The sequence below is a fragment of the Equus caballus genome, chromosome 10 (genome assembly GCF_041296265.1).
Source record: "Equus caballus isolate H_3958 breed thoroughbred chromosome 10, TB-T2T, whole genome shotgun sequence".
NCBI classification, from domain to species: domain Eukaryota; kingdom Metazoa; phylum Chordata; class Mammalia; order Perissodactyla; family Equidae; genus Equus; species Equus caballus.
In genome coordinates this window covers 17676687-17921751 of record NC_091693.1, presented here as the reverse complement: position 1 = coordinate 17921751, position 245065 = coordinate 17676687, and the positions used below count along the sequence as shown (strand labels likewise).

The 245065-nt window shown below is 53.8% G+C and overlaps 8 protein-coding genes and 2 long non-coding RNA genes across 30 annotated transcripts; 4 read left to right on the top strand and 6 right to left on the bottom strand.

Annotated features, from left to right (window-relative positions):
- Positions 1-13807: 13807 nt before the first annotated feature.
- On the top strand, positions 13808-24138 carry MEIS3 (Meis homeobox 3). 8 transcript variants are annotated; one of them, XM_070223087.1, is made up of 14 exons: positions 13811-13960; positions 15216-15290; positions 15429-15610; positions 15816-15975; positions 16073-16123; positions 17056-17106; positions 17264-17413; positions 19319-19430; positions 19602-19750; positions 20657-20733; positions 20915-20973; positions 21080-21163; positions 21517-21586; positions 23674-24138. In XM_070223087.1, the coding sequence occupies exons 1-13, from the start codon at positions 13949-13951 to the stop codon at positions 21564-21566; spliced, it is 1212 nt and encodes a 403-aa protein (XP_070079188.1). In that variant the 5' UTR covers positions 13811-13948; the 3' UTR covers positions 21567-21586; positions 23674-24138. The 8 variants fall into 8 exon arrangements, with proteins under 8 accessions (XP_001503225.3, XP_005596417.1, XP_005596416.1 ...); XM_070223088.1 differs by having other exon boundaries at positions 15216-15320; positions 17315-17413; XM_070223086.1 differs by having other exon boundaries at positions 15216-15320.
- Positions 24139-36531: 12393 nt separating this feature from the next.
- Positions 36532-65087, bottom strand: DHX34 (DExH-box helicase 34). Of its 5 annotated transcripts, none has more exons than XR_011421923.1 (18): positions 64984-65087; positions 60824-61696; positions 58494-58805; positions 55771-56025; positions 53467-53569; positions 52103-52320; positions 49725-49899; positions 47532-47725; positions 46826-46927; positions 45110-45349; positions 44622-44795; positions 44150-44267; positions 43129-43235; positions 40776-41066; positions 39836-40012; positions 39485-39623; positions 38073-38853; positions 36532-37946 (listed from the first exon to the last, which is right to left on the bottom strand). XR_011421923.1 is itself a non-coding variant. In XM_070223083.1 (18 exons), the coding sequence occupies exons 3-18, from the start codon at positions 61526-61528 to the stop codon at positions 38720-38722; spliced, it is 3444 nt and encodes a 1147-aa protein (XP_070079184.1). In that variant the 5' UTR covers positions 61529-61816; positions 62964-63394; positions 64857-64986; the 3' UTR covers positions 36532-38719. The 5 variants fall into 5 exon arrangements, 3 of the variants coding, with proteins under 3 accessions (XP_070079184.1, XP_070079185.1, XP_070079183.1); XR_011421922.1 differs by having other exon boundaries at positions 60824-61816; positions 64984-65078; XM_070223083.1 differs by adding an exon at positions 62964-63394 and having other exon boundaries at positions 36532-38853; positions 60824-61816; positions 64857-64986.
- A 1947-nt stretch (positions 65088-67034) lies between these two features.
- Positions 67035-76833, bottom strand: C5AR2 (complement C5a receptor 2). Of its 2 annotated transcripts, none has more exons than XM_014729474.3 (2): positions 75701-76833; positions 67035-71044 (listed from the first exon to the last, which is right to left on the bottom strand). In XM_014729474.3, exon 2 carries the CDS (start codon positions 71027-71029, stop codon positions 70016-70018), a length of 1014 nt encoding a protein of 337 aa, XP_014584960.2. In that variant the 5' UTR covers positions 71030-71044; positions 75701-76833; the 3' UTR covers positions 67035-70015. The 2 variants fall into 2 exon arrangements, with proteins under 2 accessions (XP_014584960.2, XP_023505767.1); XM_023649999.2 differs by lacking the exon at positions 75701-76833 and adding an exon at positions 72961-73344.
- A 5556-nt stretch (positions 76834-82389) lies between these two features.
- C5AR1 (complement C5a receptor 1) lies at positions 82390-94589 on the bottom strand. Of its 2 annotated transcripts, none has more exons than XM_001503145.6 (2): positions 93411-94589; positions 82390-84539 (listed from the first exon to the last, which is right to left on the bottom strand). In XM_001503145.6, the coding sequence occupies exons 1-2, from the start codon at positions 93411-93413 to the stop codon at positions 83484-83486; spliced, it is 1059 nt and encodes a 352-aa protein (XP_001503195.1). In that variant the 5' UTR covers positions 93414-94589; the 3' UTR covers positions 82390-83483. The 2 variants fall into 2 exon arrangements, with proteins under 2 accessions (XP_001503195.1, XP_070079182.1); XM_070223081.1 differs by lacking the exon at positions 93411-94589 and adding an exon at positions 93037-93243.
- Positions 94590-116813: 22224 nt separating this feature from the next.
- INAFM1 (InaF motif containing 1) lies at positions 116814-117764 on the bottom strand. The gene has a single exon (XM_023649993.2). It carries the CDS (start codon positions 117583-117585, stop codon positions 117154-117156), a length of 432 nt encoding a protein of 143 aa, XP_023505761.2. The 5' UTR covers positions 117586-117764; the 3' UTR covers positions 116814-117153.
- Positions 117765-118110: 346 nt separating this feature from the next.
- Positions 118111-131527, bottom strand: CCDC9 (coiled-coil domain containing 9). Of its 5 annotated transcripts, none has more exons than XM_023649989.2 (15): positions 131400-131527; positions 129374-129447; positions 129117-129221; positions 127373-127474; positions 126946-127194; positions 125224-125307; positions 124965-125138; positions 124242-124423; positions 122013-122059; positions 121778-121910; positions 121258-121348; positions 120780-121170; positions 120368-120460; positions 119350-119399; positions 118111-118808 (listed from the first exon to the last, which is right to left on the bottom strand). In XM_023649989.2, the coding sequence occupies exons 2-15, from the start codon at positions 129374-129376 to the stop codon at positions 118791-118793; spliced, it is 1722 nt and encodes a 573-aa protein (XP_023505757.1). In that variant the 5' UTR covers positions 129377-129447; positions 131400-131527; the 3' UTR covers positions 118111-118790. The 5 variants fall into 5 exon arrangements, with proteins under 5 accessions (XP_023505757.1, XP_023505758.1, XP_023505759.1 ...); XM_023649990.2 differs by lacking the exon at positions 131400-131527 and adding an exon at positions 129944-130120; XM_023649991.2 differs by lacking the exon at positions 131400-131527 and adding an exon at positions 129710-129923.
- On the top strand, positions 121905-123212 carry LOC138915744 (uncharacterized). Its single transcript, XR_011421930.1, has 2 exons — positions 121905-122512; positions 122832-123212. It is a non-coding gene; the product is annotated as an uncharacterized lncRNA (long non-coding RNA).
- Positions 131528-131540: 13 nt separating the features above from the next.
- Positions 131541-138605, top strand: LOC102149864 (uncharacterized). The gene is made up of 3 exons (XR_001378059.3): positions 131541-133546; positions 133706-134860; positions 137513-138605. It is a non-coding gene; the product is annotated as an uncharacterized lncRNA (long non-coding RNA).
- A 9528-nt stretch (positions 138606-148133) lies between these two features.
- Positions 148134-156565, top strand: BBC3 (BCL2 binding component 3). Of its 3 annotated transcripts, none has more exons than XM_070223101.1 (4): positions 148134-148262; positions 152165-152453; positions 153893-154083; positions 155470-156565. In XM_070223101.1, the coding sequence occupies exons 2-4, from the start codon at positions 152180-152182 to the stop codon at positions 155584-155586; spliced, it is 582 nt and encodes a 193-aa protein (XP_070079202.1). In that variant the 5' UTR covers positions 148134-148262; positions 152165-152179; the 3' UTR covers positions 155587-156565. The 3 variants fall into 3 exon arrangements, with proteins under 3 accessions (XP_070079202.1, XP_023505755.1, XP_023505756.1); XM_023649987.2 differs by lacking the exon at positions 148134-148262 and adding an exon at positions 149127-149418; XM_023649988.2 differs by lacking the exon at positions 148134-148262 and adding an exon at positions 149946-150041.
- Positions 156566-163249: 6684 nt separating this feature from the next.
- Positions 163250-227908, bottom strand: SAE1 (SUMO1 activating enzyme subunit 1). Of its 2 annotated transcripts, XM_070223100.1 has the most exons (10): positions 227681-227908; positions 215537-215648; positions 210788-210961; positions 208474-208616; positions 206873-206972; positions 195448-195553; positions 178679-178825; positions 177121-177265; positions 167968-168037; positions 163250-164267 (listed from the first exon to the last, which is right to left on the bottom strand). In XM_070223100.1, exons 1-10 carry the CDS (start codon positions 227776-227778, stop codon positions 164175-164177), a joined length of 1188 nt encoding a protein of 395 aa, XP_070079201.1. In that variant the 5' UTR covers positions 227779-227908; the 3' UTR covers positions 163250-164174. The 2 variants fall into 2 exon arrangements, with proteins under 2 accessions (XP_070079201.1, XP_023505754.1); XM_023649986.2 differs by lacking the exon at positions 178679-178825.
- Between the last annotated feature and the right edge of the window lie 17157 nt (positions 227909-245065).

The window sequence follows — 245065 nt, the reverse complement described above, 5'->3', positions numbered from 1 at the left end:
GAGATGGGCAGGGCCCTGGCAGGACTGAAGTCGTGCACTGGAGTGGAGCAGCCTGGGAGAGTTTAGAGAAAGCCCTATTGGGGCCTGCCCGGGTCAGAGTGGGGAAGGTGGCCGGGTTCGTGGGTTCGGATCCCGGGGGTGGGCTTACACGCCTCTCTCAAGCCATGCTGTGGCGGGTCCCACATACAAAATAGAGGAAGACTGGCACAATCACCAAAGAAAAAAAGCAAGCGCTTAAGGGGTGGGCGGGGCCCGGGAGAACAAAGGCGGGGAGGCGCAGTACCCGGGGCTAGCGGTAGAGGGAGCTGCCCGAGCTTGCAGGTGTGAGCCGATCGCTACCTGGACGGCCAAGCCTTGTAGCTTTGCAGCTTTGGCGGAGAGGGGGGCAGGCCCCGCCCACCACGCCCGAGAGAGGAGGGGGCTGGAGACTGAGCGCCCCATCCTTACTCTCCCCCCATCCCCAGCCTCCTGCTGGTGCCTCCCCCTGCAGGAACTCCACCAGAAGCCAGAGGTCATTGGCATAAGGCATAGGGCATACAGGTCAGCCTCTGGGGCTCAGAGCGGGAGGGGGAGGTGGGAGACTGGATCTGGGAAGGGGGTGGGGAGCGAATTTCCAGCACAGACAGTGAGGTCTCTCCTGGGCTTGGGGAACCAAGAGGGGATAAGTAGGAAGAACAGGTTTGGAGAATATGCGGGATCCGGGTGAAGACATGCCGAGGGTGAGAACCCTCTGGGACATCCAGAGATGTCAGGGAAGGGACCTCTGGAGCTCAGGAGATGGGGCTGCACTTGCGAGAGATTTGAGATTTGTTGGCCGTGAGGTGTCACGAAGCCACGAGAGGAGGCGCAGCTGCCCAGAGGGCGTGTAGTGTGAGAAAAGGGCATGAACCCCCAGCACGGCGTGCAAGGGCATCAGGGAGCATTTGAGGTCTGACGTCCCAGAGAACAGTGCCCCCAGCAGCTGGCACCTGTGCTGGGCTTGCCTAGGCACAGCCCTGTTCAGTCCACCACCGGTCCCAGGAATCGCCCCGTCCCCGAGGGGAGCAGACGGAGGCTCCGAGAGGGAAAGCAACCTGCCTGAAGTCTCGCAGCCCGGGAGGAGGATGAGGTCCGGCTGCAGAATGGGACAAGAACGCCCCTGTCTTAGCAGGCGTGAGCAAGGAGGGCACTATAGAGGCAGGAAGATGTGGCTGGGAGATGCGTAAGGGCTCGGCTTCAAAGAGGGGCATATCCAGAGCTGGGGACGTGGACGAGAAGGGGGACACACAGATGTCCCGTCATCCCATCCCAAACCTCACGCTTCTCACCTGGATGCAAAGAGTCCCGAGGGAGTCAGCCTGGGAGGCATTTAAACGATGACACGGCACAATGATGTGCTTTCTCGGTGTCTCAGCTCCCTCGTCTAGCAAAGGGGGACAATAATAATCATGGGACAAAAATGGGGACGAATGCTACTTACTTCACTGGGCTGTTGTATTTACATTTCTATTTCAGAATAATACCTGGCTCACAGGAAGGGCTCATGGATGGAAATATACTTTGTGGGTATCCCCAGCTTGCTTGCTCCCTTTCATATGTCACATTCTCTCTCTCACACACACACCCGGCAGTCGCCACCCTGGAACAAACAGCCTCAGAAGGACGGAGAAACGCAGACCCGCCACCGACCTGCTTTGCCACTTGAGTCCCAGTTGTTAGATCCCCAAACCCGGGGGAGAAGAAACGGCCGAGGGCAATGTCGGTTCCTCTCTGCCCAGCGCCTCCCCGGGGTTCTCTAATTCCTTCTCTCCATTGCCCGCCTGCTGTGTGGCTGGTGCTATGCCGGGGACGCCGCAGGGACCAAAATGTCCCTGAGCCCTGCTCTCCGGGGCTCTCAGCGCAGTGCGGGGCACATGCCGATCAAAGGGCAGGAGGTGGGGGTCCGGATGGGAGCTGTGAGGGCAAGGGTCTGTAGCAAGACACGGCAGGACGCGGGTGACTTCTGGAATCTGGAGGGGGGGCTGCCCCTCCAGAGCTGCGGCTTCGGTGCCGGCATTCAGCACCCCCAGGGTGCCCAGCTCGGTGGGAGCTGCCCGGCGGACCCCCGACCTCCCCCCAGTGCCTCCAGTGGCCGAGCCCTCCCGGGGTCCAGAGGACGCAATCCCAGGAGACCAGGCTGGTGGGCACAGTGGTCGGCTGAGTAACGGCCCCCAAGACGTCCACATCCTGATCCTCAGAATGTGTGACACTGTTCCCTTTCGTGGCAAAAGGGACTTGACAGATGGACTTAAGCTCAAGATCTTAAGAGGGGGACATTCTCCTGGCGTATCTGGGGGGGCCCTGCGTGTGGTCACAAGGCTCCTTAGAAGAGAGGGGCAGAGGGAGACAAGACTCCAGTCAACATCCAGGAGCTGCAGCAAGGGGAGCGAGCCGTGGAAGCGACGCGAGGAAGAGGCCACGAGCCAAGGAATGCGGGCGGCCCCTGGGAGCTGGAGACGGCAAGGACATGGACCATCCCCGACGGCCTCCAGCAGGACAGCGGGCCTGCCGTCACCTTGGCTTGACCTCTGGCCTCCAGAACCGGAAGAGCATAAATGATGTTTTCAGCCCCTGAGTTGGTGGTAACTTCTCGTCCCAACTCAGATCCCTCTGGACCTCAGTTTTTCATCTGCGACGTGAGAATGTGGAGGATATTTCTCGTATTTCTGGCTGCTGAACACGCTCATGACGTCTAGGGGGATTTCCAGCCTGGAGAGTCCCCCGTCCTCCAGAGGGAAACTCGCTTTCCCAGCCTCCTTTCCCTCCAGGGCCCAGACACGTGACTCAGGTGCCACCAGACAGACTCACGAGCACGAGTCTTGAATTCGGAAGGAGGCGAGGACGGTGGGACAGGCACCGTCTGACTCCCGGTGGATGGATGGTGGCAGACACAGAAGTGACACGGATGCTGGGGGCAGGAGCAGCCACGGTCCCGGCGGCAACGCAAACAGGGGCGCCTAAGATTTGGCTCGCTCAGCGGCCGTCAGCTCAGTTCTGGGTGTGGTTTCGGGCTGTCTTTCTAGAAACAGCCTCGTGCTGGGCTCTCCAGGCCACTCAGGCCTCTTCTGAGCCCCTCCGCTCCTTTTTCACAAACTCCGAATGGTAGATTGTCCCTTTGCCTTCCCCGTGGGGAGGTTGCACATTCCCGCCCTTTCGAATTCAGTAGCGGCCAAGCCACTTGCCTCCGATAAGGAAAGAGGGCGGAAGCGCCGTGTGACCCCCGTGGGTAGAAGCTTTAGAAACCAGTGCATGCTTTGCCCTGTCACTTTTTCCTCGGCCTCGATGACCCGTAATGTCGTAGGGAGTGACAGCTCTAACAGCCCAGCGTCCTGGAGTGAAGCTGACATGCAGCCAACTTGCAGTGGGCTTGTAGCTTGATCAAGAAAGAAATTTGTATTTCATTGAACCAAGGTTTGGGGGATGTTTGTTACGGCAGCATAACCCAGCCTGAGCTGACTGGGGCACTTTGCTTTGTAAAATCAGTCAGTCAACTTCTGTACCCAAGAACCCTGACAGAGGCTGAGGGAATAGACTAGATGAGGATTCAGGTGTTTTTTTTTTTTTTTTGGTGAGGAAGATTGGCCCTGAGCTAACATCTGTTACCAATCATCCTCTTTTTTATTTTTTCTCCCCAAAGCCCCAGTACATAGTTGTGTATTCTAGTTATAGGTCATTCTAGTTCTTCTATGTGGGACGCCACCACAGCATGGCTTGGTGAGCAATGCCATGTCCACACCCAGGATCCGAACCCACCAACCCTGGGCCACCAAAGCAGAGCACACAAACCTAACCACTCGGCCACAGGGCCGGCCCCCTAGGTGAGGATTCTTAAGCTGGAGTCCACACAGACTGAGCAGGTCAGTGCGCAGGTTTCAGGAGCTCTCCGAACTTGTGTGCGTCCTGCACACGCAGCAGCGTTTTCCCTAGGAGAGAGCCGATAACATTCATCGGACTTTCAAACTGGGTTAATGACTTAAAAAACTCGAAGATGTTGGTCCTGGAGTCAGACTGGTCGGATTTAACCCCCAGCTCCACCGCTCACGAGCTGTGCCACCTTGAGCAAGCTCCTTAACCTCTCTGGGCCTCAGTTTCTTCATCTGTAAAGTGGAGATGATAACAGATGACAGGAGGACGTGTATGTAAAGTGATTCGAACAGTGCCTGACGTATCGGAAGCCCTCGTAAGGGCCTCCCATTAATGTTTTTATTAATAGTAGTTAGATATGGGTTTGGAATGACAGGGATCCCAAATAATAGTGGCTCCAATAAGATCAGAGTTTATTTCTCTCTTGTGTGACAGTCCACATGCAGTACGGCAGCCCTGCTTCACGAGGGCAGTAAAAACCCAGATTTCTTCTATCCTGTCGCTCGGACAGAGCAAGGACGGCCCTCGTCTGTTCAGGCCAGGACGGGTCGTAGCCCTGGCATCGTTTCAGCTGGGGCGGGGGGAGGGGCCAGGCCCCCTGCCCTCTGTAAGGCTGTGACCCGGGGGCTCCACACATCGCCTCCTTCCACGGCCCGGAGACCCGACGGGACTCACATGGCCACATTTAGCTGCGAGAGGAGCTGGAAAAATGTCGTTTTTATTCTGACTCGTCATATTTAAAGTCACAGAGGAGAGCCAGCCCTGACGGCCTAGTGGTTAAAGTTCAACACGCTCTGCTTCGGCAGCCCGGGTTCAGTTCCCGGGCGAGGGACCACACCACTCGTCTGTCAGTAGCCATGCTGTGGCGGGGGCTCACATAGAAGATCTAGAAAGACTTACAACTAGAATATGCAGCTATGTACTGAGGCTTCGGGGAGGAAGAAGAAAAGAGGAGATTGACAACAAATGTTACAGCTGTGAGCTCAGGGCCAATCTTCCCCAGCAAAAAATTAAAAAAAAAAAAAAAGATGGTCGTTGGCCTGTCTGGATGAGTCTAAAAAGAAAAAGCAATCATCAAGGATTTTTAAGATGTCGGACATGGGAGGTTGAGGGACAATGACCAGCCCCTTCTGCAGAAAGGTTTGTCTGTCGCTGCAAAACCAAACCCCCAAAGCTCAGTGCTCAAAATGATGAGTCAGCGCTCCCTCTCGGGTTCCGAGGCCCCCGGGTGGGCCTGGGCGGTCTTCACTGGGGCCCCTCACACAACAGCGGGCAGACGCCAGCCAGCTGCAGTCACCTGGAGCCCCGCCCCTCCCGCCCTCTCGACGGTTCCCATCTTGCTCTGTCTTTGCCTCTGGTCGCTCCCTCCGTCTCTGCTTCCAAAGGTTTCTGTGGCTTTGTGACTCTGGCTCCTCCGTCCCCTTAATTCCACCTCGCGCTCCCTCTCTCTCTCTCTCTCTCTCTCTCTCTCTCTGTGGCTGCCGTGCTGTCTCCCTCTGCATCTTCACTCCTTCTGTCTTTATCTCTGTTTCCAAATGTCAGCCCCGCCCCCTAGACTGAAGAACAATCTACCCTGGAATTTGGCGGCTTAAAAAAAACATGTAGGGGGCGCCAGCCTGGTGACATAGCGGTTAAGTTCGTGAGCTCCACTTCGGCAGCCCGGGGTTCACCGGTTCGGATCCCGGGCACGGACCTCCTCCACTCATCAGCCGTGCTGTGGTGGTGGCCCACATATGACATAGAGGAAGATGGGTACAGATGTTAGCTCAGGGAGAATCTTCCTCAGCAAAAAAAAAAAAAAAAAGTATTATTTCTCATGATTCTGTGTGTTGACAGTGGCTCTTCTGTTCCGTGTGGTGTTGGCTGAGGTCCTCGGGTGGCCCGTTCACTTGGACCTTGGCTGGGGCTAGAACGTGCAGGACGCCCCCCCGGTGGCTGGCAGTGGCAGTCTTTGGGCTGGTCCGCTTCCCCTCCCCCTGCAGCCCTCCCCATCCCCCGTTTGGCTGGACCAACTTCTTAGCAGCATGGCGGCTGGGTTCCAAAAGACCCACAGTGGAAGCTTCCAGGCCTCGGTCACTTCTGCCACATTCGGTTGGCCAAAGCAAGTCCCCAGATTCAAGGGATGGGGGCATAGAGGCCACCTCTCGACGGGTGGCGCGTGTGCACAGGGGGCGGGAGAAATCGTTGGTGGCCATTCACGGTGGGCTGATTAACAATCTCCCAAAAGGCAGCCACCCCCCAAAACCCAGAGCCTGAGAATGTGTTACCTTCTGTGACAAAAGAGGATTTTGGGGGGTCCTTTCAGTTAAGGACCTTGAGATGGGGAGGTGACCCTGGGCGATCTGGGTCGGCCCCAAATGCTATCCCACGGATCCTTGTAAGAAGGGGGAGGACACCACACACGGAGAGGGAGGCCGTGTGGAGATGGGGCAGAGACTTGAGGACGCTGATCTTGAAGGTTGGGGCAATGTGGCCACAAGCCAAGGAATGCCACTGTCCCCAGGAGGGTCTCCACAGATTGCAGCCCTGCTGACCCTTTGATTTGGGCCCACTGGGACTGACTTTGGATTTTGAGCTTCTAGAACTGTGAGAGAAGAGATGTGTATTGTTGTAAGCCACTGAGTTTGTGCTTTTTTTTTTTTTTTTTTTGCTGATGAAGATTAGGCCTGAGCTAACATCCATGCCCATCTTCCTCCATTTTATGTATGGGGGCCACCACAGCACGGCTGACGAGCAGCATAGGTCTGTGCCCAGGATCCGAACCCGTGAACCTGGGCCGCTGAAACAGAGCTGAACATAACCACTCGGCCACGGGGCCGGCCCTGAGTGTGTGCTGTTTCGTTACAGCACACAGGGAACTAACACAGCATCCTTAGAGCTGACTCATCACTGCCTCTTGTCTTTTCGTTTCTATGTATCTTTACATCTTGAGCTCTTTTTTAAAAAAAATGTGTAAAATACACACAACATAAAATTTACCATCTTAACCATTTTCAAGTGTACAATTTGGTGGTATTTAGTACATTTGTGATTTGTGCAACCATCACCACTATCCGGTTCCAGCATTATTTCATCAGCCCAAAGGTAACCCCACACCCATTAGCAGTCGCTCCCAAATCTCTCCTCCTCCACCCCTGCCAACCCCTCATCCACTTCCTGTTGCCCTGGCTTTGCCTATTCTGGGCATTTCCTGTAAACAGAATCCTACGATATGTGGCCTTTTGTGTCTGGCTTCTTTCGTTCAGCATCATGTTTTCAAGGTTTGTCCACGTGGTAGCGTGGATCGGAGCTTCGTTCCTTTTTCTGGCTCAGTAATATTCCACTGCATGGCTGTAGCCCATTTGGTTTCTGCATTCCTCTGTTGATGGATGCTACATCTTGAACTCTTGCGTTCTTTTCATTTCTTGGCCGTGTCTCCCATGCTCAGCATCTTGGATTTGGGGGGTATACTACTGAGCGTTTGCCACAGAAACAGGACCAACAGGATGTGTAGATAGATAGAGATTTCTTTTAAAGAATTGGCTGGTGCGATTGTGGGGGCTGGCAAGTCCAGTCGTGCAGGCCGGGCCGGCAGGCGGGAGCCCCAGGGAAGCACTGATGCCACAGCTCAAGTCCAAAGGCCGTGTGGAAGCAGAATTCCCTCTTTCTCAGGGGACCACAGCCTTATCCCCGTAAGGCCTTCAACTGATTGGATGAGGCCCACCCACACCACGGAGGGTCATCTGCATTGCTCAAAGTCAACTGATTTAAATGTTAATCTCATCTGAAAAATACCATCGCAGCAACATCTAGAATAATGTTTGGCCAAACATCCGAGCACCACAGCCTAGCCAAGTGGACGGATACCATTCACCGTCACCGGGGGTTCTCTTCTCCCCGTGCCCCGTCTCTGCCCATCCACCATGTCCCTGCCTGGCCACGGATGTAGGTTGGGAGAGAGGGCTGTGTCCTATCTCCTCCTGAGGATTGAAGTCAGACTCTAGCAAGAACTTCCAGGCGCTCAGGCCTGGGGAGAGAAGGGATGGGCCTCTCAGGCCTTGAGAGGCAGGTCCTCAGGGTTCCCAAGGCACTTGCCCTCTTGTCCCCCCCTCGCCTCCCCACCCCAGCTGTCTGCCTCCGGGTTCCCCGGCCTCTGTCTGCAATTTTCTCCCCGCGAGGCGGAGGGAAGGAAATGTCAAGGATGATGGATGAAAAGGGGCAGCCGGGGTCAGCGAAGGAGGGACCACACGGCGGAGGGGAAGAGGAAGGGAGAAGGGGGAGGGGGTCACAGAGCCAAACGGGGGACAGAGACAGAGACAGACGGGAGAGACACAGAATGAGACCAAGAGAGACTTGACGCAACGCTGAGAGACATGAGAGCGAGAGACCCCCGCAGAGACGGCGCCAGAGCTCAACGTGGTCCTCCAGCCCCTCAGCCGGCACCCGGGGCCCCAGGATGCGTGGAGAGAAAACCAGAGACGGCGGACGGCCAGACGGGGCCCAGAGCAGAGCGAGGCTGGGGAGAGACAGACAGACAGAGACAGAAGGAGAGAGACAGCAGAGACACTGAGACCTGGAGCCACCGAGAGACACAGGGGCAGAGAGACAGTGAGGGAGAGAGAGGGAGAGACAAAGAGACACAGAGACCAAGAGGCACCAGGGACCCAGCGCTGGGGAGCAGAGGTGGGAGAATGGAGACACAAAGGCGGGGAGACAGGGGCCCCCAGAGAAAGAGAGAGATGGGGATGGGGGCCCAGGGCGGGGAGACAGAGAGAGAACAGGAGAGACTGAGAGCGAGCAAGAGATACGGAGACAGAGACGCAGAGAATCATCCAGAGAAAGAAAGCCACAGAGATAGAGAGCCCAGGAAGGAGACCCAGAGGCACAAAGAGAAAGGGGCCGAGGAAGGCAGATTCCGAGGACAAGGAGAGAAAGGACAGGGACAGGAAGGGGCCCTGGGGGTCACGGGCCGTGCCCCTCCCCCCGCCGGGTCGGCGGCCCCGGTGGCCTCTGCCGAGCCATGGCTAATGGTATGATTGCTTGGCGGGGCGGCAGGCGGCGGGTGACAAATGAGCTGCCGGAGTTGCCAGCTCCGTGATGGATGGGCCGGGCAGAGGGGCGGGCGCGGGGTGGGGGCCCCACCAAGAGACACGTTCCTCCGTCCTCCTGGAGCCAGGCCAGGTGGGGGAAGCAGTGGGGACTCGGGGGGGCCATGCGGCTCCTCGAGGGGGGGCAGCCGGGCGGGGAGCAAAACAGGAAGATTGGAACCCGGGGACGGGGATGGAGAGAGGAGAGAGATGGGGGACACAAAGGCCGGGAGATGGGGGTCCCCAAAGGTGAAGTTGGGGGGCAAGGGGAGGGAGAGAGAGAGGGAGATGGAAACAGAGACACAGAGAATCATCCAGAGAAAAAGATGGAGGGATAGACACACAAGACAGACAGACACACACACCCCCAAGACAGACAGAGACACAGGGGGCCCTCACAGAGACCCCTTCTTCCCCCTGCTCCGGGCAGAGATACAGATCCCTGGAGAGACTCTAAGGGTGAGGGACGAGGGGCAGAGACCAAGAGACAAGCAGACAGCTGATGACGAAGAGGGAAACTGAGGCAGAGCTGGCAGAAAGACCAAGAAAGAAGGCAGGAGGGGCCTGAGCAGCTCCTAGCTCACTCTCTCAGCTCCCGCGGCTCTGAGAGCAGATCCCGGGGAATCCCTGGGGCGCCCCTGGGGACGGCGGCTGCCTGGTGAGCGGGCGCTGGGGGGTCAGCAGCCAGTCTGGGAAACCATGTTGGGGAGACGCAGGAGGTCCCCACACCTAGGCCTGGAGGACTCAACGGGCTGGGCCAGGCCTGGGGGCTTCCCGTCTATACGATGAGGGCGGGGGGGCTGGAGGGTGCCCCCCTCCCAGGGCGGGGGTCCTGCGGGGTCTGTGCCCACACAGAGGCCAGAGGGTAACATGCCACCAGATACACCCAGGGGGCCCAAACCGCTCCCTCGTGCGGGCAGCCACACGGGGACAGCCAGCAAGACCGAGGCCTGGACCCCACCTTCTCCCTCCCCCCCGGGTCACGAGGGTCCCAGGGGCCAGGACCATCTGAGGGAGGTGGCTAAGGAGGCCTGAGGTCAGAGAGAGAGGGGACGGGGTGTGTGTGATGGACAGAAGGCCGGCGACCTCCTCCCCGTCTCCGGCCTCCGGTCCCTTGCCTTCTCCAGTGGCTTCTCTCCAGACACCCCGGTGGGTCGTCCCCAGCCCAGCAGCTCGCTCCTCTGTAATTAAAAAGATTGATGCCGCGGAGCGCAGGCCCCTCCTCGTCTGGGCGGCGGAGGGTCCTTCTGAGCTCAGAGCCAGGGGAGAAACGACTGGAAGAAACGCCTCGAGTCTCTGTCTGTGCCTCCCACCCCCCATCCCGCTTTCTCTCTCCCCCCATATCTCTGTCTCTCTCTGTGTCTCTCCCTCTCTCTGTCCATCTCTCCGTCTCTTTCTCTTTTTGTCCATCTCTCTGTCTCTCTCTCTCTCTGTCTCTCTCTCCTCCCATCTCTCTCTCCCTCTGACTCAGTCTACCCCATTTCCTTCATCTCTCCGTGTCTCTTTCTGCCACTCCCTTTTGGCCATTCCCCGAGTCACACCCCCTCACGGGCCTCCCTGGGACCACCACGAGGTCACGGCCCAGTCACCTCCTTCCCTCTGCCCACCTGCCCCCCCAGGACGGTCACCTCAGGCCACACATCCTGCTTTCAGAAGCCATGAAGGCCCGGGGACCTCAGCACACCCCCCGAGACCCAAATCAGGGCTGGGGGCCCAGACCCCCGGCTCCCCTACCCTGAACCTCAGCTGAGGGCGACGACAGAAGAGCTTGGCATCTTTAATTAAAAAGTGATTTAAATTAATTTTCTGCTCCAAAACCCCTCTCTGAGGGCGGCGCGGGGGGGGGGGGGGGGGGGGGGGGGGGGCGTGTGACAGTGATTAAGGCTCTCCCGGCCCCCTCCCCTCTGCCTTCCTTAAAGGGCCAGCGTCACCTGCAGATAGTTGAGTGTGAGTGTCGGGGGTCGGGGGCGGGGAGAGTGGGGGCGGGAGCGCCCACTGGTGCGGGGACCCCAGACTCAGCCGAGGCCCCCTGGGTCCCAGCACCCTCTGGTTTAACCACCTCCCCATCACCCCCCACCCAAGCCCATTGCCCATTGAGCAAATGGGGAAGGGTCAGTCTGAGGTGGGTCCAGCCCCCAGATTCCCAGAGGAGACCCAGCGGTGGCCAGGGAGGGGGGTGTCCAGGGGAGTCAGAGGGCAAGAGTCAGGGACAGAGGGAGAGAAGGGATCAGAGAGGGACAGAGCTCCTGGGTGAGACACAGAGAGTGAGGGCGTGAGAGCCAGGGAGAGATGGAGGCAGAGAGAGACAGAGGCAGGGGGAGACAGAGGCAGGGGGAGGCAGAGGCAGAGACAAGGAGAAGAGGGGGTGACCTGGAGGTGAAGCAGAGCCCAGATGGGAAGGACCAGGGCCACCAGGCTGGCCCTCCCCCACAGCCTCCACTCGCCCCTCCTGCTGGAAGTGCTGCTGCCAGTCTAACCGCAGTCCCTCGTGCTGTAGGCCCAGCGGGCGCCCCGGCCCCCGGCCTGCACAGTTTTGTTTCACTTTGAGAGGACGAAGGCGAAGCAGGAGGCAGCTGAGGAAAAGCCGGGGCTGCTTATGAGTCGTGAACACATCCTGGGACGGCCGGCAGGGGTGCCACCATGCTCCCGGCCCCCACTCAGCCTGGATCTCTGTCCTCCTCTCTGGGTCTCTGTCCCCCCTCCATCTCTGTCCGTCCTCCCTCTGGGTCTTCGTCCTCGCCCCTCTTTCTGTCCCCTTCTCGCCAGACCGATCTCATTTCTCTTTGGTGCCGTCCCTCTGTAGCGATGGTTGGTCATTTTTGGGGGGGGTCAAGTAACCTTTTGTGACAAAAGGAATGAAAACTATGGGCCATCTCCGTGGGGGGTGGGGGGGAAGAACCATAAGCGCCAAGCCCACAATTTGCCATGTAATTTAGGGAGTTCACGGGTCTCTTGACACCCACTGGCACAGCCCCTCAGGAATCAGAGGACACCAGAAAAGAAAGACCCCTAATGTAGGAAAAGCCAGGGACAGAACAAATCCCAGGGGTCTCTCTCCTCTCCCCCTTGCTGGCCTCACTGTTCACATTCCTGCCCCAGGGCCTTTGCACCTGTGGTTCCCCTGCCTGGAAGGATCTTCCCCCAGATGTCTGCATGACTCCCTCCCTCCCCTTCCTCCGGCCTCTGCTCAGATGTCACCTCCTCTGAGGCCTCCCCTGTCCAGCTTATATCATCCCACGTCCTCATTCTGCTTTGTTTCAGAGCACCTGCCACCTCCAGGCAGTATTTTACACTTAGATCTTTACCTCCTGAACTATTCTCTCTCCCTCACCCCATCCCCAACAGAATGTGGGCTCCAGGAGGCCAGGAAGCTTGTCTTTTGTTCTCTGCTCTATCTCCAGTACACCACGCAGCACACAGTAGGTGCTCAACAAATTTTCACCGCAGACGTCTTCCCTTGACCTCATGAGAGCGCCAGCGTCAAAGGCTGGGTGGGTCCCAGGCTCCTCCGAGGAAACCGTGGACCTGCGCGCGCTCCAGCGGAGGCGTCACCGGGCGCCTCGTTCCTCCTCGATTCTAGAGATTCCACCAACTCCCAGGGCAGTGGAGCGAATTCCAGGCTGAAAACCTTCCAAAAGGCAGGGGCCAAAAGTGGGCGGAGGGAGAGAGAGAGACCTCCAGGCGCGCGCGCGCGCACACACACACACACACACACACACGTGCAGACACGCTGATGTCCGAGGCCCAGATATTGTATGTCCAGACTCGGGCAGACACACACACACACACACCCAACACTCACCATATTTAGAGGCCGGAACAACGCACACAGTCACTCCTGCAAACACACCCTCGCGCGCGCACACCCCGATGGCTCCAGACACAGGCGCACGCGTGTCCTTGTCTCCCAGGGGAGGGAAGCTCGGGGGGCCAGAGCCAGAAGGGAAACTAAAATATGGGGTTTGGCTGCTTCCAGCCTCCGGTTCTCTCCTCGGATTCTGTCTCAGCGTCAGAGAGACGGAGAGAGAGAGAGAACAGAGAAGGAGGGGGGTGGGGAGAGGTGGGAGGGCCTGCGCGAGCGTGGGGGGCAGGGAGAGACGGAGACGCGCAGAGATGGCAGAGAGAGACCGAGAGACAAAGAGAGAAGGGAATGGAGAGACTTGAAGCCGTGGAAACAAGAGGGAAGCGGGGAGATGGAGAGAGCGAGACGGGAAGGGCGGAGAGCAAGGAGGGGGAGAGGGGCAGAGACCTGTGGCGGCCGAGGAGGGGGGAGGCCGGGGCGCCCCGGAGCCGGAGGGTGGGGGTTGACCCGGAGAGAGGGCGGCAGGGGGGGTAGGGGCTGAGGGAGCCGAGCCCCGGGGAGACTGCGATACAACGCGGCCCCGGGAAGCCGCTGCGCCCCCGGCGGGGGGATGGGGCGGGGGGAGGGGAGGAGAGGGGGCTGGGGACCCGCCCGCCCCGCCCGCTCGCGCCGCCGGCGGACAGCGGGTTAAGCATCTCCGCGGTGGAACTTCCGGATGTGACCACAGAGAGAGGGAGAGACCGGGAGAGGGGAGAGGAGACGAGCCGCCAGCATCCCTCGGGCCCGCCGACGCCGGCCCGCGCGCCCCACCCCGCCCCCGGCCCGCGGGCGGACTGTCTGTCTCGGGCTGCGTGTCTGTCTCGGGCTGGTTCCGTCCTCCCAGGACCCGCGCAGGGACTGGGCGCCCCGGGGAGGGGGCCTCGGGCGACCCTCCCCCGCCTCGCGCCCCCGCTGGCCGGCATGCGCCCCTGGCCGTGACCCCCGCGGGGCCGGGCGCTGGGGGTCCATGCGCGCAGCCTGCTCCCCGCCCGGCGCCGGCCGCTGACGGCCGTGGGGGGGGTGGGGGAGCCGGGCACCCAGCCTCCTGCCCCACCCCCTGGCGTCGGCCCCACCGGCCACCCGGGCCGCTGGCCCTGGCTGCGCCCTCCCCGCTGGCCAGGCCCTGGAGGGACCCGGGAGCGGCCGCCGGCTTCAGCCCATGGCCCGGAGGGTAGGTCTGAGGGCGGGCACCCTGCGCGCCGGCCCGTCTCCACATCTCCCGCTGCATCTCCCCCAGCTCAGCCTGCCCTACCCCCCCATCTCTTTCTCTGCCCCCCACCTCTCCGTCCCTGTCTCCCCCTCCATCTCAGGCCCTCTATCCTCCCCCTCCTCCCTTTTCTCTCCTCCCTAATCCTTCTCCCTGGTCCACTTTTGTTCCAAGTCCCTCCGAAGGTCAGGGGTGGGGACAGTGCTGGGAGAGGTGGGTCTCACCAGGCAGGGCCGAGGGCTTCTCTCCTTGACCGTCCTGGGGATGGGCGAGCTCAGGTGATGGGTGAGGAGCTGAGTCTGCCCCTTTGAGGGTGGACGGTGCGCAAGCACGCTGGGTGGGAAGACCCCAGCACATGGGAGCAGCTGGATCCAACTTCAGGGCTCGGAGAAGTTCAGAGAAGAGTGAGCGAAGGGCGGAGAGAAGGAGACACACGCAGGGGAACCCCGGCATGGACCTCTGCTCCTCCTTCCCCGGTCCCTGTGCCTGGTGGGGCCTCAGCTCCTTCGTCTCCACGCCAGGGTTTGGCCTGGTGATTTAAAGGTCCCTCCGGCCTCCCCAGGGCCCTTGCCTCTGTGGTGACGGGACGCAGAAATCTCGGCCACCCCAGGGCTCGTGGTTTCTCTGCGGGGCCGTTTGCACAGCGGGTTTGTGTGGCTGTGTGGGGTCACACTGTCCTTCAACAAGTGTTTATGGGATGTGTGCCAGGCACTGTGCTGACAGCCTCGTTCATTCGTTCACTCGCTCACTCCTTCCTTCATTCCTGCACCTGACCTTTGGCTGTGTGTGTGCGGTGGGTTCACGTGGTGATGGGGTGTGACAGGTTCTTCAGACCCACTCGGATGTGCGTGCTTGAACTGTGAAATGACACGGAAGTGGGGGGAGTGGGTGAAGTGTCCGGACGTGTGTGCGGACGATGCTCTGTTTTCATGGGAAAGGTCCGTAAGGGGCGTCCCTCTCTGTGTCTGCCTCTGTCTCTGTGTTTCTCTCTTTCTCTCCCATCTTTTCTCTCTTTGCCTGTCTCCCCATCTCTCTCAGCATTTCTCTCTCTCTCCGCTCCTGTCTGCCCTCCTCACTCTGTGAGGAGCCGGTCGTTACCCGCCCGCCCATCCCTGACCCCGACCCTGACCCTCAGCTCCCCGACCTGCTCAGTCTCTCTCCTCGGGACCCGCCTGCCCTCCCATCAGGGATCTCTGACGGGACGTTTGTCACCATCCAGGGGCCCAAGAGAAGGCTGCGAGACAGGGCCCTCGGTCCCACCCAACAGCTCCATGGACATCGGGGCCATCAGGAGGCAGGCCTTGGACACCTGGGGAACGGAAAGGCGGGTCCCCGGGCAGAGAGGGGGCATCTCCTGGGTCCCCAGATCGGGAGGTTTCTTGGAGGCACTGACGCCTCCTTGGGGCTCTCTCCCTCTTGCCTCCCCCCCCAGTACGATGAGCTGCCTCACTACCCAGGCATCGTGGATGGCACCGCAGCCCTGGCTGGCTTCTCGGAGGCAGTGCCCACAGCACCGAGAGCCCCGGGGCCCTACGGCCCCCACCGGCCTCCTCAGCCCCCTCCCCCGGGCTTGGACAGCGATGGCCTGAAGAGAGAGAAGGACGAGATCTACGGGTGAGTGGGGTCTCCGGATGTGGGCCTCTCTCCCACTCTCTTTCTCTGTTTCTCTGCGTCTGTTTCTCTCTCTCGGACTCTATCTCGCTCCGTCTCTGTCTCTCCATCTCCTCCCTCTGGGCCTCCTGTGCCCTCCCAGTTGCTCTGAGCTTCGTGGACCCCTGCCCTCCCCTAAGGAGATCTCTCCTCTCCTGCCCCCTGCCAGACACCCGCTCTTCCCCCTGCTGGCCCTGGTCTTTGAGAAATGTGAACTGGCCACGTGCTCACCTCGTGACGTGGCCGGGGCTGGGCTGGGCACGCCCCCGGGCGGCGACGTCTGCTCCTCCGACTCCTTCAATGAGGACATTGCCGCTTTTGCCAAGCAGGTGTGCAACCCCTCATCAGGCGTGCGCCGGGCAAGCCGGCGATGAGGGGCGGGAGGGAGCCTCCCAGTGCCCTCCCTGGCCTCTCTCTTCCTCCCAGGTCCGCTCCGAGAGGCCCCTCTTCTCCTCCAACCCGGAGCTGGACAATCTGGTGAGACCCGGGCCCTCCCCACCCCCCTCCTCCGAGGGCTGTCCTGTCGCGCCCTCCGCAGCCCTGGGGCTGACTGGGGGAGCCTGACCCCCTTCTCCAATATGGATGATCGCTGCCCATTTGCAATGCAGGGTAGCCAGGAGCTTGAGGACAGGACCCGTGGCCTGAGTTCAAATCCCGGCTCTGCCACTTGCTAGCCCTGTGAACCAGGGCGGGTAGCCCCATCTCCCTGTGCCTCAGTTTCCTCATCTGTAAAGTGTAGCCTGTAGTCGTGTCTATCCTGTAGGGCCGTTGTGAGTAGTTCATGAGTTCACCAGCATCCAGAGCTTAGAACAGGGCCTGGCTCACGAGGGGACTTGATACACCACTCAGTCGGGAGAACAGAGCCCATGCCAACATGAGGAGAGAAGAGAGAGAAAGAGAAGGGGGAGGAGAGGGAGAGCGAGAGGGAGAAATACCCCTGCTTCTCCTTTCCTTTTGTTTCCAAGCTCCCACCAGGGCTTCCTATTGGCTGAGCCCTCTGGCAAAGGACTCTGGGAAATGTAGTTTACAGGCAAAGGGTGGCTATTGTCCTAATTAAGGACGCCTCGGCCTCCTCCTCCTCCTGTGATGGACCCTTTTCTGTCTCCTGCGCCTCTTGCTTCTCTTTTTCTTCGACTCTCAAACACTCTCTGTTCCCTTAACTCTGAGTCTCTGTCTCGATTCCTGGTTTCTCTCTTTCTCTGTTGCTTTGTCTGTCTTATTCCATCTCACTCCTTCTGTTTCTCTGTCTCTCCGCTTCTCTCCTTTCTCCTCCTCCTCCTCCCCGTCTCTCTCTCTCTCCCCCGGCCCTCCCTCTCTCGCCTCCTCTGCTCCTCCTCCTCCCCGTCTCTCTCTCTCTCCCCCGGCCCTCCCTCTCTCGCCTCCTCTGCTCTTCCTGTCTCTCTTTGCAGATGATCCAGGCCATCCAAGTGCTCCGGTTCCACCTGCTGGAGCTGGAGAAGGTGAGTGCTTCTCACTTCCCCTCACCTGTCACCCGCCCCCCCGCCCCTCCCTCTCTCACCCCCTTCCCCAGAGTTGGGGCAGAGTACCACCCCCCTCCCTGTACGCCCCAGCCCTGGCCCCCCGGGCGGCCCCCCCAGTACCCCGGTGCCCCCTCAGGTCCACGACCTGTGCGACAACTTCTGTCATCGCTACATCACCTGCCTCAAGGGAAAGATGCCCATCGACCTGGTCATCGAGGATCGGGACGGCGGCTGCAGGGAGGACCTCGAGGACTACCCGGCCTCCTGCCCCAGCCTCCCGGATCAGGTGGGCCCAGGAGGGGGCCCCAGGCCTCACCTTGCGACCAAAGCCGTTCCCCGGGCGGCTGGGCTGTGGCGTGAGGGCACACACCCGCCACAGAGCCTCCGACCGCGGGACCTGCAGCAGCTCCGTGGCAGCCACACAGACAGGGATACAGCTGGACGACAGCACACACACACAGACACACACACACACACCAACAGCTGCAGACAGCACCCACAGACTCGGCCACACCCACACAGGTTCGCACGCAGCTGCACGGTTAAGGCCGTTCTCGCTCACAACCAGGGATAACATACACCCCCTCCTCACACACACATCCCAGCCGCATGACAGCATCACAGACCGCATGGCCTGATTAGGACACTGCCATTCTGGAGTGTGTGTGTCTTCACACGGCCTCCAATAGATGCCCCCAGGGCCATCGCCCACCCCGATACAGTCACGGAGCCGCGTGCCTGCTTGTGTAGGAATCAGGGTCCCCACACACTGTCTCACATAGGACAACCAGCCCCTCGAATTACAGCCACACACTTAGAAAAACTCGGCCTCCCCATAGTCAGATCCGGCCACCTGGCCGTCTTAGAGGGTGACACAGCCACGTTCCAACACGGCCGCGTGTCTCGGCTTCGACCAGGGAACAACCACGCCTCGGCCACCTCCTTTCCGTGGACAGCCTCGCCCTCTTGGGCACAGACATAGACACGCGCACACTTACATGCCACACGACAGGCTCAGGCCAGCATCAGGGGGGCCAATGTGGATGCTGACCTGCAGCATCCAATCGGATCCAGCATGACAAGAGCTACAGGTGGCAGTTAGAGCCGTACTCGAAAGCCTTCAGACCGGGCGATGCTGCAGTTGGCACGCACGCCCTCCCCAGGGCACTCACGCACAATTCCACGCACACGTACGAGCCTGGAGGAAACCGCTCTGAGCCGCGGCGTCTTGGGCTGAGCCCCAGTGATAGAGGGACGGACGATGCACCCACACTGGGCCGTGTGGGGAGGGACTGTGAAGCAGTGGGCAGGGTCTGGGGCGATCAGCAGGGCAGGTGGGGTTCCCGGGGCTCAGAAATAGCGGGTGGCTGTTTCCACCCCCCTCTGCACGTAATCTGCCTGCCGGCAATGGAACCGAACCTGAGGGTAATCGGCCAAGTGGTCTCAATGCCGTCTCTGTGGGTCGGTCTCCTCCAGGGACACAGAGCTGGGGCAGAGGGTGACTCCGCCGCATTGTCAACTTCCTCAAAGTGTGTCGGAGTTTGGATAAAGAAAAAACAGCCCCGGACCCTGTGGTCTGCAATTCTGAGACACCCCCGCCCCGACCCGACGCAAATCTCTGAAAACTGAAAATTGTGGAGTTTGCATCCCTGTAAGTTTCGTGCAAACTCATTTGGCAGCAAAAGCTGCCCTGAACTAATGAGAGGCTATTTATAGCCTTTATTTATTCCACTTAGTTAAATATTCATCCATTTGGCTGCAGAAATTTTAATGAGTTTGACGGCAAGGTTATGCCCCGCACCCTGCGGGGCGTGTTATGAAGTACACAGTATGTGCACTGATTTACTGTCTGAAAATGTGAAAAGGTCTGAATTCTGAAACACTGGCCCCCAAGGATTTCAGATAGGGTGCTGTCCATCTGTATGAGCTCATCTTTGTGGAGCGATTACTGTGTGTCTTTACTTAAATTAACTGATGGAGTCCTTACCATACTCTGAGGTGGGGGTCTTCCATTTTTCAGTTGAGGAAACAGGCACAGAGAGGTGAAGAGACTTGCTCAAGCTCACACAGCCAGGAAAGAGGCAGGGACAGGCTTTATACCCAGGAGTCCCAGCTCCAGAGCCATGATCTTAGCCCCCGTGTTATATTGTACCCCATGCCTTGGCGCTGACTTCCAACTCTTGTTTTCCAGACTAACGCATGGATTAGAGACCATGAGGACAGTGGGTCTGTACATTTGGGGACCCCGGGTCCATCCAGTGGTGGCCTGGCCTCCCAGAGTGGGGACAACTCTAGTGACCAAGGTGAGATGCTTGGGAGGTGGAGGGGAAATGTGGGAGTCGGTCTGAGGATTGAAGTTAGACAGCAAGTGGGACTTCCAGAGAGGTGTGAAGTGGTGTCTTGGAGGAGGGTTCTGGTCCCCCTGGGTGCCCACCCTCACTGTCCACAAACACAGCGTGCCTCTCCCCCGTCAGGAGACGGACTGGACACAAGCGTGGCCTCTCCCAGTTCTGGGGGAGAGGATGAGGAGCTGGACCAGGAGCGGCGTCGGAACAAGAAGCGGGGCATCTTCCCCAAGGTGGCCACCAACATCATGAGAGCCTGGCTGTTCCAGCACCTCTCGGTGAGTGCCCCGGGCCCCTGGGTGTGGGCGGGCATCCAGGGGGGTGGAGAAGGGCGGCCACGCAGAGACTGGGGCCTCAAGAGAGACCCAGAGATGGGAGACTGAGGCAGGGGAGAAATATGGAGGGAGAATCTCAAGGCTATGGGGACTAACATGCGAACATCCCGGAGCACTGCCTGTGCTCCAGGTGCCGCTAAGGTCCTCCCCCAACCCATCCGCCCACTCCCCCACCCATCCGCCCATCTATTCACCTAGCCGTCAATCATCCGCCATCCAGCCAGACATGCCCTGCGGGAGCGGGGGTGTGGTTAGCTCCATTCTGCAGATGAAGAGATGGAAGCCCAGAGGACCCACAGCCAGAAGTGGGTTCAGATGCAGGCAGTGTGGGCCCTAACCACTGCACCACACTGCCTCCTGGGGAGAGACGGAAAAAGAGAGACAGGGAGAGGCTGAAACAAAGAGATGGAGGGAGATGGGGAGGACTGAATCAGAGCAAGACAGACACAGGGAGAGACTGGGTCACAGAGGGACAAAGACACAGAGACAGGGACAGAGGGAGAGAGAGGAAGTCAGAGAGAGAGGCACAGAGAGAGAGAGAGACTGGGACGGCGAGAGACGTGTGCAGGGACCCTGACGGGGACTCAGAGGGCCGGTGCTGGCTTTGCCTCCTTTCTGGGCCCTGGAGCCCCCTCCCCAAGCTCAGTCTCCCTAATGAGAGCTGGCCAATTAGTCTCTAATTGCTGGAAGAGGCAGGGAGCCCACGGGTGTAATTGCCTGGAGCTGGGCTCCGCTTCCCTCCACTGGGTCCCCGGGGAGCACAGACGCGCTGGCTCTCAGATGACAGGCCAGGCCTTGGGGATCGGATGGCGGCCTGGCAGGCAGGGTGACTCTCGCTGGTGGTCACAGCACCCGTACCCCTCGGAGGAGCAGAAGAAACAGCTGGCGCAGGACACGGGGCTCACGATTCTTCAAGTCAACAACTGGTGAGCGCCCCCGGGCGGGGAGGCCGGGCGCTGTCCGCGGTGCTGAAGGAGGCGCCGCCGCCCCTCGCAGCCTCTCCGCCTCCGTCCTCTCCTCCCGGCTCGCTCTCCGTCTGTGTGTGCTTCTCCCTGCCTCCCTCCTGCTCCCTCTTGACACCCTCCTCCGTTTCCACGACCCTCCCAGGTTCATTAACGCCCGGAGACGCATCGTGCAACCCATGATCGATCAATCCAACCGCACAGGTACAGGGAGAAGGCGGGCAGAGAGGCCCTACTGCTCCTGCGGGAGTGTCAAAACGGGACCCGGGCATCCTGGGGCTCAGCCTGCACCCCTCAAACCCCCTCGCAGGGCAGGGTGCAGCTTTCAGCCCAGAGGGCCAGCCCGTGGGGGGCTACACGGAGACTCAGCCACACATGACTGTGAGGCCGCCAGGTAAGACCCCACCCCCTAACGAGGCCCCACCCTCAGCACGCCAGGCCCCTCCTGGAAACACAGATGCCCCACCTTGTGAGATTAAGTTCATGAATACTACAGTGACTTATTTGTGTAACAGAGGAGCTGGAGATGCAAATGCAGATTTCCAGGCCCTCACTGGGTTCGCTTCCTCCAGGCTCCGCCCACTCCTCGGAAGGCTCCACTTTTCCTTAAAGGACCAGCACCCTCTTAAACAATGACTCAGTCTGTCTGGATAGAGGGATCCCCTGGGGAAGGAAGGGGCGGGAAGGACTTAGGGTCATGTGCGGGTGTCTGGTGAAGGCCAGTAACACTCCCCTTTTGTCTTCCAGGGTCAATGGGGATGAGTTTGAACTTAGAAGGAGAGTGGCATTATCTATAGACGCTGGACTCAAGAGAAGTGTGAGTGTGAATGTCTGTGGGGACTGGGTTGGAGGCTGTGTGACTTCAAACCTTCGTAAGACTTCTGGACTCCAGTAGCGGGCCCGGCCAGAGCAGGGTCAGCCTGTGTCTCCGAACTGAGGGCTCTCCGGGGCTGGGCGGGAAGGTGATTCATTCATCCATCCATCCATCAACTCACTCATCCATCCATAAATTTCATCTCTCCACCCACCTACCCACCATCCACCAAACATCCATCCACTCACCATCCATCCAACCATGCATTCATTCACTCATTCATTCATTCATCTATCCACCGACATACCCACCATCCACCCTCCCCCGCATTGATCCATCTGTCCACGTGTCCACCCATTTGTCAACTTAGCCATGCATTCCCCCACCTACCTACCCGCCCATCCATCCACCCACCCATACATTACTTACATCTCCAAACATATATTGAACCCTCACTCCATGCCCTTACATGCCTCAGGTAGAATCCAGCTCTTGAGAAGGTTCTGGGCTTCTGAGGAAGTGGACATCAGAAGTCAATGACAATCCAGTGAAGCAGATGAAACAATAAAACACAGCTTGCTCAAAGGAGGGAGTCATCAGCTATCCCTGAGATGTCAGGGAAGACTTTGTAGAGGAAGTGTCCTCTGGGTGGGGCACTGAAGGATGAATAGGAGTCCACTGGGTAAAAGTCGGGGGCAAGGTAGTAGGGTGCATTCTTTTACTCTCCCAGGTCTTAAGACTTTAGAACATCTTCTCATTTAGCCTTCACAAGAATCCCAAGAGGGAAAGATTATTATTATTTTCATTATGCAGATGAGAATGCTAAGGCTCAGAGAGAAGAGGTCACTTATGTTGGTTCATTGAGCTCAGAAAAGCATAGGGAACAGCATGTGCAAAGTCCCAGGGTTGATGAGCAGCCTGGAGTTTCTAAAGCACAGATCAGATCTTGACTCTTTCCTGGATTAAAACTCTTCTGTGGCTCCCTAGTGCCCTCTGGATAAAGTCCAGACTCCTTAGTTTAGCATCTATTCATTCATTCATTCATTCATTGAGTACACATTCTCTGAACTCCTCTGTGCCCAGCCCTGTGCTGAGTGATGCTGGGGACACCACAGTGACCATGACAGCTCCAGCCTTGTCCTCATGGGACTCATAATTCAGTGGGAAAGACAGACCTGTCCCCAGACAGTGACAACCCAGAGTGCTCAGGGCCAGGATGAGGGGACCCAGGTACTGGAGGGGCCTGGGGGGGGGTGGGGATCACACTCAGGCTGGAGGGTTCAGAGAGGATTTCCTGGAGGAGGGGCCATCTGACCCAGCCTGGAGGATTCAGGGAGGGTTGCCTGGAGGAGGGGACTTTAGAGCTGAGACCAGGCTAACAGGAGGAGTGATGCAGGAAAAGAAGGAACAGCACGTGCAAAGGCCCAGCGCACTTAGCAACTTCATGGCTGTGAGCCAGCCCCTCCACACACACATGAGAGGGAGGAAGGGTTGCGCTGAGCTGAGGCTAGTGAGTCGGTGGGTGAGTGGGGAATTCAGGGCCAGCAGGAGGGCTGCGAGATGAGAGTGGAGACCTGGGAGGGCTGAGGCCTGGAGGGCACTGGAGGCCTAAGCCTGAGAAGGAGAATGGCTGGGTGTGTTCAGAGCCTGGCAGGCCTTTGGGGGGTCTCAGCTCTGCCCTGATGAATCATGGACAGGTGTGGCCTGGTCTGAGTGTCGGGGGTCCTCTGGGATCAGGAGGATGGAGGTCCCCCACTTCTTTCTGCTGCCCTTGACTTTTGCCCCTTGTCTCTCTGTTCTGCCTGTCTCTCTGCCTCGTTCTTTCTCTTTCCACGTCTTCATCTCTGATTCCCTGGATGTTTCTTCCTCTGTCCCCCTCTGTCTCTCTCTCCTTGTCTTTCTCTAAGGCTCTCTTGGTCTCGACGTCTCCTTGTCTCTTTCTCATCTCAGTCTGTCTCTCTCCCCCCTCCATTGCTGTTCTGATTCTGTCTCTCTGTTTCTCTGTCTCCCTGTGTCCCTCTCGCTGTGGGGCCGGTGGGGCCAGACCCCCTCCCCCGCTCCTGACTCAGCCTCTCCTGCCCCCTCCACAGACCCCAGCCTCCGGACCACGACCACCAGGCTCACACCTGGTTCTGGTTCCGCTTGGCCCTCTGGCTTCAGGACCCACCTCCTCCAGCCCCCTCACTCAACGCCTACCTCCCTGGGGCCCCGCCGGGACACGGGGGGCCTGAGCGCCCCCTTGAGGGCCTCTCAAGGACAAAGACAAGGCCTCCAGGCCCTGCGCCCCACTTCTGCCCTCACCTCCGCCCAGAACCTGAGCTGAGATCCTGGGCCCGAGTCTTCGGAAGATGGTGGCTGGGGGTCCCCCCGCCTCCAGGACAAGGAAGGGATTGGAGGTGGGCTGGGGCCATGAGGGACGGGGGTTCACCTGGACCCTACATTTTGGAGACGTTCCCTTCATCCCCCAGCCCGCCCCCCTCCCCTCTCCGCCTACCTCCCTTCTCTGATGTCTTCTACTTTGTTTTTAACGATAAAGTCTTAAAAACAAAAAGCCACCCCTCTGGATTCTTGTGTCTCTTCCAAGACTCAAATCCTCATCAGAGTGAGGCTCACGCATCACTCCTGATGAGAACCATCGATGCTCTTTATCCTGCCGTCTCCGCGGGCTCTGTGTGTATCGGTTAGCTATCGCTGTGGAACAAACACCCCCAAATTTTGCAGCTCCAAAGGCCAAGTGTTTTTAGCTCATTATTCTGCAGGTTGGTGTTTTATTCTAGGCCCAGCTGGGCAGTTCTGGTGGTTTCAACAGGGTCCTCTTGTGTATCCGTGGGCAGCGACCGGTCACCAAGGGGCCTCTGCTCCCGGCGGTTGGCTGGCTGGTGGCAGGGGCCACAGGAGTGACTGGGCCGCGTGGTGGCATCGCCCCAAGGGCTGTCTGGTTTGTTCACATAGAGAGCTGGTTGGACTCTGGCCGGGGGCCTCCTGAGACCCCAGCTCGGATCTGGCACGTGGTTTTCTCTGCTGCATTCTCCAGCCACCAGAAGTGGCCAGGCCAGCCCAGATTCCAGGGAGCAGAAACAGACCCCACCCCTCACGGGGCTGCAAACTCACACTGGAAGAGATGTGGGCACATGGAAGGATGGAGGAGTGTGGCCGTTTTTGCATCGATCTCCCACGCTGTGGTTCAGATTCCTTTCTCCGTTTGTCCCCTGGGAGACGGGGAGGCGGGGCACTGACCAACCTTGCCATGACGGATGTGGGTTCAAATCCTACCACTTGCTGTGCTGCCTTGAGCAGGGCACTTCCCTGCTCTGGGGCATCAGCATCCATCTCTGGAAAGTGGGGAAAGAGGCAATCCCTGCTCATAGGACAGCTGTGCCAATTGATGGCGGTGTTGCAGGGGCCGTGTGAGGACGGGGCCCGCTCAGGCCCAGGCAGAAGTCACCATCTGTACCTGGAGACCCTGATGGGCTGACCAGGCCCCTGGGGTCCTCAGCTTCCCAGACCTGCCTCCCCCAGAGAGACCGAGAAGGCAGAGTGGGGTCTCTCTCTAGTCCTGTTCCTCTCACTGTGTATCTCTGTCTCCATCTCTTCCGGTTTCCGGCTCTCTCCGGGGTCTTTGCTTCTTCCCATCCCCCACTGCCGCTCAGCCCCTCTCCTGGGTGCCGCCAGGCCCTTCCCTGTCCCTCCTTCAATCTGTACGGGGACATGGTGCAGAGATGACACGCCTCTCAGGGCGGCCCCACCCTGGTCATGCTCATGTCTGCTCTGTGTTCGAGGCCCCTGGGCACCTGCGTGTGTCGTGGTGGATGTGGGGGCGCCACGAGAGGTGTATGCCCTGAGCCCCACCCAGGGGAGCCCGGGCTAAGAGACTCACACAGAGACAATACAGAGTGAGATGCTAGATCCAACTGGTGCCCAGATTCACGCTTACGCTTAGAAATACGCACAACCAGGGGCCGGCCCAGTGGCGCAGCGGTTAAGTTTGCACATTCTGCTTCAGGGTTCACTGTTTCAGATCCCGGGTGCGGACATGGCACCGCTTAGCGCGCCATGCTGTGGTAGGCGTCCCACGTATAAAGTAGAGGAAGATGGGCACGGATGTTAGCTCAGGGCCAGTCTTCCTCAGCAAAAAGAGGAGGATTGGCAGATGTTAGCTCAGAGCTAATCTTCCTCAAAAAAAAAGAGAAAGAAAAGAAAAAGAAATACGCACAACCAGACACCCCAACACACACACAGAGAAGAACAGACACACACGGGACACACACTAAGATAGACTCGCCCTCAGAAACACGCAAAGAAACACAGCTACACACAGACACGGAAACACACACACACAAACACACACACACACACTGGGAAACTCTGGGAAGAGCCACAGAGAAGCCACCCACACACTTATGTTTTCACACTCACATTTGCACACAGACACATGCTCACGCATCACACGTAGTCACACACTTATGCTCACACATTCACACTCGCACATAATCACAAATATATTCTCACACATACATACACATGTTCACACTCACACTTGCTCATACATGGTCATACAAAGCACACACTCAGATGGGCGTGTCTGTCCTCACTCCTGCTCACACGTGCTGATGCTTGCACACTCGGAGACGTCACACCCGGGGAGAGCGCCCACAGGACGTGGCAGAGGCCGACACACACGCTCAAGCAGGCGGCGTTGCCAGCGACCCAGGAAAGTTCCAGAAAGGGTCACCCGGAGCTACCCTCGGAAACACTCGTGTGCGGCCCACAGACGGACAGGCAGGACAGCCTGGACCCAGACTCCAGCCCGACCCGCCTGTGTTCAAGTCCCTGTTCTGCCACTCACCACGAGGCCTTGGTCCCCGGACGAGGTGGCCGTCATCAAACATCCCTCGGGGGACCGTCCCCTGCTGCTGCCTCCAGGCTCCGCCCGCCCTGCTCGTTGTTCCCAGACTCCACTGAGCTCCGTGCGATTCGATTCTCGAGGCTTAGGCTCCGACCTTGGTGGAGACTGCCCGGGCCGGTCCCTTCCGGGGCCTCTGTCCTGGCTGCTCCCCCTGCCTGGGACACCCTTCCTGGCTCAGAGGTCGCCTCTGCAAAGACCAGGAGCAGCCAAACCAAGGCAGCCCCCTTGTGACCCTCACTTGTGGCCCCGACGCCGCCTCCCTGGGATTCACGCTGTTACCTGTTCGCCCCGCCCCCTTGTCACTCATTCATTCAGGCGGCTGCATTCCCTGGGCCCGCCCTCTCTGCGGGTCCCTGCACGTCGCAATCAAGACCTCCGCCCACGGGGACTGACGTCCACAGTGGACCCCATAAACTGAGCGCTCCTGTAGCCTGCAAGAAGATGACGCGGGTCATAAAAAAGTAGAGCCGGGTCGGGCGGGGGTGGGCCTGCCACCCTTACACCTGCGTCCCCTTCCTCTGCGGCGTGCTCTGTGCCAGGCCCCGTTCTAGGAGCTTGACACCCACCGACCGGGTCAACCCCACCGCTGAGCCTCAGACGGGGGGACCGTCACGCTCCCCACTTCCCGGAGGAGGAAACCAAGGCCCAGAGAGGCAGATCGCTCGCCCGGGGTCACACAGTTGCCACGCGTGGGTCTCAGAAGCTTGCGCGCTAGACAGTCCTCCTGTCATTTTTAAAAAATATAATTCGAAGGTGCTATGATTTTTAAAGGGCCTAACGCGAACTATTTTCTGGGTTAGATATGGATTTGGGGACTATGGTCAGTGTTTCTCTCTCCCCAAACCCCCCAGGACTGAAGTGGGATGGATGAGGGATAGACAGCTGGAAGGACTTCCGACAGCCCCCCTTTGAAGGCGGGTGGTGGGGAGGGCTATGGGGGCGGGGCGGGGCCCAGGCCTGAGGTCTGCCACAAGGGTTCAGGGTTCCCGCAGCCCCTGCCTGGCCTGGGGAGGGGGATGGGGCACACGGGGTGGGGGAGGGGCAGCTCCTTGCCCCCCCCCCCCCACCTTTCTGGGGGCCTGCGAATGCCTCCCACTTAATCTTCTCTAATGAAACCGATTGGCTGTGCCACCCGCGAGGAGGGAAATTGGGCTGGAGGTTAATTGTAACTAAAAATACCTCCTCCACGCCCCTGGGTGAGGAACCAGGGGCTGGACCCCATTCCAAGGCCACCTGTGCAGGGGGTGGGCGTCGCTGAGCCGGCTGCGCCCCGAGGAGGTGGGCAGCCTGATGGGTCTGTGAGGTGGGCTGTGTGGGGCGGATGGGCAGGGCCAGGCGGTCTCGGGTCCGTGTGTGTGTGTGTGTGTGTGTGTGTGTGTGTGTGACCGTCGTGTGGCTATGGCGAGGGTGGACTCAGGACTGGGGTCCACGTGCCACCGCGGGGAGGGCGCCCCCAGGACTGTGTCCTCAGCCGAGACTGTTCCTGAAGGGGGCGTGTGTGTCTCCGAGGGCGGCTGTGTCTGTCCCACGGTGCCCGGTCTAGGTCGCATGTCTCTGTGCAAGCCTGTGTCTGTCACAGCCAGATCTGGGTGTCCCCAGACTCTGTGTGCCGGTGGCAGTGTCTCGCTGTGTGTGGCTGCGTGGCGTCTTGTGAATGACGTGTTGGGGACCGTGTGACCCTGGGTCATCCGGCCCGGAAGCCTCAGAATGTGGCAGGCGATGAGCTGGGCTCCCTCCAGAGGGCGCTGGGGACCCAGGGAAGGGGTTTTTGGTTTTTTGGAAGCTTCATTGAGATGTCATTCACATACCATCAAATGCACTCATTCAAACGGTTCAGTTCGGTGGCTGTCCTATATTCACAGAGTCGCGCATCTCTCGCCACAACCTACTGGGGAACGTTTTCGTCACCCCAAAAAGACACCTTCGACTTCTTAGTCACTCCACATTGCCCACAACCCCCAACCCTGGGCAACCACCCGTCCCCTTTCTGGCTGGACACATTTGCCTGTTCTGGACATTTCACATAAATTTATGGTCCTTTGTGTCTGGCTTCTTTTGCTCAGCGTGGTGTTTTCGAGGCTCTTCCATGTTGTAGCCTGGATTGGTGCTTCGTTCCTTTTCATGGCTGAATAGTATTCTGTCTTGGAAGGATTTTGAGCAGAGAAAGGACTGGGTCGGGTGTGTGCTCTGCCCTCGGGCGGCCATGTGGAGGGGGGGTTTAGAGGGGGTGTGGTGGGTTGAGCTGTGTCCCCCAGAGAGGTAGTCTGGAGTCCTAGTTCCAGCGCCTGTGAACATGACCTGATTTGGAAATAAGGTCTCGGCAGATGTTCAAGTTAAGATGAGCTCACAGGGTGCGGTCTAACCCGATACAACTGTGTCCTTACAAATAGGGGACATTTGGGCACAGAGAGACATGCAGAGAGGGAGAAGACAGCCATGCAGAGATGGAGGACTGGAGCGATGCAGCCACAAGCCAAGGAACGCAGATGGCCAGCAGAGCGCCGGAAGCCAGACGAGGCCAGGAGGGACCCCTGCAGGTTTCACAGGGTGCACGGCCCTGCCGCCACCTTGATTTGGAACTTCTGGCCTCCAGAAGTGTGGGAGAATATGTTTCTGTCATTCTGAGTCACCTATTCCGTGGTCCTTTGTTATGGCAGCCGTGGGAAACAGGCACGGGGAGGCGGGGAGGAGCCGGGCCAGGGCAGGCACACGGGAGGGGAGGGGGCGGGTCAAGAACTACTTAGGAAGGTGCGCAAGGAAACAATATCCAGAACAGAGCCGCTCTATAGAGATGAGGGCGCCATCAAACTACTATGTCACCTAAAGATGGTCCATGTGCTGTCCCCAACAGCTCATGGCAGGCGGGTAAAATGGCAACACACAACTGGGTCCCTCAGAGAACGTGGTTCCTTTGGGGTTGGGGGTGAAAATGGGGTTTAGAGGAAAAGGAGTGAGCCATCAGCGTTGGATACTCCCGAGATGAGGACAGAAGAATAATGGTTGGAGGTCACCAGTGACCTTGACCGGAGCAGCAGCAGTGGGAGGAGGGGGGCAGAGGCTGACAGGGAGGAGGGGAGGAGAGCGGGAGGTGAGGACGTGATGTAAGGACGCCACAGGGGCCCAAGGGTGTAGGTACAAGGAAGTTCATTTCTGCCAAAGCCTGGAGATGACCCCGGGTGTGTTGAATGGTGATCAGCAAATTGAATGATTCTGGTCCATCCCAGATGACCCCAATGATGGAGTGATGGCCCACAAAAAAATGAGATGTATTTAAAAAGAAAAAAAAAAAAAGAAGGAAGTGGTGCCAGGCTGGTGGCTTAGTGGTCAGGGTTCCACGGTCTGGGCTTCGCAGGTTCAGATCCCAGGCGCAGACCTACACATCGCTCATCAAGCCATGTTGTGGTGGCATCCTGCATACAAAATGGAGGAAGATTGGCACAGATGCTAGCTCAGGGCCACTCTTCCTCACCAAAAAAGAAGAAGGACGCACAAAGGACAAGGCTTGGAGATTGATTGGATGTGGCAGGTAAGGGGGAAGAAAAGTCTAGATCTGTCCTCAGATTTATGACTTGGGAACTGGCCCTGTTTCTCTCTGATGTCACACAAGGGGACTGACGAGCACACCTTGGTTACCTTCCTCCTTGCTTTGGGGGCAATCGTAGCGGCTGTTTGTTGAGCACCTGTTATGTGCTAAGCACTGTTCTGAGTACATGGATCAGCTGGGCACGGGTATCATCTCCACTCATGGGCAGGAAAACAGATGTAGAAATTGAGGAGGACGCTTTCTCCCTGCCCGCCCCAGCCCTGAGGTTCTCCGGTGCAGCGACGACCAGCACCAGGGGCTGGTGAACATAGGCCACCGGCTCCCTCTGTGGCTGTGCCAGATCTGCCCAGCGGACACTCTGAATGCCGCCGAGAGGAGTTACAGCAGCCCTGGAAGCCTCGTTTGAGAGGGAGCGATATACCATGTTCATGGACGGGCAGCCTTGGATCACTCACTGTGGTTCAAATGTCACCGCGTCCGTTCTCCCTAAACAGCTGCAGAGTCAGGACAACCCCAGCTCACATCCCGGCAGGCTTCTGGAGAAATTACAAACTGGTCCTAAAATGCGTATGGAAATGCACAGGACTTAGAATGAACTGTTTTGACAAAGAAGAAAGTTGTAGGATTTATGCCACTGGACGTCGACGTACCGTGATGCTACTGCGATCAGAACAATGTGGCAGAGGGACGAGCTTCGACCGACAACTCGATGGGGTAAAGCCAAGAAATAGGCCCACGAGGACGGGGTCCGTTGATCTTCAATAAAGGCGTCCAATTAATTCAAAGGGGGGATGACAGCGTCCACAACAACGGGGCTGGTAACAACTGACCCCACACGTGGAAAGATGAACCTTGACTCTTAACTCATGTTATCACAGAAACTAACTGGACGTAAAGGAGAAGTCTAAAACTATGAAACTTCTAGGAGAAAAACTTCACGACCTTGGGGGTAGGCAACGATTTCTCAGGTTTCACGCAAAAAGTACAAATGATAAAAATAATAAAAATAAAAATTCAAAAATAACAAATTAGTAAGTAATAAATACAAATAAGATAAAAATAAGTGCACATATAAAAATAAAATAAGTTAAAAATTATTAAAAATAAAATAAAAATAAATAGATAAAATAAAAAGAACTAAAAATAATTTAAAAGTACAAATAAAAGAAAATGATAAACTGGATTTCATCAAAATTGAAAACTTCTGCTCTGCAGAAGACACTGTTAAGAAAATGAAAAGGCAAGTGCAGACAAAGAAAATATTCACAATACATATATTTGACAAATGTATTTATATTTAAAGAAATATATATTCTATAAGTTATATATTTATTATATAAATAACTTTCAAATCAATTAGAAAACAATCCCTTTATAAGAGGGAAAATATTTAATATAAACTACAAGAAGGAGATAGACAAATGGTTAATAAACCCATGAGAAGATACTTGATAAAGGTAGTCATCAGGGAAATGTAATTAAAATTGCAATAAATGCCACTAGAATGGTTAAAATGAAAAATACCGACAATACCCAGTCAGATACGGCACAGCCGGAGCTCTCATACGTTGCCAGTGGGAGCGCCAACTGGTAAGATGACTTCGGAATACGATTTTAAAGAATCTACTAAAACTGGACCCACGCGTGCCCTACGACCCGGCAGACCCACCGCTGGATTCCTACTCCCCAGAAACGCACACGCGTGTTCACCAAAAGCCAGGAGCCGTGTGCTCGCGGCATTGTGTGTAACTGGAACCAAGCCAAATGCCCATCGACAAAAGAACGGATAAATAAATTGTGACTAGTTCATACATTAGAATGGATCAACCACAGCTCCATGCAACAGAATGTTGAGCAAGAAAAGCCAGACACAAAAGAATACATTTTTTTGAAGATCTAGAACAGGCAACATAGCCAATGGTGTTAGAAGTCAGAATTTTAGGAGCTGGCCCCGTGGTCTAGTGGTTAAGTTCAGCGTGCTCCATTTTGGTGGCCAGGGTTCAGTTCCTGGGTGCAGACCTACACCACTTGTTGGCGGCCATGCTGTGGTGGCGACCCACATACAAAATAGAGGAAGATTGGGACAGATGTTAGCTCAAGGCAAATCTTCCTCAGCAAAAAAAAAAAAAAAAAAAAAAAGGTGCTCACTCCTGCGAGTGGGGGAGTGGGGATGGGGTGGAGCACCAGCCAGGCTGCTGGAGAGCTGGTCAGGGTTTGTCTCTTGGTCTGGATGCTGGTGGCCCAGGGATGTTTCACTTTCTAGGAAAATTCATCAAGCTGTTCAGTTACGACTTGTGTACTTCTTGTGTATTACGCTTCAAGAGGAAGTTTTAAAAGATTGTTGAGTGAATGCGTGCCTGCTTTGCATTTTGAAAGATCCTGCTAAAGTGCCTTCCAGAGCAGCGGTGTAAACTCCCCTCCAGGTGGATGAAAGCGCCCCTTTGTTTCCCCACGGCCTCCTGGCAGCGAGCAGCACCTGGACCACCCCACTGGGTGAAAAACGACATGTCCATGAGGTTTATTTCATGCAGTTGTGAGAATGCCGAAGCCTCAGGCCCAGCTGGAGTTTTTGTTCTCCCCTATTTCCCCAGATCATTAATGGGTAGTTAGAACTTCTGGTACCATGAAGGGCCAGAGAATTCACTCTTGAGAGGCTGTGATCCCTGGGTCCTCAATTCTGACAGGTGCCCTGATGGCCATCTCTGGGCATTAAGAGTCTCCTCCCCTCTTCCAGCAGGTTCCTTCAGACTCACTCCCCAGAATGGATTTATTGAGTCAGAGACTGGAGTTTGCTTAAGCCTTTTTTTTTTTTTTTTTTTTTTTGCTGAGGAAGATTGGCTCTGAGCTAACATCTGGGCCAATCTTCCTCTATTTTGTATGTGGGTCACCACCACAACATGGCCACCAACGAGTGGTATAGGTCCACATCAGAGAAACAAACCCGGGCTGCCAAAGCAGAGTGCACCAAATTTAACCACTAGGCCACGGGGCCGGCCTCTTGCTTAAGGCTTTTTGGCAGACACTGGATGGCTTCCATTTTCAGCACCCCCACCTCACATGCAAATAAAAAGCACTCTGTTTCTTGACTGTAGGACTTTCATGTTATTTTATGCTTTAAGAGGAGAAAAGGAGGAACAGCCTTGAGAAGCCGTGATGTTCTTGAGATTTGGCTGGACAGGGCTTGCGGGAAGGAGCTATCAGTTTGGCCTCTCCCTTCCTCCATTTATTTCCCCATTTTTAATACCTCAGTTTGAGGAAGATATTTTCAGGGGTCCTAATAGAAAAGGGATAGAGATCTGACAACCAGAAAATGAAGACGTTTTGAGTGGCTAAGGCACCATAAACAAGGCCAAAGACAAGCAGCAGACTGGGAGCAATGTTTGTAACATCTATGAAGATACTTAAGATCTGTAATATATAAAGAGCTGCTACAAACCAACAAGAAAATGACAAAGAGCCTAGGAAGAACACAGTCAAAAGATCTGAGCCAGCACAGAAGAGGAAACACAAACGGCCCAGAATAATAGGCAAAGATGCTCAGGCTCACAGGGGACATAAAAATAACATAAACAGGCACAGCCCGTTCAGAAGGACATTTGGGAGAATCTATCAAATGACCTGTAAAAACGCACCTTCCCTGGGACCAGTGATTCGATCTCCAGAAATTTATCCTACAGATACACACATATCTGGAAATGACATGTGTATCAGGATACTCATGCCAGCTTCGTTTGTAGGAACAAAGGATTGCAAACAGCTTACAGGTCTCTCCATACTGGCCTGGTTAAACTGATGTTCAGCACAACCCATGTCGTGAACCGCTGTGCAGCCACGCGAAAGAATGAGCAGGCTCTATGCCGGTTCAGAAAGATCTCCAAATTAGCCCAAATGGAAAAAAGCAAGTTGCAGAACCGTATGATCCCATTTTTTGAAAAATCAAAACATTTTATTTCCGTATGCACGTCCTTGAGCAGAATCCGACACAAGACGCAGCAAAATGATGCCCAGTGACCCTGACTGATGGTCACCTCTGCGGAGGGGCAGGCGGGGCGGCGAACGGCGATCAATTTCACTGAGGTCTAGTTTACATGTCACCAAATGTCAACACATTCTGACAAACACACCTGTGTAGCCACCACCCCAATCAAGACACAGAGCATCTTCAACCCCCAGAAGGTTCCCTGGTCCCCCCTCTTCTAGTTGGCGCCTCGGCCCCAGGCAACCACTGACCTGCTTCCTGTCCCCCTTTATGAGACTCGCCTTTTCTAGACTTTCATGTAAATGGAGCCACACAGCACGCGCTGGATCTACCGCGCGCTTTCTCTTCTCCCGGTGTTTAGGGTGCTTCCAGTTTGGGGCTGTCATGGATAAAGTTGCTATGAACATTCTCCTTTTTTTTTTTTTTTGCTTTTTCTCCCCAAATCCTGCCAGTATGTAGTTGTATATTTTTAGTTGTGGGTCCTTCCAGTTGTGGCATGTGGGACGCCGCCTCAGCGTGGCCTGATGAGCGGTGCCCTGTCCGCGCCCAGGATCCGAACCTGCAAACCCTGGGCCGGCGAAGCGGAGAGCGGGAACATAACCGCTCGGACCGGGGCGGCCCATGGACATCCTCATACAAGGTCTTCCGCGCACGCGTTTCCATTTCTCGCGCGTAAACCCGCAGGAGAGGCTTTGCCGTCAGATGCTGAGCGCGGCCGTGAAGATGCACACTGAAGGGAAACCTCATTTAAACCGGAGTCGGGAGCCGGGAAGGGGGCGCCCCGGCCGGGCGGGGCCCATTGCAGGAAGGGCTGTCAATCAAAGACCCCAACGGGAAGACAGCCACAGCGCGGCCCGACAGGAACCCACGACCCCCACGACCCCCGCGGCGCAGCCGATGGGAAACGGTGCGCACCCCGCAGTCTCCACTCCCCCCAGCGGACTCTCGTTCCAAACCCCACCCAGCAACTTCGTCCTCCTGCCCTGTGCAATGACCTCTCCGTCGCCCGCTGGACGGGCCTGCGGCTGCGGCCCCCGCCCGTCCCTGTGTTTCCCAGGCGCCCGTCCTCCGCCTCCCGCCGGCATCACGAGGCCCCAGGAGACCCGCGTGGCCCCGGCTGCGGGTCTGTCCCCACGGCCTCTCTGGGGCCTCGTCCGTTTAAGCGTTTGGCCTGTTTTCTGCCGGTCCGCCTGTCCTCCCTGACTTGGGGGAGCTCCTTCTGTATCCCGGACGCCAGCGCTCGTGGGACGTGCGTCCTGCACACCTTCCTGCGCGCGGCCTGCCCGCCCTTTGAGTGGTGCCCGTTGCTGGACAAAGTTCTCGCCCTCGCGGCCCTGCACCGCGCTCCGCTCTCCTGCCCGGTTGGCGTCCTGATAAAGACCCTCAGCCACGGCTCCCGAGCATCCTGTCCAGGCGCAGACCCCGCCTCCAGCACGCGTCCTGCCGGCCCTCGCGCACATGCGCAGAGGCGCGCGCGGTTCCCGGGGTCCCTGCGGTCCGGGCGGCAAAGGGGGGGTGTCCCGCGATGCTCCGGCCGCCGGAGCCTCAGGCCCCCTGGCTTGTTCAGGCCCCGCCCCTATTTGTGTTTACAGTTCTGTAGTTTTTACCAAAGAGGGCCCCCAAAATTGTAGGAGCTTCAGGCCCCACAAAACCTGGATCCACCCCCGATTGTATCAGAAAATCGGAAGCCACGACACTCACCAATCGGGTAATGGCTGACTAAACGACGCTGTGGAGCTCTGCTTGGCTGTTAAAAAGCAAGCTCCACACGCAGCAGAGAATTGTGTTTAAGAGCACGAACTCAGGGGCCAGACACTCTGGACTCAAAACCCAACACTGCTACATACTCGCTGTGCAACCTTGCGCTGGTTACTCAACCTCTCTGGGCCTCAGCTTCTCCATCTGCAAAACGGAGGGTAACGAGAGTATTTATCTTGCGGGACTGTCTCAAAGTTCAAGTGAGTCCATATACAGAGTGCTTAGAACAGTGCCTGGCACAGAGGGGCACCGTTGCGTGTTGGCTACAATACGAGAGCATGTGCGATTTCTCTTGCAAGTTGTTCGGAAACACAGATGGCTAAAAAGGAGAAATTCTGCAGTCTGTGCTAAACACTGCTCCCAAATGCTCTCACCTTTTGACCCTGATGGCCTCTCAGGAACGAGTCCTAAGGAAGTGGCCGGAAGTCTGGGGACAAGCACACAGCAGAGGCAGGCCGCCAGAGAGCTGGGGAGGGGGGAGGAAGCGCTGTCCGGGTCGCGGGGAGGGAGGCGTCTGCGGCCGGACCGCGGGCTCGGCCCCGGGGAACGCCGGGCCATGTGGATGTGCCGCTCTGGGTAAAGCCACTGGGTCTCCCGGTCCGCAACGTGCTCAGCCCACGACCCCCGCCCAGAGCCCCTCGGGGGGACTCCAGGGCACTCCTTTTCCTTACTATTTTCTCCAGCTTTTCCAAGTTTTCTATAACGGAGAAAACTTTTTAAAAACAGGAACCCAAGAAATGGACAACATTCCTGCAAGAAGATGTATGCAAAGATAGTGCCTATTGTGTTACTGGAAGAGGAGAGAAGAGAACCGATGCAAAGGCCGAGCCGGGAACAGGGCTTAGCAAGGAGCCGAACGGCGCGCCGAACAATGCGCCCTTTCACGGCTCCAGCAAAACCTAATTTTGGAAGAATTCACAATGACCTGGAGAAATACTCCAAACTAGCCACAGAGAAGCATTCAACGGAGAGGTCAGAGAACGACACACAGCGGAACCTGGACGAGTTACAAGAGGGGTGCGGACACGCGGGCAGAGGCCTGGGGAGACACCTGAGCCCAGGGGGGGCGGGGAGCGGTGGGCGGGCGTCCCCTCCCTCGGCTGCTGTCTTCTCATTTCTCCCCGTCCCTCACTGGGGACACGGCTGGGCCGGGCGGCCTCCCCCACCGTCCTGGCAGCAGAGGCCGGAGGTGGCAGCCATGTCGCCCAGACGCCCTGGAGCTGGACTCGGACGTAGCACAGGCTTCGGCGGGTGGGGTCCCTCCAGAGCCGGGACCCCGGGTCACGGCCAGGCTGGGCGCTGCTGAGCCCCGTGGTTCAGAGGCAGCAGGGCCCCGGCGCGTGGCTCTGTGCTGTCGTCCTGGGTCCTTCCCAAGGGCCCGGCCCAGAGCCACTGCCCCAGCCTCCCGCCGTCTCGTGAGCACCCGATTCCGTGTTAAATCCCTTCCTGTTTGAAGCACCTGCAGTGGCTTCTGTTTAGGCTCCAATCCCACCCGAGGCCGCCACGCGTTGCTTTGACACTCAGGAAAAAATATATATATACACAAAAAGGGCTTCCCCAGGGTCCCGCGTCAAGACGGAACCTCGGGGCAAAGGGCAGTTGAGCTGGGCTCACTGGCCAGAGCAAAGCGCTGCAGGCGCAGAGTGCAGAGTCTCCCCGCGGCCTCGAGCTGTCGAAGGTTGTCACACGCACCCTCGTCTGCGCCACGGCCAGTCACACTGACTGATTTTCAAATGCGGAACCAACGTGGCCGCCCCGGAAGAAGCGACGCCCGGCCGTGAGCTGCTCTGCTGTTTGCACATCGCTGAGCGGGAGGCGCCGGACCTTTACAAGGGATCTCTGTGTCCGCGCTCACGGAGGACGTCGGTCCACAGCCTCCTTTCCGGAGTCGTCTTTGGTTTTGGCGTTAGAGCCATGCTGCCCTCGTGAACTCGGCCAGAGGCGGCCTCCCCACCGTGAGGGAGCTGTCGTCGAGCACAGTGCCTCATTCTTCCGTGTCTGCTCCAGGTCACCAGGGAGCCACCCCCCACCTGTTCTCTGCGTCTGTAACTATGAATTCAATGTCCTGGGGCCAGCTCAGTGGTGTACTAGTTAAGTTCCCATATTCTGCTTCAAAAGCCTGGGGTTCGCAGGTTCGGATCCTGGGCGTGGACCTACACACTGCTCATCAGCCATGCTGTGGTCGCATCCCACATACAAAATAGAAGAAGATGGGCACAGATGTTAGCTCAGGGCCAGTCTTCCTAACAAAAAAAATAATAAAAAGTAAATAAAAAATACAATGTCCTTAACAGATACGCACAGCGGTCCAGTGTATCTATTTCTTCTCGGGTGAGCTTTGGTAGTTTGTCTTTCAAGACATTTCCCATTTCAGCCGAGTTGTGTGGTTTACGGCATCCGGTCGTTCAGTGTCCCCCGTCCCTTCCGTGTCTGTAGGGCAGGCGTGGCCAGCCGGGGAGGACGCAGGGATGGCTGAGAACGGCCCCTGGACCCTGAGCAGGAGCGGCCTGGAGACCACGCTGTGAGCGGGCCTGTGGTGCAGCCATGGGCCCAGGTGAACAGGGACACACACGGTCCCCCTGCCCAGTCTGGAAGGGACCCTGTGGCCGGGCCAACACCGAGGCTGCCGAGTTTGAGGGAAAGCAGAGGCCACGAGCACACTCGGGAGGCAGCAGCGGCAGGGAGCCCAGGCCCTGCACCCGGACCCTGGAGGCCCTGCTCGCCCTCGACTCCCACACAGGGCCAGGCCACCTTGATGGCAGACCGCAGCAGGAGGGGCGAGAGGCAGACCACGCGGAGGACCGCCACAGGCAGCTGCCGCTGTCTGGAAGGGCAGGCTTGAGGGTCCGCGTCAGCAATAAGGCTTTATTCACATGTTCCCCCCACTTCCTGCGGGGCTGAGCCCAGGCCGGGGGTTCGGGCGCGAGTCCTCGTCCCGGCCCGGCTGGCTCACACATGCTGCCTCCGGTGCCGCAGCACCTCCGTGGGCGTGAACAGAAAGTCCTGCTGGCAGGCCTCACAGTGGTAGGGCCTCTGCAGGGCAGACGCCTTCTGGGGGGGCTCGGGGGCGGCCTCCTCGGCCCCTAACAGAGAGAAGAAGGGGGACAGTGAGGGGGGCGCTCCACTGTGTGCTCTCCCGCCCACCCCACAGCCCAGGCGCCGGGGGGCTCAGGCTCTCTCGCAGCCTTTGGGGAATCCGGCTCTGCCTCCTCCAGGAAGCCTTCCTTGATTAACACGCAGGGCCAAGTCTTTACTCTGTGTCCCATGGGGTAAGAGACAGAGAGGAAGAAACAAGGAGAGCCACATAGGCTGCTGAGACAGACAGAGCGAGCCCTGGGGTGGGGACCGTGTGGTCCTGCTGTCGTCTCCCCCACGAGCCCTGTGTGGTGTGTGGTGTGGCAGACACCATGTCAGTGTCTGCTCACTGTGGCGTCCCCTGGGGGACAAGATGGTGGATGTGGCCAAGGCAGAGAAAGAGCGACCAAAGACACAGAAAGACAGACAGACAGAAATGAGACAGAGCTGGCGCTCCAGGCCCTCCTTGTCCCGGGCTCTGGGTCTGTGACGAAGTCCACACGGGGCACCAAGCGGGGTCAGAGGGCCGAGACCATCAGCCCCCAGGGCGTCCGGCGAACGCCCAGATGCCCAGCAACCACCATGGGTTGGCCGGACGGCGGGACAGACACAGGGCCCCAGCCCCCGCCGCGTCCTCACCCGGGGCGCCGTCCTGCGGGGCCTGGGGGCAGCTGTTCTCGTGGGCCACGCGCTCCAAGGGCGTCAGGGGGGCGTGCAGGCCGCAATGGGGGCAGGTCCAGAAGGTGCGGAGGCAGTCGCTGTACAGGTCCGTGTCACTCTGTGGCAGGTGGGTTGTGTCAGGACCTGGCGCCCTGCCCCACCCCCGCCGACAGCCTGGGGCCCTTCCCAGAACCCCTCGGGGCTGGCAGGCCCCATTCGGAAACTGTGTCCCAGGACTAAGCAGGAATGAGGTTGGTGGGGCTGAGGGGGTCCCTAAAATCCCTCTTGAGGGGCAGGAGGGTGAGGGGCCCAGGTGGGGTCTGTGCTCACCGTGAGGCAGTTGTAGGTGAGGAAGTCAGTGACCGCGTAGCCCCCTTTGGTGGGGTGGGGGGACAGGGTAGAGCTGCCAAAGAGACCAGGGAGACTGGGGGCAGCCGTGATGGTCTGAGGTCCCACATAGAGGTTCTGGATTTCCAGCCCCATGAGCCGCCGGAGGCTGTAGGGAACCTGAGGAAAGAGAGACAGGATATAGGGGAGCCAGACTCAGGGAGACATTATCAGAGCACCTGGATCCAGCTGTGCCTGAAACCCACCCCTGGACTTTTCTGTAATGGGGCCCAATTGCTTAAGCCAATCATAACATGGTTTTAGACACCTGTGACCAGAGGCTTGTCTAAAACACATCCTGACGCCCTATCTCCCATCTTAACTGCCTTCCCCAGGTCCTTTCTCTGCTCCCTGTCACTTGCGGGACCACATCCAGACCCTAAGTCTAGCCACCTTGCCCCTCCTTCCCCTGGCATGTCAGCCTGTTCCTCTTTCCCTAGTTCACTGGATCCCTCCACTCCTCCAGGAAGTCATCCTGGATTGCACCTTTCTCCCCTGCCCCATCCACACATGGCAGAATGAGGGTCAGTTCTTGACTCCCCACATAAGAGGTGGGGTTGGTCTCACATCTGCTCTGTCCAATTCTTCCCACCTGTCCTCCACAAATACGGACCTTACGGCTCCCCACTCACGTACTGCAGCCCCTTAACCGCTCTTGAGGGGGACCCTGCACTGCGCAGGCAGCACGTGCCTAACAAGCCTCTGCTGAACGAGGGCTCGGGGTCAACAGCGGGGCCGCAGGACATAGGCCAAGCTCAGTCCTGGCTCCGGCCTTGACCAGCGCGTGACCCTGGGTTTGGCATCAACCCTCTGGTTTGGAAACCCCCAACGTGCGCACATCCAAGGAGCCTGCCCCCCGCGACTTCAGCCAGTCCGAGGGCACCTGGGACGCTGCGAACCGCAGCAGCTCCCTGCTCAGGGCCGCCTCCTCCCTGCGGTGGACCGCCGCCTCCTCCTCGTCCTCATCTTCCTCCTCCTCCTCCGGCCGCCGCCGGGCCTGCCGGGCCAGCTGCCGGGCCAGGACCTGCTCCCAGCGGGCGCGGAGCCGCAGGGAGGCCGCCAGGAGCCCGACGGCACTCTCGCTGTCGGCCAGCTGGAGCTCCAGCCAGCCGTCGGCCACCAGGCGGGAGCAGTCACCGTTGGTGTCCAGGGAACGGCTGAACAGCAGGAGGGACTGCAAGAGAGGGGCGGGGGACAGGCGTGGGCGTGAGGGGACAGTGACAACTCAGGAGGCCGAGGCCTGGCTGGGCTCCCACTCGCCCCCCCCGTCACGGATCCACCTACCACCCAACTGTCCATCTGTCCCACCACCTAACAGTCACCCCACGCCAACTCTGTGCCACACGTTGTTCCAGGTCCTGGAGACACACAGTGAACAAGACCGACTAGGTCCCCGCCCCCAGGAGCTGCCATCCTACTTGGACAGACAGACGACAGAGATCACAGAGGAGAGGGCAGAGTGTGTTCCCAGTCCGGGTGGGAGGTGGACGGCGGGGGGGGCCCTGCCCTCACAGGGCTGGGGCTGCACACTCGAGGCCTTTGGCGCGCCCACCACCTGGACACGTCACTGTCTACAGTTTATCCTCAAAACGCAGAAGCGAGCACTGGATGCCAGTTACTGCGCCGCGGGCTGAAGGGTGACAGCGCCGACGGCAGCCCCCGCCTTTAAACGCACCGGGAAAGTAAAAAGATGCCACCAATGAAGAGGGACTGATGTGCGACAGAGGAACAGACAGGAGTCACAGCAGAAAGACTGGACGTCATCTGCAGGTCTGGGGAGGGCAGGACGAGTGTCTACTGATCATGTCTTTCAGCTTTTCTGTCTGAAGTGGTCCTAACAGGACGATGGGGACAACCTGACGGGATGGGGCGGGCAGTGGAAGGGGCAGGGCTGGCCGCGGCGACGGTCTGGGGCTGGGTGATGGCGCATGAGGGTTCACATGCCATCCTGTCTCTTTGGTGTGCTGCACACCAGCCACCAGGCCACCGGCGTGGAGGGTGGGAGACGGAGCCGCAGGCAGCACCCCAGTGGGCGAACCCGCTTCATTCCCGCCGTCCAGCCGGGGGCCCAGCTCTGGCCCCACACGCCCTCCCGGCGCAGGAGCTCTGCAGCCTCTCACCCGATGGCCTCCCCAGCAGGCGGCACGGCCATCAGGCCTCTGCGGTGGGACGCCGGCACTGACTCAACGTCTGAACAGAAACAGACACGAGCAAACGAGGGTGTGCGTTCAGTGCGGGGGGAGATCCGTGTCGACAAAACCTCCAGAGGCTCAGGGGGCCCTCTGTGTGCCCTGGGGTGGCAGCGAGAGGCCTGGGGGCTGGGGACACCTGTCTGACCGGCAGGGGAGGCATGAGGTGTGGCCTATGGCCCTGGAGCTCTGGCTGTGCCACCTGTCACTGTGTGACTTAGGCCAAGTGACATGCCTCTGCCCCCCAGAGCCTCGTCTTCTCCTTAAAGAGAATCTGAGGGCCGAGGAAGGACCCCCGAGGCAGGCCCAGAACCACAGGGCGGCAGCAGCGAGCTCGCAAGGCGTGCGGGCTATCGCTGGCTGAGGACACACAGGACAAGTACATGTGCGATCTGAGTGCTCTCAGCCTTCATTTGGCCCAGCCCTCATCCTCTCCCCGCTCCCTGCTGGGCTCCGTGCAGCCCCCATGTCAGACCCGCTCCAGTCTCCCTGCCTCTCCTCCTGTCCCTGACTCTGCTCCAGCTGTTCCCTGTGCACACCAGGCATGCATGTGCCTCAGGGCCTTTGCACTTGCTGTTCCCTCTGCCTCAGATGCTCTTCTCCCAGAGATCCCTCTGACTCGTCCCTCCCTTCCTTCAGGTCTTTCCTGCATTGCACCTCCCCAAGGAGGCACATGCTGACCGCCTTGTTTCATACTGGAACCTGCCCCCTCCCCTCCCCGTCCCCTGACCCCTTCCCCTAGTCTTTCTGTTTGCCCCGGGTGCTCACTCTGCTGTAACACAGCACTCAGCCCTGTGCTCTCTTATTGCTACTGCCCGCGCTCCCTGCTGGACGCGAGCCCCAGGTGAGCAGGGGGCAGCTGTGGCCTTGTTTGCTGCTGTGCTGCCAGCGCCCTCAGCAGCCCCCGCACACTGCGGCAGGCGGCAAGGGATGGTTGAGTGAACACGCGAATGAGAAGACAGCCGCCAACAAGAGGCTGCGGCTGAGGCCCTCGGACACGCGAGAAGGCCCAGGCCCTGGCCGTGCAGGGCCGGGAGGTGGACGCACCTGCAGGGCGGGGACGCGCACGCAGTTCACCAGGTACGGCTTGGTGGTCTCCAGCAAGGACACGAAGGCGAGGAGCTGGTGCCTGCTGCTCATCTTGTCCTTGTCATCTGCAAGGGTCACGAGGACGGCTCAGCCCCCATCTCCCACCCACACCCCACCCTGGTCCGTCCCCCAGGGCTGCCTGTGCCACCTGGCCATTTACACGCCCACCGAAAGAACACGCCCACGTGTGTCAGGACAGCACGCCTGTGACCCATGTTGAAATACTCTGCCCCGATGAACGTGACTGGGGCGATGGGGCGACATGAAGAAACACCGTGAGTTCTGTCAGCAGCGATAACGGGGTTGGGGGAACAGAAAACACAGTTGGGGCGAGGGCCCCGCGGGTCCTCACGCTCTCCAAAATTAGCAAACACAGAGAAAAGGCACGTGACAGGAAGAGGGTACAGTGACTAGGAATCCAGACCAGGCAGAAGAGGTTCAAACTCTGTCTCAGACGTTGACAACTACAAACCTCCTCTTTGGGGTCGTTTACCATTCCCCAGAGTGCGTCACTCTCTCTACAAACCAGGCCCAGGGCGAGCGTGTCCCAAGCTCCGACAGAGCGGCGGGAAGCCCCCGCCCCAGCGCAGGCCGCCCTTCGAGGGCCCGGCTAGGGCCCGGCCAGCGGAGGCGGGGGCTTCTGTGGCTGTGACGCCCCAGGGGCTGCGGCCCCCCCACACCCCCCAGCCCAGGAGCCGCCGAGCTCAGGGGGCAGGGTCCTGATGGGCACTGCTCCTCCGCCAGAAGCTCGGGCCTTGGGACGCCTGTGGGGCCCGGTGGCCAGCCCCGCCAGGGGAGGGTGAGGCTCTGCACGGCGCCCAGGGAGGTCTGGCTCCCGGGATCTCCCCTCCCTCAGACCCCACGTCAGCAGCCGCAGCAAAGGGGGAGTGTGGGAAGGACAAGTGGGTGACTCCAGCTGGCACAGGCCCCGAGGTCACATCCCCAGTGGGGGGGCCCTCCCCCGCCTGGGCTCACGCACCTCGGCTCCCTTCGCCACCCCTGGCCTCTGGCTCCCTAGTGTGCAGCACCTCGGGGCTGCTGGCGAAGACGCAGGTGGGGTGCAGCACGGCGCCCTGCTTGGCCTGCGTGTGGAAAATCTGCAGAGACCAGAGGCGGGTGCGGGTCACAGAGGCCCTCGGACCGCTCTTCCCGCTGCCCGCAACGCTTCTCCTCCACTCTCTGGGCCAGGGTCCCCTGGTATATCCGAACTCAGAAGTCCCCTCCTTCAGGAAGCCCTCCGTGCCCCCCTCCCAGGCTGGTCAGCAGTCCCCTCTGTGTGTCGCAGCACCAATCACTCTGGGTCATCTGTTTGGGGACAGTCTGTCCTCCCCACTGGACCGGAGCCCCACGAGGCCACGGCCAGGGCTGTTTCAGTCACCGCCTTGTCCCAGCACAGGCCAGGAGCTGGGCAGGTGCGCACAGCTGGGGCCCAGCCGCGGGAGGGGGCCCACCTGGTCGGAGTCCTTGCGGCCGCTGTTGAATGGGTCGGGCGCGGCGAGCTGTGGGTAGAGGCCGCGGGCCAGCACAAGCTTCAGCAAGGCCAGCTGCTCCCGGCTCAGCGCCTGCGCCGCACTGGCGGCCACCCGCAGCTGCTCCAGGTTGTGCCGCAGCTTGAACTTCACATCCTGGGGGACACGGCAAGGCGGTTCCCGGGGGCTCCCCACCCAAGGGGCCGGTACCGGGAGACATGGACCCAAGGGCTTCTGGAGACGCAGGGGCCCGGGCCTGCCCACGGCAATGTCTCCTGAGGCGACGGCAGGGCCGCGTCCGCTCGGACCCAAGAGCAGGGCCGCGTCCCCTCAGACCCCAGGGCAGGGCCGCGTCCCCTCGGACCCCAGGGCAGGCCGTGTCCCCTCGGACCCCAGGGTAGGGCCGCGTTCCCCGCTCTGGTGACCTCCCCCACCTGTCCCAGGCCCCCGACAGCGGCACAGCATCCCACCTGGATGTCCACGCTACCGCCTGCCCCCTGGGAGGCTGGGCGGGCCGGGTCCTCGTCGCTGGAGCCGCCGTCCTGGTCCCCGAGCCGCAGCACCTTGCGCCTGCGCGCCCCGCCCTCCTCGTGCTGGCGCTTCAGCTGGAACAGGGCCTGGCGCTCCCGGCGCTGCCGCAGCCGGCTGTAGCTGTCCCCCGGCTCCAGGGCCTGCGCCCCAGCCAGCAGCCCGTGGTCCTCCAGCAGTTCCTGGGGGCGGGCGGGGCCCAAGTGAGGGACATATGGCAGGCCAAGCGGCCTCTGACCAGACACGGGCTCAAGTCTGGGGCCTGCCGCCTGCCGGCAAGTGAGCTCGCCCTCTGAGCTACCATTTTCCTCAAGTGGAACACAGGGACCGTGCCATGGCCCCCTGCCAGGGCTGCAACGGACATGTAACAACCCCTCTTCCCCCACCGTGGGCACAAACGCCCGCTCCATGAGAGGTATCATTGCTGCCAGCCAAGCGACACCTGGGCTGGCAACAGGAGGGAGGAGAGGCGGACGGGGACCCCAGCCTGGGCCTCCCTGCAGGCTCCTGTCGCGGCTGCGTCACTGCTCTGACCTCCCCTCCTGGCTGCACCGGCCCCGTGGGTTCCCAGCACCAGAGCCTCAGGGGGTGGCCCTCTGGCTGGAGGTGGCAGCATCTGGGATGTTGGGGAGAAATGCCAAGTCCTGGGCCCATCCCAGATGACCGAACCAGCCTCTCGGGGGGTGGGGCTGGGAACCCCGACCTCACAGGCCCTGCAGGTGATCTGACACACAAGACCCCTGCGCTCCCCCCGGCCCACACCTCTGTAAACAGCCTCGGACGGATGACCCAGCAGACAACGCAGGATGCTGTGTGTGTGTGTGACACAGAGAGAAGGCCTCATCTTCCGCTAGTCTCTCAGTGTCTGGGGCCCAACAAAGGCTGAACTACAGAACTTCAGTGGTCCCCAATGTGGGGACCGCCACTCTGGCCTTGACTTACCCATCTGCAACCAAAGAGCACAGGTCACAGAGACTTCTTATATTCTCCCCCCACGGGATCTCACAACCACCGAGAGGCGTGGAGCCGCCTATCTTTTCGCAAAGGGAAAGATGGCAGCAGAATGTTCACGACACGAGTCATGCAGAACCACGTGATGGTCACGCCACTAGAAACAGCTAACGCTGGGCAGGGGCCGCCTGCGTCAGGCCCGTTCTGAACGTGCTACGGTACTGGCTCACTGAACCCTCCCGGGAACACTGATGGCAGCCGCTGCTTTCACCTTCCCGTCTCCAGAGGAAGAGCCAGGCCCAGAGAGGCACAGTCACTGGCCCAGGGGCGCACTGCTAGCAACTGGCCGAGCTGGCATCTGCTGCTCCAGACCTAGTGTCCCCTAGAATCGCCCTACGCTGCCCCCCAGCACGCAGCCCCCATGGCCAGCTCAGTACCCCACTCCAGAGGGTTCTTCACGAGGCAGTGGCATGTGACTATTGAGCCTGTCCCCCTCCAGGAAGCCCTCCTGGATTTCTACCCCTTTCCCTGCCTGGGCCGCCCCACGCCCGGTCATCCGAGGGTGGGGCAATGGGTGTTGGGGGACTCGGACCCTCTGTCAGAGGGGGAGACAGGCTGTGCTCCAGAAGGTACTCATACCACACTCTCACGCCGCCTCCCCGCCCTGGCCTCCCGGCTTGTCCCTGGGCCTGTCCGCTGGGCCTCACCTTGAACTGGCGCCGCAGGTTGGCCATCTCGTACAGCCGGTGCTCCTCGATGCCCCGGCGGCGGCACCACTTGCGAGAGTTACTGCTCCGCTCGCACTTCACCTGGGCAGAGGCGCAGACACCAGGCTGTCAGGGCCCGGCCAGCAGGGGGAGCGGAGGGGCCGGCCCACGGCCCCCACCACCCCAGCGTGGGCCCAAAGCCCAGCCCCCGGGAGGGAGCAGGCAGGGAGAGGCCTCTCGGCCCTCACTCTGGCTCACCTGCTTTCCTCCTCCTCCCACAGGAAGCCCTACCGGACCATGCTAGATCAGACAGCCCTCTGGGCTCCCCCAGCCCCGTGGACTCCCCGTGACAGCCCACTGTCGAGGGACAGGTCTGTCTCCCTGCACTGGACTGGGAGCCCCAGGAGAGCAGGAGCTCGGGAATGTGTGCTCCTGATATACAGATGCCACGCTCAGAGTCAGCATCTCCAGATGACACTGGCTTCAATCGGTGCTGCAGAAACCCTGGGCCCCCCGAGCTGGGGCCTCTGCACGCACTGACCCCATGAACATGGAGAGGGCGTCCTCCCCAGACGGGCCCGGTCTGTCTGCGGAGGGCTTGGGGTCCTCCCTGGGGTGGGGTGAGGGCGGAAGGAGGAGCCACAGCCTCATGGAGGCCCCCGACCCCGGCAGAACGAGAGTCAGCCAGGGCGGCCCCCAGCCTCACCTGCACCCAGGCATTGAAGATGTTGAAGAGAGTGAAGGGGTCGCCCTGGTCGCTCTCCAGGGGCCGCCGGGCTGCCGCACACTCTGGGTTGCCCTGGGCGCTGCGGGTGAAGGGCGACTGGACGCTGAGGGCGGCGGCGATGGTGAGCACAGGCTCCGCCAGGCAGAACGTGGAGCCCAGGATCAGCATCTTTCCTGGGGAGGCGGGGCCCGAGCTGAGCCTCCCGGACAGCGGCCCCCAGCCTTCGGGGCCCTCGGGGTCTCCTGACGGCCCTCCCACCCGCTCCTGCCCCACCCTCCCTCCATCTCATCCGCAAAGGGCCTGGGGAGTCACACAGACAGAATCACACTCACACTCACGTTGACCTCGGGCAAGGCCTCAGTTTCCCCATTGGAGACATCCACGATTCCCGACCCCTCGGGCACAGGGTGGCACTAGGTGCTGGCTGCCGCTGTCAGCCATGTCACCACCCGCCCTGCTCGGCCCTTGACAGCCCACTCCGCCAGCACCCGCTCCGGGCTGCATCTTTCTCCCCGGGGCTTGTTTTGACCCACCGTGGTCTGCGTCCTCTCCCGCCTGGAGAACGTGCCCTCCCCGTGCACTGTCGCCCATCTGCCTGGCACAAAGCAGGCGCTGCCACCTGGCACATCCCAGGAGGAACCTTTTCCTGCCATCCTTGTCTGACCAGGGTGGAGGCGGGGGAAGAAGAGGGAGGGACGGCGAGGAGGGGAGAGAAGGACGGAGGCGCAGGGATAAGGGGGGCTGGGGAGGGCAGGGAGAAGGGAGGAAGGGGGGAATCCTACGCCCAGGCAGGGAGAAGCCACCGCCACCTGCGAGCGGGAACCTGGCTGACCCCTGGTCCGTGCCTCCTGGGAGCTCAGGCCCTGCCCCTGCCCCCAGGTCCGTGGCCTGTGTGGCACGTCTGACTCATCTTCACTGGTCACCTTGACCACCTTTCTGGAAAGTTCCTGTTATACATCTAGCCTCGTAAGACAAAGGTGGGCTGTAAAACAAGACTGTCCCAGGACCCCCTAGCTCTGTCACCTGGGGTAAGTCCCTCCAGCTCTCTGTGCCTATCTCCCCGTCCGTGAAAGGGGGTGACAAGGCGTCCACCTGCCCTGAGGATGACCTGTGTCTCACCCTGTGAAGCGCTTGGAGCTCCTCCTGCACAGAGTGCGACCAGTGACTGAGCCATCTGGGCCCAGCACCGCATCCCGTGCCTTCTGCCCCTTAGGGCCTGGGGACCACTGGCATCAGCCTGGTTTGGCGAGGGTCCCCCAGCTCTGCCGGCTACCTGACCCTGGGCGAGAGAGTGACAGCCTTTCCAAGCCTCATCTTCCTCACCTGGACAGCGAGAGTCACCCCCTCCGAGCCCTCGGGGAGAGGACATGCCTAACACACTTGGCCCCACCCTGGCCCAGGCCAGGCCATGTGCCTCACCGGCTCCGGACCCCGGGGCCTGCGTCCCCACCCCGGCCAAGTCTCAGCATCCTGTCTGTGCAACCGGGACCCGAGCCGCCCCACCAGGGGCAGATGAAGGATCCATGGTCCACAAAGCCTTTCACTGACTCACGGCAACGCTCACAGAACGCTGGCTTTCTCCTCAGACCTGACTCTCCTTGCTCTAGCCCTGACTCCTCGTAAAATAAACAAAAGTAACCACGTTCACAGCCACGGGAGGCCTCGGAGTCAGAGGTGGCCGGCCTCCCGCCCACACTGAAGCGCCTGTGTGCTGCAGTGACGCAGGGACTCTGATGACACGAACACAAGCGGAGGGTCCTGCTGAGTGTCACACTTGGGAAGAGGCGCCATGGGTGGAGAGCCCGCTGGGTGTGCACCGGGATGGTTGGCAGAATTGCGAAGTCTTGAGTCAGGACAACAAGGCAAAAAGAACAGGCCTTGGCTGCGAGCTCCCTGGGAGGGGCAGGGCTGACTCAGGAACGAGCAAGAGGACGACGCAGGTGGTTGCGACATCCTTACAACCGCAAGAGAAGGGCCACAGGGCGGAGCTGGGCCAGGCTGGGCCGAGGAGAGAGGCGTCTGCTTTGTTTACTGCTGTCTCCCCGGCACCTGGAACAGCAGCTGGCACAGGGGACTTGTGAATGACGGGACAGGCCTGCCTATGACACACTCAGAGCGCAAGGGGCTCCTGCACTCCCAGTGCCCTGTGTGACCACACCATAGGGTCCTTACCAATCACGACGTCCACAGGGAGCTGGGCCAGCAGCGACCCGATGGGGGTGAGGGCCTCCGAGCTGTCCAGGGCCCCCTGGTCGCGGAGGTAGAGGATGGCCGTTTCCAGGCTGGCTGGCGGCGGGGGTTCAATAAAGGGGAAGGTTCGGGGGTCCCCGACGCTCATGCTCTTCATCTGGAAGGAGAACCCCACTCCCCCGGGAAAGGGGAACACATGAGCCACTGCGGACACTGGGCAGGCTCAGGGATCACAAACTGGTGATGCTTTCAAAACTCCTGACACACAAATATCCAATCCTCGTGTCGTACACCTGACACTAACATCCTGTTGCATGTCAATTACATCTCCATAAAACAAAAGGCGAAAAGCTCTGCCCATCGCACAAGGCAGGAGAGGAGGGGCTGGCTGCCTGTCTAGCCAGCATCGCCCCCCCAGACCCTGGCCGTGGAATGAGCACACCACCTAAGCCGGGCCACTCTCGGTTCCTCAGCCCCAGGTCCCAGCACCAGGGTGAGGAAGGAGCACGCGAGCCGAGCTGGCCAAGCAGAGTCCTTCCCTGGGAGGCTGAAACGGGAGCGGGAGAGAGAAGTCCCAGCACGCGCTCTGGGTGTGAGGGGCCAGGGTGGAGACCGCAGCCGCTGTGCTGCTCTTCCACGGCCCAGAATTCAGCCCACCCACATGGAGAAAGCCCTGAACTGCTCCTCAGCGGGACTGGCCTCACGATGGACACACAGACCCATAAAATCCCCATTTCTGCTTACAACAGTGTGAGCTGGGCTTCTCCCACCGGCAACCAAAAGCATGCCGATGAACTCAGAGGCCCCGAGGGGCCGGGCCGTGGGCAGAATGAAACGAGCGTGCACCCTCACCCAGCCTGGCACACGTGAGCAAACGGCACCTCTTCGAGAAGGGGACGGAAGAAAGGCTGGCATGGCGGCGCCTGTGACCACGAAAGCGCAAGCAGCTCAGAGAGCCGGGGGCTCAGCCAGCCTCCCAGTGACGTCACCTGCCCGCCCGGCCCTGAGCAGGACGGCACCAGCCGTCCCACCTCCCTCCCTGCTCATGGAGCCTGGATGTCGTCTTGGAGACCACCCAGTACGCACACCAAGACCTTAACTTGGAAGCGCTGGGCTGGGGGTAGGGCAAGGATTTCTTGAACTCTCAGGTGATTCCAATGAATGGCTGGGCTGGGACGCACTGCTCAGATCCAGGGAGGCAACGCCAGCCCCTGGACGAGGACAGGTCACAGCCCGGACAGGTGTCACCCAGTTCTGCCTACAAGACCAGATGTGAGATCGGCCAGGGGGCCTCTGGGAGAGGTTCCCATGGGCTTAAAAACGTGACCCGAAAAGAGGGGGAGCTCGTTGCTTCTGCCTCTGGAGGTAAAGGAGAAAGTGATGCCACACTGCCAGAGCCAGGAGGCACGCACAGGGCAGGCTCTAGAGCCTGACAGCCTCAGATGGAAGCCCCGCTGTGCCGCTTGCCACTGTGTGACCTGGGTGAAGTTACTTTACCTCTCTGTGCATGCATTTCCTCACCCCTAAAATGCATGATGAGATTACTCACCGCAGAGAGGTTCTGTGAGGATCAAAACAGTCACGTACACAAACCCTGAGCACACGGCCTCGCCCACAGTAAGCACTAGGTAAGCGTCCATCACCATTATGATGAGAGCTGCCAACAGACCGAGGTTGGACAGACAGAAGCCCGGGTCCTTTAAGGCATCACTGGTTCATGTAATAACCAAGCCCGGGACGGGCCTATCTCGGGACTTCTTGTTGTGGGAAAGCCAGTGTGCTCTCTGCTCAGGAAGAAGAGAGAGAGCAAAGCGGGGAACTGCGGTGGCACCTGTCACGGCTCCCCCGGGCGCGGGCAGGTGACGTGGTCAGGCGCTCCAGGCAGGGGGCACAACTGGCATTTTTAAAAATGAAATCAAAGGAACAGAGACCATCAGCGCACACGGGCCACAGGAGGGGCTGCTCGGTGCCACGCCCGCGGGACAGCCGCCTGAGAACCCAGGTGAGCTGGGGGCCGCTAGGTGAGCGGGTCTGTTTGTCACAGCCACCTAATCGACGCAAAACTAACTACCGAGATCCAAGGTGTGACATTGAACGTATCGAGAATCCCGCAGTTACTTCCTGACAGCTCTCTGTGACAGCTGAAAGCATTCTGATGGAGGCTCGAGGCTCTCCCTGCGACCCCGTGGATGTGGGGCACAATCGTCCCGGTGACCGGGCTCCGATGCCAGGAAGGGACGAGCCCCTTGGCGGCCTGGCCAGCCCTGCCCTTCCCGCCGACGCCCGGGACAGGCGGTCTAAGGGCGCCCGGGCCCCGCGCCAGCCCTCAGGGTGCTACTGCACCCCCAGCCCCGCCTCACCTGCAGCACCAGCGCATCGAGGGCGACCCTGCGGATCTCTGGGACCGGGTAGGGGGCGAAGGCGTCGTAGTCCGACTCGGCGTAGAGGCGGAAGCAGACCCCGGGGCCCGTGCGGCCCGCCCGGCCCTTGCGCTGCTCGGCGCTGGCCTGGCTGATCCAGAACTCCTGCAGCCGCTGCAGCTTGGCCTGGGGGTCACAGCTCATCTCCTTCACTTTCCCTGGGTGCGGGAGGGATGAGAATCGGGACACAGGAGCCACAGGGCCCCCACGCTGCCCTGCACCCGTTCACTCCTTCGCCGACCCCTCACCTATGCCCCCTTCCAGTGACACGGACCGAGCTCAGACTCCAGGCCAGGCCCAGCCCAGCCCTTCCGCCTCCTTGCCCGCACGTCGCCTCAGTTCTCTGCAGCCTGCGCTCACTCTGGGGGGCAGTCACCCATGGACGCTAGGAAGCCCCTTCCAGGAGCCAGTCCGTGCCAGGCTCTCGGGACATGGTCACAAGCGAGGCAGACCCCCCAGTCTCCCAGGCAGAGCAGACACGACTTCACCAACCTGAGACCAACCCTTTCTCACACGGGACACTCCCTGCAAATGGGACGTGCCTTCAAATCGACGGCACGTCCAGGGTGAACGGACAGCATTTCATGATGTTCTTAATGGTACAGAACATAACGGAATGTCTGTCATCAGCGGCTTCCCCCCGTCAGTCCACTAAGGGGGCCGACGCTGACCGAGGGCTCACTCTGCGCCTGCACTGTCCTAGCACCCAGCTATTCTGACCTCATGTAACCCTCACACCCTGAGGGAGGCGCTGGGAGGACTGCCGTCTCACAGATGAGCAAACTGACACGAGAGGTCGGTGACATGACCCCGGTCACACAGGCAGTGGAGAACCTGGCAGGCGGGCTCCAGCACCTCCCAACCACTATGACGCTGACTTTCCAGAGAACAGTCTAAGTGGGAAGACAGAAGATCAACAGATAGAAAACATAACGCCCACACCATGAAGGAAATGAAGCCTCATAAGGAAATAACGGTAAAGGAGGAGGGGGAGATCACATTGATAAAGCAGACAGGGTGGGCCTCCAATGGGAAGACATTCCCACAGGCCCAGAAATGAGAGGGGAGACAGTGAGCCGCGTGGATATCTGGAGAACGACAGCCCTCTGCAGAGACAGCGGTAAGTGCAAAGGCCCTGAGGCAGGAGCAAGCCTGGAACGTCTGAGGATGAAGATGTGCCACTGCTCCACAGCCCTAACCTACTCCCTCCCTCGGTCTGAAGTTCCCTTGCTACATCTGCACAGCTCCAAACCAAATCCACACTTCTCCCCAGGTGCCTGGGGTGGCTGGGGGGCAGCCCTCACCGGAATCTACTACGAAGCGGATCCCATCAATGGTGACCGAGGTCTCGGCGATGTTGGTGGAGAGGATGCATTTCCGGACTCCAGGGGGCGCTACATCAAAAACCTGGGGGAGAGTGAGTCGGCGGCATCAGGGCCTAACTCACTGACCCACGTGGCCAGTGGCCTCCTGGATGCCCCACGGGCACCTCGCACCCCCAGGTCTAAAACAGCCTAGGGCCCTCCATGGGACCCTGCCTCCTCGAGTCCCCCTCTTGGAGATGGCTCATCACCCACCACATCACTTGGGCCAGAAATCTGGGCTGCGCTGGGTCCTCCCCGCTGCCTCTCCAGCCACAGCCGAACATCTTGAACGTTCCCTCGTCCCCAGACCCACAGCCCCTGCTCCGGCCCAGGCTCCTCCTTTCCCACCCAGGCCCTGCCCAGCTTCTGCCCTGGTCTCTGGCCTCTAGACTCATGCCCTCCAGTCCATCCTTCAAAGGCCGCAGAGGGAGCTGCTAAAGCACAGACTGGCCCTGCCCCCGCCTCCCCAGAATCTCCCATGGCTCCCCAGGGCACTCGGGACCAAGCCCAGGCACCACACTGGGTCTTCAAGGCCCTTGTGGTCCAAGCCTGCCCACCTCTCCAGTCTCATCTCTCCCAACTTCCCCTTCACCATCCGGACCCCAGCCACTCCGCATGTCGTCTTCCAGCTGCCCTGTCTTTCTCTCACCACAGGCCCTTTGCACAAGCCCTTCTCTCGGACCCAAGAGGCAGTCAAGCACAGTGGTTACGAGTGGGCGTCAGCAACTACAGGGCAGCCTGTGGGCCCAATCCAGCTGCCACTTGTTTGTGTGAATAAGGTCTTAACGGAACACCACCTCCGCTGGCCAGTCTACGGCTGCTTTAGGCTATAATGGCAGAGCTGAGAGGTGACAGAGACCACACGGCCCACACAACCTGAAAATGTGTACTCCGCGGCCCTTGACAGAAAAGGCTGTCAGCCTCTGGTTAACAGTATGGGCTCTGGTGCCAAATCACCGAGTTCTGCACCCGGCTCTGCCACTCACGTGGCACAAGTGCCCACGCCTCCCTTTCTGCAACTGCTGAACAGGTGGGGGTGACGACAGGACCTGGCAGGCGGGCCTCGGGGAGGACACAGAGCTCGGAGCACTGGGAGCATGCAGTGAGTGCCCCGCACATGCTGGCTGGGACCCTCTTCTCCCTGCCTGCTTCCCTCAGCCAGCACTTTCCCAGATCTCAGTTTTGAAGTCCCCGCCTCCAGGAAGCCTTCCCTGAACCCACTCTCAGAGCATCCTGAGCCTTCCTCTTCCTGTTTGTGAAACTGTTGATGACTTGTCCGTCTCCAACAGACCAGCAGCCATCTGAGGGGAAGGACCATGGCTTGGCTCCCACTAGGTCCCAAAGAACCCCACAGTGGGCAAGGGGAGGCACGTAGGAGGTGCTCCGAGGTTGTTTCTTCAATCAACAAACAACTGAACGTCACATGAAGGGATTTTCCCCAAGGTGACTCTGGAAGTCAGCCTGCAAGATGGCCCCAGGGAGTCTCACCTCCCGGGATTCACACCCTCATCCAGGACTGGCCCCCTGACCAGGGCAGAACGGGTTCACTCACGGGACACTGCAGAAATGATGGCACCTGATTTCCAAGGCTGGGTCACAAAAGACATCGTGGCTTCTGCTTGGTCTCCTGGGGAGAGCCAGCCACCACGCCGTGAGGACACTAAGTGGCCCCCCAGAGAGGCCCCCAGCCCACAGGCAGCCATGCGGGTGCACGTGTGAGAGAAGGCAGCTCCAGCCCACATTGAGCCTTCGGATGATTGTGGCCCTGGCTGACGCCTGAGCGCAGCCTTGGCACAGGCCCTGGGCCAGGAGCTCCCGGACCCCCGACCCCCAGAAAGTAGGTGGGAGATATTTACTGCTCTAAGCTGCTGGGTCTGGGTAATCTGTCACACAGCAGTAAGTCACTAACACGGTGGCCCAAAGCCGCCTCTCCCAGCACCCTCCATTCCAGCCAGATGGGCTCACCTTTCCCCACATCCAACTCAGGTCCCCACCTCCACGCCTTTGCTCACGCTGGTCCCCCACCTGGACTGCCTTCTTCACGAGATCCTCCTCGTCCTCCAAAGCTCAGCTCTAATGCCCCCACCTCACCAGGAGGCGCACCCTCCCCACCCCCAAGAGAGGTGAGCAGCCCCCAGTGCAGCTGCAGCGCGGCTTTCTGGAATCACGCGCCCCACCCACGCCTCCTCCCCTGGCGACACTGCAGACCCCACCTGCCCGACTCGGCCTGGTCGCGCGTGCTACCTTGTCCTGGTCGGCCACAGAGAGGGCGCTGTGCAGCGGCAGCACCACCCAGCGCTGGGTGTGGCTGGCATAGGGCTGGGCGGCCTCGAGCACAGCGCTGATCTCCGCCATGCCGCTGAGGAAGACCAGGAGGTCGCCCCGCTCCTCGGGGGGGTACTTGCTGTCAATGGCCTCCAGCACCCTCAGGAAAGGCCGCGGGTCCAGCTTCTCTGACTTGGACGTCGTCGGCTCCGCCTCCTGCGGCTGGTACACGACCTGTGCGGAGACGGCCCCGGGTAGCAGGGCACCCTGTCACTCCGGCTCGGAGCCACGGGGCGGGGAGACCCAGGCTGACAGAGAGGACACGGGCAGGTCAGGCAGCAGGGGACACACTCAAATGGGATATTCTGAAGAAGATACAAGAAAAGGACAAAGGGCTGAGGTAACAAGAAGCTTCTGGGGGCTGGTAGTTTTGGCTGTCTTTAATCTGGGTGCTGGCTGCACGCGGGTATTTAGTTTGTGAGAATCCACTGAGCTAGACTTATGATGCACATTCTTCTGTGTTTGGAGAAAAACTTCAACAGCGAAACCACTTTAATGGGGGGAGCCAGGACCAAAACCCTAGAATCACGTCTCAGAAAGCGTCCGCACCCTTTTTACGGCTGCTTAGAAGACAGAGGGATGGGCACTGAGCACAGAAACCACGGGGGACAGTGCATTTCCTGGCGCTAGGAACCTGGGGGCTGGTCCCAATTCTTAGTCCGAAAGCACGCGAGGAAGGAGTGGATATGAAACCGTGGAGGAGAGAGCCACATGGAGAGCGCCAGCCCGAAGGCAGCCGTGACGTCCCCCTGGAGGCCCGCAGGGAGGGGGCAGATTCTCCTTTTCCTACTGACCAACCGGAAGCCAGAGGGCAGGGGGTCCATCCACGCCACCCACAGGGGCCAGCCTCCCCGGGAGGACAGCAAGACAGGAAGGGGAATGAGATCTGGAAGGGCAGCGACCTGCGCAGGCTCTGCCTGTGAGCAGGAGTCAAGTCCTGGCCGTGCCACGCCTGAGTCGCCCTGTCAACAGGCGGCTTCACGTCGTGAGCTGCAGCTCTAGCCTCAGGGGCAGAAATTCCTGCCAGAGAACTACTGAGGCTGCTGTGAGGGCCTCACATGATCTGAGGCGCGGTAACTATGGAGCACGTGGGACACACTCAACGTTAGTGCGATCGTCAGGGAGCCGGCCCTGGGGGTCTAGCGGTTAACAGTCAGTGCTCTCACTGCCACGGCCCGGGCTCATCTCCCAGTCAGGGAACCACACCACCCGTCTGTCTGTCGGTTGTCACACTGTGGGGGCTGCCTTTGCTGTGATGCTGAAAGCTATGCCGCTGGGATTTCACATACCAGCAGGGTCCCCCATGGAGGACAGGTTTCAGTGGAGCTTCCAGACTAAGACGGACCAGGAAGAAGCAGCTGGCCACCCACTTCCAAAAAAACGGGCCATGAAAACCCTATGAATAGAATGGAGCCTTGTCTGATGGAGGCCAGAAGGGGAAAGGATGGCACAGAAAGACTGGGCAGGCTCCGCTCCGCTGTCCACGGGGTGCTCGGAGTCCGAATCCACTCAACAGCACTAACAACCAATGATCATCATCACCATTACTGATAAAACCAACACAGAAGCCATAGCATACAAGTGAGAAAAAGGGGGAAGTTCAGGCAGAGGTTGCTGAGGAAACTGAAGGGATGGGACGCTGAAAACGATCTCCGCCTAGTTCAAACAGAGCAAACTGTAGGAGGACCAAAAGGCACATTATTGTCCACAAATACCAAACGCCCTGTCTCTCCCCTAAGACGGCTCTCTTAGCTTCAGCATCTTCAGCCACGGCTGCACCTCAGCGCGGGCACGTGGACTGGAAGGCGGTGGGGCAGGCCCACCCCCAGGACTGCCCACCAGGATGAGGTGGGGTGTGTCGAGTAGCGTGGGGACACACGGTGGTCCCCAGAGAGTCTGCGCTTTTCTTCCCGGCACGGCATCACCCAGAGATTTTCCAGCCTCCTTTGCAGCCAAGAGGGGCTCGGAGACGAGAATAAAGCAACGGGAACGTCACGTGCAACTGAAAGACGCTTAAACTGCTTTTCCTGGACTGTGGCTCCCGCCCCTTCCTGCAAGCAGTGACCACACAGACAGGACAACACCCTAGGACAGCGGTTCTGCCCCCCTTGGGGACCTCTGGCAACAGCTGGAGATATTCTGGGTTATCACAACTGTGGGCGGAGAATGCTGCTGGCATCTCGTGCAGAGGCCAGGCATGCTGCTCAACATTCTGAAAAGCACAGGCAGCCTCCACTACCAAGAACGCTCCAGCCCCCAGCGTCACCGGTGCTGAGAGAAACGCTGCCCTACGAGATGGCAGAGCAACGAGCAAGGAGGAGCCTGAGTCCCTGAAGGACCACATGGAACGGAGCTGCCCACGAGCCTGGACCAGCCGGACTGTGGGATAAGAGAAATCAACATCTGTCTTATTTGAGCCTTTAGATTTTGGGTCTCCTCTAACGAGCCCTTAGCACTCCACCCAGCACATTGTAAATGCTCAGAAAACAGCAGCTTTAAAGGAGAAAGAGAGACAGAGAGTGCACGAGAACGTCCTTAAATGAAGAGACGGGACACAGAGCAGCAGGGAAGAGAAGGGACAAGTCCAGCTGGCCAGGGACGGGGCAGGAGGCGTGGGGACGTGGGGAGGGAGGAGCACTGACCGTGATGGGGAAGAGCCTTCCGGGCACCTGAACCACCGGCGCGTCGCCGAAGTAGCTGGAAAAGAGCGAGATGTTGATGGTGGCCGACATGAGGACGACCTTGAGGTCAGGCCGCTGGGGCAGCAGGCGCCGCAGGACGCCCAGGAGGAAGTCGTTGTGGAGGTGCCGCTCGTGGACCTCGTCCACAATGAGGACCTGGTACTGCGGCAGGCGCGGCTCCCGCTGCAGCTGCCTCAGGAGCAGCCCCACCGTCAGGAACACGATCTTGGTGGCCGGCGAACGCGTGCTCTCAAAGCGGATCTGGTAGCCGACCTGGGGGGTGGCGGGTGGGGGGTCAGGAGAGGACCCTGGACCGGGCACCAGCCCCCCACCTCGCCCAGACGGGGAATCGGAGCAAACGCAGCCCCTGCCATCAGCCCCTGGAGTCCCACAGCCTCGGGCTGGAACCCCACCTCTGCCACTGGTGCCCGTGACTGCGGGCAAGCAATTCCATCCCTCAGGGCACACACTTCCTTCTCCTCGGTGCTGAGCACCATGGGTGCTAATGCACAGAAAGTGTGTGGCGCAGAGCCTGGCACGTGATAGTAATGAATTAAAACAGTAATAACCTTTCTTTGAGTCCTCACTGCGTGCCAGCAACTACTTCAAAGCTTTCCACATAGCAACTCATTCCATCCTCACGACCCCCACACAAGGGAAGAACCACCGCTATCCTCCCTCACAGATGGGGAAACTGAGGCCACGCCTCCAAGGTAACACAGCTAAAGAGAGGGATTAAAAGGAAATGTATTTTAACCCCTACCTCACGTCACACAGACACACACACAAATCATCATCAGACGAGTTATTGTTCCAAAGGTAAAAGTCTTTAGAAAAAGATAGAAAACTCCTTCATGACCTTAAAGTAGGCAAAGATTTCTTAAACGGGACCCAGAACGCCAGCCATAAAAAGGAAGTGACAGACCGGATTATATTTAAATGAAAAGACACAGTCACCAAAAGACAGGATTCAGAAAATGAAAGACAACTCACAGAGCAGCAGAGAAGATGTGCAATAAATAAATCCTGCAGAGGACTCATATCCGGATTCTAGAAAGGCCTATAGATCACGAACAAAAAGACAGACAACGAAACACAAACGGGAAACAGATGGAAGAGACGCTTCACAAAGGAGGACCTCCAAACGGCCAATAAAGACACAAAAAAGTGGTCATCAAGTAAATGCCAATTAAAATGTGCCACCACTATATACCCATAGGAAAAGCCAAAACAGCGAAGATTAACGACACCACACACAATGTTAGAAGCCAATACGACCTCAGTAAAATAAAGAAAATTAAAAAAACATAGATTGATGATAACCAGCATTGGTGACAATGTGGCACACGCGGCTGGTAGGAGTGTCCACTGGTACGACCACTGTGCAAAACGTTTGGCGGTATTTACTAAAACTAAAACACACACACAGATCTGACGACCCAGCAATGCCACTCCTGGACATACACCCAACAGAAACACACACCCGAGACCAAAAGGTACATTCTAGAACATTTACAGCAGCACCTTCACAAGAGACCCTAAAACGGGAAATCCCCCGAAGCCCCATCCACAGCAGAGGGGACAAATGCACGTGGTGCCCTCACACCAGGACACACCCAGCAGTGAGACGGAACGGTGGACACCCCTACGTTAGACTTCAGACAAATCTCGCAAAACTAACATCGAGCGACAGAGGCCAGACACAAGAGACGACGTGCTTTTTGATTCCACTTATAGAAAGCAAAAAAAAAAAAAGAGGCAAAAGTAACCTGTGATAGCTTAAGTGTCACAATCTAGCACTACGCACAGTGACAACCCTTGGGAACCTCAAGGTCGTAACTGGAAGGGGACACAAGAGGGTCTCCGGGTTGCTGGTTTGATTTTTTTGATCTTGGTGCTGGTTACATAAATGTATTCCACTTGTGCAAACCCACACATGACATGTGCATGCTGCTGTGACTACAGTCAGACCTTCAGGAACAATTTTTAAGCGGTAGAGCCTGGATTAGAAGCCCAGAAATCCTTAGAAAGAAAGGTCCTCATTCTTTTTTTGCTGCTAAAAAAAAATTTAGGACAATTCCAATTTCTGGCTGTGTGAGCGCTATCCTGGGGAATGTCAGTGGCTTTGTCATTCGGACCATATTCAGGCCACTCTGCAGATAAACTTCTAGAAGAATCATCGCTGGGTCAAGGGATCAGTGCTTTTGTAAATTTTATCGATCCTACCATATGGGCAAGCAACTTATTCCTCGAGGTCACCGGAAAAACTGGACCCGTTAGGGCCCCCTCACCTGGGAGCCGTACTGACTGAGGCTCTCAAAGCTGACGCGCTTGGCCAGCGAGATGCAGGCGATCCTCCGGGGCTGGGTGCAGGCCACGTGACTGAAGCCGGCGGCCAGCAGGTACTGCGGCACCTGAGTGGACTTGCCACAGCCCGTGTCGCCCGCCACCACCACCACCTGGTGCCGCTCCAGCGTCTGCAGGATGCGGCTTGCATACTGGGCGATGGGAAGCGCCGCGCGCTCCCGCTGCAGTCTGGCCAGCCGTCCGAACGCCTGCTTCTGGCCGAAGTCCAGATAGTGCAAGAGGGCTCGGCGGAACTCGGACACTCTGTCCCGGGGCAGGCGGCCGCCCGGCCCCCGAGAGCCCCGAGGGTCGGGGCCGAGGACGGAGAGGTTGATGCGGTAACGCGGGTCGTAAGCGCGAGGCAGGTCGGCCAGCGCCGGGATGCTGCGCTCCGGGGGCCCAGCATCCTTCTCCTCCTTCCGGGCCGTCTTGAGATGCTGGAATTTCTGCAAGCGTTCAAAGAAGGTCCAGAACTTCTGGCACTCCTCGGAACCCTGGCGGATATAATCCTCGTCACGGAAGAAGGCATCTTCGAAGAGACGACGTGTCTCTGGACAGTTCCAGTCCCATTTCTCCGGGGCCTCCTTCTCCCTGGGCGCCCGGGGTCGGTCTCGGTGATCCCTGCCCTCCCTTGTCCTGGGAGGAGGCATGATCTGGCTGGTCACGATGCTGTCGCAAAACCGGCCTCGGGGCTGATCACCTGGACCGAATCTTCTCCTCTATTCCCCACCTCCCGCAGGGAGAGGTCAGAGCGTGCAGTAAGGAACCACTTCCTCCTCACAGAGCCAGTGTGCCTCCTCACCGATGCCACAGGACACCTGCAGGCAATGACAGAGTAAACGGCCCAGGGCCTGGGTCACACTGGTGACACACAGGGCACCTCACAACTCCTGCAGCGATCTTGGGATGGACACGCGTTCATCCTGGGTTTGCAGGCCCTGCATGTATGTGGGAGAGAACAGAAGACACTCTTCATTTTTAGAAATGTTTACTGAAAGCATGCTGTTTGGCAAACACCAGACTAGGAGGAGGGCGAGTAATGAGGGAGACCACCCCAAGCCCCCACAGGTGGTCACGGTCACATGTGAGATAGACATGTTACCCGACTCTGACAATCCAGGGAATGGGGCCGTGGGAGCCCTCCGTGACCATGCTCGAGTCAGGGAAGGAACCCCAGAGGAGGGTACAAGAGGCAGGACCTGAGAGAGGGGTGGTCTAAGGAAAAGAGAAAGGCAAGGCTTCCTACCCTGGGGCCTACTGAGCTTCAGGACACCAGGAGCCCTTTGAAACGAAGCCCGCGATTGCAAGCATGGCGTTATGTATGTTTTGGTCCTGCCTCCTGGCACACCCCTTCCTTCTTTTTCTGCTAACAGTTCGCACCTTCCTTGGGAGGGCAGCCCTTCCTGGATTCCACACGGTCCTGAGAGCCATAAGTCAGAGACCCCTGACCAGTTGGGCAGGTGACCAAGGGCTGGCCACTCATGGTACCCTTCACCCCCTTCAACCAGTGATGGGTCTGAGGAGCGGACACAGGACCCGAGGAGGGCCAATTGGGGCCTTTCTCTGGAATTTACACTCAGTTACTAGGAGAGAGCTGTCATTTTACCTACTGTGGCTACGCAAAGATGACATAAACCCAGGGCCATTTGTAGTAGCCCCTGAAGATGAGCCTTCCCTAGAAAAGAGCCCACATGTGGGCACAGCGAGGAGGAGCATGCACAAGGATGGCACCAAGCCACGACAAGGACAGAAGGGGGGAAGCCTGGCAACCTCACTCAGTGCTTGGGGCTACGTTCCCTCCAACCCTCCACTTCCCGGCTACGCAAGAAAATCTCGGCTTCCAGTTGGGGTTCTGACTTTCAGCTGCCTCAGTCCTAACTAAGACAGAGCACATCCTCGTCCGTGCAGTTTTCCGGAGGGATGTCGGTCACTCAGATTCTTAAATGATCAGAGCCTTCGTGGTAAAGGCTGTGGAGGCAAGCAGATCTGGGTTTGCATCTCAGCTTCGTCATTTACTAGATGCGTGACCAGCGGCAAAGTCACTTCTTTGAGGCTGATTTCTACATCTATGAGATGGGGACATACCTATCTCAACACACCGCAGTGTTTATCACCACGCAGGCACAGACAAGGTCACTAGTCACTGGCACTCAAGTCCAGTGCTTCGTCCCCGTGATGACCAACACGGGGAAAATGGCGAGAGAAGGGGGGGCACGTAACCTGGGGAAAATCACACTCAAGAGGCCACAATTCGCCTTCACAATGTTTTCACCCACTCTGCCTTCAGCCTCTCAAGGGCCACCAGCGAACAGAGCTCAGAGACTGGATCTCTGAGTCTCAGCGGGAACTCAGGCCGACCCTGAGGGTTATTAGAGCCGGGTAAGGGTTTCGACTGAGGAAGAGCTTGTGAACGGCCAGAGCTGTTTCCCACAGAAGCGGCAGCTTGTGGGGAGCGCACGTCACTTCTTGGTGAACACCTGGGCTGGGTGATGCCACCCTGGCTTCAGAGGAAACTTCTGTTTTAGGAGGAAAGGAAAAGGACAAGGCCTTGAAAGGTTGCTGTGATACTGAGGCAGTGATCCTCAGAACAGGACAGGGACAATGAAATGGAGAGCGTGCCTCTCGGGCTGCAAGCCGCCCATGCACGCATCTGAGAGCATCCTCATGGCTCTCCAGGAGTCTGTTCTCTTTGTCAACCTCTTCAATTGTCTGGATCTGCTGGTTTCTCTCTGACTGTCTCTCTGACCATCTCTTGGTCTCCTGGCCTATCTTTCCTAGCCTGACGGCTTTTCCAGGTTTTCTCTGCTTCCCCATTTCCTCCTCTCTGGCTCTCCATCTTCAGGTCTCAGTCTTGTCTTTTCCAGTCCATCTTGCTAACCCTCCTCCTCTCTCCTCCCTTTCCTAGTCTGGGCCCATCTCACTTCATTGGTCTGATTCTCTCCCACTCTGATTCTATTTTTTAATCTGATTTTCTCTCCAACTATCTTCCTCCACCTGACTTTCTCATTTTCTGACTCTCCATTTTTGTCTCTCCCCAGTTCTTCCTCCTCCATCACTGTCTCTTCCTCCATCCTGACGATCTCTCCATCTCTCTCCACTTCTCCATCGGATATTCCGTCTCCCAATTGGCGGAGGCTTTCACAATAGCTAACGCTCACTGGTGTATCAGGTACTATACCAAAACACTCATATATATGCACATGTGCACATACACACGTACACTTTTCTCACAACCCTAAGAAGATGCTGTTAACAGCTATTTCACTGAGCCACAGAGAGGTCAAGCAGGTAGTAAGTGGCAGGTGAGGAAGTCAAGCCCAGGGATTCAGGTTTTGCTCCTCTTTCTCCATTTTCCCCTGATTCTCCATCGCCTGGCTTTATCCCTCCATGTTTAAGTTCGACACTGTCTATCCGCTCTCCCTCCATCTCTCCGGCTGCACTGTCTCTTCATTTCTCTCCATACTGAGGATTCCTCCATTCTTCCTGCCTTGACCCCCGCTTCCCCATCCATCTCGCTCCTTCTCATCTCCGCTTTCCTCTCCAAGTCTCCCTTGGCCGGCTCCTCCCGTCTCTCGATCCCTCTCGTGGCAGCTCTGCCAGGTTCTCCCTATGGCGCTGTCTCCACCCTTCCAGGTGCGTCCGACTCTGCCCGTCACTCAGTCCTCGTTCCTCCACTTAAACTGTCTTCGCCTCAGCCTACTTCTGTCTCCGCTTCCCGCATGTCCCCAGTCCGCGGGGCGATCACACTGCTCTCCCGGGCTCCGCGAGCGGCTCGCGGTGGAACCATCAGCCTCTTGCCCTCGGTCTCCTGGTTCTCAGCTTCCCTCCTCCCTCGACCTCCCTGTCTCTCGGTCCCTCAGGCTCTGGAAGCTTCTTTGCATGCCTCCATTTCTTTCCCTCTCGGGCCTCTCTGTCCCCCAGGTTCTCTCGGGGACGCTCAGGCCCCACCTCCGTCCGCTCCCCCCCGGGGCTCTCGACCTCCTCCGACACACGCCCTCAACTCTGGGTTTCCCTCCCAGCCGCGGCTCGCTCCTCAGCTCCCCAGACCCGCTCCGACGCCGGCCGCCGCCACTGCCGCCCCGCTCAGCCGCCCCGCCTCCCTCACCTCACTAGCCGCCACCGAAGCCTCCAGTTCCGGCCCCCAGCGCCCCTCGCGCGCCGGAAGCCGGTCCTGCGCCTGCGCACGCCACCCTGGCTCCGCCCCCTCTCAGACAGAGGAGCCAGTGGGCAGCTGCGGGCGACCAAGACCCACTCTGCGCCTGCGCACAGCGCGCCCTGGCCCCGCCTCCGGTGATGCTGCGCCCTCTAGGGGCTGCGGTGGATACTTGCAAGCGCCTCCTCCTGGCCCGGTCTCTTGCGCTGTCATTTGCACCCCAGGATCTGCGGGGCGCCGGGGTTTTGACCCAACAAGGGAGCTGGCCAGGCCCCAGACACTGTTAAAGCACTGTCGTGATGTATGAATTATAATTTATAATTATTAAGGCGTAATCCTATTAATGTATAATTCACCCTATCAATTTGTTAACAGATAACTCGACTCCCCAGCCTCCTGAAGGCAGGGGCCAGTGCTTTGCTGGAGGTCCTGTGTTCTCCAGCCTCCATCACAGGGATTAGACAGTCGGTACATGTTTGTTGAGTGAATGATCAAGTGAACGAGAAAAGTGAGTCCTCTTTCGTCCTAGATGCGCCAGTCTTTGGGGGTCCGAGCCTCAGTTTCCCTATTTATAGCCTGAGGATATTCTCACGTCTCCTTCAAGGTTTTTGGGAAAAATCAATGAAAAAGTATTCCGAAGATACATAAACTTTTTCACGACTGTGCATATGGGTGCTCAATAGACATTAGATCTTTTATTTTTGCTATAATATCCTCCCATCATTCTCCTTTTCCCTGAGGCTAATATTGGCGTTAAGAAGGTAGAGGCTTCGGTTCTGGATTCAGATCTAGGCACTGAGGATGGAGCAGTGAGCAAAACAGATAAAGTCCCTGCTCCCACCAGACACATAAATAAAAATAAATAGAATGTCAAGCAGGACTGCCAGAGCTCTGTGGAGAAAGATGAAGTGGGAAGGGGGCAGAGAGCGATGCTATTTTAAGCAGCCCGGTCAGAGGAGACCTCTCTCGGAAAGGAGTGTTTGAGCAGAGAGCTACAAAAGGGGGAGGCAGTGAGCCACCGAGATCCCTAGGGGAGAGCATTCTAGATGGAGAAAACAGCAAAGGCTGAGCTGGGAACAAACTTGGTGGGATCAAGGACCAGCAGCTTGGGGAGGGGGTGCACACAGAAGGGAATGAAGTGATGAGAGGAGGGCAGATCATATATATATACCATGGCGAGGACTTTGGCTTCTGATCTGCGGGAGGTGGGAGCCATCGGAGGAGTTTGAGCCGAGGAGGGACAGGAGACGTGATCTGACTTAGATTTTAACAGAATCTTCTGGCTGCCTTGTGGGGAACCGACTGCAGGAACCAAGATGAAAAAAGGGGACCAGAGAGGAGGCTGCTGCCATAGGTGGCAAGTGGTGGCAGCTGGACCGGGATGATGGCAGAGAAGATGGGGAGAAGTGGTCAGAGTCTGGACGTACCTTGAAGGTAGAACCCAGAAGGATTGGCTGATGGATTAGCCATGGAATGTGGGAGAAAGAGAGGCATCAAGGATGACCCTGAACTTTTGGCCTGAATGCCTGGAAAAATGGAGTTGCCATCACGTGAGATCAAGAAGATGAGGAAGAAAGGCTGAGAGAGAAAATCCAGAGTTCCGTTTTGAGCATAGTAAGTTTGAGTTACGTGTTGGACATCGAGCTGGGATGTCAAGTGGGAAGTTGGACGTAATTATCAAACCTCTGGGGAACAATTCGGCCGCAGAGAGACCAAAACATATGTCGTTATCAAAGGAAGACGGGGAGGAAATTGACCAAACATTCTGCTTAAAATTTGCAAAAGAGAACTACAGGTTTTTAAAGGAAAATAGGAGGGAGTAAACAATAAATGTGCAATTCAGAAAAAAGTCACAACCTACCAGCGCTAGAACTGAGTAGCCAGCTTGAAACGAGTTCTTGGAAAAACTATTAAGAACTGGTTGCTTGGAAACTTAAGGAAACCAATAAATTCAAGGTAAAAATAAAGAAAAACAGAGAAAACACATTTAGGAACAAAAAAGGGAAAGTTACAACAGGCAAAAGCAAGATTCTTTTTAATGATCAAGGGACTTCTATGTAAATTGTACAAATACATTTGAAAGCTTTCATGAAATTGATTTCTTAACAAGGAAGGCTAATGCAAGAAGAAATGAAAACAAATTTCACAAAGCACAAAAGACCTTTATAAAATGTAGCAAAGAAGAACTCTTAAATAGCACCTGGCCCCAGGGATGAACAGCAGGGTTTCTCCCAATTTTTCGTGAAGCTACATAAATTGTCCCAGGACACGATTCTTTCTACAAGGCAATCTTGGTCGTAGCAATGTGTGCATGAGAACTCTGAATAAAATATCAAGGAATAAAATGTGTATTGTTGAGGACCTACTATGTGTCCCTGTATCAGATAGAGAAAAAAGAGGTCCCCACTGTCACTGCTCACAGTGTAGCTGGAAGATAACGGTATAAACAAATAAAGGTAGTTTGGCTGTCTCCAAGGCCTGGCATGGGTAGGGGAGAGACAGAAGTTAAGGTGGCCCAGCTGTTGCCCTCGGGGAATTTACAGTTTAGCTGGGAAATTGTGCTCTGGAAACTTGGAGAAGAGACGAAGACTGCTTTCTCCTTGGGAGGAGAATGAATCAAGGAGGGCTCCCTGGAGAAAGTGTCTTTTCTGCAAGGCATTGAAGGAAAATCTTGATGATTAAGAGCATGGGCGCTGGAGTCCAGTAAATGTGGGATTGAATCTCAGCTCTATCATTTCCTTGCTGTGTGATCTTGGGCAAATGACCTCCCCTCTCTGGATCTCAGCTTATAAAATGAAGCATTTCCCTGGGTGGTTGTAAGAATTACCTTAAAGGAGAAACTATGTGGAAAGTGCTCTCCTGGAGTAATGACACTACACACAGGTGCCACTTCTATGTGATTTAAAAGATCTGAGCAGGTGAGATGCTAGAGCAGCCCTGTCTAACAGAACTTTCAGCAATGATGGAAATATTCCATGTCAGCCCTGCCCAATATGGTACCCACCAGCCACGTGTGGCTATCGAACTCTTGAACTGTGGCTAGTGCAACTGAGGAACTGAATTTTTTTTTTCTTTCTTTCTTTCTTTTTTTTTGATGAGGAAGATTGGCCCTGAGCTAACATCTGTTGCCAATCTTCCTCTATTTTGTATGTGGGACACTGCCACAGCACGGCTTGATGAGCAATGTGTAGGTCCATGCCCAGGATCTGAACCTGTGAACCTTGGGCCGCTGAAGTGGAGCATGCAAACATAACCCCTACGCCACCGGACCGGCCCCAGGAACTAAATTTTTAATTGGAATTAGTTTGAATTTGAATAGCCACAGACCGCAAGTGATGACCAGATTGGACAGTGTAGATCTGAAGGGCGTTCAGGGCAGTGGCACCAGTTTGAGAAAAGGCCCAGAGGCACGAAAATAATACAGTCCACAGGCTGTGTATTCGCTTCCCTTGGCAGCTGTAACAAGTTGCCACAAACTTAGTGACTTAAAAACAGCACAAATTTATTCTATTACAGTTTTGGAGTCGGAAGCCACAGTCAAGGTGTCAGCTAGTCTGCGTTCCTTCTGGGGGCTTCGAGAGAATCCATTTCCCTGGACTTTTTCAGCTTCTGGAGGTGCCCGCATTCCTTGGCTCGTGGCCCCTTCCTCACTCACTCTGATGTTTGTTTCTCTTGTCACATCTCCTCCCACTGACTCTGACGCTCCTGCCTCCCTCTCATAAGGACCCTAGAGATGACATTGGGCCCAGCTGGATAACCTAGGATCCTCTCCCCACCCCAAGATCCTTAACTTAGCCACATCTGCGAGGTTCCTTTTGCCGTGTAGGGTCACAGATTCAAAGGTTTGGGGGTTAGGGTCTGGGCCTCATGAGGGGCCATTATTTCGTCTGCTACAGGATCTGAGCAGCTAGAACATGTGGAAAGAAGCCTCGAATACTAAACTCAGGAGCTTGGACGTGGCCTTTCCTTCAAAATAGATCCATAGTCTGTCGCTCTCTCGCCACCTCTGCCACTAGGACTTTGATCCAAGTCACCATCATTTGCTTGGACTATTACAGTAGACTCCTCACTTCCCTTCCCTCCTCTCCCAGAGTCCCCATCAGCAATCAGAGGAATCCTACTAAAATCGGAGTCAAATCAAGATGCTTGTCTGGTCAGAACAGGGTTTTCTGATTTAGAAAAACAATTTATAGAATGCTCCATTTTGAATTTCAGATAAACAACCAACAGTTTTTTAGCATAAGTGTGTCTCAAATAGTGCATAGGATATACTCATGCTAAACAAATTTTGCTGTTGTTTGTCTGAAACGCAAATTTAATTGGGTGTTTGTATTTTGTCTGGTAATGGTAGCTCAGAACCCTCCCATGGACCCCCAGACACACGCTATGGCCCCAAAGCCTTTCCAAGTCCGGCCCCCCACTACCTCTCTCCCTTCTTCTCACACCACTCTCCCTCTTGCTCACGCTGGTCCATCCACACTGGCCTCTTCCCTGTTCCTGGAATATGCCAAGCACATTCTGCCCCAGGGCCTTTGCACTTGCTGTTCTCTTGCTTAGAATGCTTTTCTCTCAGATTTAAGCATGACTCCTCCCTCCTTTCTTCAGGTCTTGGCTCAAAATATCGTCTTACCCAAGGGGCCTTGCCTGGCTGACCTATATCCCTGCCCCACTCATCCCTCTTTGCTCCTTTAGGTTCCTCAGCATTTATCACCACTTGACATATTCCACATTCCTCCATTTCTTTGCTTATTGTCCGTCTTCCTCCACTGGAATGTTAGCTCCTTGAGGGTAGGGATTTGTCTCTGTTTTGGTCACTGCTACATCCCCAGTGCCTATAAGAGGGCCTTTCACACAGCAGGTGCATAACGAATGTTTTGAATGAATAAAAGAATACATGACAATGTCATTGATCCCCTGGATCCAGCTATGCCTGAAGCTACCTTGTGAAATGAGACAGGAAGATACAAACCAGTTTCCGGCTAGCCTAGACCTCCATCTCCGAGACCAGGTCATGGCTGGTGGATTTCTTGCTGACCTCACTTTCATCCTTGCTCTGTGACTCCTTCAGGGCCCAGCGACATGCGGCTGGCAGTGACCGGCGCAGCTGAGCCCGCCCGAAATACAGGAAAAGCACGGGATTGAGGCAGCTGTGAGCAAGAGCAAGGCCCACGACCAGGGGTTCAGCCCGCAGGGCCCGGGCCAGGAGCGCGGAGTGTGGGGCAGCCACGGCGAGGACCAGCCCCAGCATCTGGTAGGGGGCCCAGCAGACAAAGAACCCCACCACCACGGCTATGCCCAGCGGCCAGCGGCGTTGGGCCACGTGACACAGGAGGGCACCGTGGCAGCTGGCCACGACCACCAGGGGCCCCAGGAAGCCGAAAATAAACCGGATGGCGGTCACGGTGCTCTCAGCCATGACCGAGCCCCCGTAGTCCACCACGCACTCCAGCCGGCGTGGGAAATGCTCCTGGTGCAGCCGGCGGTAGATGGCCGAGGGGACGGTCAGCAGCAAGGCCAGCGCCCAGGCTGCCACACAGGCCGCACGCACCCTGTGCATCCGCCGAGCCGCGGTCCCCCAGGTGGGCCTGAGGGCCAGCAGGCAGAGGTCGGCGCTGAGCGCAGCCAGGAGCAGGACGCTGGCGTACATGGACAACAGGATGACGGAGGGCAGGGCCCGGCAGCCCACGGCCCCAAACGGCCAGTGGCCCCCGCGGGCGATGGGCACGGCCAGGATGGGGAGGGAGCCACAGCAGAGCAGGTCTGCCATGGCCAGGTGGAGGAGCCAGGTGACACCCGCCCTCTGGCGGGCCTCTTTGCCGGTCACCCAGGCCACCATGGCGTTGCCCGGCACCCCCACCAGGAAGACAGCGGCATAGAGCAGGAGCGGGGCAGTGCCCAGGGGGTCGGTGGAGGCGCAGGCGTGGTCCGCGCAGTCCACGGGGAGGTCGGGCAGGTGGTCGTAGTGCGCGTAGTCGTAGTTGAGGGACGCGTTCTCCATCCAGGCCGCAGACACCTGGGCGGGAGAGAAAGGCCGTGAAGCTGTGGGGAGGGAAATTCGCAGGCTCCAGGGCCCCTCGGGCGTGGGAACCGCAGCCCGTTAGCATCCTGGAGACTCGACTCTGGCCCCGTTACAAGGCCAGGGCGTTAGGATATGGGAACACCGGAATGATTCGCTGGAACGTGCTAACTCTAAAATGTTAGCACCCGCTCACAAGCAGTCAGCTTGGAATTCCGCAACACGGCAACGTTAGAGAATTGGAATTCCAGATGCTGAAGGCTTGGAACACAAGCTCCTGAGCGTCAGAGCCTTCTAGAATGTTGCAGTGTTAGAACACCAGCATGCTTAAAAACCTCAGAATTCAAAATAGCAAGCCAGGAGAACCCTAGCCAATTATTTGGAATCGCAGAGCATTACCGTCGAATTTCAGCGTTGATGGAATCACCCTGTGTTTGTGCTGCCCGAGAAGGTGGCTGCCACCTTGGAAATGGGGCCAGTGCCACTGAGAAATGAAATTTTCGATTTTACGTAATTGCAATGAATTTAGATAGCCACACGTGGCCAGTGGCTTATTGGAGAGAAGTTCTAGAACATTCCAACGTTAGAATGCTAGCCCATTAGCAACCTGCAATTCTAGAGTTTAAAATATTGGAACCTGACTATTCACCAAGAGGGTAGAAAGTTAATATGTAGTCACAGCAAAAGTACTTGTCTTGGTTCTGCTTCATCTATATTTTCGAATCTTGGTGCAATGAAAATGTCCCTCTGGAGGAATTTTGTCACCTTTTTTTTTTTTTTTTTTTTTTTGAGGAAGATTAGCCCTGAGCTAACATCTGTTGCCAATCCTCCTCTTTTTGCTGAGGAAGACTGGCCCTGAGCTAACATCCGTGCCCATCTTCCTCTACTTTATATGTGGGACGCCTGCCACAGCGTGGCTTGCCAAGTGGTGCTGTGTCCACACCCAGGATCTGAACCGGCGAAACCCGGGCTGCCGAAGCGGAACATGTGCACTTAACTGCGGCGCCACCGGGCCAGCCCCCAACCTTTTTTTTTTAATATAAACTAGATCATAGTAAAATATACAGATGGCAAAGTGCACATATCACACAGGTGCACTTGCTCGATTTCACACTCCAAAGTTATTCATGTAACCAGCAACCAGATGGAGGAACAGAAATTTCTGGAATCCCGCTAGAGCAATTTTTAAAAGTAATGATTGAAAACAGGAAAAATGAAACGTTGAATTCTCTACAATTCATTCACTCATTCAACCCAGCTCCTGAGTACCCTCTCTGTTCCGGGCACGGGACACACAACCGGGGAGAAGGCCCCCAAAACCCTCGTCCCCTGGGAGCTGCCACTCCGGTGGGAGGAGTCAGGTAGGAAAGGAAGGAATTTTAAATGAAGGGCCTCAATGAGAAGGTGACAATTTGAGCAAAGCCATAAAGGAGGTGAGGGAGGGAACCATGTGGGGATCTGCAGGGAAGAGAGTGCCAGGCAGAGGGAACAGCCAGTGCAAAGGCCCTGAGGTGGGAACATGATGGTCTCGTTCAAGGAACAAATGAGGACGCCGGCCAGAGTGGAGTAGATGAGGGGGGTTGGGGAAGAAAGAGCAGAGAGCTATCGGGGGCCACGTGGGGGCATTGTGAAGACTTTATCTTTTGTTCCATGTGAGATGGGAAGTGTGGGAGGATGTTGATCAGAGAAGCAACGTGATCTATCATAGCAATAATAACAAGTATCGTTATGATTATTATTAATAATTATGAGCCACTATCTAGGGAGCGCTTGTGTTCCGTGCTGGGCAGAGCTCCAAGCACCTTTCAATGTTATATCATTTGATCCTTATAACGACCCTCTGATTTTAACTCTATTCTTATACCCATTCTGCCGATGAGGAAACTGAGGCAGAGAGAAGCTGAGCAACTTACCTAAGATCACTCAGCTGAGCAAGTAACACAGCTGAGTTCTGAACCGTGTTAGTCCCACTCCGCAACTCCGGGCCCTAGAATATTATCCTCCAAAAATCTGAGATTCGGGAGCGTCGGAAGGCAGAAGAGCTGGGGGCGCTGAGCAACCCAGGCTCCGAGACTCCGGAGGAGCAGTTTCGGTTGGCTGTTTCTCAGTTTCCTCGTCTGGGAGGTGACAGTCACCAAGGTGGACCTACCTCACCGGTTTGGGGAGGCCCAGAGGAGTCAACATGTGTAAAGCACGTGGCACAGCGCAAGGGCTGGGATAGACGGCAGACGCTCCCGCCTGATCTCAGTGACCTGGCCCTGCGGCTCTCTGCTGACTCTTCTGGGCTGGGTGGCACTGAGCTCCAGCTGGCACTGACGCAACAGGAAAGGCAAAGGAGAAGCTGGGGCGCTCCCATCAACCCCCTCCCTCAGGCCAAGTAGCAACCAAGAGGTCAAGCCACTGGGTGCGTGTGTTCCGAGTCTGGCCCTCTGCTTTCGTGTTATTTTCATCAGCAGAATAAAAATGTGTGCCAGCTTTCAAAACGTGAACCCGCACCAGCTGTGTGGCCTTGGGCAAGTCACTTAACCTCTCTGTGCCTCAGTTTTCCCATCTGTACAATGAGAATAATACTATACCCACCTCAGAGGGAGTTGTGAGAATTCACCAGGTGAGCAGGCGTGAAGAGCTGAGCCCAGCGCCTGGTCCACACGGAGCACGAGCCACGAGTTAGCTGCTGACACGCCAGCCAGGCACACCCTCCCTCCCCACCCCACCTGGTTAAAATCCAGGGAATTTTCCTCGGGTGAGTAACCCCATCAGTCGACGATATTTCCCTTTAAATATAATCAACACAAATGGGAGCCTTCAACACCCACTAAGTCATCTCTCAACCTTTTCCACTCAATTGTCTTCCATCCGTTTCCCTGTCTGCACCCACATCATCTCTTTTCTTCACAATGGCCTCAAAATCTGTCCCCAGGCTGGGCGTGTCATGCTCATTAACCAGCCTCGGACTGAGGGACCTCAAATGAGAATTGTGAGTGGCATTATTATTTTTATATTTTTTCACAATAAATATATTTATGTATTTATATCTCTATATAAAACATAATTGCTATCATTAATATTTTGTAGTAATTTGAATAATAGATGACGTTTATTGAGCGTCTGTTGTGTACCAGGCATAACCCTTTGAACAACCCTTTGGGGTAGATATTATTATTACCGCCATTTTCCAGAGCATGAGTTGGTCCCTGCTAGAACAGCCCCTGGCACACAGCCGGTGCTTAGCTGATGCTCAGTGAGTAAAAAAGAAGGAAACTGAGGGGCTGGCCCGGTGGCGCAGTGGTTAAGCGCGCACGTTCCGCTTCTCAGTTGCCTGAGGTTTGCTGGTTTGGATCCCGGGTGCAGACATGGCACCGCTTGGCAAAAAGCCATGCTGTGGGAGGCGTCCCACATACAAAATAGAGGAGGATGGGCACAGATGTTAGCTCAGGGCCAGTCTTCCTCAGGAAAAATAAAAAAAGGATTGGCAGTAGTTAGCTCAGGGCTAATCTTCCTCAAAAAAAAAGTGCGTTGGGAAGTCAGCCAGCCTTGCTGGGACTTCTGCTCCGGGAAACCGTGGGGAGGAATCCGCTAAACAGAATCCACTGGGCACAGGATACCTTGTCCCCCCTCCCAGAGAAGCACACATATGCTCCCCAAAAAGATGTGTTCTAGAATGTTCTCAGCCGCCCAAGATGGAAACCATCCAAAGGCTCAGCCACAGGAGAATGAACAAACAGATCGTGGTGTATTCACGCAGTGGAACATCCACACACGAGAACGTGGATGGATTGAATCCGCACGATGTGGGGGGGAGAGAGCCAGACACGCAGGAGAATTTACAGAACAATCCCTTTCACATAAAAGTCAAAAATGGGCAAAAGAGGGGCTGGCCGGGTGGCACAGCGGTTAAGTGCACACGTTCCGCATCGGAGGCCCGGGGTCTGCTGGTTTGGATCCCGGGTGAGGACATGGGACCGCTTAGCAAGCCATGCTGTGGCAGGCGTCCCACATATAAAATAGAGGAAGATGGGCACGGATGTTAGCTCAGGGCCAGTCTTCCTCAGCAAATAAAAAAGGGGGATTGGCAGCAGATGTTAGCTCAGAGCTAATCTTCCTCCAAAACAAACGAAAAAATGGTCGAAAGAACCACAGGGGATGGCGCCTGGGAGGGGGCCCAGGGCAGATCTGAGACCGGGCTTGTGCTGTCTCTTGACCCGGGCACTGGGCACCTGCGTGTGCTCGGCCCCTGGAGATACCGGAGCTCCCGGTTGTGATGCACGGGCTGTCTGTCTGTATGTGACCCGTGAAAATGAAGTCACAGAACCTTCCTTAAGAAGTGGAAGCGCTGGGTCGAAGGGCTTGTGCATCAGGCACATCGCCGTTCGGTGGATTTTCCAGAAGCCGCAGGGGCTCCCACAGGATTGAGCACGGCTTGGCTCCACACCCCAGACTGTGACAGCGTATTTGGATCCTTGGGCAAAAACTTTCCTGTCGGGCTGCCCGAGGCAATTCCAAGAGTCTGGGATTCAGATGTGGATTCCAATGCGATGGTGACAAGATTCCACTTCTCGATTTCTCATTCTGATTCCCAGATTCTGAAAATAATAAGTCTAAAACACGGAGATGGTGAAAACCGCCCCCCCCCACCTTTCTCCCCATCCTTACCGTCTCTTGCAAGAGGATCCCCAGTTCAGCCAAATGCCACTTGGGACTCGATGCGGGCCCACAGCCAGGACCCGGGAGGCCTGGGGTCCCTCCTCCTCGTCCGGCAGCTGGTGGATTCCTGGAAGTTTGCCCCGTTGGCCAGGGCTCCGGTGGGACGCCGCCGGGCACTGCCACCTCACCGGCCCCAGCAGATCTCCATAACCAGGGACAAACAGGAGTGGCCTTTTCCTACCCCCAGGGTGTATTTGTCCTGTGTTCTTCCCGTGACTCAGACATCCCAAAATTACCAGGCACTAGAAGGAGCTGGACAGGGCTCCGGTGGGTGGAGAGCTGGCTGCGTTCCCCCACCCCAGGCTCAGTGTCACCCGCTTCCTGGAAGCCACACCTGTGTGTGGTCTGATCTTCAAGGCCTGGGGCTCTTGGCCTGGGTTTGCTCTCCCCATGGGGCGCTCTGAGGTTTTCCTCCCCCAGCACCCACGGCCCGCTCCCCGCTCCCAGCCTCCAACTGTGTGCCCAGCCCCTCCCTCTCTGCAGAGTCTCCAGGACAAATAAATATTCCTCTAGCCTCCCACGTTCTGAGGGACACAGCCCAGGGTCACATCCTCCACAAAAAGTCCAAGGCCACCAAGAGCAGGGCCCGGGGCCTCAGAGGCAGACACAATACAGACAAACCCTGTCTCCTCTGTGGGCCTCAGTTTTCCATCTTTAAAATGGGAAGGTGGGGGCCGGCCCGGTGGTGCAGTGGTTAAGTTCGCACATTCCGCTTCTCAGCGGCCCGGAGTTCGCCAGTTCGGATCCCGGGTGCAGACATGGCACCGCTTGGCAAGCCATGCTGTGGCAGGCGTCCCACATAGAAAGTAGAGGAAGATGGGCACGGATGTTAGCTCAGAGCCAGTCTTCCTCAGCAAAAAGAGGAGGATTGGCAGCAGAGGTTAGCTCAGGGCTAATCGTCCTCAAAAATAAATAAATAAATAAATAAAAATAAAATAAAATGGGAAGGTGTTGACCACCGCGATTCTGAAGCTCCCTCCCGGCATCATCGCACGGGGAGCGACAACGTGGACCCAAAGCCCAAACGAGAAGATTCATGTTCCAGGTCCACGGTGGCCGGGTTTCCGGGCCTCAGACATCTCGGAGCCTCAACTTCCTCATCTGTGAAGTGGGTGCGTTGCCAGGAGCGTGAAATGGGTGAAGAGATTTAAAACACACACAGCAGCGCCGGGCACACAGGATACGTGATGGATGCATGATCGTTACATTGACGGCAGCACAAAGAATAGAAGGGAAATTCTTAAAATTTACATGAAGAACGCAGGCTTAGCAAGAGGAAGTGGCCTCGCTCCTTAGTCAGCGGTTTGTGCATCCCCACTTCTCTCTGTGTGTGTTCTAGAGGTTCGGGGCATCTGTTGATGCATTTCTTTCGTTGTTGTTTAGAGAAGAAAATCGCGTTGTTAGAGGAAGATGCTTCTGGGGACAGAGACTAGACTGTGTGAGCCGAGGCGTCTCCCGGCGCCTCTCCTGGTGACCTTGTCTTGGCCGAGCCAGGCCCGGGATCCCTGTGGAAACACATGTGCCCTCTGCCCGCTTTCACCAGGCTCGGGGAGGCCGCCTCATGTCCCACGTCCCGCCAGCCCCGGGCCCCCGTGGGACCCCACCCTGGTGGGAAAAAGACTGAGATGGAAGAAACCCAAGGTGGAGACTGTCCGTTATCAGCTCCGGCTTCGTCTGAGCTGATGAGCTTACAGGGATGTGTTTCTCGATGGTTCAATCTTAATAAACTTCCCCACCGCTGTCTCTCCAGGAGGACGTTTCTCAGATTCTGGGAGGCTGAGGTTTCCTGGTGTCCCTGGAGCTGCGGGCTCCTACCTGGGGGTCTGAGGGATGCTAGGGGCCGAGGACAGGCTCTCCACAGGCCTGAGAAGGTTGGAGGGTGGGTTGGGGGCCACGCTGCTCTGGGAGGCGGGAATCCTCTTACAGCCACCCTGCGAGATGCTGGGCGCCAGCTCTCCATGCCAGGAGAAACTCGAAATGGGAACACCCTGGAAGGTTGTTAAGTGAATGCATAGGAAATTGCCCTTTTTCTGGGTCAAACTAGGTTGGGTTTCGGCAAGGCCGTAGCGACAGAAAGCAGACTCGCAGTTGCCGGGGGCTGGGTGGCGGAGAGGAGAATGGGAAGTAATTGCTTCATAGGTACGGGGTTTTCTTCTGGGGTGAGGGAAGTGTTTTAAAGCTAAATATTGGTGACGGTTGCAAAACAGTGTGACTGTGCTAAATGCGGCCAATGGTGAGTTTTGTTGTTAGGCGTATTTTACAGTTTTTTTAAAAAGTAATAAAGAAATAAACCGTTACCCACCTCACCCCAAGGTAGGATGAAGTTTGGCAATTTCACAGACTTCAACCTCATTGAATTATAGAAGACAGAGAGTGAATGGCTAAGAGGGAGAAACCAGGCTCTTTTGAACGGTGTGTATTATTATGTGATATTTGACACATGGAAAAGAATGTGTGTAATCTATGTGTTAACTTATAAAGCTCAACAATTAAATAAACGTCTGTTAAACCACCACCCCTCTTAAATCTGAGAATTTTAGGGCGGCTGGGTTGCCTAGTGGTTAAGTTCATGCACTAGGCTTTGGCAGCCCAGGGTTCGCCAGCCTGGATCCTGGGCACGGACCTACACACCACTCATCATGCTGTGGCGGCGGCCCACCTACAAAATAGAGGAAGACTGGCACAGATATTAGTTCAGCGACAATCTTCCTCACCAAAAAAAAAAAAAAAAAAAAATCTGTGAATTTCTTGATCAAGGGTCAATAAACTTTTTTGGTAAAGGAATAGAGAGCACCTATTTGTTTCTGCTAGTCAAGAGGTCACTTGTGGTCTCTGTCACAACTGCTCCATCTGCCTGGTGGAATGAAGCTGGCCACAGACTGAACGGGCATGGCTGTGTTCCGATAAAACTTTATTAACAAAAACAAGTGGTGGGCCAGATTTGGCCAACAGGCTGGCATTTGGGGACCCCCAGATCTAGGACAAAGACTCTGAAGGCAACAGCGTTGGAATCACAGCCTCTGAGAGCACTGGAACCCATAGGTTATTGGACTCGAAGGATCCTACGATTTTAGTCACAGACCATTTGAAGGACAGTGTTCTAGAATGTCACATCGGAACCTCGGAGAGTTGGAAGTCTGGAGCTCCAGCTGTCAGATATTAGAATTTCGTAGATGGTCTGAATGTCGGTCGAGGAATTCTAGCCCTGACCCGTCTGATGTGGTAGCCACTGGCCACACGAGGCCACTGAGCTCTGAAAAGTGGTGGATCTGAGATGAGAGGTGCTGGGGTGTAAAACACGCACAGGATTCTGAAGACTTGGCATTAAAAAAAGGATGTCAAACCTCTCAATCATGTTTTATATTGATCTCACATTGAACTAGTATTATGAACGTATTGGGTTCAATAAAATTCATCAGTAAAATTAATTTTCTCCAATTCTTTTTGTCTCTCTTTGCTTGTCCCTTGCTCGGGCTACTGGAAAATGTGAAAAGGAGACCGTGGCTCGAATTATTTTCCCATCAGACAACGCTGACCTGGAGTAACACCCTCCAAGAGATTAGGTGTGGTGCCAGGGCAGCTCACACAGCACAGAGGCAGGGAGAGGCTCTGACCCCGGGCCTTGGGGAGCCAGGTCTGAGGAACAGAGTAGGGAGTGACAGGGGCCTTTGGGGAGGCGTTGGAGCACAGCCAACTTGGTCAAACCCATCACCCGCTTCCTTTCCCCACCGCTTCCTCTTCAGAACATGTTGACCCAGCAGATTCCCCGGAGGGCCAGATTTGGCAATAGCCTGGCCCTTCAGCCCACTTCCCTCCTGGGCAGGGCTGGTCAACATCAGGCAGAGGCTGCCTTGGAGAAGCCACCTGGATCCCACTCATTGGCCTCCCAGTGTTTCTAGAAGACTGTGGTGGGGCCTAGCTCTTGAGACAGCATCTCCTTCCCACATCAGGGTGAGGGAAAGCCAGAGGATGGCTAGGAACAGAGAGGCAGTGTGGGGGTGGGGAGGCAGAGGAGGAAGTCTTGGTGGACTCCCTGGAGGAGGCTGCATCCTGAAGGAAGGTAGAAGAGGGATAGGGATGGTCTCTTAAAAATAGGCCGGGTAACCAGGAGACCAGGCAGGAGGGGAGGCAGGAACTCAAGGGGGAGAGGATGGCGTGCTTGGACTAGGCAGGCCGTGGGGCAAGAAGAGGGCAGCGTCCAGCATGGTTCCCAGGCACGGGCTTGGGTGACCGCGTGGACGGTGGGGCGATGAGAGGGGAGGGGGCGGTTTGGGAGAAGATGCCCAGGTCAGTTCGGGTGAGGTGAGTGGGTGCGGAGGCCACATCCTGCAGAGAGAGGTGTGGGGGAAGTTGCAAGAGGCAGAAGCGGGTTCAAGACAGAACTGGAGAAAGCCCGAGTGTGCGGGCAGAAGAAGAAACTGTGGAGGAGGCGGGGAAGGGTCACAGAGAGAAGGCAGGAGGAAAACCAGCCAGGCCTGGAGCCACCAGCGAGAAGGCCGGAGCGGCGGGAAGGACGTTGGGTGTCGAGGTGGCACAGCAGTTAAGTGTGCACATTCCGCTTCAGTGGCCCTGAGTTCACCGGTTCAGATCCCAGCTGCATACATGGCACCGCTTGGCAAGCCATGCTGTGGCAGGTGTCCCACATAGAAAGTAGAGGAAGATGGGCATGGATGTTAGCTCAGGGCCAGTCTTCCTCTGCAAAAAAAAAAGAGGAGGATTGACAGCAGATGTTAGCCCATAGCTAATCTTCCTCAAAAAAAACAAATAAATAACATTTTGGATATATTGAGTTAAGCAAAACATAATACTGATCATATTATTCTTTTATATATTAAATATCATTATATATAGCAATATAATATAAATACATTACATTAATAACATTGATGTTACTATAAATATGAATATATATTATATACAATGTGTTATATATTTTCTATATTATATAATATAGTTAATTTTCCATGTTATATAATTATAAATGTAATTACTATATAATATATTGATATTCATATAATATAGAATATTTATATAATATAATTAATTTATCATTCATATCATTGTTAATATAGCATATAATTATATTACATTATTAAATATATTACTATTATTTCATCTCTTTCTTTTTAATTTTTTAATATAGCTGGTAGAAAATTTAAAACTACTTAACATGGCTCATATCATATTTCTGTTGGACAGCACTTGTCTATACAATATTTCTAGCCAATCTACACACAGGCATACACGCAAAATACTAGAAGAAATGTTTTAGGGTCAATTATAAATAATGCAACATTTTTATAAGAGAATACTATGAAACACTATATGCCCACAAATTGCATAACCTAAAAGAAATGGATACATTCTTAGACTCATACAGCCTCCCGAAACTGAGTCAAGAAGAAATAGAGAATCCGAATAGACCCATCACAAGTAAAGAGATTGAAACAGCAATCAAAAACCTCCCAAAAACCAAAAGTCCAGGACCAGACGGCTTCTCTGGAGAATTCTACCAAACATTCAAAGAAGACTGAATATCTATCCTTCTCAAACTCTTCCAGAAAATTGAAGAAGATGGAATGCTTCCTAACTCAGTCTATGAGGCCAACATCAGCCTGATGTGAAAACCAGACAAGGACACCACGGACAAGGAAAAGTACAGGCCAATATCGCTGATGAACATAGATGCACAACTCCCCAACAAAATATTGGCAAAACACACACAGCAACACATGAAAAGGATCATACACCATGATCAAGTGGGATTCATACCAGGGACACAGGCATGGTTCAACATGCGCAGATCAATCAACGTGACACATCACATCAACAAACTGAGGAATAAAAACCACATGATCATCTCAATAGATGCAGAGAAAGCATTTGACAAGATCCAACATGCGTTTGTGATCAAAACTCTTGATCAAATGGGGATAGAAGGAAAGTACCTCAACATAATAAAGGCCATATATGAGCCAACTTCATACTCAATGAGGAAAACTGGAAGCCATTCCTCTGAGAACAGGAACAAGACAAGGGTGCCCACTCTCACCACTCTTATTCAACATAGTGCTGGAGGTTTTGGCTGAGCAATTAGGCAAGAAAAAGAAATAAAGGGCGTCCAAATTGGAAAGGAAGAAGTGAAACTCTTGCTGCTTGCAGATGACATCATTCTATATAAGGAAAACCCTAAAGAATCCATCAGGAAACTATTCGAAATAATCAACAACCACAGCAAAGCTGCAGGGTACAAAATCAACTTACAAAAACCAGTTGCATTTCTGTACTCTGATAACAAGCTTACAGAAAGAGAAGTCGAGAATACAATCCCATTTACAATCGCAACAAAAAGAATAAAATTTCCAGGAATAAATTTAACCAAGGAGGTGAAAGACGTATACACTGAAAACTATAAGACAGTATTGAAAGAAATCAGTGACAACATAAAGAGACGGCAAGAGATTCCACATACATGGATTGGAAGAATAAACAGAGTTCAAATGTCCATACTACTCAAAGCAATCTACAGATGCAACGCCATCCCAATCAGAATCCCAATGACATTCTTCATGGAAATAGAGCAAAGAATCCTAAAATTCATATGGGACAACGAAAGTAAAAAAATAAACAACACAACATTTCAACAGCGATTATTTTTTATTTTCATTAGTCAAAGGATGCATACTAGTTTTTCAAAAAGTCAAAAAGTTATATGCTGCATGATTCCATTGATAGAGCGTTCTTGAAAGGACAAAATTCTAGAGACGGAGAGTGGAGTCGTCATTGCCAGGGCTTGGGGACAAGGCTGGGGAGAATGGAGGGAAGTGGAGGTGGCCAGAACAGGGCGAGGGATCCTGGTGGTGACGAAAGTGTCCTGATGGTCGACTATCTGTGTCAATATCCTGGTTGTGATGTCACAATGTCATTTTGCAAGATGTTGCTGTGGAGGGAAACAGGACCCAGCATCCCTCTGTCTTATTATTTACAATTTCATGTGAGCCTACAATGATCTCAAATTCAAAGTTTAATTTTGGGGGGGAAGTTCAAACAAAACAACAGTTTACAAAGGAGTAAGTCAGATTTTCCCGTGCCTCCAGTCCCTGCAGGGACCCAACCAATATTGCCCAACCTCGGTCTTCAGTGTAGCTTCCGCATGCTCTCCGCCATAACAACATGACGTGTTTTAACTTAATAGTTTTTCTAAAAACCCAATTAAGGAATAGTTTAACCTACTGTTTTTCTTTAAATCAACTCACTTACAAAAGCTTGGGTAGGTCCATGTCCTTTTGCTTTGTCCTAAACAAGAACAAGTTTTGAGAAACCAGTTACGTTTTCATCCAACTCTCCGTAGAATAAACACACAACTCTTTTCTCAACAGGGTTAGACCGCGTCTGCGCGTCCGGATTCTAGGCAGCTGATATATTCTATTCGTGGGCTCTGCTCGCGCAGACCTGTCGCTGTAGGAGAGCACTCCGTACGGGCTCCTGGTTGTTTCTCAAAGTCCGTGGGTGGAAAGAATGGTTGGGTCTCTCTAGAAGGAAGTGTCGATGTTGGAAAGCAGGAAGGATGAGAAGAGCTCGCCCGGGAGGAAGACAAGTCCGGGAAAGATGGAAGGAATGGAGACGAGTTCACTAAAACCCACACCGCCTCAGCAAGGGCTGAGTTAAAAATCAACAGAGACTGGACAGCCGGGGGCAGCCCCGGGCAGACGGCAGCCGGGGAGGCCTGCCCTCACACGGCCTGGCACTTCTGAGATGGAGTCTCCATCGTGGAGAGCGTGAAGGACTTGGACTCTCTGGTTAAGCTCTCCTCGGTCGTCAACACTTTCCTGAGAACATTGGGGAGAGACTTCAGGAACCGGGCCTGGAAGCCCTGGGCGGCCACCACGTAGATGACAGGATTGATGCAACAGTTGACGTACGCAAGGGAGACAGACAGGGGGTCGATCCTGGACACAACTTTGAAGACGCTATCGGCCTTGTGGAGGAAAGACAACATCATCCCCGTCACCTGGTAGGGCAGCCAGAGGACAAAGAAGCTGGTCACCACTGCCACCACCACTTTGAGCGTCTTGGTGGAGCGTGTGGCGCTGCGGCTCCATGCCCGGATGAGGAGGAAGGTGTAACATATTGTAAGGGTGACCAGTGGCCACAGGAAGCCCACGACCAGACGGACGATGGCCACGGCCTTCTCCTTGAGGTCACTGCCACCATAGTTGACACTACACGTTATCCGGGTCGGATAGTACTCCTTGTGGACCGAACGGAACCGGAAAGACGGTATGGTCAGCAGCAGGGCCAAGAACCAGGCCACGCCACAGGCGGTCCAGGCCACGTGGGCCCCTCGGTAGTTCTGGCACCAGATGGGGTTAACCACAAGCACGAAGCGGTCGGCGCTGATGGTGGCCAGGATCAGGATGCTGGCGTACATGTTGAGCAGGATGAGCGAGGGCAGGATGCTGCAGGCGGCGCTGCCGAAGGGCCACTCGCCGTGCAGGATGACGGACGTAAACAAGATGGGCAGCGCCAGGCAGGACAGGAGGTCAGCCACTGCCAGGTTGAGAAACCAGACGGCGTTGACGGTTCGCCTGGCCTCGGACCCTGTCACCCAGACCACCAGGGCGTTGCCGGGCACTCCCACCAGGAAGACAGCTGCATAGACGATCAGGGCAATGACCTGTAGACAAGTCAGACTCTGGGTCCTGGAGGAGTTATCCACTGGTTCGTTGAAGCCATCAGTGGAGTCGCCGTAATTGGAGTAGTCAAAGGTGGTATTGTCCATGGAGGCCTAGGTGGAACCAGAGAGACAGGGAGACAATCAGTCTGCAGACAGGGCCCAGGGAGGCCCGAGAGAGCTACACGGCTTTGAACCCACCGCTGCACTACTTTGAGCCTCAGGTTTCTTCCGGGAAATGGGGAATGCTGAGGGCTGAGAGCCTACTGCGGTATCCTGCCGCTTACTAAAATATTGAAAACGCTTCCACGCCGATTGGTCTCCCTGCCACCCTGCCACCTCCCCCTTAAGTCCTTGGACTTCCCCAGGCTCTAGCAACCAAATTGTTAAAATTTAGGCTTCCTGCAACGCTGTGGTCACTATCCACTCCAATTGGTCAGTGCCCACGACACACTGCTTGTTAGATATTTTTAACGTCACCAACAAACTGAGAAGATATTACTAGATGGTTATCCCACCACCACCCACCACCACCACCATCCCGACCAACGCCCCTTGTCCTGCCTTCCACCACCAAGGCAGCTGTGTGCCAGCTGGGAGTGGCGACCCAGAGGACGCAGCAGTTCTGCAGTGCCCCGTATACACAGGCACAACGTTCAAGTGGGGAGAGAGGGGACCCCCCCCAAAAACTTGGTCATCAAGATAAACATCTTATTGCAATATTTTAAAGAATCAAAATGAATGCCCGGCGCCCCCCCCAAAAAAAATCCATCGTGGAAAAAAAATCCAAATTTTAAATAAAGACAGGCTGCTGTCATTGTTTGTTCAATCTGTGACCCTGCCTTATTGTGCAACAGGAACTTTCTGACCAGCCCACAGTTTGTATTCCCAGCTGCACGCATCTTTGCAGGGTGACAACGGCCTGCAAACATATCATGCAGTTTGGGGCTTTATGTAGAGTCGCATTGTTGGGGTTTTGGGGAGTTTTTTTGGGTAGAGCTTTTATTTAGTTTTTCTACTTGGTCCAGACTATGGGAGGACGTTTTGCTAAGCGTAGATGAGAGTGCACATGTGTCCTTTGACCTTGGGTTCCAGGGTGGCTCGGCACGGCATTAAGGTCCAGATCCTGACTGTCCCAGCTGAAGTCTGCATGGCCCTCTGCAAGTTCTACCCCTGCTCCGTGCCTCTGATTCTGTCCTAGTTAACTCCTAGAGGTTCACCCACTTTAGCTGGATTTAGCTCCAAAACCTCGGTGTCAAAGCGGAGAGAAAATCTGTGGGGAAAGCAAGAGGGAGAAGAAGAAATAGATGTTCACTTTGCTGGAGGGAGGGCAGAAGGGATGAAAGGAGTAGAAGAAGTTATACGTTCAAGAACAAAGAGAACCTTTGCACCCAGATTATGGCCTCTAATTACCATCTGTCACTCACAGCACCCAGGGCTCCCTGGAGAAAGGCCAATTCCTGTTCTGGGACAGGAAATAGACCAGATGAGCCCAGGACATCTTGCACTAGGATGTAAGAAAGTTTTTAATGGGCACAAGTCAAAAAAGATGCAAGAGGCAGCCCCAAAGGGCTCCCACTAGTCAAAGATGGGACAATTTGAGCATCAAATAATAAGAAGAACTGTGATGGAGTGAGACATATTAATGGATAAAGATCTGTGGGTTCCTAACTATAATAAAAGCAAGCAAACCCGTTGGTCACCTTTTTATTCTGGAAAGGGAATGAATCAAGCATTTGGACTAACAGCGTATGCTCCTGCCATTTCCGTACAGAGTATGTTTCAGGGAAATAAAGAGTCAATGTGGGAGAGCCCTTGTTTAGAGAAGTCTAAGAACAAGACCTGCAGGAGGAGCGACAGAACTAAGGAAAGAGCGGACCTCCGGGAGGACCATCAACATCTGATAAAACCATCAGGGGAGAGACGGACAGGAACTTTCCAATCAATGAGTCGGGCTGGCCCCCCAAACCCGCTGAGGGACCTCGGCACCCCGAGAAGAGAGACAGTCAGACGTTCTGTTCTATCTGACATGATGCAGTAGAAAGAACACAGCTAACTCTGAAGCAATTTTTGCCAAAAAACAAATTTGAGGGCCAGCCTGATGGTTAAGTTCGTGTGCTCCACTTAAGCGGCCGGGGTTCGCAGGTTTGGCTCCTGGGTGCGTGCGAACCTACATACTGCTTGTTAAGCCACGCTGTGGCGGCGGCCCACATATAAAACAGAGGAAGATTGGCACAGATGTTAGCTCATCGACAATCTTCCTGGGCAAAAAAAGGAGGATTGGCAACAGATGTGAGCTCAGAGCCAATCTTCCTCACCAAAAAAAAAAAAAAAAAAAAAAAATTCAATGTGAATCTAATCAAGCTGCTGGATTAAAACTACCAGTTTACAGGAAAAGTGGAGGAGAGAGGAACATAAATAGCACCACAGGGATGAAATCAGCCTAATCAGATTGCGGGAAACTCTATGGGACAAAGGGTTTGGTTTCTCCCACAAGTAAAAGGGGAGTGCCACGGATCAAAAGAGATTTAAGACGCGTATCAACCAAAGGCAATGTGAAGACCTCGTTTGGATCCTGATTGGAACAATCAACTGGAGAATAAGATATTTTTGAGACAATCTGGGAAATTTAAAAATGGGCTGGCTATTTGACGGTAGTAACGATCGGTGCTAATTTTATCGAGGATGATACGGTGGTGTGTTTATGTTAAAAAGGGGGAGGGGGCTCGAGAGAGTTTTGTAGGCAATGAGACACGGCAGGAAAATCCCCACACGGCATGGAATGGTCACACTGAAGCAGCCAGCTCTTTCCTGGCAATAGCTCTTTCAATCCTGACCACGACCCTACAGTTTGGTTCTATTAATATACCCATTTTATTGATGAGGAAACAGAGGCACCAGAAGGGGAAGTTGGCTGTTCCAGGTCACGTAGATAGGAATTCAAACCTTTCCAGGCTGGGGTGCAAACCCAGGCGGGCTGCCCCTCACCGTCCCCAAGGGGGGCTGCGGACGCCTCCGGGGCGAGCTCTGTGGCCCTTGCAGCTAGCCCATCCTTGAAGGCCACTTGGTCACCAACCCAGGGACAGGAGGCAGAGAGAAATAGAAATCGTTGTGACGGAAATATTCAGAGCTGGGTTTTCAGCGCACCTGAATTTGCGGGCTGAGGTTTATACCTGCTGAAAGACCCACCTCGTGGATTAAATAAGATGAGAAATGTTCGTGCATCTAACAAAGAACCTGGGACAGAGGAGGAGACAAGAAATGGCAGCCAATACTATTATAATTTATCGATTTCATGACTATGGAAGAGCTCACATCAAGGTCTTTCTCTGACCACTCTTTTTTATTTCTGGTCCCTTTACGTTGCCCTGAGACTGGCCAGGTGGACGGGCAGGAGTGTCTGCTGGTAGAGCCACGCCAGTGCTTCAATTACTGGAAGGGAAAACGTCAATGCCAGCTAACGAGTGGACTAACAGCGTATGCTATAGCCATGTGGTGGAATATTATTCAGCCATGAAAAAGGAATGGAGCTCTGATAGATGCTACAACATGGATGAACCTTGGAAACATTGTGCTGAGTGAAAGAAGCCGGACACAGGAAGTCACATGTCATATGATTCCATTTATATGAAATGTCCAGAATAGGGAAATCCACAGAGACAGGAAGTGGATGAGTGGTTGCTGGAGATTGTGGGCCCGGGGAATGGGGAGTGAGGCTTAATGGGTACAGGGTGTCTTTTTTTTTTTAAAGATTGGCACCTGAGCTAACATCTGTTACCAATCTTCTTTTTTTCCTTCTTCTCCCCAAATCCCCCCAGTACGTAGTTGTGCATTTTTAGTTGTGGGCCCTTCTAGTTGTGGCATGTGGGATGCCGCCTCAGCATGGCCCGATGAGCGGTGCCATGTCTGCACCCAGGATCCAAACCTGCAAAACCCTGGGCCACTGAAGCAGAGTGCGCAAACTGAACCACTCGGCCCCAGGGCCGGCCCCTCCAAGGTTCATCTTGAGGGTTCTGGAACCAGATAGAGATGGTGATTGTACACATTGTGAATGTACTAAACGCCAGAGAATTGTACATTTTAAAACAGTAAATTATATGTTATGTGAATTTTACTCAATTAAAAAAAATGCCCGGGCTGGCCCAGCAGCATAGTGGTTAAGTTCTCATCTTCTTCTTCAGTGGCCTGGGGTTTGCTGGTTCAGATCCCGGGCCACTCACCTACACACCGCTCATCAAGCCATTCTGTGGCGGCGTCCCACATACAAAATAGGGGAAGACTGGTATAGATGTTAGCTCAGGGCCAGTCTTCCTCACCAAAGAAAAAGAAAAAAATGTCAGTGTCATGAAGACAAGGAAGGGCTGAGGGAGGTTCCAGATGAACGGAAACTAAAGAGTCACTTTTGATTTTCCTGGACAGTGAAAGTGACATCCTGGAGCAGGAAAATCAGATTTGCCTTCAAGGGTGTTATTTGGACAACTGAGCAAGTTTAAATATGTTCTGTAGACCAGATAACGGTATTGCATCGAATGTTAAATTTCCTGATGTTGAAAACTGTGCTGGGTTCATGTAGGTGAATGTCCTTGTTTGTGAGAAATAGTTACTGAGGTATTTAGGGAGAAAGGGACACAACGCCTATAACTTACTCTCAAATGATTAAGAAAAAAGAGGATAGTTAACAGATAGATTGATAGAAGATTGATAGATATAGATAGATAAAGCAAATTTTGAGAATCTGGGTAAAGAGTATATAGGAGGTCTTTGTATTCTTAACATTTTTCTATAAATGTGAAGATACTTCAAAATAGAGAGTTAAAATTGTTGAAATATTTCCATTGATAAATAGCCCCTGCCCTCAGCCCCCGACCTCCACCATCCCCCCCCCAGCACCCTGGCTCCCCATTTTCTACTCTGGGGTGCCCCCCCCAGGTCCCCATGCTCTGGTCACTAAAGGGTTGATGACGGCAGGGCAGGAAGCCCCAGACCCCACTCCCTCAGGGGGGCTCTGCTCCTTAGCAAGTTGTTAAATATTTCGAATGTCCGCTCTGGAGAGCTCCCCGAAGCTAACTTTTGCCTCTGCTCATTTCGAAAGCTCTCAGCCATCCTTGGCTACAGAATGACTCACAGCCCAAAGAAGGGGAGCCCCCCACCCCCTGCTCTCGCACTCCTCATGCCTCCTCTCGTCAGCTGACAAAGCGCCTTTCCTAGCGTGAGCTCACTCAACCCCTTCCTGTCATTGACCTCATGATCACAGAAAAAAGATGATGATTCTGACACTCTATGGTTTCCAGGATCTTCCCGATGCAAATGGCTTGCAAAGTCTGGCCCTTGCAGCATGCCTACAAAGATCGGAAATAGCTGGTGTCCAGCAAAAGGGGACTCGCCAAATGAATGATGGCACATCCAGGCAGCAGAATATTACGCAGCCATCAAAAAGGAGGAGGACGATTATGTGCTGATGTGGAAAGAGCGCCAAGATCTGGGGTGAAATAGAAAAAGCGAGGAATGGATAGTGTGTCAACCACGCCACCTATGAAAGAGGAACTTCTCTCTCTCTCTGTCTCTCCACCTCTCTCTCCCTCCCTCCCTTCCTCCCTCTATCTCTATCTCTGTCTCTATCATTCGATCTCTCTCCGCATGTGCACGTGTGTGTGTTTGCTGGCACAGGCACAGACCATCTCCAGCAGCCGACATAGGAAACCTCGAACCGTAGCTGCCCCGGGGAGGGGAAGCTGCGAGCCAGAAGGCTGGCAGCGACAGGAAGTCTTCATCATACAGGTTTTTGTTCATCCTGTACACAGACCCATCCAAGTGCGCGCACTGCCCACTGCCGCAAAATGCAAATCAGATCAAATATACAACAGAATTCGTGGTTCCGCAATTCTGGGAGTTCAGCAAAGCTTCTAAGAATATTTCTTACTGGCGCAAACATTAAGTGGCTGGGGGGCCCGGTCCTGACCTATCTGGCCTCTGACGAGGACCGAGAGAGCGTTCGATAGGGTCCAGCCTGGCGTGGGAGCAGGAGGGGACTGGGAAGATCCAGCTGCAGGGCCAGCCAGTAGGACTTTGTGCGCTGATGGAATGTTCTAGATCAGTGCTGTCCGAGGTGATCGCCACCTGTGTGCGTGCTGAGCACATGCAATGTGGCGGATGCATCTGAAAGACCACACTTTTCATTTTGCGTCATTACGATGACATTTCAGTAGCCACCTCTGCCGATGGGCTTGTACCAGGGCGGTGACAGCAAGGAGACGCAAACGGATGGGAGGAGAACGGGGTGAGGCAGACACGGGACTTACGGGAATAGCGAGCACGATCGCCGAGCTCTGTTCTAAGCCCTCTTCCCGTATGAGCTCATTGAATCCACAACAATGTTGCTCTTGCCACTCCCGCTTTACAGAGAAGACAACTGAGGCCACAGAGAGCTCGAGAGACCCTTCCAAGCCCCCGCAGTTAGCAAGTGGCAGAGATAGGAGAGAATTTCTGAGCGTGGGACTCCAGAGCCCTCTCTGAGCGGCTTGCACGCCTAAAGTGTGGCGAGAGTGACAGCCACGCACGTAAGGCAAAAAGCCACAAAGTTCGAGGGAGGGAATGTGCCACACATCAGAAAACGAAGGAAGAGCCGCAGACGCCGCGTTCAAGAATTTGTATTTTCTTCTGGGGTCATGGGGAGCCACGGATGGTCTTTGAGCTGTAGAGGGACTAGATTCGAATTTCGGTTTAGAAAGATCCCTCCGGCCACTGTGAGGAGGTGAGACAAGAAGCAAGAGGACCGGAGAGGAGGCAGGGGGGAGGATCCAGACCTGTGAGGATGGGGCTGGGCCGGGGTGACGGCCAAGAGGAGGAAGAGAAGCTGGAAGCCTCGAGTGCTCAGAGGAGAGGCATGGCTTGACCTCAGTCATGCAGCTGGTGTGTGGTAAACTCTGCCCCAGGCCCTTCCCTTGCTCTCTGGGCGTCGGTTTCCCCATCCTTCCAGTCGAGAAAGTCCTGCCAGCTGTCCCCCCATCACAGTGAAAATGACAGACCGACTCAAAGACGTGAGAAAGCCCATAAACACACAGAAGGCCAAGTCTTTTTTTTTTCCCTGAACATCCTCTTCTCTGTTCCTATTGGGACTCAGAGTCTTTAAAAACATCCTCCCACGGAACCACACGAAAGTATTGTGGGCTGTGACCTCTGAGCTACCGGCCACAAGGGTGGGGACCGACATTTCAACTCAGATTTACCTTCTTGAATTTGCACAACCTTTGCGACTCCAACCCCTAAGCGTTAAGAATCAGAAACACACACATTTTGAAAACCACATGAAAAAGACGAGCCTCCAGAGCCTTGGAAGGTGCAATGAACTGTTTCTCGAGTCAGCGAAAATAAAAAAGCAGAGGGCAGCGTAGACACACAGACAGTCCCAGGCCCCGGAGAGTGGAAATATAAGTGGGTACAACTTTGGGCGATATCTGTTGAAATAAAAATTGCCCATGCCTTGGATTCAGCATTTGCAGTTCTGAAAACCCAGACATGGGTCCAAAGATATAGTTTTGGTGTGAAAGACAAAATGTTGGAAACAACCTAAACCTCCATTCAGGTTGGAGCCTCCCACTGGAATATTATACAGCTGATAGAAAGAAAGAGGCAACTCCCTTGAAATACACAGGTATTGTAATAGTACCTGCTTTATAGGTTGTTTAAGATGAAATTATTACAAGTAAAGTGCATAGCACATGCAGTAGGCACTCAATACATGCTGGTTAATAATATATGTTACTCTCGAAAAAGCAAGATGTAAGATAACATGTAAAACATACTTCAATTTGCAGGGGGCGGGGAGAAAGGATAGACACGTCCCGTGCATTGAGCGCCAACTGTATGCCAGGCGCTGTTGCAAGAACTTTCCAGGGATTATCTCGTTGAATTCTCTCAACGATCCCATGATGTGGGTTCTGATTCTTTGGGCTTTCTATCCCCATCGTGAAGATGAGGAGAAGGCGGAACAGCAGAAACAGGTCTTCCCAGCTATCACACAGAAGGGGCAGCATTTGAACCCCGTTTCAGTGTGACCCTCATGTGCAACTTCTCCTGACTTCATTTCCTGCCTATCGGTCCTTGAGCACCTGTAGACCGTTTCTGGAAGGATGCACGACAAACTGGTACCCACGGTTGCGTCTGGGGGCAGTGACAAGGAGTGGCTTTCCACTGTGGGACTTGGGACTATTTTATACAGAAAGAAAAAGCAGTCGAAGCTAGTGGTGGGCCGCGTTCCGAAAGCCCCGGTGGGGTCTGAGAAGGGAGATGCGGGAACGAAGCCGCAGCCAGCCCCTCCCTGGTCCAGCGCATGCGCCGTTTCCTCTTTCTCCCAGATGCAGCGGGACCAGAGCCTCCACACGCAGGTGTCAATCACAGCCATGCCTCTCTCAGCCGGGACCTCGGGGTGCAGGAGTGCAAGGGGCCCCGCGTCTACCCCGGAGACAGTCTCCCTCCGAGACGCACAGAGTCCACGGGACAGCCTGGGTCTGCCGCCAACTGCTGAAGGACCCGGGCCAGCTCCGCACCTCCCCGGGCTTCAGTTTCCCCATCTCTACGATTCAGAGCCTCTGAAAAGTCCAAGTAACTTTACCGTTCTTCCAGACTGGCCTTTTCCAGCCTCCCAATCTCTGTTCCTGCCATTCCCGCTGCCTGCAAGGCCTTTCCTGGGTCTCTCCCCTCGAGGAAGGGAGTCATCTGACCAGATGTGACAGCGAGGGTTTCCTGCCCTGGGGGACTTTGGATCCCAGCCCTCTGGCCTTGCGGTGGCTCCCGTAATCTCTTGATAATCTTCCTCCTCAGCCACGGCCCAGCCCCGGAGTGAGAGCGGGGGAGACGGGGGGGAGATGGAGGACGGGCAGGAGGAGGAAGGAAAGGGGGAGATGGCGAGGGGGAGAGAGACGGAGAGAGCAAGGGGCCCCGGGAGGAGAGAGGTGGCAAGGAAGAAGGGTCCCCTTCTGGACTCACCATATTCGGGTCGCCCGGCTTCGCCACTGGTCAAAGGTGCCTCCTGCGCGAGGGCTGTGGTTTTTAAGGCCCCAAGGGAGGGCGCAGAGAGCCAGGGAGGAAATGACCCATCGTTCCCCTCTGGGCCTCTCATTGGCCTGCGCACCGGCCACCCCATCTGGGGCTCCTTCCATGGGGGACCCACCCGCAGAGTCCAAACACCGGTCAGAGGAGGACAGTCAGGGCTCAGAAAACTGAGGAAGTTCCCCTCTGAGGATGGAGGAAGCGACGTGAAAGAGACCCCCGCCCCGATCTAGGCTTGGCCCCCTGCCCCCGGGGCCGTGATTTCCACATTTGAGACCGTCTCCCTCTTTCCTTCTAGGGCCCCAGGCAGCTGTGGAAAAGCTCACGAGTCCAACTGGCTGGAACTTCCCTGGGGTCCTGGGAAGCCGAGACTGGGAGCCTCAAGGCAGGTTGCTTGGAGGCCCAGAGAGGCCAAGCAGGTCTGGGGGGGTGGCCCAGCACTCAGGGACTGGTGGCATTCCTTGAGCCACAACCATCCTTTCCAGCCTCATTCCACGTTTTCTTGGAAACATGCTGGAGCCTGGAGCGAGGAAGGATCCTATGTCAGTCTCCTATGGCTGCTGTAACAAATTGCCACAAACCCCAGTGGTTTAAAACAACAGAAATTTATCCTCTCACAGTTCGGGAGACCCAAAGGCCAGAATCAAGGGGTCTGTGGGGCCACGCGCCCTCCGTAAGTTCTAAAGGCTAATCTGTTCCTGCGTCTTCCAGCTTCTGCTGGCTGCCAGCATCCCTCGGCTTGTGGCCGTCACTCCAATCTCCCCCTCTACGATCACATCTTCTCTCCCACTGTGTGACTCAAATCTGCCTCTGCCTCCTAAAAGGACCCTTGTGATTCCACTTGAGGTCCCCCTGGATGGTCTCCTCTTTCAAGATCCTTAACTTGTCTGCAAAGTCCCTTTTGCTATTTAAGCCCCAGGCTCCAGGAATTAAGATGTGGACATCACTGGGAACCATTTTCCAGCCTGCCACCATGGGCACGACGATGCAACGAGCACAGAAACGGGCTCACTTTGCCCACGCTTTTCTGCAGCCCTACAATATATCACGCACATCTTTCCACCACGGAGAGTATTTTTCGACAGCGACCGTCCATTTGTAGGATCTGGCTTTCCTTCCATGCCAAAGGTAAGCCACGCACATTGCAAACATTTGACAACCCAGAATGCACTCCCCCGACCCCCCCCAAAAAAAAGGAACTGAAAAATCCCGTGACTGCCGCTGTTTTTAGCAGTTTGGAGTGTATTCGCCCAGACTTTCATGAATGTGGTGTTTGTGTTTGGGAATGAACATGCTGGTGCACAATGTTCAACAAGATTTAGTTCCACTAAATCGAGCCATGTGTATGGTCTACATTACTCCGCAAAGGTCTGTTTTTTTTTTTTTTTTTTTTTTTTGGTGAGGAAGATTGGCCCCGAGCTACCATCTGTGCCAATCTTCCTCTATTTTATGTGGGATGCTGCCACAGCATGGCTGATGAGTGGAGTAGGTCCACGCCCAGGATCTGAACCTATGAACCCCAGGCTCCTGAAGCAGGGGCATACCGACTTAACCACTACACCACCAGGCTGGCCCCTCAGCAAGGATCTTTGAAGGTGGATTTGTGAGGAGTTGATGCTGGTGGGAATGCGATGTTATTATTCTGACCCTGACCTCAAGGGGGCACTTGAGCCAGGGAGACGCAGGTGACCAATTCACACCCTCTTAACATTCTAGGGTTTGGGACCAAAGTTGCATATTGCCTTAAATCGTGCGTTCTTGACGTTTTCTAAGCCCTGGACCCTTGGTGAAGTGATGACTTCTTCTCGGAATAATTGTTTTTGGCAACTCTTTATTTTGATATTATTTCACACCACAAGGGAAGTGGCAAGAAGAGTAAAAGCAACGCCTGCAGACCCTTCACCCAGGTTCACTGTTTGGTGCGTTTGCCCGCGTGCATTCGTATGCTCTGCTGTATGCATGTGTGCATGGTGGAGGGTACCAATCAGAGCTTTCCAGAGAAACAGAAGCAACCCGACAGAGAGTTGTTTCAAAGAATTGGGGTGGGGAGGTCAGGAAGTTAACGCGGGAGGTCCGTGTCTATATCTAGATCTGTAGATCTATTTACATTTTTCCCGGAATCGTTTGAGAGCACAGCGGAACCACCACCCCTGTTTGCCCCGAAATCCTTCAGCACGTATCTCTCAAGGACGAGGGTGTCCTCTGTCACAACCGCAGTGCAGGTATTGAAATAGGAAGTGTAACACTGACACAACACCGTTATGTAATCTGCAGGCTTGGCTCAGATTTTGTTCTAAAATGTGCTTTATCACTATTTTCTTTTCAGAATAAAGTTTTTATAAACACATGGAAAAACACCTTGTTTCCTTTTAACAGCCTCATGAATCCCTGGTTAGCGTGACACCTGTGGATCACTTCCCCACTGGTGAAATTTTCGGTGGTTTCCAATTTTTTTTTTTTTTCTGGAGGAAGATTAGCCCCAAGCTAACATCGGCTGCCAATCCTCTTTTTGCTGAGGAAGACTGGCCCTGAGCTAACATCTGTGCCCATCTTCCTCCACTTATATGTGGGACGCCTGCCGCAGCATGGCTTGCCAAGCGGTGCCATGTCCGCACCCGGGGTCCGAACCGGCGAACCCTGGGCCGCCGAGAATCGGAACATGCGCACTTAACCGCTGCGCCACGGGGCCGGCCCGGGATATTTTTATTCACACCACAGTGAACAGACTCCTCTGTACCTCCTGGTGTGTGTGTCCAAGCGTTTATTGAAGATAACGCTCTAGAATGGACTTGCGTGCTAGAGGGGTGGACACCATTCTCAATGTCTGTAACCTTTATGCTGGTGTCTCTTCGTCCTCTTCCTCAAGACCCAGACCTGCGCTGTCCAGGACAGCAGCCACCGGCGCATGTGGCTGCTGAGCAATGGAAATGTGGGGAGTCCAAACTGAGATGGGCCGTGAGTGTAACACACACCGTATTTCAAAGACTTTCGGCAAAAAAAAAAAAAAAAATCGTTGGAGCCAGGCTGGTGGCGCAGCTGTTAAGTTTGCACGTTCCAATTCGGCGGCCCAGGGTTCGCCGGTTCGGATCCCAGGTGCAGACATGGCAAGCCATGCTGTGGCAGGCGTCCTACATATAAAGTAGAGGAAGATGGGCACGGATGTTAGCTCAGGGCCAGTCTTCCTCAGCAAAAAGAGGAGGATTGGCAGCAGATGTTAGCTCAGGGCTAATCTTCCTCAAAAAAAAAAAAGTGTAAAAGATATCAATAACTTTTTTATTGTATTATAGGTGAAAATAATATTTTGGATAAATTGGCTTAAACAAAATATATTATTAATTATATTATTGTTATCATTACATATCAAAGATCATTATATGTAACAATATAACACACATATCATTATTATGACTATAATATATTGGTATACATTGATATTCATCTAACATATAATAATTATATTATTAAGTATGTTACTAATATCATTTCATCTGTTTCTTTTTACTTTTTTTTTTTCTGAAGAAGATTGGCCCTGAGCTAACATCTGTGCCCATCTTCTTCCTCCCCATATGTGGGACGCCTGCCACAGCATGGCTTGATGAGCGGTGTGTAGGTCCACACCCAGCATCCAAACCAGCGAACCCCAGGCCGCCAGAGAGGAGCGCATGAACCCCACCACCGCACCACCGGGCCTGCCCCTGTTTCTTTTTACTTTTGTAACGCAGCTACTAAAAAATTTAAAATTACCTCTCAGGCTTGTGTTTGCGGCTCACATTAGATTTTCACGGGACAGCACTGCTCTGGAGCCCCCCTCAGCCCAGGCAGAGCCCGTGCGTGCGTTACAAAGAGGTGCCCTGTCCAGGCAGTGAGAGCCCCGTGCCAGGGCACATGCACCATTTGACAAGGACAGCCATTTCTGATTGTGACCCTTTGGTTTGTTTTTCTCTCTCACACCACGTGCAACTCACGGCTTCCACTTTGGGCTCTAAGGCGGCTGGTTGAGCTCTCACCACGTCCCAACGGGAAGGGAAAAAGGAGTCAGGAGAGCAGATGCCCATCCTTTGAAGGGTGGGACTCTGAAGTGGCGCCCTTGGCTTCCCGCTCGCAGCCCACGGCTGGGACGGAGTCACTGGCCTCACCTGCCTGCAGGGGAGGCTGAGAAATCTAGTCCCGAGCTGCGTGTTCCGGTGTCCCATTAAACCTCTATTCCAGTGGACAGATGGGGAAATACGTATAGAGGGTGATCAGAAGTCAGTCACAAACAGCATGGGGAAGGACGGTTTTAATCTAAATGAGGCCATCTTCTGTATTATTGCTTACATAAGAAATCGAGCAGAGAAGAATGTGCGAGAGAAGAAGGATGGACTAACGATTTTCTTCTGGTTTACTAAAGGAAATTCACCCATATTTACAGGTTCCGGGGAAAAGAGATGTCAATTCCAATAATCCTACAAGGGCCGTACGTGATGAAGTCAGACAACTGTGAGATGTAGGAACAGCCCACACGGCAGCCCTCACTTCTGGAACCAACTGCAGAATTTGGGGGGCACCAAGACCACCCTGGATCTGACACCGAGTGCAAGTTTGAGGGTCCCCAACCCTCCTCAGGTTTGAGCATTTGCTAGAAGGACTTTCAGCACTCTCTGAAAGCTGTTGTGCTCACGGTTACACTTTATCATATCGAAGGATGGAGATTAAAGTCGGCCAAGGGGGCCGGCCCCGTGGCCGAGTGGTTAAGTTCCCGCACTCCGCTTCAGTGGCCCAGGGTTTCATCGGTTCGGATCCTGGGTGCGGACGTGGCGCCGCTCATCAAGCCACACTGAGGTGGCGTCCCACATGCCACAACTAGAAGGACCCACAACTAAAATATATACAACTATGTACTGGGGGCTTTGGGGAGAAGACACAGGACTGAAAAAAAAAGATTGGCAACAGTTATTAGCTCAGGTGCCAATCTTAAAAAAAAAAAAAAGCTATTTACATAGGATGTAATAACCTAACAACAAAATCTAAAGTTTGGATGTCTTATAAGATTTCTTTGTTAGAAATAATATTTACAGGGGCTTTTTTTTTTTTTTTTTTTGAGGAAGATGAGCCCTGAGCTAACATCTGCTGCCAATCCTCCTCTTTTTGCTGAGGAAGACTGGCCCTGAGCTAACGTCCGTGCCCATCTTCCTCTACTTTATACGTGGGACGCCTACCACAGCATGGCTTGCCAAGCGGTGCCATGTCCGTGCCCGGGATCCGAACCGGCGAACTCCGGGCCGCCGAGAAGTGGACTGTGCACACCTAACCGCTGCGCCACCGGGCCGGCCTGCAGAGGCATTTTTATGATGCAGAGTCATGCCTGCTTTTCCAAAATTATGGAGGAAGAAGGAAAAGCTTGTCTTCTTATCTTGCAAAGATTTGTTTTCACCGGTAGTTAGAAAGACCTACAGTTCCCAAAGCTCTGGGATTCTTTCCATTAGCACTGAGAGAAAAACAGTGGGTAGGCCTGAAAACCCACAGGGTGGGAGGAGCTGCATTACAGGACCTGGACCTAGACTCTGAAAAATTCTTAAAATTATTAGAGAAAGACAACAGAAAAATGGGCTAAAGTCTCGGTGAGGCATTTCATGAACAAGGATATCGAAATAGCCAATAAACACGTGGAAAGGCATTGGTGACCTTCTTGGTCCACAGGGAAACACAAATTAACCACAATGTGGTTCTGCTACACGTCAGCCAGAAAGGCTAAGATGAAAAAGAGAGAAGGGGCCGGCCGGGTGGTGCAGCAGTTAAGTTCACACGTTCCGCTTCTCAGCGGCCCGGGCTTTGCTGGTTCATGCAGACATGGCACCACTTGGCAAGCCATGCTGTGGCAGGCATCCCACATATAAAGTAGAGGAAGATGGTTATGGATGTTAGGTCAGGGCCAGTCTTCCTCAGCAAAAAGAGGAGGACTGGCAGTAGTTAGCTCAGGGCTAATCTCCCTGAAAAAAAAAAAAAAAGAGAGAGAGAGAGAGAAAATATCAAGTGCTGATGACGACGTGGAGGAACCGGAACTCTCATACACGGGTGGAGGAAATGCAAGATGGCGTGACCACTTTAGGGCACTGGTGGTTGGTGTCTACTAAATGCACAGCTAACCTATGACTCAGCAATCCCCCTCCTTTTGCATTCAGCGGAAGAATGTGCTAGAATGTTCATAGCTTTATTCATAATACAGGGACACCTTGGAGATATTGCAGGCTTGGCTCCAGAGCACTTGTAATAAAGCAAATATCACAATAAAGCAAATTGCACCAATTTTCTGGCTTCCCAGAGCATATAAAAGTTACATTTGTAATATATAATAGATAATATTGTAGTCCGTTGAGGGTGCAATAGGATTATGTCTAACAAAAAAACAACGGACATACCTTAATTCAAAAATACTTTGTTGCTAAAAAATGCTGACCATCCTCTGAGCCTCCAGGAGTGGTCATCTTTTTGCTGGGGGAGGGGCTGGCCTCCACGTCGACGGCTGCGGACTGAGCAGGTGGTGGCTGCTGCAGGCTGGGGTGGCTGTGGCAGTTTCCTAAAATAAGACAACCATGAAGTTTGCTGCCTTGACTGACTCTTCCTTTCATGAACGATTTCTCTATTGCACGCGATGCTGTTTGACAGCATTTCACCCACAGGAGAACTTTCAAAATTGCCGTCGGTCCTCTCAAACCCTGCCGCTGCTTTATCAACTGAGTTTATGTCGTGTTCCAAATCCTCTGCTGTCATTTCAACCATCTTCACAGCATCGTCACCAGCAACAGATTCCAGCTCAAGAAGCCATGTTGTTTGCTCAACCACAAGAAGCAACTCCTAATCCACTAGAGTTTGATCCGGAGATGGCAGCCATTCAGTCACCTTTTCAGCCTCCACTTTGATTCCAGTTCTCTCACTGTTTCCACATCTGCAGTGACTTCCTCCGCTGAAGTCTTGAACCCCTCAAAGTCATCCAGGAGGGCTGGAATCAACTTCTTCCAAATTCCTGTTAATGCTGATATTTTGGCCTCTTCCCGTGAATCACGAATGTTCTCAATGGCTTAAAATGTTCAGTAAGCCATGTTGTGAACAGATGTGCTGGCGTCCAGGCTTTGTTCTCCCATTTATAGAGCTCACGCAGAGTGGATTTAGCAGCATTCTTCAGGGCCCTGGGACTGTGGGATGGCACTGGCTCATCATCACCAACTGTCCGTCCGCAGCTGCATTAGCCCCTAACAAGAACCAGCCTGTCCTTTGAAGCTTTGAAGCCAGGCGCTGACTTCTCCTCTTCAGCTATGAGAATCCTAGGTGGCACCTTCTGATAGAAGGCTGTCTCAGCCCCACCGAGAATCTGTTGTTCCGTGCAGCCCCTTCATTATGATCTCAGCTGGATCTAGAGAGCTCACTGCGTCCCCTGCACTTTCACGTTCTGGAGACGGCTTCTTTCCTTAAAACTCGCGGATCAACCTCTGCCGGCTTCAAACTTTTCTGCAGCTTCCTGCCTACTCTCAGCCTTCACAGACTGGAAGAGAGTGAGGGCCTTGCTCTGGATCAGGCTTTGGCTAAGGGAGTGTTGAGGCTGGCGTGATCTTCCATACAGACCGCTACAACTTTCTCCGTATCGGCAACAGGCTGTTTCTCTTTCTTCTCGTTCCCGTGTTCACGGAGGAGCACCTTTATTCCTTCAGGAACTTCTCCTTTGCATTCACAGCTTGGCTCACTGTCAGGCACAAGAGGCCCAGCTTTCAGCCTATCTCAGCTTTCGACGTGCCTTCCTCACTGAGCTTAATCATTTCCAGCTTTTGATCTAAAGTGAGAGATGTGCGACTCTTCCTTTCACTTGAACATTCAGAGGCCACTGGAGGGTTATTAACTGGCCCAATTTCAATCTTACTGGGTCTCAGGGAGGAGAGAGAGAGATGGGGGAACAGGCCAGTCGGTGGGGCAGTCAAGACACACACAACATTCATGGATTAAGTTTGCCGTCTTACACAGGCCCGGTTCATGGTCCTCAAAACAATTACAATAGTAGCATCAGATTGCTGATCACAGATCACCATAGCAAATACAATAGCAATGAAAAAGTTTGAAATATTGCGAGAATTACCAAACTGCGACACAGTAACGTGAAGTAAGCAATGGTGCTGGAAAAATGCCACCGATAGACTTGCTCGATGCTGGGTGGCCACAAACCTTCAAGTTGTAAAAAAACACAAAATCCGTGAAGTGCAATAAAATGATGCACAATAAATTGAAGTATGCCTGCAAACAACCAAAAGTCCATCAGTAGAATGAGTAAATAAAGTGTACATCCATACAATGGAATACTATATAGCAGTAAAGAAGGATGCAAAAAATAATAGTAAAAAATCTAATACATGCTACAAACAACATGGCTGAATCTCAAAGCCAGTCTAAGGACGAAGGCAGACCCCAAAGCATATTTACTGTATAATTCTGTTTTTGTGACATTCAAGAGCAGACAAAACCAGGCTTTGGTGTTACAAACCTGGATAGAGGTTATTTTTGAGGAATAGAAACTGTCAGGGGCTCTGGGACAGACAGGGGTCTAGGGACCAGAAACATTCTTTTTCCTGATCTGGTTGTCAGTTACAAAGGGACGTCCAGCTGTGAAAATTCCTTAAGCTGTCCCTTTATGATCTGTGAACTTTTCTGTCTGTATCTTATACTTCCATAAACGTGTTTCTTTTAAATAGGCCCCAGAGGCTTAAAGTTTCCACAGTGGAAAGGAAAGGAGCAGAAACAGATTATGATCTAGTGGCCTACGGGCTCGTGTTGTTTGGTTTCCACACTCCCCAGCATCACGCAAAGCCTGACCCCATCTCAAGGAGCGGGTGTGGCCAGCAGCCACCGGAAGCCCAGAGCCAGACAGACAATTGGCCATCTCTGCTGAGGCTCCCAGCTGTGGGCTCAGTGGCTTCTGAGGCAAGATGTGGTGGGCCCATCAGTAACAGCACTAGGACCCACACAATCTTCCAACCCCGGCCAACTGGCTTACCAGAACTTCCGGCCCCAGCTGAACCCAAGAACCTGGAGGTGGTGGTCAGCACCAGAGCACACGGGGAGGTAGAAGCTGGAGGACGCATCAGGCAGAGACCCTCTTGAAGGCTGATGGAAAACAACAACCCCGGCAATAATAATAACAGCTGACGCACGCTGAGTGCTTGCCCGATGCTGGGCGCTGTTGCACGCACTTCACAACCACCAAAGCGAGTCAAGATGAGAAGTGCTGACCCTGATGGAATTCAGAATAGGAGCTTCTATTCTCATCGCTCTGAAAATCCTACAAGTTTCCAGTTCTGAAGAGTATGAGGAGTATGAGCCTCTCTGATTCGAAAACGTCAGCTCTAAGATTCTATCATTTTCCAAAAATGTTTATTAATTTGCTTTTAACTTATGTACAAGATCCACTCTTGGCTGTACAGCTCTAGGAGCCTCGACAGAGGCATCGAGTGGTGTAACCACCACCCCCGACATGCAGAAATTTCCACCGCCACAGAAAATTCCCCAGCTGCCTCCTTGTCCTCAGCCCCTCCCCCACCGTAACCCGGGGCAACCACGGATCTTTCCCCATCACCGTGGTGGTGTCTTTTCCTGAACGTCCTATAAATGGAATCATACCATGTGCAGCTTTCACATCTGACTTCTCCCACTTAGCATAATACGTTTCAAATTAAAGCGTGTGGTTGTCTACACCACAAGCTCCTTGTAGTGGCTCAGTAGGGTTCAACTGCCCGGATGTATCACGGCCTGTTTATCCAACCATCAGCTGAAGAACATTCGAGTTGTTTCCAGTTTGGGGCAGCTACTTAAAAAGCTGCTGTAAACATTCTCATACAGGGTTTTCCGTGATCCTAGGTTTTCGTTGTCCAGGGTAAACACCCAGGGGTAGGATGGCTGGGTCATAGGTGTGTGTTTAGTTTTATAAGAAACCGACTGCATTCATTTCCTGTAGCTGACGTAAAAAATGACCACAAGCCGAGGGGCTTGAAACAAGGGTGATCTATTCTCTCCCAGGTCTGGAGGCCAGAAGGCTGAAATCGAAGGGTGGGCAGGGCTGTGCTCCCGCTGCGAGCTGTGGGAGGGGATCCATCCTGGCCTCTTCCAGCTTCTGGGGGCTCCAGGCGCTCTTTGTGGCTGCATCGCTCTGTCTTCACATGATCTTCTCTTCTGTGTCTGTGTCTCGTGTTCTCTTATAATAACACTTGTCATTGGGTCGAGGGCCCATCTGGATAAATCAGGATGATCTCATCTTGAGATCCGTAACTTAATTACATCGGCAAAGACCATTTTTCCAAATGAGGTCACATTCACAGGTTTCGGGGGGGACACCACTCAACTTTTACGGTGACAAACAGTTTTCCAAAGTGCCTTCACCATTTTGCATTCCCACCAGCAGATTCTTTTATTTTAAAGATCTTAAACTGAGCTGGGGTTGGTGGGGGGGGGCGCGTGGGGGAACCGGGGAACGGCTCAGGTAGGGCAGAGGGGCAGCTCCTCCAGTTATCTATCTTTAAGGCCACCTGTAAGCCCCTCAAGCCTCAAAGTGCCTCGTCAGTCCCCAGGATCAATGTCTCCTGGGTGGGTTAGCCCAACCCCAACCCTGCTGAATTAGAACCTGCATTTTAACAAGTGGCCCAGGTGGTTCCTGGGCACCTTGATGGCTCAGAAGCACTGGACTGGAGCATCACTGGGAGAAACTGGTCAAGTTTCCCGTCCTGCCCTCGCTACGTAGATGCTGTCCCCCTGTGTGATGGTTTAAACCCTCTCCTTTCTAGCACCGGTCTCTCTCTATTGCTGTGCTTGGCCGTGGGTGCATACATTTGCCATCAGCTGGAAACCTGAAGTGAAGGCAGAGATGTTTTCTTGGAAATAAGCAATTAATATTATTCTCTAATTTTAAACTGTTCGATACGCCACCCCCCCCCCAAGAAAAGAAGAAATCCAAAAAAAATGCGAGAAAAATGGAACAGAATGAGATCTAGAGAGGAGCGGCAGTTTTGCTAGAGTTTCCTCAAAAGCTGACTCTGTGACAATGACTCGGGTGACGGTATTTTATTTGGGAGGTGATCTCAGGAAGCAGGAGCAAAGACGTAGAGAAGTGAGTCAGAGAAGGGAGAGAAGCCAGTGAAGGGTGTGCTAACCCCGGGGGCACAGCTGTGGGCCACGGGGCTCAATCCTGATGGGACCTGCCAGCTTAAAAAGCAAATTCACTCATTATTTTATCCTCAGAATGAGTTTATTTGGGAATAGCCAAAAGAATTGCAATTTGGGACTGCATACTATGGCAAACCACAGGCAAATCCAGCAAACAAAGGCACGAAGCTGCTTTTATAGAGAAAAATGGGTCTGGAGGGGCTGCTCGAAAGGAAAGTCCATTGCAGGAAAGTATCAGTTCAGGGAGGCAATGGCTTCTCATTGGCTGAGCTGCAGCGTTTCTCATTGGCTGAGCTGTGGCGTTTCTCATTGGCTGAGCTGCTGTGCTTCTCATTGGCTGAGCTGTGATATTTCTCATTGGCTGAGCTGTGGTGTTTCTCATTGGCTGAGCTGTGGCATTTCTCATTGGCTGAGCTGCAGCGTTTCTCATTGGCTGAGCTGCAGTGCTTCTCATTGGCTGAGCTGTGGTGTTTCTCATTGGCTGAACTGTTGCTGGGTGGGGAGAGAAATCTTCCTTCAGTAGTAAAGTAGTTGAACTTCTTGTTTGACGTACAAGCTCTGTCTCTTGCCGTTTGGTGTAACTGACCATGTGTGCTAGGGCTTGAGAGCTCCCCCTACAGGACTTCCTGACTCCAATTTAGTTAGGGTTTCCTATATTAATTTCCGCAGGACCCTTGGAGGAACCAGGCAGAACATGCCTCAGGATCCTTGCACTGAAGGCTGGGGAGGCTGGAGCATTGATGGAGTCACTCTATCCCCCTTTGGGTACTGGTTGCCCCAGGGGACATTAAATTTCCCCTCACTTTTTGGGTTGTGCCTGGAGTCCAATCAGTTGAGTAATGCCAAAGAAAACCATGCTGAGTGACAGGGGTGCTGAGTTGAGAGGCTGTCCATGTGCTGGAAACTGTCAGCCCCAGCTGCAGGTGACCTTAGGTGGGTCAAAGGGAGGTGGCGAGGGGCACCCATAGTGTCTGCTGCACATAGATGACCCTTGACAATTTTTTTTTACCATAAAATTATTTCTTGTCTGGCCAGAGACAGTAATTTTCTTTCTGCCCATATTTTTTTTTGATGAATAGAAATCAGTTGCTCTACTTCATCTCTGAATCAATGCTCAAAGAAAAATAATGTAAAACTATCAGGTTTAGGGAGCACTGAATTGTTACCTTTTCTGAAGGGTAAAATTGTCAGCAGGCCCAGGAGGCTCAGATATCTCAGTGAGGCTGGGAAGAAACTATACTCAATGAGGTGGAGCGAATAAGGTGCGTAAAACAAGCATAATAAATATCCTTAGAAAAATAAGGGAGGATATTGAAACTCTGGAGCAAGAAGAGGATGTCATGAAGTAGAGCTTAACTGGACATAAGGGATATGAGTGATGTAATTATTGAAATAAAGAATTCAATTGGTGGGGGCTGGCCCCGTGGCCGAGTGGTTAAGTTCGCGCGCTCCGCTGCAGGCAGCCCAGTGTTTCGTTGGTTCGAATCCTGGGCACGGACATGGCACTGCTCATCAAACCACGCTGAGGCAGCGTCCCACATGCTACAACTAGAAGGACCCACAACGAAGAGTACGCAACTATGTACCGGGGGGCTTTGGGGAGAAAAAGGAAAAAATAAAATCTTTAAAAAAAAAAAAAGAAAGAAAGAATTCAATTGGTGTGTTAAATGGCAGAACAGATACAGCTAAAGAATAAATGAATGAGATGGAAATATTATCCCAAAAGGTACTCGTAAGGGACGGAGAAAGAGAGAGAAACTCTAAGAAAAAATGAAGATATGTGGATGGTATAAATAAAAGTTCTAATTTCTATCATATAGAATCTCTCCAAAGAAGAGAAAAGAAAGAGTGGCTAGGACACACCATGAGAAAAAAATATTAACTAGGAATATTATAGCTAATATTGTTATTAGAAATAATAACTAAGACCATTAACCAAGAGCTAAAGACACGCTAGTTCCTGCTGAAATGTTTACTGCATGACGAGCAAGATCGATGCAAGGGGGAAAATAACAAACCCGATAAATATTAGTGAAATATTAAAATATCAAAGAGCTGGAGAAAATCACAAAAGTCTCCACAAGGAAAAAAAAAAGAGATTACTTATAAAAGACTAAGAACCAAATTGGCGCCCAACTTCTCCCCAGCAAATCGGGAGGCAGAGATCACGGAATGACATCGTGCTGGTGAACCGCACGTCTGCACGTAGAATGTTGTAACCAGATGAAGGGTTATTTAACTGGAGGGGGATATTCAAAACCTCAGGACATTTGCCTCCTCTAGACGCTCTTTGGAAGAACTCAGGACAAAGAAGAAGAGGAATTAGTGCAAGAGGAAGGGACGAGTTGTTAGAAAGAAGGTGAGAAAAAGAAATAAGTAGTGACCACAAAGAGACATGCTTGTCCATACAAGTTTGGGTATAAAACTCAAGGGGATGTCAAAATGGGAGTTGCAGGATGTAGGCAGAGGGTGGGAGACGGACGAGGAAGCCGGGCTTGGGTTCCGGTCCAGTTTGGAGGGAGGATGTACATATTGACGTGACTCAAACCCAGATAGGAAAAAACTAAGTGTTAGCATTGCCCTTTGATAAGTTAAGAGAATCACCAAAGGGACTATATGGAAACTTTGAAAGCAGTAGCAGAACGATAGCTTATATACTTAGTGGAGGTGAGCGTAAAGAATTAAAAGAAAACAGTGAAAGAGCGTGGTATTGACGCCACAAGCAAAGGCAACAAAAGCAAAAGTAAACAAGTGGAACGACATCAAACTTGAGGCTTCCGCACAGAAGAGAAAACCATCAACCAAATGAAGAGGCGACCTACCGCCTGGGAGAAAATATTTGCAAGTCATATATCTCAGAAGGGGCGAATATTCAAAGTACATAAAGAACTCATACAGCTGAATAGCAAAGCAACAATCTGATTTACAAACAGGCAGAGGATCTGAATAGATATTTTTCCAAAGAAGATACACAGATCGCCAACAGGGACATGACAAGGTGTCAACATCCCTGATCATCCGGGAAATGCAAGTCAAAACCACAGTGAGCTATCCCCTCACGCCTGTTAGAATGGCCGTTATCAAAAAGACGAGAAATAACAAGTGTTGGAGAGGATGTGGAGAAAAGGGAACCCTTGTGCACTGTTGGTGGGAGTGTAAATTGGTGCGGCCACTGTGAAGAACAGTATGGAGGGTCCTCAAAAAGTAAAAATAGAACTACCATATGACCCAGCTATTCCACTTCTGAGTATTTAGCTGAAGAAAACAAAAACACTAATTCAAAAAGATGTCTGCGCCCCAACCTTCATTGCAGCGTTATTCACAATAGCCAAGACATGGAAGCAACCTGTGCCCACCGATGCATGACTGGATGGAGAAAATGTGGTATATGTATGCAGTGGAATATTATTTAGCCATAAAAAAGGAGGAAATCTTGCCATTTGTGACAACGTGGATGGACCATGAGGGCATTGTGCTAAGTGAAAGAAGTCAGACAAAGAGAGACAAATACTGTATAATCTCACTTACACGTGGAATCTAAAAAAAACAAAAAACAAAAAAGCCGAGCTCATAGATACAGAGAACAGAGTGGTGGTTGCCAGAGGCAAGGGGTGGGGGTGGACAAAATGGGTGGAGGGGGTCGAAAGGTACAGACTGCCAGTTATAAAATGAATAAGTCCTGGGGCTGTAACACACAGCACGGTGACTATAGTTAATAATACTGTATTGCGTATTTGAAAGTCGTTAGAAGAGTAAATCTTCAAAGTCCTCGTCACAAGAAAAAAAATTTGTAACCATGTGCGGTGATCGACATTAACTACACTTACTGTGGTGATCATTTCACAATATATACAAGTGTCAAATCATTATGTTGTACAGCTGAAACTAACATTACGTTATATGTCAATGATATCTCAATATTTTAAAAAATTGAGAGGGGGCTGGCCCAGTGGCGTAGTGGTTGAGTTCGCACGCTCCACTTCGGCGGCCCCAGGTTCGCCGGTTCGGATCCTGGGCATGGACCTAGCACTGCTCATCAAGCCATGCTGAGGTGGCATCCCACATATAAAGTAGAGGAAGATGGGCAGAGATGTGAGCTCAGGGCCAGTCTTCCTCAACAAAAAAGAGGAGGATTGGCAGCAGATGTTGGCTCAGAGCTAATCTTCCTAAAAAAAAAAAAAAGAAAGAGACCCCAGGGAGCTCTCTCGCTCTTTCCACCATGTGAGGACACACCAAGAAGACGGCCGTCTGTGAACCAGGAAGCAGGTCCTCACCAGACATGGAACGTGCCGACACCTTGGTCTTGGACTTCCCAGCTTTCAGAACTAGGAGAAATGAATATTTGTTGTTTAAGCCGCCTGCTCTGTGGTAATTTGTTACAGCAGCCTGAATGGACTCAGACAGCCATGTAACAAACGTCCCCAAACATTAATGACTTGTTGCTCGTGAGTCTCCAGGTCGCCTGGATGCACACTCTCACCCTCCAGCACCCTCCAGCACGTCAGCCCAGGCGAGTCCCACGGCGGCGGACGCTTTGCAAGCGAGCCAGCAGGAGACACAAGGGCGCTGGACACCCAGACTCAGAACCGAGCCGTCGCTTCTGCCACATGCCGCTGGTCAAGGCCGGCCCGAGCTCAAGGGGTGGGGAAGCTGACTCCACTCCTCGCGAGGAGGAACGAGAGAGTCACACCACGAAGGGCAGAGGTGGGGGGGCTCGTGGAAACATTTGCTTTACTCGTGTCACTAATGGACAGCTGGGATCCTGTCCTCTTGTATAAACGTAAACGTAAAGATATATGACTTGCAAGCCCGATTTCTGGTGGAAAAGGATGTCTTTCACAAGAGATCTGCGGAGTGTGTGGCTCGTGCTTCAGAGCAAGAAACAACCCATTTGGGATGGTCAGAGGGATGTTCTCAAACGGCCTTCCGGGCTCGTGGGAGGGTCACACGCCCCAGCCTAACTGAAGTTTGGTGGGGCTGTGTGCCTTGCCCCACAAAACGTGAGAAGAAGGTTATGGGTCCCTTCAGCTGGAAATTTTAAAGAACTAGTACACGCTTGACCATATTTTGAATTTCCCCTTGGCCACGGTGACGAGGCAGTAGCTGCTTCATCAGCCTGGGTCCCAGAGTGAAGACAACGTGCAAAACGTGGCGTCGAGCTCCCAGCTGACCCGTGTTGGACGTGGTCCAGGAGTAAGAAACAAACCCTTGTTTCAAGCGGCTGAGAACGGGGGGTGTGGGGCTACTGCAGCCTGACCCAGCTTATATTGACTCGTATGCCACTCTAGGTATTTTAAGCATAAAGAGACCTAAAACAGGGAATTCAGTGACTTGGAAAGTCATTGGGCACAACCACTATGGAAAATGGCTGGCGGTTCCTCAAAAAGTCAAGCATAGAATTACCACATGACCCAGCAATTCCAGTCCTACATATGCACCCCCAAAATTGAAAAGAGGGACTCAAATAGATACCCGCATGCCGGTGTTCATTGCAGCATTATTCGCAACAACCAAAAGGTGGGAAGAACCCACGTGCCCTTCTACAGATGAATGAAGAAACGAGACAAGTCTATGCATACAGTAGAATATTATTTGGCCATAAAAAAGGAATGGAGTTCTGATACTTGCTACGACATGGATGAACCTTGAAGACATTACGCTAAGTGAAATGAGCCAGACACAAGAGGACAAATACCAGATGATTCTACTTATATGAATTATCCAGAATAGGCAAATTCAAGGATGGAAAGTAGATTAAAATGACCAGGATCTGGGAGGAGGGGAAATGGGTAATTACTGCTTAACTGGTACAGAGTTTCTGTATGGGGCGAATCCATTTATGAGGGTTCCACCCTCATGACATCCCAAAGACCCCACCTCCTATACATCACCTTGGAGGTTAGGTTCCAATAGATGATTTGGGGGCAGGATACAAACATTCAGTCTATAGCAATCACCATGACCATGACATCATCACCATCGTGTTCATCACCGTTATCCACATTCCTATCCCCATCATCAACATCCTCATCTTCCTCTTCATCCTCATCATCATCGTGGCTGTCTTGGCTTGAGTTTCCTCAGAAGCAGACTCTGAGCCAAGAACTTGAATCCAGGTAGTTTATTTAGGAGGTGATTCCAGAAACCACAAGAGAGAAAGGTGAAGAAGGAAAGGGAAGAAATCTAATAAAGGGTGTGTTCATGAGTAGATCGCTGTTGGGGTCAAACAGGGTTGAATCCCACAGGGACCACCCAGGAACCCAAGAGGAATATGCCTCAGAATTGTGTCCTCGTAGGATGGAGAAGCTGAGCATTTGTCCGTCCACACCCACCATCCCCAGGCGGAGGATTCCCCCCGGGAACATGGCTTCACTTACATGTTGCTGCAGAACCAGCCTCAACCAAAGTAGCTTTAAAAACATTTGTATTCCCACTCATGGTTCTGTGGATGGACGGCTGGGCGGTTCTCATTCGGTCACACTCAGACGTTGGCTGGGCTACACTCATTCAAAGGCTCGACCGGGCTGGATGGCCCAGGTGGCTGGCTCCCAGGGCCGACCGTTGATTCCGGCTGCCAAGTGGGAGCAGAGCTGGGATTGTCAACCGGAGGCCTCCACGTGGCCTCGCCACATGGTTTGGGCTGAGAAGCAAGATGAGCAGTGAAATGGGTACAGCTGAGAGTCCGACTGCCTGGGTTTTCATCCCCCCACCCACTCAGGTTTGAGCACAACGTCCAGGTCCTCCCATCCCCACCCCTTTTGGTGGCTTAGGCTGGGACACAACCCCCCCGTGGCAGATTAGATTACTCTTCAGAAGTCTTCACTCCATCTGCCGTATCTCCTTGGTGGAACGTGCTTTCTGCCCCTTTATACTGGGCTTGGCCATGCGATTTGCTTGGCCAATAGAATGATGGCACAGAGGACACAAATAGAGTCTTGAAATGTACCTGTGCGGCTGGGCTCACACCTCACCATCACCATTGGAAGAACATTCCTGAGATAGCCCGCTGGTCCCAAGCGTTGGACACACCTGCCAAGGCCAGCCAAAATCGGCAAGCCACTCAGCCACGCCCAGCCCCAGTCAGTCAAGTCGGAGATGACCTCAGACATACGGGACAGCCCAGCCAAGATCAGGAGAGTCATCCAGCCACAATCAGCCCACCCTCAGCCAAACCCCAGATGCATGTGCTAAATAAATGCCCATACGTGTGCGTCACACACAGACTTTGGTTGTTTGTTGTCTAATGACGGTTAACCGATGCATTACCAGCGGTATATCCACAAACTCATCATCGTTACACACTTGCAACGTGACTGTATGACCGCCAGATTATTTTTCCTTCACTTATGATCCATGGACCACATAGCAAGATGGTGCTGGCCAAAATAGCCAGAAATTGTACTCAGAACCAGATGTTAAAAGCAGGTGACTGGAAAGCTAAAGGCGATTTTGCTACATAAGTTTCAGGGCGATGTGGTTGGTGGGTCAACAGGCCTGAAAAGCTTGTGCTCAGGACTTCCCATGAGTCGGCTGGACTTCACCGAGATTTTTCCAAAGACGACTTGTGATATTGCAACAGATTAAATGCAGAAGTAGCTGTGAGAATCTGGTTGTCTTCCACAAAGCCGAACATTAAATATTCTCAAAAATGTAAAATAATGCCACTCTTCTCATTAAATTTTTTATTTTGGAAAATACAGGACTTCTCATTTAAGAGGTTATTTATGCTCAAACGCAATGAGTTTCCAAGTGGCCATCGACAGATGCATGGATAAACCAAATGTGATGTCTGTGTGCAATGGAACATGACTCAGCCTGGAAAAGGAATGAAATTCTGATCCTTGTTAGAACAGGGATGGGGGCTGGCCCCGTGGCCGAGTGGTTGAGTTTGCACGCTCTGCTTCTGCGGCCGAAGGTTTCACTGGTTGGGATCCTGGGCGCAGACATGGCACCGCTCATCAAGCCATGCTGTGGCAGCATCCCACATGCCACAACTAGAAGGACCCACAACTAAAATACACAACTGTGTACTGGGGGGATTGGGGGAGAAAAGGCAGGAAAAAAAAAAAGAGGAAGAAGATTGTCAACAGTTGTGTGCTCAGGTGCCAATCTTTGGCAAAAAAAAAAAAAAGAACATGGATGAACCTTGAAAATATTATGCTGAGTGAAATGAGCCAGACGTAAAAGGACAAATACTGGATGATTCCAGGCACGTGGACTAGGCAAGTTCATAGAGACAGAAAGTAGAATAGGCCTTATTGAGTTAGGCAGGCAGAGGGAATGGGGAGTCTGTTTAATGAGGACAGAGTTTCAGTTTGGGAAGATGGAAAAGTTTTGAAGACGAATGGTGGTGATGGTTGCACCACAATGTGAATTTACATAATGCCCTTAAAACTAGTTAAAATGGTAAATTTCATGTTATGTGTATTTTATCACAATAAAATAATTTCCCAAAATGCGATCGATTTATAATGATTATTTTTAAGTGAATTAATATTTTTTTTTAACTCAGTCAATTTTATTACTTAAATATTGAGGGATATAAGCCACAGACACAAACTCTTTGGGGTCCTCAGTGGTTTTTAAGAGAGTGAAAAAATCCTGCGACCAACAAGTGTGAGAACCTCTGCTCAATGCACACCCCAGGTGCTTCTCTGCAAGGACCTGAAAACTCCCGGGAATTAAAAGCAAAAATGTACATAGTTGCATTTTCTTCGGGCCAAAGTGGGGAGGCGACCTCTAGTGGAAGGACAAGGAATTGCTTGACAGCGCAAAATTTCTCTGCTGAGCGATTTCGCAAGAGTCCGCTGAAATTCGAAAACCGAGGCAGAGACGGCGGCCTGCAATGAGGCGCAGACACGATCAAAGACACGCTCACGCTTACACACAGTCTCTCACACAAACCCACCTAGGAACACTCACAGAGATCCTGACACACGCACCCAGAGAGACACAGCTTCCCACGTGGACACACGCTCATACAGTCAACACCCACACGGGCACACTTCCACAAACACAGACACACACACAACATGAACGATACGGTATTATTCACAAAGAAAACTTCGTGAATGAACGTCATTCTCTATTTTTTTTAAAAAAAATCAGCATGGAAAATGAGTTTCTTCCCAGAGCCATTAAATAAATGTTGAACAAATAATTAAGAAGGATCTAGGTTTGGCAGCATGCCCAACTACAGGTCCACAGTCCCTTAGCTGAAGTCTTTGGGGACAGTGGCGTTTCCGAACTCAGAATTGTTCCAATTTTAGAAGGGTAATTCTGAGCCGATGCCACATATTATGTAACACTCCTGGGGGGGGGGGGGGGCGAAGTAGTCCCCTGCCCATCAGACCTATTCATATATTTGCAGTCAAATGTGTGAAAATTCACACCAAAGGAAATAAATGAAGAGTGTAAATAACTGATATTACTTGATTTGCCACCACGTGAGAGCGGGCCAAAATCATCCCCCAAAGAAACACCTTTTGCCTGTCAGAGCTTTCTGGAATTGGGAATGTCGGATGAGGGATACAGGATTCTGGGAGCAGGCCCCTCGCACGTGCCTCTGCATATATTCCCGCCCTGATGGTAAATCTTCCATCCCGGGGTGGGCGTGCGGGGGGGGGGGGGGAGGGTGGAGGCGGGATCCAGGAGGACGGCGACTCTTCAGCGCCCCCTCCTGGCGGGCCCGGCCCTTGCAGGTGGGCTGCAGGGTTGGGATGGCTACCTGCTTTCCACTCGCACGGGCATTGGGTCCCGGGCTGTCACGTGACCGCGTCACTGATCCAATCAGATTGAAGGACAGCTCCGGCTCACCCGGAGGGACCAGGCCTCCCCAACGCCCAGGGATGGGGATGCGGAGCTCACGGGCGCCCGGTCCGTGGGCCGCTTGGGGATGAGGCCGACCCTGGGCACAGAAAGAACTAGAAATGGTTTGGGTCCCATTGGGTGGTGGCCACCGAAGGGCGCTGCTGATCTCCCTTTAAGAGACCCTGCTGCTGAGGGCACAGCTGTCTGACAGATGCACCGCGTTGGTGCCAAGGCCGTGCCTCCCTTGGGCAGCTCCCAATGACAGACACAGCGGGTATTAGTGCCAGCCTATCGCCCCTGGCCCAGGACTCCTCTGATGGGCGACCTTTGCTCCAGGGCCCCCATAACACCCGCCCCCGCCTTTCTCAGAGCTGTGTTCCAGCCTGAGGCTCCTCTGAGCCCGTGCCCCCTTTCCCCTCCCCTTTCCCAGTTCTCGGACCCCCGGATGCCTCAGGGCCTTTGCACTTGCTGTTCCTGCTTCCTGGAGCACTATCCCCCTAGATCTGTATGCCCTGCCCTCACTTCTTTCAGCTTCTATCCAGGAACCAGCAACTCCCTCACTCCCCGTCGCCTTTACTCTGATTATTTTCCTCCTTTGTGCTTATTATCACCTGACATAACACATATTTAAGTTTTTCTCATCCTATTTCTCTTCTGTCTCCCCTAACATGTCAGCTCCATTGAGAGCAGGAATTGTTGCCTCCTTTGTTCACTGCTGTGTCCCCAGTGCTTAAAATAAGGCCTGGCACATAGTAAATGCCCCAAAAATATTTGTTTTAATGAAAGGTTGAGAGCGAGCGACCAAAACAGAGACTGAGAGGAACAGGAAGAGAGACAAAGAAAGGATAGGAGACAAGGGAGCCGGGGAGGCTGAACTAAGGGAGGAGGGGGGAAGGGGGGGCAGGAGGGGAGCCAGTGGGGGGTGTCTGGGCAAGATGCGGGGGGAGAGGTGGAGAAGGGAGATGGAAGAGAGAGCGAGCTGGGCCGGCGAGCGACAGAGCTGAGAGTGAGTCAGAGAGAGGAGAGGGAGGGACAGGGACAATGCTGAGAGACAGAGACACAAACACAGAGAGACGGAGACCCAGAGAGCAGAAGAGCAACCGGGAGGTCAGGACAACCGGGGCTGGGAGAGGAGAGGAGGAAACTGGAGAGAGGGGGGCCCCGCGGGAACGGAGATGGACTCCCTCCCCTCGTCTCACCACGCGCCGCTGTCCGGGGCTCCAGGCTCACTTGACATCTAGCCCTCGGGATCCCAGCTGTGGTTTTTAAAGCCCCGAGAGATAGAGGAGATACGCGACGCTGCTCTAAGGAGGTTAGGTCCCTAGTTGCTTAAATCCTCAGAGAAATTCCGAGATAAATACTATTATGTTCATTTTATAGGACCAGTGAGGTTGAGTAACCGGCCCAGAGTCACAGAGCTACTGAGAGGAAGAACTGAGATTTGAATCTGAGCATCCTGGCCCTGAAATCAGCGCCCCTAACCACCACTGATGCTATCTGTGAAGGGGGGCTGGCTTCCTGAGTTCCCCTTCGGTCTGGGGTCACCCTCTGGGAAGTGGTGCTAGAGGAGTAGAGAGAAAGAGGGCCGATAAAGAGAGGGACGGACATTCCCAGCCCAGTCCATACCCACAGATGTCCGAAGGCGGAGGCTCAGCTTCCCCTCCTGGGAAACTCCAGTTCAAGGGAGGAGGCTGGGCAGGACAACCGCTTCCTGCCTGTAAGGCCCAGCCAGGCCTCAGTATTCGGGGCGGGAAAACGGACTCCACGACCTCTACCCCCTTCAGCAGGACCTGAGTTCCTCTGCCTCAGTTTACCAGCAGCATTGCAGCCTTCAAAGGCAGCGCGGAGCCTTGATAACTTCCTCCGTGATTTCCAGGGAGGCAGAGAAACCGCCCCCCCCTAAACCCCAGGAAGGAGGCCTCGTTCCCCTCCCCGCAGCATCCTGACATCTCAGCCGCACAGCCTCCCCCCTACACTGTGATCCAGCTAATCACAATTCCCAGAAGCCCCGTTCCTGCCCCAAATCGCCCCACCTCTGCTCTCGGCTCCTGTGCTGTGACAAGACACTGAACCCTGTTCCTCTCCAGAGACACTTGTCCTCTGCCCCACGCATGCAAAAAACTGGGAAGTCCTTCACAGTCTGACCACCTGCCTCAGCTACAAATAGAAATCCCCCCTCCCCATCCCCACCCCAATCTACAGAACGTCCATAGAAAAACGAAAAAGAGCCACCTAGGGAAGCGGAGAACTCACACAGACCACCCAGAGGAAGACAAAGATCAGACGCCAGGAAGGACGTCCCCTCACAATCTCGAGGGGGCCCCTCTGCAGACAACACGACAGACACAGCGCGAGGCAGCTGGAGCCGGAGTTTATTGCAGGTGGACATACGGATACAGAGATTCCGAGGAGGGCGGGCTGCGGGCTCCCGCTCAGAATCCTACAGAGGGAGGGTCAGGAAGCAGATGTCGGACGAGGTCTGCCAGGTGGTGGAGGACCCGGCCTGACGGCGGCGGAGCTGCGAAGGGCGAGGTCCCCAGCTGGCTCCCCATCGACCCCATTCTTCAGGATGACGGCTCCGGAGATGCTGGGCGATGTCACGAAGCAGCAGCCCGGGCCCAGCGGGAGCGGCGCATCCGCGGTGGGGGCGCCGGGCTCCCCAGGGCCGGCGGTCCAGCTTGAGTGGGAGGGAGGGTTACCCGGGTCCTCGCCCCCCCGCGGCCTCCGGCGTCTCTCCCGGCATCCGGCGGCTCGGGCGGCGGCTGGGGTCGCTGCGGCGGCGGCGGCGGCTGCGCGGCAGCTCGAGCAGGGGTCGGGGCCCGCCGGGGGCGCCCAAGAGGCAGGAGACCGAGGCGGCGGCGGGCGGCGGGGCGGGCGGCGCGCCCGGGCGGGCGGCGCACGGAGGGAAGGGCGCGCTAGGCGGCGGGCCGGCGGGGGCGGCGGCGGCGGGCCGCGCGGGAACCCAGATGAGGCCGTAGTAGACGGCGAGCAGCACGGCGGCCAACGAGACGCAGAGGAAGTAGGCGCAGACCGGGGCCAGGCGCAGCCAGCGGCCCCGCGGGGCCTCGCTCAGCCCCGCGCCGCCCGGGCTCTCGCCGCCGCCGCCCACGCAGCTCGGGCCCCGCATCCCCGCAGCCCACTCGCCCCGCGCCGCGGCCCGCGCAGGCCCCGCCCCCGCGCCCTGGGCCCGCCCCTCCCAGGCCACGCCCCCGCGCCCTAAGTCTCCCTGCCCAGCCCCGCCCCCTCCGACAGGGCCACGCCCCCGAGCCCTGGGCCCGCCCCCTCGAGGGCCGCCTCCGCGCTCTAAACCACCCTCGCCCAGCCACGCCCCCGCCAGCGTGGCCACGCCCCCACCCAGGCCCGCCCCCTCGGAGCACCACTCCCCGCTCTAAATCTCCCCGCCCAGCCCCGCCCCCGCCAGCATGGCCACGCCCCCGCGCCCCAGGCCCGCCCCCTCCTCAGCATCCGGCCAACCACAATCAAGCTAAGGCTTAACCACACCACCCCCGACCCCGGCCCAACTGGGCTCCGGCCCCGCCCCCGGGCTGCAACACTTGGCTTTTCCTCAAGCGCAGGTCTCGGCCCAGCCGCCTCCTGCCAGGCCACGCCTCTTAAATGCAAGCCCGCCCCAGCGTGAAGCCCCACGCTCCTCTTTTTCTGGTCTTCTTCCCGCGCCCTAACCCCATCCCTTTCGGGATTCAGATTTCCTCCAGGCATCTAGCCCCACCTCCTAGCCCAGCCCCTCGCTAGGCTCAGGCCTCGAAAGCCCCGCCCCAGCCGCAGCCCCGCCCCATCCTAATTTGCCTTTCTACTCCAGACTCTACTCCAGCACTCGATCCCGCCCTCCTCTCCCTCTGGCCTCACCCCTCTCTAGTCTAGAACCCACCCGTCTCCTCCTCCTCACCCCAGAAGTTCCAGCACCGCATCCTAGCCACGCCCTCTGCCGGTGGCTGCGCGCCACACCAGCCTTAGGAACGCCCCTCTAAACCGGTCCCGTGGCCCCACCCCCATCCTAACGCCGTCCCGTCCTAACTCCGCCCACCAGGGTGCTGGCTCCGCCCAGGCACTGACCACGCCCCTCGCGGGACCTGCCTCCTCCTCTATGCTGGCTGTCCCAAGGTCCAAACTCAAGCCCCGGAGCGCCAGCTCCGCCCCACACCGCAATCACGCCCCTCCCCCAGCCCCCTCAATTTCTGCGTCTCCCTAGAGCCATGGGGGTCCGGAGTGGGCTCCTGGGAGAAGAGAGCACAGCCTGGAGCTGCAGACTAACCCCCTCCTGCCGCCCCCTCCCCAGCAAGGCGGGGAGGCTTCAGTCCCCTCCCGGCAGCGTCTTCAGGAATTCGGAGAGGCCTGCGGGAGGGGGGAGGGAAGACGAATCAGCGGGGCGGAGGAGGGCAGACCCCTTCCTCCCGCCTCTTCCGCCACCGACAAGCCCGCCAAGCGCAGCAGCCCGGCCTGGCCCCGCGGAATCACAGTTCAAGGGGTAGCGGAAGCGCCGCGTTTAATAGAGGCGGGCCGGTGGCCCACTAAGGCGAGTCCTTCGGGAGAGTCACCCGCCATCTGCCATGGCCCAGGTGTAAGCTCCTGGAGGCGGGAAACTCGGCCCGGGGGCTGGCACCGGGCCAGGCACTCGGGGGCGTCTCACCCATCCCGGGGCCACGGCGCCCCCCACTTGCGAAACTGGGCTATTGCCCTGGCCCCACCCCGGTCCCTGTCCCTGGCTCCTCCCCCCTTACATGTAACCCTCTCCCGGCTGGAGTGTGGCGGAAGCGGAGGACAGAGGAGTGAGGCGGCGCGAGTTAGTGCAGAGCGCGGAGGCCGCGGGCGGCGGGCGCGGTCAGCGGGCGGCCCCCGGTGGCGAAGCGGCCGCCACCACCTTGCAGAAACGCACCCTCTGGAAGTCGGTGATCTCCGCCGTCTCCTGGCCCTCGGGGCCCGCCTCTGGGGAAAGAAGGGGCGGTCAGTGGAGGGCAACCAGGCCCCCTTTCCCCCCAGGACCCGGGACAGCCCTGTCCAGCCCGGCCCCTCATCCCAGTGAGCCTGGCTACAGCCGGCCCGCGCTCAGTGGCTTCGGGGTCTCGGAGTCCTTTCCTCCCCGCAGCAGACCAAAGGAGCATGCACCCCAGCAGAACCCTGTACACATTCGAGAAAACAATCTGGGACAGCGAGATCCCGGTCACTTGCCCAAAGACAACGCGCCTGGGCGCCCCGGCCTCGCCCACCATCCCCCCACTGCCCTCCCCGTCCCCACCTCACGGGCCCTAAAGCAAACCTCCCTCATGCCCTCCTAGGCCCCCCGAGTTCTAACCAGACCTTCCTCTGCCCCCGAATCCTAACCCCACTCCTCGGCGGAGGTCCCTGGTACACAAGCGGGCTCCCACCGGTGGGCCGGAGAGAGACGGGGCTTCGGCCTCTCGCTCCTGAGTCTGCTAGCCCGACATTCTAACTGGGTCTACATTTTTATTCTTATTTACCCCACTGGATTACACCCCAAAACTCTAATCCCGCCCACAGCTAAAGCCACTACTGCCCCCCGCTCCCCGTTCTTACTTTTGATTCCTTTAAATCTCATCCTGCCCTTGGCCCCACCCCTTGAACCAACCCCTTACTTTTACAGGACTTTCCAAATCCCCTGGCCCCGCCCCCTCGCCCTCAGGCCCGGGCCACGCTCAGCTCCCAGCCACGCCCCCCGCCAAGTCCGCACCTTGGCCCCACCCCCTCGGCCTGCGCTCCGTTCCCACGGACTCCCGGCATTCTCACCTGGCCCCAGGTCCACTCCAGCCCACACACCCAGGCGGAGCCCCAGCTCCACCCCATCCTACTGCCCCCAAGCCCTCCTCCCCTCAGCCCCAGAGAAAGAGGGCGAGGAAGGAAGCAAGCCGCGCCCGCCGGCCTGTCCACTCCCCCACCTGGAGCTGCCTCAGACCCCTCCTCTTCAGCTTGCTGGGTTCCTGGGAGGCTGGGCCCGCTCTCCAGGCAGGCAGGGGCTGACTGGTCACCTCCTGGGGAAGGGGGAGGCCCAGTCAAGCCCCTCCCCCTCCAAACATCCCCCCACCCCAAGACAGAAGGCCCTGGGGAGGGAGGGGGGCTCAAGGACACACTTGGGGAATGTCATTTGAGGATGTGAACTCTTTATTGGGGAGGGGCTCCGAATGGCCCAGCGCAGGGGCAGGATCTGGGGCTGGGCATTCCCTAGCCCGCGGGGCGGTGGGGCACACGGGGGTCCCGGGGCCCAGCCCCCAGGGGCCCGCCTGCCCGTGCTCCCCTCCAGCACACACACAAGCAGCCAGCTTCATGCATTTCCGAAAGGCCAGGCCTCACCCGGAGAGAGAGCGTCAGCCGGGTGGGCGGTCCGGGGAGAATTCAGCTCCATCTCTTCGCCCCAGTCGGACACAGGCTGGTGGCCTCCGGGGGGCGAGAAGGGGCTGGAAGGCGTGGCGGGGGCCGGGGGAGGAGGCAGGGGTTCCTCGGGCCTGGACGGCTCTTGGTGGGCCTGCTCCCTGGTGGGGCTCCTGGGGGCCTCCGCCTCGGGGGGGCGGTGGTCGGGGGCTGGTTCCTCTTCCTCCTCGTCAGCCTCCTCTTCCTCCTCGATCTCCTCCTCGTCCTCACTCACGTCTTCCCATTCCTCGTCCTCCCCCTCATCCTCCTCCCCCGCATGCTCCTCCCCCTCGTCCTCCGGAGGCCGGTGGGCAGGGGCTGGGGTCTCCGGTGGCTGTGGGGGACACCAGGCAGGTCACGGAGAGGGTGTGGGCCCTGGGCACCCCCACGCCCCCTGCACGGAGACCACAGCCCGCCTTACCTTCACAGGCGTCTCCTCGGGGGGAGTGGGCTGTGGGGCCTCAGGGGCGGGGCACTCAGCCTCCTTCGTCTCCCAGCGGTCATCGTGGTCACTGGTGGGGACAGAGGAGAGGGTTGAGCTCGGCTGGACAGGAGGAAGGGGGTGCCCACCTCCAGCTCCTCCCCCAAGAAGAGCTGCCAAATTCAGCTTTGGGGGAGAGAGTGCCTGCAGGGTTTCCAGGTGAGGATCCGGTGGGCTGGGGCACAGAGGACACGGCGGGCTGTGTCCCCAGGTGTCAGGGACAGAGATGGAAGGGGGGCAAATGGCAGAAGAGATGGGTGGAAGGAGAGGAGGGGACAGATGAGGATAAAGCGGAGCCAGGCCCCACCCCTCAACCAAGTGCCTGACCCACAGAGACAAGGGCCAAAGCCGAGACAGGACAGACAGACGTCCCACGCATACACAGTCCGAGAGCCACCAGGGAGAGAGCCACACGACCCCGCTGGTGCGGTGCACACGCCAGGGGCAGGGGCGCCCCCACCTGTAGGCACGGGGGGCTGCCTTGGCCTGGGGTCGGCTGCTCTTCCTCTTCCTGCGGCTGACCTCGGCTTTGTGCTGAGACAGGAACTCCCTGAACGTGGGGGGCTTGGGGGGCCGGGCCCAGGCCTGGTCATCTGCGAGAGAACCCAGGAGGAGTTTGGGCCGGGGTGCAGCCAAACCACTGGCCACACCTGCCCCAGCCAGCTGCCTCTCCCCACCGGAGGCCGCCCACTCACCGTAGCGGTGGGGTGGGTCCACGGCAGCGGCTGGGCCATCCTTGAACCTGGGAAAGAGAAGGGAGAAGGGGTGAGCCGCGAGAGCAGCGGGAGCGAGAGTGGGAAGAGGAGGGGGAGGCGGGGGCCCGGGAGAGATGAAGATGACAGAAGGAGAGGTGGCCCACCAGAGGGGGTCCCTGATCCGAGGGGGACGGGACCAGGTGATGGACAGGGGGCAAATCTGACAGCGCTGTGACAAATTCAGAAAGAAAAGATGAGTGTGGGACCCTCCAGAACAAACATTCGGAAAGTACGTGATCCCCAGTGATGAAAAGAAGTTTCCACATATTGAGGTATGTGGGGAAGCCGTTCTGGTTTAAATCTGATTCGCCTCAACGTCGTTTTTCCCAGAGCAGCCTGACCCACGGCCCGCCACACAGGCACTGTCCGTCTGCTTCACACACGTCCCCACAGCAAAGCACGCGCTCAGGACAGGGATGACTGTCTCCCTCTCTCTGACGGTAAGCTTTTCTTCCCAGACAACCTGTGGACCTGCTAAACGGCAGCAAAACATCCCCTTGTGACTTTGGGGAAAAAAGTTGTATTCCCGTCATGCTTGATGTGTGTTCTTTGTTCTGAAATGGGATATAACCACACTGTAAACCACGCTTCTCCAGAGGGCTTTCTCCCCTGGGAAGAAAACACTTCCAGGCTAGTCCTCACGTTAGGCTCAATAAATAACACTCTATCTTTTTCTCTACAGATTGGTTATTGATTATTTGCATCAACACCAGCTTCCTGTCTGGCCTCATTTCCTATTATTCTTTCTTACCTCCCCAGCTAAGAAGGTTCTCCTACCACACGGAGCTTCTGCCTCAGGGCCTTGGCACCTGCTGTTCCTGGGACATTCTTCCCCAGATCTTTCAGTGGCTGGCTCCCTCATCTCCTTCAGACCTCAGCTCAGAGGCCTTCCTGAACCCTCATCTAACATAATCATATATTCTTAGATATATTACCTAAGTCTAAAACAACAGCCTCATCTCTCTCCATACTCTGCTTTGTTATTCTTCGCGACCTGATGTCAGATCTATTCATTGCCCATCTTTCCCACTAGATTCAAAGTTCCGTAAAGGCAGAAGTATTTTTTTCACTGCTGTATCCCCACCACCTAGAACCTTCCATGACACACAGGAAGGACTCAATAAATATTTGCTGATGAAATCAGTGCACACGTGCATTAATGAGACTGACTGCTTTGGGGACACGAGAAAACAATTACTTTCTCACTTTTAACCCTGAGAACATCTCCCCAAAAGCCTGGCCGCGGACACCTTAGAAAGATCAGCTACCCTATATGCACGAAATCTCTCTCATGCTTGCACAAGCTTAGCTCACAATCCAAAAATAAATGCTCGACCACCGGGCACACAGACAAGATCCTCTGTCTTTGGCAGGCGCCGACAACAAAAGCTAGAGGCGTGAAAACTTCCAACACAGCAAAGGATAGAGGGCGGCAGGAAAAAACCACAGCTGCCCATTTAAGACGGTGGTTTGTCGGCATCTCTGGTGTGGAAATTGGTCCTTCTGTCAAGGACGCAACGATGCCTTCGCTTTAAGTTTGACTGACTGGCTGTTTCCTGGGACCCAGAAGGGGACAGAGTCAGACTCGAGGACAACAACGCCACTAGGATAAGGTGTTTGGGTGGGCGGGGGACGGGCTGGAGGGATGAAGGGAAGAGGCAGACGTCTGATCACTGTGAGCAATTCTTCGTGCCCTCCCGCCATCAGAATTCACATCCTCGCCCTTCGCGATGCAGCCAGGACACAGTATCATCCATTAGCGTGGGCAGAGTCGCAGTGCCCGCCCCGGCGAGGCTGCGTCTGTCGGCCAAGACGATGGCAAAGTGTGTCCACTCTCCCTCTCGCACATCTGCCAATGCTATGACCAGCGCTTCCCCAGGCAGCTGCCCCCGCAGCCCGCACCCCAGAACCAACACAGGCGGCACAGAATGCACGGCCAGAACCTGTGTCGAGGAGCCACGCCCGGCTGGACCCACAGCTTCCTGTCCAGCCTGGATCAGCCGAACCCAGCTGACCCGTGAACACACGAGAAAGCAACGCTTTCATACGCCACAGAGATTTGGTGGCGGTTACGCGGGATTACCGTGGCCACGGCTAACGGATACGCAGGACAGGAAATGAGAGAGTGGAGGGAGCGAGAAGTCGCAGCCACGGCTGGAGGAGACTCACATGCCGTCGGTCTTCTCGGCATCCCACTCACGCCGCCACTGGCCAGTGGGCTTGCGGTGTCTCTGCAGCCGCTCCTGGTCGATCTTCTCCCGCTCCTGCTTCCAGCGCAGGTACTCCGACCGCTCCCGGCCCGTCATGGAGAGCGTCATGTCCCCAGCACCGCCCAGGCCGGCCCGGCGGCCCTGCCCCCAGCGGACAGGCAGTCAGGCCCTGTTCCACCACCCGCCCCTCCCGTCCCCCAGGCCCTCTCAGATGACACACGGTCACACACAGAGGGGGAGACAGGGCGGACATGAGAACCGGGTCTGCTCGCGTGCGCCTCCTCGGAGAGGCCACCCCAGATCTCTCTGTCCTCCACCCCCTCACCCGGCTGGAATTTTCTTCACAGCATTTGGCACTAGCTGACATCTTATTACATACTCGTTTATTTAGTTCCCACCAGAATAAACCACGTTAGGGAGGGGCTTTGCCTTCTTAACGACTCAGCCAGCACCTAACACAGCGCCTGGGTGCTGGCAGGTGCCTGGTAAACATCACTCACGTTAGGGACGAGAGGACACCACCAAAATGACAAGTAATTTAGGGGTCAAAGGCTAAGCCCAGGGATGCCACGCTGTGCCCTGCTCTGCCTCGCTCCCCACTGTGCCCGGCACACACCCGGTGATCAGATGCCACCGAGGCGAGAGGCTGGCTGCAGGACGGGACGGGCCAGGGTGCACCCACCTGCCGCTCCTGCTCGAGGCCACAGCGCACCCGCTCGAAGTCAGGGCCCCCCCAGTTGCGCCCGTGCCGGCGGCTGCCCTCCCGCCGGTCCCGCTCCGGCTCCTCCAGGGGCCCGTTGCGGCGCCGCGGGTCATCCAGAAAGTTCCGCACGGGGTTGGGCTCCAGCACGCCTTCCTGCGGGCACGGGGAGTGGGGCATTGGTGGGCTCCCCGGGACCCGGGCGGCTCGGCCCCACGGTGGGGACGCCCGCGGCACTGACCCGCTGGTTCCGCTCGTACTCCGCAATCTTCTCCATCTCCTCGTTCATCTTCTCAATGTTCTGCCGCCGCCGCTCCTCCCACTCCTGGGGCACAGAGACAGGGACATGGGTGTCAGGAACAACTCCTCACCCCGAGTGTGTGGCCCCATCTGTGCAGGAGAGTCAGCACCGCCGGCCTGGGCCCCTCTCCTGAGACAGGCCAGCTTCCAAGGCCGGCCCTTGGCTGGCGCCTGAGCATGTGGCTCTCCGTCTGTTCCCGTCAACAGGTAAAGGATACGGGGGGAGCCAGCCCTGATGGCCCGGCAGTTAAAGTGGTGGGGCGCTCCACTTTGGGAGCCCAGGTTCGGTTCCGGTCATGGAACCACACCACCCTTCTGTCAGGTGCCATGCCGTGGGGGCAGCTCACATAAAAGAACCAGAACGACTTGCAACTAGGATATACAACCACGCCCTGGGGCCTCGGGAAGGAAAAGTGAAAAATCAAGGATAAGGGGGGCTCACTGTGCTTTGCTTGTGTAAGCAATACGGCGTCTGCTGGATGCCCACTTTCCTTATGGGCTCTGGCACTGGGGTAGTACTAGGCAGAGGGGACCCACGTGCTCAGCCCCCGATAAACACCCTGAGTGCTAGGTCCCTAAGGAGGCCCTGGTAGACAATCCTTCACACATTAGTGTGATTGAGTGCCAGAGGAATTAAGCACAGCCTGTGGGACTCCACTGGGTGAAATTCCTGCAGACCTCAGCCCACGCGCCTTTTCCCTTTGCTGAATTGGCTTTCTGTCTTTCCCTGTAACACGTCTTTGCTGTGAATCTTTCTAGCAAAACAAGGAACCGGGGAGAGGAGTTGGGGACCCCCACACAGCACGGCTGCCACAGTAATGATGACAGTAATGACTAGGCAGATGGCTTGGTGGCCCGCCGTTCTCCCTTCCTCCACGGTAACAGAATTTTAGGCGAGCTCACGGCCAAGCAGCTGAGGACGGTTCCATTCCCAGGGTTCAGCACACGAGAGAGAAGGAAACTTCCACTTGATTTAAACCACGGTATTTTGGGGTCTTTGTGACAGCAACTTAGCATGGGCAAATAATCAATATCTATAAGTAACACTGGTGCTGACTCCGAGGGCTTCAATGCCTGATGTCGCAGAATGCGCGTAACACCCTCTAAATCTGATTATTATTCCAGTTTAAGAGTGAGAAGCCAGAAGCTCCCAGATGGGAGGCGAGCTGCCCGAGGACAGGGAACTGACAGAGCCAGGGTGACCCCAGGCCACGGCGCGCTCTAAGCCACAGGGCCAGGTAGCCACCCACCCTGCCGACCTGCAGGGCGGTGGGAGCAGCTACAACAGGAATCTCACCGCTCCCCGCAAATATATCCAGGGTGGGAGACCGACAGAGCGAGCGGGCACGTGCACTGGACAGAGTCCGCCAGACAGACAGACAGACAGACAGCGCCAGAGAGAGAGGAGCAAGAGCTGGACGAGCAGGGAGGGCGGGCCAGCACACAGCAGACGGAGCGACAAAAGGGGAGACAGAGAGAGAACACACAGCGCTGGTTCAGGGAGGAGGGAGGGGAGAGGGGAAGAGGATGGAGGGGCTGAAAGAGAGACAGAGATGCAAACAGACGGATGAACGGGAAGACGGTGCACTGAGAGGAGGAACAGAGAGGGACGAGACAGCGCAGAGCCGCAGGCAGATGACGCCAGCCCCTCCCCGGCCCCTACCTTGGATTTGCGGTCAGCAGCTGAGGCATCTCCGGCTCCGGAGAGATGAGGGGACCCCCTGCCCCGGCCCCTCCGGCCACGGCCCCCAGCTCCTCCTCGAGGCTGCTCCCCCGGACTGTCCTCCCAGCTGCGGGAGGCCCGGCCCATGCCTGCCCGGCCCCCCTGCTGGGGAGGCGTCCGGCCTCCCTTGCTGGCCCCTGGGGGCCGCGGGGTCCCAGGAGACCTCCGGGAGGGCCCCAGGTTCTTATCCTGGAAGCGGGGAGAGAGGAAATGTAGGGTCACTGGGACAAGGAGACTGGGACGCCCCAGGCCCAGAGGGCAGTGCCAGGATGGAGGCCACCCACAGGTCGGGGGCCACTGGGACGGCTCTCAGGCCTCTGGTCTCGAGTCTCCCGCCACCCGGCCTGCACCCCAGTGTGGAGCTCACCACCTCAACTGCCACATTCTCCTTCTCCACTGAGCGGCCCTTCCGGGGGGCTGTCACCGCGACGCCCTCGAGTTCAGCTTTCTTACGGTCCTCCTCAATCTCCTAGGAGCAAACAACAGACGTACGGGAGTGTCAGGGGTCCTGTGTGCTGGCTGGATTCCCACAGCCTCCTGAACTCTCCCAAGTCTGCCCCCAGCCCAGGCCTCGCCCCTGAGCTCTCGACAAGAAAGCTGGTCCCTTCAGCATCTTCCCGGAGACCACACCACACTGTTCACTTGCTCAGCACCCTCCTGTGGTGCCCATCTCTGAGCAAAAGCTGAAGGCTTCCCATTGCCTGTGGGGCCCTACAGGGCCTGGCCTCATTACCACCCTGACCTCATCTCCCACCCTATGCCCCTCACTCACTCTGCCCTCCTCACTGTTCCTAGAACACACCAGGCTCAGACCTGCCTCAGGGCCTTTGCACCTGCTGCTCCCTCTGCCGGGAACACTCTTGCCCCAGAGATCCTTCAGTCCTTCACCTCCTTCAGGGGTGTCCTTGAACGTGTCCCCTTCTCAGGGAGGCCTTCCCTGACCAGCTTACACAAACCAGCTTCCTTGCCATTCTCTCCCCCACCCCTCGTCCCCTCCCTAGCATTATGTGTATTTTGCTTACTGTCTGCCTTCCCCCTGCAGCAGAACCTGCCCGAGGACAGGAGAGCGGTCTGCTCTGTTCACTGACGTATACCCCGGGCCGCCAAGGCCACCTGGCACACAACAGAAACTCGATATGCTTTTTTTTTAATGAATGAATGCATGAAGAATGAAGAAATGAAACCCACTCCTTGCCCCATCTCAGGGACAGCCCCACCACCTACTCTGTCACCTGTGACAGAGACCTGGCCCTCGTCCTGGAGCCTCCCTCGTTCTCCCCACCTCCCACCCCTGCCTGTCAGTCCTGGAGGTCCTCCCGACAGCCCTGCCCAAGGCCAGGCACCCCCTCCCCCGATGAGGTCCCTGCCTCAGCCTCCTCCTTGGTCTGCGGTCTCCAGTATCGCCTCCTCCCATCCACCACCAGCCAGCAGCCAGGGAAGCCCTCCTAAAAACCTCTATTGACCTGTCCCACTCCTGGTCAAAGCCCTCCATGGCTTTGACCAGTGCCCTCAAGAGACAGTCCCAACTCTCAGCCTAGCCCCTGCTGACCCCTCTAGGTCAACCTCCCACAACTGATCCTCCTACTTTAAGCTCCAAGTTTTTACACAAACTGTTTCCTCTGCTGGAAACATCTTCCGCTCTCCTCTACAACCGGCTAAGGTCGACTCACCCTTCAAGCCTCAGAATCAATCCCTTCCTCCAGGAAGCCCTCCCGAACAACCCACAGGCTGGGTGAAGAGCCCCCTCGGGGCTCCCACAGACCCCTGAGCACCCCCATCCCAGCCTTGCCCACTCTGGGTCATCACTGTGTGAAGACAGATCTGTGGCTCCACTGGACTGTGAGTCCCAAAAGGGCAGGCCCGGGGCTGTCATGGTCACAGCTGCATCCCCAGCACCACTGAGCACATGCCCAGCTACAGGGAAGACCCTGATGAATGTGTGAAAATGAATGAATGAACAATGGAATGAAGGAAGGCAGGCCAGGCTAAGGCCTTCCGCTTTTATCCAGAAAGCGATGGGGAGCCATGAAAACGTTTGAAGGAAGGGAGAGGTGAGAAAAACTCACTGCGGGGAAGAGGGGATGGGGTCTCCCAGGGCGGGGCTAGGGCACCTGGTAGCGCCGGATGAGGGCCTCGTTCTTCCTCCGAAGAGCCTCGATCCTCTTGTCCAGCTCAGCATCCTTCTCCTCCTTTGACTTCAGATCCAGCGTGGCTGACTGAGAGCGGGAGACAGTTGAGAGAGGGTAGGAAAAACCTACACCCACCCCTGGGCCCTTCAATCCAGGGTCTGAGTCTTGCCCCGGGGACAGTTCCTCCCAAGCCCCTTGCCCCACAGCTCAGATCCCAGAGACCCCAGTTTTCATCTCACCATTCTGCTGGCTGGATGGGGCCGGGGACCCGGCAAACCTCTCCTGCAGAATGTGGACACAGCACTGGGGGTTCCTGAGGGCAGAGGGAAGAGGAGGACTAAGGCCAACGCCTCCCTAGTCTGCTTCCTCGGGCGAAAGTTGTGGCCCAGGCCCTGCTTAGGGAAATGTCCAGCACTGCTCCCTTCCAAACGAAGATTCTAGTCCAGCCTCCACAGCCCTGTGCTGAGAGCTTTAACTCCGACCTCTGTCAAGAGAGCTTCAGATATAGCCGCTCCCCCAACCTGTACCAGAAAGTTCTAGGCCCACCTCCCCGTGCCCATTCTGGTGCCGCTCACATCCCCGTGCACAGCGTAGGTCCGCTTCTTTCCCAGGAAAGTTTCAGAAACGTCCTATAACCCCACATTCAAAAACAGTTCGAACTTCACGCCTATTGGCTGCCCAGATCCCCAGAGAACATTCTAAGCCAGGCCTCCCTCGGGGGTTTCCAAGACCCGCTTCCAGCATCCTGAGAAAAGTGATGCCGCCTCCCCGAACCCTTGCAAAAATTTCGAAAATGGGCCGGTACCCACTGGCTAGACCTCCCTAATGGATGCTCTCCCCGGCCTGCCCGCGGCTTTCCGGGAAAGAGCTCCGGCCTCGACCCGGTCGGGAACGCCCCGGGCTGCAGGGCCGGGACAAACTCTCCGGCCCGGCCTTTCCCGCCAGATTCCCCGGCCCCGCCCACACGCTGGCGTGATTAATCTGGCCCCGCTGCCGACTTTCCCAGCCAGCGCTCTGGCCCCGCCCCCTGGATCCCCGGGCAACAGTCTGAGCCCGCCCCCTCCGTCTCGCGTCATTACAACGGCCACGCCCCCAGCTAGCCAGCCCACGCTCTGGCCCCGCCCCCGATCTGCCCAGCCAAGCTTCTGGTCACGCCCCCTGGCTCCCGCCCCCGGCGCCCCCACGGTTCTGGATCTGCTGCTGGCTGCCCCGCCAACGCTCTGGACGCGCCCCTGGCGCCCACAAAACTTTCTGGCTCCACCCCCAGCACGCCCCGCCAGCACCCTGGCCCCGCCCCCTGGGTCCCCTGCAACCTCTTGGCCCCGCCCCTGAATTCCCGGCCAACGATCTGGACCCACTCCCAACTCCGGCAAAACTTTCTGGCCCCGGCCCCGCCGCCCAGCTCTCGGGGCGACACTCTGGCCCTGCCCCCAGCCCGGGCACAACTTTTGGCCCCGCCCCCAGCGATGTCCGCCAGCCCCGGCCCCGCCCCCTGGCTCTCAGGGCGACACTCTTGCCGCGACCCCATCGTTGTCCGCCGGCCCCGGCCCCGCCGCCCAGATCTCGGGGCGACCGACACTCTGGCCCCGCCCCCAGGGTGGTCGGCCACCACCCAAGCCCCGCCCCCTGGCTTTCCGGGCAACACTCTGGTCCCGCCCCCAGCGCGACCACAACTTTTGGCCCCGCCCCCAGCGTTGTCCGCCAGCCCCGGCCCCGCCCCCTGGCTCCGCCCCCAGCACGGGCACAACTTTTGGCCCCGCCCCCAGCGTTGTCAGCCAGCCCCGGCCCCGCCCCCTGGCTCTCCGGCCGACACTCTGGCCCCGCCCCCAGCCCGGGCACAACTTTCGACCCCGCCCCCAAAGGAATCCGCCAGCCCCGGCCCCGCCCCCTGGCTCTGGGGGCAACACTCTGGCCCCGCCCCCAGCCCGGGCAGAACTTTTGGCTCCGCCCCCAGCGTTGTTCGCCAGCCCCGGCCCCGCCCCCTAGATCAGGGCAACACTCTGACCCCGCCCCCAGCACGGGCACAACTTTCGGCCCCGCCCCCAGCTGCCCACCCACGCTGGGGCTGGCACGCCCGGCCCCCGCCCCCCGCCCCCCGCCCCGCCAGCGCCCCCGAGCTCCCCCTGTGGGCGTCCCGTCCCCGCCCCCCGCGGGGCGCTCCGACCCCGCCCCCGCGGAGGCTCGCTCCTCCGCCGGCGCCCGCCCCCACGTGGGGCGCCAGGCCCCGCCCCTGCGGGCGCGCTCCCGGCCCCCTCCCCCGGTCACCTGTCCCGGAGACCCCGCGGCGTCCGCGACTCCGGCTCCGTCGGCCTCGGCGTCCGCAGCTCCCGGGCCGCGCGCGTCACTTCCCGCCCGCACCACGTGAAGAGGGGAAATAAAGAGGGTCACTTCCGCTCCTGCCGGCCCGCTTCCGGGAGCCTTAAAGGCGCCGCGTCCCCGCGGGTGGAGGGGCCCCGGAGGCCCGTCCCGCTTCCTTCGGCCTGGGTTACCTCCTTCCGGGAAGGCGACAGCGTCCTCTGTGGCCTCCGCCTGCTTCCTCTCTTATCCTGGGTCCAATACATAGGTGCCAGGCACGGGGCGCTGCCTCCCGGAAGCCTACCGGTGGGGCTGGTGCCGGGACGGGGGTCGCCCACCCTCCTGCCAGTGCAGTGATCGAGTCTGTGTAGAAGCTTAACGTTTTCAGCCCAGAGACGCGCTTCTTCAGTCTCGCAGTCAGTATGGCGTGCCAGGCTCTGTGCCAGGGGAGATGGGGTAGGAGGGAGGCCAAGGGGATGGACCAGGCAGACCCCTCATGAGGGAAGGGACAAGGAAAGGAGAAATAACAGCAAACAGAAATGTGGGAGATGCCTTGCCAGAGAGGGAGGAGGAGGCCTGCGGGTGAGAGGGGTTGGCTGTCCAGGCAGAGGACTCACAGCATGTGCAAAGGCCCTGTGGTGAGTGAGCTTGGTGCATTCGGGGAGCTGGAAGAAGCTCAGAGAAGAGTTCAGCAGGATTTGACTACAGAGTCCAGGAGGCTATATGCATCAACCAGAAGTGAGATGTAGTGAACCTATTATTACAACCGATGATAAATGCTATGGGATACTCTTACCGGCGGCGATGACAGTTATAAGTGGGCGGAGCAGATTCCCTTGGTCTTTCAGAGGCCTTCTCTGCACATACAGCTTAGTGCTCTCGTATGTAATTCCCCAGGCACCTGCCAAGCTCTTGGCATCATTTGCTGCAGCTCTTTATTCAAATGTCACCTCCTTTTAGGGGACTTCTTGTAACCACTCATTTGAAAATTGCAAAACCTCCCATCCCTTTTCCTCTTCCAACTTTATTTTTCCATTTTCTTGTTCACCCTCTAAACTAATGTATGTTTTACCTACTTATCTTGTCCACTGTCTGTGCCCTCCACTACATTGTCTGTTTTCTGTTTTCTTTTTTTGTTTTTTGCTGGGAAAGATTGGCCCTGAGCTAACATCTGTTGTCAGTCTTCCTCCATTTTGTATGTGGGACACCATCACAGCATGGCCTGATGAGCAGTGTGTAGGTCTGCACCCAGGATCTGAACCTGCGAACTCTGGGCCACCAAAGCAGAGTGCACGAACTTAACCACTGGCCACCGGGTCGGCCCTTATGTTGTCTGTTTTCTACCCAGCTATGTCCCAGTGCCTCCAACAGTGTCTCGTACCCAGCAGGCTCTCAAAAGATATTTGTTTAATGAAGGAGTGAATCTTTAGTACTACTATTTTCTTTCCTTTTTATAAGACAAATAGTGTATCTACTGCGCTGAAATTCTATACCTTTAACTTAGCAACAGATGGTTGACGACCTTTTAAGCTGCTGTGTGATCTTCCGTCCTAGAGATGGGCCGTAACCTGCCCCCGGTCTCACGGCTGTTTGCGTTGTTTCCGATTTGGGGAGACTGCCAACAGTGATGCATTGAGCGCTCTAGGCCCACATATTGTGAGTTCGTGATCTGTGACCTTGCTTTAAAAAGACTCATAGGGGCCGGCCGGTGGCTCAGCGGTTAAGATCGCGCACTCTGCTTTGGCACCACGGGATTCGCCAGTTCGGATCCTGGGTGCAGACGTAGTACTGCTTGTCAAGCCATGCTGTGGCAGCGTCCCACATACAGGAACTAGAAGGAGGTACACCTAGGATATGCAACTATGTACGGGGCTTTGGGGAGAGAAAAAAAAGAGGGGAAGATTGACAACAGAGGTTAGCTCAGGGCCAATCTTCTTCACCAAAAAAAAAAAAAGGACTCATAATGTCACAGTTAAGACCGTGGACTCTGAAGCCAGAAGGCCTGGGTTGGAATCCTGGCGCTGTCACTTACCAACCGTGTGACCTTGGGCAACATAAGAAACTTCGGGTTTCAGCTCTTCATCCGTAAAATACGTCTCGTAACACCTCCCTAGTAGGTACGTTGTGCAGAATTCAACGGGCTCATGAATTAATACACATAACATGCTTGACAAGGCCAGAAATATTTTGCGTTCTCGATACGTGGAGACCATTATTATGGCTTCTCAGGAGACAAACTGAGGGGTCAGAGGTTAATTCATGTTTTTACTTTCCAGGGAAAATGAACAGAGAAGGTGGTACAAAGTTGGAAGCGCTCTGGAAGAAAGAGAGAGAATACGGGAGCCCGAGGCTGCCCGGACGGCTCCCACCATGCTGGACAGGCCGGTGGAGGCGAGGGACCCGGGGCTACACGGCAACCGCCTCACGGGAGAGCCAGCTCGGAGGGTGGCAGCTCAGTCCGGACGCTGTGCCCGCGTCCGCTGCCCGCGCGGGACAGGAGCGGCTCGGCCACCGCCTCGCCCCGCCACGCTTCACCACTGTCTCATTTTCGCGCATCTGACACCCAAAGGGCGGTGTCTCAATCTGGTTGGAGTTGCCTCTCCCTGATGTAAAAGTGAGACTGAGCGCTTCTCTGCGTGTCTGTTGGGGACCAGGAGAGAAGTTCGAGAGTGAGCTGGACCCTGAGGCCCCGCCTTGGGGCAGCGTGTCCACCACGACTTGCTGAGCAACAAGGCAGCATCGTGGCGATCCCCGCTTCGCAGACGAGGACACGGACGCCCAGCGGGAAGAATCCGAAGGTCAGCCGAGCTCGCACGCACTGTCCGTCTGCCTGGAGCGAGGCCACCAGCACAAGCCCCGGAGTCCTGATCTTGCCCCTCCCTGTCGCCCAATGACTCAGCGGCCGATGTGGAATTTGAACCCAGGGCCTCCTGACCCTGCAGAGACAGTGGGAAGAGCAGGTGAGATTGTGGACTGGGAGGCCAGGCTGCCTGGGTTCAAATCCCAGCTCTGCCGCCAGAGCTGTGGGACCCTGGGGAAGTTCCTTAACTTCTCTGAACCTTAGTGTCCTTGTCTGTAAAATGTTGGTAAGGATAGTGCCCACTCCAGTGGGCTGTTGGGGGAGGCGGGGAGGCTGAATAATGGCTCCCAAAGATGTCCTTGCCCTGGTCCCTGGAAACTGCGAATGTCAATTTATACGGCAAAAGGGACTTTGCCGATGTGGGTAAGAATCTTGCGATGGGGAGGTGCTCCTGGACTGTCCAGGGGGCCCCGTGCAATCGTCTTGATAAGAGGGAAGCAGAGGGAGCCTTGACGCAGAAGAAGGCTGTGTGACACAGGAGCAAGATGCTACACTGCTGGCCCTGAGGATGGAGGAAGGGCCCACCAGCCGAGGAATGCAAAGACCACAGCTGGAAAAGCAGCTGGAAAAGGTTAGTACGGGGCCAGCCCCACGGCCGAGTGGTTGAGTTCGCTCACTCTGCTTCGGCGGCCCGGGGTTTGTCAGTTCGGATCCTGGGCACGGACCTAGCACAGCTCATCAAGCCATGCTGAGGTGACATCCCATATAAAATAGAGGAAGATGGACACAGATGTTAGCTCAGGGCCAATCTTCCTCACCAGAAAAAAAAAAAAAAAAAAAAAAAACAGCCCAAGTTTATTCTCTCGCAGACCCAGAGCCCAAAAGTCTGAAATCAAGGTGTGTGCATGGTCGATTCCTTCCAGAGGCTCTGACAAGGGAGCTGTTGCAGGCCGCTCTCTTCGCTTTCGGCGGTTCTCTGTATTCCTTGGCTTGGAGATGCCTCACTGCAGGCTCCACCTCGGTCGTCCCGGGGCCTTCGTCTCTGTGTCTCTGTGTCTGCTCCTTTTCTGTCTCTTGCAAGGACACCTGCCGTGGGGTTGAGGGCCCGCCCTAACCCACGACGACCTCCTCTCCAGACCCCTTACTTTGACTACATCCACAGAGACCCCAATTCCAAATCAGGTCGTGTTCTGAGGTGCCGGGGGGACACACCTTGGGGGCCATAATTCCCCACTACGGTGGCAGGGCCAGAATGGGAGCCGCGTGCCCGGGACTCCAGCTTCCTGTGGCCGGTGCCCTGTGGAGCCCTTCGGACAGGCGGAGGCCGCCCCAGGCGCCCTGGGCGGGGCTGACTCGGTCCGGCCAGCCCTCCGCGGACCCTCCCGGCCACGTCCTTCCTTTTCTCGGGTCCTCGCGCTCTGTATTCTCACCCAGCGGTTCTCCACAGTGGCAGTTTCGCCCCCCGGGGGACATTGGCCATGTCTGGAGACGTTTTTGATTGTCACAGCTGAGGAGAGGGTCCTACTGGCATCTCGTGGGGCGAGGCCGGGGAGCTGCTAAAGCTCCTACTGTGCACAGAACGGCCCTCGCGGCAGAGATTTATCCAGCCCGATGTCGATGGGGCCGAGGCCGGGAGCCTACTCCAGCCGCACTGAACAGCGTTCTCAGTTCCTTGAAAACAGCATGTCTGGGCTGTGGCAGAGGCTGTTCCTCCTGCTTGGAACACCCTTCCTGGCATCTTCTTCTCGTTAAGTTCTCCTCATCCTCCAGGGCTCAGCTCGGGTGTCACCTCCTCCAGGAAGTCCTCCTTGACCCCAGGCAAGACCAGGTGCCCCCGAGGCTGTCCGGTCCCCCTGGATTCCCACATCCCAGCCCTGCCCATTCAGGGTCCTCCCTGTCCACGGGTGGGTCTGTGTCCCCCACTGGACGCTGAGCCCTGTGGGGGCAGGGCCAGGGTTGTCTGTCACTGCTGTGTCCCCAGCACTGTCCACCACAGGGCCATGCACACAGTAGGTCTCAACACGTATTGAACGACTAAAGCAACCCAGTTCTCATGGAGCCTTCAGTCTCCCCAACCCACTGGACCAGCAGGTCCCAACGCATCGCATCCCAAACGCCCTTTATGACAGAACTATTTTCGTAACACCCCTTGTCCCGTCCTGGGAGGAAACACAGAGATCACACATCCTGCCTACATCCATCGTTTGTAAAAATCAGTATAATAACCTAACTGTAACAGAAAGGAGAAAGGAAAGGAATTTGTATGAAAGCAACAAATGTAAAAATGCATTAGTACATTTTCAGTGGGAAACATAAAGAACAAGTCGGACACTTTCCCCTACTTACATCAAATGTGTCTGAGCAGGAGAGAATCTGAACGCTCGCCAGTGGAATGTTGTCAACAGCCTTTGGTTAGATTTTGAGATTTTGAGAAAGGGCTAAGAGTGTGTGTGTGTACTTGTGTGCATAGGTAGGTGGGTAGATAGATAGATAGATAGATAGATAGATAAAGGATGGTTGGATATAGATATAGATATAGGATAGCTGGATGGATAGACAGATGGGTGGAAGATGGATAGAGAGATGAAGAGAGATGATGGATGGATGGATAGATGATAGATGGATAGATGAGTGGGTGGATAGATAGATTATGGATGATGGATGGATAAATGATGATAAAAGATAAATGAAGAGATAAATGATGGATAGTTAGCTTGGTGGACAGATGGATAGATAGATGAAGAGAGATGATGGATGGATGGATAGAGAGAGAGAGATTATGGATGGGTAGATGGATAGATAGGTGACAGATGGATAGATAGATTGGTGGACAGATGGATAGATAGATGAAGAGACAGATGATGGATGGATAGATTATGGATGGGTAGATGGATAGATAGATGACAGATGGATAGAAGGATGGATGGATAGCTGATGGATGGATAGACGGATGGATGGATAGATGGACGGATGGATGGATAGAAGGATGAGTGGATGGATAGATAGGTAGACAGCTGGACAGATAGATGAAGAGATAGATGTTGGATGGACAGATAGATAGACAGATTCAGCTTGAACGCAGCAGCTGGGACAGCCGACTACACAGGACGTTGTGGGGAGACACTTTGATGTGACTTTGATTCCAGAAGCGGCGTTGCGGTGGTGACGTGATTATCAGAAACGGTGCCTGGCCCTGGTCAATTTCTGAACAGAGCACAGTACAATTTCAGATTCAGGCTGTACTGAAACCATGCAACTAATCCTCTGTGTTTCCCAACCACAGAGTGGCTCAAATTCAAGGGCCCGACAATATCAAGTGCTGACAAGGACGTGGAGCAGCAGGGACTGTCATGCACTGCTGGGGGGATGTCAGATGCTCCGACTGCCGTGCGGCGAGTCCTACGTACCTGCCCCACGAGCCAGCAAGTCCACACGGACGGCTTTACCCAACGGTAAAATTCGTGTATTGAAGTCCTAACGCCCAGGACCTCAGAACGTGACCTTGTTTAGACATAGGCCCTTTACAGAGGCAATTAAGGTTAAGTGAGGTCATTAGGGTCAGGGCCCTAACCCGATGTGACTGCTGTCCTTATGAGAAGAGGAGATTAGCACACGGACATGCACAGCGGGAAGACCATGCGAGGACAAACGGAGAAGGCAGCCACCTACAAGCCAGGAGAGGGGCCTCAGAAGAAGCCAGCCCCACCGACACCTTGATCCTGGACTTGCAGCCTCCAGAAGTGTGAGGAAATGGATTTCTGTTGTTTAAGCTCGTGGGGGTGGAGCGCTATAGAAATCCCATGGAAGGGACACTATACAAAACCGCAAATGGACAGTCTGCCCCGTGCGCTGCAACGCGGATGCGTCTCACACGCGACGCAGAATGACAAAAGCCAGACGGACGCCAAGGAGCGCAGACTGCGTGGTTCCATCTATACGGAGTTCTAGGACAGGCGAAACCCACATCTACTGTTCGAACTCAGGATGGGGATCATCCAGGGGGCTATGACTGGAAGGGGGCGTGAGGGAAGGGCTTGCAATCTTCTGTTTCTTCCCCCCGGGGGCTGATTACATGGAACTTTACACTTGGGATTTGTGGGGTTTACAAAAACATCTCAGTTATGGCTCAGTTTGAAGGATTTCATGAGGCTGGCTGGGTAGCACAGTGGTTAAGTTCCTGCACTCTGCTTGGGCAGCCCAGGGTTCGCAGGTTCAGATCCTGGACACGGACTCACTCACCGCTCATCAGGCCGTGCTGTCGCCGGGTCCCACATACAAAATAGAGGAAGATGGGTACAGATGTTAGCTCAGGGCCAATCTTCCTCACCCAAAATAATAATAATAATAAAATGTTTTAAAGAATTTTGGAAATAAAATGTGCAAGTTCAAAAAACAATCATCAAAAATACTTTGCGCTTATAGGTGGAAGGGAGCTCAGTTCTAGCGTTAGTACAGCACGATCAGGCTGCGCGACGATCTGCGGGGAAACGCGATGGCCAGTCGGGCTGACTTTTGCCGTGCGAGTCTCCCACTCGCCACCAGGGGGCGGTGTGGCGCGCTTCCTGCCGCTTTAGAAGCCCGACAAGCATTCATTCAACAAACAGTCCTGGAACCGTGAAAACCTCTTTTGTGCGGGGCCTCGTTCTCGTTTTTCGATCTGTAAAATAGGGATTCGAATGTACAGCGGTGCTGGAGGCATGTCCTCCGCCGCCATGGAGCTCACTTTCTCCAAAAGGAGACAGACAATAAATAGCTAAACGAATGAATAAGGAATAGGAGCGCTCTGGAGCAAAAGAAGGCAGGGTGAGGGGCCAGAGATGGTCTGGGAAGGCTTCTCTGAGGAGGTGACATTTGAGCAGAGACCAGAGTGCAACGCGGGCCAAGCTAAGTGAATATGGGGGCGTCCTGGGTGGACGAAGGGAATACGGTGGCTTCATTCACCAGCTGTAAGGTGGAAAGGGAGACTGAGTCTGGCCCAGCCCGGCCTGATGGGAGGCAAAGGGTGTCACATTCTCTGGCACAAGCAGCACAGGCCTAGGGACAGACAAGCTAAGCTCCTGCGGAGCCTGGGAAGAGGCAGGGAGGCAATCGGGGGGCCTGCCTGGAGGAGGCTGTGCACGATGCAAAGCATGCAGGCCCCTTGAAGGGATGTTTGTTTTCTCCTGATTGCTTTAAGGTCCTCCTTGGCTTGTCTAGCGCTGGGTCCCCAGCCCTTAGAGAGTCTGCACTCACACCGAGAGAGCATTTTCTGCATCTCGGGCGCCCTTAGTTACGGCAGGGCGTCACCTCATCCACTCGGCCCAGAAGCCCCGAGCCGCCGGTACTCTCATCCTCTCCATTTTATGGAGCCCAACAGCGAAGCCCAGAGATGTTGTGAGCTGCCCGAGGTCACATGTCTCGCCAGGATTTGAACCCAGAGGGCTCTTCCTGACTGCCGGAGCCCACGATAGCACGTCTATAATAAACTGATATATGATTTTCAGTGGTATCGTGCGGAGGCCAGGTGCGCAAGCTTTCTGTGCCTCAGTTTCCCCCCGTGTAAAATGGGGCCACTGATAGCATGTCGTGAGGATTAAAAAAGATAACATGATCGAGGTGCCGGGAACAGTGGCAGCCACACACTATGTGTGTTTGCTATCGAGGCTGTCAGCCGGGGAACCCACAGCCAGCCGCGGAGCCCGTCATGCGGACACGGCTTTCTAAATAAATCTAGAACCCTCTACATCTCCCACCTCCGCCCCCCACCCTCAGGATGGCCATGAGGATTTAACGAGGCCGGGCGCAGAGTAGGTGCACAGAATGTGAGAACTATTTATTTATTTATTATTATTATTCTCTCGGCTTCTTCATCCCTCCAGCTGTTCAGGCCAAAACCTCCCTCTTTCCATCACATCCTCGCCAATCCCGTCGGCTCCACCTTCCATCTGACCCCGCAGCCTCCTCTCTGGTCCCCTGGTCCTGTCCCCTTATCCCCGTCGCCTCCTCGCTGGGCTCCCTGGTCCCACTTGGCCACCAGAGGGCGCCCGTTAGAACGAAGTCCGCTCACGTGCCTCTCCGCTCACACCCGCCCGGGGCCCCCTCCTCACTCAGTCAAAGCTCTCAAGTCCTCACCGCCGTCTAACCCGCTCCGGGACCTCACCTCCCAGCCCTGTCCGCTGGCTCACGCCCTTCCAGCCCTTCCAAACGCACAGTAGCTCCTCACGCTCCGGGACACGCCCGCTCGGGCCTCAGGACCTTTGCACCTGCTTCTCCCTCTGTCTGGGGCTCTCTTTGCTCCCTCGCCTCCTTTGGGCCTTTTCTCAACTATCCGTGTCTCAGGAAGACCTTCCCTGGTCACCCTAGCGAATAAGACCACCGTGCACACTCTCGAGCCCCCTTCCCTGCTTCCTTTTCCTACTTCCACACCCACTTCCTGTTGTGACGCATGTCCTTCCTTGTCCGTCTCCCCCAGACCAGGGTATCGGCCCCACGAGGGCAGGGCTTCGGGGGCGTTGGGGTCACTCCTGCATCCCCAGTGCCTCCAGCAGCGCCTGGCCCGGAGGAGGTCCTCGGGACATCTTTGCTGAATGAATGAATGAATGAATGAATGAATGAATGAATGCAAGAATCAGTGACCCCAGACATCACAGTCTGCGGCCGAGCATCCCGAAGGGCTGCGTGACCTCAGGCGGCCGACTCAATTCTCTGCCCTCAGTTTCCCCGTCGTGCACGGGATTTACAACAGCCTCCACCTCGAGGATTAAGTGGGCTCGTCTTTGCGGCCTTGGGGACCCGGTGACGTCGCGAGCGGCGAAGAGGCCTTTCTCGGGGCGCCCGCGCTTCCGGCCTTCGCCGCTCGGGGGCAGCAGGCGCCCGGCGATCGGCCCTCCGCGCGCGGGATGCGGCCGGGGCGAGCCCGGCGCGGGCGGCTGATGAAACCCGAGCCAACGCGCGCTGAGCTCATCCCGCCCGGGCGCCTCCGGAAGCCGCGGGGCCGCCCGGCCTCCGCCTGGCCCCCGGCGATAAAGCGGGGGTGCTGGACCCGGGTGGGAAGTCCTTCCTGAAGTCTGCCCTGCGTGGGGCCCGCGGCCAGAATCCCGGGCCTGCGGGGAGGGGGGCGAAGAGGAAGTCGCCAAGGGTCCCCTGGCTGTCCGCGCAGAGTGGAAAGTGAATTCTGAGCAGGGTCGTGGGAGTAAGGGGAGGGAGAGAGAGACAGAGATAAGAGGGAGGGGAGACAAAGATGGGGAAACTGAGGCAGGGACAGAGAGAAGAGGAAAGTCAGAGGGAGGGAGAGAGATGGAGACAGGAGAGAGAGATGGAGGAGACAGAGACGGGGAGAGACGCAGGTGGCATGTAGGGCACAGAGACAAAAATAGAGACACAGGGGGAGAGAGACCTGGGAGCGGCGGGGATGGGGAAGTAGAGGCAGAGATGGGGAAGCACAGCGGAGGGGGCCGAGCGGTGGGGAGGCGGGGAGGGGCCGCCGGGGTCGCGGGCGGGGCAGGGCTGCGGGCCGAGGGCGGGGCGGGCGGCGGCCGGGCCCCCGAGTTACCGAGTTACCGCAGGATTCGGGCGCTGCTCACTGGCGAGGCCGCAGCCAATCAGAGCGCGGCGCCGCTGTTCTCGGGCAGGAGGGCTGCCGACGCGCGCCTCCTCCCCCGGCCCCCGGCGAGGCCGGCGACACCCAGTCACCGCGGCTCACGCACACCCACCGTCCCAGGGACGCGCGGCGTCGCCCCCCCTCCAACCCCACACACACCCCACCCCCCAGCACAGTGACCTCCGCACACAGCATCCCACACACACACACACACCATCTCAGGGACACAGACACAGTCCCAGGACACACGGCACGGCCCAGACCCGCAATCACAATGACACACAGCGTGACCCTAACACACAACCACACTGACACCCAGCATCGCCCAGGCGCATGCAGTCTCCACGACTTAGTCCCTAGAACCCACAATATCAGTGACACACACGATCACAGTGACACCCTCATAATCCCACAGCCAGTTGGTCCTGACATCCACACTGTCACAGGGACACACACAATCACAGTGACACATATTGCACAGAGACACAACCTCATGAACATATATACAATGTCATGGACACACAACATCACGCTGACCAATGCACCACAGTGATACACACTTACAATGACACACAGCATGGCACAGAGGCACCTACACTCAATAACACACAGTCCCACAGACACACAACATTTCAGACACAATGACAGTGTTACACACACAATTCCACTATACACTGCCTTGTCCAGACACACACAATAACAGTGACATGCATGCACATCTTCCCCCTGACACCCAGCAAAGCACATGCGCACACACTCTCACAGTGACACACAACACACCCGTTACACACAACACAACACAATTCCACTGACATATACAACAGCACATACAACCCCATGGACATGCAGCAGTGTGCACACACTCACAACCATCACGGCATACACACATAATCCCACTGACACACAGATTGCACCGACACCATCGTAGTGACACAACCAGCTTGACACACAGCATTACACTGATACATACAACCACATGAACACAACAGCACAATGACACAGCACGTTCACAAGTTTCTGCTAACACGCATCATCCCAACACCTATACAGTCCCCGTGTCACAGAAACACACTCACATGAACACACCATCCCACCCACACATACCACATTGCACAACCGACACAAACAACACATAGATACACCATCACACTCACAGCGGCACACCCGAACATCATACAATAGCACACTGACACACACACACACACACAGCACACCACCACCCTCATATGCCACCCCCTGACACACGGCACACTGCCGGGGCAGACGGACAGAGCACCCCACACACCCCCATCCCTGCCCTGGCCCCAATAACATGTAGGCATGTGCGATGCTGGGGGAGGGGGCTGCTGAGTGCGTTTGTGTATCTGTGTGTGTTGTGTGTGTGTGTGTGTGTGTATGCTTATGCCTCCCCCTCCTGGCCCTTCCCGGGGGGCGGGGCTGTGCAGCCGCGCTGTTACCGGGTAAACTTCCCCGCCCCCCCCCAGCGCGGCCATTAGTCAGCCCCCCCCAGGATGATGTCATCCTCTCATTCTGGAGGCTGAGTAATCCTCGACTCCGCCCCCCCCACCCCCGCCCAGGTACCGGGGTTAGGGCAGCGGCACCTGGGCTCACCAGGGTCTGGAGCTGGGGGCTGCGCTGCCTGGGTCCCCCTGGGGTGGGGACTGAGGAATCTGAGCGTCTCTGGAGTGGCCTGGGGCTCACATCACGGTCCCTGGAGACTGGAGGCTCCCGGTCCTGGATCTTTGGTGGCCGACCAAAGGCACTGAGAGGCTAGATGTTCCAGAACTGGGGTCCTGGGCATTCCCGGGGCCCCGGGACAGGGAAGGGGCCCCGTGCGCCCCTGACAGGGGCTGGGTCACTTCGCCAGGGGTCTGGAGGGCGGGGTCTGAGAGACTTGGGGCTTAGACTCCGGGATCCTTGGCACTGTGAGGCCTGGGACCCTGGTGTGTGTGTGGGGGGGGGGGGGGGGAGGGGGGGTGCCAAAGAGTAGAGGGAGCGACCCAGGTCAAGTGCCTGAGTCCTGGGAGATCCACAAGCGGGACCCTGGGGAGAAAAGCTCAGAGGGGAGGGGAGCCAGCAGGTCTGCACCCTGGGCCTGGGCAGGTGGTCATCTGGATGGATTAGACACCTGAGGGTCTGGTGACTGTTGCGGGGGAGGCATCTCAGGGTCTGGGGGTCCAAAGGCCTGAGTCCCCATTTCCTGGGGGGGGGGGTGGTAATGCTCAATACTAACTTTCACAGGATCCCACGTGGCTGGGTCCCCTTGTGGGGGCACCCTCAGCCCTTGTTTCCTGGAGCTGGGAAACTAGCGTCCCTTGGGGGCAGGGGGCACATATCCTCCTTGTCACAGGACGGGGCATGCCCGGGTCCTTCGGGGAGGGGCAGGGGCACCCCTATTTTTATGGGGTCAGGACGCCTGGGTCTTTTTCGGGGGGGGTGGACTCTCAGCCCCTATTTTCAAGAGCCACGATGCCCGAATCCCATTTGGGGAGAACAACCAGCCCCTGTCTTCATGGGGTCAGGACGCCCAGGTCTCCTTCTGGGAGGGGAACGCTTGGTCCCCGTTTTCACACGGCCAACTCCAGCGTGCCTTCCTGGGGGGAGGGCCGGCCCGCGCAGCCCTGGTTTCCAGCCCATCTCAAGTGCCCATCCTCTTCCGAGAGCGCGGGGCGGGGCGCACGGGGGGTGGCGGGGGGGGGGACGGTGGCCAGCTCCGGACCTCACCCCAGCCGGCCGCAGGCTTGCAGGCCGTGCGCCCGGCAGCTCCCCGGGGCCCGGCTCCCCGCCCCCCGCGCCGAGGGCTCCCCCAGATCCGGGCGGGCGGGCGCGGCGGCGGCCAATGAGCGCGCTCGCCGTCTCCGGGAGCCGGGCCGGCTCTGCCCGCCTGGCATTGGGCACGCGGTGGGCAGTGGCGGGCGGGGCCTGGGGGTCCTCGCGCCTGGTTGGGCCAGGCTTGTTGCTGGGTAACGGGGCGGCGAGTTTCCCCTGGCAACGGCGGCGGGTACCGCTCACTGGCTGGCCGGGAAGGAGGGGGGGCGCGGGCGCAGGCAGGCCCCGCAGACCCCAGCAACAGCGCGCGGCCCCCGCCCCGCCGGGGAGCGGTAACCTTCACACGCGCCGGCCGCTCGGACCCCGCGGACGCCCGCGCCCCCGCCCAGCCCCCACCCCGCTCCGGTCCAGCCCCCCCCCCCCCCCCCCCCCCGGGGCCTGCGGGCCGGCCGCACCGAGGGGACCCGGGAGGCCCCCCTCCCCTTCCCGGACTCGGGGCCTGCGGTGAAAAGTTAATAACTCCCTCTCCTCGTGCTGAGAACCCGACTTCCCCAGAACGGCACACACACGTTGGCGAAGGCTGTGCATCTGCGGGAAACGAGCTGGGACGTTTCTGTTCTCTAAGCAGCGCTTCCCAGGCAGGCCCCCCCTCCTGCCTGCCGGGCCCTGTTCGAAGTGCGTTACCAATAGGAACTCGTTTCATCTTCACAAGAGTTTGGGTCCTAGGGTGATGTCCTTCGAACAGAGGAGGAAACTGAGGCACGGAGAGGGGAAGCCGCTCGCTCAAGGTCATCATTTGAACCCAGGTGGCCTGGCTCCCGAGTCTGAGAGCTTCACTCTGCTGAGCGTCCCTTTGGGAAGAATTAATATTCAAAAAGAGAAGGAAAGCACATCGGTGGCTGGCCCGCGGGCCGCCAGTTTGAGACCCCCTGCTTCCACCTGAGGGTCTTAGCTTGAAGTCCTTGTCTGGATTCTGGGAGAGTCCACGGATGCCCACACTGGGGGTCGTAAGGATGGGTAACGCCCACGAGGCCCCAGAGCTTTGTTTTTACTGACTTTCTTACTCTGCACAATTCTATGAGGAAGGGACTTGCGCTGTCCCAACTCGCAGAGGAAGAAACCGAGGCTCAGAGACATCATGACTTGCCCAAGGTCACACAGCCAGTAAGCGGCAGAGCTGGGGATTCTAACTCAGGCCATCTAGACCCAGAGCCCACGCTCTTCAGTGAGCTCAGCACGCAGGCTTTGGGGACACGGGCCGCAGCTGTGGGGACCCGGACTGATTTCTCACAGCTGGTGTCCTCAACTGGAGGTGACTTTGCCTCCCCCAGGGCATATCGGCAATGTCTGGAGACATTTTTGATTGTGACCAAGGGAGGGGGTGCTCCTGGCACCCTACAAAACACAAGATAGCCCCCACAACAAGGAGTCGTCCGGCCCCAAATGCCAACAGAGAGGAGGTTAGGAAACCCTGGACTCTCCCCGTCTGGTCTGTCCCTGGTCTCTTTCTGACTCGATCCACTCCTCTGTCTGAGTCATCTCGTCTCTCTCTGTCTCTGTCTCAGTTTACCTCCATCTCTCACCCTCTCTCAGAGAAGTCTGTGACCCGCAAAGCTTCAGGGCCCCTTGTGCCCTCTCCAGGGGAGCAGGGACCAGAGGCAGGGTCTGAGGGAGGCCCAGATGCTCCTCCAGGAACTGAGGAGGGAGTCCCTCGGTCCCTCAGGAGACCCGCTGTCTGTGGAGGGGGGAGACGGAGTCTGGAAGATGGAGGTTGGGCCTTCTCCCTCCATGTGCCCCTGGGTGGGGGCCTCAAAAAGGCAGCCCTCGAGGGACTGGCCCTGTGGCCAAGTGGTTAAGTTCGTGCACTCCTCTTCAGTGGCCCAAGGTTCGCCAGTTCGGATCCAGGGCGTGGACCTACATGCCATTGGTCAAGCCTTGCTGAGGCGGCGTCCCACATAGAAGAACTAGAAGGACTTACAACTAAGATATGCAATGATGTACTGGGGCTTTGTGGAGGGGGAAAAAAAAAAAAGGCAGCCATTGAGTCAGCCACAAACTTTCTTTTTCTTTGCCCACAGTTTTTAACTTTTACTTGTATGCCTCTAGAAGGAACATGCTTTCTCCAGTTAGCCACAGTCCCCACCACTCCCTGTTGTCTTACACTGGACTCCTTTCTCTCATTTATTTACTGACGGCTCTTGAGTTTGGAGACCCCTGGTCTGGCGCAATAGGATGCGAGAATCTGGAACAGGATCTGAACTAGCTTGTGGGGAGGATCGTGACTGGTGACAACACTCATGGCCTGGTAGACTCTTGGCCCTCTCCCCGTCTCTCCCAACCCTACCCACCAACCCAGATTCCTACTGTCCCTCATCACACTCATATTCTTCTCAGAAGAACATTCCAGCACATCTGGCCTCCTGGGGTCCAGTCGTAGATTGGGCAGCTTGGGGGCACGGACTGGTGAGTAAGGGGTACAGGTTGGACCATGAGCTAGCCCAGGGCCGGGGCCTGCCTCTCTCCCACTTCATCTCTTTCGGACACTGAGCACCCAGTGACAATAATTAGTTATACTAGTGACAATAACTAACATCTACTTGGCACTTACACCCTGTCACACACAGCTCTCAGTGACTTCCATGCATGCTCTCATTTAATAAATGTCCAAAGTGGCATTTCTCAAACACCTTTACATTCCATACAGCCAGAAATACACTTTGTGGCCTGATACGTCCTCACCATATATAAACAAAATTTTCACAAAACCGTATTTTCCTTTGACTTCACCATTTTTTTAAAGGATATCCTATTTTGTATTTTTTTAAAAGTCTGGTCAGGAGCCCCTAAAGTTGCAGGTAGAAGGGACTGACTATAAAGAGACACAGGGGAGGTATTTGGGGCAGTAGGAATGTTCTGGATCTTGACTGTGCTGGTGTGCCATAAGGTACCTTTGTCACAGCTCACCAAACTATCCACCTAAAAAGAGAGCATTCTATTGCATACAAATATATCTCAATAAACTAGAATAAAAACAATAAGATCCACAAGGGCTCTTTCACAATGCGTGGTTTGCTCCTGACCGGCAGTTTGAAAAACACTGGAAGGAAGAAAGGAAGGAAGGAAGGAAGGGGGAATGAAGGAAGGAAGGAAGGGAAGGAGGGAGGGAGTCTGAATTAGTTCCCGATATTTAAAATCTAGATCTCACGTGAGATCTGCGTTTCCTGATTCTCTCGGGAAACTGAAGGATCTGGCCCCTGAGGGAGCCGAGTGTGAGAACCCGGACAAGCCCACCTCTGCTGGGGTCTGGCCGCCCTTCTCTGCCAGCCCAGCGCTGGGCACTCAGAGGCCACTCACACTCTGGTGACATGGTTTGGTTTGAGGTTTGACAACAGAGGAAATGGAAGGTGCTGGGTAGACAGAGCCCCAGGGCCCTGGGGGAGGAAAGGACACCAGGCCACCACATGAGAGAGGGGGAGTGACAATGGGAAACCGAGAAAGGAAAGGGAACTGAGAGCCAGCGAGGGGGTGAGAGTCAGCGCAGGGGCTGCCCGGGCATGTCTGTGCCAGGCGCCTGGGGCTTCCTTCTCACCCTGGGTCCCCCAGCAGACTCGTGGCAAGTGTGGCCAGGTGTGCACGCTCCGGAGTGTGTCCCGTCAGTGGGCCAGTTAGCAGGAACCTGTCACAGGTCTGACTTTGTGACTGTGTCAAGGGTCAGTTTCTTCTGTGTCTGACTTGATCTATGTCTGTGAGGGTCAATTTCTGACAGTTGTCGTGTGTCAGCTGTGAGCTGGCGTGGGTGTGTTTGTGTGTCCCCGTGGGGTGTCATCTATATCAGGCTGTGTGTCCAGGTGTCCCTGTGACAGGCGTCTGTGTTTGTGTGTCTGCACCTCTCAGGAAGTTCGTATTTCCAAAGATGCCGTCCGCCTGTGTAGGTGTGAGTCCATCACCGTGTGTGTTGTGGGTGCCTGCTCAGTGGCAATGTTGGCGACCACTTTGGGGGTCCAAGTGTGATCATCCCGGTGGGGGTTTGAGCACCCCCGTGTGTCCCTGTCCGAGTGTCAGCGACCCTGCCAGCGAGCCCGTCTCTGCATTTGTGTCCGCGCGTGTGAGTTTGTGTGTCCACGCCCCTGTCCAGGGCGCGCGTGTGTGCGGCCGCGGCCGTGCGTCCCCGTGGCCTCGGCAGCACGTGACTTTGTGTACCCTGGAGCGCCAGTCGGGCAGTGTGCGCTCGCGTCGCCGGGGGTGTGTGCCTGCGGGGCCCAGTCAGTGTGTCAGTGTGTCAGCGCGCGTGTCCGCCTGTCCCGCCGTCCGGGCGCCCCCCGCCCCCCGCGGCCCGCCGGGCCCGCCCCGCCCCGGCTGCAGGGAAAGCCCCCGCGCGGAGGTAGGGGGCGCGGCGCGCGTCTGCAAGTCCCGACTTGTCCGCGGCGGGCGGGCGGCGGGCGGGGCGGCGGCGTCACGGGGGCGGGGCGTGGGACCGCCGGGCGGGGGCGGGGGCGGGGGCGGGGGCGGGGCGGCGGGCCGGGGCGGGGCGGCAGCCGAGCGGGCCCGGGATCCGCCGGGCGGCCTGAGACGCGGCGCGAGCCACATGCGAGCGGGCGCCTGGCGGCGGCGGCAGCGAGATCGGCAGCGGCGGCGGCCACGACGCGGACGCGCCTGCGGCCCGAGCGGCGGCGGCGACAGCGACAGCAGTAGCCACTGCAGTTAGAGCGGCAGCAGCAGCAGCAGCAAGCAGCAGCAGCAGCAGCCGCCGCCGCAGCGAGCGGCGCTCGGCGGGCGCGCCCTCCCGAAGGAAGCCGCCCGCCCCGCATCACCGCCCCCTCCGGCGTGTTCATGCCCCCGGGGTGAGTGCGCGCACCCCGAGGCCCCGCCGGCCGCGGGCGGCCAGGCCCGGTGGGCTCCCTGGAGGAGGTGGCGGGAGTGCACTCGGAGCGCGCCGGGCGCGCGCTGCATCCCCGCACCGTGCCTCCCCCGCTCCCCGCCCTCCACCCCTCCGAGGGCCCCCTGGGCTGGGGTCGCCGGGCGGGAGGCACCCAGGGTCCGGGAGCGCAGGTGCCTCCGCGGTCCGGCGGGTTTGTTTACAAACAATGGGGTGCGGGCTCGGCAGCGCCCCCTGGCGGCCCGTGCGGCCCCGGGGAAGTGAGGCGACCCCGACGGCCCCGGCCCCCGCAGTCCGGGAGGGGCGCGCGCGGGGGGGGGGACGGCGTGGCGGGGCGGCCACACCCCGGGCGCGCGCCCGCTGGGGGCGGTGACAGGGGGCGGCTCGCGGGCCGTGGAGTCTGCGGCTCCGGCGGGCGGGGGCTGCGCCCCAGCAACAGCCGGTTATTGGCCCCGCGCTCGCCTGGCGGGCGGGGCGGGCGCACGTGGCGGCGGCGGGGTGGGGGGGCTGTGACAGCGCGGGGGGCGTCTGGGCCCGCCGTGGGAGCGCGCGTGTGCGGGGCTGTGGATCTGCAGGTGTCTCGCCTGGGTGTGTGCGTGCGTCTGGCTCCGAGTTTGCGCTGGGGTCTGCGGGGAGTGGCTGTGTCCGGGCAGGGGCATGTGGGGGCTGTGGCCCGGCGGGGTGTGCGCGTGAGTCCCCCATGTGTGTTTGTGTGGGATTCTGGCCGTGTCTGCCGTGCCCGAGGGGTGGGTGGTCTGTTTACATGCGTGTACCTGTGTGTGTGTGTGTGTGTTCCCGGTGAGAGTTGTCTGTGTGCGCTGCCCCGGGGGTGATTCTGTGGGTCTGTGTTGCCTGCGGGGGCTGTAGCGTGTGGTTGTGGTGTGTTGGTGGGTTGCTTGAGTGAGCTGTTTATGTGTGTGTGTGTGTGTCTTGCCCGATGTGCTGTCTGTGTGCTCGGGCGGCTTGTCTCTGTGAACTGTCTGTGTGTTATCTCCGGGGCATGTGTCTCGGCCGCGTTGGTGACGGTGTGCCTGCTGAATGCCGATGCCTGTTTTCTCTCCAGGTGCCTGTGTGAGTTCTGTGTGTGGGGTGTGTGTGTGCTGGAGGGTTGTCTCGGTCTGTGTTGGGCTTGTGTGTCTGGCATCGCGTCTGAGGATCAAGGACCGCGGCTGGTGGGGTCTGTGCAGTGAGGTCGGTGGGGCTTGCTGGCAGCCTCTTGCACGGGGCTGTGTATGAGCCCCGGTGTGTGTGTGTGTGTGCCCTAGGTCTGAGGGTCTTGTCCCTGTGATCGGCTGGCTCGTGTGTCATGTGGGCTGCGTGTGTGTAGTGTTTATGTCAGTCACGTGAGACCAGTGTTTTCGGTGGGTGCCTTAGGTGTGCGCGCTGCCAGGGCTGTGTGGATGAGTTCGCTGAGCTGTGTGTGTGTGTGTGTGTGTGTGTCCGGGGCGGACAGTTGGTGATGTTTTGAGGTTGGGGGAGGAGGGCAGGTGGATGTCTGCTGTTGGGTCCCTGAGTTGTTGCCGGGATGTGTGGTGATGGATCTGGGTCTGATGACATGTGTCTGTATCTGCCTGATTCACATGTGTCCTGGGGGCTGAGAGTTGGTGACAAGAGGGTGTGTTTCCGTTGTGTTGGTGTGTGGATGTCCGTGGATGTCTGGTTTGTGTTGATCTCTGTGTGAGTCCTGAGGTGCGTAGGTCTTATCTCTTGGGTGTGTATGTGTGTGGGGAGGGGCATGTGTGTTTGAGAAGTGTGGCAGTGCCTAGTTAGTTTCTGTCTGTGCTGGTGATGGCTGCATTGTGTGTGTGTGTGTGTGTGTGTTTGTGTCCCTGGGCATATCAACAGTAGGTCAGTGTGTGAGATTCTGACAGATTGTATATGTGTGTGTACACGGATGGTGATGGGTTGTGCCAGCCAGTATGCATTGTGGGTATAGCTCTTCTGATGGTCTGTGTGTGTTTGTGTGTGCCCAGTTTTGGTCAGTGTGTGTGTGTGTGTGTGTGTCCTGTGTGCTGAGTAGCAATATCCGAGATGGAGACCATCTCGATGTTTCTGTGCAAAGGGGAGATGAGGTGGGAGGTCAGGCTGGCCAGTCCCGCGTGAGTCCTTGTGTGTTTGTGTTGTGTACCCTCATACACACCCCAACAGTCTTCTCCATGTGGGTCCTGTGTGAGTCCCTGTGTGTGTTGTGGGAGCATCCCAGTGCCTGGCTGCCCTCTGTGTGTGCCCATCACTGTGTCCTGGAAGTTAACCCCACCGCTCATGCCCTGTGTGAATCCCAGGGTGGGTGAGTTTGTGTTGTGGGACTGACAACCCTCACACACACACACACACACCTGACGGATCCCTCCATCTGGGTCCCCTGTGAGCCCTTGTACTTGCTGTGACAGCCATCCTGTGCCTCCTTGTCCCTCATGTGTCACCATCACCATGTGCATGGGAGGCTGTCCCCCCCAGCCATGCCCTGGGTCAGCCCCTGGGGTGGGGGTGGGGGGGGTGTCTTGTGGTGCCATCACGCACACCTACAGTCCCTGCCATCTGGGCCATGTGTGTGTGTTGTGGGTGCCACCCCGGGCTTCCCTGCCGCCCATGTGTGCTCATCACTGTGGGCAGGAGCGGGGGTGCCCTGGCACCCGGGGAAGGTGTGTGCACCGTGGGGCCCCTGTGCCCTGGCACTTCCCGGCTGACCGCCCCCTCTCCCTGTCCCGCAGGCCCCAGGGAGCGCCATGGCCCGAGCACGCCAGGAGGGCAGCTCCCCGGAGCCGGTAGAGGGCCTGGCCCGCGACGGCCCGCGCCCCTTCCCGCTCAGCCGCCTGGTGCCCTCGGCCGTGTCCTGCGGCCTCTGCGAGCCCGGCCTGCCCGCCGCGCCCGCCGCGCCCGCCCTGCTGCCCGCTGCCTACCTCTGCGCCCCCGCCGCCCCGCCCGCCGTCACCGCCGCCCTGGGGGGCCCCCGCTGGCCTGGGGGCCCCCGCAGCCGTCCCCGAGCCCCGCGCCCCGACGGTGAGTGCCCGGCCGCCGCAGGGGTGATGGGAGCCGGGACAGAGCCCCCGAGGCTCTGCAGCAGCGGGAGCGAGGGGGGAGGCGGCGAGCCGGCCGGGCCCCGGGGAGGGTGTGGCCAGTGTGGTCTTTGTGTTGCAAGAAGCAGGAAGACGGAGTGGGAGGCTGGGGGTGGGGGGAGGCCGCGTGGGAAGTCCCTCCTGGAATCTGACTGCAGTCAGTCCCCGAGTTGCAGCCCACGGCCTTTTCCGGGCCTGGGGCAACAGCTGTTTCCCAGCCCCCTCCCCTAGTCTGGGTCCCCTTAACGCCCCCTGAGGATTGTAGTTGGAGGGAGTGTGGGCAGCGCGGGGGGGACTGTCACCTTAGGACTTCGGGCAGGGCCCGAGGGTGGCCTTATGCCTTTATCTGCATCTCTTTGGCCAGGACCGTCCTCTCCGCAGTCCGGGAGGAGGAAGGAGAGGGGGAGGGGCCATTATGCTGAGAAAGTGGGGAGGGGTGAGTCTTGGGGAGGGAAGGGTTAAAGGTCCCCTGCCTGATGGGCTGTTAACCCTGTGGTGCCCGGCTGGCCCCATCCCAGCCGGCACTCTGGGGTCAGGGGAAGGATGGTCCTGGTTTCCCTCTCCACTCCCCCCACCCCCACCCTCCCGCCCGCCCTTCCTCCCTGGAGCCCAGGGAGGTAAAGAGAGAGAAAACTTCCCTGGCTCAGTTCCCTGGCTCGGGGGGCCAGAGGGGACCCGATTGCAATGACGAGAGTCACAGGTGTGGAAACTGAGGCCCTGACTTGGGGCCTTAGGGATCCCTCCTGCCAGGACGTGGTGTGACAGGAGGGAGGAAGAGACGTCAGAGGCGCTCAGAAGGGGGTGGGGCAGGAAGGCATCTCCTGCATCCCAGCCCCCCAGGCCCGTGCTCAGAGGCTGCCACCGTCTGGCCTTCTGGTCTCCAGGCCCCTGCCACATCCGGGGGTGTGGCTTCACTGTGGTTGGACACGAGAGGGCAGGAGACCTGAGGCTTGTGACTCTGGGTGTAGTCAGTCACTGTATCCCTGTGTGACCTTGGGCCATTTCTTACGGTGGGCCTCAGTTTCCCCATCTGTTAAATGAAGCAGGCAAAATTTGACCCCGTTTTGGCACAGCGGTACTTAGGTCGGATAAGAGGAAGGACTTCGAGACTAACACAGTTAGTGGGGTGGTAGCTGGCTAGACAGGTGACCCCAGAGAAGGCCCCCGCCAAGACCTCGTCTTGCTTTCTGGTGCCTGAGGAGTAGGAGCTGAGAAATCTGGATTTAAGAGGGGAAAACCGAATCGCTAGAAATAAGGCGGGGAGCGGAAGAGAAATCGGGCTGGAGGAAAAGGGAGAAGCCGGCCCTGGCGAACTGGTCCCTCGGGACACTTTCGGGCCTAGAGGGGTGGTGGGCGCTGACCACGCCCCTCGGCTTTTCCCAGGTCCACAGCCCTCACTCTTGCCGGCCGAGCAGCACCTGGAGTCGCCGGTGCCCAGCGCCCCGGGGGCCCTGGAGGGCGGCCCCACCCAGGCAGCCCCGGGAGTCCGGGGGGAGGAGGAGCAGTGGGCCCGGGAGATCGGGGCCCAGCTGCGGCGGATGGCGGACGACCTGAACGCGCTGTACGAGCGGCGGGTGAGTGCGGGGGGAGGGGTAGACGGCAGGTGGGACTTCCCGCCGGGGAGGGGGCTGCGGGCGGCCCGCCAGATGTGCGGCAGCTGCTGCCCTGCGCGGCGGGGTCGCGCCGGGGACAGGCCGACGGGAGGGGCGGCGCGCCCGCGGAGCCGCCGCGGGGCCCGCCCGGCGCTGGCACGGCTCGGGCGAGGGCTGGGGGCCGGGTCGGCCTGGAGCGCTGCGGCGCACCCGTGCCCGCGGCCGCGGGGACTGAGGGCGGCGCGCGCCGGAGCGGCTCCTATATCGCGGGCTATTTATAGCCGGTGAGTCAGCAGCGGCGGCGAGGCCGCCCCGCCCCGCCCCCCGCCCGCGGCGCACCGCCCTGCCTCCCGAGAGCTCCGCCCCTCCCCGCGGAGGCCCCGCCCCCGCCTGTGGCCCGCGGCGCCCCGCCCCCTTCCCGGGAGCCCCGCCCCTCCCCGCGAAGGCCCCGCCCCCGGCCCCCCTTCCCCCCATGGAGGCCCTGCCCGCAGCCCGCGGCGGCCCCGCCCCCTTCCCTGGAGCCCCGCCCCTCCCCGCGGAGGCCCCGCCCCGCGCCCGCATCCCGGCCTCTTATTAGAACAGAATCTGAGCCTGCAGCGGAGAACAGAGGCTAACAAGCCTCAGGGCGCCCGACCCCGGCCCTGTCCGAGCTGAACGCGACACCCGCATCGCTTGCTTGTTCAGAGGAAAACAAACACCGGATGTTGTGAAGCCCCCAGTTCCCTCCCGTCCCCTCCCCTCCTCCAAGGGCAGCCCCTCGAGGTGGCTTGTCCCGGCCTCTGCAGGTGCTGATCCTTTTACTATGGATTTATCAGGACGCACCCAATGCTTAGGATTGGGGGCGTTTAGGGCTTAACATACACGATATGGTGTGTTCCTCTCCAAAGTTGCCCCTCAGTATTATGCTTGAGATCCATTCACTCGGGCAAAGGAGCTTTCCTTCTTTCTTTTTTCCTGCTATGTAGCATCCTGTTGGATCAGCGCGTAGTATCCTTGCTCATTTTCTCATTGATGGCTATTTCAGATTTTTTAAAAGTTTCAAATTTTATCTATTGGCTTTTTTCACCCCTCTTCCAAACAATGTCCATCACCAGGTGCACTTGTGTGTCTCCAGTGGACATCCCTGGTGGTCTGCCCGCCCTCAGCCTTACTAGATGATTGCTAGTTTGGGTTAGTTTGGCATTACTTAAAAAGCTTGCCAACGCCACACTGCTGTGAGGTGCCACCCTCAAGGTGACCACATTGGCTCAGGTGGGCGGAGGAACTGGGATTAACAATGAGGGTGCAGCTCTCTTGGGACCCTTCCTTGCTCCTCACTGCCCGGCACACGTCCCAAGCCCACTCTGACTTCCTTGTCTCTTTCCCTAGAGACAAGAGGAGCAGCAGCGACACCGCCCCTCGCCCTGGAGGGTCCTGTACAATCTCATCATGGGACTCCTGCCCCTACCCAGGGGCCGAGCGGCCCCGGAGATGGAGCCCAACTAGGTGCCTGCACCCGCCCGGGGGACGTCGGGGACTTGGGGGGCAGGACCCTCCCACCTCCTGACGCCCTGGCCAGCGCGGGGGGCTCTTTCTGCACCATGTAGCATACTGGACTACCAGCCCTGCCTGTCCCAGGGGCGGGCCAGGGCAGCCACTGCAGACCCAGCCCCGGCCTAGCCTGGGTGCACTGACGGAGATGTGGACTCCTGGGCCCCTGGCTGAGGAGCCAGGGCAGAGAGGGCTGACGGACTCAGCGTCTGAAGGCGGCGGTGACCGAGGTGGTGGGGACCGAGCCGCCCGCCTGTGCCGCCCACCACCATCTCAGGAAAGGCTGCTGGTGCTGGCTGCCCGTTCCAGCTGCAGGGGTGACACTGGGGGACTCTCCCTCCCAGTGCTCCTTCACTCTGGGCCTGGCCTCGGGCCCCTGGTGCTTCCCCCCCTCCTCCTGGGGAGGGGGCCCGTGAAGAGCAAATGAGCCAAACGTGACCACTAGCCTCCTGGAGCCAGAGGATGGGGTGCGTGTGTCGGCTGCCCCAGCCCGGCGCCCAGCCATCTTCCCTGAGCCAGCCGGCGGGTGGTGGGCATGCCTGCCCCACCTTCATCTGGGGGTGGCCAGGAGGGGCCCAGACTGTGAATCCTGTGCTCTGCCGTGACCACCCCCCGCCCCCATCAATCCCATTGCATAGGTTTAGAGAGAGCACGTGTGACCACTGGCATTCATTTGGGGGGTGGGAGATTTCGGAGGAAACCGCCCCAGCCTTAGTCCCCAGGGCGAAGCGCTGGGGGGAAGACGGGGAGTCAGGGAGGGGGGAATCTCAGAAGAGGGAGGAGTCTGGGAGCGGGGAGGGATGGCCCAGCCTGTAAAATACTGTATATGCGCTGCTGTAGATACCGGAATGAATTTTCTGTACATGTTTGGTTAATTTTTTTTGTACATGATTTTTGTATGTTTCCTTTTCAATAAAATCAGATTGGAACAGTGGATGCTGTGTGCACTCCTTCCCCTCCGTGTGGTCTGTCGGAGCCTGAGACCCCTGTCTGGAGGGGAGGGGTAGGCGGTCCACAGGGCACGCGGGCGTCTGTAGCTGTATCTGGAGGAAGGCTGAGGAGCGTGGGCGCGACACCTGCACCCAGCCTTCATGCGTCCCTATTGGTCTCCCGCTGAAAGCAAAGCCTGGTGGGGACAGGCTTATTGGCGCTTTATCCCCACTGGATCAAGTATGCCATGGGGGTCTGACATTTACTGAATGAACAAATGATCTAAAACTTAGTCAGAAGCATCACCATGAGGAGTCCTGGGGACCGTGTCAGCAATGAAGGCAGAGGGTGACATCGGGGAGGGCACCCTGAGTTGAGCCCCAAGTGAAGCTTCTCCGGGGCGGCTGCCGGGTGCTAAGGCCCAGCCAGAAAAGCCTGTGTGGAATCGCTCTAGGAAGGGGGCACCTACTGTTCTCTCCCTTAACACAGGCCGCCGGCCAACTGCTCTCCTCGTGCCCTCTCCCCCACTCACTGGCACAGACGCAGGCTCAGGCCCCGGCTCTCCCCTTCCTGGCTGTCCTCACGGGTAAAGGGGAAGCCCAAGGCAAACGGCCCTTCTCCTCCTCAAAGGCCAGGGCGAGGGAAACAGGAACCATCACTTTCGAGAGCAGTTTGGCAAAACCTTGTCAAGCTGAGGACACGCATACCTATGCCAGCAATGCCTTCCTGGGCGTCTCGTGGAAAAGTGGATGTGTGCGAGTGTCCGTGTGTTGGCAACGCACAAACCCAGCCATCTAGGTGTCCAACGGCAGTCGACAGGGTAAATCAAATCAGCTCTCGTCACAGCACAGAGTAACAGACAGCAGTTAACTGGAATGAGCTAGAACAGTAGCAATATGAATAAACAACGGTGAGCGAACAAAGCAGGCGGCAAAATGATGGGGGGTACCTGGGGGTTTATTATACGATTCTCTGCATTTTTCTTCCTGCTTAAACACTCTGCACAGGCCCTAGGCCCATGGGGGCGTTCACAGCGGCTGGCTGGCAGCAGAGCTCTCCTGGGTCACGCCACCTGGCGCCTCCCCATGCCAGGACCAGTTCGCGGAATCAGTCACTTGGCTGGATTAGGTCTATCGATTCATTATTTGTTTTCCATTTGTCCTGTTTTGGTTCCTGTTTCTTCTCCTGGCTTCTCGTGGATTATTTGAATCCTTTTCAGAATCCTTTCACCTTTATCTTTTGGTGTGTCAGCATTTTTTTAGCACTGCCCTAGGGATCGCAAACACGTCCTCACCTCTTCGCCATCTTAGAATTGAACCACTTTGCTTACGACGTAGAAACTCGGCCACCGTGCAGGTCCAATGACCCTCCCTCCTCCTTGTTTTACGCTACAGTTGTCATTTGGATTATATCTACACACATTTTAAGTTCCACAAGACAGTATCATAACTTTTACTTTAAATAATCATATCTATTTCAAAGGAATTAAGAGGAAAAAATAGCCTTTGAAAAAGAATTTCCTCCTAGGGGCTGGCTCCGTGGCCAAGTGGTTAACTTCGTGCGCTCCGCTTCGGCAGCCCAGGGTTTGGATCCTGGGTGCAGACACGGCACCGCTCATTAGGCCACGCTGAGGCGGCGTCCCACATGCCACAACTACAAGGACCCACAACTAAAAATACAACTATGTACTGGGGGGGGATTTGGGGAGAAAAAGCAGGAAAAAAAAAATTCCTCCCCATCCAGTGCTCTTCGATGCGTCCTGAAGTCCGAAGTCCGGGGTAACTTCTTTAAGCCCGGACAATATCCATTAGCATTTCTTATAGTGCATTTCTGCTGGTGACCAATTCTCTTAGTTTTCTTTTATCTGAAAATACCTATATGCACTGGTTACAGAATTCCGGGGCTGCCAGTCTTCTCTCGGCGTTTTAGAAATGTTGTTTCGCTGCCTTCTGGCCTCCATCACTTCTGATGATGCATCCGGGACCATCTGAATCATAGTTCCCTGTTTGTAATGCGCTGGTTTCGCCAGGCTGCTTTCAAGATTTCCTCGTTTTTGGTCTTCATATTGACCACGATATGTCTACACACAGATCTTTTCGTATTTCTCCTGTTTGGGATACACAGAGCTTTTCTTTTTTTTTCTCTTCTTCTCCCCAAACCCCCCCGGTACATAGTTGTGTATTTTTAGTTGTGGGTCCTTCTGGTTGTGGCATGTGGGATACCGCCTCAGCGTGGCCTGATGAGCGGTACCATGTCTGTGCCCAGGATCCAAACTGGCGAAACCCTGGGCCGCCAAAGCAGAGCGTGCGAACTTAACCACTCGGCCACAGGGCTGGCCCCATCACTGAGCTTTTCAAGTCTGTAAATTTCTTTCACCCAATTGCAGAAGTTTGCGCCATTATTTACTCAAATATTTTTTCTTCCCCATTCTCTCTCTCCTCTCCTTCTAGGACTCCAATGACATGTACATTAGACCTTTCGATAGTGTCCCACAAGTCCCTGAAGATCTTGTTATTTCAGTGTTTCCGAGGTCAGCCCCGTGGCCGAGTGCTTGGGTTCGCAGGCTCCACTTTGGTGGCCTGGGGTTTCGCCGGTTCGGATCCTGGGCGCGGACATGGCACCGCTCATCAGGCCACGCTGAGGCGGCATCCCACATGCCACAGCTAGAAGGACCCACAACTAAAAATGTGCAACTATGTACTGGGAAGCTTGGGGGAGAAAAAGGAAAAATAAAATCTTAAAAAAAAAAGAAGTTTTTCCTCTTTTTTTAGACTGGATAATTTCTATTAATCTGTCTCCAGTTCATAGAATCTTTTCTCTCTCATCTCCATTCTATTAGGTCTACCAGTGAATTTCTAAGATTGCAGATACCGTATTCTTCCGTCCTAGAACATGCATTTGGTTCTTTAACCCTTGCTAGTTCTCTGCCGAGACCTCACCTGTATTTCCCTTTACCTCAGTGGCAGAGTTGTAGTAACTGCCTTGAAGTCCTTGTCTGCTAATCTCAACACCTGGATTCTCTCGGCCATCTTGTCTCCCCTGGAGAATGGGTCACATGTCCCTGATTCTGTGTATACCAGTTTGGGATTACATGCTGGACATTCTGGATTCTGTTACATTCCTCCAGAGGATGTGACTGTTTTGTTTGAGGGGATGTGTGCAGCTGTGACGATCACACCGCTGCCGCGGGCGGAGCTCAGAGTCAGTTCTCCTCAGCCCTGCTTTGAGCCTGCTCCATCCACTCACCGTCCGGTGGTCAGCAAGGGGCTCGGCTGAATTGATGCGCGTACGCAGCGTTCCCGTCGCCCCAGCTCTCCTTTCCGTAGCCGTGGTTACTCTCAGCTCCGTCCTCTGGTTCCTCCGTCCAGTAAGAGCTGTTTTCCCCGAGTTTTAGCTGCCCGGTGCAGTGCTAGGGGCGCAGTCTGCCCTCAGGCTAAAGCTGTGGGACACACACACACATGAGAACACTCACCCTGTGGTGGGCTCTTCTTGCAACTTTCAACTCCCCTCCAAAGTCCACCTGCTTCAGCGCCTGCCAATAGTTTTATTTATTTATTTTTGTTGCTGGTTTTCCTTTTTTTGTATTTTGTCCAGAAGTTATAGTTATTTGCAGGGAGTGGTTTGTCTGTTAGAAACTTATGGAACTTCTGTATCTTCTTTTTTTTTGTAACAGAACCAAACCTGTCATCTTTTAGGACTGACAGTGGGGAACCCCACTCCACCATTCAAGTTAGATGGGAAGAGGCACAGACCGGGGTCAGTCAGGCCAGGGAAGGTAGCAAAGTCCAAAGGGCTCCTAGGAAAACGAAAGAGGCATCCATCATTCCGTAGGGAAGGCAGACACCTAAGTCATCTCTGTGGCCCTCTCTCCTGGAACCAAGGCGCCAAGCAGTCCTGCAGGTGGCGGAGCGGAGGCTCCAAGGCCCTCAGCTCAACCGCTGCCCCTTGCAAACTGCGCAGCCTCTAGCGAGCCAATCCCAGCCCTGAACCGGCCCCCCTCCGCCACCTGCAAAGAAGCCCACCGTGCAACGGCTGCTTCTGGAAAAGGAAGATTTACTTCTCATTGTTTATATAGCTTTTTCCTTCCTTACGAAATATGACCGTGCATCTTTATAAACCTTTCAGTTCTGTACCACATGCAGGTATGATCTAGCCAATCAACAAAAGAAAGGTAAAATGCGACCACCACACAGCCTTCTGGAAGGGATCGACATCTCAGATGCACTGACGCACTCTGTAACTGGCGTCCGGCTTTGGGGAGTCTTTCCTAAGTGCGCACCAGGGAAACCAGCTCCAAGTCACTCAACAGCAGACTGACTAAATGGCTCATGGTTCATCTGTGGTTCTGGAATTCTATGCACTGGCAGGGATCAACAAGCCAGTGAGAAAAAGCAAGTTGCAGAAAAACAGTTATTTATGACTGCATAATAGCAGCTACATTGAACAATGTCTACCGAAGGAATGTATTCATTCACTGAATTCCCACGTCAGAGGACCGCACTCCTACTACCCCATTGTACCGATGGGGCAACTGGGGACCAAAGGTCACGTAGCTCAGTGGTGGAGCCTGGGCTTGAAGCTGCTAGTCTGAAACGCCTCACTCTCAACGGCTGCCACAGGGGACCCCTGGGAGGCGGATATGAAAGTGGATACATCTAAATATACAAAAAACATCTCGCATTTCTCTCCAAAAGCCTGAGTGTAGCTGTGAAGTCAGCGGCTGCTGCAATGTGGCCAACACGGGGCCGACAGGCCGCACGACGCGGTGGGAGGAGTCTTTTCACTCTTATTGCCCTTCTGGGCCCAGCTGAAGGGCCTCCCTCAGAACCCGGGCCGGACTGATGGCTCTCAGTGGTGACCCCTGGGTCTCAGGACCTTGTGAGGCCCCTTGTCCACACAAGAAGCGGTGACACCAAATGAGTGTCCCCACAGCAGCCTCCCTGTCCCCCCGTTCCACCCCTCACTTGCTGGGTGAGGCTCTTTCCCCTGACGTGGGCACGACAACAGTGTCGAGCCCCTGGGGCTGCTGCTGTGAGGACCCCACCCCTTTATTCTGACCAGCACCGGGCAGCGAGCGGGAGCATACGCTTGCTCTTAGCATTTTTAAACTCTCCTGACTCGTCAACTACAACCGAAGGCTCCGTTTCCGCACCTGAAAAGGGGCACGTGAGGCAAACCTCAGTAGATATACACGTATCTACATCCACCAAATAAAGGCAAGAAACTGACACAACCGGCCTGCACTGCAAAGGGAATCACGGCATGTGGGGCCGTGACGGGACCAAGGGCTTTTGACTGTGTTGTAATTTCTTCCCTTTGCATGTGTTACTTTTTTATTTTCTGAGTAGCACCTGTTTCACTAGAATGTTCTACCTGAGGTTTCAACACATTGAGCACTTCACAGAGTTTGGCTACTACACAAACCAGAGACAACAGCGGTGGAGAACGGGGTGGAGAAAGCCGGCAGCCCCAAAGAAGACAGCCCATTTCCTTTCACGCGGTAACTCCCGCATCCCAACAGTATTTGTTCCCGTCACAGATCAGAGCCTCCTTCTCCAGTGGGCTACCTGTCTCCCGGAGGTACCAGACACAGCAGGATCATCACTGTGCACCTCCTGGAGACGCAGGGAAATCCATTTTTATGATAATACCAACATGCATACAGGAGACTGTGAAATGCAAGGAAACGAGAATAAAGACATTTCTTGCCCGGGGCTGGCAGCTTCCAGTGCCGCCCCCAGATCCCGAGAGGGTCTCTCTGGCTGACTCACTCTCTGCCATTCGAGGCACAGGGGCAGAAAAGTTTGAGACGCTGCCGAGAAGACTGTAATGACAATTTTGCTTTGATCCATTGAGACCCACCTGCTCCCCCTTGTGACCACAGCCCCACATTGCAAAGGAAAGGGTGTAATTAGCTCAAAACTTCAAAGACGTGTGAGATTCCTGCATCGAGAAAACCACTGACCTTGGTGCCCCTGACTGACACTGACGGAGCCCAGAGAGGGGCACCTCCACACACAGCGCCCTCGCCACACCCCAGGGGAGTGGAGGCGGCTGTGAGGGCTGGGGAATTGAGTTCCTCCTCCCAGTGGAGACCAGCGTTGTTCACTGACAGCAGCAGCACTGAAAGAGGAAAGGAGTGGATTTCTTCATTCAGACTGACCAGACCCAAACCTCACATAATTTTACATCAAGGAGAAAGCCAAGCGAGGGGGAGGAAACACGGCTGCCGGGCTGCCAAGTCCAGACCCACCCGGTGTTCCAGCGAAAGCTGGCCCGTACCAGCCGTGGGACTCGGGGCACATGACTTAAGCATCACTTCGCCTTAAAGGAGGTCATCGCCCACTTTGACTCTCCACAGTGCCTAGGACACAGGGCGTGGCAGCAGCAGTATCATCTGTTTTACTCCTTTTCCATTATTATTATATAATTCTTGTCAGAGACCAGCCACTATTTAACTGCACTATTCAACAGACAATTGGAACCAGCAGCTTCCACGCAATCGAGAATTCGAGCCATCTAAGTCCCGCTGCATTCCCAGGGAGCCGGCGGCAGGAACGGCGGCGGGCAGGCGCGCCCTGAGCCACGTTACAGCAGTCAGCACTATTTCTTCAGGTTTAAAAAGGCACCTGGAAGGATCACTCCCTAACGGGGTAGAAGTTTCTCATGTGGAAGAAAAACAAACAAATTCTAAAGCAAATAACTTTATTTCTATCATTCCTTTTCAAAGAGCCAAGAAAATATAGACAATATAAAAAACACCAACAGCTGTGATGCAGGGGGTAAACGAAGGAGCGACGCAGCCCTAAGGCCTCGCCCTGCAGAGCGGTGGGCGCCGCATCAGTGCCGGGGGTCAATCAAACGCAGGCTCCCCGGCCTAGCTCAGCCCCAACAAACCAGAACCCTTTTTCAAACAAAGTTTTCCCACTAATACTCAATTTGCAAGGTCTTGCCTTAATACCCAAGAGGACTTGGTAACATTTCCTCTGTTCCAAAATCCAGGCTGGAACTCAACTAAGCCTAAACCAACACCCCCAGACCAGCACAGCAGATGCCAGCTGTTGTTTTCCAGGATCTCAGACTCTGGAGGAGATGCATTCCGCCTGCCGCGCTTTTTCCTCTAGGGCCCCGTCTGTGCTGGGAACTGGGGTGCCACCAGCGCTCCCTTGGCCCTGGGCCTTAGTCCCCACCTGAAGTCATGCTCCTCGCTGTATGACATCATGCGGGGACTAAGTCCGAGAAGGCGGCAGGGGCTCCTAAGCAACAAGGTGCGCTGGTTCCTGGCAGGCTTCCCCAACAGTACCCCAGAGGGTGGCGACCCCACGGCGGCACCAGGACAGAGAGGCATCCGTGGGGCGTTCAGGGGCTCGCCACTCAGGGGCCGGCAGTCCTGACAGAGCTGGGATGGAGACAGCCAGGCCCTGCGCCCCTTGGTCAGCAGCTGCTGGTACTGGCAAGAGGCACATCGCACGGCCGCCCTGCTTGCAGGACACGGTCTGTACTGGTCCCATGACTTCCTCTCTCCCTTGCCTGGAGATGCCTTCGAGGGGAAGGGGCCGGGGCACAAGTGGGCATGCTGCAGGTCGGCGTCTCCGGGCTGCCAAGTCTCGGGTTCACTTGGGGCCAAGGCACTCCACAATCCCGTTCCCCTTCATGCCATCAAAAAAGAAGAAGTTGTTGTGAGGAGGATCCCTCTGAGACAGGGCCTGGGGAGAAAAACAAGAGAGGGTTCAGCTCAAGTGCTCTAAAAGGGATAAAATGGAGAAAAAAGAAAAAAAACTTCAAAAACCAGATCTCAAAGCAGGCTGGGCAGCGGTTCTCAGGAGAGGTCAATGTTGCTCCCCAGAGCTGACCTGGCTACGTCTGGAGACATTACTGATTATGACCGTCACATCTGTTTCCTCTGTCCCTCACGAGCTGTGTGTCTCTGACAGACCATCACGCCTCTCTGAACCTTACTTTCCGCATGAGAAATAAAAATAACACACGTATTATACCCTAGGCATTAAAAGAGATGATGCACCTCAACTATTGAAAGCGACGGCTAACCCTGAGAGGCAGGGCTCGGCAAACAAGGTGATAATCAGCTACGACTCTCCCACTGAGAACGGCGGTGCCTCGTCCCAGCACATCTCAGGCGGCAGCACCCGCCCCCCAAGGGGACACACCCGGGCACGGAAGTGGCTCGTCCAGGCAGCACCAATGCTGCCTGCCTTCCCCAAGACAGCCAGGGCTGGGGTCCAGAGGGCCCAGGAGCTGCTGCTCAGCCATGGAAACGGTACTATCTTGTGGGGTTAACAGAAGGAACCAGCACTTTTAAAGATGGGGTCGCACTTCCTGAAATTACATGCTGAATCGTGTGTGCACACATGTGTCCTGGGGAGAGGGTTCAAAGGTGTCAATGAGTTTTCTAAGGGGTTCTTAACCCCAAATGGGTTATCCTGTCAAGAGGATGCATCAGCTAAGCAAGCTGCCGGGTGGGCGCACAGCTTCCCGGGAGGGCCGGGCTTGCCACTCACAGGCAGGAGCCCCCGCGCAAGGCCGGGAGCGGGCTCCAAAGCCCCGACTCCCGAACGCAGCAGCAGCCCCAGCCCAGGCCCTCATCTGTAAGGGACCGCGCACGCCCGCTCCAAGTGGTTATTCAGCTGCTCGTCCAAGGAGAGCATCCCGAGCCTGTGCTGGGCCAGGTCTGTGCTAGATGGTCCCGCTTCCCAGGCTTGGAGAAGACAGAGGCTGGCCTCTCTGGGCCCCCACATGAAATGGCAAATAGCACATCCCTGCTAGAGTTGCTGGTGAGAATGAAACGCGATCAAGCTTGTAACGTGCCTGGCACATGGTGAATTCTCAGAAAGTACGAGCTGCTCTCGCTAATGGGGGCCAGGGGTCCTTCACCAGTGTCTGGGGGTCCCAAGCACAGGGGTTCCACAGCTGGAACTCCCAGACCAGAACCCTTGTCACAGGAGATGAGCCTGGTATGGGTGCTGCTGTCACAGTCAGCTCTACCTACCGTGGACAGCGTGAACAGAAAGGAAGGGCAAGTGAAACCTAAGGAAGCACGACCCGACAGGGGATGCCCATGGCACACGTGGTGTCTGGAATGGCACAAGGAAGGAAGCAGAGAAAGGCGATTCCCAGGGGGCAGACTCTGACATGTGACCTCCATCTCCTGGCGTTGACTTGTCGTGGGCGGACAGACGGCCCCTCAGGAGAGGAGCGGGAGGCCTGCGGCCCTCGGACTCGGGGCCATACTGCCAGCTGGCTGAAGGGCGGAACCGTGTTAAGTAACGGGGAGTGGAGGGGAAAAGACAGCAGGGCACGGGGTGAACACGGGGCAAAAGGTAAAGTGCTTCCCAAGCAAGAGGGGGGCAGGAGGAGATTCCAAACACACCCAGCAACCAAGAATGCCGAGTGCTCTGGCCGTCTGGGATAAACAGAAACGGGATGCTGGGCAGCAGCTGTCCCCAGCAGGCGGGAAGGAGGGGCTGCCTTCGAGGCTAGCACTGGGACGCAGAGATCACGGCGCACGACGGCCTCAAGGCCACCTGCCCTGACCCCGTCTCCCTCCTGCAGGAAAGAGCCAGGGAGCAGCTTCTCAATGGGCTGCAGAAGCGAGGCCGAGGGCGCAACGACATGGATGCTGCTCAGGCACAGCGCCTGAGGCACGATGGCCACACGGTGAAGAGCACAGGCCCAGAAACCAGACCGCCTGGGCTCGAAACCTGGCTCTGCCACTTCTCTGCACTCAGCCCCCCTGTAGACAGCAGGGATCACAACAGCTCCTGCCGCGTCAATCATGTGAAGAACACGGCCTTGGTGTGGCACGCGGTGGTCTGAGTAAATGTTATCCATTGTTGTCGTCATTATGGGCGAAAAAAATATGTACGTTCCCATTCCTCCCTTGTCATTTTTCCTTGTCCCTCACTGCACTCCTTCCTGCTGAGTCTGTCTCCAGGCAGCCTCAGGATCCTTCTCAACATGGTCCTCTGGGCAACCACTCCAGCTCCTCAGACTGGCACAGAAGCTCAACAGTTCCTGTCAGTCCGGGCTAAGCAGAAGGCGTGAGCAGGGCACAGGCACGGCCACCACATACTTCTCCTTCTCTCCCCATGTCTCCTCAGTGCCCACCCCACTGCCTATGACACAAAGGTTAGATTCAGACAAAGAATTTGGTCCTGGGGCCGGCCCCGTGGATGAGGGTTTGGTTAAGTTCGTGCGCTCCGCTTCGGCGGCCCAGGGTTTTGCGGGTTTGGATCCTGGGCGCGGACATGGCACCGCTCATCAGGCCATGCTGAGGTGGTGTCCCACATGCCACAACTAGAAGGACCCACAACTGAAAATATATGCGTATGTGCTGGGGAGCTTTGAGGAGAAGAAAAAAAAAAGATTGGCAAAAGATGTTAGCTCAGGTGACAATCTTTAAAAAAAAAGTTTGGTCCAGAGAGAAGGATCAGGAAAGAAGAGAGAAAAAAAGAGCCTTAAGAACACAGTGGGACTATCCAACTGAGCCAAATGTCTCCAGAGCAAATTTACAGACCCCAAGGCAAAGCAGTGGAACTCTGCATCCCCAAAGCACCCTCCTAAGCTTGAACTTGGCATATATGTGGACGTGGGAGATCATTTCGCCGGGCACGACTCCGCTCCGTGAGAGCAAAGGACACGCCATCACTGTAAGTCCACTAAAGCTGCCGAAAGGCAGACAACGTCTCCGGGCAAATACCAGAGTCCCCAAAGAAAGTAAAATATATTTGGCCATATACTATAGTTTTGTCAACAGAAACCTTCCAGAAGACACTCAAAGGCTGTGCTAGTTACTGGTTACAAGAGCCCAGGTGAAACACCTCCCTTCTGAGGGGAGGTCACAGGCACCCTGTATGGAGCCTCGTGGGGCTCCTGGCATAGGGCACACACTCCACTCCTCTGTAAATACCTGTGGTGTGGGCTTTAACGAGAGGGAGCTCTGACGCCAGGGTCACAGATGGAGAGAAGCCATACAGTCGAGGTTAAGAGCCCAGGTTTTTGGCGTCCCCTCTCTGGAGCTCAGTGTCCTCCCCTTAAATGGGGATCATAACAGTACCCGTCTCACGGAGCCATGAGGAACAATATAGCTGGCAAACATCATCAGCACCAGATACTAATCTGTATAGTGAGGGGACGGCAGATGGCGTCTGAAGGGCACAGTGTCAGCTCTGGGACAGAGTAGGTCCTCAATTTCATTTGCTGAATGCCCACCTGCATGGGCTGGAGAGAATGGGATAGCGAGGGAAAGGGGAGCGCATGAAACCAGGAGGATCGGGGCCAGAGAAACCTGGCAGCTCTCTGAGCCGGTTCTGAGCAATCCATGTTGGCGCCCCCACGAGGTCATGGTGCCGAGGGTCAACTATCGTCTGCTTTGCAGTGACTTTTTACCTTCACAATTTCCTGGGCCAGGATCCCTCCGACCACTGCACACACGGGGGCCATCTCGGAGAAGCAATACCTGAGAGAGAAGACAGCGAAATGGGGTCGTGAGCAACAGCAGGGCTGACAGGACACCTGGCCAGGTCAGGAGTGGGCTGGCCTGCATAAAAACACCTCCCACCAGAGGAGTCAATTCAGACAGCAATGCCAACGTTGGCATCTAGACGTGACAATTAAATCTGATCCAGGGGGTTAGGAGGTGGCTGGGAAAGACCTTTGAACCTCGCCAGGCAGGAACGGTTTCACAACATTTTTTTTTTAAGTTAAAGGAAAGACTATATCTGTGCCTCCTAAAAATAAGGCACTACAAATATCAGATGTTTCAGTGCCCCGGTCACATTCTCGCAATTCCCTCCTGACCCGCAGTGGGCAGTGGGTTCTATATGCTATTCCCAGACAACGTCCGGGCAAAGGCCTGTGTTGACATGCAGGAGGCATGGGAAATCTGCGGCCTGAAATTACAGCACGGGGGCAGAAAAAAGTCTCACTACCCACAGAGATATCAGCCCTTCTGGGCCAGGATGGGGCACCCAGAGGACAAATTTTAGCTAATACTGTCACCTGCCCCCCTCCAAATCACCCATCTTGGGCAGGAAACACTTTCTTCCACCACTCCCCAGAGAAGGGGTGCCCTGCCAGTTCCCAGCCCTGAACACAACGGCGTTTTTTAACTAATAAGCAAACTGGAACAAAGACGAGTACGGGGAAAGCTTGCCCAAGGAGCCCTACCACCAGGAGACCACCTCCAAGCTTCCTAGTGTGGCGCACATCCTTCTAGACATTTTAAAAAGTGCACAAATCTAGGGGCTGGCCCCGTGGCCGAGTGGTTAAGTTCGCGCACTCCGCTGTAGGCGGCCCAGTGTTTCCTTGGTTCGAATCCTGGGCGCGGACATGACACTGCTCATCAAACCACGCTGAGGCAGCGTCCCACATGCCACAACTAGAAGGACCCACAACGAAGAATATATAACTATGTACCGGGGGGCTTTGGGGAGAAAAGGGAAAAAAATAAAATCTAGGAAAAAAAAAAAAAAGTGCACAAATCTAAACATAAATAATTTAAAACCCAAGTAATACCAACTGTTATTCATCCCACTCTATAACCCACTGATGGATTCCTGAGTCATTCGACATTGCGATCACACATCTTGGCATACATAGGCGTCCAAGTAACTCCTCTGGCAAGTCCCTAACTACGGAATCGCTGGGTCCCGAGACACTGGGCCACACTGCCCTCCAGGAAGGCCACATCCGTTTCAGCTCCCACCAACTGTGTGAGGGTACCGTCTCCTCGCCTCTGGCCGGGACCAGCACTGCCACCTGTTCAAGCCCAGAGGGAACTCTTCCTCCTGCTGAAAGGTCCACTGCGGAACTATAAAACACACAGAGAACTCCACCAAAGAAAACTGGTCACCCACAACTCCACTACTCACAGATAATCAAATGAGGGAAGATTCTCCCTTTTTTAAAAAAATACACCTACATTCTGTGTGATCATACTATACGATTTAACATGCTGCTTTTTTCCTCTTATATTATCTCAACAAAATGCTAGCAAACCAAACCAACGTATAGAAAAAATTATCCACCATGACTAAGTAGGATTTATGCCAGGAATGACAGGATGGTTTAACATCTGAAAAAAATCAATCAATGTAGGATGCCATATTAAGTGAATAAAGGACAATAAACACACGATCATCTCAACAGACACAGCAAAAGCATGTGACAAAATCCAGCACCTTTTCCTGATAAAAACATTCAACAAACTGGGAATAGAAGGAAATTTCTTAAAGGGCAACTGTGAGAACTCCACAGTTAACATCGTACTTTATGGTGGAAGACCGCCAGCTTTCCCGCTAAGATCAGGAGCAGGACAAAGACGGGTGCTCTCACCGCCTCCAGCCAACACTGCACTGGGGCTCTAGCCAGGGCCATCAAAGAAGGAAAACAAATCAGAGAGATCCACGTTAGAAAAGAAGTAATATATATTCACAGATGACGTGATCAAGTATATAGAAAATACTAAGGAATCTACAGAAAAATTATATGAACTACTAAATTAATTCAGCAAAGCTTAGGATACAAGATTGATAGACAAAAGTCAACTGTATTTCTATACATTATCAAGGAATATTTTGAAAAAGGAAATTAAGAATTCCACTTACAATATCGTCCAAATAAATAAAGTATTTAGGAATAAATTTAGAAATAGATGTCTAAAACTTACACTCTGAAAACTACAAAACACTGTTGAAAGAAATAAAAGACCTAAAAAAATGGAAAGCTAGCTCATGTTCACAGATCAGAAGATTTAATATTAAGATAGCAATACTCCCTAAATCAATCTATATATTTGACACAATCCCTACCAAAATTCCAGATGCCATTTTTGTAGAAACGGAAAAACCCACCCTAAAATTCATATGGGAATGTAAGAGACCCAAAATAGCCAAAACAATCCTTTTTTTCAATTTCTTTTTTTTTGCTGGGAAAGATTCACCCTCAGCTAATATCTGTTGCCAACCTTCCTCTCTTTTTTTCTTTCCCTCCCCAAAGGCCCAGTGCACACTTGTATATTCTAGCTGTAAGCCCTTCTACTTATTCTATGTGAGCCACCACCACAGCATGGCTATTGACAGACAACTGGTGTGGTTCCACACCCGGCAATGAAACCCAGGCTGCTGAGGCAGAGCACATCAAACTTTAACCACTAGGCCTTCAGGGCTGTCTCTAGCCAAAACCATCTTGAAAACGAAGAACAAAGTTGGAGAACTCATATGGCCCAATTTCAAAACTTATTACTAGAAAGCAACAGTAATCAAGACAGTGTGGTACTGGCATAAAAACAGACATACAGATCAATGAAACAGAACCGAGAGTCCAGAAATAACACATACACAGTCGACTTTTTTTTTTTTCCTGAGGAAGATTAGCCCTGAGCTAACATCTGCTGCCAACTCTCCCCTTTTTGTTGAGGAAGACTGGCCCTGAGCTAACAGCCATGCCCATCTTCCTCTATTTTATATGTGGGACGCCTGCCACAGCATAGCTGATGAGCGGTGCCATGTCCGCACCTGGGATCCGAACTGGCGAACTCCAGGCCACTGAAGCAGAATGTGTGCACTTAACCACTGCACCTCAGGGCTGGCTCCTCGACTGATTTTTGACTAAGGTGCCAAGACTACTCAATGGGAAAATAAATAGTCTTTTTAACAAATGGTATTGGAACAACTGGGTTTCTACATGCAAAAGAAATAACCTGGACCCCTACCTCACACCATGTATAAGAGTTAACTCAGAAATGGATCACAGACCTAAATGCACAAGCTGAAACTACAAAACTCTTAGAAGAAAACACAGAGGAATAAATCTTCATGACTTTAGATTGGGCAATGTTTTCTTAGATACCAAAAGCCTATGTGAAAAAAGAAAAACAGACACATTATATTTCCTAAATATTAAAAACCTGTACTTCAAAGGATACCCTCAAGAAAGTGAGGGGCCAGTCCTGGTGGCCTAGTGCTTAAATCCAGCATGCTCCACTTCAGTGGCCCAGGTTCGGTTCTCAGGCACAGACCTACACTGCTCTGTTAGTGGCCATGCTGTGCTAGCAGCCCACATACTAAAAAACAGAGGAAGGTTGGCACAGATATTAGCTCTGGGCAAATCTTCCTCAGCAAAGAAAAAAGAAAGAAAGAAAGTGTGGGGCCACCCCTGTGGCCAAGTGGTTAAGTTCACGTGCTCCACTTCAGCTGCCCAGGGTTTTGTCAGTTCAAATCCTGGGCATGGACATGGCACTGTTCATCAGACCATGCTGCGGCGGCATCCTGCATGCCACAACTAGAAGGACTCACAACTAAAAATACACAACTATGTACCAGGGGGCTTTGGGGAGAAAAAGGAAAAATAAAATCTTACAAAAAAAAAAAAGAAAGTGAAAAGATAACCCACAGAATGGGAGAAAAGTTTTGCAAATCATGTATCTGATAAAGGACTTACATGCAGAATATACGGAGAACTCTTATGATTTAACAATAAAAAAACAACCCAATTAAAAAAATGGGCAAATGATCCGAGTACACATTTCTCTACAGAACATACACAAATGGCCAGTGAGCACATGAAAAGATGCTCTACATCGTTAGTCATTTGGGAAATACAAATAAAAACCATAATGAGATACAACTCATTACCCACTAAGGCCTAAAACAGACAGACGGTAACACCTGTTGGCAAGGACGTGGAGAAAGTGGAACCCACACAGAGTGCGGTCAGGATGGTAAAGCAGCGTGTCCGCTGTGGAAGACAGTTTCGCAGTTCCCCAAAATGCTAAACACAGAGTTACCATTCGAGCCATCAACTCCACTCTTGGGTATACATATTCGGAGAAATGAACACTTACATTCACACAAAAACACGTGAATGTTTACAGCGGCTTCAGTCAGAACTGCCAAAAACTGAGGACAGCCCAGCGTCCTCATCGGGTGAACACAGGTGGTAATCCATACAGTGGAACACTACTCAGCAAGAACAAGGAAGAGCCATCCGTTCACACCACGTGGATGAACGTCAGCGCAGTAAGCTAACTGAAGGACACCAGGCCCAAAAGACTACGCCTGCTCCATGATTCCACTCACACTACAGTATGGAAAAGTCAGGACCGCGGGACAGGGCACAGGTGGGTGGGGGCAGGTGGGAAGGGCTGACCACAACAAGGCATCAGGAGGGGGTCTGTGGGGCGATGAAACTTCCCTGTATCTGGATGGTGGTGGTGGTTACACAGCCCTACACCTTTGTAAAACTACAGAGAACTCGCAAACAAAAGTCATATAAAGACACATAAGTCACAGAGCTGTGTAACAAAAAAAAAAAATACATTTTATTGTATGTAAATTTTTAAAAATACACTATGAGGAAACAGGAGTGAATTTTGCTATATATGTCTAAATAATAAAAATTAAATAAAAAAACAAGCACTACCTCAAGAAACAGACAAAACCAGAACATGGGATAGTCTACAATACAACTGGAAAAAAGAGAAAAAGGTGGTAAACTGTTCTGGAGCAGGAGTCGGGAAACTTCCTAACAAACCAGACAGTAAATTTCTTTTGGCTTTATGGGCCATATGGTCTCTGTTTCAACTCTTCAAGTCTGCTGTTGGAGAGCTGCAAAAACTCTACGAAAGCTGTCACAGATAATATACGAATGAGTAGGTGTGGAATAAAACTTTATTTACAAAAACAGGTGGCAAGCCAGAGTTTTCCAACTCCTAGATTAAAAGAGACACAGGAGCATATGCAACAGATGAACTCTGAGGCATCCTTAAGCATCACGTCATCATTATGCCCCTCCCCAAAGACAAAAGGCAAAAGATTTACAATTGCACCTAGCTGAGTAGTATTCAGGTGTTCACTACTCTATTACGCTTTCCATTTTTCTATACGTTTGACATTTTTCATAATAAACATCATTTGTAATCTGTGCATAACACTGCACTGTCCTATGTGATTAACTCTTTAATGCCTTTCCAACTTGTCTTTCTTATAAAGGTTGCATCTTTTTCCATCACCCTTGCTAGCAATGAATATTATGAGTATTTTTTAAAAACCTACAAAGGATTTTGCAGATTTTACATATGCTATTGTAGAAAATGTGTAAGAAGATATAATACCAAATGGTCAGTGGTTTTCTCTGGGTAATGGATTTATGAGTGGTTTTCATTTTCATCTTTGAATTTATTCTGCATTATCTGATTTTTCCACAACATACGTACCTTTCTGTAATTTAAAAGCCAGCTAAGTTCACAAAAGGACAAATACTGCATGATTCCACTTATGTGCGATACCTAGAATAATCAAATTCAGAGAAAGAAAGTAGAATGGAACTCACCAGGGGCTGGGGAAAGGCAGCACGGAAGCCAGTGTCTAATGGGTACAGATTCTGAGTTTAGACGAAGATGCAGAGTAGTGAGGGCTGCACAACAACGTGAAGGTACTTAGTGCCACTGAACTGTATGTTTAAGAATCGTCAAAATAGGGGCCAACACTGTGGCCAAGTGGTTAAGTTCACTGCTCCGCTTTGGCGGCCCAGGGTTTCGCCGGTTCGGATCCTGGGCGCAGACATGGCACCGCTCATCAAGCCACGCTGAGGCGGTGTCCTACAAAGCACAACTAGAAGGACCCACAACTAAAAATACACAACTATGTACTAGGGGGCTTTGGGGAGAAAAAGGAAGAATAAAATCTTTAAAAAAAAAACACCCCAAAACACCCCCCCCCCAAGAATGGTTAAAATAGTATATTTTATGTTGTGTATATTTTACCATAAAAAAATTTAACAGTAAAAGTTATATTACATATACAAATTATGAATGTTCACCATACATGTTTATAATAATGAAAAACCATAAACAACTTAAATACCCACCGATAAGGAAATGGTTAATTAAGTAACCATATATCAGACAGTGAAACATTACAAAGTACACGTGAGAATATGGATCTGTATTTTTGACACAAACAGGCCCATGATATGCAGAAAAAAGAAGGTTCTCGTGGGCAGTATGATCTCATTTTGATATTTAAAAAGAGGAAAGAGGAGAAGTGAGTAGATACACAGAGAAGCCCGAGAGGCTGCACCCGAAAGGCCAGCAGCACCGCCTCTCAGTGAGGGACTGTGCGGACGGTCTTCTGCCTCCATGCTCCGTGGCGACAGGCAGGTTACTTCCATCACCAGAACAGCAGTAGCGCTCTCCGCAAAGAGAGGAAGGAACATAGCGAACAGGAGGGCGCGAGCAGAGCCCAGACAGATGAGGGAAAGGGAGACTTGTGCACAGCTGTCCCCACTCAAGTGAGCACACCCTGCGCCGGGCTGGCGGTGGGCAATTTGGGAGGGCAGCTCAGCTGCCAGGCGGCGGCTCATTTCCTTGCTGGCGGCCCCGTCCCATCTCAGGCCTCATCTCCACTATCCACAGACAGGCTTCAAGAGGCCCCAAACCCCTCTCACTTAAAAGGCGATAGCGTGGGAGCAGCTGAGCCCCTGAGGCCCTCGGCACGGGAGAGCGCTTTGCGCAGAGAAACCGGGCGGCAACGAGTCAGGCTGTTAGCAGTCAGGCTGCGGCTTTCTCCTCCTGGGAAGTGGGGCCTCCGCCACCGGCTGGCGACGCAGAGGCAGGCCGTTCATCACTCTAAATGCCCAAATTAGTCACTTGGCTGCATAGCCACGGTCCGGCACTGGCTACGCTTGGCGGCCCGGCCCGCCTGGCCGGGTCTGCTGAAACTGGAGCCCCGCGTGAGCCGGGCACCTCCTGCCGTGAAGCACAGATCAGGCACCACTGGCTTCTCGCACGCTGTCCTTCCTCTACCGAGAGACGTGTGCCTGGTTGTTAGCCCGGGACAGGGACCCTATCCCAGCCTGCAGCGTCATGAGGTCCTGACCCATGGTGCCAGCTGCCTCGTTTTGACCGAGGGCTCAGCAGGTGATTCAAAGCGCACTGCTGCTCCTAAATCAGGGGGTGGGTGGTTGCCAGTAGCTGAACGAGCTTCCCAGCCACAAGTGAAGAAAGATGGCACTGGAGAAGAGAGTCTGATCCACTTTACTGCTGAAAAGCAGCCAGGGCCGTGTGCTGCGCCCGGAGACTGGCACTGGGGCGAGACCTGGGGGAGACCCTGGGTGGCTACCTGCTAAAACCTCACACAAGGGCCTGTATCCTTCGGGGCCTGCTTCTTCATTTCACTGATGGGAAAACAACCACACACACGTCAAGGAGAACTGTGACAATTAAATGGGGCTGTGTAGGTAAAGCAGAGAAATTCTCTAACACACCATGCTACTGTTATTAGCTACGTAACCTTGGACTAGGCACTTAACTTCTCTGCGCTCCAACTTAACTCCTACTCACCTATCAAATGGGTTTTATAGGACCGTGTACATAAAGCAGCCGCCACAGCGCCCGGTACTAATAGCTGCTCCATAAATCACAGCTGTCGTTAGTACTGCCACATGCTGGCGGTGCAGCAGCAGGCCAGGGCGTCCCCCGAAGACACTGAGAGAACGAGCGTGAGCAGGGATCCCAGAACTGCTGGCAAGGGGTTCCTGACCTCCTGAGCATTTGGACTCGCCAATCAAACCCTATACCTGACTGCGGAAAAGAGCAGAAGCCTGGCGGGCTAAGGCGAAAGCATCCAGTGCCCAAGGGCGAGGACGCTGCAACATGGATGCCTTTGCTGCCGACGGGACAGAGTGATAAGCCATCAACGGAGGGGCATGGGGCACTAACTAGGAACGGGAAACCAGTCTTCTGACCCAGCCTCTCCCTTTCCAGAATTTATCCTGCCGTTATAATCTCTACACATATGAAGTGACACACACAAGGTCACACACTACAGCATGATGAGATCATAAAAGCTGGGCCACAACTCGAGGCAGCAGGGGACCACTTCAATAAACTACGCTAGGGGCCGGCCCTGTGGCCTAGTGGTTAGTCCGTGCGCTCTGCCTCAGTGGCCCAGCTTGGCCAGTTCGGGTCCTGGACACAGACCTAGCACCGCTCATCAGGCCACGCTGAGGCGGCATCCCACGTGGCACAAGCAGAGGGCCTACAACTAGAATACACAACTATGCACTGGGGGCTTTGGGAGAAGAAGAAAAAAGCAAGATTGGCAACAGATGTTAGCTCAGGTGCCAATCTTTAAAAAATAAAAAAATAAAAAATAATAACCTACACTGCTTCTGTGCTGGAGCACTAGAGAGCTGCAGAAACGAGGGAGGACACTACTACGTACCGATCTGGAAACATCCCCCAAAACAACGTTAAGTAAAGTGAAAAAGAAAGGTACAGAAGGTATTTTGATTTTACAATGCCTGGAACTGCCCACGGTGCGAATGTCAAACGCTGTGATGAAGAACGGGGCCTGCAGCGCCCGGTCCGCTCAGATGGCGGCCACACCGGCGGACAGGCAGCGGCTGCGGAGCGGCAGGATGCGGGCGGCGGGCTCTCAGGGCTCCTGGGCTGAGCACAGCATCTCCCCAAATTAAGGCAAACACTGGAAGCAGACGTGGATCCATCCAGGCTAAAGCGCGACAAAAACCGAGACCAACCTGACAAAGTCTTCAGGAAGCAGGTCAGGGTTGACGCCCAGGGAGTCGAGCACATCGTTTCGGATCTGCAGCAACAGCTCAGAATCTTCCCCAAAGGTGTCAGAACTAGGATCTCTGCCCTTATCTGTGCGGAACTTCAGGAGCACTGGGAAAGGAAGGAGGAGGCAGGTTAAAAAGCAGGTCTTTCCACAATAAATGCTTCCAGCTGTGGATAATTCAAGTGTTTTCCATTCTATAGAAAGTAGCACCTTAATTAAAACGTGGGCCAAGTGAAAGGTAATACACTTTTCATCTATTCAACAAATACAGTCAGAAAGGCAGTAATTACAAAAATGACTAAAACTACTGGGATGAGTGGCACGAGAGTACCACAGAGGCTCTGACGTCAGCAGTAGGCTGGTGGCAGGTAAGGCTTCCCTGAGGAAGCAACAGCTGAGCGCGGTGTGTGCGAGTTTGCGGGGCACGCAGGGGAGCAGCTTCCAGCAGAGGGAAAAGGCCGTATGGTGACCCAGCGGAGAGGTCAGGAGTGGGAAGCACGCATTCTAGGCATCAGTTCAAAGGGCCGCTCCAGCCAGAAAGGCCAGCCAAATGCCCAGACTCATCAGACAGGCAGGTCATTACAAACAAAACCGCCCTTACTACAGCAATTATGTCAACCTCCAGAAACGGACGTTGAATTTTGGTCGTGGACCAGAGGAAAGGTTCCGATGACGCCAGCGAATCAGAGCTGCTGTGTCACGAGATCCTAACGAGGCTTCAATTTTCAGTCCTAACAAAAGACACAGGCAGGAGCAGGATAAGATCAGCCAAAATACCAGCACCTTCTACCGCCACTACACCCTGTCCACAACGTTCACTGTGAACTGGGTGGGTGGCATTCTTGTGCCCCACCTGCTCCCCGAGGCAGCCGAGCGCACAGCCAGCTTCGGGCCTAGTCTGTGGGCAGGACTCTGCCCCCCCACATCACACAAGCTGTCCCAGAGCAGAAGTAGAGACACACGGACCCCCGGGCACTCGGGGGTAGCTGGCGCCTCACACCCGGAGGGTGCTTTACACTTTACAGAGTGCTTCCGTTTAAGTGTCCTCAGTATCTGCTGGCTGAGAAAGGGAACTCGGTCAGCAAATTATACCCTCTATCAGTACACGTGGCTCTCTGCAAAAGTTAAGGTGGACTGAAACTCAGGCAACTGCCGTGAGGCTCCTCACACCCCCGAGTCTTTGGAACCCACCTCGACTAAGGAGTCAGTGTGATGCTCTTGCTGCCTTTTTTCCCCAGACAATTCTGCTTTTTTTTAGGCTGGCCCTGAGCTAACATGTGTTGCCAGTCTTCTTTTTTTCCTTCTTCTTCTCCCCAAAGCCCCCCAGTACACAGCAGTATGTTCTAGTTCTGGGCCCCTCTGGTTGTGCTCTGTGGGACGGTGCCTCAGCGTGGCCTGATGAGCGGTGCCATGTCCCCGCCCAGGATCCGAACTGGCGAAACCCTGGGCCGCCGAAGCAGAGCGTGCGGACTTAACCACTCGGCCACAGGGCCAGCCCCTCTTGCCTTCTTAAGACTCACAGTTTTGGTGACGAGTAGCCCGGGCTGAGACCCACTCTCCAAGAAGTAGCACGAATTCATTCGTTCGCCAGCATGCCTGAGCACTTCCTGTGTGCCCAGCAGACCTAGGTGCTAAAGGTGCAATGGTGAGCGAGTGGGTCCTGGTCTCTGCACATAGGAAGGTGACAGAGGGAGGAGAAGAATTTAGGAGCCACAACAGATGGTCCCACTGAAGGCCGAGAGAAGTTCATAAACGGCTTATAAAGCATCTCAAGAAGATCCCAAACTGCGGAGGCCCAAGTAAAAGATGACAGAAGCTGCTCTGGGCTATGCTTTTCTCAGCGCCAGTGTCAGAGAAGGGCCCCTGGTCTGTATTTCTCTGGCAACATTCACACGCCCAGTATAGGGCTCTGCACATCAGAGATTTAAAAGACTCCAGAACACCTGTTCTGAATACTGTTTGCTGTCTGGGAACGTTATTCTCCTCGCTTTTTCAAGAACACAGCTCCTGGAACCCTCAATTCTACCTGACCACCTGGCAGCCAACTCAAAGCTGATGACAATCCGGATGCTGCCTGGCACTGATCTGCCATCACCTAAGCTTACCCTCCAACTTCGGAGACACGGTGCTGCAATCACAGTGTGGAGTAAATGAATGCAATCCAGTAGGCAACCGGGGCAGGGTGGAGAAAAGCCTGCGGAAGTGGCAGTTAATCCCTGTTTAGCCCACGCCTTCCTCAACAATGTCCTGGGAAGACAAAGGAATCTGGAACCTGCTAGTCCAGCCAAGACAGCGGCTACTCCAAGCAGACTGTATCGAATGCCAGCGCTATTCCTGCCAATCACCCCTGACAGGACACAAGGAGAGACCAGAACGAGTAGCAGTGTTGCCTGAGCAGACGGAGGCCACGCCAAGCACAGGCCGTTCACGCTGCACAATCCGAGCGGCCGTGGCAACCACGTGGATGCCGAGGCCACCTGGTTTCCCGCCACACTGGACAGCAGCAGGAGCCGCACGCTGGCGGCCTCCTTTGTGATCTTCTCATTTCTGTGTCACTGGGAAAGAAGCTCTGACTGTCACAGGGACAGAGAAGAGAGGATACTTTTTTCAGCCCTCACCACAAAGCTTTTCATCTTTTGGTTAGAAAATATAGCTCTAGAAGCAAAGCTCAGACCCTTATGATAATTGCAAAGCAAACAGGGCCTCCTACATGCCCAGCCTATATTCTAAACTCGTTGTTTTTTGAGGAAGATTAGCCCTGAGCTAACGTCCGCCGCCAACGCTCGTCCTTTTGCCGGGGACTAAACATTTGATGTGCACTGACACCCACCCACAGTCACCTGGTGAGGGGAGGGAGGTGGGTCCCACTAGTCTTCCCACTTCAGGGGTGAGGAAACTGAAGCCAGAGAGATTAAGTGGCTCATTTGATCTAACTGCCAAAAAGCAGTGGAGCAGAAATGCCAGCTCTCGCACTCAGAGTCTGTGCTCCTTAAGCCTATTCAACCCAGGAGAAGGCAGGACCGTGAGGAAGGCAGGACCACGAGGAATGCAGCCCCAAGGGCTCCCAGTGGTCTGGCTCTCGGCCCCGTGCCTCGGGGGACTCGCATTGGACCAGATTTTTGTGAGACGCATTGCCAGATGGGCCCTGCCCTCCCAAGTGGTCTGTTGATCTTAAGTCACTAGTCCAGTGGGTGAGAAGTGTTGGCGGAGGCCATATGAAACCTTGTCCATCAATCTTGAGAGGAAGACCAGTTTTGTCTCGGAAAGAGAGGACGGCACTAAGAGGAGGAGCGAAGCCGCCAGCAGCTGGCCCGCGGTGTCTCTGGGCCCCTTGCCTGCTCCTGGGGCAGCCCGCCTGGACAAGGGCCGGCAGGCTGGCACCGTCCAGATACCTCGCTGACCACATCTGAAGTCCTCTCGGGGCCTCTGGGAAGGGGGCCAGTCAGTTCGGCCACTTATTTGCAGCAAAGCAAACAGAAGCGGTATTTTTCACTCTTCTTCTAATGTCAGCACTCCAGTTAGCAGGGGTGGAGGGGGCGGGAAGAAGCCCGTGTTCTAGACAGGCAGCAGCCTCAGAACTGACCCCAGCCCCTGACGAGCTCTTGCTTATTAAATTCCCCTCTTTGTTCTGCCTTCTGCTCCTCCCAAATAGCCAGACACACACACACATCATTGTTGACTCTGCATTTCTGAGGAGCACCTCCCCGCCAGCTTCCAGATTATAAACTGCTCCGTCAGGATCAAGTACTGTCAGGGACGGAGAGCTGCTCTGCCAAAAGATGACTCACCGAATCGCGGCCACACACTGCACGAAATTAGAGTTCCAAACCGGATTAACTTCAACTGAACCTTTTAATTAACTCAGGTTGCTGAGTCCAGGGGGCTGACATTCATCGCTAGAGATGGCAGGCTAGTACCTCTGCTTAAGTTCAGGACCTGCCCATCTAATGGAAAAGGCAAACTTCGAAAAGGAGAAACCAAGCACCTTTCCATGGATTAGAGGAAAAACTGTGTACATGTGAATATACTACTACCTTTGCAAAAAAAAAAAAAAAAAAAAAAAATTCAAATTCAAGCGTAATCTGAATCAGAACATTCGATTAGCATTATAACAGTAATTTGGAAAGGAATATTATTAATCACTGTATTTCTTTCTACAAACTTCTTATTGCATTTAAATTGTGTGATTTTATTTGGCATAATCACTAAGGCCACTGAAAAAAACCCGATATTTTTATAGAAAAATAATAAAGTCGATGTTGCAAATTAGCCCCGACTCAATTGCAGTCTCTAAAAATAGCTCAATTGAGGGAGGAAAAAAGCCAAACGTATATAAAAACCTCTTCTGCCTGACTGGCGCCTCCAACTTTTCTGTGCCAGACACCCCTGCCCCCCAGTCTCCCCAGCCTGCCCACTCAGCGAAGACTCCTCATCTCCGGGACTGGCCTGGAATCGGCTCCGATCCTGGGGCACATACACCTCAGACGAAAAGCACAGTGATCCTCTGAGCCCAGAGCCCATCTCCTCAGGCCATCGCTAGGTGTGCCGTTCAGTCAAGTGTTCATTCAACAAACGTGCCAGGCCCTGAGCCAGGCAGGGGAGAGCAAAAGGGACACATGGACGCTCTGCCCTCTGAGAGCGTTCAGTGAGGGCGACAGACAAAAATGACACGAGAACAAAAGGTGGGCAGTAGAGAAGGCACTCGAGACAGCACTACGGGGGCGGAATGGGGTCCCCTCACGCAGCCAGGCTCCTCCCCAGCAGATGAGCCACGGCCTCTTCACCAGGCTCCAGCCCTGAACGCCTGACCTCTGACCCTCGCTGCCCTCTCACCCTCGCCCGGTGGCCAGGCTGCTCTTCAGGGCCTGTGGCGTCCTCCCTGTGCAAAGCCCCTCTAGGCCCGGGAGCTCTGGCACCGGCAGGCAGCAGAGTGCAGCAGTGCGGAGCCCTTTTTCCCACTTACTGTGACCTTGGGCAAGTGACCACATCCCTGAGCCTCCCCTGTACAATGGGAATCCTCAGAGCACGTACCGTCCAGGGTTTCAGGACTGAAACGACTCATACATGTAAAGCACCCAAGACAGTGCCAGGAACAGCGTCAGAACTTGGTAAATGACAGGAATAGGAGTATTCCAGAACTGCTGCTACTCTTCCACAATCCCCAGAAACGCAGCTCACTCGCCCCTAGAGAAGGCGACAGACTCGCTCCGTGTCCCACAGCTGCTCAAGCTGAAAGCCTGCATGTAACTACCAGCAGGGGATCGGCTGTGAGCTCTGGGGCCTCCGCCGAGGCGGGTCCCCGAGACGCTCTGCACGCTGCTTGTCCCCTCCGGGGCTCGAGAGCTCAGTGTATGATTTTACACTCATCTGTGAAAATTCACTTGTTCAAGGGCTGGCTTGTCTACTCGGCTAGATTTTTGTGCTCCGTGGAGCACACAGCCTATCTGTCTTGGTCACTACTGTCTACTTAATGCCTAGCACAGGGCTTGCCCCATAGCAGGCACTGAGAAAATATCTGTTCCACAGGAAGCCTCAGGGTTTGGGGAAGGAAGGACAACAGTCAACTGTGAGAGGAGAGGGCTCACAACAAAGTGACGAGGTCCTCACAGATCCTAACCAGACTTTCTCTTGCGCTAATCAAATTAAATATAGTTTTCAAGATACCTAGGATGGATGTGTTTCTTATCAAGTATTTACAATATGCTAGACATGGAATGTCCAGCAAGAAACAAGAAAAGATACCCAGTGCCCCGCGTGTGCCCTCAAGAGGGAAACAAGGTAGAAGTCTGGCTTTCAAGGCCCTATCTGTGGGCTAGCGGTGCAGAACGACCGCCCATGGGTGTGAAGCTCAAAGGAGGGACAGAGCTGGACTGAGGAAGGGAGACATTTCAGGGAAGCTGCCACGATTCCGGCTCCTGCAGCCTCTTACCTTTCGTGGCATGTGCTCATCTGTCAGCTTAGCTCCACGTTACTCCCCTCCTCATTTACCTCACTCTTGGTTTGTCTCTTTAATCCAGAAACTTACAAGCAAGTGTGAGCATGTATTCATCCATTCATTTTTTCATCCACAAACACTTCCTGACCACCTGCTCTCCACCCCGACCCTGTGCTGAGCTGTGCTGGGGACCCAGAAGTGACTCAGGCAGCCCCAGGCCCTGCCATCAAACGCAGAGCTTACAATCCACAGAGGGCACTCAACGGCCCACGGCCACTCAGTGCTTTGATCTTTCCCCAGAGGACCTCGCCTCCAGAGCAGCCTCCCCTGAAGACTCACTCTGAAATGCCCCTTCTGAGCTCCGAGGCCTGGCCACTCTTTCGCCTCTCCAATGAAACCTTAGTCTATGACCTCATCACATGTCAGCTCAAAACAGGGAAACCAAGCTGTCTCTTGTTATTTACATCTCACTCTCTTCTGAAAAGAATCTGTGGCAAGCAAATGAAAGTTGAGGGGGAAAGGACAGTACTGTTTCTCAGAAATGACCTGAAAACGAGATGCCATTTTTTGCCTACCAAATTAAAGACCAAGATTACTCAACCTAAGCAAGAAGGCAGAGGGACTGGCACTGTCATCCAGAGCTGGTGGGAGTGCAAACGCTCGATGGGCCATGTGAAGATGTGGCATCGAGGATCTTTACAAAAGGGCAACCCTCCTTGACCTCTGATTGAATTATGTATAAACAGTCATTGCCGTGTTATTTATACCACAGAAAATCTGGAAATAATCTCACATCCAGTAATAGGATGGCTACATAAGGTATATGTATTGAGAGAATGCAGCATTATTCAGCTATTAAAATTATATTTAAGCAGTTTTTAGTCACTTTTTTTCAAGATTTAGGTTAAAAAAAGGCATACAATATCCTATATTCAGAATGAGCTCTACTACGGGAAAATAGAACAAAGTGAGGTAGGTACACTTGTTATCATCCCCATTGTAGGGGGGAAACTGAGGCTGAGGAGAGAGAGGCTCAGGGTCCCAATGGACTCAAAACTCACCACACTCGTAGCCTCTCTGTTATACTGCCTTCCTAGGAGCAGAGATAAGAAGACGACATGCTCATTTGAAAAAAAAAATCACTTAAAATGGATTTGGCTCCCCACCCCGGAGCCCAGGAGCGTGAATGAAGCAAACCACCCATTCAGACTCTAGACAGGCCAAATATTCCATTTCTCCTCTAAAAAATGTCAAGTGATTCCTGAGCTTGACTCTCACCTTTTAAGTGGAACATTCTGACTAGCATTAAAAGACTGAAATTTACAAAAAGCAAGGGACAAAGCAAGCTCTGGAATGCAGAGGTAATCTGTGGAGGCGGCGGATGGAGACCCCCGGACGCCCACACACGGCCCCTGGGATCCAGCTCTGCCCCCGCACCCGCCACCGACAGGGCGGCTCTGCCAGAGCCTCTCCACTCACACCGCCCTGCCTGGTCACACGCGGCAGGGAGAGAGGGTCTTTTCTCCCGGCCAGCACTTGAGTGGCACATGACCTTGACTCTGGGCATCTGCTGCTCTCTCCAAGCGCTCCTACCGAGGGAAGACGGCACAGGACATCCCCGTGACTGCTGTCTGCCAGGCGGAGGAAAGATGTGAGGCTTTAAACAAGTACTGCAGCTGGGCCTGGGCCCGGGCCCGAGAGCCTGCAAACACTGCCTAACGCCGGGGGTGGGGAGATGTGGGTCTGCAGAGAAAAGACAAGGCAGGTTGCTGACAATGTTGTCCACTGTTGCAGTCTGGTCTCGGTGGGCCGACTTCCCATCTGCAGAAGCGAAATAAGAAAATGCCACAGGGCTCTTGTGAAGTTCAGATTTTAAAAATGGACACAATGCTAGTGGTAGTAACACTAATAAGTGAAGTCTGGCTGAGCACTTCAAGCAGACGCAGTGCTGGGCGATGCTCAAACACTGCCTAGGTTTGGCGACCCAGACAAATGACCTAGCCTCTCCAAGACTCGATTTCCTCACATGAAGACGGGAGGGTCACAGTAAAACCTGCCCTCAGGAGGGTGTGGTGAAGAGTTAAGGTGATCGCAATGCCTGTGAAGTGTTTAATCACCAAGTGCTGGGGCCAGCCTGGTGGCGTAGCGGTTAAGCTCCTGCACTCTGCTCCAGGGGCCCCGGCTTCGCCAGTCTGGATCCTATGCACCGCTCCTCGAGGCATGCTGTGGCAGCACCCCACGTAGAAGAATTAGAAGGACTTACAACTAGGATATACAACTGTGTACTGGGGCTTTGGGGGTAGCTGAAGAAATTAAAAAAAAAATTACTGATGCACAACGTGGGCTGGGCCTTCATTGAATTCTTGTGACCCTATGAGGAAGACTCTTTATAATGGAGGGGAGCAGGTCCCTAACCAGAGACTCCATCTGCTGACAGCTGTAAAGCCTGAACTGCACGCATGGGTCACCTCTGCCCTTCCCCTCACCTCTCTGCTCTCTGCATGGCAGTGCCTCCTTCCTTTCTGAATGACTGTGGCCTGCATTCTCCACCACTGATACGGCAGTGACACCAAAAAAACCCAAATAAAAAAAACAAAACCCCCATGTTTTTCTTTCTCCCTCCCTACAAATTATTTTTAAACATTTGTGGTCATGACAGCAGCAAATCAACAAGTACTCAGCTGCGGCCCCATTATCGGAACCCATTTCCTTGTGGCTGTCTCCTCCTCACTAATTCTTGTCATTGCTGGACACCAGAACACCCATTGGGAACCCAGGCCCAAATAGCGATGGCTGCTCTCACCTGGTTTGCAAAGGCTACAAGTTCTAAACTGAGAAGTTCCTTCTGAAGAGAACGGATCCCCAAACCAAGCTGAGGTTGAGAGGCAAAATCAATTAAAAATCATAAAAACAGGGAGGTTGGGAGCGTGGTGGGGGCAGGAAGAATTGAGGAGGGAGGAATCAAAGAAAGTTTTTTAAAGTCTTTCTCTAACAGTAAAAAAAAAATTACCAAGTGTCCATCATTAAGAAACTTTGCAAAAGAATCCATGCAGTGATGAGGAAGAATGAAGTATAAAATACTAGAAAGTTCTGGAAGAATACACAGGAAATAGCAGTTTCCTCTGAGGTTTCTGAGGATTTTACTTACTAAGAAATGTCTTATTTTTACAATTAAAAAAAGGAGAAAATAAAACTACTTCTAAGGCTCTCTTATACATGATCACTGGGAGGTGAAGATTATCAACATCTCCTCCTTTTCTATATGTGAAAACAGAGGCCACTAAGTGAAGGGCGTGCTCAAGGCCAGGAAGCACATGGCAGCGCTGGGACCTAAACTTCTTTCTTCCAAATCCAGATCGGAAACCTCAAGGGCTTAGGTGACTCAGAAGGTTTTAGTGGCAGGAGAAAGTAGATAGGAATTCCAAACTTGTTTGGCTAGATTTATGACCCAGGAATGATCAGCCACCTTAGAAAAGACATGGAAGACCCGAGGTCTGTCCTTGCCAGCTCTTAGCAGAGATGTGAACTGTTGGTTATTAACGAGCCCTTGGTTCCTGGCCATGCGGAGCTAAAGGACAATGGAAGTTCCCTATTTGATGGGTTTAGGCACAGTCCTACAGACAAGTCGGGGGCTTAGAGGTACTTCTCCTCTTGTGGCACAGCGGGGAAAGGCCAAAGGCCACCTATGCAAATTAGAAGCATGTCGGGGCTGGCCCGGTGGCGCAGCGGTTAAGTGTGCATGTTCCACTTGGGCAGCTCGGGGTTCGCCGGTCTGGATCCCGGGTGTGGACATGGCACCACTTGGCAAGCCATGCTGTGGCAGGCGTCCCACGTATAAAGTAGAGGAAGATGGGCATGGATGTTAGCTCAGGGCCAGTCTTTCTCAGCAAAAAGAGGAGGATTGGCAGCAGATGTTAGCTCAGGGATAATCTTTCTCAAAAAAAGAAAGAAAGAAAGAAAAGAAATTTATAAAAAAATAAAAAAGAACCATCTAGATGGGTGTACACGGGCCTAAAATAAATTTAACGAAGCCACAGGTTAAGAAATGACAAGATTCTCCAAACTTGGTACCAAGCCCCTGCTCTGCGGCAGGCCCGTGCCGGACAGTCGGGGGATGAGGGAGCTGTGGCCCCTGGCCTCCAGTCAGCTCTGTGGTCCAGAGCCCAGTCCGGGATCACAGAGGAAGGAAACCCAACTCAGATAAGGAACGTTAGGTTCCCGGAGGTAACGCCGGAGGTGAGCAGTGAGGATAAGTGGGAAGGGCCGAAGCAGGATATTCCAGGCAGAAGAGATAGAAACACGTATAGAAACGAGGGGATGACAGAAGTGTAGGGGAGAGCAAGTAGTTCATACAAGTGTAGGTTTCAAGAAGGGCAGAAGGGAGTGGAAAGGAGAAAAGAGGACAGCAGGCCGCAGGTCTGAGATGCCAACCCAGGAAGTCTAAACTGTATCCTGAAGGCAAAAGAGAATCATGGGAGGACTTTAGTTTTCAGATAGACCCGTCGGGTGACTGAAAAGGGCCTAGAAGGCAGAGACCAGCTGGGAGTCTGGTAAAGGGCCTGAGCCACAGATGACGGCTGCCGGTGGGAGGCACTCCCGTGGGAGACCTGGCAGTCATGAGCAGGAGGGAGGCAGGCGAACAGGAGGTGTCTAGGCTGAGCTCCACTCCCACAGAGCCCCACGCAGAGGCCTGTCTGGGGCTGTAGGGGAGAGGCGCTGCCAGCAAGTTCTTGAACTGTAAGGCTCTGTGGAAGAGAAAAGGCAATAGGGTGGAACGAAACGAACAGCTCCGCTTGGAGCCTTGGTTTCCAGTAGACTCTTTCAGGCTCCGGGTGTATACTGGCAGCTAGTTAGGACGCCTCACAGCTCATCCTCAATCCGCCACACAGCAACAGTGAAGCTCGGCAGGGGCAAGTGACACGCCAGAGGCCATCAAACATGCCCTTTGCCCCTCAAGTACCTGCCTCCAAGCCACCCTGCGTACTCCTCATAGCATCCTGCCCAGCTCCAGACAAGGCTGAAGGCTGTCTGCAGTCAGTTAACTGCTTATATGCAAATGCACCCCCAGTCTGCCTGACGCTGCTGCTGGCCGGAAGAAAGCCTTCGCGCAAAGCAGGGCCCAAAGCGGGGTTGGCCCAGCCTCGCTCGGCAGCAGCGCGGCACTTACATCTCCTGCCTGACTCAGCCAGGCTCTGCCGCCTCGCTCAGGAGATGTGCTACTTCTCCCACAGCAGAGGTCTCCAGGGGCTCCTGAAAATCCCGGGGAGCTAAATGACTCCTTCCCAAAGGGCGTGCACACAGAGTAACAGATGAAGACCTCCCCCGACGTGCGAGGGGCTGGGCACGCCCTGTCAAATGGGCCCTTCCTACGGACCCAGCAAAGACCACAAATCCCTCTGCAGGTACCACTCACCCAGCCTTCAAACAGCAGGATTTTTAAAGGTGCTGAGGACTGGGTCCTTTGGAGGTTTGTTTTGGTTTTAGTTTTCATTATTTTAATTTTTTTTTTGAGATCATTTTAGACTTACAGAAACACAGAATTCCTGCATAATTCACCTAGACTCCCCAAATGTTAACACTTTATCACATTTGTCATTATTTCTTTATATTCATATCTATACACACACAATCTTTTCTGGATGATTTGAAATCTGCCTCTAGAAACATCAGGGTGTATTTCCTAAAAACAAGCACATTCTCTTACATAACCACAAAACAATTATCGAAACTGTGAAAATAACATTGATAAGAGTATTATCTTATCTACAGACCTTTTCCAAACTTTATCAACTGTCCCACCCATGTCCTTGAGAGTCAAAGGAAAAAAGCTCCTCGCCTTCTCTGGGGCTCTGCCCTCCGTTTGGTCGCCACGTCTCTTTACTCTCCTTTAATCTGGAACGCGGTTCCTCAGCCCTTCCTGGCTCTTTGCAAGGCCACAGGCCGTTTATTTGATAGAATACTCTTCAAGTGAAGTTAGTCTAATGTTTCCTCATAACCACTCAGATCACCCACTGTGGACAGCAAGTCCAGAGTGATGCTATGTCCTCGGTGCCTTTCCCAGGGGGCACGAGACCTACTTGTCCCACTCCTGGAATGCCAACTGTGATCTCTTGCCTGAGTACAGTCCGCCAGGGTTCTCTAAGGTCCTTCTTCGTAATGAATTAAAAAGGATCTCCGGAGGAGACACCTATCCTGTTGGACAGCAAACTTTCCCATTAGTTTTAACATCCATCAATGATTCCTGACTGAAACAATTTTGATTACTATGATAATGACCAAAACAGAATTTCTATCTTCATCATTCCTGCTTTATTTATTGATTGTTATTCTACTGTAAAAAAGAACTTGTCCCCTCTTCCATTTATTTACTTATTTACTTATCGGTATAGACTCATGGGTTCTTATTTTATTCTACAGGCTATAATCTATTACAATTATTATTTATTTTGATCCTCAGATTGTCCCAGATTTGACCAGTAGGAGCCCCTTCGAGTTGGCTCCTGTGTCCTTTTGACATGACCCATCATTCTTTGAGCACTTCCTTACTTTCCGGCCTAGCAGGATAGTTCAAGCTCTCCGGTAATTTTCCTGCCCCAGCCTTGGAATCAACCACTTCTCCAGGGAGGTCTGGTTCCTTGGACATTAACAATCATGATCTGGGCAGGAGGTATGTGCACCGCTACCAGGGTGCCTCTGATTCTAAGCCCTCTCAGCAAACAGAACTAGGAAATACAGATGTATAAACGTGAAGACACACACACACACGTCTATTTCTGTACCCACACACAAAAAACCATGAGTTCATCCAGATGACTCCAATTCCAAGCCAATCACATAGGGCTCCTTTCCCACCTTCCATAGTTACAGGCAACTGCCTTTTGTGGTAATTAAAGAAAACAACTGATTCTCATTATCTACAATATATTTACCTATTTGCTCAATCCTAGAATAAACAGTAAGTAGTTTCAGAATTGCTAACCCATACTACTGTAAAAAACAAACCTACTAACTGGAGTTCAATATTTGTTTATAGTTCTTTTTTCTTTCGTCTCAGGGCATATAGTCAAAATACTGTACTGAAGAGCTACACAGCTTAGTTCCTTTATTTCCCTGCCTCGGTGAAGTCACGTCCTCAATTTGAAATACAGAATTCAATACATTTTAAAATACAAACACGAATGAGCGAATCAGGGCTTTGATGCAAGACATGAGTGCCCTTCTCCTCCGGCAGTGGTTTCCCTCTAACTGCCTGATCCTTCAGACACCTGGGAGCTTTAAAAACTGGAGAGACGCCAGCCACCCCTGGGTATTTTGATTCAAAACTCTGAGCTGGACCCAGGGAATCTGTATTTCTCAAATGTGCCCTGCATGACACTAACATCCTATCAGGTGGGGCCTGCACAGAAGCCCTGATGCTCTCGCCTCTGGGCTCCAGGCTCGCTGGGACCTGGCCTCTGCGCTGCCGGCGCCTGCAGGTCCTGCTTCTCTGCCTGCAGCCTCCTCACCTCTCTTCACCACTGAGCAAACACCTGTTCGCTAAAATCCAGCTCAGGCGTCTTCTCCTCTGTGAAGATTTCCCAACTCCCCAAGGATGGCCAGCCCGTCCGTTCCCTGAGTTCCTGGACAGTCTGGTTTTGATTACTACGGAATAATTCACACACATTAGCACACAGACCAGCTCGGCATGCCGGCCTCCCCAGTGGCCCCTGGCTGCAGCCCTCCTGCAGGGGAGGAGGAGGATTTGTGCCACCTTCGCGCCGGGCAGGGAGACTGCCTCCCGATGACCATCCAGGCCCGGGACCCGGCACGCAGCAGGTGCTCGAAGACTCGCTTCAGCTCTCACTCTGCGGCCCAAGGAGGGCCTCTGTACTTTTCCACGACTCATCAGAACAGGGACTGAGACAAGTTAGATTGCCCAGCACTCTCTGCTAAGTAACTCGCATCTTGTGATGAAGTCCACTCCTTCCTGCCCTGGGCTAAACCTGCGTATTATTGTTCTTATGCGAAGTGAATGCTGTTTCCATATGAGACGTGGTATTTTTAGCAGTCCTGTTATGATAAACTCACGGTAACCTCAAAAAGAACAAATCAAAGTCAACTTTTTGTCACAGGAAATCAGCTCACGCTTAATGTTTTCTAACATGCCATGGGAGAATAATAAAAAGATGAGACCTGCTGCTCACAGACGGTGTGGCCAACTCTCAAGATAGTGGAAAAATGCAGCAGGAAGCCTTTAGTCTGGCCACTATCTCAGTAAGTAAACTGGAAAAACACTCAACACCCAAACCAGGCAAACACACACACCTGGCCGGCGAGGCAGCTGCGTCCTGAGGCTGAACTGTGAATGATGCAGTGAGAACCGTCTATGTGTGAGGGGCCGGCCGGCACAACGGTGGAATCAAAAGCCCGAGGGGTGCCCGGGGGAGCAGGCGGGCAAGAGGGCCCTGTGGGGACCCCAGTGAGCAGGCCGCTCTCCCTCTAGAGTGGAGCAGATGACCAGACAAGCAATAACCAATCTCTCACACAAAAAATATTCCTCAAGTACCTACTATGTACTCCAGCAGGCAATGACAAAACAAAGCCAGTTTCTCCACCAGGTACTCTACGAGTGACCGCAGGCAGCGCTGCCGAAAGGATGCCGAGGCTACAGGACAAGGGCCCCAGCAGCCACGTTTGCCACAGGTGAGGGCTGAGGGAAGAGGAGGAAGCATGTATCTGCCATCCTTGGCCTGGATGATATGTGGGGTCGCGTGCTTTCAAAATTCTATGACTATTATAGAACTCTACATGCGAAAACGGCTAAGATGGTAAAATTGAACTTGAAACTGAAAAGATAACTAGTACAATTTAGAAGAAAGAAGTAAACATGTGGGATGTATTATCCAACAAGTGTCACAGGCAGAAAATTTAAAACCCAACACAATTCCTGCTATGATAATACCTACTCAAGTATGGAATTAAGGGTAAACTGAGTCAGTTCCAAAACTTCTACCACACAGCTGCAAAACCCCATGCCAACACAAGCGCACGGAACTCCACGAATAGCACAGGTCTCCAGGTCTTGCTCTGTGCTAAGCCTTATGCATGGCTATCACCTAGCCCCGCAAATGCCCTCTGAGGCAAGCGATCAGGATGCCCCCAGGGTCAGAGGGAATCTGAGTGAGCCCCGGGGAAGTCCGGGGCTCAACATCAGTCACCTAAAAAAATGGGAGAGCCAGGACTGAAAGCCAAGTTTGCTCTGATCCCAAAGCTCGTTCTGAACCGGGCCCCGCTGCCAGCCTATGGGTCATAACATGAAGGCTACTGCCCCTTCCTCACGACCTGCCTACTCCCCCGGCCCCTGGTACTTCTGACACTGACGGCCAGCAGCATCTGGATTAAATACACTGTCCCCACACTGTTTCCAAGGTATTGGCTATGCCTCCCCATCTCAGCAATGGGCTCTGAGAGCAGGGATGGCCATGGCCTGGGCCGTCAGCAGTCTGGGCCTTTTAAAACACCTATAGGGGCCCGCTCCGTGGCCGAGTGGTTAAGTTTGGGTGCTCCACTGCGGCGGCCCAGGGTTCGGATCCTGGGGGGGGCATGGCACCGCTCGTCAGGCCACGTTGAGGCAGCATCCCACATCCCACATCCCACAGCTAGAAGGACCTGGAACTAAGATATACAACTGTGTACACGGGGGGTTTGGGGAGATAAAGCAGGAAAAAAAAAAAAAAAAAGATTGGCAACAGTTGTTAGCCCAGGTGCCAATCTGTAAAAAAAAACAACAAAAGAAAACCTATAAATGGGGGTACAGCAGCTACCGCATATGAACGTCACGAGGATCCGATGGGCGCTGAGAACAGGGCCGACGTGCTATCGTTACCTGGTGTCTTACACAGTATTAACCAAACAGACTTCAAAGACCTGGGCTGTTCAGATCCCACCTCCTCTGCCATCTACAATCTGTGTCCTCCTGGGCAGAACAGTGAGCCTCTCTGGGTCTGTCTCCTCATCTCAAGAAACCAAACCGGGAACAATTCTTACTCTGTCTACCTCATAAGGGTGCTGTGACGACGAGCTAGAGGAGGAAACCCTGCAGACACTGTGAAGGGTGAGATCAGGGTCTCCCAGCCTTGGCACTGTTGACACTAGAGGCTGTGGAACTCCTTGTCGTGGGAGCTGTGCTGTGCCACGTGTCATGGGGTTTAGCAACAGCTTGCCCTCTCCCCACTAGACGCCAGTTAACTCCTCTCCCCATCCCACCATCAGTTGTAACAACCCAAAGTGTCTCCAGACACTGCCATTGGCCCCTGATGGGCAAAGTCAGCCTTGGTTGAGAATTATCAGATTACAGTAAACAAACACCAGTCGACTCCTTTTACAAGCAGCAGTTAGAAATGCTCCTGCTATACCCCCAACCTCTGCAAATTCATGGCTACTGCATCCTGAGGGCTATGTGCAGGGCACTGAGCCATTAGCTTCTCCCAAAGGACCAGGCTTCCATGCTCACTCTGAATCCAGACTGGGGAGGGCACTGATCTGACTCCAGCTGGCACTCTCTAGCCACACCATCCCAGTCCTTAAAAGCAGGTAATTTCTGAGTCCTACCACACTCACATGCACAAGACTCATTCCTACCAAACCCATTCAATTATTTCTATACAAATGGCTTTTTTTTTTTTTTTTTTTGAGGAAGATTAGCCCTGAGCTAACATCTGCCGCCAATCCTCCTCTTTTTGCTGAGGAAGCCTGGCCCTGAGCTAACATCCGTGCCCATCTTCCTCTACTTTATATGTGGGACGCCTACCACAGCATGGCGTGCCAAGTGGTGCCATGTCCACACCCGGGATCCAAACCAGCAAGAAGCGGAATGTGCGAACTTAACCACTGTGCCACCAGGCTGGCCCCACAAATGGCTATAAAGTGCTTTAAAATAGTTCATCCCGGACCTTGAGAGAATTATGTTAAGTGAAATAAGCCAGCGAGAGAAGGATAATCTGTGTATGACTCCACTCATATGAGGAATTTAAAACTATGGACCAAGAACAGTTTAGTGGATACCAGGGGAAAGGTGGGGTGGGGGGTGGGCACAAAGGGTGAAGTGGTGCACCTACAACATGACTGACAAACATTAATGTACAATTGAAATTTCACAAGATTGTAACCTATCAATAACTCAATTAAAAAAAATAATAAAAATAAATAAAAAAAAAATAGTTCATCCCCCACCTCTCCCACATTCCCATCTGGTCAACACCATTAATTAGTATGGGAAAAGCTTCATTCATAATGTAAAGATAAACGTTAGCCTCGTCTGATCGTCTTACTAGTTGACTGAGGAAGTTTTATATGATTTTACGTGTTTCCCTTTGAATGAGTACACATAGTGCTTGAGCAGGGAGGCACCTGTCTGACTATGGTACACAGCCACCGCCTGTCCTGACTTGGGGTGGGGGTGCTCCTGGGGTCTGCACAGACAAAGGGAAGGAGCGGTGGGGAGGCAGCTCTCCACGCAGCCCTGAGGAAAGAAAGGCTGAAGCCTGTGCAAACGCAACCTAACACTGCTTTGCCGACGGTGTACAGAAGAACTCCGTCTCTACCTCCATCTCCCTGAGAATGGGTCTTGGCTGTGCACACACTGACTCTCTCTGGCCTTGGAACGGACATGTGGCTCATGGGACCAGTGGCTAAGGGACTCCAGTATCCTGTGCAAAGCTTGTGCTACATAAACTATGACATGTAAAACAGAGTTGGGAAGCACGTCCCCTAAAGCACAAAAATGTCACGGTGATTTTTTTTCTTGGTGCTTTTTTGCTATTGTCTACAATACACACGGTTATTTTTACACTAATCCACAAACCGATATTATTTACACACTTCCTTCCTGTGTAACTTTGGGAACCGAGTAACCTTAATCTCTCTGTGCCTCAGTTTCCTTGTTTGTAAAACAGGAATAGTATCTATCCCCAATGGCTCTTGCCAAGCACTCAATGTTCATCATTATTATTTTTTAAATATTCTACACATTTAAAAAGCGCCAGGCAGAGGAACACTGAGAAGCCAACCAATACTTCGCAACAGCCCCCCGAGCACGCGAAGGGCTGGTGAGGGACAGAGCCTCAGGAGAGCCAGGCCGGCTGGGAGGCCAGGGAAGAGCTCTGCGGAGGGGAAGCGGTGGCGAGCAGTTGCTTCATCGATGACCCCGTTGTCTCAGGCTCAACTTGAGGGGGCGGTTCACGTCAACAGATGATGAAACAAGCAAACCCCCCGAGATGTCAGAGCTTGCTGGCGGGCCTCAAGCGGCCTCCAGAGCCAGTGAGGGAGGAAGGCGCCCGGGCCTGCAGACACGTGGGAGGCCGCCGCAGCCCTCACCTTGGAGGAGGAAGTAGTCGGAGGCAGTGCGCTTCAGAGCCGCCTTCGCCTTGTCGCTGCTCCAGTCCACTTCCAGGGCTTCTTTAACGGAGCAGAAGGCCGCCTTCTGTGGGGAAAGGCAAGACGGCTTAGCGTAAAGAACTTGGCTGCAAATCACAAGGCAGCAGCTCCTCACCACCTACAAGTGCCATTATTTCAGGGTTACCGGTCAGCGCAAGAAGCTGAGGCCCTCGAATCCAACAACCTTTCCTGAGCACTCACTGTGGGCTCCCTGGGCACTGGGGACACAATGACGAACGACAGGCGCCCCCTGCAGTGAAGGGAGAGGAGCAGAGCCCCTATTGACCGAGTTCCATCTGGTGCTCTCTTTCACCTCGGCTGTGTCCACAGTGCAGAAACGCCAGCACGAGTGAGCAAGAACGTGTGTCTAAAGACAGTCAATAAAACATTCTTTGTGATAGTGACCAAAAACAAACAAAAATCAAATGTTTCTCAGTGGAGGAACGGTTTGACGATGACACGGGATGACAATACTAATAAACAACAGCACGACAAACAAGCAGCAGGATGGGCCGCAGGCTCCAGGCTGTGGAAATGGAGAAGGCGCGTGCAAAAGCCCTGCGGCAGGAGGAAGAAGAGCCGGAACCTGCTAAGCTAAATCAAATTATCTTGAGAAATGCATGACACATTCATATACGAAACATAAACAATTAAATATGAATGAGAAAATGGTTCTCCTTTCCCTTTCCTGAACAATTCAGTCTAAAAGCCATTTGTTGGGGGGCTGGCCCCGTGGCTGAGTGGTTAAGTTCGCGCACTCCGCTGCAGGCGGCCCAGTGTTTCCTTGGTTCGAATCCTGGGTGCGGACATGGCACTGCTCATCAAACCACGCTGAGGCAGCGTCCCACATGCCACAACTAGAAGGACCCACAATGAAGAATATACAACTATGTACCGGGGGGCTTTGGGGAGAAAAAGGAAATAATAAAATCTTTAAAAAAAAAAAAAAAGGCATTTGTTGGGACTTGGAAAAGTGTGTGTGCGTGGAGTGCTGGGTGGCCAGGCTGGAGGGGGCAGAGCAGAGTGGGGTAAGGAGGGCATCCCCAAGGGGCAGCAAGTGGGGACTGATTACATCCAAGGGCTTGATGCAACAAGTAAATATACTGAGAATCTGGGTGGTGAGGTTTCTCACTGTCAGAGAAGAAGAGAATCAGAAATACGGAAAGGGACCAACCAATGGATGAGTGGGTAAAAAAAACGTGGTACACATACACGTGCACGCGCACGCAATGGAATACTACTAAACCATAAAAAAAGATGAAACCTTGCAATTTGCGACGACATGGATGGACCTTGAGGGGATTATGCTGAGTGAAATAAGGCAGAGAAAGAAGAAAGCCAAATAGCCAAATACCATATGACTTCACTTATCTGTGGAAGATAAAAACAACAACAAATACACACATATGGAGACTAGACCGGTGGTTACCAGGGGGAAGTAGGGAGGAGGAGGGCGAAAGGGGTGACAGGGCACATCTGTACAGTGATGCATGGTAACGAGCCTCTGGGTGGTAAACACGATGAAGTCTATGTTATAAGCCAATGTTACCACAATAAAGAAAAAAAAAGAAATATGGAAAGAGAGAAAACTAGAATGAAACCTGTGGCGAGTTACTGGTGTGAACTCATTTTCAATATATACAGACAAAGAAAGAAACGTAGATCAAGTGTGTGTTTGTACACACAAAAATATTAACTAGCTATGTCCACTGACAGGGTCTAAAATATTTTAAAAGGCACAAGCACACCAAACATCCAGATCACGGTTTCTAATAACCATTCCCTACGCAGAGAAACATTTCTCCTTGGAGAAATGACTGATTTCAAAGCTGGGGCAGGGAGAGTACACGAGCAGCCTGGAACATCTTACTGTGCCTGAAACAAGGAAGTGCTCAAAGAATGATGGGGACTCGTCACGAGGACACAGGAGTCAACTTAAAGGACCTCCCCCTGGTCAAATCTGGAACAATTTAAGGGTAAAAATAAATAATCATCGATTACAGTACTTTAAATAAACCAGAATCCATTAGTCCATAGACCTAAAATTAACTAATTAATAAGATTTGATGAGGAATGGGATGTTTACATATTTTCAAAGTACCTCTCCACAAAATACATATTAGTCACAGAGGGAAAAGAGGAATTGCTCTTAAAGGCGAAGTCTAGCAGACATAATCTTACCCAAATGATCAAAGTCAACATTACCAGTAAAGGGGCAGATGGAAACCATGTATCAGATCACAGGATGAGATGAGAAGCACCCATGCCATAATATTTTTGCCGAAGATGTGTAGCTGGAATCTAATCACAAGGGAACATCAGACGGACCCAAATTAAGGGATGTTTTACAAAATAGTTGCTTTGTTATCTTCAAAAGTGTCGCGAAAATCTAGACGCAGGCATGATGCTGAACCGGATCCTTTTGCCATTTACAGACATGACTGGAACAAGTGGTCAAACCTGAATGGGGTCTGAGGCTTTGACGGCAGTGATGCATCCATGTGAATTTCCTGACTGACAGTTGGTTTGTGATTAGAGAGAATGTCTTGTTGGAGAAAATGCAGCCTGACATATTTGGGAGTGATGGATGGGGCTTCATGTTGGCACCTTATTCTCAAATGCTTCTCAGTTCTAGCTACTTTGACTAAGTTTAAGATGGTGTGTGTGAGTGTATCAGTGATTTCAAACTTATAAAGGTGTGTCTCTCTTCCTTTCTTCTCTCCAAATACACACACACAGACACCCCCCCCGCCCCCCGGATACTTAAAGAAGAAAAGAGAAAGAAGACAACAATGGTATAATGGAGGAGGCTAGGTGAGCCAAGACCTACCAGCTCCCAGGCACTTTACACAGCTTGCTAAGGACCACAATGGTTTGACAGGTCAAAGTTCCAATTGCTAGTGAAGATAAAACACTCATGGTTTTTAAGGTAGCGTTCTGCCTCCCCATAATCACTCCTTTGAGGTTTGCAGCCATTTGTAAAAGCTAGTATACAAGATGTTGATACTGCCCTCAAATCTTTTGGTCAAGGGGTTTGTTTGACCTCAAAAGCTAAGTCACATAGTCAGCCTGGTGACATTTAGTGCCTGGTACAGACTGCCAAACTCTTCTGAACAAGTCTTACAACACAGATCAAACCATCTACACCATGGTCTGAGAATGCCACTAGAATGAGGAAACAAAGTCTCATCAGGTTTCAAAAACTACCCAGATCCTAATTGAGAACTTCTGTAGTTTGCCTGGCTAGGAGCAGCGCCAAGAATCTACTGATTTGCTAGGCCACTATACGGCAAATGAGGAAAAAAAAAGTTGTGTTTTAGAGTCTCAGTTGCAGGCAGGCCCACCTCTAACACTTTCAGGGCCTGGGGCGAGAGTACAAATGAAAACCCATACTGCATGTCTACATACTTAGTTATAAATCCCACTAACAAGCTATTAAATAAAATGTACTGTATTCTTCTGCCTGGAGAAATACACCTTATCATAATCAGCTAGAAGACCAGATTCAAACCTGGGATTCTCACCCTCCTTGGGAGTTCTGTGCCTGAACGAGCTGCACTGGGAAGGCTGCCCCCAGCCTTTCCCCCATCTCTTCCCCCTCCGGATCTGGGCCACAATGCCGGGGGCTTTGCACTGGAGGGTGGCCACCTGCCCCTCAGGCCTAGGCACGCAGACATGGTGGTGAGGTCTGTACTCTGCAGGCAGATTAGGGAAGCAGCCCGCAAACGCCTGGGAAGGAAGCCCAGGGTGGTCCGGGCAGGAGATTCTGAGGGTCCCCAGTATCCAGAACATGGTCTAGAACAGCGGGAACCACAGACTCCAGGTGGACACATCTTGATCCCACAGAATCCTCACCCTGAGGGAAACAGCTGGAAGGCGGCCGCGGTGGGAGCTTCTGCAGCACTGGGGCCAAGGACAGAGGCCCCTTCTCCTCCCCAGTCTACGGGCAGAACTATGCCCACTTCTCCCACTTGTGACTTTCGGTAATGAATCTGCCTCTCTCGGGCCTGTCTGGGGCAAACAACTTTTAGGGATGTTTCCTGGTGTCTGGGGAGGAGGCCCCTAGTGGCCTTGTCTGTCATATGTACTAGCCCTGCAGCCACAGAGGACAGAACCAGAGGTGGGCAGGCAGCCCAAGCCAGACCAGTCAGACCCTTTCCCCTGGGAATTGAGGCTTTAAAAGTTTGGACACAGAGACACTGATGGCAGGGCTCTAAAGAGAAAGGCCAAATTCCTGCTGCCCTGGTCTTTATCCTCCTCAGATGGCAGCAGTTACACAATGCTTCCTGTGCCACTCCAGCCTGCCTCCAATTAATGCCCCTTTTTTGTTCAAACCACCCAAAGTCTACTATCGTGGCTCATCACCACCACAGATAAGACTTCACCGAGTCGCTCAGCTGTAGTAGGACACATGCAGAAGGTGGACCTGCCCTACCCACCTCACTGGCATTGGACTGACGAAGAGAAAGCACACCCGACAGTGCTCTCAGGGAATGAAGGGTCGGTCAGCCAGCAGGGCCTGCCAGGAGCAGCGTCCACCACGCACTGAGCGGACCCACTAGAACCGGGCGCTCTCACGGCCCGTGCACCCTCCCACTTCTCCACGCCCTCGGCTCACAGACCCCTCCGCCTAGAAGGCCCAACCACTCCCCTCCACTGGCCATTTCCTTCCCTGCCCATTCTGGGCCTGAAGAATCACACTCTGATAGGCTAGTCAAGACGACTAACAAGCCCCCTGACACTGTCAGTGGACCGCCTCCTCAAACGGGCATCAGCTTCCTGTGGCAGGGACTACAGCGAAAGGCACAGCGCTGAAAAGACCAGATTTTCAACAAATAATACCCACGAGCTGACAGGATCCAACCTGATTTTCATTTGCCAAAATGCCCAACAATAAATATAAAAGATGAACTCTGCACAGTCTAGCAGCCACCGAATTACAGGGCCATGCCGAGCCCTTTAAAATAGTGGGAAACTGCAATCCCGTCAGTCCAGCAGGGGCCTGGTTCAACGGACGACAGCAGGGCAAAACGAGGGAGCCCTAGAGAGCCACTCAGTCACGCCCCTCAAGGTCGACACAAGATCTGGGCCGTGCTTATGAAGCACACGGAGCAAAAAAAGCCAAAGACAATACACAAACACATCACATACGTCTGGTCACCATATATGTCTTCCATGCTTTCAAGTATACTAATTAGTACTCCAATTTTATCACGTGTGTGTCTAGAAAAGATACCGACAGCAGCATTAGAGTCATTCCTGCCTAGCAGGGTTCACGTTTTCTCAGCTGGTTCTGTATTTTCCAGAGCTGGGACCGTGGACCTATCTTACTCTTCAAACCAGGCTCAACACCTCTAACGAGTGACACAGCTCTGGGCGTAAAGCGGCACCCACATCACAAGTGAAGCCACCCCCAGAACCACTGATTCCTGAGTCCACCTTCCACACATACTCGGGGAGGCTCGCGTTTTCAAAGCACTCTAACAAATGACAGCCACAGCCCGGGACAGTTTTCACACCCAGCACTGGGGCAAGAGCCTGAAGGCACCAAATGTCACCGGTACACACCGCTGGTTTGGGAATGCAAATTGATATAACTACTTGAGAGATTTTAGCAGGGCCCGGTCAGGTTGTCGACAGATGCTCACAGCCCAGTGTTCCTCCTAAGTACACACCCTGGGGAGGTCACACTGTACCCAAGGAGGCCATCCACACACACCCCACCGCCTGCAGCACAGTCTCTAACAGCAGAGACTTACAGACCTAAACGCCCATCAACAGAGCAACAGACAAATATTCTACAGCCAAAAAAAAAGACTGCCCAGCAGTGCTGTCCAAGAGAAGCTGCTGTGAGGATGGAAACGTTCTCCATCTATGCTCTGCAACACGAGTGCCAAGAGCCACATGTGGTTAGTAACATCTGAAACGTCACGAGACTGAAGAACTGAATTTTCTGTTTTATTTCGTTTTAATTAATCTTACTTTAAATAGCCACACGTGGCTAGTGGCGACCATAACGGACAGCGAAGCCCTAGAACCAGATATGAACACAAGGCTGCTCTTAGACAGCCGCGGCCGCACACACACAACATGAAACCCATGTTTAAGAAGTGCAAAAGCACACCAAACAGCTCTATAATGCTCGGAAATACACACACGCATAGTAAGAAGAAATGGACAGGAACGAGAACCACCACTGAGGGTGTGGTTACTGAAGCTGGGGAGGGACAGCCAGGGGGCCTCGACCACACCGGGCATCATGTTTTATGCTCCAAACTGGTTGGTGGGCACATGGTGGCTAGCTATATTTTTCTTTTTCTTCCTTTTTTGAAGATCAGCACCTAAGCTAACCTCTGTTGCCAATCTTTTTCTTTCTCCTCCCCAAAGTTCCCCCAAGTACACAGTTGTATATTCTCGTTGTGGGTCCTTCTGGTTGTGCTATGTAGGACACCACCTCAGCACGGCTTGATGAACGGTGTCATGTCCACCCCCAGGATCTGAACCAGCAAAAGCCTGGGCCGCCGAAGCAGAGGGCACAAACCCAACCACTTGCCACGGGACCAGCCCCGCAGCTGTAATTTTCTTCATGGATACCTGTAACATCACACAGTAAGTTTTATTCCACTGTTGAGATTTACAAACAAGTGATAAGACACCACGCCCAGCAGGGCTTTACCCGTCCCTCCCAGGGTACCTTACTAAATCCACACAAACGTACCAGCAGCCCTGGAGAGAAGACAGAGAAGGAACACACAGATCGGTACAACAGTACTAGAAATGGTGGGTTTTAAGTTGGATAGTGTTTGCTTTACGGTTATGTTCTGTAACTTGCATTGATGTCACACCATTTTTGTCTATCAAATATCACAATAGAAAAAAACAGAGTGGATTGTGCTGCGATGCTGGGAGGGACCCTGTTCCCTCATCCCTAGAGCCTAGAAACATTTCCCCTGTGGGACAAGGCACCACCGGTACCCACCCCACACTCCACAACTGTCTGCCTGGAAAACCTGCTGCCAGCAGGCCCCCAAACTCCACAATCTGCACCCTGCATCTCCCCCTCTCTCCCCTTACCAAGGGAGTCTGACAACCAGAAGGGTTTTTTGGTTTTTTTTTTTTGAGGAAGATTAGCCCTGAGCTAACATCTGCTCCCAATCCTCCTCTTTTTGCTGAGGAAGACTGGCCCTGAGCTAACATCCGTGCCCATCTTCCTCTACTTTATATGTGGGATGCCTACCACAGCATGGCGTGCCAAGCGGTGCCATGTCCCCACCCGGGATCCGAACCGGTGAACCCTAGGCTGCCGAGAAGCGGAACATGCACACTTAACCACTGCGCCACCAGGCCAGCCCCCCAGCAGGGTTTTGAACCTCTCTGGCTTGAAAGTCGTGGTCTAGGCAAGCCAACGACTGACTTCTAAATATTCCAGGCCAAGTCCTTGTCCTCTTTGGAATTCTGTTCTCTCAGCTCAGCCTAAATAACCTAAACTATGAGAACTAATGTACTACAAGGTTAATCCGTTTAGTTGGTCACAAAGGAAGTTAACTTGAGAATTCTTTCTTAAACCTACAGTAATCTCCTCCAGAGTTGTCACACTATGGTGCAGGCACAGCCACAACTACACTGCCCGGATGTTTCCTGATGGGACTGGGAACAAAAGCGACCTGCCCTTAGGGAACTGAACTCCCACAGGAGAGGCTCGACAAGCAGTCTGAAGTGCACTGAGCACTACAAGCCAGGCCGACCCACACACGAGGGGGGGACTGCGCCGGCAGTCATCAGGAATGTCTCATTAAGGATGGTGTGAGAGGAGGATGAGACAGTTGTCAACAAACTGCTCAGAAAGGGGGAATCAAAACAATGAATCACTACTCAACTGTGGAATTTCACAACTAATTCATGAAAAGCGTATTAAGAGTGCCCGAATTAGTCACCTACTATTTCAGAAGCGGAGGTAAAATTAAGCCTGTATTTCTCCGCATGCCATGAACAAATCCTACTTGATGTTTAATTTTTAAGACCTATTCCAGAGAGTAACCACCATCAGGCATCATGTCTGGCAGCCCCTAACAATAAAGAAATGTGAGCGGCAACATGGGAGTGTGACAGTGGCCTTTTATCCTAAAAGTTTTTCTGGAATGATCCCAATTTTCACATATTTTATCCTGCCATCCTCATAAAACTTCAAACTAGCCTAGAAACTTCAAGGGGATTCAGCTGGTAAGTCCAGGGCGAGCCCGCGCCCTTAGCCCCTCTCTGTGCTCCCCCATCCATTCCTGCTCACATAGCCGTGGGATGTCGGGCAGGTCATTTAACTTCTCTTAGCTGCGGCGTCAGGTGCAAACGGAGACGACAGGACTGGGTGTGCTTCCCTGCACCCAATACAGTGCCTTGCACACAGTAGGCACTTTAAATTCCTACAGAAAGAGGTGGCTGTTTTGGAGTGAGGGATGCCAGAGTCCCTCTGTCCCACATCATGCTGTCGGTGGGTCCTACTCCCCGTGACTGAGCGCTGGTCCAGGCTGCGGGGCTTGGCAAACTGTTCTTCACATGCCAACTCTAACCCTTCTACTATGAACCTTCTGGACACTGCCCCATCACAAAACCATAGCTCTCTCCTTTATCTACTGGGCATTCAGTTTGTGCCCAAGACCCGATCCGATCAAATGTCTCATGACTTCTACTGGACGCCAAATGAAGCAAACAAACGAGTGAGCACTATCCGTGGCCTAGGCATTTTCCCACTGCCTTATTTACCGCACACGTGCTAGAAAGGCTCAGCGTCTTCCTAGACGGTGTGAAAACCACAAGCTCTGTTTTCCTCTTTGTTTGTAAAGTTTCTAATTTAGGAGCACAATGTGTACCTTGAAGCAAAAGCGGCTTTACAACATTTGGTTGAACCTAAGGAAAGGGGGGAGGGGAAGGGAACCCTGACCAGAAACCTTTCACAGGAAACAGGAAGTGGCTGCTTCCCCACCCCCATCCTGCGCTCTGAGCATAACCCAACCAGTTATTCTGGACAATTTAGGCGAAAGGGCAGAATCTGAACCAAGAAACTGAGCTGGAAGAAAACCCCGCAATCAGGGAGGAGTCTGCCAAAATGGAGGCCACCTGCTACTGCAAGGTGGCAAAGCCATGGCCCGATCCCAGGTCAGCCCAGCCCTTGCCCAGCGCTCTTGGCGAGGCCACACAAAGACAAGGTTTGGAATCCCAGGGACTGTCATCAGGAATGCACTAAATGCCTCGCAACCTCAAGGGCTCGGGGTTGGAATCCGAGCCTGAATTGTCCCAGCGAAACAGCTGACTAACAATGTCAGCTGGGGAATATTTTGATACCTTCGAACTGGGCCCCACGTAGGAAGAGGCCGCACAGCGCGCTCTGTGAGTGCAGAGCCCCAGGAATGGTACGCGAGGCCGCCGAGAGCCTGCCCGGGCTGCCCACATTCTCCTCATAGCTAGCTAAAGTGGCTCCCGAAGAGGCTTCCAGATCTGCCCCAGCGGGTACCACGGAATTGACTCCCGGGGGCCTTCCAGCTGGGAAGGGCCCACAAAGCTAGGGCTCTCCCCATTTGAATGTGAAAGACCCGCCTCCATCCAGAAGCCCTTAAGCTATAAACCCTTCACACCAAGGCCAAGTGTCACACTTGTAAGAGGGTGTGATTTATAAATTGACAGCACCCACAAAGCTGCTTTTGTACTCCTCCGTTAGTTAACAATTTATCTCCCCCTCCAAACTCATGGGACTATTCAGATAAAGCCTGACTGGGCCTCAGAAAGAAAGAAAGAACTGAAGAAAGAAAGAAAGGGCCCAAGTTTTGGCCAAAACACCAATGCTCACTCTGGATAATTATAGTCCTGTGAATAGACACTAAAATTAGGGCTTAATAATTCCTCTGTATCACACTCACAGCATCAAACTATTCCAATACAAACATAAAGAGCAAGAAAAAGAAAATCCCCAAGGCAGCCTCGCTGGAAACTGGGAGAGTTCCACTTCGGCGGTTTTCTGCAGCCTCTTTTGTGGTTTCTGCACTCTCAGAATCCCCCCTCAGAGCAATCTAACTCGGCGCTCTGACCAGCTGTTTTTCTTTCTCGACATTTAAATCTACAAAGCGAAGAGTAAATACGGGCTTGGTCATGTCTTTCCTCTCAGTTCAACAAAACCAACTCTGGCCACTTCATCTTGTTTTCGCCATCGCCTGATTCCCTTCTCAGATTCCAACCAGCCACGGAAGCACGGTTGCTCATTCCCACCCCACTCCTCTTCCTACAAAATGAACTGAAATGACTGCACCGAGTCCAGGAGAGTCTAAGCCCCTAACATAAACTATGGTGAAAAAAATATATATATATATACACCTGGTAACACTCGTCAACACTGAGGCCTTTCTTTCTTAAAAGGTTATTTGGTGGAAAAAGAACCCCAAAAACTTTACTTTAAAGGAGCAAAACAAAAGCAAGTCAAGTTTAAACTGTCTCTCGTCCCACTTAGGACCGTACTCAATTAAACTGTCTATCAATCTGAAAAAGAGTTGTTTTGTACAGAGTCAAGGCCTTGGCCCAAAAGCCGTCTCCCACCGGAGGTCCACATCAGAGGCCCGCAGAGCCAAGAAGCCCTGCAGGCACGTCCTCTTCAGCCTCCAGAGGGCTGACGGGAACAAGCGCTCAGAGCAAGCTGAGTAGGTTGCCAAAATGAAAAAGTTTGGGGGACCCAGCCCGGTGGCATAGTGGTAAAGTTCACACACTTCGCTTCAGTGGCCTGGGGTTTGCGGGTTCAGATCCTGGACATGGACGTCTTCCTCACTTAAAACAAATGAATTAAAAAAAAATAAGGGGCCTGCCCAATGGCGCAGCAGTTAAGTTCGCACGTTCTGCTTCGGCAGCCCGGCGTTTGCCAGTTCGGATCCTGGGTGCAGACCTACACAGCACTTGTCAAGCCATGCTGTGGCAGGTGTCCCATGTAGAAAGTAGAGGAAGATGGGCACAGATGTTAGCTCAGGGCCAGTCTTCCTCAACAAAAAAGAGGAGGATTGGCAGCAAATGTTAGCTCAGGGCTAATCTTCCTCAAAAAAAAAAAAAGGGGTAAGAAAGAAAAAGTTTGGGATACAGCATGTTAAAAATATCTACATTTCTGACTCTCTTGACACATCTGGCATCACTGGGTCCACACTCCCTTGTGACAACAGCTGGCTGGCACTAAGCAGCAGCCGCCCCCCTTTAAATGGGACAAGCACTGGCCCCGTCTGTCCAGAGCCCTCCCTTTAAGACTACATGCTTGCTTCCCTTGCTTGCACCCGTAACTGCCTGTCCCCTACAAGGTCCCGGGGTTCCTGACGCTCGATGCCCCCACACACAGGACACATACCTTTTTGACCATAGTTGTCTCCGACGAGTCCAGTTTTGCTCTCTTGGTATCAGGTCCATCTTCTACTCCTTGGCTAACCTTGGCAACCTTCGTTTTCTCCCTAGAGGGTGACAAGGGGATGGAATCGAGTTCTACCCTCTGAATCAGGCCATTAGAACAAAAAGTGCATCCCCAGCCACAGAATAGGATGGTGGTTACGAGCAAAAGCTTTGGAGTCAGAGAGATCTGGGTTGAAATCCCAGCTCGGCCATGGACTATCTGGTAAATCAGCTATCCACTGTGCGGGAGTAAGAGTCTCTGACGGGATTTTCATAAGGAGAGAAGGAACAAATTGCTGAGCACACTGCCCAGAACACAGGGAGCTCTCACCAAACCCCATACATTTCACTCGAACCACGAAACAGAGCCAACTTACTTCCTCCCCCTGCCACAGAGAGCTCACCGTGCAACAACCCGGCCTGCTTTTCTCTACCATGACTTCTTTATCCATTTCTAATGTGCCCAAAGAACTAGATTCTCTTAAAGCCAGAAAGCACTGAAATTATGAGCGATCTTAACCATGTTTGTCCTTCCCCCATCTTGATTTTACAGTCAAGAAACTTGCAGACTGGAGAAATTTCAGTGACTTGCCTGAGAAGCTGAAGAGAAGAAAGCAGTTCTTGTCTCTTGGTAGGAAGCTTGCCCTACTACACAGGGTCTCTACCTCTCATTAACAACGGGGGTGTTCAGAAATCACAGCCAAACGCCAACTCAGATAATTTACAATATTGGTATCATCTGCCATCTCTCATCTAGAAGCTCTCAGTTTAAAACACCGCAGGTCCCATCGTGTGAGAACTGCCACGGTCTGCAACCTCAGCGTTCAAGAGGCGAGGGTAAGGTCTGTCTGTTCTAGCAGAGCGGTCTCTGGACCTTGGAGCTTCTCCGAGGTAGACCTGGGCTGAGCGTGCCTCCGGAGTTGCCCGGCTAACGACTTGTACTCATTTTACTCTCTCTCAGCCTAGAGACACGCAAGCCCAAGCTCAGGAGCAAGTTCACAGTCCAACCAAGCCCTCCCTAACTCGAGAGTGTGGCTTCGCCCCTGATCAGATACCCACGTGCTGGACTTCGATGGCCTTAAGAACTCTGCTTTCTTTTTTTAAATATTATTTTATCGGGGTCATATTGGCTTATATTATTGTGTACATTTCAGATGTAGCTTCGTATATTGCAGTTGCTGTGTAGACTGCATTGTGCTCACCACCAGCAGTCCAGTTTCACCCGTCACCACACACAGATGCCCCTTTACCCGTCTTGCACCCCAGACCCGCTTCCCCTCCGGTAACCAATGATCTGTTCTCCTCATCCATGTGTGTGTTTGTTGATTCTTCATATGAGAACTCTGCTTTCTTTATGCTTTTGACTAGACTATCACTTTGGAAGGCCAGGGCCACATCTCCTGCAATTCTAAACACACTCCATACTCAGTAAGCTGTTAAGGAATTGGTTTCCAAGCGTTCCAGGCATTACAATAAACACTTTCCGTAAGTGCTTCACTTCCTCCCAGTGCCCATGCCTACATTTTGTAAATGTCATGCTCTCCCCTTCTCTCCCCAACTCACTCTACGAATTCATGCTCTCCGAGATTGGCAAACGTGTATCCGTGGTAGCCGAAAACATCTCCTGTAAAGAACTTGATGCTATTTTTGTGACAGATCTGGTCAACTTTCACTATGACATCCCTGGAGCAGCAAGTCAGACACACCTGCAGAAAGAAAGAAGTCGGCTGGGTGTGAGTTCTGTGAACTGTGACTCGTGGCCCTGCTGTGTCAGTAAGTCTTAACGGACAGTCTCCCTGGGCCTGCCTAAAGCCGCTTTCAAACCGGCACAACGGGTTCTTTGGATCTCTGGTTAGAAGACAGAAGAAAAGTTGCAGGTTTCAGTGTGTAGAAAACGTAAATTATGACACTGTCACTTTCTGCAACCAAAAAGAAACGTATTTAGTTAGAAAGTAAAAGCCATTCAAATTAGGGGAATTTGTTTCCCCTGATCCATAAACATATATAAACCACATTTCACAGTTTTCATGAAAAGGAAAACACAATAATAACTTAGCGTTATTTCTAAATTATTAAATCTATTACAATCTGAATAAGCTACAGCAAAAAGCAAAACCAGTTTTTTAAATTGACCCAAAGGTCACGTTTAAATACGAGGGCATTTTTCCCCCTTCTTTTGACTGATATGTAAAGATAAAGAAGATAAACAAGTCCTGTCGAGATTATTTTTCCACAGTTTTCGATGTGAAACTTTATCTGAATTTAAGGACAAAAGACAAGGTTACGGACCAGTGACCTTCCATTCAGACCCAGACAATGCCCCAGTGATGCACGCCGGGGAACTATCAACGCTGCTCCCAGGCCTCTGGGTCGTGTTCCAATAAGCTGAGGTATTGGAAATGGCTGTTTTACTGCATAAGACACCATCTTTTTGGGAGAGGCTTTGTGATCAGGGCCAAGGAGACAAATTCTAAATTGCACGCATTTTCTTCTGGACATAGAAAGTTGGAGAAGATATTAAAGGATGTTTTCATTTGATAGAATCTCTCTACTGTTGTCTGGCAGCCAGAATACTGAAATAACACTCAGAGGAATGTGCGTCTCTGGGGTCATTCAAAGGATGCAGTCACCTAGGAAAAATCAAATCTCAAAGGTAGGACAGCCACCACAGCAGAACATGCAATCAACTGACCTAACAGATCCCTGTGGGGTCAAAAGTGACAGTAAAACCTGCGCGGACCAGGCCAGCACAGCCCACAAGGCAGTTATGCTTGCCCTGTGCACCAGCGTCGTGTAAGCAACTGGCCCCACGCTCCAGTTCTAACAAAGCCTCTAATTGCTACAAGTTCAAGAGACACCTAAAATAAACCAAACGTGGGTACTATGGATAAAGAAATGAAGTGAAGACTTACGTCCAAACAGAAAATATTCTAATACCTGGAGTTACAAAATAGAATGAGTTCTTTTCAAAAAAGAGACGAAATGCACAGATGAGCCATCATCCCAAGTCCATATCTGAACAGATGCACATGTGAAACGTAACAGTGTCAAAAACAAACTACCCGCCCCAAATTCTAACCTCTCACGGAATGGGCCTCTCCTTTAAAAAACAAGCAGATCATGTGTGACTATTTCATGGTTATCCAACATTTGGCAAGCTTCTCCAGGGTACAGGGAACCGTGTCTGAAAGGTCACAGACACCGAAACAGAATTTAACTTATCCTTTCACCTTTGCATAGATGTGGCAGTGAAACCAAATGAGGCTGGCTCTGCCTCATTTGGCTTATGACTATAGTGATTTTGTCTCGTTATCCATGGCAACACGGTCAAAGTGGCTGTGTGAAAGAGACAGACACAGACAGACCAAGATCAGGTGTGCTCTTTTTTTAAGACAAAACACAAGCTGTAGTTTGCTATTTCTAACAGAAAAATGATTCTGCTACAGAAATTAATCAGCAACTTGTTAAGTTTTCAGGAGAAAACTTTTGCAATAAAATGTATCACCCTATGTGCAAAGATTCTGGAAGGAAGACAAAACATCAATGATGAAACCTGGTCTAAGGAAACATATGCGCAAAGAAGAAACCAACAGACACAAATCCCAGACGGCCACAGCCGATCCAACGACGTCTTCTACCCACCACCACTCTCTCTCCCCCAGCACGGCAGCGTGCGCACACGGCACGGACGCCACGGCTACGGAAGGCTTCAGCCTGCGAGGCTACACACTAAACCTAAGGAACACAACGGCGTCTAAACAGACTGGGAAAAAGCTCAGAATTTGAGATTCTAACGCTCCAGTGTACCTCATATACAGCCAGTGTTTTAATTTGCTTAATTCCCACGGCAGATTTTTACACGCTCTATGAAACTTACAGCATCAAATTGAGTGAAAAACGCCTCGGGTTTGTTTTCTATATTCTCAGTGTCCACCTTCACATCCACCATGGGGTTGAGATTCTGGGCTCGCTCCAAAGAGGCTTCGGCCCTGTTTCGGCCCACAGACCCAGTACGGATCAGGAACTGCGCTCCGGGGTCTTCTGGAGAAACCTGGGAATAATGTTTTGTTTTTAATACTTGAATTTGGGGAGAAAACAAATCTCAAAGGCAATGCATCTTTCAATTTAAAGGATAATTAAAATACCTACCATCTAATTGTATTACTGTGCTTGCACGTATCTGACTAATGCAGACTCCCTACATTCCCCTGAGGCTTTCAAATAGAGAAATTAACTTTTTTTTTTACTGGGCATTGATGGGTAAAGAGCACCCCCTTGTGTTGATAGAGGAAATTCACTCTGACCAGAAAAGTCCAAGCTCTCTTCTTCTACAGCACTTCAATTTGTAACTGCTAACAAAACGACCTAATTACCAGAGGTGAGAATTTTCCAAACACCTACCATGCGTCCGACTCCAAGCATTCAGAGAGAAACATAGTAGCTTAAAGGATGAAGTCCCCGCCTCCAAGTGGTTAAAAGTCAGACATAATTAAGAATGCTTGAAATGAATTCTTAAATTTAATTAAAACTCAGAAAGGAGGAGAGATGAGTGGGGGCTGGCACAGAGATGATGTCACCGGTAAGGCTGGATGTCAGCAGAGGAGAGCCTCAAAGACTGATAATATAACCACTCGACAGCCCCCAGTAGGATTACAGATTCCATAAGGTTCTCAAAGCATTTCTTCACAACCAAACATCTAACTCCACTGTTAACCTCTACGAAAGACCTCGCCACTTGCACCAAGACTGGGAGCAAGAGAAGTCCTCGCCCCTCCTCTCCTCCCGCCAACTCTCCAGCACACACTCTCCCTCACTGTCTTTCCCCCCGGAAACTGAGCCGGTCCTCCTCCCACCCAAGGCCAATGCTCTCAGGGTATCCTTGAGGCATCCTGTCCTGCTTCTTCAGGGAGTCCGGTACACACCGAGATGCTGTACACCAGAGTGGGGAAGAGCAAGGCTCTGGGATAACTGAGGCAGGATTCAAATCCTGGCTCAACCACTCACTGAGGGACCTTGAGTACGAGGGAATCACGTGAAAACTGAGGATGTTAATACAAACAATGCACTTACTAATCCCTCTGTCAATATTGGTTATTATCTGTTCTCTGCTCCCTTGGCCTCTCAGATCCTAGCTCTTTTCCTCGCTTGCTAGACATTCCAGTCTCTTTATGGGCTCTCTTAGGTGTGTCTGTCCCCAAGATTCCATTCTAGAATCACTCATCTTTTCACTCTGGCTCCATAAACCAACTCAATGCCTCTTTTAGATTCTACCAAAATCTACTGATATTTCTCAAATTGCTCTTCCTGATCTTTTTTTTTTTTCAAAGATTTTATTTTTCCTTTTTCTCCCCAAATCCCCCGGGGACATAGTTGTGTATTTTTTTAGTTGTGGGTCCTTCCAGTTGTGGCACACGGGATGCTGCCCCAGCGCAGTCTGATGAGCAGTGCCATGTCTGCGCCCAGGATTCGAACCAGCGAAACCCTGGGCCACTGAAGTGGAGTGCGTGAACTTAACTCAGCCACGGGGCCGGCCCCCACTGATCTGAGTCTTATATTAAACTAACTGCCCACCCAACATTTCCTCCTAGATATCCCATAGGCCTTTCATATTTGACCTCTCTGATGATGAGTCCACCAACCACCCATGCGGTCACCCGAACCAGCAATCTGGTCTTCACATTCTGGCTATTTCCTTGACGGCAGCCACCTGGTGAGTGGTTAAGCACAAGGGCTCTGCCAGGAGCCAGCCGGCCTGAGTCCTGGTTGTACCACTAACTGCTGGGATCTTGGGTGGACCTGTACTTCACTTCTTTTTCCTCAGTTTTCTTATCTGTAAAATAGGGATGATAATCCCTACCTCTCAACGTCGCTGTGAGGACCAGATGAGAGAACACGACTACCGCTCTTCGAACAGTGTCCAGCCCCTTCAGAAGCATCAGCTGCAAATTCCACGCCCACATACAGCCCTGTCACTTCTACGCCCTCAGTTCTCCCCGGCGTGCTTCTTGCCCTCTTTATCACCAGTGCCATCACCCAGGCCCTCTTCACCTCACGGAACCGACTAGAGCAGTCTTCTGAGGGGCCTTCTACCCTGTATCTTGTGCCACCACTTTACACAGCAGTTAGTGAGCTACAGAAAGCCCAGAGCCGACCAGGTCACCCCTCCCCCATTTGAAACTCTTCCACGAATCCTCACCACCTAACACTAAGTAAAAGCTGACAGCAGGGCTTACTAGCAGGTTCTTCATGACTGGGACCTTACCTGCAACCTGGCCCCGCCCTCCACCACTTTTGCTTTATACTCTAAAAACACGAAATTGCCTGTTATATTCTATTGCTACCACACTGTTCTGCGCCACTGCTAATGTCCCCTGCCTAAAACACAGCCCCTCAACTTGACAAATGTCTACTGATTCTTTAAGACTCGGCTCAGATCAGAATTCCAGAAAACCTTTCGTGTCCCCTATCAGAACCTGAGTCAGGTAGCCTGCTCTGGTTTGAGAAAGACTTGAGAATGGGAACCAAATTCTGTGCATCCCCACTACCCTGCAGACTTCAGGGTGGAGAAGGTGCTCTCAGATGCCTGTTGACGTAAACTATGTGAAAACCTCTAAGGGGGAGGCAGGAACACCTTCATTTATAGATAAGCATTTTAGAGATACAGGAGAGGTTAGGGGCCCTGCCCAGACTGAGCAGATGGGACTGAGCCCAAGGTGCAGGATTCCAAAGCCTGTGCACCACACAGCACTGTCTCCCCGGGATGTTCCCAGTCAGGGAAAAAGCACGAGCCCACGGCAAGGGAGAACCACCCTAGTGTTCACGAACTAGTAAATGTATGAGGTGGGAGTCAGGCCGGAAGGGGGCTGGGACCTGGTTATGTGAAGTCAGTGGTTTTCAACCCTCCCTGACTGCTAGCCTCCCTGAGGAACTATCATTGTTAAGTAACTCCCCAAGCATTCTCCAGTGCAGTCGAGACCAAGAACCACCACGCTAAGCCTTGAAAACCAGTCCAAGGAGATGGGCCTTGCAGTGGCAGGCGGGTGGAAGGCCCCGTCAGTCCTCAAGGTGAGGAACAAGGAATGCCCATGAGCCCATTCACTCCAACACCGGGTGGCCTTCATCCCCGCACTGGGACGGTCACAGAAGCGTAGCACACACTCCTCGGTGCCATATGACCATTCCCCATTCTCAATTCCCCCAACCACGTGAGGAAGCCACCATCCCGTGTGGCTTCATTTTTCCACGCCAGGGGTCTGCAAGCTGAGGAACCATCCATGCGCGGGTCTCCGCTCTTACCCTCTCCCTGCAAACACAGCCTTCCTCCAGAAGGGGCACTCCTGCCTCTAGGGGCACTGTGGCCACTGCGACGTCAAAGCAGCCAGCTCTCTGACCTCAACAGCCTGGCAGCGGGCCTACAGGAATTTTCTTTCCTTAGGAGGTTTTGAATTCAAGTCAAAAATCAATTTGTGACTGTGATATTAAGTGAGCCAAACCACCTTTCTCTTCATGTTGCAGAATTTCCAAAAAATAATTCCAGCTGTTTCTTTTCTTCTGAAACCCCAAACAGGTGAGCTTTTAAAAATTTCATAAACATTTACTTTTGCCCACAAAGCCTATACCACACAGTGTGCTAGTCACTTAGCATGAGACAGGACCCCTGTTCACTGCCTCACAGGAAAGAAAGACAAACAACATCACATGACGACACCACCTTTGAAGCATTTTACCTAAAAAGACACAATTTCTGGAATTTGCTTTAAAATACTGTTAAAAAAAATAGAGGAGAAGATAAATTAAAAAAAAAAAAAGATCGACAAAATATAGGTATCTGTAGAAGCCAGGAAGATGGGGAATCAAATACTGTTCTCTCCATTTTTCTATATATTTGCATTTTTCTATTAAAAAAGAGCAAAATGTCATTGAGGCATGAGAATGTAGTGAAAAAGGCAGTTATTTTCACCGTGGAGAAAAGAGGTCAGAGAAAGCTACATGAGTCGAGCACTATTATTATATTACCAATGAAACATTATATCATATAACTTACTAATTACTGGATGCTTATTACACTAAGCCAATGAGGTCCACACACATTCTCTCTGATCCAGTTTTCCAAAGTAATGTCTGTCAGCCATTGACATCAAGATCTCCTGGGGTGTCTTTTTTTTTTTTAATTAAATTTGTCTTTTAAATGCATGTATTCCTGAGCCTCATCTTAGAACTTCTAAAGCAGCATCGGTGGGGGTGGGGGTGAAGGCCACACCCTAACACAGCCCCTCGGCAATTTTGCTTTTTGACTTATTCAAGTGACTTACAGGCAGAGCGGGGAAGCCACTCCTCTACTTCCCACGGTCACCCTCTCAGTGGGATGTTTGTTAACTCCATTTTCCAGACAAGCGAGCTCAACGAGGAGACGGAGAGCCCCGCTGGTCACCCAGCTCGATGTGGTGGGGCTGAATTCCAAGCTGGTGCCAGCGCCGTCAGTGTCCAACGGCTGTGGCTGCGGTTCCATCCGCGCCAGCCCTCCCCTCCCAGCCCTGAAGGGCAAGGAGGAACTCACCAAACGTCGTAGCGTGACACTGAAGAGGGGCGGTCAGCAAGGAGAGCGAGGAGGGGCTGCACATCTCACCTGTTCGTGGTCCAGCATGGTCAGTCCCTTCACTCCTGCCAGGATGAGGTTCTTGGCAATTTCAGCCCCGAGTCCCTTCATGCCGACAAGAAGCACCCGGGAGGCCCGCAGCCTAGAAGGGAGACATTGTTAACCGGGTAACAGAGAACAGAAGACGCTCGACGAATCACCGAAGACAAAAGACAAAGTAACAGGGAAATAATTCTGGTTTTTTACTAAATGCACTGAAGCATCATGGCCTCAAACCTAGGAAAGAGACAGGCTCCACTCCATCCTGCAGAGAATTCATTCCACAAGTATTTACGGAGCCCCTCCGACGCCAGGCACCTCTCTAAGGGGTGGAAATCCAGCAGTGAATAAGGCAGACATAATCCCTGCCCTCCTGGAGCTTACACTTCGTGAAGGAGGCAAATGAGAGCATGTAAAACGTCAAAAAGTGAAGAAAAATCCAACCTGATATGGATCAAGAATGATAGAGGGTACCATCTTAGACAGGCTGAGCATGAAGGCCTTTCTGAGGAGGAGCCGAGCAAAAATCAAAATGGAACGCAGGACAGACATACAGATATCTGGAGAAGAGCACACCAGGGGGAGAAAGCATCAAGCGCAGAAGCTGCAGGAGCGCCTGCGGGTCCCGGGGCAGGAAGGACAGAGCGGCTGCAGAGCAGTGAGCGCAGGGGAGAGCGGTGTGACAGGGGCTGCAGACAGACCAGGGCCACATCACGAAGGCTCCTCCAGGCACTGGAAGGACTCTGCATTTAAGCCAAGCCTGATGGCAAGCCATCAGGGGGAAGACTGTCGCCGTTAAGGTGAGAGGATGGCGGCTTGGACCAGCAGGACAGCAGGAGAGGTGGTGAGAAGGGGCACTCTGTAGGCTGTGATACAGAAGCTAAAACGTGGCCCCACCAAAGACAGTGTATCTGGGAAGTGTTTGGACCATTCTTCTTTTTTTTTTTTTTTTTTTTTTAAAGATTTTTTATTTTTTCCTTTTTCTCCCCAAAGCCCCCCGGTACATAGTTGTGTATTCTTCGTTGTGGGTTCTTCTAATTGTGGCATGTGGGACGCTGCCTCAGCGTGGTCTGATGAGCAGTGCCATGTCCGCGCCCAGGATTCGAACTAACGAAACACTGGACCGCCTGCAGTGGAGCGCGCGAACTTAACCACTCGGCCACGGGGCCAGCCCCTGGACCATTCTAATTCTAAAGTGACAGAAGACGAGGCTAAAAAAAGCTGCTCCTGGGCTATCCCAGGAAGTCCAGATTTAACTCTGAGGTCAGTGGGAGGCAGCAGACGCCCATATCATCTTATTTGAAATCCCCTGAACCGGAAGTGTTTCAGAATCAGAATTTTTCAGATTTGAAAAAGGAAATAAAGAGTTTCATCATATATTCTGAAACAACCCCATGAGTATCTTTGGGAGCACCCTGTGATTAAACTCATTAATAATTCTGCAGCAAATGTACACTTATTCATACTGACAAGGACTAGTAAGAACTACCAACAGTCTCACATAAATGCAAGTTCCGCTGCCGGCCAGGGAGTTTGCTCTTAACTTACAAAGTCAGTTGATTCTCAACAAGTACCAGTGTGAGGGAGAACTGCCGACACTCTCTTCCAAAAACGGTCCTCATAATCGTGGACACTTGCAGGCATGAGACTAGAAGTCTTTAACGAGAACGGTGCTGATGAGATAGGGTCCTGCACTGGCCCTTGATGTCAGCAGACTCTGGATTTCCTTCGCTGATGTGACCACGGGGCAAAATGGAGGGAGGGGAGAATACTGACAATATTTCCCTCGAAGACAGGTCTGGGTCTCAGCTTCTCCATGACTGCCTTTTTCCTGTGGGGACCTTGCACTGCCAACCACAGGCTAGCAGACACTAGCCTTTCAAGCGACAATTCCACTTCACTAGAATTGGAAGCAATCGGGAAGAGGGCAGAGAATGCACGAGCAAGGTGAAGAACAGAGGTGCTAGTGCTGAGCAGGTCTCAGCACAGATTTACCACCAGGGGGTGGAAGGATAAGCAATGTTTCCAAAGAGAATACGGTGCACATAGCAAACCAGTGACATCGGGAAGGCTGAGCACCGTGCATGTTGCTGTGCGTTCCGGGTCTCTGCGGGCACCGTTAGTCTACGAGTCCTCCCTTCCCCTGGCCCTGACCCTGCCGCAGCTGGAACGCCAGCATCTAAGTTCCCTCTCAGTCTGAGGGACTGGGGACTTCCTTGCGCGGCTGCTCCAGGACCTCGAGGATCCAACTAGAACAGCCTGGCTCTCCTTCAGGAATCTGGATCTTCAAACATTACCAATGGCCTCCTCAAATCTCCAAACCCACTAACTTCTTCGCAGGCTCTGCTCTCCTTTATGTTCTCCAGCAATGGGCACTGCCCACCACTAATGCCCTCCAGGTCTGAAAACTCGGTTTGAATTCAGGCTCTGCCGCTTCCTAACTGGGTGACCTGGACAGGCTGCACAGTCTCTCTGAACTGCCGCTGGTTTGTCTGTAAAATGGGGATACCAATTCTGACTTCCTATCATTTAATCCCCTCAACAAGCTGAAAAAATGTGTGTGTAAAGACACCCAGCATAATCCCTGGCATATAACAGATGCCCGATACATGTTACTTGAACTTACTGAATTTCTCAATCCCCACTGCCTTAATCATAAAAGGGCTCAGGGATGGGCTTAATTCTGATTTTTAAAAAATCTGACAGAGGAAAAAAAAATCTAAAGCTGGCATCTAAAGCCACTCAGGATTGGCTCCCTCTCGCCCTCCCAGCCTCATCTCCTACTACGAGCGGACTACTCGCTCGCCAACACACTTCCGGCTTCCCACCCGCGGACTTTCCAGCACAGCAGCCCGCTCACCTGAAACGCGCTCCCTTCCTCTCCGTGTCTGGTCAAGCCTTTCCCCAGACTTCCCACCCCAACTCAAAGTCCAGGGCCTCAGAAAGTCCCACCCTATGGCGCAGACTCAGGCGAGCACTCCGTCCTCAGAACTCGCAGAGCAGCGCGGCATCTCCAGGCCTCTGACATAAGTCACAGGCAGCCGCGTGGCCTCTCCACGACCCCGCACCCCACAGAGCTCTGCACGCTGACTGCCCGGGAGCTTCTCACGGATCTGCCATCAACACTGAGTGTGCTTACGTGTGTTCAACCCTCAACCAGGCTGGGGGCCCCGAGACTACTGCTCATTCATGGCTCCATTACAGGAAAAGCACTTAAAATAGGCCCCAGCACACGGTCAGCACTTGGAGAATGTCGGCTGGTATCACTCATTCTCCGACGCAGCAATCCCCCTCCTAGGAACCAACCCCACAGAAGTATTCAAGCTGGCACAAAACCACATGCGAATACATTCACAGTGGCAGCGTCCATCCACTTCCCGCCACCTGCACGGCCACCCCTGCTCTGGGCTCCATCGCTTCCCACCTACAATACCGCAGCAGCCTTCCAGCCGGCCTCCCCGCTTCCGCTCTTGCCCCCCAGTCCACTGGCCCTACCTCAGGCAGAGACATTTGAAACCAGATTATGCCGCTCTCCTGCTCCAATCTGTCACAGGTTCCCTGTGCAGCCTCCTGAGCACAAGCCTGCGCGCCGCTCGACTCACCCTGCTCCCTCCCTTGGTAACCTGCCAGCAGCCACGCAGGCCTTCCTGGATCCTAGAAAACACATTTGCTCCCGCCATAACACTTCGGCATGAGTTGTTCTTTCTGCTTCTTCCCCCAACTTTTCACATGACCCATCTTTAGGTCTCAGCTCAAGTGCCACCTCCTTAGAGAAATCCACACTGGCCACCTTACTCCAAAATGAGTCCACACCCTCTTCTATCTGGCATTAGGCTACTTGTTCATACACTCACTGTCCGCTCCTCCTAGAATGTACGTTCCAGAAACCATTGTATCCCTAGCATCTGACTGTGCTTGGCACCTATGACACTGCTCCTCACACAGCTGTTGAATTGATAGGCACACCAAGAGAAACCCAAGTGTCCATCAGCAGAATGACATAAGTCTGGCACGTGATAAAACAATAATAGCTGGTGCCGGCCCGGTGGCACAGTGGTTAACTTCACTGGTTCCACTTCGGTGGCCTGGGGTTCGCCGGTTTGGATGCCGGGTGTGGACCTACACACTCCTTGGCACGCCATGCTGTGGCAGGCGTCCCACATATAAAGTGGAGGAAGACGGGCACGGATGTTAGCTCAGGGCCAGTCACCAAGGGGAGGATTGGCAGCAGATGTTAGCTCAGGGCTAATCTTCCTCAAAAAAATAAATTAATAAAATAATAATAGCTAACATGATGTATTGAACACTAATTATGTATCAAGCACTGTTCCAAAGTCTTTACATGTATTATGTCATTTAAACCTCATGACCACCTTATAAGCTGGTACCTTGTTACCCCTATTTTGCAAGTGAGGAAACAGGCACAAAGAGGTTAACTAGCTTAACCAAAGTTACAGGGCTAGAAAATGGCTACTATAATCAGCTAATAGATAAGGGTGACAATAAGGTAGAGCGATTTATGGTGGACTCTGAGGCCCACCCTGCCCTGGGTAGGCAGCCACTAAAAAGACAAAAGCAAAGGTAACACTTAGTAAGAGTTCCTGTATGCCAAGCACTGTTCTAAGCAATTTATCCTATACCTGCAAGGTAGTCACCATCATTATTCGCAGCTTACAGATAAGAAAGCTGAGTGGGTAGACAGATACTGCCCCCTCCCACAAGGTCCACACCCTAGTCCCTGGGACCTGCAATAAACTACTTTACAGGACTTCTACATCATGAAAGGAATGTTGTGGATGTGATTAAATTAAGGGTTTTGAGATGGGGAGATAATCCCAGACTATCTGGGTGGGTCCAGGAAATCACAAGGGTCCTTAAAAGCGCAGGCAAAAGGGTCAGCTCAGAGGAGATGAATGACAAAAGCAGGGTCCATGGTCAGAGAGAGATTTGAAGATGCTCCACTGCTGGCTTTGGAGAGCAAGGAAGGGGCCACGAGACAAGAAATGCAGGTGGCTTCTAGATGCTGGAGAAGTCAGCACATTCTCCCCCAGAGCCTCCACAGGGAGCAGGGCCCTGGCAACAGCTTGATTTCAGCCCAGTGAGACTGACGGCAGGCTTCTCATCTCCAGAATTGTAAGAGAAGAACGGCGTGTTGTTTCAAGTCACTGAAACTGTGGTAATTAATTGTTACAGCAGCAACAGGAAACTCATACAGGGAGGCACAGAGTCGTTAAGAAACTTGCCGCAGATCACACAGCTACCAAACAGCCAAACAGTATCAACTCAGGCAATACTGCTCCAGAGCCTGGGCTCTTCAAGTCACACTGCCTCTCAAAACCACAAATAAATGCAAACTGACACTGTGACACACCGTGCCCACAGCCCACCGGCAACAACGATGGTGGTCATTACCCTCCACAGAGGGCGCACTAAGCACCAGGCACTGAGCCAGGTACATTACACAGTCCTGCACTGAAACCTTCATCATGGCTCCTCACCACTTTTTCTCTCTCAGAAAAAAATCATACGCGCCCTCAACGTCGCATAAATTTTCTCTCCCCAGGGGCCAGCCCCATGGCGTAGTAGTAAAGCTCACTGTGCTCTGCTTTGGTGGCCCGGTTCGCAGGTTTGGATCCCGAGTGCAGACCCACACCACTCGTCAGTCATGCTGTGGCAGCAACTCACATATAATACATAGTAAGACTGGCACAGATGTTTGTTCGGGGCCAATCTTCCTCACCCCCCCCAAAAAAAAAAACTCCCCTAGAAGTCCAGGGGGCTCCAGACCCCAAGGCAGACCATCACATTTCCAGAGGAAAGGATCCACGTCTGCTTTGAGAAAGGAAAAAACCAGGACTCAGAAAACGTGTGCAAACTCTCCCGGCTAATGGGTGCCCAGAGCTGGGATCCAAATTGAGTTCTGACCATGATCTCTGCTTTTTCCTCTCTTAACATCTCCCCCACACTGCCTTGTATACAGTAGGCCCTAAGTAAATATTTGCTGATTTACTCTCCTCTCTTTTGACTTCTGCTGCCACAGGAATACCTTCTAAATTTCTGAGGAGGAAGGAACCAGAGCCATTACACCACAATCTTTGAATTCACAGTATACACTGCAAGTGAGGTCAAGCCAATGAATTCCACTCCCAGTTAAGAATTCTTAAGACTCCCAAATTCATATTCAAATCACATGTATTTAGAGTCTAATGTGTGAGAGTGAGTCATGCAAAAATCCAGCATGAGACTATTTCAAGTAGGGTGAGCACAAAGTCCCGAGGCCAGAGAGAGCTTGAGCACATTCGAAGAACACAAGGATTCAAGTGGCTTGAAGGGAGGAGCCAGGGAGAGGGAGGCAAGATCAGACAAGGCAGGGCGTGAAAGGCAATGGATCTGAAAAGCCTTGGATTTTATTCTGAGTATAACAGCAAACCACTGGAAGCAGGGCTTTTGTGATCTGATTTTTTAATTTAAATCCGTTTGGCTGCTATGTGGAGGATGGATTATAGAGTCAAGAGTGGAACAGGGGAGAGCAGCGAGGAAATTGCTGAGGTGAAGAGATGAGGGGTGTGGCTGGGACTAAGAAATGAAGATGAACAGACACAGTTTGAAGCAGAGCCCGCAGGGCTCCCCAACAGACTGGACGTGAGCAGAAGGAACAGGGATGAATAAAGGACCCCTGGGTTTCCGGTCTGCACAACCAGACAAATGGCGGGGCCATCAGCATTTGACAGATTTGACCATCTTCTCCTTCCAGAAATACTCTTCTTCACTTAACAGTAGACTACTTTTCACTTAAATCTATAATCCTGCTCCCTGGGACTACCCATTCATTACATTCACTTAAGAGTCTCGTCAAAATCCAAAACCGAACTGCAGACTGCTCCCCACTGGGACATGCCGAGGCAAACCTGCTCCTGCCACAGCCTTCCTGGTCCTTCTGGAGTCTCCACTCACCCCACCGCCTCGCGTCTTACACGTGCCTTATTATCTCACCCTATTTCCTATGTAGTTTCCCCTCTTTTGTTGCTGGTGATTCATACTTGTCAAATAATTGCAGCTATAACTCACTGAGTGCTTTCTGCGTGTAGACACTGTTCACGCACTATCTCATTCAGTTCTCAGCAAGCTTACAAAGCAAGACTCTATTCCCTCCACTTGATGAATGAGAAACTGAAGCACCGAGACAGGCTGTGCATCCAGGAGAACAGAACCAAGAAGTTCCGGAGTGGAGATCCAAACTCAACCGTTAACCACTATCAACCAGTGCCATACGCTGGTCCTTCCATGAAACAACTGGGACGGGCCTCCAGCACACAGGACGTGCTCAGTCACTCCTACGGCTCACGTGCGCCTCCAGAAGTCCCTTTGAACAGCAGCAGTGTTGGGTAACGTGTTTGAAAACAGGGCAGTTTTTGTCATCCTTTCTTTGCAAAGTCAGAATTTCCGAGTTGAAAGAGTCCTGCGAGATTTAGTCACACCCAGCCCTCCTTTTTGCAGACGGGGAACCTAAGGCCGAGAAACTCTCTCCTCCAAGGTCAGACGGCGTGCTAGCAGAGCTGGGAACTAACCCCAGGTGTCCCGACTTTCTAGGTCTTGGCAACGTACAATCGTTTCATTCGCTCAACAAATATCTAAAGTCTACCAACCCGCAAGCACTGGAAATGTAAGAGGCCAGTCAAACCCTTGTCTTAATCAGGGAGCAGTCATAAAGTGCTTGCCCTCACAGAGCTTATAACCTACTTCCTCTTTCCAGTCACCCTGCCTTCCTCACTCCTAGATCCGGGACAAGCTACTGTGGCGTGCAAGAGGCAAAACTCCACACGCCTTTGCTGTGAGGGGCAGCGCAGAAGCCACCGAAGCACACATTCTGAGGACACGCAAGCTGCCGGCTCCAGCACTCGCCTCTCTGTGGATCTGAGAGAACGAGCCCCTAGTGAGGGAGACGGGCCGTCACGCGAACAGCAGCGCCCCTGCAGTCGCTCACTCAGAGTCAAGTCCTCCGTCTATCTACTTGGTGTGGGGCCTTGGGAGTCGGCGCCCCTCCCCGAACCTCATCCATAACACGGGCTGTGCACCAGAGCAAGAGATGCAAACGCACACGCTTGCGGGACCAGGCAATCACGTCCAAGAGTGAAGCTGAACCGACGGAGACGCGGCAAAGGAAGACGCAAAAGGAAAAGGCAGCCTCCACTTAGCTCCAATCAGTGTGGACATGTCTCACTTTCCCACTTTTCAAAAGACAAAAACCAGAAATTCTATGGGAAATCTCCAGATTAGGAGTGGAACAACACATCCCCCCCCCCCAACTTCTCATTATAAAAAATTTCAAACATACAGAAAAGTAGAAAGAATAGTTCACATCTTGCCCTATTGGCTTTACCCATATACCTACATCACGGCATTACACACCTCAGCATGCATTTCCAAAAGTACCACACTCTCCTTTATAACCACAATATTATCCTATCTAGAAAATAATCCCCAAATATCATCTAACAGGCTGAATATTCAAATTTCCCCCACTGTCTAAAAGATTTTTTTTTTTAAGATTTTATATTTTTTCCTTTTTGTCCCCAAGGCTCCCCGGTACATAGTTGTATATTGTAGTTGAGGGTCTTTCTAGTTGCGGCATGTGGGACGCCGCCTCAGCATGATGAGCGGTGCCACGTCCGCGCCCAGGATCCGAACCCACAAAACCCTGGGCTGCCGCAGCAGAGAGCACAAACTTAACCACTCGGCCACGGGGCCGGCCCCTCTAAAAGATTTTTTAGTAGAAGTTTTCTTTTTGAACCAGGATCCAGTCAAGGTTCACACCTTGCACCTAGCTCCGCCTCTTTACTCTCTTCTAATCTACAACAGTGCCTTCACTTGTTGTTTCCATGACAGTGACATCTGGAATAGAAGCAGGGCAGTTGTCTGGTAAAATACCTCACTTTCTGGAATCTTACCGTTACCTCAATGGTGTCCTTCAATTCGTTCCTCTGTTCTCTAAAAGCATGATTAGGGCCAAACATATCTGGCAGGAAAACTTCAATAATAACACACTGAGGTTTACTTCACCCCATCGGAAGGCACGTTATTAATAATCACCTCCAACCTAGACAAAGGAGTTTTTAATTTCTCTCATGTTTAATATTATCTTGGCCTTAATGGATTTTAAGTTATTAAATATTCTTAAATGAACTCAATTTTATTCTTTCTGATGCTCGAATTCTCCCAAATTTACCCAATTCTCTAGATTTTTAATGCTGGCAACTAATTTCAAAAACTCTCAACCACTGTGTGAGAAAGAGACCCCACTGTTAACCACTCCACTGTACGAGTCCCCGGGAAGGCCCCTTTCATTAGTGTTACCCTCCCTTCCAGTTCTCTGACAACCTTGGCCCAACATCACACAGTCAGAGGCGGAACTGCAGCCGGGACGCAGTCTGCCGACTCCCGGGCCGCCTTCCATTCCACCAAGGAAGCCCAGGCCCCGGAGCTCTCCTGTCCCACCTGGAGCTTCCTAAAGGCAAGTGAATTTGCTTTGGAGAGCTCCTTCCTGTCTGTCCAGGGAAGGGAATCACTGCCCTTCTGACTCCACAGAGCCGCTGCGAGACTCAGTTGAAAAATGGACAAGACAGCACTTTAATGAACTCTAAGACTGTCTACAAACAGAGACCCCAAATTATAGATAACCCCTTCCTTCCCGCCCAGGACCCTCAGCCAATCAGCTTCAGGTTCTCCGCTCCCTCAGAATAACTCCCACCTCCCAAGAATCCCACATCCTGACTTGGATCTGCCCCTGAGGTCCTCCCCTCCTCAGGAGCCCTCATGCATTACTCAGTGCTCCTGAGAGAAATCAATCCTCCCTCACTGCATGCCAGTTTAACCCTCACCATCTTTACCCCGCTTCAAACCAAACTGCCTGCTGCCCCACCCCCAGGATGAACCCTTCTAGTATACTTAGGGTCCCCTCCGCCATCCTTTAGGGCCTCCTCACACTCCAGCCCTTCAAACAGCAGTCCCTGAAATCAATCAACCCCACCTATGTCTTCAGGCTTCAGGGCTATTCTTATCATTTAATTCTTCACCTTCTTCTTCTTTTTTTTTCTTTTTGGAAGATTAGCCCTGAGCTAACATCTGCCGCCAATCCTCCTCTTTTTGCTGAGGAAGACTGGCCCTGAGCTAACATCCGTGCCCATCTTCCTCTACTTTCTATGTGGGACGCCTATCACAGCATGGCTTGCCAAGCGGTGCCACGTCCGCACCCAGGATCTGAACCTGTGAACCCTGGGCCACCGAAGTGAAACGTGTGCACTTAACCGCTGTGCCACCGTGCCGGCCCTAATTCCTCACCTTCTATTTCAGGTGCTGTCCTCGGATGAACGCTTGCTAATGCCTCATGACAACACCCCCTCCATCACAGAAGCCCCCACACATCTGAAATGAGTCTGTAGTAACCCCCACCTCACCACACCCACACTCTCTCTCTCTCACCAAAAGATTTTAGAAGCTTCCACCCCTCAAACTAAATTCTCGTAACCTGCCTGCCTCCCCAACCCTTAGACCTATTAATTCTATACTCTGTCCTCCTTCCCATCAAACACCCTCCCCATCACCCAGATTTCAGCGCTGACCTCACTCACCTGTTTCTACTTAGACGTATAATAAACATCTGAAACAAAAGTCCAAGAGAACTCCTGCTTCTTCCCTACAGCTTTTCCCAGCTCGGTAAATGGCAACTCCATCCTTCCAAGTCGCTCAGGCCAAAACCCTTGGAGTCATCCTTGAGTCCTGCCTCTCCTACACCACACCCCGAATCCCTCAGCAAATCCTGCCCCTCCGCCTTCAAAATAACATCCAGAATACAGATCTGACCGCTTCTCCAGATTTCCAAGGCCCCCTCTTTAGGCCTCAAGTGGATTCCTGCAGCAGTCTCCGGAATGGTAAATCCTCACTTCCACTCTGCCTACTTCAATCCATTCTCCAAACAGTGAGCCTCTTACAACACAAATCAGATCATGTTACTTCTCCGCCCAAAACTCTCCCACGGGTTTCCCAGCACACTCAGAAAAGCAAAGCACTCCCCGGCTCTGCCACCCTGTTTCTCTAACTTGCCGCGCGTGCGCTGGCCTCCAGGATCTCACACTGGCCGTTCTCTATGCTAGGAAGGTTCTTCCAGGCGGCACCTGGCTCTCTCTCTCACCCAGGTCTGAGGCTCCACGTCACCGCTCTGAAAGGCCACCCTGTCAAAACTGCGCTCCTACTTCGCCATCCTTCATTGGTCCTCTGACCCTGCTTTATTTTTCTCCCTAGCACTCGCGTTACCTAATATGACATGATTTCCGTTTGTCTCCAACACCAGAATGTAAGCTCCATGTGGGTAAGCAGTCTGCATAGCTCACTGACACAAGCTCCGTGCCTAGAACAGTGCTCGCGGCAGCTGCTCCATAAACATCTGATCGAAACCATCACCTCTTTCAAAGACGTCCCCTCCGATAACTACTCCTCAATGCCCGAGGCAATGCCCAACCTTAGTGCCCCGGGACGCGCCCCCGAATCCAGACACACGCAACCTCTTCAGGTACCTCCAGACTCCCACTTGAAAGAACTTCCTCCAAAACTCCTCCGAAACCCTCCTTCCTCCAGATCGACCCAGCCCTCGGGAGCCAGAAGAAGGGGACCTCGCGTCTGTCCGGTCCGCCGGGCTGCCCAGCGCCCAGCAGGGAACGGGAGCCCACGATCTACCAATGAATGAACTACGCCCCCCGCCTTCATCCTTTCCCTGCATCCCCGGCCCCTCCCATTCTCTAAGGCCCCATCCCCGACCCAAAGCCCGCCATCCGCCCCTTCGGGGATCCGAGTCCCGGAGTCTGCATCCTCCTGATCCCTCAGGACTCCCCCACGCCCCTTCCGGAGACCCCCAATCACGCGGAGCGGCCCCCTCCCCACCCCGGGACGCCCCCGCTTCCCACACCGTCCACAGCATCCCAAATCAAGCCCTCCGGCCCTCGCAGGCGGGCCAGCATCCCCGGGGACACACCCCCGCCTCCCCTCTTCCCATCCGACCCTCCCGCGCCCGGAGGGCCGCGAACGCCTCAGGCCGGACGCCCCCTGCAGCCCCTCCGCCCCACCAGCCGGCCCGGCCCTGACCGTTTCTGGGCCTCCAACCCCCACAGTCGGATCTGCCGGTCATACTGCGCCGCCTCCTCCTCGCTGATGCCGCCGCCGGCCTCCTCCTTCTCCACCATGGCGCCGGCGCTCGCCGCCCGCCCCGGAGTCCTCCTCACAGCAACCGCCCGCCGGCCCCACGCGCCGCCAACCGCCGCCGGCCGCGCGCCCGCGCTGCGTCTGCGCCTGCGCCCGGGGCCGCGCCTGCGCAGTACGGCCGCCGCCGCCCGGCCCCGCCCCCGGAGTCTGCGACCACGTGGGCCTCCTCGGCCTCAAAGGCGGGCCCGGGCCTGCCAGTCACGTGACGGAGGCTCCAGCCAATCCTGGCTAAGAAACGGCTGGTCTGTGGCTCGACAAGGATCCCCAGGTGGTTATTTATGAAGCTATTAATTTAGCAAATATTTATAGAGCGCCTGCTGAAATCCTGGCATTCGGGGTGGTGTAAAATAGGGTGGCGCATGAAGTAGACAAAGTCCTGCCCTCATGGAGTTTACATTTCTGTTGAAGAGGGCCAAAGAAAAGTAAATATAGGGGTGACCTGGTGGCATAGTGCTTAAGTTTGAGCTGCTCTGCTTCAGCGGCCTGGGCTCCCCAGGCCCACAGGCGCGGATCCCAGGCGCAGAGCTACACACAGCTCATCAGGCCGTGCTGGGGAAGATTGGCACAGACGTTAGCTCAGGGCCAATCTTCCTCACCAAAAAAAAGAAAAAAGAGGACAATATTAAATCAGGCCATGATAAATGCTTTGGAGAAAAACAAAGCAGGATATGCGACTACAGGGTGACAAAAGTGGCCAGGGAACATCTCTCAGAGAAGGTGACATTGTGCACCTCAGAGATCTGAAGACACTGAGGAAACAGGCTACGTGGATAACCGGGAGATGGGGCATTTCTGGTGTTAACTTGAAAACCCTCCAAAGGAGTTTATTTAGGAATAGCCAAAAGAATCACAATTCTAGAGTGCATCCTATGGCAAACCATAGGCAAATCCAACAAAGAAGGAGAGCTGCTTTTATAGAGAAAAGAGGGAGTAGGGAGGGGGCAGGGCTGTTCTAAAGGAAAGTCCATTGGGGGAAAGTAACAGTTGGGGGGGCAACTGATTCTTATTGGCTGAGCTGTGGCATTTCTCATTGGCTGGACTGTGGCATTTCTCATTGGCTGAGCTGCGGCATTTCTCATTGGCTGAGCTGAGGCATTTCTCATTGGCTGAGCTGTGGCATTACACATTGGCTGGGCTGTTGCCAAGGTCAGGAGAGAAATCTTCCTTCAGTAGTAAAGTAGTTTTAGTTCCTCTTCAAGATGCGAGCCTGTGTCTTCCTGTTTGGTGTAACTGACCATGTGTGATAGGGCGTGAGAGCTCCCCCTACAGACCTTCCTGACTCCAATTTAGTTAGGGTTTCTTTTATTAGTTTCCACACTGGGTAGGGGGGAACAGCAGGTGCAAAGGCCCTGAAGCTGGAGTGTGCTGGCACTGGTAAGGAACTGTGGAGAGGGCATGGTTTCTGGAGCAAAGTGAGAGGGGGGCAAGTGGTAAGAGATTAAATCATAAAGGAAGCAGGTGGGGCTGGCCCCATGGCCGAGTGGTTAAGTTCGCACGCTCTGCTTCGGCAGCCCAGGGTTTTGCCAGTTCGAATCCTGGGCACCGACATGGCACTGCTCAACAAGCCATGCTGAGGTGGCGTCCCACATGCCACAACTAGAAGGACCCGCAACTAAAAATACACAATTATGTACCCGGGGGGGGGCTTTGGGAGGAAAAATTTTTTTTAAATTCTTAAAAATAAAATAAAATAAAATAAATGAAACAGGTGGGGGATCATGTAGGGCCTCGTGGTAGCTAATATGTATGTTCTTTAGGCAAGGTGCCTTTTTATTATTCATTCAACATACTTATTGACACTTGCTATGCATCAACCATTGACATCTGTGCTTGGAATAGAGCAGTGAAAAAGAAAGAAAATAGCTGCCCTCTCATGGAGTTTAAATGGGCTTTACATGGATTCTTCCTTTTTTTGTTGTTGTTCTTCTCCCCAAATCCCCCCAGTACATAGTTGTAGATTCTAGTCGTGAGTACCTCTGGTTGTGCTATGTGGGACGCCGCCTCAGCATGGCCTGATGAGTGGCACCATGTCCATGCCCCGGATCAAACCAGCAAAACCCTGGGCTGCTGAAGCGGAGCGCGAACTTAGCCACTTGGACCTGGGGCCGGCCCCTACATGGATTATTTCTCTAATCCTTATAAGATCAGATAAATTCTTTAATATTCCCATTTCACAGCCAAGGAATCTGAGGTCCAGCAAAGTTAAATATTAGTAGCCTGAACAAAGTCTTCTGTCTTAGAAATAGTGAAGTTAGGATTCAAACCCAGGCTGTGTGGCCACCTGCTTCCTCTGAGGTTATACTGCTGGTGACATATGAAGCTCCTACTATGTGCTCTGATCTTGCTGCATGAGGTACACACTCTGTGAACCTCAGTGGTGGATATTTCATCCCCTTTTACAGATTACAACTCTGGGACTCAGAAAGGAGCAGCAATTCATCCAAGATCACAATGTCATTCAAAAAAATTGGCCAATGCCTACTCTGTTGCTTATTGATATGCAATAAATTATGTAAAAACGTAGGGACTTAAGGGGCTGGCCCTGTGGCCTAGTGGTTAAGTTTGGCACACTCCGCTTCAGCGACCTGGGTTTGGTTGCCGGGCACAGACCTACACCACTTGTCAGTGGCCATGTTGTGGTGGTGACCCACATACAAAATAGAGGAAGAGGGGCAGTGGATGTTAGTTCAGGGCAAATATTCCTCAGGAAAAAAAAATTAGGGACTTAAAATGACAATAAACATTTTTTATGTCTTATAGGTTCTGTGGGTCAGGAATTCAGGAGCAGTTTGGCTGGGCAGTTCTGGCTCATGGTTTCTCAGGAGGGGGCAGTCAGATGTCAGCTGGGGCTGCAGTCATCAGAGGCCTGGGGTGGAAGATTGTGTGGCAAGGTGGCTCATCTACATGGCTGGCAGGCTGATTGGCTGATGGCTGAGGCCCTCAGTTTCTCTCCACATGGGCCTATCCACCTGGCTGCTGGAGTGCCCTCATGACCCCGCAACTGGCACCCTCCAGACGGAGTGGTCCACAAGAGCAAGTTGAAAGCAGCAATGCCTTTTAGGACTCAGCCTGGGAAGTCACTCACTGTCACGTCTGCAGTATCCCATGGGTCACCACTGGTCAGCTCTATTCATTGTGGGAGGGACGATGCAAGGGCGTGAGTCCTAGGGGCCGAGGATAACTTGGGGACCATCTTAGAGGCTGGTTACCACATCCACTAAGCACTATGCCCTGTGAAAATAAGGTGAATAAAGAAAGATGGAGGGGCCAGCCTGGTGACGCAGCAGTTAAGTGCACACGTTCTGCTTTGGCAGCCCGAGCTTCACCGGTTCGGATCCCGGGTGCGGACATGCCACCGCCTGGCACGCCATGCTGTGGCAGGCGTCCCACGTATAAAGTAGAGGAAGATGGGCACGGATGTTAGCTCAGGGCCAGTCTTCCTCAGCAAAAAGAGGAGGATTGGCAGCAGCTAGCTCAGGGCTAATCTTCTCAAAAAAAAAGAAAAAGAAACATGGGCCTGCCCTGCGTGGGGCTGACAGTCTAGTAGGGGAGACAGACAGTACTTCATCAGTCAAAGAATTATTCACAAGTTCAACTACTCGGCAGATCCCTACCACATCCCTACTAGGTGTCTGGCTTTGTGCCAGGCCCTGGGAATACAATAGTGATGAAAATGGACAAGCTCCTGCTTTAGACGCAGTTACAGTCCACTGGGAGAGAGAAAATAGCGGCATAAATACAAATAGATAGGAACTTTGGGAAGTGCTGTGAAGGAAAAGAAGAGAGAGCTAAGACAGCGTCTGAGTCAGGAAAGGATATTCCGAGAATGTAAATGTTCGGCTTCGCAGAGAAAATAGAGGTTAAAACTAACAAGCAGGGGAAGAACCCCCCAGCAGAGAGGATGGCTGCCCCTGCCAAGACCCAGAGTTGAAGCTCGTTCTCTCTGTCTGATTCTGCCTCCCGGAGGGTCTCTCCTTGGCCCGCCCTCCCCTCACCCCAGGCACTCTGTGGGAGGTTTAAAATAGGTCCATAAATCCTTTGATATTCTTCACTGATTTGGGGGGAGGGGATTTCTGTCCCCTGATCTTGAATCTGTGCTCTGTGGCTGCTCGATCAATCAAATACGATAGAAGTGAGTGCTGAGCCAATTTCCAGGTCCAGCCCTTGATAAATGGGGAGCCTCCCTTCAAAAAAGCTAAACACAGAAATACCATATCAGCCAGCAATTCCACTCTTTTTTTTTTTTTTTTTGAGGAAGATTAGCTCTGAGCTAACTACTGCCAATTCTCCTCTTTTTGCTGAGGAAGACTGGCCCTGAGCTAACATCCATGCCCATCTTCCTCTACTTTATATGTGGGACGCCTGCCACAGCATGGCTTGACAAGTGGTGCCATGTCCACACCCGGGATCCAAAACAGCAAACCCCAGGCCACCGAGAAGCAGAACATGTGCACTTAACCACTGCACCACCAGGCCAGCCCCCCAGCAATTCCACTCTTAGGCGTATACCCAGAGGAATTGAAAGCAGGAACTCAAACAGATAGCTGTATGCCAGTCTTCATTGTAGCACTATTCACAATTGCCAAAGGTGGAACGATCCAAGTGTCCATCAACTGATGAATGGATAAACAAAATGTGGCATATCCATTCAGTGGAATATTATTCAGCCATGAAAAAGAATGAAATGCTGATACACACTACATGAATGAACCCTGAAAATTTTATGCTAAGTGAAAGAACCCAGACACAAAAGGTGATGAAAAGAGAAATAAGTAGTGGTGATGGCTGCATCACATTGTGAATGTTCTTTTTTTTTCTTTTTTTTTTGACGAAGATTAGCCCTGAGCTAGCATCTGCTGCCAATCCTCCTCTTTTTGCTGAGGAAGACTGCCCCTGAGCTAACATCCGTGCCCATCTGCCTCTACTTTATACGTGGGATGCCTGCCACAGCATGGCACCAATCAGTGCCATGTCTACACCCAGAATTTGAACCAGCAAACCCTGGGCCACCGAAGCAGAATGTGCACACTTAACTGCTGTGCCTCGGGCTGGCCTCTTGTGAATGTTCTTAATGCCACTGGACTGTACATTTACAAATGGCTAAAATGGTGGATTTTCTTATACATTTTTTACTGAAATTTTAAAAAATTAATAATGTAATATACCAAAACCCACTGGATTGTACAGTCTAAATGGGTGAAGTGCATAGTATGTGAATAGCACAGTAAAGCAGTTAAAAAAAGAAAACGAGAGGCCGGCCTGGTGGCATAGCAGTTCAGTTCACACACTCTGCTTCAGCAGCCCAGGGTTCACAGGTTTGGATCCCAGGCGCAGACATACACACTGCTCATCAAGCCATGCTATGGAGGCATCTCACATATAAAATAGAGGAAGATTGGCATAGATGTTACATCAGTGACAATCTTCCTCAAGCAAAAAGAGGAAGATTGGTGACAGATGTTAGCTCAAGGCCAATCTTCCTCACCAAAAAAAATAAATAAATAAGGAAATGGGCAGCTTCCACTTTCTATCTCTTGGGACACTTGCTCTTGACCCCAGCCTCCACGCTAGCAGAAGCCTAAACAGCCCAGGGAGAGGTCCACCTGGAGAGAAACCAAAGCTCCTGACCCTCAGCCAGGTCAACAGCTGCAGCCGACAGCCAGCACCGACTTGCTGGCCACGTGAGTGAGCCATCTTGGAAGGGGATCCTCTGGCCGACCGTCAGGCCACCCCAGACGGAGCAGAGATGAGCCACTCTTGCCAAGCCCTGCCCAGAGTGCTGATCCATAAGCAAAGGAAATGATTGATGTTGATTTACACCAGCAAGTTTTGGGATCGCTTGTTACATAGTGTTGGATGACCTGAATATTCTCCCCCCCACATCTCTCTTCACACGTTCCGCTCTCTCTCTCCCTCTTTGCCTGACCCCACTTCCCTTTCTCTCCTTGACTCTCTGTCCCTTTCTCTGTGGACACTCCTCATCTTTCTGGATTCGATCTCTCTGACATGCTCATTCATTCAAATTTCCCTCAGGACCTCCTCTGTGCCCAGGCCCGTGCTAGGGGACACATGGAGGGGAGTATTTTGTATTGTGCGGTCAGGGAAGATCTCTCAGGGGAAGTCATGAGCAAGTAGAGACCTGGGGAATGAAGAGAAGCCGGGTGACTGAGCCATGGTGACTGAAGGGGACAAAGGCATCAATCAAGAAACTGGGTCATGAAATTTTTTTTCCTGAGGAAGATTGGCCCTGAGCTAACATCTGTGCCAACCTTCCTTCACTCTATATGTGAGATGCCGCCACAGCATGGCTGACGAGTGGTGTAGGTCTGTGCCTGGGATCCGAACTCACAAAACCCTGTGAATGTTTTTATTTTATTGAGATATAATTGACATATAGCACTGTATTAGTTTTAGATGTATGCCTGGAAATTTATTTGTTAATTACAGTATGTGACCATTGAGCTTTGAGTCATACAGAATATAAAAATACAGAATATAAAAAATTCAGGATCCTGGGGCCAGCCCCATGGCCGAGTGATTAACTTTGTGTGCTCCGCTTCAGTGGCCCAGGATTCACACATTCAGATCCTGGGTGTGGACCTATACACACTCATCAAGCCGTGCTGTGGCAGCATCCCACATAGAAGAACTAGAATGACCTGCAACTAGGGTATACAACTATGCAGTGGGGCTTTGGGGAGAAGGAAAAAAGAGGAAGATTGGCAACAGATGTTAGCTCACGGCCAATCTTCCTCACCAAAAAAAACAAAAAAAACAAAAAACCAGGATCCTGACCACTAAAGATGCAAGTCAACCCATCCAGAATAAGCACCACTTTACTTAGAATGATTTGAGGCTCTCTTTGAAATGACCATGTGTGGGAAGCATGTGCCTCTTCAAATTTGTAATGTTTCTTCCAAATATTGCTTGGCCCCCTAGGAAATGCCCCTTCCTAGCTGCTTTCCTGACCCCAATCCAGCCTCTAGTCATGACCTTACCCCTTACTGCAGAGGATGAGGTGAGGGTCCAGATGGGTTCAAGTTTAGGGACAGAACGAGTATAACTGACACTATTTGGTAATTTTTAATTTATTTTATGTCAAGATTTTTTTTAAAGATTTTATTTTTTTCCTTTTTCTCCCCAAAGCCCCCCGGTACATAGTTGTATATTCTTCATTGTGGGTCCTTCTAGTTGTGGCATGTGGGACACTGCCTCAGCGTGGTTTGATGAGCAGTGCCATGTCCGCACCCAGGATTCGAACCAACGAAACACTAGGCCGCCTACAGCGGAGTGCACGAACTTAACCACTCGGCCACGGGGCCAGCCCCAAGATTTTTTTACTTTAACGGTTTTCAAGCCTACAGAAAGAAACAGTCCAATTAATATTCATATAGCCTTTATATAGATTCATTAATTTGAAGTTTTGGCGCATTTAATTCTTTCTCTCACACACACACACACACACACACACACACACACACACATCTTTTTTGGCTAAACCATTTTAGAGTTAGTCATTAGTCCTTAAATCAATACAGGAAAAAGTTTCGAGAACTTTTTTTGAGAACCACATATCTCACCAGGAAACTCAGCAGGCCAGATCCTCTTAAACATCTCCAGCATGTGAAAAAGCCAAATATGCGTAAATTTCTTGAACTGAAACATTAATTCCAGAAGTCTGAGTCACTGGAACATTTCTATATTTAACTCCAAATAGTTCCAGGGTTCGATGATGCCAACTAAGGAAATAATCGTGGCGACAAGCAGATTCACTAAGTTTTGTTTAATATTCTTACTTTTTTTTTTTAAAGCTTGGCATCTGAGCTATCATCTGTTGCCAATCTTCTTCCCCCCCTTTTTTTTTCTTCTTCTTCTTCTCCTCAAATCCCCCCAGTGCATAGTTGTATATTCTAGTTGTAGGTCCTTCTGGCTGCTATGCCGGATGCCGCCTCAGTATTGCCTGATGAGCGGTGCCATGTCGGTGCCCAGGATCCGAACCAGTGAAACGCTGGGCCGCCGAGATGGAACACACGGACTTAATCAATCACTCGGCCACGGGGGCCAGCTCCTCACTAAGTTCTCTTAATCACTGCCTGCCGTGGCCAATTGCATTTTGCAAAGACGGCTACGACAATACCTCCCATCCTACACTCTTCTTGCAACATCCCTTTGACAGTACTCCCATGGATGGGGTGGGGGGATCCATGTTCCCTTCCCGAAACTGGACTGGCTTTGGTGACTGACTGATAGAATGTGGTAGAAGAGACACTGCTTAACTTCTCAGCTAAGTCAGGGCAGGGCAGGCTACTTCCACCCTCTTCGTGGGAAGCCTCAAGTTGGAGCCCCGAGCTACCGGATAAGCTGTCCTACTGCCCTGAGGCCGCCATGATGAGAGGAAGCCCAAGAGCCGATGAGGAGAAACCACGTGCAGAAACTACAGGAAGCCAGAGAGGTGGCTGCCCAGCCCCAGCCCACCAGCCACCCACCATTCCAGTTCTAGCCTTGTGATCTACAACCACACGAGAAGTCCCAGGCCAGGACCAGCCAGCCAAGCCTTCCTGAATTCCTGACCCACAGATACTGTGAAAGATGATAAAATGATTGTTACTGCTCCAAGCTACCAAATTTCAGGGCAGCTTTTTTTTTTTAATTGTGGTAAAATACACATAACATAAAATGTACCACCATAGCCATTTCTAAGTGTGTTGTTAATGGTACTGTTAGGTATATTTACATTGTTGTGCAACCAATCTCCAGAACTTTTCATCTTGCAAAACTGAAACTCTATACCCATTAAACAAATCTCCATTCCCTCCCCCCCCCAGCCCCTGGCAACGACTATTCTACTTGTGTTTCTATGAGTTTGACCATTCTAGATACTTCATATAAATGAAATACGGAATTTGGTTTTTTGTGACTGGCTTATTTCACTTAGCATAATGTCTGCAAGGTTCATCCATGTGTAACGTGTGTCAGAATGTCCTTCCTTTTTTTTTTTCTTTTTGAGGAAGATTGGCCCTGAGCTAACATCTGTTGCTAATCTTCCTCTTTTTGCTTGAGGAAGACTGTTGCTGAGCTAACATCTGTACCACACTTCTTCTCTTTTATTTGGGATGCCGCATGGCTTCGTGAGCGGTGCTAGTTCGGTGCCTAGGATCCGAACTTGTGAACCCCTGGCTGCCGAAGCCAAGCATGCGAACTTATCCAATACACCACTGGGTCTGCCCCCAGAATTTCCTTCCTTTTTAAGGCTGAATATATTCCATTGTACGTATACACCACATTTTGTTTATCCATTCATCCATCAATAGACATTTGGGTCACTCCTACCTTTTGACTATTGTGAATAATGCTGCTATGAATACAAGTGTGCAAATGTCTCTTTGAGACCCTGTATTCAGTTTTCTTGGATATATACCCATGGCGTAGCTCGTTTTTCAACAACAACTATTCAGAACAGCTGCCAAAAGTGAGACTTTGTAACATAAAAGGGGTGGAGAGCAGCTATGGAGCAGATCAGGCTCCTGGGTTTAAGGATTCCGTAATTACGGAATTACCAGGCGGCTGCTCACCGTTAACCAGGCAGCCTTTCACTCCCACCTGTACATTAGAATTATCCTGGGAGCCTTTCAGCAAATCTAAGGCCAGTCCCCGCCTTCAGAGACTCCGATTAATAGGTCCGGGGTGGAGCCGCGACATTGGGATTTGTACAAAACGCTCCCCAGTTGATTCTAAAATGCAGTCAGGGTGGGGAACCACGGAACAGAGATCTGTGTATTGCTTCATTCTAGTCTTAATTTTTCTCCTGTTCTCCCTGTTAGAACCGTGTAACTCTCAGGGCTGTTTAAAGATGTCGGGTTGAGCTCTGGATCTCTCTCCTGGCTCTGGACAACTTTTAATCACACTTTTTATTTTATTTATTTTTTTGAGGAAGATTAGCCCTGAGCTGACATCTGCTGCCAATCCTCCTCTTTTTTGCTGAGGAAGACTGGCCCTGAGCCAACATCCATGCCCATCTTCCTCTACTTTATACGTGGGACGCCTGCCACAGCATGGCGTGCCAAGCGGTGCCATGTCCGCACCCGGGACCTGAACTGGCGAACCCTAGGCCGCCGAGAATCGGAACGTGCGCACTTAACCGCTGTGCCACCGGGCCGGCTCCTATTTCCCCAAATTTTAAGCATTTCCTTGCAATAGGTTAATTCAAAAGCCCATGCACTATGTGAACGATAATGGGAGCCAGGTTGTCTCAGTGTCAGAGGGGGTACAAGTATAGAAAAGGCGAGGGCTGGAATGAGTCCTATGGGATTGGACTGGAGTTACAGGTATCTGTTAGTTTCCCGTGGCCGCCATACCCCAGTTCCACAAGCCACGTGGCTCAAAACAACAGAAAGGTATCGTCTCACAGTCGTGGAGCCTAGAAGTTTGACGTGAACGTCTGAGCTCTCTCTGAAGGCCCGGGGGAACGAACCCTTCCTTGCCTCTTCCGGCTTCTGACAGTTGCCAACTATCCTCGGCATTCCTTGGCTCTTAGATGCATCACTTCTGTCTCCGCCTCTGTTGTCACATGCTGTTTTCCCTGTGTGTCTCTCTCTGTCCCTTCTCGTCTTCTTATAAGGGTACCCATCATATTGGATTAAGGGCCCACCCCACTCCAGTGTGAATTCATCTTAATTTAATTAGTTACAGCTTCAGTGACCCTTCCAAATAAGATCACATCTTGAGGTTCCAGGGGGAACACGAATTCGAGGCGAGGGAAAGACTAACCCAGTACAGGTATGAGTGCATGTTTTTAAATATATAACGACGTACATAGAAATAACTATATATGAATATGTGTGGAGCTAGCTAGCTAGCTAGATCGAATAAGTCTGGGATGTGGTCAAAAATAATCTAGTGGAGTTGGGGGTGGTCAGTGGATGGGAGTCAGGAAGCGAGCTTGGCTCTGAGCTTCTAATCGTTGAAGATGGATGATGGGTAGATGAGGGTTCAGTTTACTCTCCCTTCTGTTTTTGTATATGTTTGAATTTTTCCATAATACAAAGGTTTTTTAAAGCCTCATTTTCAAGTTCTGAATCCACAGCTATCAGACTCCGCTGTGCTGCTTCTGGACCTCAGGGAAAGATGCCAATGACAGGATCAAATGACCTCTGCACAGGAAAGACGTTTAGAGGTCACGGAATGGCTGGGCAGCAGAGGGTTATATCAAGTATCTTTTGGACGAACCTTTGGAAATAAACACATGCTGAGTTGCCTTATACTATCGACCTGAAATGTACACGGACCTGAAAAACAAAGGGAGTGGAACTATTTTCTTTTTTTTTAAAGATTTTATTTTTTTATTTTTTCCCCCCAAAGCCCCCCGGTACATAGTTGTATATTCTTCGTTGTGGGTCCTTCTAGTTGTGGCATGTGGGACGCCGCCTCAGCGTGGTTTGATGAGCAGTGCCAGTCCACGCCCAGGATTCGAACCAACGAAACACTGGGCCGCCTGCAGCAGAGCGCGCAAACTTAACCACTCAGCCATGGGGCCAGCCCCAGGAGTGGAACTATTTTGAAGAGCTAAAAGGGAGCCTTAGCATTAAATGATTTCTTAGTTAATATATTGACCTTGAATGTGACCCCTAAGACCCATGGCTTGTAGTCATTTGTAATTGGTTAGGGAGTGACCAGAGCTATTACCTGTGGGTACAGAATAACTCTTGAAAAATGATCACTTTGCGAAAAAACAGCCATGAAAATGAAGCTAAGTGCTCCAGAAATTCTTTTCTTTCTTTCTTTTGAGGAAGATTAGTCCTGAGCTAACATCTGCTGCCAATCTTCCTCTTTTTTGCTGAGGAAGACTGGCCCTGAGCTAACATCCATGTTCATCTTCCTCTACTTTATATGTGGGACGCCTACCACAGCATGGCTTGCCAAGCGGTGCCATGTCCACACCCGGGATCCGAACCAGGGAACCCCGGGCCGCCGAAGCGGAACGTGCACACTTAACCGCTGTGCCACTGGGCCAGCCCAACACAAATTATTTTCTCCTGCATTTCTAGACTCAGTAAATGTCTAAAAGGGCCGCTTTTCCCACTACCTCTTTATACTTTTCTAAAGCTTATAGGGAAAATTTAATGTATTTTCCAACGTATATCCTCAAATGTGGGGGAATATGTTTTTAAACTTTTCTTCTTGAAGTGAAATTCACATAACAGAAAATTAAGCACTTGAGAGTGAACAATGCAGTGGCACGCACGCTCACCATGTTGTCCAACCACCACCTCTATCTAGTTCCAAAACCTTTTCATCACCCAAAAAGTGATGATTTATATCTTATAAATCCCCCAGAGTCTACCATGACTTTGCTAGGCACACAGTTCCAAAAGAACTGGAAAAGTTTAGCTTTACAGCTTAATATAACTTAGTATAAACAATTCTTTCCATCATTTAAGAACTATCATAAACTTCGTTCATTAGGTGATCATTCATTACCAACATCACGTTGCAGGACATCCTTTCATTCCTGGTGCCTGTCCTGTGTGCCAGTAATAACTCCCTCATTATTGGGATGCCTAAAAAAGCTCCCACAAATTTCCAAAGCGCCCCTCAAAGGAGCAATACTCTCTCCTTGAGAACCAGTGGACAGCCAAAAAAACTCATTAATTTCCCACAATGATTTCCCACATATCCTCGAGGGGGCGACATCGTCTCCTTGAGAACCAGGTGGACCAATGATCATCTCCTGGCCTGCACTTCACTGTGTCCCATCTCTCCAAGAAATCCAGAGTTGGGTTAGCAAGGAAGAAAGAGGAAACAGCTATTGGGTTGGCGGTCAGCAAGATCCCACACATCATAACGCCTCCCTTTGGCCAATGGTCTCCTCGCTTCTTCCCCAGGTGTTTCCAGAGGCTGGAGCCAGGAGCTGATGGTTCTTTCACACTGTGTAATGTCTTCTCTGGAAAGGCCTCCTCATCCATCGTGCAAAGAACCCGCCCTAGAGCCACCCCAGGAACTATAGAAATAGAATCCTTTGCTAGAACAATGATGCCCTACGAGAAGAAAGAAACAGGGACCCTGGAAGCATGGGTCGGACTTACGGGCGTTACAGAAAGTTCCATCTCAGAGAAATACACGGACCTGCCAGCTCAAAGACGTTTTAGAGGTCCAGAGGAAGAATTGTGGAATTTGGGGAGTTTCTTTTTTCAGAATAAAAGGGCAAGTTGCTAAGTCTTGAGCCTCCCCCTGGTCCCCACCCCCCCCCAACACACACACAGAGTAAGAAAAAGCCACAATGTTTGGTGGCTCTCTTGGAATTTTGGACGCAACTTGTATCATGGTTGGGAGATTTGCTCTCACTCATCAGCAAAGAAAGGTCTAAGGCTGCTGGGGCCCTGTGCAAGAGAAAGTTCTCCAGCAGGTCCAAGATGTATTGCCAAGGACTCCGCCAATTGGGTCTTCTAACCTAGCAATCCAGGCATTCTCAAGAGGGGTGAACACACTACAATTCCCTTGTCTGTTCTCCTATTGGTGGGCATTCAGGTGGTTCCCAATTAGAGACCATTTCAAATGGTGCTGCTGTGAATATCCTTGTTCATGCCTTTTGGTATGCACTTGTTGCTCGTATGCTTTTGGGTGGAATTGTTAAGTTGTAGTGCAGGCAAAAGTTCAGCTGAGGGGCTGGCCCCGTGGCCGAGTGGTTAAGTTTGCACACTCTGCTGCAGGCAGCTCAGTGTTTCGTTGGTTCGAATCCTGGGTGCGGACATGGCACTGCTCATCAAACCACGCTGAGGCAGCGTCCCACATGCCACAACTAGAAGGACCCACAACGAAAGAATATACAACTATGTACTGGGGGGCTTTGGGGAGAAAAAGGAAAAAAATAAAATCTTTAAAAAAAAAAAAAGTTCAGCTGAAGTCAATACTGCCAAGCCATTTTCCAAAATGTTCTAAGAGAATTCCTGCGTTTCTCCCGCGCTCTATTATAACTCTCTATACTTGTGTGCTCTGGTCACCAAATGCACGGAGGTTTTCCCACACCAAACAATTCTCCACCTGGGGGACACCAGCTGAGGCCCTACACTTTAGTTCAGTTCTGACACTATCTAGCTGGAATTAGCATGAGATCCCACAGGTTAAGGACTCAGTCCCACAAGACTGCCCACCCCAACTTCAGACTCACATTGCAAGTGCTTCTGGTTGGCTATAAATTGGAGGTTCCCACAATCCCTCTGTTTCCTTTAATTTGCTAGAGGGGCTCACAGAACTTAGGAAAACTGTTTACTTTCTAGATAATCGTTTTATTATAAAGGATACTAAAGGATATGAATGAACAGCTAGATGAAGAGATGCACAGCATGAGGTCCAGAAGGGTCTCAAGCAGAGGAACTTCTGTCCCCGTGGAGTTTGGAGCGGGCCACCCTCCTGGCACATGGATATTTTCTTGTTCATCAACTTGGAGGTTCTTTGAACCCCACAGTCAGGGATCTTTATGGAAGCTTCATTATGCAGGCATGATGGACTAACTCATTGACCATTGGTGATTAAGTTAAGCTCCAGCCACCCCCCCCATCTCCCCCCACACCCTAGAGTTTCCCTCTCCAGAGGTTCAGTTGAAGGTTCCAGCCCTCTGATCACTTAGTTGGTTCCCCTGGCAACCAGCTTCTATCTTCAGTGGCTTTCCAAAAGTCACCTCATTAACATCAACTCTGGAGTCGTTGAAAGGGGCTTGTATGAATAAGAAAATACATCTTTATCTATAGCTCTTACCACTTAGGAAATTCCTAGGGTTTTAGGAGCTCTGTGCCCAATACCGGAATAAAGACCAAATATATATATATTTCTTCATATATATCACAATACAGGGGCCGGCCCGGTGGCGCAGCAGTTAAGTTCGCGCGGTCCGCTTCGGTGGCCCGGGGTTCGCTGGTTCGGATCCCAGGTGTGGACATGGCACCGCAGGGCAAGCCATGCTGTGGCAGGCGTCCCACACATATAGTAGAGGAAGATGGGCACAGATGTTAGCTCAGGGCCAATCTTCCTCAGCAAAAAGAGGAAGATTGGCAGCAGATGTTAGCTCAGCGCTAATCTTCCTTAAAAAAAAAAAATCACAGTACACGTTATACCAATTTATAGTCCCTCCAGCAGTAATAGGAGAGTTCCAGTTGCTTCACCTCATTACAAACACTTGGCTTAGTCACACAATGGAATACTCCACAGACATGACAATGAGTGAACAACCACATGCCACAAATCTAACGCTGAGTGAAAGACGCCAGACACATGAGTACATAGTGCAGATTTCATTTGGACGACAACCTTAAGGCAAATTAAGACAAAATTACTCTACACAGTTAGAAGTCAGCAGGATGATTACCCTGGAGTGGGTGAAGGAGGGTACCTGACGGTTACTGTATATATTCGATCAGAACATAATTACCCTTCCATCTCATTCCCAACACAGGCACAGACGAAAAGCAGTTACTCTGGTTAATTTGCTGGTTTCTTGTCTAACCTGAGCAGTGACTCAAGGGTCACAAGGATTGATAAGCTTGTTGTGCAGAAGAAAAAGAATGCTTTCAAGGAAGATACAACCCCCAGCTGCCACAAGTCTGATTGCCTAAGGGCTGAGCTGGAGTGAAAGAAACTCAGGTTCCGCCTTTGTTTCTCCCCAGACTCCCCTTCTCAAGCCCCTTAGCTCTATAAAACCCCCTGCTTTCTTCTCTTGTTAAGGTGGATTTGAGAGAACCTATCCTCCTGCCTTCTTATGGCCAATTTGAACAACCCTTTCTCCATCTCCAAGCACTGATGTCTCAGCCGTGTGAGCTTATTGCACATCAGGTATATGAACTCAAGATTAAGAGGTTTGGGTCAGGGGTAGTGACTAGATGGGAACAGGAGGGGAACCCCAGATGGTTTCTAATTTTCTCTTTCTTGATCTAGGTGACTACATGCTGTATTCACTTTGTGTAAATGTATCAAGCTAGATACCTATGATTACAAGTTTTTCAGTATGTATGGTATTCTTCAATAAAAAGGAATGAAAGAAAAAAAAGATAGGGCTAGTCCATGGACCTCTGTAAGCCTGGGAGGCATCAACCCTGGGGAATTATAAAAAGTCATTACCGCTTTGATAATTGATTCCTCTTGTTCTGAGAATTAGCCCTTGGCATATTTGTGGGTTCTATGAAGACCAAACGACTGGCCGCAAAGATCTCAGGTAACCGTGCATTATCTGATGCACCAAGTGACGAAGTGGGCAGACCCGGCAACACCTCATCATCACGTGGAAATAGTATGTTGGGGACTGAACTCGAGAGGGTCCTCAAGGCTCAAGTAGTTGTGTGAATAAGGTCTCACGTGTCCAGTGTCCCACTTTCCAGCCACTGTGGGCAGATCGATTACTGTGGATCCTTTCCAATGGGAAGGTGGCCAATTTGCTTTCACTGGAATAATCACTTGCTGGGGAATTAGGGTTATTTCGCGCCGCCCCCCCCCCCCCCCCCCCCCCCCCCCCCCCGCTTTGGCCTGTTTCTGCCAACATTACCATCCATGGACTTTACTTTTGTTTTCATAGTGTAATTTTTAAAAATTTAAACACGACCCTCATACAAAACACTGTGAGCGTGTGTCAAAGATGTTATTTAGCTCAATGAGGGAACCAGAGGAAAAATAAAGATGGTTCAAGGAGGACCTGAGAAACTCACACGTGTAGACAGTGGAAAAACGAATGCTGGAATTGGGTTGGAAAATTTGATACAAAACTGGTTAATGTCTTTCAGGGTTCTGTTTTCTTTTTAAAAAAATTTTTTTAATTGTTTATTTTTTTTTTCAGGAAGATTAACCCTGAGTTAATATCTGCCGCCAATCCTCCTCTTTTTGCTGAGGAAGACTGGCCCTGAGTTCACATCTATGCCCACTTCTTCTATTTTATATGTGGGACGCCTGCCACAGCATGGCTTGATAAGCAGTGTGTAGGTCCACACCTGGGATCCGAACCGGTTAACCCCGGGCCACTGAAGTGGAATGTGGGAACTTAAAACCCCTGTGCCACTGGGCCGGCCCCTCAGGGTTGTGTTTTCTACCAGAGGAAAATCATTTTAAACTTGAGAATGTTCCATAACTTTATCGAGTCTGGACCCTAGTTGACAATTAAATGGTAAGTCAGACAGAGTAAAATCTAGAATGCCAGAGGGGTTTGGTAGATAACGTTCCAGTATAACACTGAAAAAGCATGGAGAAATCTTGCCCGATGGGATTCACTGGTCTTTCCATTTTTCTCATGAC

Coding starts and splice junctions, on each gene's coding strand:
- MEIS3 (XM_005596358.4), top strand. Junction 20,734..20,914: donor ATTCTTCAAGTCAACAACTG/GTGAGCGCCCCC, acceptor CGACCCTCCCAG/GTTCATTAACGCCCGGAGAC. Junction 20,974..21,079: donor CGATCAATCCAACCGCACAG/GTACAGGGAGAA, acceptor ACCCCCTCGCAG/GGCAGGGTGCAGCTTTCAGC.
- DHX34 (XM_070223084.1), bottom strand. CDS start 61,528: ATGCCTCCTCCCAGGACAAGGGAGGGCAGGGATCACCGAGACCGACCC. Junction 56,026..58,493: donor GAAGGCTCTTCCCCATCACG/GTCAGTGCTCCT, acceptor GTCTCCGCACAG/GTCGTGTACCAGCCGCAGGA. Junction 44,796..45,109: donor GCGGTAGCGTGGACATCCAG/GTGGGATGCTGT, acceptor CGTGTCCCCCAG/GATGTGAAGTTCAAGCTGCG.
- C5AR2 (XM_014729474.3), bottom strand. CDS start 71,029: ATGGAGAACGCGTCCCTCAACTACGACTACGCGCACTACGACCACCTG.
- INAFM1 (XM_023649993.2), bottom strand. CDS start 117,585: ATGCGGGGCCCGAGCTGCGTGGGCGGCGGCGGCGAGAGCCCGGGCGGC.
- CCDC9 (XM_023649989.2), bottom strand. Junction 122,060..124,241: donor GCCGAGAAGACCGACGGCAT/GTGAGTCTCCTC, acceptor TCTCTTTCCCAG/GTTCAAGGATGGCCCAGCCG. Junction 121,911..122,012: donor GGACCCACCCCACCGCTACG/GTGAGTGGGCGG, acceptor GTTCTCTCGCAG/ATGACCAGGCCTGGGCCCGG.
- BBC3 (XM_070223101.1), top strand. CDS start 152,180: ATGGCCCGAGCACGCCAGGAGGGCAGCTCCCCGGAGCCGGTAGAGGGC. Junction 152,454..153,892: donor CCGAGCCCCGCGCCCCGACG/GTGAGTGCCCGG, acceptor GGCTTTTCCCAG/GTCCACAGCCCTCACTCTTG. Junction 154,084..155,469: donor ACGCGCTGTACGAGCGGCGG/GTGAGTGCGGGG, acceptor CTCTTTCCCTAG/AGACAAGAGGAGCAGCAGCG.
- SAE1 (XM_070223100.1), bottom strand. CDS start 227,778: ATGGTGGAGAAGGAGGAGGCCGGCGGCGGCATCAGCGAGGAGGAGGCG. Junction 208,617..210,787: donor TTTTCACTCAATTTGATGCT/GTAAGTTTCATA, acceptor TTCTTTCTGCAG/GTGTGTCTGACTTGCTGCTC. Junction 168,038..177,120: donor CTTCCTGAAGACTTTGTCAG/GTTGGTCTCGGT, acceptor CTTCTCTCTCAG/GTATTGCTTCTCCGAGATGG.